The sequence below is a fragment of the Bubalus kerabau genome, chromosome 11 (assembly GCF_029407905.1).
Source record: "Bubalus kerabau isolate K-KA32 ecotype Philippines breed swamp buffalo chromosome 11, PCC_UOA_SB_1v2, whole genome shotgun sequence".
Taxonomy (NCBI): domain Eukaryota; kingdom Metazoa; phylum Chordata; class Mammalia; order Artiodactyla; family Bovidae; genus Bubalus; species Bubalus kerabau.
The window spans coordinates 70583582-70871939 of record NC_073634.1 but is presented as its reverse complement, the minus strand read 5'-3'; the positions used below and the strand labels follow the sequence as shown (position 1 = coordinate 70871939).

The following is a 288358-nucleotide window of genomic DNA, read 5'->3' as shown; positions in this document are numbered from 1 at the left end:
TGCTCCTTATCATTGCCAACACTTTGCAATGTCAATTAAAAAAATTTTAGCCTTTCAAATAGATGTGTAGCATTACCTTATTGTCCTTTTAATTTGTGTTTCCCAGATAGATCATGTTGCTAAGTATATTTTCATGTGCTTATTTATCTTGAGGATACCTTCTTAGGTAAATTGTCCACATTCTTTTCTCATTTAAAAATTAGGCTGTTTGCCTGTCAGGATGGCTGTCATCAAAAAGAATATAAATAAACACAGGAAAGGAAACCATACACAAAATGAAAGAAAACCCACCGAATGGGAGAAAATATTTGCAAATGATGTGACTGACAGGGATGCAATTTCCAAAGTATAGAAACAGCTCATACAACTCAATATCAAAAAACAAAAGACCTAATCAAAAACAGGGGACAAGATCTGAAAAGGCATTTTTCCAAAGAAGACATATAGATGAATACATGAAGCACATGAATACATGCTCAACATCACTAATTATTAGAGAAATGCAAAACGAAACAACAATGAGGTATCCCCTCCCTCGGGTCAGAATGTGTGTGTGCGCGTGTATTTAGGTGCATATTCAGTTGTGTCTAACTCAGCAGCCCCATAGACTATAGCCCGCCATGCTCCTCTGTCCCATGGAATTTTCCAGGCAAGAATACTGGAGTTGGTTGCTATTTCCTACTGCAGAGGATTTTACCGACCCAGGAATTGAACCTGCATCTCTTACATCTCCTGCATTGGCAGGCAGGTTGTTTACCACCAGACCACCTGGGAAACCCCCCTGCTCAGAAAAGCCATCATCAAAGAGTCTGCAAACAATAACTGCTGGAGAGGGTGTGGAGAAAAAAGAGCCCTCCTACATTGTTGATTGGAATGTAAATTGGTACAGCCACTATGGAGAACAGTATGGAGATCCTAAAAAAACTAGAAATAGAGTTACTGTATTATCCTGCAATCCACTCTTGGACATATATCCAGAGAAAACCATAATCCAAAAAAGATACATACACAAAAAATATACAGTGTTTATTGTAGCACTATTTATAAATAGCCAATGCTTGGAAGCAACCTAAATGTCCATGACAGATGAATGGATAAAGAAGATGTATATGTATCCAAAGGAATATTACTCAGCCAAAAAAAAAAAAAAAAAAGAATGAAATAATGCCATTTGTAGCAACATGGATAGACTTAGAGATTAACATACTAAGTGAAGTAAGCCACTAAGTGAAGTAAACAGAGAAAGACAAATTAATATCTTGTGATATCAATATTATATGTGGAATCTAAAATATGACACAAATGCACTTATTTACAAAACAGAAAGAGACTCACAGACACAGAAAACACACTTATCACCAAAGGGTAGGGAAGGGATAAATTAGCAATTTAGGATTAACATATACATACTACTATATATAAAATTGATAGCCAACAAGGAACTACTGTGTAACACAGAGAGCTCTACTCAGTATTTTATAATGACCTATAAGGAAAAAGAATCTGAAAAAATATATTTGTGTGTATATATATATGTATATCTGAATATCTGTGTGGTAAACCTGAAATTAACATGACATTGTAAATCAACTATATTTCAATTAAACATAAATTAAACAAACGTTGACAAGGATGTGGAGAAAAGGGAGCCCTTATACACTATTGGTAAGAATGGAAATTGGTGTAGCCACTGTGGAAAACATTATGAAGGCTTTCCAAAAAAATTAAAAATAGAAATAGAATTACTATATAACCTGGCAATTCCATTCCTGGGTATATATCTGAAAAACACAAAAACACTAACTCAAAAAGATACATGCACCCCAATGTTCATAGCAGCATTATCAACAACTGCCAAGATATGGAAGGAATCTAAATGTTCGTTGACAATTAAATGAATTAAAAAGATGTGTTACATATACCACATCTTTTTTATTCATTTAATTGTATATACACACACACACACAAAATGGAATACTCAGTCATAAAAAATGAAATTTTGCCCTTTATAGCAACATGGATGGATGTGGAGGGTTTTATACTAAGTGAAATAAGTCAGACAGAAAATGACAAATCTGTACGATGTCATGTATATGCAGAATCTAAAAAATACAACAAACTAGTGAATATAACAAAAGAGAAGCAGACTCACAGACATAGAGAGTAAATTAGTGGTCACAGTAGGGAGAGGGAAAGAGAGAGGGGCAATATCAGGGCAGGGAATTAGGTACAAAATACTAGGTATAAAATAAGCCATAAGCATATATTGTACAACTTGGAATATAGCCAATGTTTTTTAATACTATAAATGGAATATAACTTTTAAAAAGTATGAATATTGTAGACCTGCAACATATAATATTATATATCAACCACTCTTCAATTTTTAAAAAATGGATTTTTTTTTATTGTTGATTTCTAAGAGTTCTTTAAATATTCTGGATATGAAATTCCCTGGCAGTCCGGTGGTTAGGACTTGGTGATTTCAGTGCCATTGTCTGGGTTCAATCCTTGGTCAGGGAACTAAGGTTCTGCAAGTGGTGTGGCAAGCCCCCCCAAATTCTGGATTATAAGTTCTTTATCAGATACATGTTTTGCCTATGGAAACAAATAAAAATTCAAAAAGTCTTACATGAGGTTTTTCACTTCAATGTTATTTACAATTGTGATGAAATTGGAAGAAGCTACAATCTAATAAAAAGGGAAACTGTTCACTTCCTTGAAATTCAAAGGAATATTTCAGTCATTTATTAACACTAAAAATATAAAGACATGGAAACCTGCTTTTTATGTAATTTTAGGCAGAAAATAAAATTATGTATCATATCAGCTATGCATTAAGAAAGCTTGGAAGTATATACCAAAATAATAAGGGTGCTACTCTGAGTGGTAAGATTATGGCTGGTGTTTAAATTCTCTATGGTTTTCTGTTCTTTTCAAGATTGATACAGAAAGAAGCCTTAGTTTAAAAAAAAAAATTCATAAAGAAGTAAATGGTTAACACTGTGGTTGGTGCTTCCTTTACATGCTTACCTAGACTGCAGCATGATTTGTGATACCATTAAAAAGCAAGTGAGGGCTTCCCCAGTGGCGTAGCAGTAAAGAATCTGCCTACAAAGCAGAAACCACAGGAGATGCGGGGTTTGATCCCTGGCTTGGGAAGATCCCCTGAAGGAGGGCATGGCAATGCATTCCAGTATTCTTGCCTAGGAAATCCCATGGACAGAGCAGCCTGGCGGGCTATGGTCCATACGGTCGCAAAGAATTGGACACGAATGATGCTGAAGCTGAAACTCCAGTACTTTGGCCACCTCGTGCGAAGAGTTGACTCATTGGAAAAGACTCTGATGCTGGGAGGGATTGGGGGCAGGAGGAGAAGGGGACGACAGAGGATGAGATGGCTGGTTGGCATCACCGACTCAATGCACATGAGTTTGAGTGAACTCCGGGAGATGGTGATGGACAGGGAGGCCTGGCGTGCTGCTATTCATGAGGTCCCAAAGAGTCGGACACGACTGAGCGACTGAACTGAAGTGACTTAGCACACATACAAAAACCAAATGAGTTAGTTAATAGCATAACAGACCCCCCCAAAATATTTGAACTGTAATTCCAGCTTTGCCTTTGAACTTCAGACAGTTTTTTACTCCTGTTTAAAATGGGACTCAGAACTGTGAAGTTAGCAAAGCTGTCATTTAGCTTTCTGGGGAATTGCTTCCCAGGTATGTACTCTCAAATACATAACAGCTCTTATACTTTTGTTCACTGACTTGGGGAGATAATCTTGAGAAATCAGGCATGCCTTTAATATTTAGAAGACAGAGCCTTTGTGCTCCTGGCAATACACGGATACAGAGGGCTGGAGGGCAAGCAATGAAGGCTGTTAAAGAGAAAAGTCTTGAGTTGAAGAAAATACTGGAGGCAAGAATAGAAGAATAGGGTGAAATGAGGAAATGGAGGAAAGAATTGAGAACCTAAGTAAATAAGTCTCTGGACTGAGAACTGTCAGACTTTGAATAAGAACTTTGTAGCTACAGCTTGTGCCTGTAAAGTCTTATCCTGAAAATAATTTGTGTCCTTTTATTCATGAGAGCTTCCCTGGTGGCTCAGAGGGTAAGGCATCTGCCTGCAAGGCGGGAGACCTGGGTTTGATCCCTGGGTGCGGAAGATCCCCTGGAGAAGGCAATGGCAACCCACTCCAGTATTCTTGCCTGGAAAACCCCATGGACAGAGTAGCCTGGTGGGCTACAGTCCATGGAGTCGCAAAGAGTCGGACATGACAGAGCGACTTCACTTTCTTTTATTCATTTTCAATGTTTCTAGTTCTGCAGCTATTTATGTTATCCTCTGAAGACTGGAAGGAGAGGACAATTGCTCCAGGGTTTATTGAGAGAAAGGGATTTAAGCTGCTTCTGCAGGGATGGGCCCTCATAAGAAGGCAGTTTCCTAAGGAAACATATTTTGTGAATATTAATGATTCAGCTCATATCAGAAATATTTTTGAGCCCAGTCAGTTACTTTACCAAAGACAGGCACATGATGTATGTTTTCTGATGAGTAATCCATGAACCCAAGAAATAATATTCAAATTATTATTTAGAAGATCAAATAGAGGGTTTTAAAAAAATTTGGTAGCCAAAAAAATCTAACCAATTTTTTTTCCTGAAACTTCATAATATGGAAATACAAAGGGCCTAGAATAACTCACAAAATCTTGAAGAAAAGCAAAGTGGGAGAACTTCCTCTGTCATATATTTACATCTATTAGAAATTATTTTGGCACAAATATAGGCATACTGATCAATGAAATAAAGTATGAATGCATAAGGAGATCAATGAATATGTAGATATGTTATTTATGACAAAAGAGACACTGCAAAGCATTAAAGAAAAGATAATCTTTTCAATAAACAGCCCTAGGAGAATTGAATAAATTATGGGGAGAAGCTTAACCCTTACCTCACATTATGTACAAAAATTCATTTTAGATGTATCATAGACTAAAATGTAAAAGGCTAAATAAAGCGTCTAGAGGAAGAAGAACTTCATGATTGCAAGACAAGGAAAGATTATTTAAACACTAATCATAAAGAAAATGATCATTTGAGTATTAAATACATTACAATTTAAAACCTCATTAAAGGTAAGGAAAGGCTTTTAAAATTTTTTGTTTATTTATTTTTGGCTGTGCTGCGTCTTTGTTGCTTTGCACGGGCTTTCTCTAGTTGCGGCGAGCGGGAGCTATGCTTCACTGCAGTGCGCAGGCTTCTCCTTGAAGTACCTTCTCTGTTGCCGAGCACAGGCTCCAGGTGCGTGGGCTTCAGTAGTTGCAGCGCGTGGGCGCAGTCATTGCGGCTCCCGGGCTCTAGCGCCCGGGTTCAGTGGTTGTGGCACTTGAGCTTCGTTGCTCCACAGCGTGTAGAATCTTCCTGGACCAGGGACTGAACCCATGTCCCCAGCATTGGCAGGCAGATTCTTATCCACTGAGCCACCAGGGAAGTCCCTGGCAAGACTTTTAAGATAGGAGACAAAAAGAACTGATTGTAAAGAAAAAGACTGATAAATTTGAGAGGAATTTAACATTAGGATTAAGAACTCCTCTTTACTAAAAGATACAGAAAATGGAGAAAATATTTCTAACACCTATAACCTACAAAGAGCTCATGTATGAAATACATAAAGAAAGCCTACAAACCAGTAAGAAAATGACAGTCAACACAAAGGAAAAATGGGAGCATTGAACAGATGCTTCTGGGGGAAAAGAGAGAAAAAGGATATCAAATGGACAAAGACATATGAAAAGATACTTAAAATCACTAATAATCAGCGAAATGCAGATAAAAACTATCACCAGACATCATTTTATACCCACTAGAAGGGCTAAAATTAAAAGACCAACACTACCAAGTGTTGATAAGGATGTGGATAACAGATACTTTTATATGGTCCTGAAGGAGTGCAGATTACTACAACGTTTTGGAAAATTTTATAGTATTTAATAAAGTTGAGGGTACATATAACTTTTTACCCAGCAGTGCCATATATAAGAATATACCCTTATATATTCTTATATACACTTGTTATATATAAGAATATAACAAAAATATGTGCACACATTTTTAAAAAGACATCCAATAACATATCTTTTTAAGGTCATAGCAGCTCTATTTGTAATCATCTCCAACTGTAAGCTCCCTCAAAGTCCATCAACACAAGAATGATTAAACAAATTCATACAACAAAATACTATTATTTTATTGGTATACTTAGTGGTTTTAGCTTAGTTCAGTCACTCCATCGTGTTTGACTCTTTGTGACCCCATGAACTGCAGCATGCCAGACCTCCCTGTCCATCATCAACTCCCTGAGTCTACCCAAATCCATGTCCACTGAGTCGGTGATGCCATCCAACCATCTCATCCTTTGTCGTCCCCTTCTCCTGCCCTCAATCTTTCCAGCATCAGTCTTTTCAAATGAGTCAGCTCTTCACATCAGGTGGCCAAAGTACTGGAGTTTCAGCTTCAGCATCAGTCCTTCCGATGAATATTCAGGACTGATTTCCTTTAGGATGGACTGGTTTGATCTACTTGCAATCCAAGGGACTCTCAAGAGCCTTCTCCAACATCACAGTTCAAAAGCATCAATTCTTCGGGGCTCAGCTTTCTTTATAGTCCAACTCTCACATCCATACATGACTACTTAGTGGTATAGTCATATAAAAAATACTATTAAATTGAGTAAACCAATACCCAGAGAAGAAACTGAAATGGTAGCCAAAGATTGACTTCCTAAAAGAAACCAGATCCTGTGATTCTATGATTAGATTCTATCAAACTTTTAAGAACAAGTATTTCCCATCTTATCCAATTCTTCCTGTGCTAGAGAAACTCTTTTACCAGAAATAAATTAAAAAGCAAAAGAAATATAAACTCATTTATAAAAAATACCAAGATTCTAAACAAAATACTAGCAAATTGAATCTTGCAATTCATTAAAAGAATAATTACTGTGGCCCAGAATTGAAAGGATATTTCAACATTGCAATATCAAGAATGTAATTCACTAGAAAAGCAAAATAAAGAAAGATGATTTGAGCATGAACTTGGTAGATGCTACAAAAGCATTTATGTGTGGTATAGCCATATAGTGGGCTATTATTCAGCCATAAAAAAGGAATGATGTACTGATACATGATACAACATGGAGAAATCTCGAAAACATGCTTAGTGAAAGAAGCCGTACACAAAAGGCCACATACAGGCATACCTGGAGATACTGCAGGTATGGTTGCAGACCACCACAACGAAGCAAGTCACCGAAATTTTTTTATTTCCCAGTGCATATAAAAATTATGTTTACTGCACTGTAGTCTAATAAGTGTGAAACTGCATTATGTCTAAAAAAGCAATTAAACATTTAAAAAACATTAACTAGGAAATACTGCTGTTGGAATGATGACATCAACAGATTTGCTCAATGCAGGGCTGGCAGAGACCTTCAATTTGTTAAAATAAAAAAAAAGCACACATGCGACATCTGTGAAGCACAGTAAAATGAGATATGACTGTATGGTGCAATTCCATTTATATGAAATGTCCAGTTTAGGCAGATCCATGCTCCTGCTCCTGCTCAGTCGTGTCCAACCTTTGCAACCCTGTGGACTACAGCCCGCCAGGCTCCTCTGTCCATGAGATTATCCCAGCAAAAATACTGGAGTTGGCAGCCATTTCCTCCTCCACGGGATCTTCTCAACCCATCTCCTGCATCTCCTGCGGCTCCTGCATTGACAGGCAAATACTTTACCACTGAGCCACCTGGGAAGCCCCAGGCAGATTCATAGACACACAATTTTTCTACCAGCTGTAACAAAAAGCACACTTCAGTCAAATGAGACTCATGCCAGAAATGAAAGTATGATTCATTATTAGGATTTTTATCAATATGCTACTTACTATATTAAATCAAAGGAGAAAAGCAATATAATCATCTCAATAGATACTGAAATACCATTTAGCAAAATTGATTCTTTATTAAACTAACAAAACCCACAAAGTCTTACTGTCTTATGAATAGATTTTTAAAAAATATATTTATTTATTTAATTTTGGCTGTGCTGGATCTTTGTTGCTGCTCGAGCTTTTCTCTAGCTGCAGTACACAGGCTTCTCATTGCAATGGCTTCTCTTGTTGCAGAGCATGGGCTCTAGAACACAGGCTCAACAGTTGTGGTGCGTGGCCTCAGTTGCCCTGTGGCATGCGGGATCTTCCCAGACTAGGGATCAAACTCGTGTCTCCTGCGCTGACAGGCAGATTCTTTAAGCAACTATGTTTTGGAATGGTTTGTCATGCAGCAAAAGTTGACTGATAGAGAAATTATAAGTAAATGTATTAAAGTGGTCAGCTACTTTTTTTTTTACAATTACTGTACAAAATTGGCAAATGGTAAGAAAATGAAATGTAGGAAAAGATCACATTTATAATAGCAACACTACCAACAACATAACTGAAAATAAATGTAACCAGAAATAGGACCTGTATAAAAAGAATATAAAAATCTCTATTAAAAGATATTAATTCTTGCTAAATTAATCTACAAACTGAAAAAATGTTTTTAAACATTAAAAAATGTTACTGGGTTCATTTGTAGGAATAAACAGGAAAATATCTGAACAGAAAGGTATTGTAGAGGGAAGTCAGATTAAATATTCTAATGCATTTTGAAGTTACAAGAATTAAAAATAGTTTGGTTCCAGAAAAGAATGTAGAGAGACCAATGGAATAAAATAGAGAATTCAGAACAGACTAAGATGCACTTGGTTTTAGTAAATGGTAATGGTGAAATTTCCAATTCACGACAGGAAAGATAGATTATTTTTTAAAGTGTTGGGACTAGTTTGGGGAGGGAGGAAATTCAAGCTGTATAACCCCACTTCTTTCATCAAAGTAAATTCCAGAAGGGATGTAAGGTAAAATGTTAAAATGAAACTCTAAAGGCTCTAGTAGTAAAGAAGCCAGATACAAAATGGTTACATTTATGTGAAATGTCCTGGGAATCCATAGAGAAAGAAAGAAAGTAGTTGTTGCCTGCGGCTGTTGCCGGGTAATGGGGAGTGACTGATAACTAGATATGAGGTTTCTTTCCAGATGATGAAACATTTGTAAAATTAGATAGTGGCAATGATTGTACAACTGTGAAAATACTAAAAACCACTTGCACACTTTATAAGAGTCAATTTTATGGTATGTGAATTATATTTCAATAACACTCTTCCTTAAGAACAAAAGTAGAAGAAAAGGAAAAAAAAACCTAGAGACTGGAGAGTCCAGGAAAGCCTCTGACCCAAGTAAAGAGATCAGGTACAGTGCAGCTGGGTCTGGAAGGGTGTTTTTCAGAAGTAAATAATTTATACCAAGAAAGGGAGCAAAAGAAACTATCTCTTTTGGCTCTGATTACTCTGTCACTCTCGGAGAAGGCAATGGCACCCAACTCCAGTACTCTTGCCTGGAAAATCCCATGGACAGAGGAGCCTGGTGGGCTGCAGTCCATGGGATCGCTAAGAGTCAGACATGACTGAGCGACTTCACTTTCACTTTTCACTTTCATGCATTGGAGAAGGAAATGGCAACCCACTCCAGTGTTCTTGCCTGGAGAATCCCAGGGATGGTGGAGCCTGGTGGGCTGCCGTCTATGGGGTCGCACAGAGTCGGACACGACTGAAGCGATTTAGCAGCAGCAGCACTCTGTCACTCTGCTTCTTCCCAGGACTTATGGACTCTGCATGCCCCAGACAATTATTTTAATCTTAATAAATGGTTTTTATTGACTAAAAAAATTACTAGAAGAAAACATGAGTGAATTTATTTGTAATTTTGAAATCAATACATTTCTAAGCATTGCAGGAAACCCAGAAGTCAAATGGGAAATAACTGATCCATTTGTATAAAAATTAGCAGTTTTTATATTTAAAATACCATATTATGTTTTTAAAGGATTTTGAGGGGGCTTCCCATGTGGTCCAGTGGTTAAGAATCTGCCTTGCAATGCAGGGGACACAGTTCAATCCCCGATCTGGAAGACTCCTTAATGCCTTGGGGAAACTAAGCCCATGTACCACAACTACTGAGCCTGCACTTTGTAGCCCAAGCTGCAACTACTGAGCCCATGTGCAGCAACTACCAAAGCCTGCTTGCCCTAAAGCCCAGGCTCCACAGCAAGAGAAGTCACCACATTGAGAAGCCTGCCCACCGCAACTGGAGAGTATCCCCAGCTGGCAGCAGCTAGAGAAAGTCCTGGAGCAGCAACGAAGAGTCTGTGCTCCACAGCAAAGACCTAGTACAACCAAAAATAAATAAAACTTAAAAGAAAGCTTTTTCCTGTATTTAGAGACACATGTTGAAACACAGGACTTTCCTGGTGGCTCAGATGGTAAAGCGTCTGTCTACAATGTGAGAGACCTGGGTTCAATCCCTGGGTTGGGAAGATTCCCTGGAGAAGGAAATGGCAACCCACTCCAGTACTCTTGCCTTGAAAATCCCATGGACGGAGGAGCTTGGTGCAGGCTACTATCCGTGGGGTCGCAAAGAGTCGGGCACGACTGAGCAACTTCACTTCTACTTTATTGAAACACATGTGGATGAAATGATAAGATGTCTGGGATTTGCTTCAAAATAACTTGGGGTAGAGCTGCAGCTTGGTAATGAGTCCGTGGGATACTCTTCTCTCTACTCTTTTATATGTTTGATTTTTCTGTAATAAAAAATTAAACAATAGATTGCAAGAAAACATATGAAGTACAAAGCAAAAAGATAAACTGGGTACAGATATTTGCAGCATAAAATATTAAAAGGGCTAATTCCTTAATTTATAGAGTTCATACAAATCCCTAAGAAAATGACAACCTAAAAGAAAAAAGTGGGTGAAGACATCAACAGGCAGAACAATGACAGGAAACAAAGCAGTCAATAAATGAGTGAAAAAATGATCAGCCTTACTCACACAAGCTAAGGGAAGCTATAATGGGATGCCATTTCCCTCCGAGCAAAAACATGGGAAGAGGTGTGACAGTTTCAGAGTATCTGTCAACATGTTAAACACACACACAATAATCACAGCAATTTTTTTTTGATCCACCTCCTAGAGTAATGGAAATAAAAACAAAAATAAACAAATGCTGCCTAATTAAACTTAAAATCATCTCCCCAGCAAAGGAAACCATAAACAAAACAAAAAGACAACCCACAGAAAGGTATAAAATATTTGCAAGTGAAGTGACCAACAAGGGATAAATTTCCAAAGGATATAAACAGCTCATGCAGCTCCATGTCAAAAAAAAATAAACAACTCAATCAAAAACTGGGCAAATGATCTAAATAAATATTTCTTCAATGAAGACATAGAGATGGCCAAAAAGCACAGGAAAAGATGCTCAACATCATTAATTACCAGAGAAATGCAAGTCAAAACTACAATGAGGTATCACTTCACACAGTCAGAATGGCCATCATCAAAAAATCCACAAACAATAAATGATAGAGAGGATGTGAAGAAACGGGAATCTGCCTACATTGTTTGTGGGAATGTAAATTGGTACAGCCACTATGGAGAACAGTATGGAGGTTCTTAAAAAAAAAAGGAAAAGCTAAACAAAAAATAGAGCTACCATGTAATCCTGCAATCCCACCCCGGGCATCTATTCAGAGAAAACCATAAGCCAAAAAGACACACGAGCCCAGCGTTCACTGCAGCACTAGTTACAGTAACCAAGACGTGGAAGCGCCTAGATGCCCACTGACGGAGGAGTGGATAGAGACGGTGTGGTACATACGCACGGTGGAGTTACTCAGCGAGCAAGAAGAAGGAAATAATGCCATTTGCAGCAACATGAATGGACCTGGAGACTATTATACTAAAGTGAAGTAAGTCAGAGAAAGACAAATATCACATAATATCATTCGTAGTACTTTGGCCACCTCATGCGAAGAGTTGACTCATTGGAAAAGACTCTGATGCTGGGAGGGATTGGGGGCAAGAGGAGAAGGGGACGACAGAGGATGAGAAGGCTGGATGGCATCACTGACTCCATGGACGTGAGTCTGGGTGAACTCTGGGAGTTGGTGATGGACAGGGAGGCCTGGCGTGCTGTGATTCATGGGGTTGCAAAGAGTTGGACACGACTGAGCGACTGATCTGATCTGATCTGATGTGGAATCTAATTTCTAAAAGAAGATATAAACGAAGTTATTTACAATACAGAAACAGACTTACAGACATCAAAAACAAACTTATCATAACCAAAAAATAAATGTGAAGGGAGAGGGATAAATCAGGAGCTTGGGATGAACAAACACGCACTACTATATATATGATAGATAACCAACAAGGACCTACTGTGTAGTATAGGGAACTCTACTCAACATTCTGTGATAACCTACATGAGAAAAGAATCTGAAAAAGAATAAATATAATGCATAAGCAAATCACTCTGCTGTACACCTGAAACTCACACAACAACTACAAATCAACTATATGCCAATACATTTTTAAAGAAAAAAGGCTTTCACTTTTATGCTTGTCAACACCTGAGACATTAAATAAATAGTTTCCAAATGTTCCATAAACAAACATACACAACACACATACAACATACAATGGAAAATTATTCATTCTAAAAAAAAGGAAGAAAATTCTGACGTATGTTACAACATGGATAAACCTTGAGGACATTATGCTAAGTGAAAGAAATACTGTATCATTCCATTTTTTGGAGGTACCTATGTTATCTATTCGGAGAAGGCAATGGCACCCCACTCCAGTACTCTTGCCTGGAAAATCCCATGGATGGAGGAGCCTCGTAGGCTGCAGTCCATGGGGTCGCTAAGAGTCAGATATGACTGAGCGACTTCACTTTCACTTTTTACTATCATGCATTGGAGAAGGAAATGGCAACCCACTCTAGTGTTCTTGCCTGGAGAACCCCAGGGACGGGGAAGCCTGGTGGGCTGCCGTCTCCGGGGATGCACAGAGTCGGACACGACTGAAGTGACTTAGCAGTTGTTATCTATTGCAAGTTTGTGTGCTCAACACACAATGAGGCCAAACAATACCAAAAAACCAGAGTTTGGAGAAGAGAAAGGTTTACTGCAGGGCCATGCAAGGAGACAAGTGGCTCATGCCTCAAAAACCCCAAACTCCCCAAAAGCCTTCAGCAGAGTACTTTTATAGGAAAGGTAAAGCAGAGGTGTGGTTTAGTTGTTGCTGAAGCCAAAGCTCCAATACTTTGGCCACCTGAATGCGAAGAGCTGACTCATTAGAAAAGACTGTGATGAAGGGAAAGATTGAAGACAGGAGGAGAAGGGGACAACAGAGGACGAGATGGTTGGATAGCATCACTGACTCAATGGACACGAGTTTAAGGAAGCTCCGGGAGATGGTAAAGGACAGAGAAGCCTGGCGTGCTGCAGTCCATGGGGTCGCAGAGAGTCAGACATGACTGAGCAACTGAACAGCAACTTGGTGTCAGATCCTTTGTTCTTGAGGTAGGTCAGGGAAATGTTACCAAGTTCCTGTAAACCTCACCAAAACAAATGTTATTCTCTGTTCTGACCAAAAAGAGCAAGGTCCCAAGGCTCAACTTTCACCTTCCAAGATCCAGGTCCTGGCTAAGAGAAGGGGCTCCTGCCCAGGCGTGTTCATCCAGGACCCAGTCTGGATCCTCCTGCCAGTGCCCAGATCCAGCAAAAGAGACAGACCTCAACTGGTGGCACGCTCAGTGCCAGGTCCCCAGACCCTGCCCAGCCATCTTCAGTGAGGGAGTCAGGTGCCCAGGACATGGCTGGCCCTCAGGCTTTTCAATGAAACTGGGGAGAATCATTTCCATAGGAGCAACTGGAATATATGTTGTAGTAAATACCAATCAGGTTAATTCCCAGCTCACAATTGCCCCTCTTTGAGAATAGCCCCAACCACAGATGTGGACCTGAAGTCAAAATGTCCAATGCCCTTGCAACCTCACCCTGACCTCTGGCCACCTCCTAGAAGTAGACAACCCATCTCAACTGTATTAATTTTTGAAACTTGAATGGGGAGACTGTGGCTGGTTGAAGCTGTTATCTTAATGGCAGCATCCATACACTCCAGTTGCTGAGGATTCCACCGCCCACGATCCATGGAAAATGCTGCTGCCATTAGGTGGCAGAGGTGGGGATAGGAGAGAGGTTCTGTTGCTTCAAGGCTTGGGCCCAGCCAATGGGCGGCCATGGCAAGGGCTCCAGAGTTCTGCAGGACACAGCCCTCAGCCTGTCCCTGGGCCCCCAGCTCACCTGCCAGCCCTGCCCCTCACTCCACTTTCTGCCACAGTGGCCACTATGAGGCTGACTGTTGGCGGAGCAGGACCCCTAATACTGGTGCTAATAGGCACCCACCTATTCCACCCCTATTACTTCTAGAGTAGTCAAAATCATAGAGACAGAAAGTAGAATGGTGGTTGCCAAGAGCTATGGGGAGGGAGCAACGAAAAAGTGCTGTTTAACGGGTAGAGTCTCAGTTTTGCAAGATGAAAAGAGTTCTGAAAATAGATGATGGTGATGGTTGCACAACAGTATTGATGTACTTGATACTATTGAACTGTACACTTAAAATGGTTAAGATGGGGGACTTCCCTGGTGGTCCAGTGGCTAAGACTGCACACTTCTAATGTAGGGGGCCCCAGGTTCCATCCCTGGTCAGGGAGCTAGATACTACATGCCACAACTGAGAGATTGCCAGTGACTACTAGAAGATCCTCATGCCACAACTAAGATTCGGCACAGCCAAATAAATAATAAAAATAAATATTTTTTAAAATGGTTAAGATGATGTACTCCATGTTGTGGGTACTTTATCATGATAAAAAAAAAAAATAGGGAAAGAATACATACCCCTTGACCCAGAAATTCCACTTCCAAATATTTACCCTAGGTTAGAGGAGCAAAAATATGTCAAGTGCATTCATTTCTATCGTAAAGGCAAAAATTTCAAACAACGTAAATGCCCAGCAATAGTAAATTGGTTAAATAAATTATGGCATATCCATACAGCATTCAATTCTGCAGGAATTTTGAAGAGGTGGGTTTGTCATCAAATTGAACTTGAATCCTTACACGCTATGCATAGCGTAGGCGATCCACTGACATAGGTTGTGGTGAAGAAAAGTGCAGCATTTATTGCAGGCACCAATCAAGAACAGGCACCTTGTGCTCAAAAGACCAGAACTCCTACATGGCTTTCAAGGAAGGGTTTTTAAAGACAGTGTGAGGGAGGGGTTCAGAGAGTTGCATGATCAGTCTGTGTCCATTTCTCTTACTGGTTGATGGTGCAGTAACATGGAATCTCAATCATCAGCCCTCTGTTTCTAACTGGTCTGGGGACCTACATGCTGATGGTCAGCAGGCAGTTAACTTCCTCCACGTGGTGGGGATTTTAGGATCTGCAAAACAAGTCAGGGATATGGCTCAGGATATTATCTATAGTTTTTGAGGGGGAGCTAAAGGTCCTTGGTTTTGTTTTATGGCTAAACTATTAATATTTTGTTTGGCTCAACTGCTCACCTTTGTTTCTGCATTTTCTCACTTCTCTGGTTAAATCTGTCTTTGGAACAAGAGGAAGGCCAAAGAGGTTAAAACTTTTCTACAAATAAGAAGCAGGGGCCACAGGGGTCTGTCCCTGGGAAAACACTGCAGGATCCTGCTGTGTCTCAGGTTGGTCTCTAAGATTATATTATTACATAATCAAGGTAGTAGAGTTTCACAGAATGTGTATGATTTGGCCCCTGTATATAAATTTTAAGAAATGTGTGCGTTGCATGTGTATGTGATATGTTTACCCTAACTTCTATATAACCATAACATATTTTTCTGAAATTCTAAATGAATTGCTAATAGTGGGGAAAGGAGTAGTCTTGAAAGTGGTGAGAGTAAGATTTAATTTTAAATCTTTTTGTAGTGCTTGGATTTTTTTCCTCCAATTTGCATGTATTCATTTTAATTTTTTCTAAGTTTAAAGGAAATGGAATCTTTTGTGCTCAAAGGCTGTGAACCTTGGAGTATGGTTTACAAATATAGCTCCATTTGGACATAGTAGCTAACCATCCTTTTTAGTAGACAAAGTTTAAAATTGTAACATTAAACATTATTTTTGCCTTTCTTCCATTCTTCTCTCCTTCCATTCCCCTTAGGTGTTCCCTGTCTAAACACAAAACCACTGAGTCTGTGGCTATTACACACAGAATTGAGGTTTCTTTGGAAGTGCTGCTTCACACTTTCCACAACTCTCCTTTCACTTGGCACACGCAGAGCATGAACTGAAAGTTCCGGACCTATTTGAAAAATAAAATTTTCTTGGTTGCAAGTGATGCTTTTGAAAATCTCAAAACTGTAGTCCTGAATCCTTCATTTGCAGCACCTGTTTCATGTATTTCACCTAAACACAGGAGCCCTCAGTGTTTAGGGTATCATGTCCATTGCAAGTGCCAAGCCCCAAGTTCTCACTATGTGAGCATCCTCTAACTTTTCAGATGGTTTTCCATGTCTTCATGAAGGATCCTTTTGGAGAAGGCAACGGCGACCCACTCCAGTACTCTTGCCTGGAAAAGCCCATGGACGGAGGAGCCTGGTGGGCTGTGGTCCATGGGGTCGCTAAGAGTTGGGCACGACTGAGTGATTTCACTTTCACTTTTCACTTTCATGCATTGGAGAAGGAAATGGCAACCCACTCCAGTATTCTTGCCTGGAGAATCCCAGGGACAGAGGAGCCTGGTGGGCTGCTGTCTATGGGTTGCACAGAGTCGTACACGACTGAAGTGACTTAGTAGTAGTAGTAGTAGTATGAAGGATCCTTTTACTTCCTTCTCAGAGTGGGATCAAATAGAGAGAAGAGCCCTGAACACTTGAGCCAGAGAGAGAGAGAGCAAAGTTCAGCCCCAACTGTCAGCTTGGCCGCTAACTTAGATCGATGTTCTCATCCATGAAATGCAGATGAACTCTAGATCCCTGACCCCTATCCCCTATCCCTGAGTTCTCACCACTGATGCTGGTACTTGGCAAAGAGCATCAGGCCCTCTTCTGACCTCACCGTGTATATCTCAGTTAACCCCCTCCCCTGAGTCTTTCCTTTGATTTACTAGCTCTTTAAGATATTAGCATAGTATATTTCCCAAGCTTTGTTTGTTGATTAGCTTTTCCCCCTGTTTTCTCTGCTTATCCTCTTATTTTGTGCTGAAGGATGTTGCGTCTTTTACTCAATGTTTCAAATTATAAATATCAACCTATTTTTATTGTGTTTAGGTAGACACCTCTTCTTTTCCCTCTTAAGTGAAATCACAACTCAAAGACACCCCCTCAGAGAGCATTTGTGATTAATATCATAGTCCTGAGAAGCAGGGATAAAGCTTGATGGGGCAGAAAAGATGTGAGTCTTAGAGGAACAAGGACAAGAATTGATTCCTAGCACAACTACTTCTCTTAACCTGCCTGAGCCTCAGTTTTTTCATCTGTATTGTGGAGGCAATAATAGTTCACTCTTGCTCACCTCCCAGGCCTCCCTGCTCCACCCGATCAAAGTGCACAACTCAGTCTGTCCTGAGGAGCCATCATCTCTATAGGTGACACCCCGGGGCCCAGAGGGCTTCCTTGGTGGCTCAGTGGAAAAGAATTCGCCAGCAATGCAGAAGATGCAGTTTCGATCCCTGGGTTGGGAAGATTTCCTGGAGGAGGAAATGACAACCACTCCAGTATTCTTGCCTGGAAAAGCCCATGGACCGAGGAGCCTGGCGGGCTACAGTCCATGGAGTAGCAAAGAGTCAGACACGACTAAGGGCCTGAGCACGGCACTCCGGGGTCCAGGCCATCCAGAAGTCCTTCTCTGCTGCCATAGTACCCCACTCGCTGCCCTACATGACTTGACCCACTCAGCCTGTCCTCCTTGAGGAACCAGAACTCCCTGTGGACAAACATAGAGGAGTGGCCAGTGGAAGGAGGCCACAGAGAAGAAAGATTGTGGAGAGGCTTGCAGGGAAGTTTTTTCAGCTTCAAAAACCTTCCTTGTGAAGAGAATCCTCATGTAGTCGCTGTTCCCCCAAATGGACATTTAGAATTGTCTCAGAGGTAGGGCTGCTGTGGGTCTGTAGATGAACCTTACAGCCTGCGGTGACTCATGCTTTCCTTCTAAGGCTTGGGAGGCCAGCGGCTCCCCGGTGAGCAGACACTAGCTCTCCCCGGGCGGTTTCTCCTTCACCAGGTGTCTTACCATCTACTCACCGAGAAGAGCTGGTGGGTGTTGTTTTATTTCACACTCATGGTGTGCTGTCCTGCGTTGTTTGCGCCAACGCTTCCCACAACTTTCTTTTTCTCCCCCGGCTCCAAAAATAGCAAAAGACATTGCTGACCCGGATTTTCCACCTAAGTTTGTTTTTCACTTTGAGAGAACTCAGCACGGGTGCTGAGTGCTGCCTCAGCACCAACTAAACACTGGTGTTTAACTCCAGGACAAAGTCGGAGTTTATCCGTTTCTGCTGTGCGGCTGCTTATCTCTCTTTCTTCTTGGCATGAGAAGAAAGAAGGTTGTGGTGTAAGAACTACATATGGTAATAGCTTGGATGCGCCTGGATTTTGGCACTAAATGTGTTCCTGAAACTTAATGTGTACATAGATTTATCTTAGAGCAAAGTCAAGCTTAGCCAGAATGACTAGTAATCAGGGTTTCCATGATAGCAAGTATATTGAGAGAGGGGATCTATCCTTTATATGACACGTGTGTAACCTGGTTTCCGTAGCTCACACCAGCCAGGGCATTCAAATGGGCCACAGGACTACTGAGAACTCAAACAATACCGGCTTCACGGAGGGGCAACCTATGTAGTTGCCAGGGCTCCACACTCCAGAGAGTCCTTGTAAGGTGTTGCTGACACCATCATGAAATCTTTAATTTTAAAACACAGGATCTACATTTTAATTTTGCCCTGGGCCTTGCAAATTCTGTAGCCGGTCCTGTTCCCTGGCTCTTGGTCCATCTACTTCTGTTCCCCATTGCTACAGCTGCTTGTTTAACTCAGCACGCCTGATGCCCACGAGTCCTCTGGGGATGAGTTTCACAGTAGTGGATGAAGCCACCCAGTCACCTACTTTGTGCCCACTTCATTTCCTACCTCTCTGGCACCCACACACACTGTGGCCAGGACGTGAGGCAGGCCTCGGGGAACTGCAGGCGGGGTGCCATGTCCTCTGGAGTCCCCAGACAGCTGCATGTTCCCGCAGAAGTGTTCTTCACTCCCTTGGTAAATACATTTTACCTCTTGCTCCAAGGCTGGTTTGCTTGCGCCCCAAGTGCCTCACACAGCTTAGTGAAAAGATCGCTCAAATGTCTGTTTGTGGTCCCTCTCCCCTTTTTCTCCTGGGGCTTCCCAGGTAGCTCAGTGGCTAAGAATCCACCAACACTGGAGACCTGTGTTCAATCCCTGGGTCAGGAAGATCCCCTGGCGGAAGAAATGGCAACCTGCTTCAGTATTCTTGCCTGGAAAATTCCATGGACAGAGGAGCCTGGCAGGCTGGCAATATAGTCCACAGGTTGCAAAAAGTTGGACACAAGCCTACAAGCTTGCTCCCCACTCTCAGTCCCTGGATAGCAACCTGCTACCTTCCCAGTCTCCTGGCCACTGCCTCTCCTCCAAACCTTCCCTTCTGCCCTTCCAGGTACCTCCCACCACTAGAAATTCACCAGCCACCCTTTGGCTCCTGTTTTTCTTGAATGTCCTTACTAAACGTGGATGAGCCCTTTTCAAAGGACCACTTCGTTTCCCAACTCACTATGTGTTTTTCAGAACACCATTTCTGGTATATGTTAATAAATGCAACAACAGAGGGAGTTTCACTTATCATATGAATCTGGGAAACACCTCATATTAGATGCTTTTCTCAGAGATTTAACTAAGCACTGTTAAGTGTATTGAAATTTCAGGGAAGAAACTATTTAACTTAATGTTTACCAAATTGAATTAGGCATTCAACACTTATTGCAAACGCACACAGAGACTCACAATTAAGTTAACATTCTGTAGGTAGTATATTTGGGGGATACTCACTAAGAATATAATAAAATTAATTTATGTAAATTCATTCTGAGCATAATTTAATCTTTCTTTGAGAACACATGAGGTACTAGTATTTATCTTTTGATCTCTGGATAAGTGGAAATTGCACTCTGAATCACACGTAAAATACACTAAAGACATTTAGCCTTACACAGAGCTAGGTACGTAGTAAATACTCAGCACAGGCTTGCTGTTTTACTGAATTTAAAGAAACACTTTGGGCCTCAGTTTCTTATACTTAGAGGGGTTGGGTGGTGGTGGTGGTGGTGGTTTAGTTGCTAAGTCGTGTCCGACTCTTGCAACCCTATCGACTGTAGCCTGCCAGATTCCTCTGTCCATGGGATTCTCCAGGCAAGAAAACTGGAGTGAGTTGCCATTTCCTTCTCCAGGGAGAGGGGTTGGGTTGTTGGTCTCTGCTGCTAAGTCACGTCAGTCGTGTCCGACTCTGTGCGACCCCATAGACAGCAGCCCACCAGGCTCTGCTGTCCCTGGGATTCTCCAGGCAAGAACACTGGAGTGGGTTGCCATTTCCTTCTCCAATGCATGAAAGTGAAAAGTGAAAGTGAAGTCACTCAGTCGTGTCTGACTCTTCGCAATCCCATGGACTGCAGCCTACCAGACTCCTCCATCCATGGGATTTTCCAGGCAAGAGTACTGGAGTGGGGTGCCATTAGTCTCTAAGATCACTTAATAAACACTGGGTCTTTTATGCCAGGCACTGAAGTATGCAGAATAGGCTCCTCTTTCAAAAGAACTCACAATTCAGTAGAAAACAAGCAAGAAACAAATAATGATAATACAAGATATTGTTACAAGAGATATATACCTAGTGCTATAGGACATGAAGTTGGGTCTTAAAGAGTGAGCAGGGATTTGTTAGGATGTGAAAATTCAGGGAAAGGGAATTCCAAGCTAAGTGCACAGCATTTATAAATACATAGAGGTCTAAAGCACTAAAATTTTTAGAGACACTCTAGGTGTAAATTCCTTGACTTTATAAAGTTTCAATGAATTTTAATAAATTGCATAATGCAAATCATCATGCCCTAAATCAGAGTTGGATATGTTAAGTCTCCTTAGAGCAGAATATTTCGAGCTTTCTAGAATTTAGGTAATATTCTGAGGTTTCCTCAAGAAAGATAAACCACTGAATACTAAATAATCCCACAGGGCTTCCCAGGTGGCTCAATGGTAAAGAATTCGCCTGCCAATACAGGAGACATGGATTTGATCCCTGGGTCAGGAAGATCCCCTGGAGAGAGAAATGGCAACCCACTCCAGTATTCTTGCCTGAGAAATCCCACGGACAGAGGAGCCTGGAGGGCTACAGTCCAAGATGTCGCAAAGAGTCAGACACGACTTAGTTTCTAAACAACAACTAACCCACACCCCTTCAAAGTCTACATATGCTAGGAAGCCCAGAAACAGTGGCCAAACAGCTCTGATCCTGCAAGTGGTTCGATTCTGCAGACATTTCTTCTCACGTGACGTCTGGACGGCTCAGCAGGATTGCTTTAGAACCTCACGTCCCAGGCTTTTTCCGACTGTGCTCCACTGCTCCCTGGGTTTCTGTGGCAGTTTCGAGGCTTTAGTGGCTCATTGTGGCAAATAGCTTGTGTTTGTGTGTGTGTGTATATAATTACTGCAGCTTCTCAATATTCGACCTTTGAGCCTACAATTTTGTTTGTTTTGATTGACTTTATTTTTTTTAAGATTTTTTGATATGGACCATTTTTAAAGTCTTTATTGAATTTGTTACAATATTGTTTCTGTTTTATGTTTTGGTTTTTGGGCTGAGAAGCCCCTGGGATCTTAGCTCCCTGACCAGGGACCAAACCTGCACCCTCTGCACTGAAAGGCGAAGTCTTAACCACTGCACCACCAGGGAAGTCCTGAGCCTATAATTTTGAATCTGGTTCCTTTTTCTCTTCTATCTATAAACTCTTACCTTCATTCCATCTTAAGTGGGGCATCTTTTTCAGTGCAAAGACTGTACCAGAAAGATAATGGTGCAAATGATGGTTCTCCTGGGTAGAGTATTTGTAAAATTTGTATTTCTGATAGCCACATAAGAAATATTAAAGGGAATATTAAAATATAAAACACATCATGATAATGCAGTCATAAAAATCTATAAGGAAAACTGCTGCCACAGTCTCCATTCCCAGCATTCATATGTACCAATGACTTATCATTGTTCTTATTTATCAATTATTTCAGTGTGTTTCCTCCTAATGAGGTCCCAAGGTACATTTTGATTATGAATTGCTTTGTTTGCTTTATAGACAGCCCTAAACTGCTATCAACTGAAACATGGTGCTTAATAAAGCAACCAGCGATGCCTTGATATATGTGCATTTGAAGTCAGGGCCTCAGGTTACTTCAGAGAGGTGGCTCATTAGGAGGTAAAGCTTTTGCAGGAATTATTTTTAAATGAACTCTTGGGCATGCACTGTCACCTAAAAAAAAAGAAGAAGAAGAAGCAGCGTTTTAAGAGGATGGATGAAAAAGAGCTAATTTAGAAACCTGAGAAAATTGAGAAATACCGGCCATTTGCTAAGGCTAGAGAGGGTCCCCCAGGGGTAAGGGTATAGGAACTAGGCAAACAGAGCAAGGTCCTAAATAGAGGGGAGAGAGGAGCTGAGGGAAAAATTTGAGAGGTGCCTAAATTTTTTCTCTGTTGACCATGATCAATGTTCAGTTCAGTTCAGTTCATTTCAATAGCTCAGTCATGTCCGACTCTTTGTGACCCCATGAATCACAGCATGCCAGACCTCCCTGTCCATCACCAACTCCCAGAGTTCACCCAAACTCACGTCCATCGAGTCAGTGATGCCATCCAGCCATCTCATCCTCTGTCGTCCCCTTCTCCTCCTGCCCCCAATCCCTCCCAGCATCAGAGTTTTTTCCAATGAGTCAACTCTTCACATGAGGTAGCCAAAGTACTGGAGTTATAAGGCTTTAAATTTTTATTTTCATGAATGTCTAACATCCAAGTCACATTATGTTCAATCCACACAACAGAGTACAACACAGCTGTAAAAATCGATGAGGACTACATGAAACAAGTCTGCAAATATAGGGTTAGAGAAAACAAGGCAAGGTAGGAACAGAATCTATGTCATACCATTGTTTTATCTAAAAAGGGAGACTTCAATACACAAAAATATTGTATTTTCTTTTTTAAATAAAAGAATAAACCATAACACTTTTTGTTTCTTTGTTTTAAAATTATCTCTTTTGGGGAAAAGGATCAGGTAGAGGGGACTGGAGAAGACAACACTGTCATCTGAATATGCCTGGTTTGAGGATTTGACTTCAGAAGCTGGTAAACATTTCACACAATTTCATTAAAATTTTTTTCATCATTTTAAAAAAAATATTAAAACTAAAATTAAACAAATAAACTAAAATGTAGTTGGAGAAGTAACAACACAGAAAGAAATTATTTCAAGTGACTTTAATTTGATTTTCTTTGTTATGATATACTTTAAAAACAAAAATAACTACATAATGGATTCCAGTAATCATATTATGGGTGGAAGTATTAGAACAGTTCTTCTAAGACAGTTGCATGTCTATTGTAAAATAAAGCAATTTGTGTTGATGTCTTTGAAGATTGGGATTTTTGATAAGAGAGAAAGAAAATACAAATGTAACATTGGTGAAATTAGGAAACACCCTGGGAATTCCCAGAAGATTCAGTGGTTAAGACTCTGTGCTTCCACTGCAAGGGGCGCAGGTTCCATCCCTGGTCGGACAACTGAGATCCCATATGCAGTGAGTGCAGTCAAAAAAAAGAAAGAAAGAAATGTCCTGTAGTCTTGTTTGAAAATGTCATTTGAACTCATGACATAGCTATTTTTAAAGACTAGTATTTCCTAACTCTTTCTACTGAGATGGCCTAGAAACTGTGATCAACCCAGTAGCCTAAGAACCCTAGAGGCCAGACTATTGTCTCTAAATTTCACTGCCCATTAAAAGGAATCAGGGTCCTTGAGGTAATGACTGATTCCATATCTGAGGCTGAAAATTCATGAGCTGAGACTAGAATATAAGGAATCTTATACTAGAAAACAAGAAAATTACCAGGATCATGTAAAAAAGACTCAGAAGCCAACCTGAATAAACTTCCACTGGCCAAATTTGGCTCTGCTGCTGCTGCTGCTAAGTCGCTTCAGTCGTGTCTGACTCTGTGCGACCCCATAGACAGCAGCCCAACAGGCTCCCCCGTCCCTGGGATTCTCTAGGCAAGAATACTGGAGCGGGTTGCCATTTCCTTCTCCAATGCCTGAAAGTGAGAAGTGAAAGTGAAATCGCTCAGTCGTGTCTGACTCTTAGCGACCCCATGGACTGCAGCCTACCAGGCTTCTCCATCCATGGGATTTTCCAGGCAAGAGTACTGGAGTGGGGTGTGAATATTAATAGTAATAGTAATGGAAATGGATTTAAATACATAAAAAAAAACCATGAGTTCATAATAATACTCAAAACAAAATCAAACATCTCACTGGTCAAATTCAGCAGATGCTAGGGAACCAATTCATTATTTTGAAAATTAATGAATAATTAGGCATTCACTTTATATTTCTTGTATAATCTGTACTTCAGAGTACAAATAATTGATGAGAGATATTTCTCTTTAGAGAAGTATTCCAGCTAATAAATGAGGAAAGAATGATAGAACATCACCATTTGAAACTCCTAATATTTAATGGACTTATTAGTGGCTGCTAACACAGCAAAAAGAGAGCCAGACATTCTTTGCTTCCTAATGAGAAATACACAATACCACACAAAATCAAACATAGACTTGATCACAGGAAATGTAGGGGACAGAGGAACATGTTGAACACATCATAATAAAGTAGTCAGAAAAATCCAGACTGGGAAATTCTACAAGACAAGTGACTCAGCACTCTCAGCAAATAAACTGCCAGGGAGAAAAAATAACATAAAGGTAAAACCTACAAATTAAAAGAAACTTAAGAAACACATCAACCAATCCAATTGCAATGTGCGGCCCTTAGATAGATCTTGATTTGAGCAAATTCAAATTTTAAAATGTATGAGACAGTTGGGAAAATTTAAATGCTAACTGGATATTAGATGATTTTAGGGAATCAGAATTAATTTCTTAAGTGTGATGAAAATACTGTAGGTATATTTTCAAAGAGTCCTTATATCTTAGAGATAAATACTGAAGTCATTATAGATGCAGTGAGATGAAGTCATGAATGTGTTTCACAGTGATCCAGGGTAGGTATATAGATGATACAAGATTAGACACAATTGATATTATAGAAACTTGGTGAGGTGATGATTCTTTGTACTTAAATTTTTTTTTCCTTAATAAAAAACTTTTTCAACTAAAAGTAGAGCTACCCTGCAGTCCCACTCCTGGGCATATATCCAGGGGAAAACATATCTGAAACAATACATACATCCCAATATTTATTGCAGCGCTATTTACAATAGCCAAGACGTGGCAGCAGCCTAAATGTCCATCGACAGAGGAATGGATAAAGAAGATGTGGTACATATATAAAATGGAATATTACCCAGCATTAAAAAGAATAAAATAATGAAGCAACATGGAAGGACTTAGAAATTGTCATACTAAGTGAAGTAAGTCAGACAGAGAGGGAGAAATACTGTATGACATCCCTTATATGTGGAATCTAAAAAAAAAAAATGATACAAATGACTTACTTACAAAGCAGAAAGAGACTCACAGACTTAGAGAATAAATTTAGGGTTGCCAGGGAGGAGGATGGGAAGAAGGGACAATTAGGGAATTTGGTATCAACATGTACACACTGCCATATTTAAAACGGATAACCAACAAGGACTTACTGTATAGCACAGGGAACTCTGCTCAATTTTATGTGGCAGCCTAGATGGGAGGGAAGTTTGGGAGAGAATGGATACATGTATATGTATGGCTGAATCCCTTTGCTACTCACCTGAAACTATCATAACATTGTTAATCCTCTATATCTCAATACAAAACAAAAAGGTTAAAAAAAAAAACAGAACTTTTTCAAGTGCACTCTGTACGCATGCATGCTCAGTTGATCCAGTCCTGTCCAACTCTTTGTGACCCCATGGACTGTAGCCCATCAGGCTCCACTGTCCATGGAATTCTCCAGGCAACAATACTGGAGTGGGTTGCCTTTTCCTACTCCAGGGGATCTTCCCAACCCAGGGATCAAACTCACGCTTCTTGCGTCTCCTGCATTGGCAGACGGGTTCTTTACCACTAGTGCGACCTGGGAAGAGTGGTGCATCAAAATTTAGGAACTCGTAGAAGGCAATGGCAACCCAACCCAGTACTCTTGCCTGGAAAATCCCATGGATGGAGGAGCCTGGTAGGCTGCAATCCTTGGGGTCATGAAGAGTCAGACACGACTGAGCAACTTCGCTTTCACTTTTCAGTTTTATGCACTGGAGGAAGAAATGGCAACCCACCCCAGTGTTCTTGCCTGGAGAATCCCAGGGATGGAGGAGCCTGGTGGGCTGCTCTCTATGGGGTTGCACAGAGTCGGACGTGACTGAAGCAACTTAGCAGCAGACACCACCCTTATGGCAGAAAGTGAAGAGGAACTAAAAAGCCTCTTGAAGAAAGTGAAAGAGGAGAGTGAAAAAGTTGGCTTAAAGCTCAACATTCAGAAAACGAAAATCATGGCATCTGGTCCCATCACTTCATGGGAAATAGATGGGGAAACAGTGGAAACAGTGTCAGACTTTATTTTTCTGGGCTCCAAAATCACTACAGATGGTGATTGCAGCCATGAAATTAAAAGATGCTTCCTCCTTGGATGCCGGGATCCAGCCCCGGCTGATCCAGGGTATTCGAAGCGGGGACGGCGTCGGCGACCTATTTAATTATTTATTCATCAAAGATATAAAAAGTAATAGAATGAGGATAGCTCAGTAGGAAAATTCAGTGGAGAAAAGAGGCTGAGTAGCTTGGTTTACGTGGGGGACCAATAAAACTTCAAGACAAGAAGCTTGCACCACTTATGTAGGCCTCAGGCGTCCTTCCGTTCTCCCGAAGGAGAGGAGACACTGAGGCCACCCTGGTCAGATCTTAGAAGCCCAGGCAAAATTAGTAAGCTTGGTGGGTTCCACGCTCCAGATGGAGACTCAACCAGAGTTTGAGAGGGAGAAAGACATGGGGAGACCAGTATTTCGAGGAACTGATCCCAATTCTTTATTTTCCATGGTCTACTTTTATACACTGAGATGTTATGCAAAAGTCACGCAGGGTCAGCAGTCCTGACTTTTATCAAAGTCAGGTGCTTCATACAAACGTATACAGAGGTCTTAAGGGTGTTACATCATCTTCTGGCCAGGGGGCCTGCTGACAATTTATGACCCTCTCCTTGTGACAGCAGTCAGTCAACCAGGACACTTATTTCTCCAGGGGTGATTATTCTTAAAACAGACACCACCCAAATAAAGTTACATTCCAATAGGGTGAGGATGTAGTGGGTTTTAGTTAAGGAAAGAATTTACTTAGCCTAAAGTCTAATGTGATTTATATCAAAGGTTAATACTTATTTCTTCTATATATTCATTAATGTGTGTAAGGGCAGGGGATATGGAGACTTAGCAGCAAACATTGGCTCAACAAAGGAAAAACGCTTCATCAATACAATTTCTAATCAGCCCACTATACTTATACTAATGGTTTTCTAACTTTTCTAAGGAACCTGTTTTTAGAAGGTTTAAAGCATCTCGTGCTTCTCACAGTTGGCAGGCTGTGAGCAATCACATGTGGCTGGACAAGCCTGTCAGGCAGGCTAGAGAAACTTCAGAGGAGTTTGTAGGTTGAAACACTCCTATCACGCCCAGGAATTATTATTAACTGGAGCTCTAAGTTAACTCCTTCTCCGAAAGAGGTGGTGGGTACAGCCCCCTGTAAAGTCAGAGGTGTAGGGGAGAGTGCAAAGTAGTAAAGTAGGCAGGCTCTGGTTATGGGGGTAGATGCTTGAGGATTTCCAGGGGGACTCCTGAGGCTCGATCCCGCCTTTGCGTATGTTGAGCCTCCTTCCTCATGACCTTTGCCATGGGCAGAGTGCCTCACGCCAGCCCCCAACACTTGGAAGGAAAGTTATGACCAACCTAGATAGCATATTCAAAAGCAGAGACATTCCTTTGCTGACAAAGGTTCATCTAGTCAAGGCTATGGTTTTTCCTGTGGTCATGTATGGATGTGAGAGTTGGACTGTGAAGAAGGCTGAGCGCCGAAGAATTGATGCTTTTGAACTGTGGTGTTGGAGAAGACTCTTGAGAGTCCCTTGGACTCCAAGGAGATCCAACCAGTCCATTCTGAAGGAGATCACCCCTGGGATTTCTTTGGAAGGAATGATGCTAAAGCTGAAACTCCAGTGCTTTGGCCACCTCATGCGAAGAGTTGACTCATTGGAAAAGACTCTGATGCTGGGAGGGATTGGAGGCAGGAGGAGAAGGGGACGACAGAGGATGAGATGGCTGGATGGCATCACTGACTCAATGGACGTGAGTTTGGGTGAACTCTGGGAGTTGGTGATGGACAGGGAGGCCTGGCGTGCTGCGATTCATGGGGTCGCAAAGAGTTGGACACGACTGAGAGACTGAACTGAACTGAGACTTGGAGGGGACCCTATTCCCTCCACTGAGGCTTGAATCACCTCTACATTGTTCCTAAATATTGTTGCCCACATTTTGTAGGATTACCCTCAGCCCATTCCGCTTGTGACAGCTTTGAAAATTCTTTCTTATCCTGAGCAGAAATTCATCTCCCTGTATCTCTGCCACCTGTAGATTATAGGACCAGCCCTTCCTCACACAATAGCCTCTCAAATGTTTGAAAACCAGCATTCATCTGGCCCTTTTGTCCTAATCCCTCACGAAGACCTTTTGAGTTCCAGCTCTAATTCTGTCCACTGTTCTGTACACCCAGGACTTTGGTTTTCTGCCATCCTGGCTGCTCTGCTTTCCTCTCAGAACAGTTTGACTTGTAAATTTGTGCTGCTCTGGAACGAAGTGATCTGGGTGTGGCCTGACAACTGCAGAGAACAGGCCTATCACCTCCCTTATTCCAGTTCCCTCATTTTTTTGTTACCCTGGGCTGGAGCCTGGATACACAAAGTCCCAAGAGCTGAGTGCTCAATTTTAAAGAATTCTGTGGGCCAGTTGTTATAAGCATCCATAATTAAAAGTTAAATTATAGAAGATCAGATCAGATCAGATCAGTCGCTCAGTCGTGTCCAACTCTTTGCGACCCCATGAATCGCAGCACGCCAGGCCTCCCTGTCCATCACCAACACTCGGAGTTCACTGAGACTCACGTCCATTGAGTCAGTGATGCCATCCAGCCATCTCATCCTCTGTCGTCCCCTTCTCCTCCTGCCCCCAATCCCTCCCAGCATCAGAATCTTTTCCAATGAGTCAACTCTTCGCATGAGGTGGCCAAAGCACTGGAGTTTCAGCTTTAGCATCATTCCTTCCAAAGAAATCCCAGGGGTGATCTCCTTCAGAATGGACTGGTTGGATCTCCTTGGAGTCCAAGGGACTCTCAAGAGTCTTCTCCAACACCACAGTTCAAAAGCATCAATTCTTCGGCGCTCAGCCTTCTTCACAGTCCAACTCTCACATCCATACATGACCACAGGAAAAACCATAGCCTTGACTAGACTAACCTTTGTCGGCAAAGGAATGTCTCTGCTTTTGAATATGCTATCTAGGTTGGTCATAACTTTCCTTCCAAGAAGTAAGTGTCTTTTAATTTCATGGCTGCAGTCACCATCTGCTGTGATTTTGGAGCCCAGAAAAATAAAGTCTGACACTGTTTCCACTGTTTCCCCATCTATTTTCACTGAAGTGGTGGGACTGGATGCCATGATTTTCGTTTTCTGAATGTTGAGCTTTAAGCCAACTTTTTCACTCTCCACTTTCACTTTCATCAAGAGGCTTTTTAGTTCCTCTTCACTTTCTGCCATAAGGGTGGTGTCATCTGCATATCTGAGGTTATTGATATTTCTCCCAGCAATCTTGATTCCAGCTTGTGTTTCTTCCAGCCCAGCGTTTCTCATGATGTACTCTGCATATAAGTTAAATAAACAGGGTGACAATATACAGCCTTGACGGACTCCTTTTCCTATTTGGAACCAGTCTCTTGTTCCATGTCCAGTTCTAACTGTTGCTTCCTGATCTGCATACAAATTTATCAAGAGGCAGGTCAGGTGGTCTGGTATTCCCATCTCTTTCAGAATTTCCCACAATTTATTGTGATCCACACAGTCAAAGGCTTTGGCACAGTCAATAAAGCAGAAATAGATGTTTTTCTGGAACTCTCTTGCTTTTTCCATGATCCAGCGGATGTTGGCAATTTGATCTCTGGTTCCTCTGCCTTTTCTAAAACCAGCTTGAACATCAGGAAGTTCATGGTTCACATATTGCTGAAGCCTGGCTTGGAGAATTTTGAGCATTACTTTACTAGTGTGTGAGATGAGTGCAATTGTGTGGTAGTTTGAGCATTCTTTGGCATTGCCTTTCTTTGGGATTGCAATGAAAACTGACCTTTTCCAGTTCCGTGGCCACTGCTGAGTTTTCCAAATTTGCTGGCATATTGAATGCAGCACTTTCACAGCATCATCTTTCAGGATTTGGAATAGCTCAACTGGAATTCTATCACCTCCACTAGCTTTGTTCATAGTGATGCTTTCTAAGGCCCACTTGACTTCACATTCCAGGATGTCTGGCTCTAGGTCAGTGATCACACCATCGTGATTATCTGGGTCGTGAAGATCTTTTTTGTACAGTTCTTCTGTGTATTCTTGCCATCTCTTCTTAATATCTTCTGCTTCTGTTAGGTCCATACCATTTCTGTCCTTTATACAGCTCATCTTTGCATGAAATGTTCCTTTGGTATCTCTGATTTTCTTGAAGAGATCCCTAGTCTTTCCCATTCTGTTGTTTTCCTCTATTTCTTTTATATATTTCCTCTATTTCTTTTATAAATTACAGAAACTTAAAATCAAATATGTTATAATAAACAAAAGTTAAAATACTTAAAACTTATCACTTCCTAATAATTTTACTCCATATTACTATTATCTCTTCTCTTGAGGTTGTTTACATTGATCTCATTTGTGTGGTGGATATATTGTCATGTACTGGTGTGCTCTGGGCTGCCCAGGTGGCACTAGTGGTAAAGAACCCACCTGCCAATGCATGAGATACAAGAGACGCGGGTTCAATCCGTGAGTCAGGAAGACCCCCTGGAGAAGGGAATGGCAACCCACTCCAGTATTCTTGGCTGGAGAATCCCATGGACAGAGGAGCCTGGTGGGCTACAGTCCATAGGGTCTCAAAGAGTTGGACACGACTGAAGTGACTGAGCACACGCACACACACTGGTGTGCTGCTGCAAAGGTCTTCCAAACCGGAAGTGAGATTATGCTGGTAGTTTGAAATTGGCCATGGTGGAAGTACTCACACTATAGAAATTGGCAGGTGCTATAAATCAAGGTGTTTTTTTCCTCCAGAGTGCTAGTTGTTACATTTTACCACTGCACTCCTAAGTGAAAGTGACATTGCTCAGTCTTTGCAGCTCCTATGGACTGTAGCCTACCAGGCTCCTCTGTCCATGGGATTTTCCATGCAGGAATACTGGAGTGGGTTGCCATCCTAGATGCAACCTAAAATCTTAGTTATTTTTGGCAACCACTTTATACTTCTGACTCAGATTGGGCCAAGGCTCTTAGCTTCTGCTAAAGAAGTATAACCCATTCTTATTGATACAAGTTAGTTCATCAGACCTTATATTAATAGCTTTCAAATTTCATCCTTTTAGATTCGGTTCATTGATTCTATCATCCAAGTATTCATTATACCTCCAACTTCAGGTCACCTATAAATTTAATGAGCATACTTTTTGTGTATTTATTCTGAAAGCATTTGTGAGGGGAAGAGGGACACAACCCTAGGATTCATCATTATATGCTTCCTTGCAGTTTAATATCAATTTGTTAGTCAGCACCTTCTGCATATAATCTACTGGTTTACTAATTATCATCAAGAATGCCATGGGGCGTCCCTGGAGGTCCAGTAGTTAAGACTCCATGCTGCCAGTGCAGGGGGCTCAGATTTGATCCCCGGTAGGGGAACTAAGATCCCACAAGCCATGTGGTGCAGACAAAAGATAAAAAGAAAAAGAAAAAAAAAAAAGAACACCAGAGTCCAGTTCATATTTCCCCATCTTGTCTGGAAGAATATCATGAAAATCCTCATTAGATGTCTAACCGATGTTGAAATACTCTCTCTACAAGGAGTTTCCCAAACTACTGGGTGGGTAAACCTGTCAAAGAGGGAAGGAGGTTGTCAGCCTTGGCTGATTCTGAGTAAATTTGTTCTGATTCCATTACTTCTTCACCTCGTACTTGAAACTGTAACTCTAGTATGGGTTCTAGAATTTTGCCTGAGATTGAAGTTACAGATAATGGTCTATAATTTTTCTGGTGCTGCCTTCTTTTTAAAAATTAAGACATCCCACTGCTATATCTCTCTTAATGATGTCCCACAAGTCACTGACAATTGTCTGGTGATCCCATACAAAGTTTTTCTCAAGGCTCTAAGGTATTATTTCTCTGAACTGGGAATTTGAAATCACTTGGAGCAGCTCTGGACTTTTTCACATTTCATCACTCTATCTGGGGCTTCCATCCTCCCTTGCCAAGCTTCATTCATTTGGTTGCTTCTCTTCATCTCACACCCTCGATGTGGAGAAGAAATGGTCTCTGCCATGAAAATCAGAAACAAAGAAAATGGAAAAGCTCTTTCATTCATATCCCTCATTGGCAGTGGTCCCAAGATGAACATGCTGTCCTTTACTTGATGTTAGCCATCAAACTTTACTAAAATGACAGCCGTAACAGAACGTTTTAGAATAACTTGAGCATATTGGGAACTTTAGTTTTTCTGATACTAATAAATGTGTCCCACAAATATTCTAGCACACATAATGACAATTTGATGGTAGGATAGATAAATGATGAGATTCCTGACCTTTCATAAGCTATGACATCATATCATTATCTGAATTTGCAACAGTCTCCCTACCTCCTCAAGTATAGCATAATGTATATTAATCTTTAAATTTTTGATTAATTTGGCCTTGAGAATTTTTCATCTTAAAGTATTTTAGTAAAACACTGTAGACAGTTCTGATATTACAAAATTACAATCAAGGGGAACTGCAAATATGGAAGAACTCAGTACATTTGGGAGCTTTTTTCTTTAATTTTATTTAGTTGATCTTTATTATTAAAAAAAAAACAACTATTAATATAACCAAGTCCTGTTATTCAGCAAGAACAACCTGGAACTTTTACCTGGAACTCTTTAAGTTACCCCTATACACAGTTCCAAAAAATGTAAACAGTGTTTATGAGTTTTAACTCAAGGGCCCTAAACTAAGAGATATGAAGCCAAGGTTTTCTGTTTTGTTCTACTACTAATCAGCTGTACAATCTTGAAAAATCCCTTTGCCTTTTGTGTTCACATCTAAATATTGTTGTAAGTCCCTTCCAGATCCAAGAGCGGAGAGCAGTAAAATGTCCAGCCATGCTGTCTACGGGTTCTTGGCTGTCTCCTCCCACTCTCTGTAGTTGAAGTCAGTATGTGGGTATGTAGAGGTGGGAAAGGGAAGAAAAGTTTAAGTTGGGAACTTTGGTAGGAGTGGAGAAGGAGGAAGATAGCCCATATCATTCCTCTTAGGTTTTTTACAAGAGGTAATTTCAAAACAAAATCAAGTCAACCTATCAAAACAAGATAATGACAAGGGAGAAAGTAAAAGTTTTTGGCCAAAGCCATCTCACAATCACTTTTTCCTGTCCCCACAAAGCTATCTGAACTGAGATCTTGTTAGTGAACCTCCATTTCCAGTAAATATCACTCACTTAGAACAAAAACGGGAAGCTCCCACATGTAGCCACTGGAAACAGTCCCAGATGCAGGAAGAGGTTTGTATGACATCATCTGGAAAGTTATGTATTGGGAAGGTCTGCAGATTAGAAGAATAGTTCACTTAAGAGTTCCTTTCATTAGGAATTATCCAGTATTTAAAAGTCCCAAGGTTCCTGTAAAACATATTCACTGATAAGCATGTATATTTAATCCATACATTGAAATATATGTACATTTATATATACTTTCCTGGAAATTGCACAAATGTTAAATGCTGTTCATGTGTGTAAACATTTGATTAAAGAGTAGGAAAAAATAGACAAATATTATTGTTCTTTTATATGTGAAAAAAGTTTTGCTCATGCTTTTAAAAATGTCAGTTGTTTTAGTAAAAATCATACATGCTCATTGCAAAATATTGAAACAGATCAGAAAAGCACAAAGAAAATAATTAAAATCCACTGAAGTTTCATGAGTCAGAAATAAACATTGACAGAATTTTGGTAGTCACTTCAGACATTTTTCTGTGCATATGTATGTTTAATTTTACAGGAGTGGCATGTTTTGTGCTTGCTGCATTGTGTTCTTCCTTCCTGCTCAATAATGTCACTAACATCTTCATGTGTCACCAAATACAGGTATATGGTGTGACTTTTAAGGACTCTATAGTTCTTCATTTCGTTTGTTACATATAGTTAGTCGATTCCATATGGATGAAAATATAGGTTGTTGAGAAAGAGCTTTTTTAAGCTTCAAAAGAACAGTTATGTAAAGAATGTAGAGTTATGTTAAGTAACATATTTGCACAAGAATCTGGTTTGGTTGTTCCTCCTGCAAAAGCCTGAAATATTATAAATGCAGTGAGTGTTATAGACTTGTAAAATGTATCTTATTTATTACTGAGCTGTTAATACGATTAAATGTTTTAAAGCAAAAAGGAATCATGAAGTACAACTCAGTAGATTTAACAACATAGAAATGTAAAATCTCACAAAGAAAATTAAAAAATAAAATAGAACTCAATATCACTAATTATTAAATACATAAAATTAAAACAATAGGCCACTTTTTCACCAATAATTTAAAAGATTTTAATGTTGAGTTAATACATACTAAGTAATGAGTTTGTTTAGTCACTAAGTCATGTCTAACTCTTTTGCAAAGCCATGGACTGTAACCCACAAAGCTTCTCTGTCTGTGGGATTTCCCAAGCAAGAATACTGTAATGGGTTGCCATTTGCTTCTCCAGGTGATCTATGGTGCAGTTGTTAAAGAATCTGCCTGCCAATGCAGAGACATAAGAGACCTGGGTTCAATCCTTGGGTTGGGAAGATCCCCTGGAGGAGGAAATGGCAACCCAGTCCAGTATTCCTGCTTGGAAAATTCCATGGACAGAGCAGCCTGGGGAGGTTATGGCCCATGGGATCACAAAGAGTCAGAAACCACAGAACATACACAGGGACCGAACTCACATACCTATAATCGCAGGTGGATTCTTTACCACTGAGTCTCCAGGGAGACCTTCAGTTCAGTTCAGTTGCTCAGCCGTATCCAACTCTTTGTGACCCATGGACTGCAGCACGCCAGGCCTCCCTGTCCATCATCAACTCCCGGAGTTTACTCAAACTCATCTCCATTGAGTCGATGATGCCATCTAACCATCTCATCCTCTGTCATCCCCTTCTCCTCTCGCCTTCAATCTTTCCCAGCACAGGGTCTTTTCAAATGAGTCAGCTCTTCGCATCAGGTGGCCAAAGTATTGGAGTTTCAGCTTCAGCATCAGTCCTTCCAGTGAATATTCAGGACTGATCTCCTTTAGGATGGACTCACTGGATCTCTTTGCTGTCCAAAGGACTCTCAAGCATCTTCTCCAACACCACAGTTCAAAAGCATCAATTCTTCGGCACTTAGCTTTCTTTATAGTCCAACTCTCACATCCGTACATGACTACTGGAGAAACCATAGCTTTGACTAGGTGGACCTTTGTTGGCAAAGTAACATCTCTGCTTCTTAATATGCTATGTTGGTCTTAGTATGTCTATGTTGGTCATAACTTTTCTTCCAGGAAGCAAGCATCTTTTAATTTCATGGCTGCAGTCACCAATTGCAATGATTTTGGAGCCCAGAAAAATAAAGTCTGTCACTGTTTCCACTGTTTCCCCATCTATTTGCTATGAAGTGATGGGACCAGATGCCATGATCTTAATTTTCTAAATGTTGGGTTTTAAGTCAACTTTTTAAGTCTCCTCTTTCACTTTCATCAAGAGGCTCTTAAGTTCTTCGCTTTCTGCCATAAGGGTGGTGTCATCTGCATATCTGAGGTTATTGATGTTTCTCCTGGCAATCTTGATTCCAACTTGCAGATCACCCAGCCCAGCATTTCTCATGATGTACTCTGCATATAAGTTAAATAAGCAGGGTGACAATACACAGCCCTGATGCACTCCTTTCCCTATTTGGAACCAGTCTGTTGTTTCATGTCCAATTCTAACTGTTGCTTCATGACCTGCATAGAAATTTCTCAGGAGGCAGGTCAAGTGGTCTGGTATTCCTATCTCTTGAAGAATTTTCCACAGTTTGTTGTGATTCACACAGTCAAAGGCTTTGGCATAGTCAATAAAGCAGAAGTAGATGTTTTTCTGGAACTTTCTTGCTTTTTCAATGATCCAAAGGATGTTGGCAATTTGATTTCTGGTTTCTCTGCCTTTTCTAGCAGAAACATCCAGGTTGAACATCTGGAAGTTCATGGTTCACGTACAGTTGAAGCCTGGCTTGGAGAATTTCGAGCATTACTTTACTAGCTTGTGAGATGAGTGCAATTGTAGGGTAGTTTAAGCATTCTTTGGCATTGCCTTTCTTTGCGATTGGAATGAAAACTGATCTTTTCCCACCCTGTGGACACTACTGAGTTTTCCAAAGTTGCTGGCATATTGAGTGCAACACTTTCACAGCACCATCTTTGAGGATTTGAAATAGCTCAACTGGAATTCCATCACCTCCACTATCTTTGTTCATAGTGATGCTTTCTAAGGCCCACTTGACTTCACATTCCAGGATGTCTGACTCTAGGTGATTGATCACACCATCATGATTATCTGGGTCATGAAGATCTTTTTTGTACAGTTCTTCTGTGTATTCTTGCCACCTCTTCTTAATATCTTCTGCTTCTGTTAGGTCCATACCATTTCTGTCCTTTATCGAGCCCATCTTTGCATGAAATGTTCCCTTGATATCTCTAGTTTTCTTGAAGAGATCTTTAGTCTTTCCCATTCTATTGTTTTCCTCTATTTCTTTGAATTGATCACTGAGGAAGGCTTTCTTATCTCTCCTTGCTATTCTTTGGAACCCTGCATTCAAATGGGTATATCTTCCCTTTTTTCCTTTGCCTTTCTTACAAACTTATACAGGACTGGGGAAACAGACTCTTGGAGGGCACCAACAAACCTTGAGCATACCAGGACCCAGGAGAAAGGAGCAGTGACCCCACAAGAGACTGACACAGACTTGTCTGTGAGTGTCCAGGGAGACTTTCAGTTCAGTTCAGTTCAGTCACTCAGTCGTGTCCGACTCTTTGCGACCCCATGAATCACAGCACGCCAGGCCTCCCTGTCCATCACCAACACTCGGAGTTCACTCAGACTCACGTCCATTGAGTCAGTGATGCCATCCAGCCATCTCATCCTCTGTCGTCCCCTTCTCCTCCTGCCCCCAATCCCTCCCAGCATCAGAGTCTTTTCCAATGAGTCAACTCTTCACATGAGGTGGCCAAAGCACTGGAGTTTCAGCTTTAGCATCATTCCTTCCAAAGAACCTTAGTATCCAGTCAAAAACTAGAGCCTAATGAATATTAGGCCTTATTTGTACTCCAGTGGTGATAACATATTTCTGTTGAAAGTATAAATTCATAATAACTTTTCAAAAAAGCAAAGCAGTAACATAAACCAAGAATCTTAAAAATATTTATAATCTTTACCTAGTAAACCTGCTTATAGAACTTTTTCTTAAATAATAACTTAAAATGCAGACAAAACCTTTATACGAGGAGGGTCACTATATTACTGATAACAAAAATGGAAATGGCCTAAATGTCCAACAGTAAAAGAATATTTAAGCAAATTATGATGCAACCATAAGTCAGAATATCCTAAAGACATGTAAAATTAATTTATGAAGAATCTTTAATAACTAAGGACATATATTGTAATACTAAATGAAAAAAAGGACAAAGAATTTTTGTATAGCAATTTCAAATATGTGTTTAAGAAATAGCCTAGAAAAAAGTACACCAAAATATTAACAAGTATTTATTTGGGGTGGGGATATAGGTGATTTTTAATCTTTATATACTTCATTTTCCAAATTTTCTACAAAGACCATATATACTTTTATAACCAGAGAAACAATTTTCTTTAAAAAATTGAAGCTAATTGATGCTTTCTAGCTGTGGTGCTGGGACTCTTGAGAGTCTCTTGGACAGCAAGGAGATCAAACCAATCTTAAAGGAAATCAACCCTGAATATTCATTGGAAGGACTGATGCTGAAGCTGAAACTCCAGTACTTTGGCCATCTAATGTGAAGAGCTGACTCATTGGAAAAGACCCTGATGCTGGGAAAAATTGAGGGCAGGAGGAGAAGGGGGTGACAGAGGATAAGATGGTTGGATGGTATCATCGACTCAATCAACGTGAGTTTGAGCAAGCTCCAGGAGTTGGTGACGGACAGGGAGGCCTGGTGTGCTGCCATCCATGGGGTCACGAAGAATCGGATAAGACTGAGCGAATGAACAACAACAATACATATTTAATAAATTTTAAAACAACTTCAAATCCTATGTGACATTTAAAACATAACATTTAAAAATCCAGATCCATAGGAGAATTGAAAACCTTAATCCTTTTTTCCAGTTTAGTAAAAATTACGGGTTTTACGTGTCTCTGTCATTTCTAAGTGTGAGACTTTGCTACAGAATGGATGTTTGTGTCCTTCCTAAATTCATATGTTGAAATCCTAACAGCCAATGTGTTGGTATCTGGAAGTGAGGGCTTTGGGAGGTGATTAGGTCATGATAGTGGAGCCCTGATGAGTGGGATTAGTGACCTTATAAAAGAGAATGCACAGAGCTCCCTACTCACTTCTGCCATTTGACGATACAAGAAAACAAACCAAAAACAGGGTCCTCACCCAACCACTCTGGTACCCTGATCTCTGACTTCCAGCCTCCAGGACTGTGAGAAATCAGTATCTGCTATTTGTAAGTCACCCAGTCTCTGGTATTTTATTATAACAGCCTGAATGGACTAAGACAGACTTTGGAGGAGTTAACTAATCACCAATCATCTGGGTCTCCCACAGCTTCAAAGTCTTCTTCATTTCCCATGAACCTACAAATCACATCTGTTAAGTTTCATTTTAATTTCCTTTTAAGGCAAAATTCCTTTATTCATTTGTTTCTGAACCTACTATTCTGAAACCCAATGCATTTTAACATTAATGTATTTATTATTTACAAATAGTCACATTTCAAAACAAATTTGAGGCAGTAAATGTTAGTAAACTAAATGTTAGTTTAGTAAACATTTAGTTTACTAACTGTTTCATCTTTTAAAGCATTTTTCGTGGCAAAAATACACAAACAAAATTTGCCATTTTAATAATTTTTAAGTTCAGTGGCTGTAAGTACATTCACATTTTTATACAACCATCACCACCATCCATCTCCAGACCTTTTTCTCTTCCCCGACAGGACTCCTGTTAAACAGTAACTCCCCAATCTTCCCTACTCCCAGCTCCTGGTAACCACCATTCTACTTTTTAACTTTGTGATTTGACTCAGATAGGTAACTCAACTTCTTTTGGCTTTAAGCCCTAAGTAAATTTCTTCTCTATCTTGATTGAGAGCTCTGCTAGTTTGAAAGAGCCAACTTTAAAAAATCCAAATGGGACTTCCCTGATGGTCCACTAAGAATCCAGCTGCCGGACTTGCCCACTGGTTCAGTGGTTAAGAACCCTCCTGCCAGTGCAGGGGACATGGATTCCACTCCTGGTTGGGGAAGATTCCACATGCCTTAGGGCAACTAAGCTTGAGCACCACAACTACTGAGCTCTGCTCAAGGGCCTGTGCTCTGCAACAGGAGAAGCCACCACAATGAGAAGCCTGAACACCTCAACTAGAGAGTAGCCCCCACTCACCACAACTAGAGAAAGCCCGCTTGCAGCAATGAAGACCCAGCACAGCCAAAACTAAAGAAATTAAATAAATAAGAAGAAAAAAAATCCACGTGCCAATGCAGGGGATGCGGGTTTGATCTCTGGTCTGGGAAGATCCCATATGCCCCCAAACTGTAGACCCCACATATCTCAACTGCTGAGGCCCCATGCCTACATCAAAGAGTAGCACCTGCTCTCTGCAACTAGAGAAAGCCCATGCATAGCAACGAAGACCCAGTGCAGCCAAAAATAAATAAATAAATAAAAATTTTTTTTTAAGTTCAAATGTTTCTTACATGGAGGTGACATTTATTTACATCCCCTGGAAGAGGAAATGGCAACCCACTCTAATACTCTTGCTTGGACAAGTCAATGAACAGAGGTGCCTGGTGGGCTACAGTCCATGGGGTTGCAAAGAGTAGGACAAAACTGAGAGTGCACACATAACATTCACATACAATAAAATGCATAGAGATACTTTAAAATATACAAAACTTTACCTGTCTATTTTATGTGAATGTATATGTGATAATATATTATCAGCATGATTATAAAGTCTAGAGACTCATGTGCCATTTTATTTTGAAGTCATGTTATACCCTAAATGAAATAGCAGAATACAAATCTATATGCCGTGATTCAGTATGTAAAAAGAATACCTTTGTATAGAATAAGACTGGAAAGTAAGAACGTAGGAAAAGAAAAATGGCTTACTTTTAGAGTGATATACTTTTTGCAATGTGATTTTTTGAAAAAAATTATCAATAGTGTTATCAAGTTGGAGAACACATAGTTTTTGTTTGTAAGAGGATAGCAGAAAATAGATATTAAATTCACAGATTAATAAAGTAGAGGAAAAAGGGCTGATATTATTTTATATCTCAATGTTCCTAGAAAATTATTCCCATAAAAACTTTTCCCAAGTCCAACCAATTTAAATGTGGAAAGCATATTTTTTCCTCTCTGAAAAAAGACACAGAAATACTTGAGTACCCCTATAGAAAGGCTGACCCAGAAAATGTACATTATACTTCTACGCATCTGGTACATTTTCCTTCATTATTTTGCCCAGGAACAAAAACAAATGGAAATAGATTGCTCTTATCAATTCATAATCCTCCATTTCTATCACAGTTGGTTCCCATTGGTTACACATCAGAATAGAAATAGAAGAGTGAGATGGTGCTTTTTGCCAGTTTCTCAGATGACTTTCTAAAGAAGAAAGTTGTATATGGGTGGATGGTATAAGAACTTGAGGTGTTGAAAAGGCAGAAAAAGACAGCAGAATCTGTTTCTCCTTGGCACAGAGCCCAGATTACCCTGCTTATCTGAAATTAAGCCCAAATCCTAAAATTTTTGAATACCCGCTGTCAGCTTCCTGCAAATGGGCCAGAGTTCCCAGAGAATGTTGGCTAGAGTGCTGACCGTACCAGGGAACACAACAGATGCTGGCACACACCACATCACCACGTACCTGTTTTCATGTCCTACCAGCAGCTCACTGATGTGCTGACAATTTCTCAGGTCGATTCAACAAACACGTCTCGGATGCCTTCTTTGTGCCGGGCTCAGTATGAGAACCATAGTAGAAAGCTGGCTAGGGGAGTGTGTGAAGGGATCCAGTGTCCCCTCCTCTGGCCCCATAGCTCTACCGGCTAACCTTAGGGATGACACAGAGCAAGGAACATTGGCATGGGCCAGGTTTAGTGCAGTCTCCTGTTTGCGTGAGTGCTTCAGTCTGCAGGGAGGAAGAACCGCAGCAGAAGCCTTGCCGCCCACAGCCATGATTGAGGCTAGGCCAGCTGAGCAAAGGAGGAAAACGTAGAGAAGTCAGCTCCCACCAGGAAGGCAGGGATCAGTGCGTTTCTCCTTTGCATTTTTTATCGTCTCTGAAAAGATTTATTATGTATTCCAACTGATCGTATAGAAAAAAGAAAATAATATACTGAGTACCATATATTTACCACCAGCTTCGTCTCACATTCCCACCACCAGCTTCATCCCACATCTCCGTAAGTGTTTCAGTCTTTTTTAAATGTTTCAGATTTTTTAAAAAGAAATAAAGTAATAACATGGTTGGAACATGAATTTCTTCCCCAATCCATTTCCTTCCCTCAAAGGGAAAGTGCAAGTGTTAGTTGCTCAGTTGTGTCCGACTCATTGTGCCAACTCTTTGCGACCCCATGGACTGTAACCTGCCAGGCTCCTCTGTCCAAGGGATTTTCCGGGCAAGAATACTGGAGAGGGTATCCATTCCCTTTGCCAGGGGATCTTCCCTACCTAGGGATCGAATCTGGGTCTCGTGCATTGCAGGCAGATTCTTTACTGTCTGAGCCACCAGAGAAGCCCTCTGTCCTCAAGTGAAAGTGAAAGTGAAGTCGCTCAGTCGTGCCCGACTCTTTGCGACCCCATGGATAGTAGCCTGCACCAAGCTCCTCCATCCATGGGATTTTCAAGGCAAGAGTACTGGAGTGGGTTGCTGTTTCCTTCAAGGGTGACTATTATTCTGAAAGTGGTGTTGTCATTCACTGGCATGCTTTTATACTATTTCTATACATGTAGATTATCACAAAAATATTGTTTCATTTTGCAGTTTTTGAAATGTGTGTATTTATATAAATGAAATTAAACTGTTCTTTATTTCTTAGAGAATTTTTTTTCACTCAGTAATATGTTTTACATTCAACAATTTTGATCCATGTAACTGCAGTTCATGAATATTCCACAATTGATCTCCAATCTGTAAGTTTCTAATTGCTTTGTTCATAATGTGATTTTTAAAATTTATTTATTTTTAATTAAAGGATAATTGTTTTACAGTATTGTGTTGGTTTCTGCAAAACATTTTGTTTGCTATTAAAAACAATGCTTTAAGACCGAAATCAGATTGATTATATTCTTTGCAGCCAAAGATGGAGAAGCTCTATACAGACAGCAAAAACAAGACCAGGAGCTGACTGTGGCTCAGACCATGAACTCCTTATTGCCAAATTCAGACTTAAATTGAAGAAAGTAGGGAAAACCACTAGACCATTCAGGTATGACCTAAATCAAATCCCTTATGATTATACAGTGGAAGTGAGAAATAGATTTAAGGGACTAGATCTGATAGATAGAGTGCCTGATGAACTATGGAATGAGGTTCGTGACATTGTACAGGAGACAGGGATCAAGATCATCCCCATGGAAAAGAAATGCAAAAAAGCAAAATGGCTGTCTGGGGAGGCCTTACAAATAGCTGTGAAAAGAAGAGAGGCGAAAAGCAAAGGAGAAAAGGAAAGATATAAACATCTGAATGCAGAGTTCCAAAGAATAGCAAGAAGAGATAAGAAAGCCTTCTTCAGCGATCAATGCAAAGAAATAGAGGAAAACAACAGAATGGGAAAGACTAGAGATCTCTTCAAGAAAATCAGAGATACCAAAGGAACATTTCATGCAAAGATGGGCTCGATAAAGGACAGAAATGGTAGGGACCTAACAGAAGCAGAAGATATTAAGAAGAGATGGCAAGAATACACAGAAGAACTGTACAAAAAAGATCTTCATGACCCAGATAATCACGATGGTGTGATCACTGACCTAGAGCCAGACATCCTGGAATGTGAAGTCAAGTGGGCCTTAGAAAGCATCACTACAAACAAAGCTAGTCGAGGTGATAGAATTCCAGTTGAGCTATTCCAAGTCCTGAAAGATGATGCTGTGAAAGTGCTGCACTCAATATGCCAGCAAATTTGGAAGACTCAGCAGTGGCCACAGGACTGGAAAAGGTCAGTTTTCATTCCAATCCCAAAGAAAGGCAATGCCAAAGAATGCTCAAACTGCCACACAATTGCACTCATCTCACACACTAGTAAAGTAATGCTCAAAATTCTCCAAGCCAGGCTTCAGCAATATGTGAACCATGAACTTCCAGATGTTCAAGCTGGTTTTAGAAAAGGCAGAGGAACCAGAGATCAAAGTGCCAGCATCCGCTGGATCATGGAAAAAGCAAGAGAGTTCCAGAAAAACATCTATTTCTGCTTTATTGACTGTGCCAAAGCCTTTGACTGTGTGGATCACAATAAACTGTGGGAAATTCTGAAAGAGATGGGAATACCAGACCACCTGACCTGCCTCTTGAGAAACCTATATGCAGGTCAGGAAGCAACAGTTAGAACTGGACATGGAACAAGAGACTGGTTCCAAATAGGAAAAGGAGTCCGTCAAGGCTGTATATTGTCACCCTGCTTATTTAACTTATATGCAGAGTACATCATGAGAAACGCTGGGCTGGAAGAAACACAAGCTGGAATCAAGATTGCTGGGAGAAATATCAATAACCTCAGATATGCAGATGACACCACCCTTATGGCAGAAAGTGAAGAAGAACTAAAGAGCCTCTTGATGAAAGTGGAAGAGGAGAGTAAAAAAGTTGGCTTAAAGCTCAACATTCAGAAAACAAAGATCATGGCATCTGGTCCCATCACTTCATGAGAAATAGATGGGGAAACAGTGGAAACAGTGTCAGACTTTATTTTTGGGGGCTCCAAAGTCACTGCAGATGATGACTTCAGCCATGAAATTATAAGACTCTTACTCCTTGGAAGGAAAGTTATGACCAACCTAGATAGCATATTCAAAAGCATAGATATTACTTTGCCAACAAAGGTCTGTCTAGTCAAGGCTATGGTTTTTCCTGTGGTAATGTATGGATGTGAGAGTTGGACTGTGAAGAAGGCTGAGCACCGAAGAATTGATGCTTTTGAACTGTAGTGTTGGAGAAGACTCTTGAGAGTCCCTTGGACTGCAAGGAGATCCAACCAGTCCATTCTGAAGGAGATCAGCCCTGGGATTTCTTTAGAAGGATGCTAAAGCTGAAACTCCAGTACTTTGGCCACCTCATGCAAAGAGTTGCCTCATTGGAAAAGACTCTGATGCTGGGAGGGATTGGGGGCAAGAGGAGAAGGGGACGACAGAGAATGAGATGGCTGGATGGCATCACTGACTCGATGGGCATGAGTCTGAGTGAACTCCATGAGTTGGTGATGGACAGGGAGGTCTGGCGTGCTGCGATTCATGGGGTCTCAAAGAGTTGGACACGACTGAGCGACTGATCTGATCTGATCTGATCTGAAGATCATTTTCCACTTGTTTCTGGTCACACGTGCAAAATTTTCCCTAGGATGTATACACATAAGAATGAATCACTGAGTGGTTATTTTGTGCATCTTTAACAGAAAATACCAAATTTTTCCTCAAACTTGCGCAATGTACAGTCTCAAAAACAGTGAATGAAAGTTCTAACTGCTCCACATCTTCGTCAACACTTGACAGTTTCTGACATTTTAACTTTGTACCAATCTGATAGCTGTGATAAATAATATCTTACTATGGTTTCATATTGCATGTCCTTGATTATAAATGTAATCAATAATCTTTTTGTGGACTGATTGAAATTCATATTTTTTGTCCTGTTAAATGTCATGTCATGTCTTTTTCTGCATTTTTCTATTGTGTTGTATTTCTCTAGTTGATTCATAGGAGTTCTTTTCCTATCTGGATCCTAAACTTCTTTTACTTGAATTGCAGATATTTTAATTGAGTTTGTAGCTTCTTTTTTACTCTCTTTACGCTATTTTTTTATGAACAAAAGTCATCGATATTAATGTCATTAAGCTTATCAATCTTGTTTCCTAAAGGTTTATTTTTTGTGTGTTTCATTTAAAGAATCTTTCCCACCTCAAAGTCATAAAGCTCTTCCACTCATTTTTTTCTAAATATTTTATACATTTGCCCTTCACACTTAAGTCAATTCTGAGTTGAATTTTTATGATTGGTGTAAGGTAAAGGTCCACTCCACTTTTATGTGTTTCCACATAGATAACCAGATTTCCCAGGACGAAATACTCTTTCCTCACAGGTCAATAATGTATCAAGTTTCCATTTATCCTTTGGTCAGTTGGACTATTCTGCCAATGGTCTATTTATCTATCATTGTGCCCACAATGCATTGTCTTAATTACCAGCTTTATAATAGGACAACCGTGCTTCAGGTTTACTGTGGTCCAACTGCAATCCATTTTGACATTTGTCTCAGATTTGTCACTTTTTAAAACCACATACTATTATTAATAATTGCATTACAATATGCTAGAATGAGTTTGGTAAACTCATGAGTTTGTACTTTGGGACTTCCCTGGTAGTTCAGTGGTAAAGAATCCTACTGCCAGTGCAGGAGACGTGGGTTCAAGCCCTGGGTCGGGAAGATCCCTGCAGAAGGAAATGGCAACCCACTCCAGTATTCTTGCCTGGGAAATCCCATGGACAGAGGAACCTGGTGGCTTCAGTCCATGGGGTTGCAAAAGAGTCAGACACAACGCAGCAATTAAACCGCCACCACCACACTTTGCACTTCAGTTTCTGCCATCTCTAGTGTGTGTAATGCATCAGCAGCAAAAAGATTCTCACTGCAACTCATGGTTAAAATTGAATATAACAAGTAATAATCTGGTTAGCTCTTTTCCCAATCCTTTCCGGAGGCAAGGTAGCTGTGAATTTTCTTTCAAGAACAACATGCTGGGTACTTACTGATAAAATCAGGTCAGGACAGTGAACTCTGTGTGACCTTGGGGGGCGGTGGGGAAGTATTAGATGTGGCAGTCCCTGAGGACTATTTGGCATACCACACAATGGTGCCAGGCCTGCTAGGCCACCAGTCAGTAGGAAACCTGGGAAATTCCAGGTTAGATTATGTGAATTATATGCAGGAAATAGAGACTGAACAGTGCTGCAATAGAGTGTATTGAAAGTAGATTGGCCACGCTTGTCACAGAGGTTTTGCCATTCATTGCACGATGATAATGTACTATTGTTTATTTATGCTATTGTTTGGTAACACTTGTAACACTGCGTAATAAGATCTTTAACAAAATTAAGTTCAAAGGAAAAAAAGTGCATGTTTAATAAAAATTCAATACTTTTAATTTCTCAAGAAAACGTATGATAAACATATAGCTTCATAAAATGTAAACATTTATCATCCCACAAGGCATGTAGTAATATCAGTGACCACATGAAAATCAGCAGATACACTTGCTAAAGAGGCATCTCATTCAAAAGATGAAAGCTGCGTATAGTATAAAAGTCTGTGCCTGAAGACAAGGATTTTCCATGTGCAGATGAATTTTATATATCATTCTGTGAAACATGACTTTTCATTGAGACCTAATAGCTGTTCTAATATAATTTTAAAATAACTCCATAACCAATCTAGACATAATCATACATACATATACAGAGGTAGAGACAGACAAAAATTGAGAAGACTATTCATTGAGTGGTTGTCTCTGTGAGGGTCATTATCATATTTCTTTACATTCATTTTGCTTGTCTATTCTGATTTGTTTCTTATATGTTTCTTATAACAATAGAATAAATTTTACTTTAAGGGAAGGAGTGACAATTGAAGATAAAATGAACTATACGGAGTTTATTAAACAGATAAACATCCCTAGGTTGGCAAGATCCCCTGGAGAAGGAAGTGGCTACGCATTCCAGTATTCTTGCCTGGAGAATCCCATGGACTGATGAGCCCAGCGGGCTACAGTCCATGGGGTCGCGGAGTCAGACACAAGTTGTTGTTGTGTTGTGGTTGCCGACTCTTTGCAACTCCAAGGTTTGCAGGACACCAGGCCTCCCTGTCCTTCATCATCTCCTGGAGCTTGCTCAAACTCATGTCCATTGAGTTGGTGATGCCATCCAACCATCTCATCCTCTGTGGTGCTCTTCTCCTCCTGCCTTCTGTCCTTCCCAGCATCAGGGTCTTTTCTAGTGAGTCGGCTCTTCACATCAGGTGGCCAAAGGCATGACTAAATAACAACAACAACAGAACAATAATAAACACAATTTTGTGTTCTGTTAACGCCCCCCGGTAAAGACTCTCTGTCTTCACAGCCTTTGCCATGTAACTCTGCAGTCCCCTCCTCCTCTGACTGTGGGTTTGGCCACATAGCTTTCCTAGGCCAGGGCAATGTTAACAGATGCCAACAAGCAGGGGTTTAAAAACATTTCTTTCATGTCTAATTATTTTAGGCATATTCATTTCATATTCTTTTCTAGATCATCAGTTTAATCTCTCAGAAATTTAGGACTCTAATTCTGCTTTATGTCTCCTGAGTGAGCTCCTGTTTGATTTCTTTTTTGTGTATTTTATCCTCTTTTATTATAAAAACTCTCTTTTGCCTGGATTGGCTTTATTCCATGAGAACCTCATGTGCCGTTAGGTGAAGTATCATCCCTTCAGGATGTTACATTTGCTTCTGTAAGTGCCTCAGGGTTTTCCATTGGCCCAGGGTCAAATTTTATGTTAATTTCTTAACTTAGGGATTGCTGGACTGTTCAAGGTAGTGTTAAGTCAAAGTCAAAACTGCTGTGAGAAGCAGGCCTGAGTTTTCAATGTTTCAGTGAAAACATTTTTCCTTGACCAGTGTATAGGCAAAGGAATATGGATTTCCTTGTTACCTCCCTGTGCTGCTGAGCAGATTTTCTTCTACTATCCTTTCACTGAGGGTGCTACCCTTTGGCAGTTTCAGCCTCTCAGAGAGATTTCTGTTCTGGTTTCCTTTCCTGGTCCAGGACATGTCCTCTATTCTGGTCCTGAACCCTGTCCTCTTATTTTTTGCATATGCCTTAAAATCCAAGTCCCTAACTTAGGTCGTTTCCTCTAACTCCCCCACTACTCATTAGCAATAGTGGCTGGAATCTTTTCCCTCAGATTTCAACACCTGCTTCCTTTCTTATTATTTGCAGACTTCTCTCTTTCAAGCTCACCTATATTTTTAAAGACTTTTCCCTATATTTTATCCAGTATTTCTAAGTATTTGTAATGGGAATTGTTCCACTATAAATACTATTGCTTTTTAACCTATTACTTTTTTAACTTTTGAAAAATGTCTTAGTAGCGTAAGTACTGCAGAAAAGTTAGGGACCAGAGGGAGAGGGGAAAATGTGGGATGTTCACTATGCAGGGACTTCCTCAGTGGTTCAGTAGTCAAAAATTTGCCTGCCAAGGTGTGGAGAAAACGGAACCCTCTTCCACTGTTGGTGGGAATGGAAGTTGACACAGACACTATGGAGAACAGTATGGAAATTTCTTAAAAAACAAGGAATAAAACTATCATATGACCCAGGAATCTCACTACTGAGCATATACCCTGAGAAAACCATAATTCAAAAAGACACATGTACCCCAATGTTCACTGCAGCAGTCTTTGCAATAGCCAGGACATGGAAGCAACCTAAATGTACATTGACAGAGGAATGGATAAAGAAGTTGTGGTACATGTATACAATGGAATATTACTCAGCCATTAAAAGGAACAAATTTGAGTCAGTTGAACTGATGTGGATGAACCTAGAGCTTGTAACTGAGTGAAGTAAGTCAGAAAGAGAAAATGCATATATATGGAAATTAGCTGGTGGAGGAAACAGCAATCCACTCCAGTATTCTTGCCTGGAAAATTCCATGGACAAAGGAGTCTAGAGGGCTACAGTCCATGGGGTTGCAAAGAGTTGGACTACTGAGTAACTGAGCATGCATGCATGCATGCATGGAATATAGAAAAATGGTACTGATGAACCTATTTGCAGGGTAGGAATAGAGGCGCAGACATAGAGAACAGTCTTGTAGACACAGCAGGGGAAGGAGAGGGTGGGACAAATTGAGAGAGTAGCATGGAAATATATACATTACCGTATGTAAAAAGATAGCTAGTGGGAAGTTGCTATATAACATAGAGAGCTCAACCTGGTGTTCCGTGACAACCTAGAGGGGTAGGATGGGAGGCAGGTTCAAGAGGAAATGGATACATGTATACTAATGGCTGATTTACACTGGTGTATGGCAGAAACCAACACAACATTGTAACGCAATTATCATCCAACTAAAAATAAATTTAAAAAAAGAAAAAGAAGTGAACTGACAGTCACTCTGCTGCTGCTGCTAAGTCGCTTCAGTCGTGTCCGACTCTGTGCGACCCCATAGACGGCAGCCCACCAGGCTCCCACGTCCCTGGGATTCTCCAGGCACGAACACTGTTGCAACCCCATGGATTGTAGACTTCCAGGCTCCTCTGTCCATGGGATTGGGGTGTGGGATTGATCCCTGGCCGGGAAATTAAGACCCCATATGCCCTGGAGCAACTGAGCCTGCACGCCACAACTTTGGAGCCCATGTGCCGCAACTAGAATCCGTGCACCACAACAAAAGATCCTGCATGATGCAGCAAAGATCCTGTGTGCTGCAATTAGGCCTGGATGCAGCCAATAAATAAATATTAACAACAACAACAACAAAAGAATCTTCACTGTACAGTAATTCAATAAGAGAAGACATAAATTGTAAGCCAAAGGGAATGTGGACTTACAATTTTAGGAACATTAATTCAAGATTTTTCCATTGTCATACGAGTTGTGTCCTAAAATCGACCTGCCTGTGGTAAAGGTATGTGCTGACTCTCTACCTGCCCTTTCACAATAGTCTTTCTCCCACTTTACAAATGGAAGGCATAGGTGTCGTCATTTACCTCACTGTGTGAAATCTCCCAGAGAGCCAAACAAAAGGACTACGGGAAACAACTGGTTTGGGAAACATCTTATTACTTTTTAAAATTTATCTATTTTTTTAATTGAAGAATAATTGCTTTACAGAATTTTGTTGGTAGTCACCAAATGCATGCTCTAAGTCTTTGTATGTTATAGTTATTTCTGTTGAAGGTAAAGCTCGGGGTTAGAAATGGAATATTTTGTTCCCATTGGGATATATCTAAGTCAGTGTGAATGCAGGGGAGGAATGACAATTTTCATTTAATGACTTTGCCTCTTCTATTCTTCAATGATTGTCAAAGGTGCATCATTTTTTAAATATTTTTTAATTGGAGGATAATTGCTTTACAATATTGAGTTGGTTTCTCCCATACATCAACACGAATCAGCCACAGGTGTACATATGTCCCCTTCCTCCTGAACCCCCACTCCTATCCCCCTCTCCATCCCATCCTCTAGATTGTCACAGAGCACCAGGTTGAGTCACACAGCAAATTCCCACTGGCTATCTATTTTACATACGGTGATGTATGTGTTTCCATGCTACTCTCTCAATTCCTCCCACCCTCTCCTTCCTCCACTGTGTCCACAAGCCTGCTCTCTATGTCTGTGTGTCCATTGCCGCCCTGCAAATAAGATCATCAGTACCATCTTTCTAGATTCCATATGCATGCATTCCATATGCAAATAATATACAGTATTTGTCTTTCTCTTTCTGACTTACTTCACTCTATAATAGGCTCTAGGTTCATCCACCTCATTAGGACTGACTGAAATGTGTTCTTTTTTATAACTGAGTAACATAGGATACATCATTTTTTAGGAGGAGTCCCATGAGGGGAAAGCAAAGAAAGCATTGGTGAAAAATATTGAAGTCTATAAGCAGCTTTTTAAAATACAAGCAATTCTTTTAGGAAACTCTTAATAGTCATCCTTAGAATATCTTGGCTGGAAAGAAAAGCATGTTCAAACTGAATAAGCAGTACAACTCCAACATAATTTGTCTGTTTTCTGGGACTACGATATATCATTTTAGATGAAGCTTTTAATTGTTTAAAATTCAGTGTGAATCAATATGTTAAAATCTATTTTATAAAGCAGCTATAGTCAATCTTTATCTTATTTCGTCTAATTATTTAATATTTTCTAAAACTGAATAAAAACAAAAACTAAAAGTAGATGTCAGTTGCCAGGCCAATTAGTTTTAGCAGTACCTTTCTTTTTTATTAGATACACAAGGAAAGTTTGAACATAATAACTAAAACGTTATCAGGGCTATTTCTGATTTTTATACATGATTCTTAACATGAGAAGCCAAACATTTGTATTTGATACATGCCACACATATTTAGCAAAAAGCATGCAATGTTTTTTTCATGCTCATTTAATAAATAACTTTTTTGTAACTTCAGCTACACATGCTAGCTCATTATTCCAAAATAAATAATAAAGAAATAGTATATTCTTTTCATCATTTTATAATATAAAAAGGGAAAAGGCCAATTATATTAGATCTATAGTGTTTTAATCTCAATTGTTTTCAGCAATGTTCCAGATACTATCTATAATTTACCTCCAAATGCTTTGTAATCTTTCTTGAAACATATAACCACATACTGTATATGTATTGTAAATAAAGTTAAGGGGGGAAAAAGAAGCCAGACTTTTCTCACAAAGTAAGTGTGATTTACATGGTTGCTTTGACCAAGAAGAGTGAGTTTACTATTTAGATTACAAGAAGTACTCAAGTTAAATGAATTTACAAATTAAATGAGTAAAATCTATCTCCATAGTTTTGGCAAAAGTATATTTAAATCAGATTATAAAAATAGAATTTTATTAAGAAATATTATATTGGAAAGAGTGCTTTGAAATTAACATTATTCTTATTTTTTCAACCTGTCTTGAAAATATTGGGTTAAACTAGGTGGCTCTAAGGGAAAGAATAGCAGTCGTGTGTTAAATCTTTGTGTGTGTTTATGTGTGTGTGTATGCTCAGTCGCTCAGTTTTCTTTCTTTTTTTTTGCTTTTGATAAGATTTTTAAAAGATGAATCAAGTTAAAGTTGATATATGGTTCAAAGTAGTTTTCGAGACTAGATCCCATACCATTTTTGAAGGGGCTTATATTTCAGGCATGCAAGGAAATAAGTGGTCCTGCTGAAGGAAACTTCAAGTCCCATCTGGGTATGTATTGAACAAGTTTTCCCAGTGTTTACATCTATAAAAATAAAAACTAGACATAGAATTGATGGGATTAATGAACTAAAAATTTAAAAGCCCTATTCATCCTGTAAAGAAATGCATTTCCTGTAAATTGGTGCAACCACTAAGGAGAACAGTATGGCGGGTCCTTAAAACACTAAAAATAGAGTTACCATATGATCCAGCAATCACACTATTGGGCATATACACAGAAAAGATAAAAACCATAATTCAAAAAGATACGTGTACACTGATATTCATAGCAGCACTGTTCATAATTGTCAAGACTTGGAAGCAAACTAAGTGTCCATCTGTGGATGAATGGATAAAGAAGATGTGATACATATGTATATACACACACAAATAATGGAATATTGTTGTCGTTTAGTCGCTAAGTCATGTCTGACTCTTTGTGACCTCATGGACTGTAGCCCACCAAGTTCCTCTGTCCATGGGATTTCCTAGGCAGGAATACTGGAGTGAATTGCCACATCCTTCTCCAGGGGATCTTTCTGACCCAGTGATGGAACCCATGTCTCCTGCTTGGCAGGAGGATTGTTTATCACTGAGCCACCTGGGAAGCCCCAATGGAATATTACTCAGCCATAAAAAAGAATGAAATCATGCCATTTACAACAACATGGTTGTACCTAGAGATTATCATACCAAGCGAAGAAAGTCAGAGAAAGACAAGTATCATACAATATCACCTATATGTGGAATCTTAAAAAAAAGTATACAAATGAACTTAATTGCAAAATAGAAAAATATTCAGACATAGAAAACAATCTTAGGTTACTAAAGGAGAAAGGTGGGGGGAAAGGATAAATTAGGAGTTTGGGGTTAACAGATACAAACTGCTATATGTAAAATAAATAATAAGGAACAACTGTATCACACACACATGTATTATATATATATATAAAATATATGGTGAATCATTTTGCTGTTTACCTGAAACTAACACAACATTGTAAATCAATCATACATCAATTAAAAAATGTATTCCCTGCCTTAAAGATCGATAAATAACTGAAAAAAAAATGCATTCCCAATATATTTCTACTTTTTGTCAATTTATCAAAATTTGTGTTACATTTATATTGTTTTAATTACTTGTATAAAGCTGCTAATTGTCAACCAGAAGAAATTTTTTAAACACTTAGAAATTTATACTTATAGGAAATTAAAAACTAAAAATTAATTAGTTTTTAGGGTGAAGAAATAAAATGATCCAATCAATTAAAAAAAACAAGCATTTATTACTATAGGATAAACTTCCTTGGGGGAATTAGAAATATGCATTCTAGAAGAAAAAAGAATAGTTGTGAAATTCTTAGTTGTTGTAGAAGAAGTTAGAGTATTTTTAAATGGATGATGGTGAGTATTTATATTCTATGAAATATATGGTAGTTTGCATTCTATACATTAAAAGGAGTGATGGAATAGTTTCATTTTTAAATTACAGTATTTATAAGATGGCATAAATTATATCCTTTGTAATTATTTGGACTTGTGATGAAAATTCTTATATGTCAGCTTTAAAATATATGAAGGAATATAGGGTTTTTAAAAATGAACTTAGTGATTATGTTAGCGAAAACATTTGAAGACTACTATAATAATTCCCAAGAAATGCATGATATTTCACAGATGCTCCTAGCAGAGGGTTGGCTGAAAAACTATTGATTTTTCCCATTGTTTAATCTCTGACTTCTTGTTAAATCTACCAGGACTATTTAGAAAATATTTGCCAAGAAGCACTTAAACTCTGAAGTTCCTAATGAATTGAAGCTACTGCTGCACTCAGTAGTTTATTTAATTATCATGACCATGAATCATATTTTATGACTCCTCATTGTGGTACGGCTGAAGACTGAAGCCTGCTCTCAGAAATACCCTCTTGGGGGAAGACAGTCACTGGAAGGAAGTCTCAGAATGGGGCCAGTAGGCAAGACAGCATGTCCAATTATAAGCCAATTTCCAAGAATGGTTTAGGAAGTGGTGGGCAAAACTGTAATTGCTGGGCTATCTTATCAGGGCAGGGGCATGGGGCCTGGAATTTGGAAATTAGGGTAGCGATTAAACTACTACTACTACACTCAGGAAAAGAGAGGCTCAGAAGGTCATTTGAAAGGCGTACCACAGGGCTCTACCACCAGAGAGATCTATGGAGGAGATGACCATATGTTCCTCTTTGCCTGACAGTCCAGGTAATATCTGTTGTCCTGGCATAATTATTAGTAGTCCCTTATGATGCTGTGATTTATAATAAGAAATATATACTTGGTCTGCATCCCTGTTTCCGGCACAGAACTCCTAAAACCATTGGAATTTCCTAAGAGATAAGACAGAAGAAGCGTCTTGATAATCACAATAAATCCCTTTCAACCATATCTGAGTTTATATTAATGAAGTGACTTTTGGAAAATTCCTAAGGATGAGGGCTCGTTGTCAGAGGAAACAATTGTGTGATTGGAGGATTGGAAATTTCAGTCATCCTGTCCCCTTTCCTACACACTTCTTGGAAGGGGATCAGGGAAGGAGGTTGCAAGCTGAATGATTGCCAATGGCCAATGATTCCATCAACCATGCCTATGTAATGAAGCCTCCATAAAAACTCAAAACCTGGGGTTCTAAGTTGGTGAACAGCCAGCTGTAAGACAATGGTGTGAGAGTGGATGATGCTCTAAGAGAGGGCATGGATGCTCTGAGCCCCTTCCCACATATTTTGCCCTGTGTGTCTCTTTCATCTGACTGTTCCTGAGTTATATTCTTTTATAATAAACTGATAAGCTAATGAGCAAAATATTTCTCTGAGTTCTATGATCTGCTCTAGCAAATTAATGGAACCCAAAGAGTGGGGTCACTTAAACCTTTGATTCATAACCAGTCAGTCAGAAGCACATGTGATGACCTGAACTTGTGATTGGCATCAGAAACAGGGGTTTCAGTCTTGTAGGACTGAGTCCTTAACTTGTGGGATCTGATGCTATCTCCAAGGAGATAATGTCAGAGTAAAATTGAGTAAAATTGTAGGACACTTAACTAGTGTCAGTGAATAGGTGGTGAGTGGAAAAAGCCCACACATTGGAACTGGAGGTGCAGAATCATATCCCCCTTTTCATTTCCAAAGTGTTTCAAATATTCTGTAAATTACATGCAATTTATATAGTATAAATGTTTATTCTTAATTTCTGCACTTATCTCACCATGGACCAGTCAATGGGCTGGTACTCATCTATAGAACACACACTCTAAGCATCATAATTCTAAAGAGTCAGAATAAGACCTCTAGGAGGACATCCTAACTGTGAGTGTTTGAGTGTTCGCTCAGGCAATCAGAGCTGAAGTTCTGAGACCAGAGTCCTAGAGTTAATGCCTGTGTGAATGAGATATAGCTTTCTGTTGTTCCCTAGACACAGATCACATACCTAAAGTCAAAATCCAACCAAGAGGTTATGGACTGATGGCAAAAAGATCTCAAGGATACATCTCAACAACTGAGCCTGAATGTTGCAACTACTGAAGCCCACGTGCCTAGAGCCTGTGCTTCGCAACAAGAGAAGTCACTGCAACAAGAAGCCTGTGCACTGAAACAAATAGTAGCCCCACTCTCTACAACTAGAGAAAGGCCCAAGCAGCAGTGAAGGCCCAGCAAAACCAACCAACCAGCCAAACAAACAAACCATGCCCTGCTCTTTTCAGGCCAGGTGTTGGCCAGGCAAATGAGTATTGTCCTCTTTAGAAAGGATTAGGCCATGTTCAGTTCTGAGCTTCCCTGGTGACTCAGAGGGTAAAGCGTATGCCTGCAATGCAAGAGACCTGGGTTCCATCCCTGGGTGGGGAAGATCCCCTGGAGAAGGAAGTGGCAACCCACTCCAGTATTCTTGCCTGGAAAACCCCATGGACAGAGAAGCCTGGTGGGCTACAGTCCATGGAGTCACAAAGAGTTGGACCCGACTGAGCAACTTCACTTTCACTTTCTTTCAGTTCTGCGCACTAAAACTGTGAAGCCCAATGGCAAGAAGCAGGAGTTGGAATCTGGCATCTCCCAGGCTCTCCATGAGTTTGAGATCAACTTGGAACTCAAGGCTCCACTAAGGAAGCTGAATACAACAGGAGCCAAGAAAATGAAGTTGGTGGTGGTCAGTAAGCTATTACAATCTTTTTTCCTCAACTGAAATCTTTTCAGAAAACCCAAGTTCACTTAGTACGTGAACTGGAGAAAAAGTTCAGTGGGAAGCATGTTGTCTTTAGTGTCCAGAGGAGAATTCTACCTAAGCGAACTCAAAAAACCTGTACCAAAAAATAAGCAAAAATATCTCAGGAGCTGAGCTTTAACAGCTGGGCACGATGGGATCCTGGATGACTTGGTTTTTCCCAAGTGAGATTATGGGCAAGATAATCCAAGTCAAACTGGATGGCAGCCAGCTCCTAAAGGCTCATTTGGATGAAGCACAGCAGACAATGTGAAACACAAAGTTGAAACATTTTCTGGTGTCTATAAGAAGCTCATGGGCAAGGATGTTAATTTTGAATGCCCAGACTTTCAGTTGTAAACAAAAATGACTAAATAAAACATTCACAATTAAAAAAAAAGAGTAAGTGACTCAGTAAGGATGGGACAGGGACTCTCACACTGCTCTCCTTGACTATTTCAGAAACCTCAATCTATGTTTTATGTCAATTATAGCAAGTACATCTTAGTTCAATTCTTTATGTGTCCATTGCAGTGAAAATGAAAGCACTGAGTCCCAGTTTAAGAAGACATCTGGCTAGGTGTCCATTAGCTCCTCCCAACAACCCATAAAATACCTTAAAGAAGTAGTTTGATTCTCTCCCCCACACTGAGTGACCAGGTGACTGTCCCCTCCAACTCTGGAAAAAGACTGGAGGTTTATATCTGAAAAGGGTGAAACAAAGGGTTTCTTCTCTGGAAAATACACGGCAAAGCGAAAAGCCAAAGTACAGCACTGAAGCTAAGAAGATTAGGGGATGGTTGTATGGTGCACACTGGTTCCTTTAGGTATCTCTCCCAACTGGATCCTCCAACACAGGTGACCAGGTCTTCACCCACCAGGCAGGATATTAGAAGTATCTTCTCTGGGAAAATCTGACCAGCCTAGTTTTAAAGAAATGGACTCTGCTGCGGCTGCTGCTGCTGCTGCTAAGTCGTTTCAGTCGTGTCCGACTCTGTGTGACCCCAGAGACAGTAGCCTACCAGGCTCCTCTGTCCCTGGGATTCTCCAGGCAAGAACACTGGAGTGGGTTGCCATTTCCTTCTCCAATGCATGAAAGTGAAAAGTGAAAGGGAAGTCGCTCAGTTGTGTCCAACTCCTAGCGACCCCATGGACTGCAGCGTACCAGGCTCCTCCGCCCATGGGATTTTCCAGGCAAGAGTACTGGAGTGGGTTGCCATTTCCTTTTCCACAGGATCTTCCCGACCTAGAGATTGAACCCGCATTGTGGGCAGACACTTTACCGTCTGAGCCGCCATGGAAGTCCGGTACGGGAGAGAGACCAAGCTCAAATCCAAACCAACCAGGGTAAGTTAAGGAGCAGGGTGGGGATCAGTGGATGGAAAATCTCTAGAGGAAGCATCAAGGCTAGGAGGATTCTTGCTGATCAGACTCAACAGGATTCTTGCCTTAAGGCAGCTTAAGGTGATACGATGTTGAGAGTGAAGGATAAGGAATTTGACCAGATATCCAGAGTAATATCAAGGCTGGGGGATTTTCACTAAACTGACTCATCAGAATTTTTGCTAAAACTAGTTGGGCCAAGGACAGAGTGCAAGGTCAAAGTCTAGTTAAAAAAAAAGGACTGCAAGGTACTGATTCAAGTTTGGTCAAGGAGAGTTTTTTTTATCAAAGAAAGTCTTTGAAAAAGTCTTCACTGACTTTGGAGAAGCCTCTTGAGAGTCCCTTGGACTACAAGGAGATCAAATCAGTCAATCCTAAAGGAAATCAACCCTGAATATTCACTGGAAGGACTGATGCCGAAGCTGAAGCTCCAATATTTTGGCCACCTGATTCGAGGAACCGACTCATTAGAAAGGACCCCCATGTTGGGAAAGATTGAAGGCAGGAGGAGAAGGGGACGACAGAGGATGAAATGGTTGAATGGCATCACCAACTCATTGGACATGCGTTTGAGCAAGCTCTGAGAGATGGTGAAAGACAGGGAAACCTGGCGTGCTGCAGTCCATGAGCTCACAAAGACACGACCAAGTGACTAAACAACAACAATAACTTAAATAAGCCCATGGACAGAGGAGCCTGGTGGGCTACACAGGCCATGGAGTTATAAAACTGCTGGACACAACTTAGGGACTAAACAACAACTACTAAACAATGACAATGAAAACAATGATTACCATCCCAACCTATCAAAATGTAATAGATAGCCACTATGGAAAGCAGTATGCAGTTTCCTCAAAAAAATTAAAATTAGAACTACCATATGATCCAGCAATTCCACTTTCTGGTATTTAATTTGTAGAAAATGAAAGAAACACTGATTCAAAAAGATATATGCACCTCCTTGTTCATTGTAGCATTATTTACAATAGCCAAGCTATGTAAACAACCTGTGTTCATTGATAGATGAACTGATAAATTATGGTATATATATACAATGGAATATTAATCAACCATAAAAAGAAGTAAATCTTGCCACATGTCACAATGTGAATGGACCTCAAGGGCATTATGCTAAGTGAAGTAAGTCAGACAGAGAAAGACAAATACTGTTTGATCTCTGTTACAATATATGTAGGGCTTCCCTCGTGGCTCAGAGGTTAAAGCGTCTGCCTGAAATGCAGGAGACCTGGGTTCAATCCCTGGGTCGGGAAGATCCCCTGGAGAAGGAAATGGCAACCCACTCCAGTATTCTTGCCTGGAGAATCCCATGGACGGAGGAGCCTGGAGGGCTACAGTCCACAGGGTCGCAAAGAGTCGGACACGACTGAACGACTTCACTTTCACACATATATGTATATACCACTTAGATGCACAGAACGGGTTGATGATTTCCAAAGATGGGAGGGGTAGGAGGGAGAAAGAATGAACTGTTATCTCCTTGTTGTTTAAATAAATTGAATTTTAACAGAAGATGAGGACTGAGAGCTGTCTATTGGACATAGTAACGTGGAGAATTGGTAGAGACAGCAAGAATAGACAATTGCATTGAGGTATTTTGCTGGAAAGAGGTACAGAAAAATGGTAGTTGCTGGAGAAGGATGAGAATTCCAACATAAACTGATGTTTAATTAATGACATGAAAATACAGGAGAAGGGGAAATATGAGAGACCTAGAATGTGTTTCAGCTGCTTTTCATGTTATCTAACAGGACCCTTATATTTTATTAATATATTATATATTAATATATACTTTATTAGTCCCTTGAGATTAACTGGTATCAAACTTGGACTTTCAGATCTAACAACATCTGTGATGAAGGAATTCTGCTAAAAGAACATTTCTATGCTTAATCAGACTTCTAGAGTTCAAACTAATTAGGAATCATCAATCTAATAAGAAGGATTGAATATGTTTCAGCTAATTTATTTTATTTTTCATTAAATTACGAATTCATTTGTTCAAAGTATTTACTGAGCACTCACTATGTATCACCAGGGCTTCCCTGGTGGCTCAGACAGTAAATAATCTGCCTGCAAGGTGGGAGACCTAGGTTCAATCCCTGGGTTGGGAGGATCCCCTGGAGAAGAGAAAGGCTACCACTCCAGTATTCTGGCCTAGAGAATTCCATGGACTATATAGTCCATGGGGTCGCAAAGAGTTGGACACGACTGAACGACTTTCACTTCACTTCACTATATATGTGTGGGAGTCGGTTGCTAAGGAAAGAAAGATGAATGTAAACCAATAATGACAGTACAAATTGATATGGGCTATAAATGGAGGTATAGCCATCCCTCAGAATCTGAGGTGAGTGGGTTCCAGCAACCCTCTCAGATACCAAAAACCTGCCAATGCTCAAGTCTCTTATATGAAATGTCATAGTATTTGCACATAACCTATGCATATCCTCCCATATACTTTCAGTTCAGTTCAGTTGCTCAGCCGTGTCTGACTCTTCGCAACCCCGTGAACCGCAGCACGCCAGGCCTCCCTGTCTATCACCAACTCCCTGAGTCCACCCAAACCCATGTCCATTGAGTCGGTGATGCCATCCAACCATCTCATCCTCTGTCGTCCCCTTCTCCTCCTGCCCTCAATCTTTCCCAGCATCAGGGCCTTTTCAAATGAGTCAGCTCTTCACATCAGGTGGCCAAAGTATTAGAGTTTCAGCTTCAACATCAGTCCTTCCAGTGAACACCCAGGACTGATCTCCTTTAGGATGGACTGGTTGGATCTCCTTGCTGTCCAAGGGACTCTCAAGAGTCTTCTCCAACACCACAGTTCAAAAGTATCAATTCTTCGGTGCTCAGCTTTCTTTATAATCCAACTCTCACATCCATACATGACCACCGGAAAAACCATAGCCTTGACTAGACGAACCTTTGTTGACAAAGTAATGTCTCTGCTTTTTAATATGCTGTCTAGGTTGGTCATAACTTTCCTTCCAAGGAGTAAGCGTCTTTTAATTTCATGGCTGCAGTCACCATCTACAGTGATTTTGGAGCCCCCAAAAATAAAGTCTGCCACTGTTTCTACTGTTTCCCCATCTATTTCCCATGAAGTGATGGGACCAGATGCCATGATCTTCGTTTTCTGAATGTTGAGCTTTAAGCCAACTTTTTCACTCTCCACTTTCACTTTTATCAAGAGGCTCTTTAGTTCTTCTTCACTTTCTGCCATAAGGGTGGTGTCATCTGCATATCTGAGATTATTGATATTTCCCCCGGCAATCTTGATTCCAGCTTGTGTTTCTTCCAGCCCAGCGTTTCTCATGATGTACTCTGCATATAAGTTAAATAAGCAGGGTGACAATATACAGCCTTGATGGACTCCTTTTCCTATTTGGAACCAGTCTGTTGTTCCATGTCCAGTTCTAACTGTTGCTTCCTGACCTGCACACAGGTTTCTCAAGAGGCAGGTCAGGTGGCCTGGTATTCCCATCTCTTTCAGAATTTTCCACAGTTTATTGTGATCCACACAGTCAAAGGCTTTGGCATAGTCAATAAAGCAGAAATAGATGTTTTTCTGGAATTCTCTTGCTTTTTTGATGATTCAGCAGATGTTGGCAATTTGATCTCTGGTTCCTCTGCCTTTCCTAAAACCAGCTTGAACATCTGGAAGTTCACGGTTCACATATTGCTGAAGCCTGGCTTGGAGAATTTTGAGCATTACTTTACTAGTGTGTGAGATGAGTGCAATTGTGCGGTAGTTTGAGCATTCTTTGGCATTGCCTTTCTTTGGGATTGGAATGAAAACTGACCTTTTCCAGCTCTGTGGCCACTGCTGAGTTTTCCAAATTTGCTGATATATTCAGTGCAGCACTTTCACAGCATCGTCTTTGAGGATTTGAAATAGCTCAACTGGAATTCCATCACCTCCACTAGCTTTGTTTGTAGGGATGCTTCCTAAAGCCCACTTGACTTCACATTCCAGGATGTCTGACTCTGGGTGAGTGTGAGTGATCACATCGTGATTATTTGGGTCGTGAAGATCTTTTTTGTACAGTTCTTCTGTGTATTCTTGCCACCTCTTCTTAATATCTTCTGCTTCTGTTAGGTCCCTACCATTTCTGTCCTTTGTTGAGCCTATCTTTGCATGAAATGTTCCCTTGGCATCTCTAATTTTCTTGAAGAGATCTCTGCTGCTGCTGCTGCTGCTGCTGCTGCTGCTGCTAAGTCGCTTCAGTCGTGTCCGACTCTGTGCGACCCCATGGACTGCAGCCTACCAGGCTCCTCCATCCATGGGACTTTCCAGGCAAGAGTACTGGAGTGGGGTGCCATTGCCTTCTCTAGTCTTTCCCATATACTTTAGATCATCTCTAAATTACTTAAAATACCTAATACAAGGTAAATACTATGTAAATAGCTGCTGGCCAAGGTACATTCAAGTTTTGCTTTCTGGAACTTTATATAATTTTCTTTTCTGAATATTTTCCATGTGTACTTGGTTTAATCCTCCAGTGTGCAACCCTCAAATATAGGGGGCCAAATGTACATCCAAAGTGCTGTAGTAACAGTAAGTAGCAGGACACAGCAGACGGCGTAGTTGGAAGATTTACAGGGCAAATGAAGGGAGAAGGGGTCTTAGATCTAGAACAGAGCACTGGACTGGAAAATGTTGAGAGATCCTTATAAATTTGAGCTTTATAAAAACAGCGAATGCAAAAAAAAAAGTCAGTAGTAAATATCTCTGAGGGATTTTATTCTGAGTTGACTTCTATTCTTCATACTGTCTTTGATGATTATATAATTACTTTTCTACTCAGAAAACAAAACCAAAAACCAAGAAATCTTTTTGAAGAAAATAAGTGGTTGTTACTCTGTCCCTTCTGCTAAACAAGGGTTCTCAAACTTGAAAATCTATCAGAATCACCAGGATGGTTGGTGCAAAGAGACTGCCACCTCTGCCCCTCCCTCCTATTCAAAAGATCTGGGTGGGGCCTGATAATTTGCATTTCTAATAAGTTCCATCAGACTAAAAGATGGCAACATAGAACGGTTATATGGTGTCTAGAAAATGACTGTGTTTTGAGGTCAGTCAGATTGTACTTCTGGTTCTGCCCTTACCAGGCTGTGTGTAGCAACAGTTGACATACTTTAACCCCAGTCAGCCTGTTTCCACATTGATAAGTGTCTTGTGAAGGCTGCATGATATGATTAAATATCCACTGCAGTGCAGGCCTTAGTTAATGTCCTTAAATAATGTTGGTCCCCTTCTCTTTGACTTCCTGTAAGGAATTAACCACACATTGGCCATAACTGGGTTTTACTGTGACATGGTTTAGCCATATCACAGGCCAAATTATTTCCTCCAAACCCAACAAAGCATGCGCATTCCTCTGCTACTAATACAATTTTCATTGTTCATTTATATAATTCGGGAAAATAGTATTGATAGAATAGTATCTACTTTGATACAATAGATAATAGTATCTACTTTGCAGAGGTGCAGATCGGCATCTATAAGGATTAAACAATGTAATATGTTAAGTGCCTAATTCAGCAATTAGCCTGTGGAAGATACATAGTAAATATCAGTTTCTTTTCCCTTTTTTAAACAATTCATTTATTTATTGGGCTGCGTTGGGTCTTTAGTTGTAGAATGTGGGATCTTCATTGCATCACGTGGGATCTTTCTTTGTGGCCCAGGGACTCATGGGCTCAGTAGTTGCTCCAAGGCATCTGGGATCCTTAATTCCCCCAACTGGAATCAAACTTGTATCCCCTGAATTGCAAAGCTGATTCTTAACCACTGGACCAGCTAGGTAGTCCCTCCTTTTCCTTTCCTTTTAATTGGATATTTCTCATTAATATCTCTTAGAGCAAGTTCAAAATGGTCTATAATACCTCAAAACAATCTTTCCACCCTAATCAGATTGTTTTCTGTGTCACATTTAATTTGAATTTGATTATTTGGTTTATTTAAATACTGGTAAGGACACATTCTATATAAACTATCATACTGGATGTTCAAGGAGATAAGTAGACGACTGTTACCTGATTCTGAGTAGAGGTGACAATATACTTGAAAAGTTGAATAGAAATGCAAGGCCAGGTTGGACAAATCATACTTCTGTAAGTGTGCTAGGAATCTTGAGATTACAGTGGTTGATCTGATTATCTTGCACTAAGAACTAGAGAATTACTAAGCGTTGTAAGAGAGCTATAGCTTTTTGGCTGCAAAAATAGGTCCAGAGTTCTAAGTGGTCTAGGGGCACAGCTATGGAGTGGTAGAGGTTTCCTGTCTCCTGGTCCCATGCTGCTTATAGATTTGCTTCTTACTTTAAGTAGGCAGTATGGTGTTGCTAGTTAAGCACTGGGTTCTGCACCTAAAATATTTGGATTTGAGTCCTGGTTTTGCCAGTTACTATTTGTGTGACTTTGGGCAAGTCACTTATCTCTATGCTTCAGTGCCCCATCTATAAAGTGAAACTAACAATAGTACCTTATTTCATAGTGTTGTTATGAGAATTCACTAACTTAATACATGTAAAACATTAAAAATTGTGGTTTTGTCAGTATAACTGCCATTAGTCTCCAAGAGAATGGAAGACAAAAAAAATCTAGTCTTCTGTTTTTTCCTTCTTTTTCTTCTTTGTGAAACTTCTTCCCTCAGATTCTGATCAAAGCATCCAGATGAACGCTCAGTGAATACAGGTTAGCTACCTTAATTCTACAAGATAAAAACACATTTTTGTATCTTAGAAGTAAGACTGGGGATCTGCTGAATTCTGGCCTAGTCTGGTTAACAGGAAAGTCTAGGAAAGTAAAAACTGAGATAGCAACAGATTCTAGGACCCAACAGGTCTTTAAAAAAGCCAAGATCAGTAGGTGCAGAGAAAGATGGAGGTCAATGAATCTAATTCAAATTAGCTCTCCCATCTATTTCAAGACCTATTCCAAACTTCCTTGGGAAAAAATCTAGCCTTTTAAGGAAAGTGCAGAGAACACGCCTCCCGTGGGTTTGTTTCGAGGGACTGTCTTAGCAGGTGCTGCGTTCTGCCCTGGAGGTGGCTGCGCAGATTTGTGAACTGAGGTGACAACATCGACTCCCTCCGGAAGAAAAGATGCTGTCTCTACACAGGAAGTTTAACTGATAGTTTAACTATGATACTACTTGAAACACGATGAGCAAAAAAGAGGAGGAAGACAACAGGGAGAAAGAAAATAGGGAGGAGAAAAAAAGAGGAGGAGGAGGAAGAGGAAGCAGCAGAAACCTCTGTCAATTCAGTCACGGTTCAATTTAAAATTTAAATTTCACTTAAGAGAAACCAAGAACACCATCCCCCTAACCTAGCCACCCTCCCGTCGCCCCGCCCTGGAGCACCCTTTTCTACTCTCTTCAAATGCCTGCAGAAAAAATTCTAGGACTAATTTACAAGCCAAAAGGGCTGTCTGAGAAATAGGGAGCAGGTGGAGGTGAGAAAGAACTTATATTCAGGATTTGAAAAATCATGGATCTGGGGAGGGGGGATGGGAAAAGATTTGGCACTACTGTCCGCATCATCTATCTGGAAATCTAGGGATGGAGAAGGGTACCAAGAAGGGTCCAAATCTTCTGCCTTTGGCAGATGCAAACCACACTGTCCACCTCCATTCTGCGCACTCGGGCGTTATCAGGGTAAAAATAAGCATCAAAACGGGAATATTGAAGAGGAAAGATACAACAGTCAGTCTAGAGTTCTCGTGTGGGCGGGGGTTAAATGAAGGTCAGGCAAAACCACGGCATCAGAAAAGGTGGAAGAATTAAGGATCACCGTCAGACAAGCCCCGAAGTTTGGGGTCGAGCCAAGGGTTTGGGTCTCCTGGTAGCCCACGATTTGCTCCGCACATACGCTCTCTAAGTTTCTCAGTTTGAGTCTCGCCTGCAAATTTCCTGAAAAGGCACCGTCTTATTAAGGGTTTTCACAGTGCCTAGCTCAAAGCTGACCGCTGAGCCTGTTCTCAACATCTGTGAGCAAAAGCTGCTTTTGAAGTTGGGAGGAGGAAGGGCTCTGGTTTTATTTATGTTAGGGTTAGCTTTGAGGTGTGGCCAGGCACCAACGGCCAGCGAAAATTTCCCGATCGCCCTCGGTCTTCCACCTCAGTCCAGGTGACGTCGGTAAGCCCCGCAGGACCCGCTAGGGGCTAAGCGGCTAAGCGGCGTCCTTCAGGTGTCAGCCTCGATCCGTTTGGAAACCACAATCCCCAGAATCCCTTGTGCAGGGAGGTCAAGTCACAAATAAGATGGCTCCAGAAGGGTGGAACATGTAGCAGGGTGGAAACCCTAGTCCCTGGCAGTTTCTTTACCGGATGTGTTTAAATAACCGAATCCCACAAATGCACCACCCCGCTAACCACCTCCGTGGCGGAGAAGGCCACCGCAGCCGCCTCTCTCGCTCCTCCAGGGCATTCTGGGAGTTGTAGTCCAGCCGCTAGGCTGCAGCGAACTACCTTTCCCATGGTGCTCTACGGGTCGGGCAATATCAACGTTCTTTTCCAAAACTCTCTCCGCACGGAGACCCCGTTTCCCCACTCCCCTTCTCTCCGACAACGCGTTCTCATTCTTGGTGACAGAGTGGAGGCCGCCAGGGGCCTCACCCCTGGCCCTGCCGCTCGGGAAGGCACTTCCGGCGGCGGTTCACTTCCTGGTTGGGTGGATGGAGCCGGGCGGGAGCGCGCGCGGGGGAGGGGCGGCGGGTCAGTCTCCGCCGGGCGCTCCGGGGATCAGCTGGCGGGCGGGCGGGCGCCGAATGTGGCCCCGGCTCTCGCTGCAGCGCCGCCTCCTCTCCGCGTCGCAGGCTGGCCCGGCGGCCGTGACAATGTTGCGGGGCTGGTAGCTGGGCGCCGGCCGCCGAGCCATCTCAAGTGGGTGCCGCCGGGATGCTGCCTCGCGGGGCGGCAGGGAGACCGGGGAGGAGGGGAGGCATTGCCCGCTGGGTCAGCGCTACCCGAGGCGGCCCGAATTCCTCCTTTTTCAGAGCCCAGGGCACGGGAGTCCCGGGTTCTGGGGCCGGGGATGCGTTTTCAGCCCCGGGGTTTTTATCTCTAGGAAAATTCATGAAGCGTTTCCCCAGGATGGTGGCTTCTGCTCCCCCTAGGACTCAGCAGTTGAATTTTTAAGTGTGTTACTGATTCATCCTCTCTCTCTCCCTCTGTCATCGCAGGTTTAAACTTACACGAATCGCTCTCTTGAGGAGGAGGGGACCTCCGCGCGATTGACACGCATATTCCTATAGGCATCCTCCCTCAGCCCCCACCCCCACGGCCGGATTCGGGTGGCTCCTCTCCGAGCTGAAATCCGAGAAGAAATCTCCTTGGATCTCTTGTTTAAAAAAAAAAAAAAAAAATCCAGAAACCGTCGGTATTTTGCTTTCCTGCTTCCTTTTCGCATGATGAAGAAGTTTTTCGACTCCAGGCGAGAGCAGGGTGGCTCTGGCCTGGGCTCCGGCTCCAGCGGAGGAGGGGGCAGCACCTCGGGCCTGGGCAGCGGCTACATCGGAAGGGTCTTTGGCATTGGGCGACAGCAGGTCACTGTGGACGAGGTGCTGGCGGAAGGTATGGTGGGACTCTTTCGGTGCGCCGTAAATTAAAATCTTGTGCTGATGCAGCAAGACTCTGGTTTCCAGTTGTTGAATGTATGAATGGCTTTTGCCCAGTTGACCCATCCTTCTCCCTCCCTGTAAATCCTTGTCCTTGAGAAATTTGAAACGGGGATTTCAGAGTGACAGGGCTTTATGGGGTGGGGGGAGTTTGCCAGAAATTGTTTACCTCGGTGGCCTTTTATTAAAAAAATATATATATATATTGACGGGACAGTTCTTGCCTGCCTCATGGAATTGTGAGGATCAGAAGAGAAAAACGTATGTGTGAAAGTGCAAAGCTTCACATCAGATGTAGGGTGTGGGGCTTGTGATCCTCCTAAAACTTGAAATACTGATGTGAGGGCTGCAGGGTGGGGTTGGAGAACCTTTAAGAGGGGTTTCTCCTCCCACCCAACTTTCCCTCTCCCTTGAGCAGGGCTTAGAAGGAAGAGAGGGTTTTCCGGGAGTCAGAATGTGTTTTTCCAAGAGCCAAGGCTCTTGGTGGGTTTGACTAGGTTTGTTTCCTGACCTAACTGTAATCAGGTCCCCAGGATACAGTTCGGATAACAGAAATTACATGGAATGAATGTGGTTATTTTGAAATCAGTCCAGTGGGCCCCTCTTCTTCCTATTTTTGTCCTTTGATTTTGGGGGGTGTGTGTGTTTTGCCAAAAGAATTACTTGAGAGTGGCATCTGATTTTTGCTTTTTCTCTGTTGGAGAGGATGTTATATAGATCTACTATGTAAATTCCCTACATGTGTGTTCCTCTGTATCTACAGACATGTAGGTATATATCTTTATCCCCCAGGCTTTCTGGAAATTATTGCATGTCTCTTTTGGTAACCTTAACCTTGACCTTCATAATTATGCCAGACTCATACTTTTCACAGCCCATTGCCTGCCGAGTGTGCTTTTATTTTTAATAAAAGCAGCAATTTCCTTGGCATGAAGCTATTCAAACTAATTGGATGGGGCCAACCTGCTGTAGGTTGTTTTATCGGCTGACAAGGGATGGGGGAAGGGGAGGCCTGTATTACTGCAGCATGGTGGGGGAACAGTTCAGTTGCTGGGGAAGGAGCCTTTTTGCAAGCTAAGGTTGGAGCAAAGGTCCTGACCCGGGCCTGGGAACTGCCTGTCACGGTGAGTGTTGCTGCTGGTGGGCTTGGAGGAGGAAGAAGCTGTGTCAGGCTCTCAGCTTGTATCAGCATGGGATTCAGCTGGGCCCAGTTTTCTGGGGTTATGGCTGAAGTCTTTACTTTAAAAACAGTGTCTTAAAAAAAACATCTGGCAGTGGATGGCCTTATGAAATTGACGCGCTTTTCCATTCTCAGTGCTGCTCTAGCTGGACTTGATCCGGGGTCTGAGTCACTATCCCTTTGGATCCTTCCTTGTAGACTTTGGTGCAGGATGGGATATGCTTCTGTGCCCGCTGCCAGCTCTGCACCCTTGAGTCTGATCTGTCTCATCCCTGTGCCAGAGCCCTGGCCCGCAGTGGGATGGAGAAATGGAGAAGAAGTGTGTCTGTGAGAGAGAAATTGGGAGGTATGAGGGGGCACCAAGCTCCTTCCTTCCCTGTCAACAGCCTCTGCTGACCTTATAGCCCAGAAACATTTTGTTCAGCTAGGATGTTGTCTCGTGGTGCCACTTCTCAGAGTCTGAGTTGATGGGGAAGAGAAAAGGCAAATTTTCCATCTCTGCTGCCCTTTTCTTCCCCAGAATTCATCCCTGAGAACTGTACATCATGCCCTTTTATTTTTAAATGGAACCGAGAGCTTGCAGCTCTGTGTTCATTCATTCATTCAACAAACAGTGGTAGAGTGTCCGCGATATACCAGGCACTGTGCTAGGTTCTGGGGAATATAATTTAAAACTAGATGCTAGGATTTACATACTACTTTGAGAGATGGAAAACAGCCAGTTAAAATCAAGCGATATGAGCCATCATGGAAATTAACTTAGGGTGCAGTTTTAGAGTGCCAAGAATTGCTTGCTGCAGGAAGTGACTGACTGAAGGATGAGGTGGAATTATCCAGGTTCAGTGTCGGCACAGACACTCAGAGTAGCAAGAGGGAGGGCCGTGGAAAACTTGGTTTGGCAGTGTTGCCCTCTTTATGTTCTTTGACTCTAATTGAATTTGAATTTGTGGCTCTTAGAAATAAATTGGGCTTCCCAGGTGGCACTAGTGGTAAAGAACCTGCCGGTCATTGCAGGAGATGAAAGAGACATGAGATTGATCCCTGGGTCAGGAAGATTGCCTGGAGGAGGGCATGCCACCCCCTCCATTATTCTTGCCTGGAGAATTGGTGCTAAGCATTGGTGGGTCAGTGGTAGAATTCTTGCCTGCCATGTAGGAGGCCCTGGTTTGATGCCCAGCCAATGCAAGAGCACTACTATTTGGGCTTCCCAGGTGGGGCTAGTGGTAAAGAACCCTCCTGCCATTGCAGGAGGCATAAAGAGACAAAAGTTTGATCCCTGGGTCAGGAAGATACCCTGGAGGAGAAAATGGAAACCAACCCCAGTATTCTTGCTTGGAGAGTTCCATGGACAGAGGAGCCTGGCAGGCTACAGTTCATGGGGTCACAAAGAGTCAGACACGACTGAGTGACACACACACACACGTATATAGCTATGGAGGAGCCAGTATACAAAGTACCTGTGAAGTACCCACCAAGTACAAAGGTACTATTAGGGTCTGAGAAGGAGGATATAGGGAGGTTTAAAGTGTAATGCCTGCCTTTAAGGAGCTGTCAGTGAATTTAGGAAAACAAGACAAAGGCAGACTTGCACTCCTACAGTGAGGTGTTTACCAGCGCCGTCTGTAGAATCAGGCAGTGAAAGTGAAAGTCACTTAGTTGTGTCCAGCTCTTTGCGAGCCCATGGACTATACAGTCCGTGGAATTCTCCAGGCCAGAATACTGGAGTGGGTAGCCTTGCCCTTCTCCAGGAGATCTTCCCAATCCAGGGATTGAAACTAGGTCTCCTGCAGTGCAGGCGGATTCTTTATCAGCTGAACCACAAGGGAAGCCCGGCAATACTAGAGTGGGTAGCCTGTCCCTTCTCCAGTGGATCTTCCCGACCGAGGAATCGAACCACGGTCTCCTGCATTGCAGGTAGATTCTTTACCAACTGAGCTATCAGGGAAGCCCCCAAGGAATCAGGCAGCTGCTGCTGCAGCTGCTAAGTTGCTTCAGTCACGTCCGACTCTGTGCGACCCCATAGACGGCAGCCCAACAGGCTCCCCCGTCCTGGGATTCTCCAGTCGAGAACGCTGGAGTGGGTTGCCATTTCCTTCTCCAATGCATGAAAGTGAAAACTGAAAGTAAAGTCGCTCAGTCGTGTCTGACTCTTTGCAACCCCGTGGACTGCAGCCTACCAGGCTCCTCCATCCATGGGATTTTCCAGGCAAGAGTACTGGAGTGGGGTGCCATCACCTTCTCCAAGGAATCAGGCAGATCCAGGTTCAAATTCTGGATCTGTTCTCGATCAGCTGTGAAACCTTGGGTAAGACATTTCCAGACTCTCTTCGATCTCTCGGACAGTGGTAGTCAAAGTGTGGCACCTGGGTCAGGAGCATCAGCATCATGTGCAGGAGCTTGTTAGAAATGCAAATTCGGGCCTCACCCCAGAGGCTGTGGCTGTGGGGTTTTAACAAGTTCCTGGAGAGATTCTGCTGCAAGCTGAAGTTGCAGAGCCACCACCCTAGGGAGCAGTCTTGAAGATTAAATGAGGCGACATATGTAAATTACTCAACATTTTTCAGATGTTCAATATTTGGGAGCTATTATTTTTCAGCCATATAGGCAGATAGTTAAGGAGGAGTAGAGGCAATGTGAAGGCTAGCTTGACTGCAGCTACTCCCCTCCACCACCCCACTGCCTGCCCCCCCCCCGCCCCCCCCCACCAGTGTGTGTGGGCAGAGCCAAATGTTCTTTGCAGAGGCCTCATGGCTCCTTAAGGGATCAAGAGATGTTTGGGGTAGCCATGCTCCTTTGAGGCTCCAGGTGCTGACCTAGCCACCCATCCTAGCCAGGGGTGTCTCAGGCCGACGAGAGTCATACATCAGGTGCCCAGGGCAGTGGCCGGGTAGTTCAGGGAGGGGTGATGTGGTGGACTTGAAGCACAGACCCTGTTACCACCTATTCCCGCTGACCATCCCTCTTTCTCTCATGTGGGTTTGGTCTGTCCTTTATCGGGGGGAGTCACAGGAACCCCAAGGACAAGCTGCTGGAGCAGAAGATCAGTGGCTTCAGCCCTGCTCACCCTGTCTCACTAACTAGTCCTAGGGGGGTTTTCTGGGGAAGTGAAGGCTCTCCATCACCAGTTCAGAGGATCTGGCTTTGTCTTGGCTGGCTCAGGGCTGGATATTGTTTTTCTAGCTTCCTCAGGGAAGATACCATGATGAGATACTAAAACATGTCTGAGGTAACGGGCATGGGATGTCAAGGGAAGATCTGGTTTAAGCTTCCAGAACAAGCTCAATGGGAAAAGTGGAGCAATGCCCCAAGGAGGTCTGAGAAGTTATGCTTTTATCACACCTCCTTGGCTAAATGAGGCTTTACATCTAAGCTCCAGACACAGGTAAACGTTGACTACCTGCTGTGTCCAAAACAACATTCCAGAACTGCGTGGGTTTATATAAGGTGGACCAGGGGGCCCTCAGGACAGTATTTTGACCTCCACTAAAAGAATTCAGGTCTAGGGTTAATGAGAACTACCCAGTTAAGTCTCTGTGGCAGTAAACATTGACAGTTTCTCCTACTTACAGTGCAAAGTAGTGACATTTAAAAAATACATTTGAAACCAGCTAAACCAACAAATGTGTGTGTATCTATATATGTGTATGTCAGAAATATGTATTAGTAGTATCAGAATGATGCAGGCATGTGTTCATTTAGGGAATGTCAGTGCCTTCTCTGTATCAGGCGCTGTATTAGATTCCAAAGCTAGAGGATGAATGGAACTTGGGCCTGGCTCTTAAGGAGCTCATTGTTGTTGTTCAGTCAGTAAGTCATGTCTTACTCTTTGTGACCCCATGGACTGCAGCAGGCGAGGTGTCCCTGTCCTCTGTTTTCCTGAGTTTGCTTAAATTCATGTCCATTGAGTTGGTAATGCCATCCAACCATATCATCCTCTCTTGTCCCCTTCTTCTGCCATCAGTCTTTCCCAGCGTCAGGGTCTTTTCCAGTGAGTCAGCTCTTCGCATCAGGTGGTCAAAGTATTGGAGCTTCAGCTCCAGTTCTTCCAGTGATTATTCAGGGTTGATTTCCTTTAGGATTGACAGGTTTGCTATAAACCAATGAATAATCGTAAGATAAGTGTCCAGCACTTAGCATGGTCCTGGATATAGAGTAGATGGTAAAAAGACGTTATGAGATGATAAAGGAGAAAGGCCCTGGGGTGGAGGGTTTCCAGATGAAGTGTCATTTAAACAGGAATGTAAATTACCCAGAGGTTCCCAATGATGGTTACCCAAGCCTTTCCAAGCAGAAAGAATAGCATGTGCGAAAGTGTGGGGTGGGGAGACAGTGTGGTGAGTTCTGGGAATACCAGCTAGTCTGGTGGTGTCATTTTGGTTGGTACAAGTTTCCCTTCCAGAATCAAGGAAAGAAGGACACAATGAGGTAGAAGGAAATTCTTTTCCATTTCTCCATTTCTGCGCTGGCTGCTCGCTTTCCCCAGTGGCCCTGGGCCGTCCGAGTAACTGTTGCCTAGCTGTCCAGTAGGCAGTGCTTCCTTCTATGCCTCAGCCCTTTGCCAGTAGTGGGGTGAGGAGGTGGCTGGTGTCTGAGGAAGAGAGGTCCTGAAGCTTCAAATAGATGCAAGAAGCTTGAAGCTGAAGCAGGTAGGGGAGTGAGATGACCAGTGTTACAGGAAGGAATGGACAGGGGAGAAAAGGATCATGTTTGACCAGAGCAGAAGGTGTGTTGGAGAGAAAAGAAAAGGAAATCAGGTCACAGAGAGCTTCAGTAGCAGGCTGGGAGGTGGCTAGAAGCCTGTGAGGTCTTCTCTTGACGCAATCACCAATTTGACCCCTCCCACTTCAGATGTCTTTGCCTGCTGGGAAGTCTGGTCTTTTAGTGGCAACTGCAGATTTTCAGGGGGTGGTTTGTGAATGGTGTCTTCTTCCTGGCTTCAGGCATGATGACGGTTATAGCTTTGCTAAATATAGCCAAATCTAGAATTCAGAAATGAAATCCAGAATAAGCCATTGCATGCTCAAAGCCTTTCCTTTGGTCTTTCTAACAAAGTCAGGCTCACTTAATGAGAGGTTGTGAAGAGAGAGAATCAGTTTCCCGTGGGTTCTGAGTAGGAGGGTCTGGGAGGAGGCTATACTTATACCTCAGAAGCTAAAACTGCGGGTAGAGTATACAAGAAAAGCTCAGTAAATACTAATAAAGTACACATGAAAACACACTCCTGCATCAGAGCAGTCATTTTAACTTGCCGTCTTTGAAAGTTGACACTTCAGAAAGGGGACTGACTGTGCACCTTCATCTTGTCCTCTTCAAAGGACGGATGCTTAAGAAATCTCTGTGACATCTGCATCTGCAGGGCCAAACAGTGATAATCATAGGAATGGAATTGTCTATTGAAGTAGCATCCAGCACTTGAAGTAGCAAAGCGTAGCCTTGAGCCTCCTTTTCTGGAGCCATCTTCTGGTGTGTTCGGTGTGGTGGTGGGAGCCCTGCGGGGCGATTGGGAGACCTGGGTTTGTTGGTTCAGTAATCGTCCCTGAGCACCCACTCTGTGCTGGATATCATGCAGTGATTAAATAAGACACGGTTCTACCTTGAGGAACTCACACTCACAGAACTTCAGACACACGAACAAATAGCTCTAAATGCTAAGATAAAGGGTGAACAGGGCCAGGGGGACAGACATGGGGGACCATTGATTTTTGGGTGAAAAGAAGTCAGGGAAAGCTAACGAAGGGTGATACTTGAAATGTGTCTTCAAAAATAAGAACTTATTGCTAGATGGAGAGGGTCAACAGAACATTCTAGGCAGAAAGAATAACACGGCCAAAGATACAAAAGCAGGAAAAATGCACTGCTCACTGTGAGCTGGGTGTTTTGAGGCAACAGTGGTCCAGGACTGTGCGGTCCAGGACTAGTGGTTCAGGACTGTGTGGGCCAATAAAGTAGCCGCTAGCCACATGTGGCTATTAAAATTTAAATTATCTGAAATAAAATAAAAATTTAATTCATCAGACCACTTTTCACTTGCTTAGTAGCTGCATGTGGCTACTGCCTACAGTTTTGAACAGCACAGATGCAGAAAATGTCATCATCTCAAAGTTGTAGTGGGCAGTGTTGGTTTAGAAAAATAGTCTCATAAACTTTTTTAATAGAATAGCACTGTCGGTTTACAAACAGTCTGTCCCTTCATTTATGTCTGTCTGTCTATTTATGTCATGTCCTGCTATTGTTGGCTGGACTCTGAAGGCACAGTATATACTTAAAATGAGGTGCATCACTTATGATAGTGGATGCAGATCCATACCTGAAATCACCTCAGTCAGGTTGGGTGCATCTTGTCATATTTTATTAGACTGTGGTTGTTTCTGCATTGTCGTGTGACTAATGAAGAGGACGCCCGGAGCATTCTCTTGTTGCTTATGTATGCTTGTGTTGTCTTTTATTGAAGGTTTCTCTCAGGAATCTTTTTAATCCCCTTGTTTGTTTTATGAGGGCTAATCCATTTAAAACAAATGTAATCAGTAAAGGCACTTAACTAAGCGTATGGACGGTGCATCTCAGCCTCTGCTGCGGGGCTTCCTTCTTCCCCCAGGATCCTGTCGTATCTCTCTGAGGTGTGTGAATGCCATTTGGACTCAATGGGAGTGCTAGAGATGGATTTTGTATTAAATATTAGTAAAGATGAGGTCTTTTTTTTTTATCTTGTTTTTTAAGATGACAGTTACTATAAATATTCTCATATTTTCTTTCTAAACCCAGTGGATTGTTGTACCTCTGAAGACCACTGGTCTAGAGTAGTGGAGCAAGGGTGATTACACACACCGCCCACCCCCCCCCCAACCCCGTCCCTGCGACAATTAGCAATGTCGGGAGATATTTTTGCTTGTCACATGTGTGGGTGCATGTTCAGTCGCTTCGGTCATGTCTGACTCTTTGCAACCCTATGAACTGTAGCCCGCCAGGCTCCTCTGTCCATGGGGATTCTCTAGGCAAGAATACTGGAGTGCGTTGCCATGCCCTCCTCCAGGGAATCTTCCCGACCTGGGGATCGAACCCGTATCTCCTGCGGCTCCTGCATTGCAGGTGGATTCTTTATGCTGAGCCACGGGGGAAGCCCCCTTTGATTGTCACAGGACGGGGTAATTCTGGCATCTAGTGAGTATGGGCCAGGGGTACTGCTAAACATCCCACCATGCACTTGATCCCCTACCCTCAACAGAGAATTATCCAACCCCAGAAGTCAGCAGTGTCAAGGTCTTCAGCATGATATGCTGCTCAGTGTCGGGAAAGAGAGGAGTCAGCATGGCTTAGAAGGGTCTAGTTTGCTGTGTGACTCAGGCATGTCACTTAATTTTTAAATTCATTTTCTCAGAATCAGCAAGCCAGCAATCTTTCTTAACTTACTATGGTTAAAAGTCTCTATGTAATTTTCTGTGTAAAACAACTACTTCCAGAATAAACCAACAAACACACCAGCAGAGGTAGAATGGCAGGTCTGTGTGGGTCCTGGCTGAGGGGATTGTAACAATGCTGTCTACTGACTATTTGTGAATTATGAGCTCAAAAAAATTCTCCCCAAATTCCCATATCTGAGCAACCCCAAAATGGGGTTGAAGCACTTTCTGACTTGAATTACTCAAAACAAGGTTCCATTGGGAAGGGATAATAAAGGTCAGAATGTTATGAGAGAAGATATTGATAATCCTTTGTACGAGCAAGAATTTTCATCAAGAGTCTAATACTTGCAGCTAATGATCTTGGGTTCAAGTTCCTCCACTTACACTAATTATCCATCTGGCTTTGAGGTAGTCGTTTAACCATCGTGAGCCTCTGCTTCCTCGTTTGTAGTAAATGTCCTTCTCTGTAGGGTTGCTGTGATCATGAAATGAGAGGCTGTGGGTGTAACACAGAGTGCATGAGACACAGCTAGCCCTGCCAGCCAGGAGGAGCAAGGTTTACTAAGCGTATTTTCTCCCAGCTCTGTTAGAAATGCTGTGGCAAAGAAGTAATGGAAGCCTCAGATCCTGCCCTCCCAGTTGACGTGACCAACACACCGGAAACAAGTGCACCCCACAAGACAATAGCTATTGAAACACTGGAGTGTGTGGTGTAGTCTCTAAATTCTGGGTGGTTGAGGGAAAGGGAGCAGTGAGGACTGAAGTGGTTAGACGAGGTTTTCTGGAGTGGCATTGTTCTCGAGTCTTTTCTCTGGGACTCCGTCTTCAAGGAACCTTGTTTTAGGGAACACATCTAGTTCTGCACCTTTGTACATTATATTCTTAGTAAAGTTGAAGTAAGTATTGCAACATTTTTAGTCTCTTTTGAGGAACAAAGTTTTTTACATAGATAAATCATATGTTCCGTGTGTACACCCAAAGCAAAACTTTTTTATTCTATGTGATTTTGAATCACTCAGGAATAATGGGTATTAGCACCTTGAGGCCATACTGCCTTCAAGATTTTGTGCCTACTTTCTCCCTCTGTTGCAGGAAGGGGGACCCCTTCCAGGACCTGAAAGGGGGCTCTTGTCTAACACTTGGAAATGAATTGTCCAGTGAGACACACATGCTGACAAAGCAAGAGACTCTATTGGAAAGGGATGCCTGGATGGAGAGCAAGAGGGCAAGGGAACCCAGGAGAACTGCTGTGTCATGTGGCTCGTAGTCTCGGGTTTGATGCTGATGGGGTTAGTTTCCGGGTTGTCTTTGGCCAATCTCTCTGACTCAGGGTCCTTCCTGGTGGCGCACCCATTGCCCAGCCAAGATGGATGCCAGTGAAAAGGATTCTGGGAGGTGGTAGGACACATGGCCTCTCCTTTTGACCTTTCCTGAACTCTTCCTGTTGGTTGTGGCTTACTAGTTCAGTGTTCCCTACCAGGACCTCCTGTCGTAAAATAATTCATGCAGATGGTTACTATGGTGCCTGGGTAAGGTGGGCGGTTTCAGTCAGTGTGTTTCCCCTAATACCTCCTTATTAGCTTTATGGCATTAGTCTGTTATGTACTTTAAGCAGGCTCAGTTCTTCTGTTGAGTTATGGACAATTGTTAGGAAAGAGGAATCCTTCTGCCTGAGACTTCAGCCTTGACAGAGGGCGAGTCCCCAAGTTGGAACAAAGTTAAAAGAGTAAAAACTTGGAGTTTCATTTGAGATGTGCTGTGAGTGAATCAGCTTGATCTGGCCATTTTTCTCCTTGGGCTCTGAGTTAACTTTGGCAGCCAATGGAAGGCCATGCCAGTTGAAGCTGTGTCATTTATGATTTCTGAAGAGCCAAGAGATTGTTAGATGAAAGAGTTCATGGCATCCCTATATTATTGTAATAAAAGGCCAAGCATAGCATTGATGTTGGATTATCATTTGTAATTATAATGATCTTAAATAATGATGCCTTTCATCTGGGGCTTGAGTCCTGGAGAAAGCAGTATAATGCCATGTAATTGTTTGGCGCCTGTTTTTAAGGACGCTTATAGCTATTGTACTGGGACCTTTAGAGTGAGAGAAAGATTATTGTCCTTCTGGAACTGAGCATGAATTTGAGAACAAAATGGAGACTTTATTACCCTTCAGGGACAGGAAGAAAGAAGAGGGGCCTCCCAGCTTTACAGAGGTGGCAAGTCTCCTGCTAATATCCTTGACTCATTTTCCCTGGTCAGTGAATCTTCTTGGTTCAGGAAGTGCTGATTATCTTACAGGTTTGTTAGACTTGTTTGATTTCCCCTGGGGGTAGCCTCCTAGCCTTGTTTCACAGACCTTTGTCCTCTACTGTTTTTTAGAATCCCTGGAATCTTGGTGGTGGGGGAGTGGACGGTGTTGGAAGAAATAATTCTTTCTGACCTTTTGGCTATTTTTTACCAGAAGGTGTAGCTAAGTAAAGATTGAGGAAAACCTGATATTCAGTTCTGTCTTTGCTCCTTGACTGCCTAGATCAAGGGGAGCACAATGGTGTTCTCCTTAGAGGACTTTAAAGAGTTAGTTTAAAAGCATGGGTACTGGAGGTGGGCATTCCTTGGCTTGAATCCTGGCCCCATCCCTGTGATGGTGGGGAATTTATTAAGATCCTGGCTTGTCAGTTACAAAATGCAGATAACACCCTGGGTGGTTGTAAGAATGGGTGAAATTCTGTAGAGCACTTAACATAGTGCCTAGCATGTAGTCAGTCTGCAAACGGTAACTCTTAGTATTTAGGTGCATGAATTTTGTTTTTATCAAGCAATATTTGGTTTGCTGTGTAAAACCTGGTGGAGCTAGAGTCTTGGTGATAAATGAATAGATAATATTTATAGGTAGATATCTGTATCTTCTGTATCTATATATCTAAAATTTTCACAGTATCTACAAAACCCCAGGATGAATGAGAGGAGAAATTCAGATTTTATTTTATTTTTTCCCCACTTAAAAGCCACGTGTGTTCAGCTAACTCCCCCAGCCTGTCAGGTTGCTGTTAGTATCCTGGGTCTCTCTGCCAGAGGAATGCCTGCCCCCCAGGCGCACGTCCACCTTCACATCTTTGTGCTCTAACACAGGTCTCCTGTTTCATTCAGGCCTGTGCTCCCACTGATCTCCCATGAACTATGGATTTAGCTGTTTCCAATGCTTTACTGATGGTGTCCCCTGCATCTGAGATCCCCTTCCCAGCCCACCCACCTACCTTAATCCACCGATCTTTTGTCCTGCCTCACCTCAGTACTCACCGCAGCTGTCAGATGGACATTCCTTCTTTCTGTCCTCCAATGCCTGTCAGTCTTGCTGTCTCTGTTGACTCTTTGGGCCTGTAATCTCACACTTTTATTTTGCTGTTTATTCAGTTATATCTACTTTCTAGTGTAAGATAGATAGTTCTTAGGAGACAGGATATAAACCTTAGATTTATTTTGTATGCATTAAGAACTCTTAAATTTGAACAGTGCAAGGGTGGGTATTGGAGAATGAATTAATTGAATGAATAATACAATAAATCAACTTAAATTCACTGGGCAGGCACTAGAACTAGATTTGAGAGGTATAGACCTCCTTTATCCCTCTTTTAATAAAAAAAATAGTTCTGTGTTTGGAACCTCATTACAATCATAAGAAATCTTCTGGTTTTTCAGGGAAGTTGAAAAACAACAAAATACAAAGCAAGATAGGACATCTTCCAGAAAATCATGTAAATCTCTCTTTGTTGATTAGATTCTATTATGGGTACCTAATACTGTCAGTCTCAAAAGTAGAGCTGTGAGGTATAAATATCTTAACTTTATAAAGGAACTCTAAAACTAAGGTTAGGTCAAGTATCAAAAACTCAGATATTACTGGAATTTATCTTTAAGCAAGGCATGCATTCATTTTCTAGCTTGTGTAGTTGTAGAAGTGAAATGAAGTGAAAATCGCTCAGTTGTGTCCGACTCTTTGTGACTCCATGAACATACAGTCCATGAAATTCTCCAGGCCAGAATACTGAAGTGGGTAGCCATTCCGTTCTCCAGGGGAATCTTCCCAACCCAGGGATTGAACCCAGGTCTCCCGCATTGCAGGTGGATTCTTTATCAGCTGAGCCACAAGGGAAGCCCTGTGTAGTTGTTGGCCTGCAATAAATTAGACAGTGACTCTCAACGTGTGTGCAGGGTAGTGAGCATAGGGCCAAGGGGCAGATAGGAAGGGAATGTATAATTTGGAAATGCCCAGTCCAGCCAGGAAAGAAGGGAACCTCAGTGAGAGTGGGGAGTGGTGGTTATACCCTCTGAAGAGTCAAATTGTAGACTCAAGGGGTTGAGGTGGGGAGAGGACATGCGATTTTTATATCTGTCAAAGAGGATATGGCCTTTGAAAGTTTCATAAATATGGCACAAGCAGTTCAGTTGTAAATTGAGTCTGGAGAGGTGGTGCCTAAAACTGATCCCTGTGTGTAACTTTTGGAACATAGACAGGCACTCATTTCTCCCCTGTTCTTGCTACTTTAAGAGAGGAGCATTGAAAAGAGGGATCAGAGTGCATCTTGCCTGGTGGTTTGCCCATGACTTTGTTGAAAGGTCGACTCTGAACAGAATTCACTTGAAAAAAGTTACCTTTAGATAATATAGGCTTGCCCAAAAGATGAAGCATTTCTTTTTCTTTTAAAAGCATAGTATTAGAATATGAATATGTTATATTAATAAGATGAAATGGGTTTTATTTAAGCTATCTGCTCACCTAGCAATTTTGGAGGGATTTTAAGGTGATAGGATGAACAGTGTCCAAGTCTGTGTATTCAAGTTGTGGCTCTGGGCTTAGGTCATAGGATATGAATGAACAACTGTATGAGGTAAGGGAAATAGATTATCCAGCCTGTTTCTTAGTGATCTTGGACCCATAACCTCCCTTCTCTCAGCCAGTCTTTTCTTACATAAATAAGGAGATCATTGGGTAATCTCAGAGATCTCTTCAAGCTCAGACATGATTTTTGAGTTCCTAGTTTCAGTTGAGACTGTTTGGGAGGGTAGGTGGGGTGGTGGGATGGATTTGGTTGAAGTATTAGACTTATACAGAAGGGACTAGGACGACATTCCTCAGATGGGTTGTTAACCTTGGCCTATGTATGAGCTGTACCAGGACGTGTCATTATTAGTGGAGGTGAAAGGTTCCATTCCTATTCTGTTCCTATGCTTTCCTCCATATCTTTCCCTTACAATAAAAACCTCAGTGTTAAGAATTCCACCTTGGAGTGAGGGGAAGCTAAGATGGCTGTTGGGCTTCTGACTCAAATGACTAGGTAGAGAATGGTGTCAATGAAAAGAATGGAGAAGTGTGTGAGGGAAAGAGAGTGACTTGAGTCTTGGACTGTTCAGCATGAATCAGTGGTGGTGAGGTTAAGGTTCAGGACCCTGGTGGGTAGGACAGGCTTGGCTTTAGAGAAAAGTTTGGTGGGAGTTGTCTTTTAACCACATGATACTAATGAAGCTGACATGCACACCAGGAGCCAGTGTGGAAGAAGAGAGAAGGGGGCTATGGGTGGATTCCTAGGGAGCATCAGTGTTGGGCAGGTGGAAAAAGCGGAGCACACCTGGGATTCAGTTCAGACTCCTCTCTCTGACCCCCAAAACCCCTCCAAGAACTCGTATCTCCCTTCACCTTAGCCAGTGTGGTTTTTAGTCATAGCAGTGATTCCTCATTTTTACTTATTTTAAGCATTTAACCTTGTTTTTTCTTTAGTGTCTTAGGTGGCTGGTCCCTTTGCTTGGAATATTTTTCCTGATCTTTCCATGGCTGACTTCTTGTCATTCAGATCTCATTTAAATCTCACCTCAGGCCTTTCTTGACCATCCATTATAAGGAACCCATCATGTTTTAATTTGCCAGGTAGCACATGTCAGCTGATTTTTCTTGCTCATTGTTTATCTCCTCCCCACTAGAATTTCACCTCCATGAAAGCAGAGCCCTTGACTGACCTGTTTGCTGCTCTGTCCCCAGTGCCTGGCTAGGGCCTGGTACATCTAAAAGCTCGGATGAAAACCAGCTGAATGAATGAGTGAGCACATGGAGGAGGCAGAAGGAATGGCTGAGGATACGGATGGAGAACTGGGAGAGAGTGAGTGAGGGAAATGAATACTAAGTAGATTTAAAAGAAGGAGGGTGTGGATACATCAGGGTGTAAGAAAGCAGAAAGGTCACCCAGGATGAGGATGGAAGAGCATCTCTTGGATTTGGAAATACGGGGATCATTCGTGAGCTTTGTTAAGAACATTCTAAGTGGAGTGATGGAGTGGAATCTAGGTGGGAGTGAAATGAATGAATGGGAAGTGAGGGGGATGCTGAGTCAGGGAGGAATTTATTATTATTAAGTGGTGGAAGAGTCTTGAGTACATTAAGCAGAAAAGAAGTGGCCACTAGGGAGGAAGTTGGAAATGTAGTACGGGACGATTACTGTTGAAATAGGGCTGAGGAGGTGATGGCAGGTCATGGATGGAATCATGGACTTTTATGGAACAGACGACCTTGAAGAGGAGAAAGAGCACTTTATTCACTGATCTGGAAGGAAGAGGAGTAAGAATGGGGGTGCAGGAGAAGGAATTGGTGAGGTTTGGCAAGTTGAGGGAGTTCTTGCCTCATGGCTTCTGTTTTCTCTTGGATGCTGTGGGGTGGGAGTTGAGTTGGGGGTTCAAGAGAGGAAAGAAGGATATGGAGGAGTTTCCTAGGTTTATGGAGAGAAGGACTGAGAATAAGTAGAAGAATGGCCTGGTCATATGGAGAGCCCATTTGAGATGACTCAAAATAAGAACACGTGTTGTCCTGACCCCTGAGTGTTTTATCAGTTCTGAAAAATGGCACGATTTTGAATTGGGCTTTTCCTGAAATACATTATGTATTTCCTGTCTTCTAAATTATATGCCACTGGACTTCCCTGGTGGTACAGTGAGTAAGAATCTGCCTGCTGGTGCAGGGGACACAGGTTTGATCCCTGGTCCCAAAAGATCCCACGTGCTGAGGAGCAGCTGAGCCCTTGTGCCACAACTGCTGAACCAGCGCTCTAGAGCCTGCAAGCCAAAACTGCTGAGCCTTCGTGCTGCAACTACTGAAGCTCGCTCGCCTAGAGCCTGTGGTCCGCAACAAGAGAAGCCATCACAATGAGAAGCCCGCGCGCTGCAATTAGAGCCCATGCAAGCAACGAAGACCCTGTGCAGCCAAAAATAAATAAATAAAAATTAAAAGAATTATATACCACAGAGGCAACATAATATAGGTGGAAAGTACTCTTGATCTGAACCTGTCTGGTGACCACCATGCCCTGGATTCTGGACAAAAGACTTCCCAGCTCTGTCCATCATCAGGTTCTTGTCTGTAAAATGAGAACAAGATGATGGTGAATTTGCTTTCTCTAACATCTTACTGTTCTCTTATTTCTCAAATGCATTGTTATTAGAATGTTCTTGTTTTGTTACAAATCTGTTAGGGCCTTCGCTTGATATGGGCGAGACAATTTGCTCCTGAATAAATTGGCCCTGGGTTGCTAGGCTTTTTGAATTTCATGTTGTGCTTTTTGGTGTTTTCTGGTTCCTTTCTTAAAAGATTGTCACCTGTCACTTCTTACTGCTACCAGAGTGTCTTCCTGAATTAGTGCCTCTCTAATTTGCGGCTTTTAGTCTGCTGTGGACTTTGAAACTAGGTGACTAAGCTTGTTAGAACCTTGTGTAACAATAAAGAGCCTTTGAGGGTCTAAAATTTAATTAAAGTACATGAGCTGCTGAACATGGGCTTCAGGTCTCTTGTTGGCACAGAAACCACTTTTTTATGTCTCTTCTAGAAATGTTGAGTTCTAAAGAGATAACGAGTTACCATTTGATACTTATTATTAATACAACGTATTTAGAATCTTTTGCCTGAAAAATTGTCAATGCCGTAGGGTCTTCGCTCTTCCATTTTCCTTTTCATCTACATTCCTTTCTCTTGCTGCCTTCTCAGCCCCTTCTCCACACTTCTGTGGAAGGCAGTATTTCAGGCACCGTTAGAATACGATTGTAGTCATTCACTTTTGGCTTATTTGAAACCACAGAGATGGTTCCAGGATTATAACCCACTGTTAAATCCTTTATCTGTTTATATCTCAATAAGAGCCCTGCTGGAGACCCTCATATGGTATTTGGGGTTGGACCTGGAAGACTGGAAAGAATGAAATGAATGCTAGTTCCATGTATAATCTTTGGGAGATATGGAAGAAAGCAATCCAGAAGTATTTAAAAGTTTCTTAGAACAAATTAATCCATAGTATAGTAGAATAATCAGAAGATAAAGCCAGATAAAAAGAGTAAATATTACCCATAATCCCATAGGTTACCTTTGTTAACATTTTGGCGTGTATCTTCCAGACTTGTTTCTTTTTTTTAAGAATAAGAATATGCTTTACATCATCATCTGTAGTTTGCAATATACTTAGCAATATATCTTGTCTTTTGTGTTAAATGTAGGCATCAACAGTTTTATTCCATTGTGTGAATGTTTTGTGATTTATTTAGTTAATCTCCTATTAGACATTTAGGTTATTTATAGCTATTACAAAACATCCGCAATGAGGATGTTTTTAAAGCCTTTGGGTACTTGTTCTATTACTTGCTTAGAATAAATTTCTTAATGTGAAATGGCTGGATCAAAAGATATGCATGTTTTAGCTTTTGGTACCTATTATGAAATAGCCTCTAGAAAGATTAAACCAATATATACTTCCACCAGAACTGTATCTTTTTATGAAGTTGGACATGTTTTCTTTCTTCCTTTCTTTTTCTTCCTTCTTCCCCTTTCCTTTCTTCCTTCTTTTGTTTTTCTTCCTTCCTTCTTCCTTTATATATCTTTTGTGGTGAATTTTTTATGTTTCTTTATTCCTTTCTATTAGGACTCTCATCTTAATGATTTGTAGAAGCACTTTACCTATTTAAGATAGTGATCGTGTGTGTGTGTATCAGATTTTTGTTTTTCTATAATAATTTACCTTCTGTTAAGGTGGGGCTTTTGCAGATATTTTAAATTTTTGTGCAGTCAAATATGTCAGTCAGTCTTTATGATTTTTGTCTGCAGTCGTACTTGAAAAGGCCTGAGGAGAAAGAGCCTGTTTCACAGAGACCTTGTGAATTTGAAGCTTATCTTTGAGCAGTAGAGAAGCCACGCAGTGTTTTTAGAAAGGGGTGGCATGATCAGATTTGCAACGTGGTTATATTTGTGGAGGATGACAGGAGGGAGCAGTTTAGAACATTTAGGAGGCTGTTGCCATGATCCAGGTGAAAAGCAGTGAGGGTTCGAGTGGCAGAGTGGCGATAGGAACAGAGACGAGTAGAGACAAATATGTAGGAAGCCGTGTCATCAGGACTTGGTGCTTGATTGGATGGATTTAGAGATTGAAGGAGAGATGGAATCAAGAATGATACCATGTTTCTAGTATGAGAGCTCAGGTACCTAAGACAGAAGTGGCACTGACTGAGCTATATTATTCAGGAAGAGAGGAAGGTTGAAAGAGAAAAGAAGACTCAGATTTAATGAGGGAAGAGAATGAGCTTGACTTGATCAGTTTTAGTGTGTTTGGGTTACCTAGTGCTGTGTAACAAACTACCCTACAACCTAGTGGCTTAAAACAACACTTCATTATTTCTCACGATTCCGTAGGTTGACTGGGGTCTAAGCTGGACTTCTGTTGGGGCTTCTGCTTATCTCTCTTCAGTTCAGGTCAGTTGCTCAGTTGTGTCAAAGTCTTTGTGACCCTACGCACTGCAGCATGCCCACTTCCCTTCCTACCACCAACTCCCGAAACTTACTTAAACTCATGTCCATTGAATCAGTGATGCCATCCAACCATCTCATCTTCTATCATCCCCTTCTCCTCCTGCCTTCAATCTTTCCCAGCATCAAAAATGAGTCAGTTCTTCACATCAGGTGGCTAAAGTATTGGAGTTTCAGCTTCAGCATCAGTGCTTCCAATGAATATTCAGGACTGATTTCCTTTAGGATGGACTGGTTGGATCTCCTTGCAGTTCATGGAACTCTTTAAGAGTCTTCTCCAGCACCACGGTTCAAAAGCATTAATTCTTTGATGCTCAGCTTTCTTTATAGCCCAACTCTCACATCCATACATGACTATTGGAAAAACCACAGCCTTGACTAGATGGACCTTTGTTGGCAAAGTAATGTGTCTGCTTTTTAATATGCTGTCTAGGTTGGTCATAGCTTTTCTTCCAACATCTCACTTAGGATCTGTTAAAATTCTTTTGTCTTACCACTCTTTTATACACCTGAATTCATACCATCCCAACATGGACCAACATATCACATTTCTAATACCATGCTTCATCCTTAGCAGAAGTATATGTCAGAGAAATACAGGAAACCCTGAGTTTATACACAGAGCTTTGGTTTTTTGTTTTTCACCCCCTGGGAGATGCAGTGAGAATTGGCTGAATGGTGTGTCTTTTACAAAAGTTATTAATTTATGGTAAAGTGGAATATGGGCTTGGGGGAACTTGGGCAAGTCATTTTTAGTAAAGAATAGCTTAAGGAAGTTGAATATTGTGAAACTGATTTGTTTGGGGCTGTTCATGCAGAGATACTTGTACTCAAGTTTGAAAAGTCAAGAGTAAGAAGAGCAATGAGCTGAGAATGGAGTTCAGTTTTAGCCACATTGTAAACATTTTTTTGGCTGTGCTGCACAATGTGGAATCTTAGTTCCCTGACCAGGAATCAAACCCTGGCCCCCTGCGTTGGAAGCTCAGAGTCTTAATCACTGGACTGCCAGGGAAGTCCTGAGTTTTAGCAACATTTAAGGGCAAGTTTAGTAAGGAAAGCTTTAAGAAACAGGAAGAATATCCAGAAGTATGAGGAGAATCAGTACTGCAGTGTCTCACGCACCCTACAGAGTTAAAAAGTAGGAATAAAGAGGATCAGTTGCCCCCGAATGGTCCAGTAGACCGGAGAGTGGCCTCTGGATTGGACAAAGGAATGGCACTGGCCTCCTCATGAGCAATTTTAGAAGAGTGGTGAGCTGGTGGATAGCAGCACCAAGTCTCGACTCTTTTTTTAAGCAATGTGAATTGAAAAGGAGAGGAGAGATCATATGGGCACAGGATCAAGTGATGCTTGGGCATGTTAATAAGCTGATAGGAAGGCATCTGGAGACACAGAGAGAGATTAAAACAAGAGTGAAGGCAGTCGTCTAATGGAATGAGGTTCCCAAGGAGACTGGAGGAGACAGACCTTCATCTTTTTGCCTTGCAGCTCCCTTCTTTCAGTTACTCAGGCCAGAAACCTTTCTTTCAGCCATCCGATCAGTCCATCTATAGTTTCAGGCCAAACCCCTCTTACTTCTCATCCGGTTTATCAGAAAATCCTGTTTGCTCTACATTTACAGTGGATTCAAAATCCAGCCACTTCTAACTTCCTCCTCTGCTGTTTCCCTGGGCCCAGCTTTTGTTGGCATGGATTACACTGGCTATTTCTTCTCCAGTTCCTCTGCTTCTACCCAAGCCTCCTCAGCCCGCTCTCAGCACAGTAGCCAGAGGGATCCTTTAAAATGCAAGTCATTTCCTGTTAATTCTTTGTCAGGAACCATCCAGTGACTCCCCATCTCACTGCAAGTAAAACTGCAGACTCTGATGTGGGTCTAGAAAGTGCTACACTCTGGCCCACAACGACTTCTCTTCTGTCTGTGTTCTACGCTCCTCTTTGGTTGTTGCACTCTGTCCACACTGGCCTCCTTGTAGTTCCTTAAAGTAGGAGACACTCATACATCTCCCTTGGGGCTTTTGTGCTTTCCCCTCTGCCTACTATATTCTTCTCTAGTAGCTCCAAAGCTTGCTGTCCCTTGCCTGTTTTGATTAAATGTCTCCTTTGCAGACAGTCCGTCTCTGATCCTTCTCTTAAAGATTGTAAGCTCTCCCTCCCCTAGCTCTTCCCTTCCCTCTTCTCTGCTTCTGATATGCTCTATAATTAATTGTATCCCTTCTTTGTGTAATAAAGCTAACTTTATGTAATGTAAGCTTCCTGAGCTTGTATGTTTTGTTCACAGGCCTAGAACACTCAGTAAATATTTGTTGACTAAATGGGTGAATGAATGAATGAATGGGATCAAGGGCGATCCTTGGAAAAGGAGGACATTTTACCCTCTGAGACAGGAGGAGATAAATGAATCAATGTGGATAGTGTTAAGCTTGTCGTGGGAGGACTGGAAGTATATGGGGAGATAGGAATTTAAAGGTAGTCGGGGCAGATGGTCTCGGTTTTATGGAATGAGGAAGCAAGATTGTCTTTTGAGGGTTGCGGTGAGGATGGGGGTGAGGAGGCAGCTGAGGGTTTGGGTTAGTCACTGAGAAGAGTGGGAGAGGGAGTTGTCCAAGGACAACTGTAGGACTCAGAATGAAGACAGTGAGTGAATAATGATGCCCCTTTGCAAGACTGCATGGTTTTTCTCTGCTGGAACTCAGGAGCCTAGGGTTAGGGGCAGAATAGGTGGATTTAGCACTGACCCAGGTTTAGATAAAGTCTTTAATATTCCCTGGTGGCTCAGATAGTAAAGAATCTGCCTGCAGTGCAGGAGACCTGGGTTCAATCCCTGGGTTGAGAAGATCCTGGAGAAGGAAATGGCAACCCACTCCAGTATTCTTGCCTGGAAAATTCCGTGGACACAGGAGCCTGGTGGATGAGTCCATGGGGTCACAAAGAGTCAGACACAACTGAACGGCTAATACTTTCAGATTTAGATATTTTAGGAGGCCAGGGGTACAGAGAGTCAAAGGAGTGGTCTAAGTCATCAACCATGGAGCTAGAATGGGGGTGAGGAGAGAGCTGTTTGGGAGAAAATGAAAGAGTCAGAGCTGGAAGATGGTTGAGTTTGAAGAACAGTTCAGCCCAGAGTGAAGGCACGAGAAGCTGGAGGCTTGGAGAGTGTGTCAGAAAGTGAACAATTGTCACTTAAGGTTTGTGTTGGTAAGGTCTGGGGTGTGGCCATGTGTGTAGGTGGTTGAGAGAACCAAAGGTCATAGTCCTGAAGACATCTGGAGGCAGAAGTATAGGAATAAGTCATCCTAGTAGATTGTGAAACTGTCCAGTATGATGGCAGGAGTTGTGATGAGAGGAAGCTCGGGTGCCAAAGGCTTCAGTGAATGTTGGAAACTGAGTTAGAGGGTGGAGGGACAAAGGCAAGGCAGGGTGGAAGCCGCCTGAGCCAGGTGGTCTGAGCTCAGAAGGACAGGAACCTTACATGAGGGTGAAAGGTGGGAGTAATGATCTGGAATCAGCTGAGGGGAACAAGTTAAAAACCTGATCTCATGCCCTGAAGATCTTGAGGTGTAGGAAAATCTGGCGTCTGCAGACTGGTGATGCAAGCGATGCTGACTGGCTCAAGAGCAGGCAGGGCAATTTGGATGCTATATCTTTGGCCAGATTATGAAGCTAAATTGTTGTTTTTGTGTAATTTACAGTTTTTGACATCTTTGTGTTTTCTCTTATTAGAAGTAATAAACTTTCTTTTTACTTATATTTGCCTGTATATTTACATATGATATATCATATATTTAAGTACATAAACATAAATATATATATTTTAAATTCTCCGTTGGGTCTTGGCTTTGAAAAGAACAAGACAGGAAACCTCATATGGTCACTGTACAGACATCCTCAAAATGTGCCTTTTGCATTTTGTTGCTAGGGGTTTCTGTTCACCTTTACCCTTAACAACCCTCCTGGTCAGGCTGGTTGTCTCTTTTGTTCTCTTTTGTCACACTGCTCAACTCTTAGGAAATCCCTTTACCTCGGGGGTTGCTAAATGATGAAGGACTTCGTCCCTGAGTTTTTAACTCAGCTTTTACATAAAGGAAAAGGTCTGACTGTGTCAGCAAAATTGCTCAGTCTGTGAGTTAGAAATGGTATCTTGCATATTTCCCGTTATTCAAGAACCAAAATAGTATCTGGGAAGCCCCCATTAAATGCTGCCTCCTCCATACCCCTAGTACTTTAGCTCCTCACTTCCCCTGCTGCACCAACGGAGGGGCTGTGGGCAGTGTCTGTTGACTTTTTTTTACACATGATTACTTGCTCTTGATGTTTGATCTCTCACACGTTCGAAGGCACTTGGCACATACCTCTTTAGTTTTTGTTCTGTCTTATTGTCTCTCTCTCTGTCCCCTCTCCTTCCCTCTCTGGGCCTTCTAAGTTATTTTTTTACCTGCCTCCAACCCAACTTGCACTCCTTAGGGCATGCTTGCTGCTGCTGCTGCCGCTAAGTCGCTTCAGTCATGTCCAACTCTGTGCGACCCCATAGATGGCAGCCCATCTGGCTCCCTCGTCCCTGGGATTCTCCAGGCAAGAACACTGGAGTGGGTTGCCATTTCCTTCTCCAGTGCATGAAAGTAAAAAGTGAAAGTGAAGTCGCTCAGTCGTGTTCGACTCTTAGCGACCCCATTGACTGTAGCCCACCAGGCTCCTCTGTCCATGTGATTTTCCAGGCAAGAGTACTGGAATGGGTGCCATTGCCTTCTCTTAGGTTTCGGCTTATGTATGATCTTAATATTTATAAGTAGATACAGGAAGTAGGCATTGAAATAGTGCATTAAATTTAGAATTCAAACAGCCTAACTCACATACCCTGCAAAGGAGAAACCTATGCCCAGAGGATTAAATGACCTGTCCAAGCTATATAGGTTCAAATGGAAGTAGGATCCATTTCTCTCCTCAAGGTTTGGGAGCTTTGTGAAAGATTAATGTCAAGGCAACTGAGCCTGAATTGATTGTGTTCCCCAAAGTTACAACTCATCAAAGTTCTTGAAAGTGTAGTCATATCTTCTAGGACTAGGGACTTTCAGCCTGTCATTTCAGCTGTCTCTCTGTTTGGGGTTGGACTGATGTGGAGGACTTCTCTTGTTCTTTAATTAGCTACTGAGATTAGGGAACGTGCACCTGGGTACAGGAAGTCTCTGTCCTACTTGTAAAACTGGTAGGTTGGCTTTTTCCTTGACCTGTGACTTCAGAATGTCCTTCTGTCTCTTGGGTGCTAATGGAGACATGGAGCCATGTGCTGGGGACAAGGTGAAGGGTACTGGATAAGCTCTGGCCTGGCAGGCAGAAAGCAGCCTAGCCAGGGCCCTTGTGAGTGGTTTGGGGGAATTGGAAGTAGAAGAAAGGACATATAATCAGGTGCCAGAAGTTCATAGATAGGTCATTTGTGGCTGGTAGGGTTGGCAGGAAACAGTGAGTCATCCTGCCAGGCTGACAGGGATTGAAAAAGAACAGATTCTTAGTAAGTGCTGGGAGAGCCCTTTTTTCATGTGGACCAGTGACTCTTAACTGGGGGCAATTTTGCCCACCAAGGGATGTTTAACAGTGTCTGGAGATAGTATTCGTTGTCACAATTCAGTGAGGGGGGTGTGTGTGTGTGTTGTTGTTGTTGTTGTTGTTCAATCACTCAGTTGTGTCCGACTCTTTGCAACCCTGTGGACTGTGTTACTGGCATCAAATGAGTATTGGCCAGGAATGCTGCTGAACACCCTACAGTACACAGGACCGCCCCTCACTACAGAGAATTAATGATACAGCCCCAAGTCAATTGTGTTCAGGTTGAGAAACCCTGATTTAGACCCTGATGATTAGTTAAGTCATTAAAAACGTTCTATATGTATTCTTTGAACCCTAATGGCAGTGTTGGGTTTATTTGTGCTAAGTTGCTCAGTCATGTTCGACTCTGCGACCCCATGGACTGTAGCCCTCCAGGCTCCTCTGTCCATGGAATTCTCCAGGCAAGAATACTGGAGTGAGTAGCCACTCTCTTCTCCAGAGGATCTTCATGACCAGATTGAACTCAGGTCTCCTGCGGCAGGTGAATTCTTTACCATCTGAGCCACCAGGGAAGTTTTTTTCAATTGAGGTGAAATTCACATAACATAATTTTTAAGTGAATAGTTCAGTTGCATTTAGTACATTTATAATGTGCAGCCATCACCTCTGTCTGGTTCCAAAACATTTTCATCATCCCAAAAGGAAACGTGTACCCGTTAAGCAGTTACTCTCCATCTCCTCCTTCCCCAGCCCCTGGGACTACCAATTTGCTTTCTGTTTCTATGGATTTACCTATTCTGGGTGTTTCACATAAATGGAATCATACAGTATATGATTGTCTTTTGTGGCTGGTTTCTTTCATTGGGCCTAATATTTTTGAGGATCATTCATGTTGTGGCATATGTCAGTGCTCCATTCCACTTCTGGCTGAATAGTATTCCATTATCCATTTACCCATCACTGGATATGTGGGTTGTTTTCCACTTTTGGGTATTGTGAAGAATGTAGCTATGAACATCTGTGTACAAGTTTTGGTTTTAAAAGCAAAATTCTTTTTCAGCTTTTTTGGGTACATACTCTGGAGTGTAATCTCTGGGTTATATGGTAACTCTGTGTTTAGCTTTTTGAGGCTAAACTTTTTTTTTTGATAATTATATTTTTTGGCTGCACTGGGTCTTCGCTGTGGTGCAGACTTTTTCTAGTTGCAGCAAACAGGGGCTACTCTCCAGTTGCAGTGCTCAGGCTTCCCATTGCGGTGGCTCCTCTTGTCACAGAGCATGGGCTCTAGGGCACACGGGCTTCGGTAGTTGTGGCGCGTGGACTCAGTAGTTGCGACTCCCGGGCTCGAGAGCACAGTCTCGGTAGTTGACGGGCTTAGTTACTCCACAGCAATGTGGGATCCTCCTGGACCAGAGATTGAACTCGCATCTCCTACATTGGCAAGCAGACTCTTCATTAGTTCTGAGCCACCAGGGAAGCCCTAGACTGAATTATTTTTAATTCCCACCAGCACAGTATGAAGCTTCCAGTTTCTCCACATCCTTGGGAATACTTATTTTTTTTATTTTAAATTTTTGATAGTAGTCATCCTGGTAGGTACAAAGTAGTATCTCAGTGTGGTTTTCAACAAAATGAAAACTTTTTTTCATTGTGGTAAAAGATGTGCATAACATGAAATTTACCATGGTAGTATTTTACTGTCTGATATGCAGACTGGTCACTCACCAAGTATACTTTGAGACCCTATTCATAAGGACACTGTTGAAAGCACTGCCTGGACTGTGATGAGCAGGCCCTGGAGAGGCAGACATTTTTGAACTCCCACCACTTAGTTGTCAAGTCCTGGAAGGGATTTAGCAGAGAGGAGAAGGGGTAGCTGTTGAGCAGAATTGACTGTCACAGTTTCTTGATGTCCGGGTGTGTGTTTGTGTGTGTGTGTGTGTGTGTGTGTGTGTGTATGTTTAGTTCTTTCATATAAAGGCAGCAAGTTCATAGTTTCAAAGACACAGGGTAAAAATAAACGAAGAGAAATCCAAGACCCAGCAGTGGGGAGGAGAGGACTGGTACTGTGGCACCTGTCCCTGCCCCGTATCCACTGGGACATCCTGCGTGTCACGTTCCTTTAGAAACTCCCCAGGCAAACGCCCCAAGCTGCTGCTTAAACGTCTTGCATTGTGATCTGCCCTTATCTTTTGAGTCATACAGGTAGGACAAGTATATTTCCTTTCAAATTAGTTCAGAAGCAAAATCACATACCCAGCTGTCCATCTGTGTCATCTGTAAGGATCAGAGCCTGAGTGAGATGAGGTGCGCTGGATGCCCAGCAGGACTGAACTGCAGAGCCCTTGTCTCTCTGAAGCCCCTGAAATGAGGGCTAAGCAGAGGTCCAAGTCCACATGGAAAGCACACCACCGGTGGATGTGACGATGCCTTGGTTAGACTGTGGAAGTGAAGATTCCCTGGAAGAAAGGTTTTTCAAAGTGCCTATGAAGAAGGAGTATCACAGAGTGTTTGTTTATTTGTTTTTCCTGCCATGGTTGAGGTCGTATTATTTTCTTAGGTCTGCTGTGACAGATGACCATAAACTGGGCGGCTTACAATGATGAAGATTTATCTGCTCATGATTTTGGAGGGCAGGAGTCTGAAACTAGGGTGTTAGCCGAGCCACACTCCGTCCAGCGGCTGTCAGGAGAATCCTTCCTTCCTTCTTGCAGCCCCTGATGGCACCTTGACTTGTGATTACATCACTCCAATCTCTACCCCTGTCTTCACGTGACAGTCTCCTCCTCTTTCTGTGTCTCTCCTGTCAGTGTCTTGGTCTGAGGACGCTTGTCATTGGATTTTAGGTGTACCAGTATAATGCAGGATGACCTCATTTTGAGATCCTTAACTTAATTACATCTGCAAAGTCCCTTTTTCCAAATAAGGTCACATTTACAGGTTTCTGGGGTTAGGACCTGGACTGTCACTCAGGTCACTACAAGGGTGGAGGAGACAAGAAGCTGGAGTTACATGAAAACCTTTTCTTTTCCTGGCAGGGAAAGGAAACGAAGTGCTATGGAGAGGAGCTTGGCTGAACCCCTCACATGGGCACCTGCAGTATTGCTGTCACTCTCCCTGGAAGCTCTTGGATTGAATTGCTAGCTCCACAGGGAGAGGACTGAGGTGGCCTGACCAGGCCTGGTTTCACCAGAGATAGTTGATGAGACGTTATCTCATCTCTGTCTAACTTGTTCCCATATAATGCCCTGTTGGTCTTCCTTCCATAAGCCCCTTTACTTCCTTCTCTCCTTCCTTCTAGATGCTTTTTCTTCAGTGCTTTGCTTTCCTGTGGTACTATTTTATCCCCATCATGGACAGTAAATGAAGCAGAAGTGTGTATTTTAGTAATCTTAATATTTATCAAGTAACTCTCTGTTGCTTGTCTTCTGAGCTGGCTCAGCCGATGATGGTGCTAGAGCCCAGCAGTGACCTTTTCCCTTTGACCTTTCTCCTTGCTAGGCTCTTGATATTTGGCCACATGCTTTGGGATGTGATACTCAGAGCCATTGGGACTGCACAAAGCATATACCTTCAAATGCTTGTGTCTGCTTTTCCTTGCCAAGAGCACCTATTATTGGACTTGGGGAGAAGATAGGCCTCTTGAGACCTTGAATCACCTGCTTTCATTGGACTTTTCCTGATTTCCTGCCAGATCTAGAGCTTAAGCCATCATAGTAGTAGTGTAGTGTTAATTGATCAGTTGTGTCCGACTCTTTGTGAGCCCATGGACTGTAGCCCCCCAGGCTCCTCTGTCCATGGGATTCTCTAGGCAAGAATGCTGGTGTGGGTTGCCATGCCCTCCTCTAAGCTATTATCAGTGGTTAAATTACTTTGTTAAAATGGAGATCCCCCCCAGTGGATAAGAATACTTCTGAAGGACTTAAAGCCCAATCAGCACTTCTCAAATAATACTGTGTGTGTTGGTTGCTCAGTCGTGTCTGAATCTTTGCAACCCCATGGACTGTAGCCTGCCAGGCTCCTCTGTCCATGGAATTCTCCAGGCACAAATACTGGAGTGGGTTGCCATGTCTTTCTCCAGGGGATCTTCCTGACCCAGGGATTGAACCTGGGTCTCTTGCATTGCAGGCAGATTCTTTACTATCTGAGCCAGCAGGGAAGCCTAGAGAAACACTGGCAGATCTACACAGTTGACATCGTAGGTAGGGTGAAGGACAGAGAGACTCTGGAATCTTCGCTGAGTTTAGAGGTATTCCTTGAGGTGCTTTTAATTCATTTTTAATTTTTATTTATTATGTTTGGTGCACTGGGTCTTTGTTGCCGTGTAAGGGTTTTCTCTAGTTAAAGCGAAGGGGGCTACTCTTCCTTGTGGTGCACAGGCTTCTCACTGCGGTGGCTTCTCTCGTTGCAGAGCACCGGCTCTAGGGTACACAGGCTTCAGTAGTTGCAGCACACAGGCTTTAGGAGTTGTGGCGCACGGGCTTAGTTGCTCCATGGCATGTGGCATCTTCTCAGACCAGAAATCAAACCTGTGTCCCCTGCATTGGCAGGCATATTCTTATCCACTGTACCACGAGGGAGGTTCCTTGAGGTGCTTTTAATTAAACTAGGTCATATCTTCCATTTTAGTATGAATATACTAGTTAGTAATTTTTTCAGTGAATGTCTTGCTTCCTTGGGCATCATTGAGATTTGCTGGGTAAAAATTATACAGCATGTAGTTCAGTCCTAGAAGGGTTGAATGGTGAAGGGGGTAAGGGCCCTTAAGAGAACAGAAAGGACTTTATCAATAAAATACCACACAAAAATGATAGTGATTCAGAAATACAGTCCAATTTCTGGTCAGATGCCTGCTGGTCAGCTGTGCCATCCTCATGGTCATCTTCATAATAATATTAAGAGCTAACTTTTAGAGCTTATGTGGAGAGTGCTTTGTTGGAATCATCTCGTTTTTCTCAACAGCCCTGTGAAGTGTTGGTATGCACTATTACCTCAGTTTACACCATTTTACATTCCTACCAGCAATCCACAAGGGTTAAGTTTGTCCACTTTCTTGCCCGTATTTATTCTCTTTCTCTGTGTGTGTGTATGTGGGTTTTATAATGGCCATCCTACTGAGTGCCTGGAGAATCCCATTGACAGAGGAGTCTGGCGGGCTACAGTCCATGAGATCGCAAGTCGGACACGACTTAGCAACTAAACCTCCACCACCACCACCACTGAGTGCGAAGTGGTATGTCGTTGTGGTTTTGATTTGCATTTCCCAAATGACTAGTGATGTTGACGATCATTTCATGTGCTTATTAATCATTTGTATATCTTCTTTCAAAAGATGTCTGTTCAAGCCTTGTGTCTATTTGTAAATAGACCATTTTAAATGGGTTTTTTTTTGTTGTTATTATCACTGAATTGTAGAATTTATATATTCTGGATTTTAGTGTCTTATCAGTTATATGATTTACAAATATTTTCTCCCATTCTTTGGGTTGGCTTTTGGTTTTAGCCTTTGATTTTAACTTTTCACGTTTAGATCTTTGTTCCATTTTTAGTTAATTTTTGTATATGTTATAAGTCGAGGGCCCTCATTTTTTGCCGTACAAATACTAGTTTTCCCAACACCATTTGTTGAAAAGACTTCCCTTTCCCCCTTGAATTGACTTGACACCCTTGTTGAAAAATTATTTGACTCCATATGTGAGGGTTTATTTCTGGGCTGTCTTGTATCCATTGGTCAATATGTCTCTTTATGCCAGTATCACATTGTTTTAATTACCATAGTTTTGTTCTAAGTTTGAAATCAGAAAGTGTGAGACCTCCAGCTCTGTTCTTTGTTAAGACTGTTTTGTCTATTCAGGATCTCTTGAGATTTCATATGAATTTTAGGGAGGATTTTTCTGTTTTATTGGGATTATGATAGAGTTTACATTAAATCTAGATGGCTTTGGGTAGTATTGACATCTTAATAACATTAAGCCTTCCAGTTCATGTACATGGATGTCTCTCCATTTTTACTTACGTCGTTTCTGATTTCTTTTAGAATTGTTCAGTACTGTGGTTTTCAGTGTCCAAGTCTTTCACCCCCTTTGGTTTAGTTTATTCCTAAATATTTTGTTCTTTTTGATGCTGTCATAAATGGGATTGTTTTAATATACTTTTTGGATTGTATTTTTCGTGTACAGGAATGCAGCTGAGTTTTGCATGTTGATTTTGTGTCCTGCAACTTTGCTGAATTTATTGGCAGTTTTTTGATAAGCCCAAGCTATAAACTTGCTATGCCTTTTTCTCTATCTTGTAATTTAATTAAAAAAAAAAAACAACACACCTATTTGGTGGCACTGGGATTGTTTCCAGCATGTGGGATCTTTTTAGTGCAGCTTGCAAACTCTTAGCATCTAAGTTCTCTGATCAAGGGAACTAGTGGATCTAGTTCCCTGACCAAGGATCAAGCCTGGGCCCCCTCCATTGGGAACTTGGGGTTTTAGCCACTAGACCACCAGGGATGTCCCGTCTATCCCGTACTTTAAAAATTAATCCCTGCTCTATTTTTATCTTTTTAAACTTCTATTCTGAGTTCTTGAGGATTTTAAGTTTCACTTTACTAATTTGATTCTTCTATAACCCTCAATTTACTATTCCTTTTCTCCATTACTATTTCAGTCGGCATTCAGAGTTTTAATTTCCATTCAGTCTTTTCTGGTTTAGAAATCCCTTTTTTAAATAGCATGAGTATCATAGTTACGTTGATTCCTTAAATCTTATTCTGAATAGAGTTATGCAGCCATCTCCGTAATCTCATGAGAGAGGGATTCTTACAGAGTATCTATAAGTATCTATTTTAACTTTTCCATGCCCAAGTAAAGGAACAGGGGAGATTTTAGGTTGGCTGCCTTTGCACTGGGGCTGCCTGTGCCCAGGCCCAGCCCTTGGGTGGCACTCCCTCTGCCAGGCAAGCGGCCTGGGCGGGGGTGGGTGGGGTGGCGCCTGTCCGGGGCTCAGCGGGAGGCCGTCTGCTGTGGGCCTTGGCCTGTGTTGTAGCAGTTCTCTGTGTGCTGCCCCCTCCTTTTATGTGTTCTGCTGGTCCTACGTTGATTGCCAGAACACACTGCTTCTTTAGAGAAAGAATATCTAATGGAAATTCCTCAAAGTTTTGGGCAGGTGGGATGGCGCCCTTCCTGATTTTCGGCTCAGATGCAGGTTTTTGTCTATTTTTATTTTCCCTTGGCTTATTTTAAAGAAAACCAGGGGCAGGAGATACCTATCCTCCTGTTTCTATCTTACCTAGGTGTCCTGTAAGGTTAAGACGTTCTCTTTACCAACTCCACTGATGAAATTAAGAGGCTTGCCATCCCTTCTGTACAACACTCCTGCTGAGTGGTCCTGGCTCGTCTCTGCTATACCCACACCCTTGATGATGCCAGCCACTGGCCTGATAGATTGGGTTAAAGAAAAGAGAGCTCCCCTATATTACTCTTATCTCTAGAAAAGTACCTAACATCTAATAGTCACTCAGTGACCTCTTGTTGAATGATCAATGATTGATCACTCTGCAGCATCAGGATCATGGATGGTGTATGTCTACTCTAGATCATTAAGTCTTAGAAATGTGTTCACGGGATCCACAGATTTTCAGCATTCATTCATTCAAGAAGTTTCTGTTGTGTCTTCAGTGAGGCAGGCACTGACATGCCAGCTCATAAGCCCCCTATGAGCATCTTTATATTTGCATTTCTAGCACTTAGTGCAGCTAGTGACAGAGAGCACAAAGGAAGGATTTGTGAAAGGCTATTGAGTCAAACCACTGGGTCTTGTGAAGACAGAAGAGAATAATACATATATATATATATATCCCTGTGTTCCGTTAGATCATGGCAAAATGTAGAAGATGTGGGTACATCACAATTCTGTGATCTGAATGTTGTAAGAATGGGATCACAGAGAAGAGAAAAACCAATTGCTTGGGGGATGTTAGAGGTCAGGAAGAGCTTTTTATAAATATGACATTTGAGCTGAGGCTTTGAAGATGGTTTTTCCGAGTGGAAAACCAGGGAGGGACTATAATAGTTATAGGAACAACACAAGCAAAGACGCAAAGGCAGGAAAGTGCAAACATGTTCTGAGAGTGGTGAGTTGTCTTATATTGCTGGAATAGTGGGTTCAGCAGGGTAGAGGTGAGGAACGAGCTGGAGCGGTCGGTCCAGACCATATCATGAAGGCCTTGAATGTCATGCTGAGATCTGTGAATTTCATTCTATTGGCTGCAGTGGGATGCTGTTAAGTCTGTTATAGAGATGGAGGGCATCTCTGGTGGCTCAGATGGTAAAGAATCTGCCTGCCAATGCAGGAGACCTGGGTTCGATCCTTGGGTTGGGAACATTTGATCCCTGGAGAAGGGAAAGGTTACATACTCCAGTATTCTTGCCTGGAGAATTTCATGGACAGAGGAGCCTGGTAGGCTACAGTCTGTGGGGTTGCAGAGTTGGACACAACTGAGCAACTCACACACACACACACACACACACAGATGGAAAACACATTAGTGGTTGCCAGGAGTTAGGGTGGTGGGGGATAAGGAAAAAGTAGGGGGGAGGGTGAGTTAACTGTAAAGAGGCAGCACAAGGGAGAAACAGTTCTGTATTTTGATTGAGGTGGGCTTGCACGAGTCTAGACATGTGATAAGTTTGCATAGAGCTATACCTGCATGCACATACATACATGTGCATGTAAAATAGGTAAAATCTGAATAAGGTCCAAAGATTGTACCAGTGTCAGTTTCCTGGTTTTGATATTGTACTAGAGTTGGGTAAGATACTACCATTGGGGGAAACTGGACAAAGGGTACATGGATCTTCTTTGTACTGTTTTTCTAACTTCTTATGAATCTGTAATTATTTCAAAATAAACAGAAAAAAGTATAAGAAGGAAAATTTTGTGAAGGAGAGGCTAGAGCAGGGCAACTTCTTAGGATTTTAATTTTTAAACTGTTTTATTGTGAACTGCCATGTTCAGATACTTTATAAGATGCTTGGCAAGTTATCAAATATGGCAATTACACTTGAGAATTTTGTTGTTTTTTTAAAATGTTTATTTATCAATGGCTGTGCTGGGTCTTCACTGCTGTGCGGGCTCTTCTCTAGTTGTGGTCAGTGGGGGCTACTCTCCAGCTGCAGTGTGCAGGCCTCTCGTTGTGGTGGAGCAGAGGCTCCAGGGCGCACAGGCTTCAGGAATTGCTGCTCCCAGGCTCTAGAGCACATGCTGTGGTTCATGGGCTGAGTTGCTCCATGGCATGTGGGATCTTCCCGGACCAGGGATTGCACCCATGTTTCCTGCACTGGCAGGCAGACCTCTTCACCACTGAGCCACCAGGGAAGCCTGAGAATTTTGTTTTTGAGTGGAGGAGACAGACATGTTTTATGTAATGATCATACTGTGTGCAGGTTTTGTAGTGGTGGAGATGGGTACAAAGCACTATGCGAGCAAGGAAAGCAGGGGTGGGAGGTGGAGACAAACTGCGGGGGCTGGGAAAAGCTTCATAGTGATGCAGCAATTGAGCTGACCGAGTTTGGGTCACCTACACCACGGTTCTGCAATAGCCCAGGTGAAAGATACAGCTAAGATTAGTGGCAGTAGGAATGAGAGTGGGGAATGGATTCAAGACCACTTTGGAATAGTATTGATGCAAATTGTTGATGTATTTGGACAGCATGTCTAGACAGGGAAGAATCTGAGATGACTGAGGTTTTAAGCTTGACTGAATGCATGGTGGCTCTATTAGCCAACATTTAGAGTGTAGGAGGAGAAAGGTTTTGGCCATCATATGTTAGGTTTCAGGAATCTGAAGAACGCCATATGGGGAGCCTGGTGTGCAGGTGGTGTGTGGAGCTCAGGAGAGACAGAGCCTAGTGCTAGACACTCTAGGAAAGCTGCATCCACTGGACCACTTGGCCCTTCCTCAGTCATCCATTTTCAGCATGCTTTTTAAGTCTGTGCCTTGGCCTGAATGTTCCTCTCTTCCTTCCCCATCTAGTGAAATCCCACTCTTGTCGATGTTTGTTTCAGAGTAGAGATGATGGCTGGGACTTCGCCAGTGTGTGAATATTGTCCACGGATACTGCAGTAAGGCAGGAAGCAAAGAAGGTGGGTTAAGGCCAGCTAACCATAGCAGAGCTGACCAACCAGAATTAGACATAGCAGGAGGACTAGGCCATGATGTAAATTGTAGAGGTTCATGGCTACAAAAGATGAGCATTCAGTCTAAGTCCATCTAGAGCTCCATCTCATATACAGAGCTGCCTGACATTGAGTGTTGCCTTGCTAGCCTGATTAATTTTTAATATCTGATTCTCTGGTGAGGTGGCCGGGCATTGAAATGCATCAAAGGCAGCTTTTCTTTTTATGAAGTTGGTCAAAATAATACTGGGGAGTCGGGTTACCGTAACCTTGAGCTCTGGTTGTTCTGAAGGGATGACATCAGACTCTTTAACGTCCCTGGTTTCGGAAGGCTCTTTATCTTTTGCAGGACAGGTTCTTCCGAATTGGGAATGGGTGCCCTGCCTGTTGGATTCTGTGCCCTTTATTACTGGAAAATGCCTCGGTTTCCAGCATAGAGAGTAGCACCAGCAATGGAGCCTCCCACTTCTCTTTTCTGTCCATTACTTACTTGAGTGATATTGTCTGAGTTCTGAAAAACTATTACCAACCCCCTGAAACACCAGAGAATTTAAATACAAATGTATGGAGAAGACTCTTGAGAGTTCCTTGGACTTCAAGGAGATCCAACCAGTCTATCCTAAAGAAGATTAGTCCTGGGTGTTCATTGGAAGGACTGATGTTGAAGCTAAAACTCCAGTACTTTGGCCACCTGATGTGAAGAGCTAACTCATTTGAAAAGACCCTGATGCTGGGAAAGATTGAGGGCAGGAGGAGAAGGGGACAACAGAGAATGAGATGGTTGGATGGCATCACTGACTCAATGGACATGGGTTTGGGTAGACTCCAGGAGTTGGTGATGGACAGGGAGGCCTGGCGTGCTGCAATTCATGGGGTCGCAAAGAGTTGGACACAACTGAGCAACTGAACTGAACGCTGAATAACATGCATTTTATACTGTGTAATTTCAAAGCGGGTAATGGTGATGGTAGTGATGATTTAAACCAGGGTTCTTCTGCCCAGGATTGCCTTATTCTTCTAATTTTCCTATCTTTAAAATTTTATATGTAAATCTTCTCTCTTTTAAAATCTCTTTATTTTTTTATCCTTCCATCTTTATTGATTTATGGCCCCACTGGGTCTTCATTGTTGCGTGAGGACTTTCTCTCGTTGCAGCCAGCAGGGGCTACTCTCTAATGATATCGCGCAGGCTTCTCATCGCAGTGGCTTCTCTTGTTGTGGAGCTTGGGCTCTAGGCGCACAGGCTCAGTAGTTGTGGCACATGGGCTTCGTTGCCCCGAGGAACATGGGATCTTCCTGGACCAGAGATCGAACCCCTGCCCCCTGCATTGGCAGGTGGATTCCTAATCACTGGACCAATAGGGAAATCCCCTCCTGTCTTTAAACCATTGATTCTGAGGATAGGTAGTATCTGAATAGTAAGGAGAGCTTCTTTATGTGTAATGAGAACTTTTTTCAAGTGACTCACAGTAGAAAGGGAGACTCCGCTGTGGATCGTTTTTGTCAGTGGTGTGCTGTTCAAGAGCACAGTTACTAATAGAGTAACTGGTAGAGACAGAAGCCTTCCTTCTCAGATTGGGGTTCTCGGAATGGCATTTTCTCTCTTTTTGCTCACTGGCTTCCTATCTATCTACCTAAAATATACTTTCACAAACTGGAAAGACTTACTCCAGTAAGTCAGTCTTACTTATCGTGGACTATTTAGGACACTTTTCACTCTACCCACTTTTGCATTATTTGAAACTTTTCATAATAATCATAATTGCTTTTATAATAGAAAAGTTATAAATGTCCCACTGGAAAAATATACACTGAAATATCAGGGAGGTGTTCAGCTATTGAAAATATTTCTTGATTGAATTTATAATTTTTTTGACTTTTGTAACTGGTGCATTATTTTAATTGATTTCTTGATACTCATCCATTCATCCGCCCCTGTTTTTCTGAACTAACTTGATTTTGCAGTGATCTGGTATTCTTTTACCATACTACCAGATTCAATTTGCTAACATTTCATCAAGTATCTCTGTATCTTTATTCATAAATGGAATAATCTGTAGCTTTCTTTTTTCTTGTGTTGAATATTAGGGCTGTTCTTCTTGCTCTATAAAATTGCTTACTTGCTCTTATAAAATAACTATGAAAGCCTTCCATATTTTTGGTTTCTTAAAATTTTGAAATAATAAATATCATTTATTGTGAACTTAGTTTGATCATGGCTTATTGATTTGAAACCAGATCTGCATGGCTCTCAAATCCATGCTTATCATTGCAGGTCATATCAAAGCAGAAAGGCTGGTTTTAGAATCCTAGATCTTCAGGCCAAAAGGCCTGATTTAACTCATCTTGTCTTTCTGTTTGTTTGTTTAACATTTTAAATTTTGAAATAATTCAGAGTTACGGAAACAGTACAAAAATTCCTGTAAACCCTTTCCCAAATTCACCAAAGGCTAACATTTCTCCATTTGCTATTCATTCTATCTATATACACTTTGTTTTTCCTGAACGATTTGACAGTTACAGATAAAACGTCTTTTTTCCTCTAAGTACTTCAGTGTGTATTTCCTTAAAAAAAAACCCCAAAAACCCAAACCACTGTACAGTTGTTAAAATCAGGGAATTAATTTTGATGTAACATTCAAATTATTTGTTCATGTTTTACCAATTGTCCCACCAGTGTTCTTTATAGCAAAAGAAAAACATTTTTTCCCAGTCCAGTTTCCAGTCCAGAGTCAAACATTGTACTTGTTGTCATGTCTCTTAAATCTCCTTTAATCTGGAATAAATTCTTAATCTTGCTTTCTCATGACCTTGACATGTTAAAAAGAGTACAGACCGGTTCCTTTTTGTAGGATGTCCCTTAGTTTAGGGAGTCTGATTTTCCTGTGATTAGACACAGGTCATGTGTTCTGGGTGGACTACCACAGTGATGTTGTACCCTTCTCAGTGCATGTATCAAGAGGCATGTGACATCTATTTGCCCTGTCACTGGTGATTAATCACCTAGTCAAATGGTATCTGCCAGGCTTCTGTACTGTAAAGTTACTATTTTTGACTTTGCAATTAATAAGTATTTTGTAGGAAAATACTTTGACTCTATAAATATCCTGTTCCTCATCAAACTTTCACTAATTTTAGCACACATCGTGTCTTTTGAGGCAAGGATGCTCAAAGTGAATACAGATTTTTCCTCCCCTTGGAGCTAAAGTGAAGCAACAGAAAGGAACACTGTCTATTAGGCAGATCAGCCACATTTTTTTTTTAAACAACTGCCTGTGGTCTTTGGGTTTGTTTTTAAGTTATGTTAATTTAACTTTAGTTACACTCTTGAGAATAGTTATTTCCTATAACTTGTAACCTTTGGGCTCCTGGTTTGGTCATCCAGGGCTCAAGATCAAGCCAGTTTATTCTGGTCACAAGTGCTCTTTGGGTCTTTGGCCTATGGCTCGGTTTTTTTTCTTTGGCCCTTATCTTTGGTTCTGATTAAGATGCTGTCTGTCAGAGGCCAGAGTAAACTCCCTTTGTGTTGAATCATTTGTGAGCAAGCATTGCTTCTGGCTACCAGGCCCATCTAATCTAATCCCCTGAGCCCCAGTTACAGATCCTGTGCTGTGCTAAGGCAGCAGTTCCATGAGTCACAGAAGCCAGTTTGTGTATGTTAGAGCCCAGAATTAGGCATAATGGAAGAAATTTTTAAAATACTAGGTGGTATGTAATCAATTGCCAGTTTTTACAGTTAGATGCTATAGAAATTAAAGAAACAAGAATGAGTAAAGCAAAAAAAAAAATCAAGACTTTTGGGGAAAATGAGCCTTGATTGCTGGATTGGTAGGGATGTCATGAGGAAAGGCACACAGGTAAGAATGTGCAGCCTCAGCACACCCTTTCTAGTAAATGTCTCAACCAGAAGCTGAGAGGAGGATGGTTAGGCAGAATGGCTGGACTTTCCTCAGGAAAACTTCTGCCTCCAGGAGTGTTAGCTAAGCACATGATAGCTGTCTCGGTGCTGGTCTGCAGGCATTCCTAACAGCCATCTGTCTGCTTCTGGTCTTTGGTTACAGTGCCTTGTAGTTTTTTCGTTGAACTAGAAGTTAGATGGCAAGTTGTAACACAGGAAGTTGGCCTCTTTGGGTCAGTATGGGTTCAGGGAAGCTGCTCTTCCCTCCCGCCTTATTCAACAGGCTTACCTTGCCCTTTTGTAGTGCACTGTTTCTCAATATTTCTACGTTTCTGACCTCACCAGTATCCTTCTGGGGAAAGCTGGGACTTCTGTCCATGAGACCTCAGGGAGATGAGATATGATAGTAATTGGACGTGGTCATGTCCCTCTTATTCAGCACATTCCTGACAGCCGTAACCCTGAAAGCACAGCTCTTTGCGATGATGTCATGTTGTTAAATATAAAACACTGGATTTTAAATCAGTGACTTTGATATACATTCATGTATAAACACATTAATAAATTAAAGTCTATCTCCACAATAACCTGACTCTCTCTCAGATTTGGACTTTGTTGCCAAGGGACACCGTGGAGGCATAGCTCTTACCCCTCAGGAGTTACACAGCCAGCAGGATGCTCCGGCTCCAGCTTGCCCTCGTTGAGTCCAGGGGCATATGTCTGGTCTGTGAATGTCACTGGGTATGTTTGTCGTGGTGGAGAGCAGTTGAATGGCTTAAACACATTGGAATTTAGAAATATACCCCCACCCCACCTCCCTTTCCCAGAGAAAACTTTTTGGGCAGCAGAAATGTTTCATAAAAATGGCTGTTCTCATTTGTGCCATGGGATAGACTCTGTGACCTCCTTCAGCCTTTTAATTGTTTTTCTCTTTTTTAAATTAATGTGCTCCTGGCACTTTTGGTTACAGCTCCTTTAAAAGCAATAAATTAAAACAGAGAAAGACACCATCCTAACAGTAGTGAGAGATAACAGGAGCCACTGAGTAAAGACAAAAAGCATGAAATCTGACAGAAGAGTTAAAAGCATTGCTGTCTGGAGTTGCTTAGTGAGTGGGGAAAGTAGTGTTATATACGCCTGTAGTTTCCAAGGGCACCCCAGTGTTGAGTTAGGAACATATGGTTGGTATTTGCAGTGATTTCACTAGTTAACAATAAAAGGTGGAATTTTGTCTAGTGTATTGATACAATTTGGGAACATCAAGATGTGAGTCAACTTATCTTGAAAACCTTTACTACAGCTAATTCACGTTCATTGTAAATATTCAGAAGCAAAGAAAAAAAATATAAAAAATAGTCCATATCTTAGGACCTGTAGATTTAAAGCTCCAGTACTTTGGCCACCTGATGCAAAGAGCTGATTTATTGGAAAAGACCCTGATGCTGGGAAAGATTGAAGGCAGGAGGAGAAGAGGGTGACAGAGGATGAAATGGTTGGATGGCATCACCGCCTCAATGGACATGAGTTTGAGCAAACTCCAGGAGATAGTGAAGGACAGGGAAGCCTGGAGTGCTGTAGTCCATGGGGTAGCAAAGAGTTGGACACAACTGAGCATCTAAACAACAAAATAGATTTAACTACTCTTGGCATATTGTTATTTAGCTCCCTAGCTCTTTCCCATGTATAAATAAAAATACATATTTCTATAATGTAAGAAATACATGATTCATGTTTATGCTAAATTTTTGTGTGAGAACATGAAGCCTGCTTCCCCTCCTTTTTTCAATTTAAAAAATTGTAGTAAAAAACATATAATATAAAATTTACCCTCTTAACTACTTTTAAGTCTACAGTTAAGTAGTCTTAACTGTATTCACATTGTGAAGGCTGCTTTTAAAAAATTCAACAATATAATGTGAGTATTTTCCCATATATGAGTATAGATGTTCATTTTTTAGTGTGCATGGATATACCTGTTCCAGTTAATCAAATTCCCTATTGTTGTATATATAGGTTTCCAATTTCAGTTATTATTAACTCTGCATATAGCCTCTTTAAGTATACATTCCTCCACATTTCATGAGGATAAAGTTGCTGGAGAATTATTGGATTAACAGATACGTACTTTCTAAAGGCTTCCTATGTATGTTGTTAGACTGCACTTCTGTCACCGTAAGTACCCCTTTCACTGTATTCTGATCAATATTTGATATTATAATTCTTTTAAATCTACATTTATGTAATTCAATTTTTAAACCAAAAAAAAAGCAGTAAAAGCTAAAGAAGCCATTGACCAAAAAAATATACATTTTTAGAGAATGTGATGCATGAGATTGTTACTGTTTATAAACTAACAAAGAACATAACACATTGACTGTTCAGTGCACAAGCATGGTAACTGTTGTCTTAAGACATCTATTCATGGAGTACGCAAGATCTAAACCAGTCCTCATAATTTGAAGAGTGTTAAATGAGTGATTCTTAAAACCCAGCTGGGTGAATCTCAGGATAGGACTGTGCTGATTTTTTATTTTTGTGTACCTTTTTTATGGTAAAACTTTCAAATTCAGTCATCTTTAACCTATTTTGTGGGTTTTGTTTACCACAGGAAAGTTTCAAATTTTAATGAAGGAAAAGCAGTAAAATTTTTGGTTACTCCTTTCATATTATATTTGTAGAAAACCTTCCCCACCTTAGTTTTCTTTTAGTAGTTTTATAGTTTTAGTGTTTTCATTTAAATCAGAAATTGCAAACATTTTTATCTAATCAGCTGCATTTCACCTGCTAGAAGAGGTGGATTTTTTGGGTTGTTTTCCCCTCAGCATGGTGTTTTTAACAGTTGGAATTTAAGTACCTTTCAGTAAAGACATGTATCCTCTAATTTGTTTCATTCCTCACAACTCCCAGTTGTCTCATGCCCCACATATTTAGATGTGAATGTTTCATTTTACCAACATGATCCTTATGGGTATTTGAGTTTGTGACCCCTAATTGGTCAACATAGAGTTAATTTGGTATTTGGATGATAGAGGGAATTGAGTTTTTCCCCCCAAATGACTAGTTAGCAACAATTTTTATTGAATTATTCCAGTACAGGCATAGCTCAGAGATAACTCAGGTTCAGTTCTAGAGCATCACAATAAAGCACATGTTGTAATCGGTTGATTTACAGATTTTTTGGTTTCCCTATATATGTAAAAATTATGTTTATAACTATACTATGGTATATTGAATGTGCAATACCATTATGTCTTTAAAATGCATATACCTTAATTTAAAATATTTCATTATTAAAAAAAAATGCTAACCATCATCTGAGCCTTCAGTAAATCATAGTAGCAACATCACAGATCACTGATCACAGACTGCCATAACAAATACAATAAAGAAAAAAAATTGAAATATTGTGAGAATTACCAAAATATGACTTACACATGTGAAGTGAACAAATGCTCTTGGAAAAATGGCACCAATAGATTTGCTTAATGTAGGATTGCAACACACCTTCAATTTTTATAAAAAGGCAATATTTGTTAAGTACCGTAGAGCAAAGTATGCACATATATGTTGAATTCTTGCATATTCTTGAGGTCTTTGCATTTTTCCCTTTGTTCTTATAACAAAAACATTTTATAATTTTATATCTAAATTATATGTTTTAAAATTTTGATGTCTAGTAGAACCAGCTTCTCCATCATCCATTCAAACTGCCCCCACCCTCATCTTGACTGTTCCAGTATTCTAGTGCATCTTTTTTTTCCCTAGATGAAATTTGGAATAATTTCATCCAAACCAAAAGCAACCTATCAAAATTTTAGTGGCATGTTATGTTTTCATTTTCATTGAGCTCCAAATACTTTCTAATTTCCCTTTTGACTGTCATTTGACCTGTGGGTTATTTAGAAATGTTTCATTTAGTTTCCAAATATTTGCAGATTTCCCCAGAGATCTTTCTGTTATTGATTTCTAATTTAGTTCCATTTAAGATCACTATAGTCAGAGAACATACTTTGATTTAAATCCTTTTAAGTTTATTAAGAATTGTTTTATGGCTTAGACTATGGCAAATCTTGGTCTTCTGTGGGTGCTTGAAAAGAATATATTCTGCTGTTGTTAAACGGAGTGTCCTTATAATGTCAGTTAGGTCAGGTTCGTTCTTTGGTGTTCAAATCTTCTTTATTGCTTTCCTGTTTACTTGGTCTGTCAGTTACTGAGAAAGTAGTATTAAAATCACCAATAATTGTTATGTTCAGCAGTCACTCTGGTCCTCTGCCTCACCTCCTCATGTTCTCTTATTGACCCCTCTGTGGAGTAGGGGAACCAGGAGCAGGTAACTGGAAGTTATTAATAAAATGTTAGGAAGACTGTCAGCAGATCCCTTGATAATATCTTGCCCCAACTTTCCTGTTGGAGCTCCACTAGACTGTCTGTTCACCGATGCAATGGATTTGAACTTGGGCAAACTTCAGGAGATGGTGAGGGACAGGGAAGCCTAGTGTGCTGCAGTCCATGGGGTCTCAGAGAGTCAGACACAACTGGGTGACTGAATAACAACACCGACAGTCTGTGGTCGTTGTGGTTTGAAATACAGAACTGGTTTTAACACTCTTGGTTCCAGAAAAAAAGTTATTTGTAAGTCATTTCCAGAGACTTCTTATTTCTCCTGTCCAAATTCACCGTGAGTTGTAGGAATGGTACTTCTATACCTTTGTTGGCACGTGACAAAATCTCTTACGTGGAAGCAAAGTGATGTTGTGGATGATCAGTAGACCCTACTAATTTTGATTGATTTCCAATTATTTCATGCCCTAATTGAGCCAGGTAACATAGGGTACTAAATTGGACTTCATTTTTTGCTTTGCTGCTGTGACCTTTTGAATTGAGTTCTTTATCCACTTTATGCTTTAAAGCTACCTATTTCTCAAAGTCATTGAGAGTAATAAAATTACAATGATATTAATAACGTTAACTTTCTAACTATAAATTTTCTAACTACAGCTTAAATAATTGCTCTATAAAATCTGGACCTGCAAAGTGGATTTGCCTTTCCAAATCACCAGTCCTTCGGAATCCATCCAGAGTTGCATTTGTCCCAAGAAACTTTTCCTACCAATTTCAGCTAACATTTGTTTTTCCATGGACTTTGATTTTTGCCGTATTGTTTCATATCTTATCTCTACAACAAAATTCTAAGTGTTTTTTCAGGAAGGTAGGCATAGGGCTTGGAAAAGACATCACATTTTTATATTATGTTAAATCTCTTTTATGCTTTATCTCATTTGATCTTCCCACTAACTTTAAAGTTTTAGGAAAGATAGTTATTCTCCTTTTACAACTGTGAAAAGAAAGCTTTCGAGAAGTCGAAACTTCTCAGTGTTATCCAGTTAATGGGTGGTTAAGCATAGTACCCATTAGGTATTGGGATTTCTAAATAGAGAAATCATGCAGGCCTAAAAACTGTTTTGGATTTATGTTGTATTTGCAATGTGCAAAATCTCAATGTTGCCAGTTAAAAATGTAGAGACATCTAAGCCTGCTGTATTAGGTTGACTGTGAACAAGGTTAGTGGGGATGGCTTATGCTGAATCACTCCTGCCCTGCTCTGTCCTCCAGGAAGGACAGGCACTGCGGAACAGCAACCGGGGGGTGGATATAGAGACTCAGCATATAGCAGTTTCTCTCCATAGCCTTCTTGGAATGTATGCTGTTTCCTCTTCTAGGCCTTAAATGTTCTCTGCTTTAATCCTTAGCATTTCTGCTGTTATTGATAGAGCTTTTTTTTTAAGATTTATTTTTAAATTTTTTGGCTGTACTAGGTCTTCGTTGCAGCATGTGGGGCTTTCTCTGGTTGCCACAGGCGGGGGCTACTCTTCTTGATGGTGTGCGGGCTTCTTTTGTTGTAGAGCATGGGCTCTAGGCACGTGAGCTTCAATAGTTGTGGCTCTTGGACCAGGGATCAAACCTGTGTCCCTTGCATTGCAAGGTGGATTCTTTTGTTTATTTATTTTAAATGAAACAAAGATGAATATTTTTAATGATGTGCTTAGTCACTTGCTCAGTCATGTCCGACTCTTTGCAACCCCATGGACTGTAGCCTGCCAGGCTCCTCTGTCTATGGGGATTCTCCAGGCAACAATACTAGGGTGGGTTGCCATGTCCTCCTCCAGGGGATCTTCCCAACCCAGGGATTGAACCCAGGTCTCCCGCATTGCAGGCAGATTCTTTACTATCTAAGCCACCAGGGAAGCCCATTTTTTTTAAATGATAAAAGATACAGTTCACAAAGAAGATAGACATCATACACCATTGGACACCTAACAACAAGGAAACAAAGATGCATTAAGCAAAAATCAGAAGAAATATAGGGACAAAGAAAAATTATACATAATCATAATGAGACATATTAATATTTCTGTGAGCAAAGTGGATTCTTAACCACTGGGCCACCAGGGAAGCCCCTGATAGGGCTTTGTGTTAAGACCATCTGAAACTGGGTGTTTAAGAGAGAGGCTCCAGTTTGCACTGAAGTGACCTGAAAGTTAGTATACCTTGTCCAGCATGGAAACTGCAGAGAATGACCGCTGGTGTAAGAGGGAGGAGCCTTGCTTTTAGCTTATTTCAGGGAATGGGGAATGAAGCCCCCAGCTCTTCTGCATGTCTGACCTTCTTTGTTGGTTGCCCCATGCACTGAGCAGAGTCATAGAGAGCTTTTTTGACTTATTTCCCTGGCCTCACAGAGCTAGCTTCTGTAGATTACCTTATCTGAACCATTTAGAGCATGTTTTCTTTTCATGTTGTTGCGTGCCTTTCTTCTATGGGGTAAAATGGAAGCTGCCTTGAAACAGACTAGGAGCTACAAACGTCCTGTGTTTGAACAGCCTAGTCCAGTTGCTCTGTTATCTGTACCTGAGTGCTTGGGGCCAGTCATACCTCGAGATTACCCTCTGCTTCAAGGACGCTTAACTCCTCAGACCCAACACTCCTTTACCTTCTTTTAGTTGGAATATTGCATCTCCCCTGTTCATATCCCCTAGGTTTCCTTTCTCTGCTCATCTTCTTTCTAAGTCTTGATTTTGTACCTCAGTGCTTGACCACTAGCTAGCTTCACAGTCTAATAATTGTATTCTCCGCTCTGTCTGGCATGCAGTCTGCTGTTTGTCTGAGCTCTACTTGATTTATTTCCCAACTCTGATGCATTTCTACCTAATGTTAACTTGTTGCCTGGTCTAAGGACTAGTGAAGTTCTGTCCAATCTGGCACATCTGTGCTCCCCCACCCCTTCCCCAGCTCTAACCAGAGTTGCTCAGTGAAAGCCCTGGTTTCTCATCTGTACTCTGACCCTTAACCCCAGATGACGCTAGTGATGGTTATGATTAGGCTAAAGGAAGAAGACTGACCCCACGTGTGCATTATGAGCATATTGTTTACATGGCTCTCAAGACTGATTCCACCTTTTTTGAAAGACATCTAAAAAGCGATGAAAGTGCTTTTGAAAATCAGAGGCTGACTTTTTAGTAGCAGTTCTTTCATTGATTCCGTTGGAGGATCCAGATCGAGCTCTTTATAAAATATTCTCCCACATAATGTTCTAGGATAGTCCTAACAGTAGTAAACCTTGATCCACAGATCAGATGTGCCATTTGATAAAAATAAATAATGTAGAAGAACTCACTAGAAAGCAGCTTGTTTAATGGAAGCCATAAAAACCTACATGGAAAAAAAGCATGGAGCTGTGGCAGCAAGTCTCAAACGGCGGAACTTAGGCGTCACAAAGTGACACAGTTGAGCACCAGGGATGCTGTCACATACGCTCAGATGCCACGGGCACCCAGGACTGGGCCTTGCCTTGACCACTCAGGAGGTCGGATTTCTGGATACTTGCCTCATCTGAAACCATCTTGCTGACAACAAACCCTTGTGATATAGAGACTCATTAGTTTAAGAAGAGGGTGGATTTAGTCTCTTCTCTTAATGTAAGGGATGGAGAAGCCATTGCTCCTGACAAATACTAAAAAAAGGAGCAAATTTTATATCAGCAAAAGTTCCTGTTAGCCAGAGTGTTGCTGAGGGCTGCAGGTGGTGTCAGACACCCACTTAATGGACAGTAGGGGTGAGGGGAGATGGGGTGAATGCTTGTCGACCGCCTCAGAGGTTAGATGTATGTGCCAGGCGTTGCAGGATGCTACCTCATGTGATATTCAGGACACATCTGTGGAATAGCTGATGGTTCATCTTATAAATGAGCTGAGATCACATGACTGTAAAGTGTTTGACCTGGGCTTTGAACCCAGATCTAACTCCAGAGCCATGCTCTTTAGAAGATAGGCTTGCTTTAGAAAATGAAGCTGCTGATTTCTGCAGAAAGGCAGGGATAGGCAGGGATTCAGCCTCAATTCCCTTGTTTCATAAAAAGTGCTGCATTTGAAAGCCTGGTGTATTAGTTCTCACTGCCAGCTGTCAACCTGTGGAGGCTGAAAAAAAAAAAAGAAAGCAAATACAAACCCACCATCTCGAGGATTTTGAATCTCGGTGGGTTCTGATGTGGTCTGGGACTTCTAAGATGATTCAGATGTGCTACTAGAATTGAGAAACTGTCCCAGTGGAACAGATGCGTGCCCCGAAGGCCCTGGAGATATTTCCGACACTCTTAGGGAGAAAACTGAGGCCCAGAGAACTCAGAAGCCAGATAGTCCTTTCATTCAGTCCAGCACTTGCCCTGCACTGACCGTTTGCTATTCCGGGTGATTCAGAATATGCAAAGAGAAAATGTTTTCCCTGCCTTTGAAGTGATTTTAGGCAAAGGCTACATAGTTGGTTAATGCAACGCCACAGTTGGAACCCCGATTTCCCAACTTCATCAGTGTTATAAAGCCTTCGGAATATTATCATGGCCAGGCCCTCTCTCAGATCCTCCAAGCTGTGTACACGGTTCCTGTTAACACTGCGGTAAGTGGCTTCCAAAGCCCCTGGCTTCCCAGCTCCAGAAGTCTCCTGCCTGCCTTTCTGCCTCATTACCAGCCTGGTATTCAGCCACCCATTTTGCCTTAGGTTCACAGGCCCACAGCTTTTCAGTTGACTGCTTTGTTCTCGGTTTGTTTTTAAGCATCTCACCTGGAAAAGGCCTGAAAAGCTGAAGAACAATTATTTTCAAAACCCAGTGCTTGGACAAAACCTACCCTTCTGGTGGACACCCTGATCTCTTTTCCATGCTTCCTGATTAGTTCACAGTCCTGTGATTCATCCTACAGTCTTTTTGTGGGCTGCATATTTTCTGGAGTTTTTCCCAGACCCCTCAGGGCAGTGAATGCAGCAGAGGGCAGGGAGCATGTCCCTCCAGTCACTGAGAAGGGAAGGAGGAGGCCCGTGTGTGCCTAGCACTGTGCTAGGCCCTTTTTCAAATACTTTTTTCTTTAATGCTTCCTAATAGTTTGGGGGAGAAAGATGACTGGTCTACAAAATATACATAATAACTTTCTTGAGGTTACATAAACAAGTAAGTTTTGTTGCTAGAAATTTAGTCATAGAACCTTCTGACCTAAAGGTCATATCCTTTTCCTTGTACCACATGCCATAGCATATGTAAACCTTTTGATTTAATTGAAACCTACTTTTAAAATAAGTGATTCTTAAATTTGATTTCTGATCTCCTCAGTAGGTTTTAGAAATCAGGGCTTTGATTTAACAATCTAGGAGAGGGACTTCCCTGGTGGTCTGGTGGTTAAGACTCCGCCCTCTAATGCAGGGGACACTGGTTAGATCCCTGGTCCAGGAGCTTAAGATCCCACATGCCCTGGGGCAACTGAACCTGCCCACTTCAACTAGAGAAGCCAGTGCGCTGCAGCTGCTGAGCCCATGTGCTCCAGAGCCTGTGTTCCACAGCAAGAGAAGCCTGCCGCCAGAGCTAGACCAAGTCCTGCACACCAGCGCAATCAAAATTTAAAAAAAAAAAAACGAAAAAATTTTTTAACTTAAAAAAAGAAGCCTTAAAAAAAAAAAGCAGTCCAGGAGAAATATAGGACCTGACACATGACTCCAGAGATGGGAGCTTAGGGGTCATAGTCTGAGAAGTGAGGTGTGAGGGTAGGCGCTGAGTCTCTAGGCCAACACATGGAAACCAGGTGCCAACACAGCCACTGTCCCAGGCCAGTGTCAGAACTTGGAAAACTCAGAGTGACCAAAGCATAAATGCTAAGCTAAGGTTCTTGGGGAGCCAGAAGTGGAAGGGGGCGGGGTGGACCTCCAGCTCAGAAATATCTCCCATTGTATGTCATGTCAACTGGAGATCACTAATCTCTCCTTTTTAGTAGAATAGTCTTTTCTTTAAATTTTAAGAGATAGCTTCAATTTTTATATACCTTCCTTTTTTGATAGTACTTTTGATAATATCAGAAACTGGGCTTCAGTTTCTGAATGTACAAAATGATAATTCAGGTTTATTGTAATGAGGAAATGAGAACATCTCTCTGAATGACTTTTGCATATTGTAGACTATCCATATGAATACCAGCTATGAAACCCCAGGTTCCCCCCAAACCAACTGATCAGTAAGAATGGCAGTTTTGCTGTTGGGAGAAGGCAGCAGTGATTTTTGGAGCGTAGATAACTCAAGGAGAAGCAAAACCAGAGTGGAAAGCTGCATTGGGAGTAGGGTGGAGGGGCTGAAAATGAGATCTCTGGGGGCCTGGAGGTGGAGGTTGGGGGAAATGCAAGACCAGACCTGATTTGTTGCCAACCTGGGATCTGACTGAGGGCAGCAGCTGCTCGCGCGCATGTGGATCCTCCTTGGGCAGTCTTTATTAGCTCAGTGAAGAGTTGTTGAGAGCCTGACATGACACGTAAATGTGGTGGAGTAGCCTGTAGAAATCGAATCACATGATAAGAACATTTATGTGTGGGTCCTGTAATGGAACTGAGGCAGCCAGGGATGGGCGAGAATCTGTGTGGCAGGGTGGGAAACCAAGGCACCAAGAGAGGTTGCCATACAAGTCTGAACTACTCAGAACTGAAGCTGAAAGCAACTTCTGACTCTGATTTCTCCCATTCTCTCTTACCCTCTTTCCTTGCTTCTGTCAAAACACGGTATTACTATACTGTGTTCTCAAGAGCAAATTCCAGTGGAAATAAGCGCAGCATAAAGCACTTCAGTGCAGGATCTTTGAGGGAAGTGTGGAGACGCTGGTTGGAGAAGAGGAATTATGTAATGACCTAATTATGAGGCCTGCCATCTGCTTAGGAGTCACGCCTGCCTGGTTAGGATTCCCTGATTGTTTTTCGAGGAGGATTCTAGATTGTTAAGGGAGCTGGGGTGTGTGTGTGTGTGTGTGTGTGTGTGGTGTAGGTAAATGACATTGGAAACACTACTGCCTTTCTTGAAGGAGATTGGTAGGTTGTGGAGAAGGGGGATGAAGCAGTTTTTGAGGGTTTCTAAGCGCTTATTATGCCTTACCATAGAGATCAGTGATAGAAGGTTAATTCTTCTGTAGAAGACACTCTGTGTATTAGAGGAGAGGTAGCCAGGTGAACGGAGAAGGCAATGGCACCCCACTCCAGTACTCTTGCCTGGAAAATCCCATGGACGGAAGAGCCTGGTGGGCTGCAGTCCATGGGGTCGCGAAGAGTTGGACACGACTGAGCGACTTCACTTTCACTTTTCACTTTTCTGCATTGGAGAAGGAAATGGCAACCCGCTCCAGTGTTCTTGCTTGGAGAATCCCAGGGACAGGGGAGCCTGGTGGGCTGCCGTCTCTGGGGTCGCACAGAGTCGGACACGACTGAAGTGACTTAGCAGCAGCAGCAGCCAGATGAAGGCTTCCCAAGTGGCACAATGGTAAGGCACCCGCCCATCGATGCAGGAAACACAAGAGTTGCAGGTTCAGTCCCTTGGTCAGGAAGATTCCCTGGAATAGGAAATGGCAACCCACGCCGGTATCCTTGCCTGGAGAATCCCATGGACAGAGGAATCTGGCGGGCTATAGTCCATAGGATTGCAAAGAGTCAAACACAACTGAGCACACATATACACACACACAGCCAGGTGAAGGTGACCGTCATAATGTGGCCAGAAACTCCAAGTGTACCTGGAGAAATAACTGAGATCTTTTTTTCCATGCAAGATAAGGAATGAAAAATCTGTTTTGTTTTTCAATGGGTAGTTTGCATCATGGATGAAAATATTAAACTCAGGAACTATGAAAAAAAAATGGGGCTAGGGCAATGTAGAATTTGAATGTAAGCCACTGTGCTTAGGGACTTGGATGAGTTGCCTCTGAAGGGACTCAGAGCTTGGAATCAGATGAAAAATTCCTGCAACTGGTGGGCAAGTGACAGGTGAGGGTAGTGTGTCTTTGGAGCTGCTGTGGGTTTTGTGCTTAGCTGGAAAGGAGTCTTCGCACCATCGGCCATGAGGTTGAGAGCCAGAAGGATGCTGACACGCCATCCACTAAACATACAAGGAGTGACTTTCAGTGAAAATATCAAACTTTTGAAACACCCTTTAGAAGAATCTTTAACAGAAAATCTCTTTGCTCTTGGGTTTTGAAAGTGTGCCTGTATCGGGAAAATGAGCAAGTGATTGGAGCAAACATCCCAGAAGAAATAATGTTTTGCCAATTCTAACTCGTACTCCCTCCTGTCAGAGAGCTTCTTTTATTTCTTTCTGCTGCTCATCCCCTACCTTCCAGTATGAAAGCAGTGTTGTCTTTTAAAGAACTGATCATTCAGAATCCCTGCATAGAATTTAGGAGGTTGTTTGGTATGTTTCCTGTCCCTAAAGAATCACCAAAATATGACAGGCGCCCAGCTCCAAAAGTCAGAAATTTTTCTGATTCTTTAATCTGATGCCACACTTATTTTACAGATAAGAAAACAGAGGCCCAGAAGAGTGGAGTGACTTACTGAAGGTCATAGCTTGTCCTTTATGAAACTTGGACCAGAGTAGGTCTCCTGACTTCTGGCCCTTCTGTTTCTGTTGTCCCTTGGTATCGCTCATGTAGAGATTTATTTGATATGTTTTCAGCAGTTCTGTGGCAGTGACATATGATTAGATGGGTGTGTAATTGCACAACTCATGGATGTAACTCTCCGGGCATTGTGTGGTGTGTTAACTGGTGTCTTAACTTCCAGCAGGGCCTTCAGAGCAGCAGCGAAGAGTTTTAAGGTTCTGGACATCAGCATTCTTTTCCCATGAGGTTGCAAAGACTTTGGAACAGAAAGTCTTGTTTCCACACTGAACCTGCCTCTTCTTTTCTCTTTGGCCACCACTTCTTGTTGGCCCATGTTTCTGAAACAGTCTTGAGATAGCCTGTGTCTTTTTCTCGTCCTTGCTAGTATGCACACTTCAGATTGAGCTGACATCTGGCAAAGAAGTGTCTCTGTATTGGATCTTGTGTAGTCATCTAACATCTGGATTATGGTATATTTTGTTTTCTCCAGTGGCAGACCTTTTTAGAAGAGTAGGAATTTGCAAAGTCATTAGCTTCCTCCCCTGGACAAAGACAGCCAGCGTGGTCAAACTTACTGACTGCCTCTCTCACCCCTAGACTACTGGTAGGGCTTGCTTAATTTAGTCACACACCCAGGTTTTCATATAAAGAGATACTCTGATTCTATTCTAAGTATACTGCCCTTTTATACTTCAGAAAGATTTGAAATGTCCCTTATCCTAGGGCAGAGGTCCCCACACTGGCCTGTGATCTATATTTTTGGGAAACTTTAAAAAAAAAAAAAAAGATCCCAGGACCCTACTCACACCTACTGAATCAGACTCTTTATCAGCAGTTAACTTATGTTTTCCAAGTACTTTATCAGGGATGTAATATGTACTTGGTATATTGGATACTTAATAAGTGACATATGAATTTATCCAGAGCCTGCTAAGAGGACCAAAGATTTTTTTAAAAACAGTGCACTGCATTCAGTGTGGCATTGTAAAGTGAATCTATTTTTTTTTTTCTGCAATAATATGAGAGTGAATAGTGAAGGTCATTCTCTAAACATGTTCAGAAATGGCCCATCTGAAAATGGACTGGCCCACCTGTGGAGTGCCAAATGAGAGCTACTAAACTGCAGAGAAATGTTTTAATTCAGGACTTTAACAAAGGAAGTAATTTTTAAATGTACACTTATGGTAAATGGGTTGAAAATTGACATGAATAAAATACTTGGAGTTAAAATAGGCTATTTTTATTTGTTTTAAAACTCAGCATCTTTTAATAAAACTTGATTCTTTAAAAGCACAATCCTAAAATATACATTTGGCTATGCTTGTCCTCAGGCAAGTGGTGACCGTCGTTTTACGTGTGCACTGAATACAGTAATGCCACATACTCTGCCTGAAAGCTGTTATGCATTAATACTTACTTACTGCCTTTACGAAGTTCCTCTAATTCTCTCTTCCAGTTTTACAGGTGAGGGAACCTGAGACCCGTGAAGAGAAGTTGCTCCAAATGTGTTGATCAAGACTTTTGTAGGCACATAATAGATACCTATGTAAACTAGCTGAAACACAAAAGGATAATGTTCAAAAGATATGGTGGGGGAAGCTTTCTCAGGGAACTTGGGAGCAGGAGCGCTGCTGGCCGTGGGGAGGGTCTGAGAGGAGGAATAAGAAGGCTCTTGGTGGGGGGGTGTCTGTCTCTCTCATACCTCTGCTCTTGCTTTGGTTTTCTCTTCCTCTCTGTGGGTGGACTTTCCCTGTTTGTTCATCCATGTGGCTCAATATGGCTACTGTCCAGCTCCCACTTGAACTTGTCACAGTTTAAGTTGCCTACATGGACTTGCACCAAATTCCACGTTTCTGAGGGCGAGAAACTGATTGGCCCAAGCTTGAGCCAGATATCCTTACTGGTCCCATCAATTCTGGCAAAGATGAGGCTGATGGTATTAGTAAAACATGCCTGGTGGGGGAAAGGGAGTGTCTGGAGACAGGTGAATCACTGAATCAAGCAGACTCTCCAAAGCTGTATTCTGAAAGTCTACTAAGAAATTGTATCCTAGGAAGAAAATGAGGAGAATTTGAAAGAAGGCAATGGCAGTGAAAATGGGAAGAAGCAAGCAGATTTGAGAGAGATGGAGAAAAATCAATGCACTCTAGTAATTAGTTGGATATTGGGGAGAGGGAGTTGTTGAAGATAAGAGGTGTGGGAGCTGGAGTTCACATTCATGATAATAGGAAACATGGGACAGGAGGCTTGAGACGGGTGGGAGGGACATACGGGGTTTGATTTCAGTTTAAACATCTTGAGTTTGGCATACTTGTCAAAATTAAAAGTGGAAATGTCTATCAGGTTAATTGAGAAAGTCAAATATGGGTCTGGATGTCTAGGGAGAGTTAATCTTGTGAATATAATTAAAGGATACTGAAATGCTTAAAGGGTAAACTTGCTTCGGGAGCATTTATAGAGTGAACAGAGATGACTCAGGACTGAACCCTGGAAACACTGGCATTTAAGAACAGGAAGAAGATGAGGTGCTCTAAAGGACATTAAGAAGTGGACAGAGATAGGAAAAGAACTGAGCATGCTGTGTTCCTTTTCTTTGGAAGCCCAGAGGGAAAGCTCTTGATTTAAGACTGTCACTGATGAAAAGTACACGTGGTGGTCAGGTGAGATAGCATCTGAAAACTAGTGAGGTGCAGAGCAGGCGTTGGAGAGGGCAGAAACCAGATTACAGGAGGTTTCTGAACGACTGGTTTCCCTCATACCTCAGTTGGTAAAGAATCTGCCTGCAATGCAAGAGACCCCGGTTCGATTCATGGGTCAGGAAGATCCGTTGGAGAAGGGATAGGCTACCCACTCCAGTATTCTTGGGCTTCCCTTATGGCTCAGCTGGTAAAAAAAAATCTGCCTGCAATGTGGGAGACCTGGGTTTGATCCCTGGGTTGGGAAGATCCCCTGGAGAAGGGAAAGGCTGCCCACTCCAGTATTCTGGCCTGGAGAATTCCATGGGCTATACAGTCCATGGGGTCCCAAAGAGTTGGACACGACTGAGCGACTTTCACTTTCACATTTTCACTTTCTTAATGACTGGGAGGTAGAATATGGAAGGAGAGAAGAGTATCGGTAATTGATAATATTTGGTTGTGAAGGAAGAGGAGGAAAGGGGTGGTAGCCATTTGGATCAAGAAAAAGGTGAAGAGATGTTTTTTTCTTTTTTTTCTTTCCAATATCAGAGAGACTTGGAACATGTTTAAATATTGGTAGGAGAGAGGCGGTAGAGAGAATCAACTGAATATATAAGAGAGGAGGATCATTACTGGAATGAAGTCCTTAAAGCGGGAGTGATGGTCTCTGGAGACAAGAGAGGGATTGAGGCAAGGATGGGACTGATTCAGAGAACTTAGAAGAGAGAGAGGGCTGTGCAAGTTGAAGGACTTGGGGTGGATTCAGGATTTTTTAGGACTTGAGAACTGTTGGTAGGAAAGGATGGTGGAAGGAAGATGACGGCTTTGGGGGTTGAGATTTTCTTAAATGATGCTTTTGACCCTGAGAGTAATTTTAGAAACAGAAGTGGGTAGTTGTACTCTATAGATCTATGGGCATGAGGAGAAGGTGTTATACTGGGGAATAGGATCTCGGTGCCTTTGAACTCTTGTCTGAGCCAGGTTGTCGATGTGCTCAGCATTGGACGCTCAGGTTTCCTAGGATTGAATCACTAATTACAATGAAGTAGGCTCAGCCCAGACAGCATCTCTTAATATTCAGCATCCAGAGAAAAGCCTAGAGGCATCTTTCTGTTTAGAATTTTCCTGAAAACAGTTCCCACACCTCCATCACATATCTTGCTCACCTAAACTTTGGTCTGATTTTGTCTTCTGCTAACTGTTTTTCATTTGGTCCCAAACCCTGGACTTGTGGTGATTAATTACTGCTTGAAGGCTGAGAGGTAAGGTTCCGCGTTCCTTTTCCAGCCCTGGTCGTGGGAGGCAAGTGCGATGAGTTCTCCTTCCTCCTCCTTCACACAGGCCTTCCCCTCTGGCGAAGACCACATTTCCCCGGTGCCCACAATTTCCCAAGGCACCTTAGTGAAGATGAAGGTCAAAGAGATAAACCGAGGATGGTGAAAAGACTTTGAATTTAAGCATACGAATGTCATCTCCTCCAGCCCCACTGCCTCTCTGACGTAAAATGTAAGCCCCATCAAAATGTGCCACTGCCTGGGGGGGTCCCTTACACCCCACCTGGGGACGGATGTTGGGGAGGGGATGGTCAAGGGAGGTCTCTTGCCAGTACCTGGTCTCCTTTCTGCCATGATGTAGATTGCAGACTGCCTCCTCCTGTTGGGGTTACTGCAAAGGGCAAGAGAATAGGGATTAGGGCCAGCATGGAGCAACTGTAACTCAAGCCTTGTAGTTGAAATCCCTCCCTCAGCCTGGTCCTGCAGGCAGGTCTGGGAAATGATCTCCTCCACTTTGCTGAAAGGTAGAAGATGTGCTGAAAACTGACGCCCCAGGAGTTACTTGGTGCTCTCCCATATTGTCGCTCAGCTTTCCCTGTCACGGGGTTGGGGGGGTCACCTAGAATGGAACCGGGTAGGAAGAGTTAACACGACGGTACCATTTCTCCCTTGTTGCAGGGGAGTGCAGTGTTTTACAGAGCAGCCTGGTTCCTCAGGCCAGCACAGCAACCCACTTCTAACTGGGTGGTACCAAAGGTCAGAGTAGAAAGTTCACTAGATTCCTTGCTTTGTTCTGTCTCACTTTCCTTATTGGTAAAATGGGACTTGAGTCTCTGAATGGATGATGGATATTTGGATGGGAAAATCACAGAAGAATGTGCTGGAGGAGACTTTATTTATTTATTTTTAGTATTTATTTATGTACTTGGCTCTGCCAGGTCTTAGTCACAGCATGTGGGATCTTTAGCTGCAGCTTGCAAACTCTTAGTTGTGGCATGTGGGATCTAGTTCCCTGACCAGGGATCGAACCCAGGGCCCCTGCTTTGGGAGCCCAGAGTCTTAGCCCCTGGCCCACCAGGGAAGTCTTTGGAGGAGACTTCAGAAGCATGCTGTGTAGGTGGGCTTTAGGAAATGGGCCTGCTAGGCACAGATCCAGGGCACAGGGCGTATGCTAGGTTATTGAGGTTCTCCTGCTTAGAGAGTGAGCCTGTGGTTCCCCATCAGATAGGCGGGTATAATAATACAGCCTCACAGGGTTGTCATGAGGATGCAATTAGTGGGTGCGTGCGAAGATGCCTGGCACAGAGCTGAATCTCGATCGTGCTATTTTTGGATGTGTCCTAAACAGATGTGCTGTCAAGTAGATGGAAGATACAAAGGTAGATGGAGCATAGGCCACGTGGCTCTAATGCTGTGGCGTGTTTTATTGTATGTGTGTTTCTCTCTCTTCATATTTTGATGACATTGGTGTTAACAACAGAGAAGTTTTTTTAGCCAGCTGTGTAGGGTGGTGATGCTTCTGGTCAGTGAATGACTTGAGTTTTTGAACTCAGAGGTCATTGTTTTCTAGGTCTGTGTGCCTGTCTGTCACCAAGTGAACTCAGGCCTTGAAGAACTTTTCATAAGCATGGTTAATTGAGCTGATTTTTATAATTCACCGGCATTCACTTTTTGAATGTTTGTGTGTGTATCATTTGTTTGTATCGTGATGAAACTCAAGCATAATTGCCAACATATAAATATTTAAAAATAGTACTTTGTTAAGGACTAAATGCTCCTTTTATGGTTGGTGTCAGTCATATATTTTAATCATGAAAAGTCAGTGAAAAGAGAAGTCGAGCTAGAGTCGTGGTCTGGGGAAACCTGGGAGAGTTCATGGGGCCTTCTAGATTCCTCTCAAGACCACTTACTTACCCTCTCAAGGCCATCATCTTTCTCCTTTTGTTCCCGCTTAGTACCGCCATTGGAGCACTCAGGGACTGCTCCACCTCACTGCCCTGACCATCATGGAAGGTCGGGAAATCCTAGGCAATTAGCCAGTCAGGATCAACAAAATATCAGAATTTAAAGTAAAGACAGGATCAGTAACAGCCCTGTGCCCAGCCATACTGGAGTCTAAGACAAAACAAAAAATCAATACTGATCCTGTCTTTATTTAGAATTGAAATTTTTTTCATTCTGGATTTTTTTGGCCATTATTTGCACTTAAAAATACATTAAAATGCTATGTATCTTGATAATTGAGTTTTCGAGCACTTGTATAAATTTCATGCCCCAGGCTGTTGCCTCACTCTCCTCACCCCAGTCCCAGTCCTGGTTTTACCCCAGGGGCAGAAGAAATTTTGTCCCCGTGGATTTTCATTCATTGGTCGATTTTGCTGTGCTCCTTCCTGGTTGTTTTTGCTGTGCTCCTTCCTGGTTGTTTTTGGAATGGAAATACCTTCTTAATATGCCTCCCAGGTTTTGGAGCACAGGTTTTTCTTTAAAAATAAACAACAAAAAGTGTTTTTGTTTTTTTTTTTTCTTTTAATAATTTAAGAAAGGTAATATATGGTCATTAGTGAAAATCTGGAAAATAAAAGGATAAGAAAGAAAGTAATCATCTATAATGTCATCTCTCCCAGGTAACTCAGTCTTAGAAAAATTTTTGCATGTTTTTAATCATCGCATTTTGTTTGTTGTATTTTCTTCTAGTCTGTTCACAACAGATATGCATTTTTACATAGCTGTTCTTAATAAACTCAGAACTTTGTATCTTATTCTTTTTATTGAATATATTGTGCACATTTTAACATTAAAAATGTTCAGTATTTTAATGGCTATGTAGTATTCTCTTATATGAACAAACTTTCATTTTTTTAACCAAATCTTTTCTTACTGGACATCTAAGTAATTTCCATTTTTCACGCTATAATTTTTTTCATCTTGAGCATTTTTGTACACAGTTTGTGAATATTTCAGAATGTTTCCCTAGGATAGATTCCCAGAAGTGAAATTTTGGAGTCAAAAGATCTATTGGGCTTTTTATACACGTTTCCATGTCGCTTTCCAAGCAATTCCAGCTGACGTTCCTACCAGGAGATATGGCTGCCTAACTCAGCCTGTTTGATATAGCTTGGGGAATACTCAGCTCTCATTTTTTCCCTCCTCTCAACTTTATTTGAACTGTAGCCTTAACAGAACTGGATGCTTGGGTGGTATCCAGAACTCTTACTTCCCGTTTGGCTGGATCTGTTCTTCAGATCTCTCTTCCTTCTTTGTTGGGCATAAACCTCTTAGAACCCTGTGACACCTTGGTTTCTCCTGGTGCCTGTCCAGGCTCCCAGGTGAGTGAGCACTTTGCTAGTTAAGCTTCAGATATTTTCCCCCTAGGCTTCTGGCTGCTCTGCACTGACCCCATAGCCTTTTCCTTCAACCCTTTGATGAGACGCCCCCAAGACTCTGATGATTGGAAGACTCCTCTTTCTCCCTAACCTGTATTGCTCTGTTCTGTTTTAGCTGGTACTCATTATTGATCTAATTGATAAGCTTATGGTATTTTGGTGTCTGGACTGTTAAGACTTGGTCTCTGCTTCAGTGAAGCTTGGTTTCTTTATGTTGTTTGGCTCCTGGGTCTAGTTTGATCTCAGCTGTGGCCAAGGAGCTCGGGAGCCGGCCATCCCTGGAACTTAACAGCATCACTGTAGTTCCCACTGAGAGCCAGAAACTGACTCCACAGCTCTGTTTCTCTGCTGGGTTTCCCAGCTCCCACTTCCTTTGGAATCCCTCACCAAGTTTCTCTTTTCCCGCTGAGGAATGTCTTGAGCTCTCAGGTCTTCCCTTGGGCAGAAGGGAAGGACAGTATGGTGCCCCGGCAGATTTCTCTAATGTACAGACAGCATTTTCATGTTGGGCTAGAGCTAGGGTGAGACACTCACCTCAGTGCGGAACTGAAGAGAGCACCCAAAAACTTAGTTGTCAACAGCAGTGTTTTAATGTAATATTTAAAAGATAAAAATGAATACAAGAGGGACTTCCCTGGTAGTCCAATGGTTAAGAATCCGCCTTGCAATCTAGGGGACGTGGGTTCGATCCCTGGTTAGGGAACTAAGATCCCGCATGCTGCAGGGCAACTGAGTGTGAGTGCCCTAACTACTGAGCCCATGCTGCAACTAGAGAATCCATGTGCCATGACGAAATATCCTGCATGCTGAAACTGAGACCCGATGCAGCCAAATAAATAAATATTTTTAAAAAATGAATGCAAGAAACCATGGTGAACAAAATACCAGAATTTAAAATAAAACCGGTATCAGTTTAATAGTGCTGTACCTAGCTGTAGGTGGCACTAGTGGTAAAGAACCTGCCTGCCAATGCAGGAAACTCAGGAGACAAGATCCTTGGATCAGGAAGATCCCCTGGAGGAGGGCATGGCAGCCCAGTCCAGTATTCTTGCCTGGAGAATCCCATGGACAGAGGAACGTGGCAGGCTACAGTCCATGGGGTCACACAGAGTCAGACATGACTAAAGTGACTGGGCATGCATGTACCCAGCTGTACTGCAGCCTGAGGCAGAAGGAACAAAATCATCAATACTGACTTTGTCTTTTTGTACCTATAGCAAGTATCTCACTCCACTCACCTTAATCTCGACCCTGGCTTTACACCAAAGGTAGAGGAAGTTTCCCCACGTAGATTCAGTGCATTGTGTGGTGCCGGGTCCTCCAGGGCCCTGCAGAGACTTAACCTTCTTGACAGGCCTCCCCAGGGTGGTCCATGGCTGGGCTCTTCTTTCACTTAATGTGAACGACTCCACCCTGTCAGTCTGAGGACCCCACTCCGTCTGAGAACTAAATCCTCTTCTTTATGATTGCTTTCTGATGATCTCTGGTAAAAACCATCTCCTCGGCCTCCCCAAGTAATGAGTGCTTTGAGTGCTGGGGGGTCTTATCTCCCCAACTCCCCAACTTCCTTGGTCTCTGAGCCCAAGGAAGGCTGCAGCACAGACCATCTCCCTTGTTCAGGCGCCCTGTATCTGCCCTTTCCCAGATGGATTTTCATCATTTTCTTACTTAGAGCTTTGTATGTTAATGCAGCTTCTGTTTTCATGTAAATCTAGTTTTTTGTTTGTTTTTTAAAGTATTTATTTATTTCACTGTGTTGGTCTTAGTTGCAGCATATGAACTCTTGTTGCGTGCGGCATGTGGGACTAGTTCCTTGACCAGGAATCGAACCCAGGCCCTCTGCACTGGAAGCATGGAGTCTTACTGGATCACAAAGGAAATCTCTAAATCTAGTTTTTAATTTAAGAATTCTCACTCTTCAAGTATAATTTTTAGTACTCTGTTCTAACACTCTGTTCTGGATGTTTTCTATTAAAGGAAACTGTATGGTTAAAATTATTAAAATTTAGATTGTATCAGAGCTTATGTATTTTATAAACATATTGGTGCAAGGTGTCTCAGGGTCATTGGGTTGCAAGGAACAGAAATTTAATTCAAATTAGAGTAAGTCAAAAGGAATGCATTGAATAAATATAAAGGAACCTTCCAGAACCCAACAGCAGGAAGTGAAGCTGGATTTTGTGAGTACTGGAAAGTTATCAGGTGTCTCTGCCCATCTCCCTCCTCTTGGAGCCTCATAGTCTCGAATTGCAGCTTCTTCCAAGTGTCTGCTCTGATGTCTTGCCCCCTTTTTTTTTTTTTTTGACAAAACATTCTTCTCTGATTATTTGTGAGCATGGATATGACTGACAGTAGCTACCAGCCTGGTCCGCATGGTTGTCCCACACTGTCTTGATTCCAGTTCCTAAGTTGGTACTCAGATTCTCAAGAGAGAGTGTGTGGCTGCTACCTGATCCTGGTCCAGGTAGTGATGGCCAGGAGGAGGCAGCCATCTGATGTAACGTATCTGATCATCATTTCAGCATGGGGTAGAGCGTATGGTAAGCTAGGCTACTGTGTTTCCTACAGTGAATAAAAATAAAGTAAAATCTTTGCCCTGTGAATGAAAGATTATAGTCCTCAAACTGGTTTGCAGACAAGTGGGCTATAATCAGGGTTAGAAAATAAGGCAGGGATGGGCATTCTGTTAGGTCAAAGTTCACATAGGAGCTCAGGTTTGAGTTGCACTTGGACTAACAGCTACTCGTTTACTAATTAAAGAGAAGGCAGGCATTCCAGATACAGAACATAAGCAAAAAGCACCGAGGCACTAGGGGACACTGTCCAGTCCCTCCGCTGTGTGGGCTCCAGACTCTCATGGGCCTCGTCTGCTGCATTAAGGGTAGGATTTCATCTTGTAGGTGGTTGGGGCTAGAGGAGTATTGTCAGCAGGGAAGTAGCATTCTCACATTGCTATTAATTTATGAAATATCTATTAATCATCTATTGTGTACCAAGATGGGCTTCCCTGGTGGTTAGTGGTAAAGAATCCACCTGCCAGTGTAGGAGATGCAGGTTTGATCCCTGGGTCAGGAAGATCCTCTGGAGAAGGAAATGGCAACCCACTCCAGTATTCTTGCATGGGAAATCCCATAGACAGAGGCTCGCAAAAGAGTCAAACATGACTTAGTGACTCAACAAGAACAGCAGCAGCAAACATACCAAACACCGTGCTAGCCCTGAGGACTCCAGGAGAAACAAGAAGCTCTTCTTGCCATTTTAATTTTCTTTGGTGACTCATTTTTCAAGTGCCCCACCTAGAGAATAATGTGGAATGTTGTTCCTATACTTGCATAGTATTCAAAGTCCTAAGAGCCCTGTTTAATGATAGCCTTAAAGTATACATAGTATACTTTATGAAAAAATACAAAGTATCATATAGTATATAATAAAGTACTATGGTGACATAACAGGTCTTTCTGCCAAGGCAGAAAAGAGTGGTTCCTTCTTTGCTTTAGCCTGTCTCCTAGGGAGATGAGCATGTCACAGGAGGTCACAACACACTGTGCTGAGTGCAGCAATAAAAGTACAGGCCAAATGTGTGATAATGAAAGCCAGGGGGATAAAGTAATTATCCTCTAATTTAAAAAAAAAAAGAAAGAAAGCCAGGGGGGCAATTATCAGGGAAAGGGAAGACTTCATGGAAGAGGTGTTATTTTAGCAATGTTAAACTCCTTTTATCTAGCAGAGGATTGTGTCAGAATGTTCTCCGCAGAGGGAATGGCATGCAGCAAAAAAGTTCTAGTTCTGAAAGCTTGGTGGTAGAGGAGAGAGCATGGGAAGATAGATTCTGGGCGAAGACAGGAAGTACTCAGGTTATCAAGGTCTAGAGCATATTTTGTTGGTGGGAGTGTAGAGTGGTACAACCACTTTGGGAAAAGGTCTGGCAGTTTCTTGTAAAACTAAATGTACACCCACTCAGTGGTGTAGCGCTTGTACTCTTATTTGTTTTAGTCGCTAACTTGTGTGCGATTCTTGCAACCCCGTGGACTGTAGCCTGCCAGGCTCCTCTGTCCATGGGATTCTCCAGGCGAGAATACTGGAGTGGGTTACCATTAGGTATTTACCCAAGAAAAATAAAAGCATATGACACAAAAAGACTTGTAAAAGAATGTGTTTAGAGTTTTGTTCATAATAGCTCCACATTTGAAATAACCCAAATGTCGATCAGTAAGAGAAAAGATACATGGGTCAACAATAAGAGCAACAAACTACTGATACCAATATAAACTATTATGTTAAATAAGAGATCCTTACACAAAAAAGCACATACGGTATGATTCCATTTATATGAAGGTTTAAAGCTGATAAAACTAGAAGTAGATTGCATCTATGGGGGATACGAGGGTGGGATTATCTGGGAAGGGGTTGAGAGAACATTCTGTGATTGAAAGGTTTTATATCTTGTTAGGGGTTTGGGCGACTTGACTGTGCATTCATCAACAAGTATCCAATAATATACTTAAGATTTATACATTTCTCTGTAAGTAGATTTTATTTCTACCCAGCCCCTCCAAAAGAACTGTAAATTCTGAATAGTAGTTAAAGATATGCTGAAGTGTTTAGGGTGAAGTGCACCAAGGTCTACACCTTTCTTGGAAATGCATCAAAAATATGAGTTGATGATTACATAGACAGATGATAAATATGTGATAAAACAAGTGTAGCAAAATGTTAACAATTTGTAGACTCTAGGTGGTGAGCATAGGGAGGTTCACCATATGAAAGTATGATCTTTTTGATTTTGTTGTGTGTTTGAAATTCTTCAAAATAAAATGGGGGAAAATATAAAGATTCTTAGCATACTGCTGCGTTCAGGAAGTTGGTCTTTATTCTGACTTTGGGAAGTTAATGAATCCTTTTAAGAGGAGTTTTTAGATACGAATTTAAGACTGGAAAGAGATCCAAGGCATGACACTAAGAACTCTATTTTAGTTCCAATAGGAAAAGAGAAGCATATGAAGGAGTGTCAGGGGTGAAAGAGCAGTGTGAATTCCAGAGAGATTTAAGGGATAGAATTGTTAAGACTTGGGTAATGGTGAGAGTTGGGGTGGGAAGGAGATTAGGAGCTGGTGCACAGGTACTGGTGAAGGGGTCCAAGACCTGGGAGCTGGTGGACGGTGATGGGTAGTCCAGTCAGACATCCTGAACTTCAGAAAAAAGGCTTTAGCATGAAATGAAGTTGGAATGGGCTGTGATTAACTGTTGGGAGCTGAGAGAATGTCACCCTGCTTTCCAGGTTGGGGACTTGTCTCCCTCATAACCAGGAGGGTCGAGGAGATTAGGGTGACCTGGACAAAGCAGATGTGTTTGAAAATCAGTTCTAATGAAACCGAAGAATTGAAAACTCTTCTATTAGGTACCTTTGATGTCAGTGCCTGTCCCAGGAGAACAAAAGACACAGCTTAGCCTGGCTGCTGAGCTCAAATCACCACAATAGAAAATGTTCTTTCTGGAACAGAGCTGGTTAACCTGATCTTACTCTGAAAGCACAAAATGCAGAAACTGAAGTAAGCTTTGAAGCATGAAGTTAGAATGGAATGCTCTGGAATTAACAGTTGGAAGCTAAAAGAATGTCAGCCAAACTTTGACTTCGCAGTTCTTTGGAGAAAGTGGGCGAGTAACACACATGGAGTGTTGGTGGAGGGACCTCCCTGGTGGTCCAGTGGTTAAGAATCCTCCTTGCAATGCAGGGGATGCTGGTTTGATCCCTGGTTGGGGAACTAAAATCCCATATGCCTCAGAGCCACTAAGCCCACATGTCTTGACTAGAGAGCTCCTGTACCGCTAACTACAGAGCCCACAGGCTCTAGAGTCTGCTCCCTGCAGTGAAGAGCCTGCACGCTGCAGCTGAGACCCAAGGCAGCCAACAATAAAATAAGTATTAAAAAACAAAGTGTTGGTGGAAATGATTCGAGCTGGGGCTTGGGTGTCTGTGGTGGGGGCTGACAAACCTGGGCACAGATTCTGCGCCCTCTGGCCGGTCCCAGCTGCTCTCCAGGTTTGCACACCATTTACTAGAAGACACCTGCCACTGATGGCTTGAGGGAGGGCGGGGGCGAGACAGTTCCTGCCCAAGAGGCTCTTCACCTCTTCAGCTGAGGGATGAGGCAGCAGTGGGCACGGGGGTTTTGATTTCTTTTCCTTCTCAACTGAAGAGGGTTTTTCTTTTCAGCTCAAGTGTTCTTTTTAAAAGAAGGAATCACTCATGGAACAAGTGGCACTCTGACAGTGCAGAGGTTTCTGTAGAGATTGCACCTGTGCTCGTTACCCCAGAATACCATCCAGTGGGCCTTGTCTCAGAGGACCCAGCGTTGTGCTAGGCCATGCACTCTGGTTTTGCTCTGTGGATGGGCTGCCTCATCACCCACGGACCTTCTCAAAATGTGTCCCTTCTTCCCCTTGCTAGATTCTAACCTCCTGAAAAGCCGGCACTGTGTAGTGTGTCTCAGTTTGGTGTGGTGTGGGCTTTTTGGTTTTGTTTGCTTGTTTTTGTTGGTATCCTTAGGGTGCTGGGCAGACACCTGAGGACTGCTTATGCAGCAGGCACTGTGCTTCATGACACAGGCCACAGTGAGATAGTTGTCGTCCTTGTGCAGTTTACAGGGTTCAGGGAAAGAAGCCGTCAAACCAGGAATTAGCTACCTAAGTCTTGAATTATGCTCCTGATACGTTCGGAAGGAAAAGAGGAGGGTGTGTGTATAACAAGGTATGTAACCTGATCAGAAGAGGAAGGGAGTGGGGACTGGGGCAGTCAGGGGAGGTTCATCAGGGAGATGACATCGAGCCTGAAACATGAAGGATGGCTCGTGGGAGCTGCTCAGGCCAGGAATGAGGTGAATAGGGCAGAGGGAGGGATATGTATAGCCGTCTTTAGGTAGCGTGGAGCACAAGCAACATGAGGGAAGAAAACAGGCAACCATGGCTGGAGCAGAGTGAGCAGTGAGAGGCTATGATGTGAATGAGGCTGGAGAGAGAGATCTCACATCATATCATGGGGTGCTTTGCGGGCCATGTCAGCCTTTGGAGTTTCCTTCTAAGGAGGGCCAGAAGCCACGTGGATTTTCAAACAGAACAATGATACTCAATTTCTGTTTTTATAAGATCACCCTGGCTTGTAATATAGAGAAGAGAAAATGGCTCAGCATGACCTGAGGTTATCAGTGAACAAAGACCTTGGCCCTGCTGATGTCTCTCACCATTTCTGCATTTGCTAGACAGCTAATGCCATGGAAACAGTTCCGACAAGACGGGCCGGGTGGCTCTGGGAAAGGCCCTTGTCTGGTTGATCTCCAATGGTGACAGTCCAGGCCCAACGTGCTCTGGTTTTACGTGCAGTAATTCACAAGCCTCTGCTGTGTGTGAGCCAACCTGATTTCTTTCTTTCTTTTTTAAACTTTTCATTTTACATTGCAGAATAGCCAATTAACAACGTGGTGATCGTTTCAGGTGAGCAGCAAAGGGACTCAGCCATATATATACATGTATCCATTCTCCCCAAAACTCCCCTCCCATCCAGGCTGTCACATAACGTTGAGCAGAGCTCCCTGTGCTGTATACAGTAGGTCCTTGTTGGTTATCTGTTTTAGATGTAGCGGTGTGTACATGTTCATCCCAAACTCAACTATCCCTCCTCCTAATTTCTTAAACTCGGACCTTTTGTTCCACGCAGGCAAGTACCTTCTCTGGCAGTTTTTGGGGGATGGAGGAGAATTTTGCCTAGAGAGAACCCCCGAACTACAGATGTTCCCCAGTTGTTACATTCCTAGAAAGGAAGAGCCAGCTGCCAGCTGCCCCGTGTTCAACCTGGGCTGTGGCCGTGATTGGGTTCTGTTGATGTTTCAGGACCACTGCCAGCGTTTGCCAGTGTCTGACTGTGCCCACAGCTCCCGATGGGGAGAGAGGAGGTTGAGAACCCCCAGTCATCCCCCATCTGGGTGTTCTTTCTGCCTGGGGCAGGGACTGCTTTGACACGTTCCCCAGAAGGAAGCTGGCACATGGCGATTTTTAATTTGAGGCGAGTTAGGCGAGATTGACGTTAAAAAAACAAACCCCAAGTCCCCACTGAAATCAGTGTTGAACAAATGCTGCAGATTGACCTTTTCTCCTGCAGAATCTTTGCTGTGCTCCTTGCCATCTGTTCTAGAGTTTAGAAAACTTTCGTTCCTTCTGAAACTTTTGGCAAAATGAATCAGTTGTGGATGGGTGTTTGTCAGCCTCTTGGTTGTCACTCCCTGCGGGAGCTCACAGACACTGCACCCAAGTTCTCCCTCCCACCAGGCCGGTGAGGGAGGCCAAGCCCTGGGCAGGTCCCTTGCCTTTCACCGTGTCTTTTCCCGTACCTTCCCTGGTAATGGAGGTGTCCTGTAGGGTCTGCTGTGGGGAGGGAAAGTCAGCAGTGAAGGAGAGTGGACCAAAGTCAGGGCCAGGAATTGGTGTGCCTGGATTGCCGCCCTCTGGCACTGCCTCTAGGTGGCAGCACTGGGAAGCCACTTGGGCTTTTCTCTGTGCCTCAGTTGCTCAGCTGGTCAAGTAGAGTTGGTCATACATGTCCCGCTACTTCACAGGACTCTCGTAAAAGTTGAAGTTGGGCTGTCTCGTTCAGCCCTAGCCTGGAAATGGGTTTCCTTGACTTGCACAGGGGTGAAGAGCTTTTCTACAGTTGTAGCCAGGATTTAAAAATCAGGAGATTTCTCCTAAAAATCGAGCTTCTTTTGGAAATCAAAAAACTTGGCAGCCCTCAGCCCACATTCCTCCATGGCAACAGCTGGCCTTCACTGGGAAGCAGCCGCCTCATGAACGGGGTGTGCCCTTTCTGGTTTGCCCGGGTCCGCCCCTGCTCATGATCTCCCATCAGCAGGCTCCCGCTGTATACTTTGTTGTGCCTGCACTGTCTCCCTGCTTTAGATGGTCTGTCTGGCCCCTGTAGGTATTTGAGTTTATGCCCTTTATCTCAAGAAGATACTCCAGATTTAAAACTTTAACGACATTCATTTAGATACCACTTGTATCTACCATAAATACAGAGGATTTGGGTGGGGAGGAGGTAAGGCCAGACAACCTGTATTCATCATATCCCTCCTGTGGATATGATGGTGTCTTGCCTGTCATTCGGTCCTCCCCAAAGCTAAGAGGTGAATCTCAGCCGCCTTTGAAAGGTGAAAGGGAGACCGTGGCTTTCCTGAGCCAGGGTTTGAACCTAACCTGCTGGACTCCACAGGAATACTCCACGGTCTCAGTATAGAGTGGATCTGGTGGCCCTGCCCCGACTCCTCCCACCTCTGTAGCTGCCTGTGCACATATGTGTCGGTGGTAGGCTTGCAGGTAAAGGCTGTTTGTGTGACTCACAGTGCTGTACTCCTTACCTTTATATAGGGATATGGACTATTCTTTGGGTTTTTTCTCCTTGAAAGCAGAGTTTCCCCCCTTTTTTCAGAATGAATATTCAGCAGATAAAAGGAAGCTGTATGTAGAGCCACCGCAGCATCTCCTGTAATCCTAAGTCTCCGAGGGACCCATTCATTTAAATATCACTAATTTGGCCTTAATTTCTGCAGTTGAGGAAATGGAGACCAAAGAGATCCAGTAACTTATCCAGTGTTGTCCTTTCTTTTATATCTCCTGGGTTAATACCACTTTAACTGGATTCGCTCTCTGATTATTATTTGTTAATTAATTTTTGGCTGCGCTGGATCTTCATGGCAGTGCGTGGGCTTTCTCTAGTTTTGGGGTAAGGGGCTACTCTTCAGGGGCGGAGGGTGGGCTTCTCATATTGGCAGCTTCCCTTGTTGTGGGGCACGGGCTCTAGGCACGTGGTCTTCAGTAGTTGTGGCGTGGGCTCAGCTCTTTGGAGGCATATGGAATCCTCCTAGACCAGAGATTGAACCTGACTCCCCTGCACTGGCAGGCGGATTCTTATCCACTGTGCCACCAGGGAAGTCCTCTCTCTGTCTGATTCTTCAGTGAAGCTTCAGAAAGCTGTTTTATTTTATGCTAGCTTTCTGTTAGTTCCAAGAGAAACTGCATTAAGTAAATAGCAGTCATTGGGTTAAACCTTATTTTGAAAGAGAAACACAGAACGTGTAGGGTGGAGAAGTGGAGGACATGAGCAGAGTGTGGGTCTGGGTGAAGTTTCCCTCATTGTAGTTTCCCCTGGCTCTGGTTTCTGTTTCCTTTCCTCTCACACAAGTGGAAGCCATTCCTCAAGGTCTGGATGGGACCCATGATAGGAAATGAAGTTTCCTTTTACCTTCAGGAAATAAGCAAGCCGCAGATGTTGGTAACCCAGACTCCAGGCTCGATCGCTAAATACCCACCAAAAACCTCTTTGGCAGCAAATCCAGAAACCCTGCCTCAGCACCATGATGGGCTTCTTTGTTTCACGGTCTAATCATTCTCATTGTCTGCCCAGCTGTTCCCTATCTCTGTGCATATCACTGCTCAGATCATCAGTTTGGTGCTTTCCTTCTCTTCTCATTCAGCTTCCCTCCCCATCCCTCACTCCTCCTTGCTAAGTGGAGTCACTGGTGTCTTAATTCATTCAGAAGAGCCCCCAGGGCCTGGTACCACCTAGCATGATTGCTTATTTTAGAGAAAGCCAGGAGCTGTACTACAGTTACTTCAAAAGCCCCATTGCCAGTGTTGAATAGCATGATCAGGCTCCTTGAGAAGGTTCTGTTTAAAAGATTTCAGTCCAGATAATGATGTTGATGACCATGATCTCCTGTTGATGTTAAAGTTGAACAAGATTTTAGCAATTATATAATCCCCTCTCTTTGTATTACAAAGGGCTTCCCTGGTGGCTCAGATGATAAAGAATCTGCCTGCAGTGCCGAAGACCTGGGTTCAATCTCTGGATCGGGAAGATCCCCTGGAGAAGGGAATGGCAACCCACTCCAGTATTCCTGCCTGAGGAATCCCATGGACAGAGGAGCCTGGCAGGCTAGAGTCCAGGGGGTCACAAATAGTTGGACACGACTGGGCGACTACACTTTCACTTTTTCTTTCATGTATTACAAATTCTCTCTTTCCTTTTTTCCCTCAGAGAGAGATAGCCATTTCTGTCATCTTTGCCTGAGAGGTAGAAGTCCAAGTTATCTCAGTAATTTCATTGGTGACTCGTTGATACTGTGCTCATTAAAGCCTTTTATCAGGACAGTGGTAGAAAGCAGGTAATCCTGAATTTGAAAGATAAGCGATCTATTGGGAAATGCAAATTAAAATCACAGTTAAATATCACTACACACTCAATAGATGGCTAAAATAGGAAGACCAATAAAACCAAGTGTTGGTATTAGAACAGTGTCCATATTTCTCTCTGTGTGTGTGCTCAGTTGCTCAGTCCTGTCCAGCTGTTAGAGACCCTATGGACTGTAGCCCACCAGGCTCCTCTGTCCATGGGATTTTTCAGGCAAGAATACTGGAGTGGGTTGCCATTTCCTTCTCCAGGGGATATTCCCCACCCAGGGATTTAACCCGAGTCTCTCATCTCTTGCATTGCGACAGGGCAATAATTAACTTGAGTTGTATAGAAGCGGCTCCTTTACATGGACCATATACTTTGGTTTTCCACAATCTCCACCACTCTCTGTAGTCTTTTCTAATCTCTCCTCATTAAGAGGAAAGCTAATTCATTTTTGAGGACTCGCTATGTGTCAGGTGCTGTTCTTGGGCATGAAGATACAGAGGGGAACCAAACACAAAACCTCTAATTCATATAGTGAGTGGAAAGTACCCATCTGCATCATCAGAAATTAGAGGGAGAAAGTGAGGCCAAGAGTACTGTGTATTTTAGGGAAAGTGGGAGAAAGCATGTTTCTTTGTGGAAATAAAAATATTTCTGGATTTAAAATGAATTGGTAAAAGTGAGTCTGTCAAAGTTATCCTGTCCTGCCTCTTTCCCTTACCTCACATAATGGGTCAGATCCTTTTTCCTGTTACAATTCAATACATCCACGAATTTTCCTAAGAAATGGATTTCAGCAAAATCCTGAAGATTATCTTAGTGTTTTAAAAAATGCCAGTAGGCAGAGCGATTGGCACAGGCTCCAATGGGCAGACTGGCACGGGCTCTGCTGAATGTTAGCTTTTCTTCTCTCTGTGCAAACTCTCCCCAGCTCAGCTTTAGATTTTTCCATTTAATCAAGATGTAGGGATGCAACTCATTTTTAGGTAAGCACCTCTCTTGAAGCCTGATAGCTGCCTTCTGTAATCCCCATACCCTCTTCAGCTGTGGCCAAGCCTCTTCTCACCCTGATACGCGTGGCAGATGTGGGCCTGTGGTGAAGAAGATTCATGCTGTTTGCGCTCTACCTGAAATTTACACTCCTCTTAGTCAGCCATGTGGTGAAAGTGACTAATATCTTTAAACTGACAAATCCTGTCAGGCTTCAATTTTTCTTTTTCAAGATTTTTTTTTTATGTGGATCATTTTTTTAAGTCTTTATTGTCCTTGTTACAATATTATTTCTGTTTTAGTTTTTAAGCTGTGATTTAAATGCTTCTTACCTGCAAGTGCCCATGTGGCGCTAGTGGTAAAGAACCCACCTGCCAATGCAGGAGACATAAAAGATGCAGGTTTGATCCCTGGGTTGGCAAGATTCCCTGGAGGAGGTCATGGCAACCCACTCCAGTGGTCTTACCTGGGAAATCCCATGGACAGAGGAACCTGGCGGGCTACAGTTCTTAGGGTCTTCAAGGGTCAGACACGACTGAAGCGACTTAGCATGCAGCACGTGCCTGCAAATAAGCCCCTTAATAGGCATAGATGCCTAAAACGTGATTCTGTTTGTGGGAAGCATAGCGGCTCATTTCTTTGTCTGTAGATTAATGTTGTTCATAGACTTTGAGAGTCTGTGCTGGCATTTCTCAACCAGTTATGCTTGACTGGATCCTGCCATAGGCCTTGGAACTGATTCTCCAGTCCTGTCTGGAAATGTCATCTTGCTACCTGGTGAAGAAAGCTGCACTGCTCCCACCTGGTGGCAGTTATCTCGAATTGCCACATCACCAACCTGCTCCTCCAGGCTCACCTTGTCCTTTAGTGGTGCCGCATGTCAGAACTGTAGGAACGAGTCATTCCCAGCTTCTGTTCTGCAGCACCGTCAGGTGTCTCCTTGTGATCTAAATGAGTATTGCACAGTTTTCACTAAGTGGAAAGAACACTTTTTAGATAATTAGGACAATAACGCTGGTCCAGGTTCTGCCCACAACTAGCCATTGGGTCCTAAAAATGTGGTTCCTCCCCCATAAAGCAAAATGCTAGGACTTAACACTCTGTAGCAGCACTGCTTGAAGAAGGAAATGGCAACCCACTCCAGTATTCTTGCTGGGAAAATCCCATGGACAGAGAAGCCTGGCGGGCTACAGTCCATGGGGTTGCAGAGTCAGACATGAATGAGCAACTGAGCACAGCACAGAAGCACGGCTGGTGCAAAGTCTGCAGTTCTGTGATTTAAAGAGAAATTCAAAATCTGTAAAAGAAATACCTACCTGTATTGTTCACACAACAATTATGATTATGCATGGAAATTGTATAATTTATCATTTATATTAATACTATTATTTTCTCCAAGTTTAATTGCTTATAAGACACATCATGAATTTAATGGCTTTTGAGGGGGAAAGGGAAGACAAATAGTACTGCATTAAATGTACATATTTATTAGAAGAAAATTCTGATCCTAAAAATTAAAATGTAAAAATATGCATCTTAGAATTGCGTTCTTTTGCATGTGTGTTAGACTTCTGTCTATTGTCGATGCATGCTAGGGTTTTAAAAATCTTTTATGGTAAGTACTCAAAATTGTAGAATTAAATCGACAGTTGAGCAGTATGAGTGGACTTTATTATACGAAAATGAAAAATGTTATTGAGGTACAAAAATTAGAGCGATGACAGCTGAAATGAAAGACTGGATGGTAAATTTTAGTGTTTATCTGAGTACTGAAGAGCACCATGACAGGAAATACACAAACATGCAGTCTCTGCTAAATCATTATCAAAACGCACATTTGGAACATTTGAGTCTGTTCAAAATTTTTTTAACACAGAATTATGTGTGTGCTTTATGAAAAAACGCAACAATGCTGCATGATTAAGGTTCTCTTTGGTTGCATGGAACAGAATCCTACTCAAGTTAATTTGAAAAAGAACAGTTATTATAAAGATACAACAGGAAATACTGAGAACATTGACAGACAGCTGCTGGAGGGCTGCTGGGTCTTCGAGGATTTCGAGTGGAATGGTTGGGACCCGGGTCTTATATCACAGGCCTGAGGTCTCTATAATCACTACTAATGGTCCTGTCTCACCCCAGGACTATGCCATAACCCCAGCTCAAGTTCCTGTACTGCTGACTTCTCTCTGTGTTCAGCTGCATCCAATTAGTCATCACCTCCATGCAAAGAGGGCTTCCCTAGTAGCTCAGCAAAGAACAGCCTAGCAGTTTTTTTCAGTACCCAGGGTCAATGTGCAGGGTAGTACAAGCTAAGTTAATGCAGGTGTGTGAGCAGGCAGATAGACTAAGTGTCTGATGTAACTGCTGCTTATTCCAAAGCTTCACCTTTGATAGCTTTGCTGCACCTTATCTACCCAAACTCTTTTTAACAGTGGACCTGAAGGCCTCTGACAGTGTCTGAAGAGTGAGGTCAAGGTTAGGGGTTCTAAGAATTTGTGGAACACCAAAGTATAACCAGTTTAGAGCATTGAAGGATTCCTGTTAGAGTTATAGTAATCTCTTTTAATGAATTATGAACTGTGTTTTAGAGAAGGGTTAGTGCAGACATTAAAAAAATCTGCCCAGTAATCATCGTGCTTCCCTGGTGGCTGCTGTGTAGAGTGGCTCTTTCCTAACTGTGTCTGTGTCTTCTCAACAGCCCATGAGGTAGGGAGGGCAGAAATAATCCTCCAAGTGTATTGTTGATTAGTCAGGGGATGAGGTGAGGAGGGATGAGAAGAAAGGAAGGGAAGTAGATTCTCGAAATTGATTGCCAACTATCTTAGAACGGTTTTTGAAATAATTTCCAAGCCTCTCTGTTTAAGTATTGGACTTAGGTGTTTTTTTTCTTTTTCTTTTAAAGAAGTCCTTGGTTGAATCTAATCTCTTTAAGCCTCTGTTTTCTTCAGAGAGTAATTGTCTTACAGGGAAGAATATCACCTGGCTTCCTAGGATTGTGGTATGAATTAACAAGAGCTCAGAGTGCCCAGGCGAGTGATTCCCTGGTGGCTCAGACGGTAAAGCGTCTGCACATAATGTGGGATACCCGGGTTCGATCCCTGGGTAGGGAAGATCCCTTGGAGAAGGAAATGGCAACCCACTCCAGTACTCTTGCCTAGAAAATTCCATGGATGGAGGAGCCTGGTGGGCTACAGTCCATGGGATCACAGAGAGTCGGACATGACTGACTTCATGACTTCACGATGACAGAGTGCCCAGGAGAGCAGTTGGAATGTAGTTGGTTCTTTTTTTTCATCTTTTCATTCATCTGTTTATCTATTATTCTCCTGTTTTGTTTTGTTTTGTTTTAGATAGTTCAGGAACAGTTTTTCTGATTTCTTGCTACCCTATCCCACAAACGATACCTCTGAGTCCCAGACTCTTAAGAATGCATTTGTGCCAGACCAGCCCTAGGCCTAGCTGACGATGGCATCAGAACCATTAGCAGTGACATCAGCAGCCTGCAGCCTCATGGTCATTCGACTGACTTCTACATGACTTACAAGAGCTTGTGTGTGTGCTTCTCTCCCAGGTGGATTTGCCATCGTGTTTCTGGTGAGGACAAGCAATGGAATGAAATGTGCCTTGAAACGCATGTTTGTCAACAACGAGCATGATCTCCAGGTGTGCAAGAGAGAAATCCAGATAATGGTAAGGTTGCCCATCAGACTTGGGCTCACTTGTTCAAATGTTGGGGAGGGACTATGCCCTCTCATAAGAAAGCCCCGGGGGGTGCTTCTTTCCTTCCCTGAGATGACAGTGAGGCCTCACCCAAGATGGGAGTGAACAGCCAAGGGACATAGGGTGTTGCTCCTGCCTCAGTCATTCTCAGCTGGAGAGTTGAGGAGTAGAAGCATATTGAGAGAACTGACCAATTTTCAGGTCAGAGAAATAGTTTGAGGCACTGGGAAAAACATACTTAACAGCTTGGTTCCCAGAATTATTAATAGTTACAGAGATCTGAGGTTGCCAACACATCTCTTCTTGTAGTCTTATCATCTATCAGCTACCAGTCCTAGTTTTCAACCCTCTCAAGTCCTTCATCATTCTGTGAATGATGACGTAGCCTTCCACATCTTTGTATTTTGTCCATGTCATCCTTCCCCCCAGAATGCTTCTGCTTTTTCTTTTTTTTTTTTTTGCCTAGAAATGTTTACTCATACATACTCTGATTCCATTTATAAAAGGTTAAGAATAAGCAAAAGTGACCCATGGTAATAGAGATCAGAAAGTGGCTATCTGGTTGTGAGAAATTCACTAGAAAGGGGTATATGGGAACTTTCTGGGCCACGGACATTGTTCTGTATCCTGTTTTGGGTAGTGGTTATGGCTGCACAATTGTCAGACCTCAGTTGGGCATCTTAAAATCTGTGCCTTTTATATATTAATTATATCTCACTTCATAAATCCTCAGTTTTCAGGATTTAGGTTCTTCTTGTGTTTAAAGAAAGAGACCCCATCTGTTAGATATTTGATGAAATATTTGTGGATGAAATAATGTGATTTCTTGAAATTAAATGAGTGGGTTTAGAAGAGAAACAAGATTGGCAATGAATTGATTATTGCACCAGCAGGGTGATGCGTATATGGGAGTTTGTTGGAGTATTCACTTTCTTTCACTTCTGTTTGACATTACACATTTAAGAAATTTGGGTAGTCCTTTATTATGCCTTTGTGTTTCCTCAGTACTTTTGTTTGTGTCAGTTGTGTTCCTTATCATGTTATTTTATAAGTAATTTAGAAAGTAAGTTATTTGAAACCAGAGACTTTGTATTCCAGTACATTGCCTAACATAAAGGAACTACTTAAACTTTGGATGAAATGAATATATGAATAATGATTGTAGCAGACGCACATGTCACCTAGGGGTGATGGCTCCTTTGTGCCCTGCATTTTAATGCTCTTGGTAAGCGCATTAAGAAAGAGGTCCAGAAAATGGGTAAGAGTGGCAACGTGGGGATCCCCCAGGCTTTGCTTGCCATTGTGCGACTGCCCTTTCAGCGGCTGCTTGTAGAGTAGCAAGTGGTACAGCTCAGGACTTGAGAGAGCCTGGTGATGTGTAGATTCCAGAAAGCTAAAACTATTTGGGAAGAAACTGTTGACAGAAATAAATGTTGCTGTCATCATTGCAAAGCAAGCAAAAACACCCCCCAAGGCTGATAGACATATAGTCAGGGCCATGTGGATCTGTCCTCAGGCGCCAGTGTCCTCCCGCTGCCCCACCACTTGGCTCCCCACAGCCACGCTGCTGTGTTTCCCTTTCTCCACCCAGTGTTTCCTGGATGCTGTTCCTCCTCCCCCACCGCCCCTTCTCCTTGCTCAGCTCTCCCACTCCACTTCCGCTCTTCCCTTCTGCTCTCTCCTCTGCCAAAATGCCTTTCTCATTCATTTTCAGGTGTTAGAGTTAATCCCACTCTTGAACTTTCTCCCACTCATTCAGAAACGAGTTTGGAGGGCTTATTTTGTGCTAGGCAGGTGTTGGAGTAAAGCAGCTAAGAAGTTGTGGGCCCCTTAGGAGCTCATAAATTAATGGACCTGATTTGGAATTAAATTACATGGTTCACATTCTGCGGCAGCCATGTATTAGCAATGAGAATTTGATTTTTTAGTTTATATTTTTCCAAAACTTGAACACTCAAATAATTGGAGTAAGCTTATTACAAAAAACATCAAGCAGTTCCCTGAGGGGTCCTCCTGTGCCACTGCAAGGTCCCTGAGGCCACCACTTTTAGTGGGTTCATTTGATATATTTCTAAGTAACAAGCTGATGTTGCTAATTGTTCTCCCCCCCTCCATTTTAGGCGATACGTACTATGGAAAGTAAAAAGTTGGCGTTCTTTCATTCCCTACATGCCCTTCCCTCCAAATACTTTCATTATTCTCATTCCCATTCTTCCAAAATAGCCATAAGTTTGGCAATCTGTCATTTATGTTAATATTAGTTTTTACATTATTATGTAAGAAAACATTGTTTTTGCCGAATCTTCTAAGTGGACTATGATGACTGTTCCTTTCTTTTTTTTCTCCCCACTGGAATTAATCATTGTCTTTTTTTTGTTTTTTAGGTTTTTTAAATCTCAGTTTTCTGTGTGTTTTTGCACAATTTCAAACTCTCCCCCAAATTGTTTAAATCCTTTTAAAAATACTTCTGAACATGTTCTGTTTTATCATCTTGAGGAAATCTCTGTCAGTCTTCAGACTTGATGAAATCTGAGTTGGTTGCTCTCTAGGACAGTTTACTGTCTTGTCTTGGGATTTTCTGGCCATTCTTTTTGCTTCTCTTTCTTGTCAGATTTGTCGCCTCCTCTTTTCGCTCTGCTTTCTCCTTTTGGGGGAACTTGTCCTCCAGGAGCTTCCTGATGTACTGTAGGTCAGTTTTTGATAACTTGCAGGTCTGGAAGTATCTTTGTTTTACATTCACACATGTGGTAGTTTGCATATAGAAGTCTGGATTGGAAATAGTATCATTGAGATATTGAAAGCATTGCTCTACTGTGTTTTAGCTTCATTGTTGAGTTTGGGAAATCCAAAGTCATTCTAATACCTTGTCCTTTGGCTGTGACCCATTTTCTCTCCCTAGAAATTTGTAAATTCTTCTTTGCTTACAGTGTTACAAAATTGATGATATATCTTGGTGGGTGCATTTTTTAATTTATTAGGTTTGTTGTTTGGTGGTCTCATTTAATCTACAAACTCATATCCTTGTGTGGGGAGAATTTCATTTGGTCTCATTTGATGATTTCCTTTTCTGTCTTCCTTTACTACTAGTATTTGGATGTTAGTTCTCCTGAACTGATTTTCTGACTTTTTGTTTTCTTCCTTCCATTTTTCATTTCTTTGTCTTATCCTTCTACTTTCCAGCAAATTTTCTCAACTTTATATTCAACCAAACTGTTGCATTTTTTTATATATCAGGCTTTTTAATTTCTAAGACCCTTCTTTTTGGTTTTGTTTTGTTTGGGATTTTGATGAAGTCCAGTTTATTAGTTTTTCCTTTGGGGGATTGTGTTTTTGGTGTAACTTCTAAGAACTCTGCCTGGCTCTCAGTCCTGAAGATTTTATTTATTTACTCTTTTCTGTAAGTGTTTACATTTTGCATTTAAGTCTGTGAGCCATTTTGAGTTAACTTTAAGGCATGAGACTTAGGGTGAAGTTTATTTTATTGTTTGTGGGTGTTCATTTGTTGAAAAGGTGATCTTTCCTTCTTTGAGTATTCTTGTAAAAAATCAGTTGGGCTTATTTGTGAGGGTTGATCTCCAGACATTTCTCTATTTTCTGTTCTGTTCCATTAATCTCTGTGTCTGTTCATCCACCAGCACCACGCAGCCTTGATTACTATAGCTTTATAATAAGTCTTGAAATCAGACTGATTCCTCCTACTTCTTTTTTTTCTGAAAATTATTTCTTAATTATTCTCATTCTTTTGTCTTTTCATATAAATTTTAGAATAATCTTATCATATCTACAGAATGTTCTGCTATAATTTCATTAAACTGGTATATCAATTTGGGGAGAAATGACATCTTTTCTCTGTTTAGTATTCCAGTAAATGAATATGGCACCTCTCTCCATTTATTTACATCTTGATTTCTTTCATCAACATTGTGTAGTTTTCAGCATACAGGCCTTGTATGTGTTCTGAGATTTATACCTTGGTTTTGGTTTTTGTTTTGAGCGAGTATAAATGGTATGGGATAATTAATTCCAGTGCTCATATTTTTACTGCTGGGATGTAGAAAATCAGTTGATTTTTCTGTGTTTATTTTGTATCTTGTAACCTTGCTGACCTTGTTTACTGGTTCTATGAATTTTTTCTCCAGTCTTTAGGATTTTCTATGTATGCCACCATGTCGTTGACAAATAGAGGCAGTTTTATTTTTTCCTTTCTGATGTGTTTCTCTTTAACTTCCTTTTCTAACCTTACTGCACATCTCCCTCATTTAATTATTTACTCAATCATTTATTCATATCAGTTTGTTCTTAGGCATATTAATTTTGTCCTTTTTCTCCCCCTTGAATCTGTTTGCTATCTTTGGTCCATACTGGGTAATTCCTGTTGTTCCATCTTTCAGTTCACTGATTCTTTGCTCTCTCCCTTCCATTCTGCTGATGAGCCCATCCATTGTGCTTTTTGCTTTGGTTATTGCATTTCTCAGTTCTAAAATTTCCATTTGGTGGTTCTTTAGGTTTTCTGGGTTTTTGATGACACTTCTTGTTTCTTTGCTGAGGCTTTCTGTTTGTTCATTTGTTTCAAGCATGTCCTTAATTGCTGGTTTAAGCACTTTTGTCATAACTGCTTAATATAACTGGATGATTCTGTCTTTTTGAAGTGAAATTTTGAAGTGAAAGTCACTCAGTCGTGTGCGACTCTTTGTGACCCCATGGACTATACAGTTCATGGAATTCTCCAGGCCAGAATACTGGAGTGGGTAGCCTTTCCCTTCTCCTGGGCATCTTCCCAACCCAGAAATTGAATCAGGGTCTCCTGCATTGCAGGTGGATTCTTTACCAACTGAGCTATCAGAGAAGCCCAAATCTGTCTTCTTGGTCACCTTCATTTTGGCATCTATTGACTGCTGTCTTGTCAATAGATGTGGCTTGAGATCTTCCTAGTTCTTGGTATGACAGACAATATCATCGCTTTCATATTGTGCTATGAGCTTCTGAATCTTCTGTCAACCTCCTGTTCTGCCTGGTTTCTTCTGCTCTGGCGGAGGATTGATGGGACTTGGAAAGTGCCCTCTTGTTACTACTAGGTGGAGGTAGTTCAGGTTTCCTGTGGGGCCTCTGTTTTCACCCCAGAAAGTGCTTCTCATTATTACTGGATTGAGGTAAAAGTTCTAGTTTCCTGTTAGGCTTGCACTGATCCTTCCCTGCCTGGGACGTGGGAGTGCCTTGCTGCTAGCCCCTCTATGGCTTCAGTTGATACCGTGGTGGTGGGAGTTGACCTTGTTACCGCCTGGTGTTTGTGGAAGTCTGGACTCTCTGCTTGGCCTCCTCTCCCAGCACCTCAGAGCTGAAGGTCCTGACGCAGCCCTCTCCTGACACTGCCTACCCGGAAGGGAAGGTTGGGGGATTTGTTGCAGACTAGTGAGGTTGGAAGTCTAGGCTCTCCGTTTGGTGTTTAGTGGCATGGCTGGGTCAGGGCTGCCGGTTTTTTCCTTGGCTTTTGGCTGGCATAGAGCAGTTAGTTTCTATGAGTTCTGTCTTACTGGGTTGCCCCTTTTCTGGGTCTGTCTGGAGAGGGCAGACTTTTTAGGTCTGCACCCATTGGTGGTTTCAGTTTGCTGGCTTCTTCAGTTTTCAGTCGGGGAAACGTACGGCAAAAAGAAAACCCAGGCAGCTCACCACTGTGTTGTTCCTTGGGTCCCAAAGTTCCTATTCAGTCTGCCTTCTACTCAGCATTTCAGACTTTTGTTATTAAGTCAATTATTTTAAATTCAGTTTTATGTACAAAATAAGTGTACTTAGCAGGAGGAAATGAAAAAGTACATCTACTTCACCTTCCCAGAAGCAGAAGTCTTCTGTTTATGCCTTTTTAAAAATTAAACACTTGGACTTCCCTGATGGTACTGTGGATAGGAATCCACCTGCCAATGCAGGGGACAGAGGTTCCATCCCTGGTCTAGGAAGATTCCACATGCTGTGGAGCAGCTAAGCCCGTGAGCCACAACCACTGAAGCCCGTGCACTCTAGAGCCTGGGGGCCAGAACCACTGAAGCCCGTGCACTCTAGAGCCCGGGGCCCACGACCACTGAAGCCTGTGCGCTCTAGAGCCCGGGGGCCACGACCACTGAAGCCTGTGCGCTCTAGAGCCCAGGGGCCACGGCCACTGAAGCCCGTGCGCTCTAGAGCCCAGGGGCCACGACCACTGAAGCCCGTGCGCTCTAGAGCCTGGGGGCCACGACCACTGAAGCCCGTGCACTCTAGAGCCTGGGGGCCACGACCACTGAAGCCCGTGCACTCTAGAGCCCAGGGGCCACGACCACTGAAGCCTGTGCGCTCTAGAGCTCATGTTCCACAACTAGAGAAGCCACTGCAATGAGAAGCCCACACACTGCAGCTAGAGAAAGCTCACTCACAACTACGAAGACCCAGTGCAGCCAAAAATAAATTACTTCATTCATTTCTAAAAATAAATACTTTACATCATTTAGTAAGGCTTTTGAAGGAAGCAGAGATAAATACATGTATTCAACTTTTGAAACAATTTGCTACTACTTTTAATCGAAAGTCCTGTGCAATATTTTTAACCACAGAAGGCAATGGCACCCCACTCCAGTACTCTTGCCTTGAAAATCCCATGGATGGAGGAGCCTGGTAGGCTGCAGTCCAGGGGGTCGCAAAGAGTCGGATACAACTGAGCGACTTCATTTTCACTTTTCACTTTCATGCATTGGAGAAGGAAATGGCAACCCACTCCAGTGTTCTTGCCTGGAGAATCCCAGGGATGGGGGAGCATGGTGGGCTGCCGTCTCTGGGGTTGCACAGAGTCGGACACGACTGAAGCGACTTAGCAGCAGCAGCAGCAGCAGACTCCAACTTCTGTCCAATAGAGGCTCAGCCCTACCTCTCTGAGTTATATGTGTATATTATACATATTGTTTAAATTTGCTTGAGAAAACACTGGAAGGATGGAAGAGAAAGAGGAATGGCAGAAGGAAAGAAGGGAGAGAAAGGGGAGGGTTCCCTGAAGGAGATGGGGACTGGATTTGAAAATACTTGTCTGCTATGTTTTGGTTTTTGAAGTTAATGTGTTACTCATTTTTTAATTAAATTTTAAGCTGTTTTATAGTCACTTAGATGAGTAAGAAAGGATCCAAAGAGCCTTCAGGTTGAGTAAGGACAAACCATGGGCTATCACCATCATGTCCTCCTTTGGGAAGGTTTTTGGATAGGGAGCTCATGGGAGTGCCATAGATCCAGTGACTGTGGACTGTGTCATTTGAATAAAGGCATTCACCAGAGATCTGTGAGCAAGATGGAGAGTCTAGGCTGGATACTGAGTGTAATTGCTACTGTTTGTAATGGTCTCTGATCAGTGATGTGCTATTAGTTTGGAGGGAACTTTCTAAGAAAAAAGCACTGCAGCTTACCATTAACTTTGTTATTTTACATTTAATAAATAGCTTCTACTCTAAAGAAGTAGAAGACATATCTATCAATTGTGTGCCAAGTATAAAGTTGGACAGTATAATAACTGCATTGGATGATAGAACTAGGATCAAAATTATCCTTAAAATCGGAGTAATGGACTGATTATAATGAGATGAAATAGCAAGGTAAGGTCATATACTTGAGGGGTTTTTTTTGTTCTAATCAACCTTACAAGCACAGTTCTGGGAAGGCAGAGATTAAAAGCAGCACAAATAGAAAACGACTTAAAAGTTTTAGTGGTCAGTTAACTTGATATGATTGTATAGCATGATGTGGATGCCCCCCAAAAAGAATATAATTTTTAGTTACATTAATGGAATTAATAGAGAGTGACAGTGCTGGTCTGCTCTTCATGAGTCAGACCAGGCCTGCATATTTCATTCATTCCCTGGGGCCAGTCTTACAGAAAGGATATAGACAAAATGAAGTGTTTAAATGTGGGAGCAGCCAAAATGGTGGTGTGACTAAAAACCATGTCAAACAAAGTGGGTGTGTTTAACCTAGAGAAGAAAAAAACTTATAATTTTTTTCTAAATAATAATATTTCAATAATAATAAGTCTAAATAATATTTCAGTTGTTTGGAAAGTGAAAAAATAGATGCAGCTTGTTCTTTTGTTCTGAAGAAGACAGTCTAGAATCAGATGGTGGAAGTTTTTAGCTGGATGTAAAGAAGTGTTGGAGAAGACTCTTGAGAGTCCCTTGGACTGCAAGAAGATCCAGCCAGTCCATCCTAAAGGAGATAAGTCCTGGGTGTTCATTGGAAGGACTGATGATGAAGCTGAAACTCCAATACTTTGGCCACTGCATACGAAGAGTTGACTCATTGGAAAAGACCCTGATGCTCGGAGGGATTTGGGGCAGGAGGAGAAGGGGACGACAGAGGATGAGATGGCTGGATGGCATCACCGACTCGATGGACATGAGTTTGGGTAAACTCCGGGAGTTGGTGATGGACAGGGAGGCCTGGCGTGCTGCAATTCATGGGGTTGCAAAAATCGGACACAACTGAGCAACTGAACTGAACTGAACTGAAAGAAGATCAACAGCGACAGCTGTCTGCAGATGGGCTGAAGGCCGGAGAAAGTCATCTTAATCTAGGAAAATTTCTGGTCAAAAGGCTATAGCAGGGATTCATGCATGGACTGCCTGACTGCTTTAGATCAGTGCTAGTCAAAAGATCTTATTTTCTTTTACCCCCTTGTATATTTTATTTTTATTTTTTCCCATCTTGTCATACTACTTTTCTTTGTAAATTGAGATTCATCCTTTTAAATATAAATATAATTTAAGTATAACTCAGGGACTTTTTTACTTACAATATCATTCACCCATCACCATTTATCAAATTCCAGAATTTTTTTTTCCCATCACCCTGAAAGGAAACCCCACACCCGCTAGCAGTCACTCTCCATTCCCCCTGCCCCTAGTCCTTGGCAGCCATTAATCTGCTTTCTGTTACTTATTCTGCATATTTCTTATAAAAGGGCTCATACAATAAGATCTTGTGTCTGACATCTCTCACTTAGCTTAATGTTTTCAAAGTTTATCCATGTTGTAGCGTTTCAGTACTTTATTCCTTACTGTGACTGTGTGATGTTCCATTTTATGGGTATGCATGCATGCATGATCAGTCGCTCAGTCGTGTCTGACTCTTGGCAATCCCATGGGCTGTAACCCATCAGGCGCCTCTATCCATGGGATTTTTCAGGCAAGGATACTAGAGTGGGTTGTCATTTCCTCCTTCAGGGGATCTCTCCAGCCAAAGGGTTGAACCCATGTCTCCTGCATCTCCTGTATTGGTAGGTGGGTTCTTACCACTGAGCCACCTGGGAATCCTTTGTATGGATATACCACATTTTGTTTATTCTGATGGACAGCTGGGTTTTTTTCACTCTTTGACTATTAAGAATAATGCTGTTACCGACATCTATATACAAGCTTTTGTGAACATAATGTTTCATTTCTCTCGGATATATACTTAGGGGTAAAATTACAAGGCAAAATGGTAACTTTACTTTTTGAGAAAATGCCAAACTATTTTCCATAGAAGCAGCACTATTTACATTCCTACTGGCAGTGTATGCAGCTTCCAACCTCCATATCCTTGCTGACACTTTTTATTGTTTCTGTTTTTTATTACAGCCATTCTAGTTGTTATGAAGTAATAATCTTATAATTTTGCTTTGCATTTTCCTAGTAATTAATGGTGTTTAGCATCTTTCCTTGTTCTTATCATATGCTCTTTGATAAGAGTCATCTGTATAAAATGGATACTAGACCCTTAGCCAGACATCCTGGAATGTGAAGTCCAGTGGGCCTTAGAAAGCATCCCTATGAACAAAGCTAGTGGAGGTGATGGAATTCCAGTGGAGCTATTTCAAATACTGAAAGATGATGCTGTGAAAGTGCTGCACTCAATATGCCAGCAAATGTGGAAAACTCAGCAGTGGCCACAGGACTGGAAAAGGTCAGTTTTCATTCCAATCCCAAAGAAAGGCAATGCCAAAGAATGCTCAAACTACCACACAATTGCACTCATCTCACACACTAGTAAAGTAATGCTCAAAATTCTCCAAGCCAGGCTTCAGCAATACGTGAACCATGAACTTCAAGATGTTCAAGCTGGATTTAGAAAAGGCAGAGGAACCAGACACCAAATTGCCAACATCTGCTGGATCATCGAAAAAGCAAGAGAGTTCCAAAAAAACATCTATTTCTGCTTTACTGACTATGCCAAAGCCTTTGACTGTGTGGATCACAATAAACTGTGGGAAATTCTGAAAGAGATGGGAATACCAGACCACCTGACCTGCCTCTTGAGAAACCTGTATGCAGGTCAGGAAGCAACAGTTAGAACTGTTAGAACATGTTAGAACAGTTAGAACATGGAACAACAGACTGGTTCCAAATAGGAAAAGGAGTACGTCAAGGCTGTATATTGTCACCCTGCTCATTTAACTTCTATGCAGAGTACATCATGAGAAACGCTGGGCTGGAAGAAGCACAAGCTGGAATCAAGATTTCTGGGAGAAATACCAATAACCTCAGATATGCAGATGACACCACCCTTATGGCAGAAAGTGAAGAGGAACTAAAAAGCCTCTTGATGGAAGTGAAAGAGGAGAGTGAAAAAGTTGGCTTAAAGCTCAACATTCAGAAAACGAAGATCATGGCATCTGGTCCCATCACTTCATGGGAAATAGATGGGGAAACAGTGGAAACAGTGTCAGACTTTATTTTGGAGGGGCTCCAGAATCAATGTAGATGGTGGTTGCAGCCATGAAATTAAAAGACGCTTACTCCTTGGAAGGAAAGTTATAACCAACCTAGATAGCATATTCAAAAGCAGAGACATTACTTTGCCAACAAAGGTTCGTCTAGTCAAGGCTATGGTTTTTCCAGTGGTCATGTATGGATGTGAGAGTTGGACTGTGAAGAAAGCTGAGCGCCAGAGAATTGATGCTTTTGAACTGTGGTGTTGGAGAAGACTCTTGAGAGTCCCTTGGACTTCAAGGAGATCCAACCAGTCCATTCTAAAGGAGATCAGCCCTGGGTGTTCTTTGGAAGGAATGATGCTAAAGCTGAAACTCCAGTACTTTGGCCACCTCATGTGAAGGGTTGACTCATTGGAAAAGACTCTGATGCTGGGAGGGATTGGGGGCAGGAGGAGAAGGGGACGACAGAGGATGAGATGGCTGGATGGCATCACCGACTCAATGGACATGCGTTTGAGTGAACTCTGGGAGTTGGTGATGGACAGGGAGGCCTGGCGTGCTGCAGTTCATGGGGTCGAAAAGAGTTGGACACGACTGAGGGACTGAACTGAACTTAACAGACCCTTATCAGATGAATGATTTGCAAGTTTTTATTCCATTCTTTGCACTGTCTTTACTTTCTTCATAGTATCCTTTGAAGCACAAAAGTTTTTAATCTTGATGAAATGAAGTTTATCTGTTTTTTCTTTGATTGCTTATGCTTTAGGTGTCAAAATCTAAGAATCACTGACTAACCCAACATCATGAAGATTTGCACATGTATTTTCTTTGAGGAATTTTTTAGGTTTGTGGTCCACTTTTGTTACTAAATTCAGGTTTGGCTGCTCAGTGCTCAAAAGCAAATAATTGAGAAGCAAGTGTCGATAGAAGGAAAGGTGTTTTAAGGACTTCCCTGGTGGTCCAGTGGCGAAGACTCTGTACACCCAGTGCAAGGGTCCCAGGTTTGATCCCTGGTAGGGGAACTAGATCCCACATGCCTCAACTAAAAGAGCCTGCATGCTGCAGCTAAGACCTGGCACAACCAAATAAATAAGTATTTTCAAAGAAGAAAAACAAGGTGCTTTAATCAGAAAAGCTGACAATCTCAGGAGAAGGTGGCCAGTCTGGGGAGAATATGTCCTGAGACCAACTCTGAAGGTTCTGGTCAGCCATGACAGTTCATAAAGCGGGAGATGGAAGGTGGGGGAAGAAGGGAGAATCTCAGTGAATCATCAAGGCAAGAGGTTGGGTTCTGCATCTTTCTCCATTGTGTGCAGGCTGCTGACTCTTCAGATGTTATCTTGCCATGTGATCTGCGAGCAAGACTGCTAAGAGGGCTGTTGGGTATAGAGAGCTAGTCATTCTTTAACTACTTAATTCTTTTTTTTTTTAATCTGGGAAAAGAATCAACAGGTTAATTAGTTTCTTTCAAAGTTGGAGGGAAAGAGAAATGAGCAATCAGGAAAGGAGCAAAAGAGCTGCCCTCGGTTCCCTATGGTGCAACGTCATTCCATTTCTATGGAAATAGGGGCAAACCCACTCCAGTGTTCTTGCCTGGAGAGTCCCAGGGACGGGGGAGCCTGGTGGGCTGCCGTCTCTGGGGTCTCACAGAGTCGGACACAACTGAAGCGACTTAGCAGCAGCAGCAGGGGCAAAGGTCCATCTTCTATAACTTCTTCATAGAAGAAATTGACATAGGGAACCATATTCTCAGAGTGGAAGATGTCAGCATTTCTTTGCTGATAGTTTTAGTTGCCTACTTATATAGACAGGCAGAGCAAGCTACAATTACTTTAATGCCCAGAATGATTCAGATTGTTACAAGCAATGATGTTAATCCCATTCTCTTGAGGCCTGTTCTTGGAATTGTGCTAAACATTGATTCAGTACTGCTCAAGATGGAGCAGCTTATGTCATGGATACAGTCTGGTTCATCATGCAGTTAGTTTTTTTTTCCTCTGGTTGCAGTTATAGTATTTATAAAACAACTCAGGAGTGTGCATCAGACACTGAGTCTGTGACTCTATTGTCCTAATCATTAACTGCTTGGTTTTATACTTGGGGGCTGAGGGAGCCCTTCAGGTTTCTCCTTAGTTCCATTTTGAGGAGTGGTGAGGTTTATGGTGTGAGGTAGGTATCCAGTTTCATTCTTTTGCATATAGATCTTCAGTTGTCCCAGCACCAGTTTTTGAAAAACGCTGTTCTCTTCCTCACTGAGTCTTGGCATCATTGTCAAAAATCAGTTGGCAATCAATGTATGCTTCACGAAGATCTTGTCCTAGAACATATATCAGTGAACTGCTTCCCTCATGGGTGGAGTCTCACTAGGAAAAGGAAGTCATCTTAGTGAGTGGATTGATTTATGTCCTGGAGCAAGCTTCTTATCTCCTTATGAACTTGTTTCTACTCAGAAAATGTTTTGGACCACATTTTGAGGAGTACTGCCCTAGATCTTTGGCACTTTAGGTGCTACTGACCAGGAACACCCTAGGCTCTATCCCAAAGCTACCGGATTAGGATCTGTTTTCAAACGGAAGCCCCTCGACCCTACCCCACCCCACCCCCCAGCCCCCAAGTTGCTCATTAAAGTCTGAGCAGCATGGCTCTAGAATCAGACTCTAAGTGACTTTAAAGATCTGTTCTGTAAATACAGGATTAGTTAATGAGTAAGACTTGGAAAAGGGAGCATAAATGAAGTGTAGGCAGGATTATATCTGGGACTCATGTGGTAGAAATCCACAAGGGCCTCAGATACGACAGCCTTCAGTAGAAACTCCAGCGCTAGTCCAGATCTCAAAGCATTTCTTTTCACTGTTGCACCAGATTTGATAGTTTTTGTTTGCTTGTGAATTATAGTTATAAAGGAAATTTAGAGTTATAGAGAATAGGTACAGAGAAAATTTAGAGTTATAGAGAAGAGGAGTGGGAGAGGAATAGTAAGACAGAAGACTTTTACAAAGCAACTTTGGGAAAGAAGCTAACTTTGGTTCAAACTGTTTGTGAAATCACAGTGCAATGCTAGAAGTTGGCAGCAATAGTGCTGTGTCATAAAATCAGAAATCATTGACTATTTGGGTAAGTACACCTCTTTGGAAGCTTATTGTATGCAAATGGAAGCACTATCTGCATCAGGAATTTGCAGGAATTTGTCATGCTGATGTTCCAAGGAAGAGTGGTCTGAGCAAAAGATACATAAGGGAGTTAGTTACATACCATACTCACTTGACTATTTTGAGGTGAGTGACAGTATTGATATGCTACTTAGAATGCTGTCTTCTTTGTTTTCTTGAACATAAAAATGAAGGTTTTTATAGATGTACTTAGGAATTGAGGCCTCTGTTCTCTTGTAAGGCTTTAAGATTCTTAGTAGGAATTTCCTGCTGCAGAAAATTTGAAGCTCGGGATAGAATGCTGTTCTGCACTACAAGCACCATTAATTCAGTTCAGTCACTCAGTCGTGTCCCACTCTTTGTGTCCTCATGGACTGCAGCACGTCAGGCTTCCCTATCCATCACCAGCTCCCAGAGCTTGCTCACACTCATGTCCATCGAGTCGGTGATGCCATCCAGCCATCTTTTCCTCTGTTGTCCCCTTCTCCTCCTGCCTTCAATCTTTCCCAGTATCAGGGTCTTTTTAGATGAGTCAGTTCTTCGCATCAGGTGGCCAAAGTTTTGGAGTTTCAGCTTCAGCATCAGCCCTTCCAATGAATGACCATTAATTAGGACCACAGATAAACTTAAAGTTTCTGATCATCTGTAGGATCCAGTAGAAGGCCTTATTTTCCAGTGGTAGTGTTTGTGTGTGTTTATGAAAAGAGTTTGTCATCACTTCAAGCATTTAACTATGAAAGTTACTAAGTTAACTACAAACACTTTAAATATCTATTTGTTGCAGGAAGGGGGACCCCTTCCAGGACCTGAAACTGGGCTCTTGTCTAACACTCGGAAATGAATTGTCCGAGGAGACACATGTACTGACAAGGCAAGAGATTTTATTGGGAAAAGGCACCCGGGTGGAGAGCAGTAGGGTAAGGGAACCCAGGAGAACTGCTCTGCCACGTGGCTCGCAGTCTCGAATTTTATGGTGATGGATTGGTTTCCGGGTTGTCTTTGGCCAGGCATTCTAATTCATAGTCTTTCCTGGTGGCGCATGCATCACCCAGCCAAGATGGATGCTAGCCAGAAGGATTCTGGGAAGTGGACGGACATGTGGTGTCTCCTTTTGACCTTTCCCGAACTCTTCCGGTTGGTGGTGGCTTATTAGTTCCGTATTCTTTACCAGGATCTCCTGTCATAAAACAACTCATGTGAATGGTTACTAAAGGGCCTGGCCAGGGTGGGCGGTTTCAGTCAGTGTGCTTCCCCTAACATATTCAATAAAGTAGGTCTTCTAATAATGTTTATCAGTGTGGTTTAATGTTAATTTAAAGTTTAGGGACTTCCCTGGTGGTCCAGTGGTTACGAATCTGCCTTCCAATGCAAGGGACACAGGTTTGATTGTTGGTCGGGGAACTAAGATCCCACATACCGTGGAGCAGCTGAGCCCATGCACTGCGACTGCTGAGCCTGCTTGCCACAACTAGAATGTCTTTGTGTGGCCGTGAAAGATGGGACACATAACACAGATCAGAGTGCCACCACTAAGACCCGATGCAGCCAAATAAATAAATAAAAATAGTTTAGAATGACAATACAGTGTCATTAGACTTATCACTGCTTCCATGATTTAATGTAATATATAAGCTGATCATAGTTTAGCCGAACATTCACCACTCCCCTGAAAATCAGATTTTGACTTAGCAAGTAGACTTTTATCTCAATACTCCAAATAATAGTTGTAACCAAGGACATCAGAGCATCTTCCTATACTTTGCCTTTTCCTGAGTAAACAGGTAGTAACTGAGGTGCCTCCCCTGTGGATTCCAGCCCAGATCTCTCCTGTAAGTGTGGGGCTGGTCTTTTAACTCAAGCCGGGGAAAGCTTGGATATCCTCTCACCTGTTGCTGTTGAGAAGTGCTGTCATTGGACCCTGAATGTGAGCCTATCTCAACTTGTAGTAAGATTTCCTCTTGACCTTTTTCTACATTTCCCAGCCAATCAAACAGATCTTCTCTATCACTTAAAAACCAGTGACATTTTACTCTAAAATCTGAGATGTTTCTGGACTCCAAGCCATTAAAAGTAAAATGCCATCGTCTCCCTCCAAAGAGATGGTCTTTTCTTCTTGAACGTATCTCTAGATCTTTGCAGAAGACATGGTGAACAGGAATTTGGCCTTGGACCAATCATCCAGCATCGTGGCATACTGTTCTGAGATGCCATCTACAGATATTGATTATCCAGTGTGCGTCCTCTAATATCTCTTGACCTCCTCTTGGCTCTATCAGTTGCTTAATTATTCCTCTTGGGGTGAGAGAAACTCAGAGGCGACTTTGCTAATTTTTATTTTCCCAAACAGTTAAATACAGAAACATTAGTCTTTCATTCCTTTCTGTGAACATTTGGAGAACAGGATCTTCTGCTCCATTTTAGTTTCAAAGAAATTCTGTCTACATGTTCCTACTTCTAGCACTGTGTAAATGGAAACAAGTTCTAGAAGAGTTGATAAGACTGAAAAGCAGGGAGAAGCACAGTCCTCTAAAACATGAGCCCTGAAATCACTTTCTGTTTAGAGAAACTTCAGTTCCAGAGGCTGCTTTTCTGTCTCATCTCCCTTGTCAATTATCCAGAGCAGTTGCTCGAAGCCTTTTATTTCTCTCATCAGGCTTCTTTCTCATTCCCTAACGCTTGGAAGATAATCTTGCACTCTACCCCCAAACAGAACAGAACTCCCTCAAATTCCCTTTTTTCCCCAGCCTTAAACCAATATGCATATCCATCCTTATTTCCTTCCTGTTTGCCAGGAAAGAAATGCCTTTGAAAGAACAGTGTTCCTAATCTGACCCTTTCTACTCAGAGGACCTTGTTGCATCAGTTATCCCCATCCTCTTCTGTATCTTAAAGCTTGTCTCTCCTGGCTCCTGCCACTCTCCAGTGCTCAGTCCCACCCTTTCCTTTCCCTCTGTGCTGCTCCTTTTCAGCTCAAAATGTTCGGAAAGAGTCATCCTAAGTCACTGGTTCTATGTACGCCACTCCCGTTCTTTGCAAGTCCAGCTCCATTGTTCCTTCATTTTATTCCTTCTCCGAAACTGTTCTTGTCTAGATCTCCAGTGATTTCCCCATTGCCAGTAGAAGCGGTCCCATTTCTACCTTTGCTCTACCTTTCTGAGGCAGTAGTCATTCTTACTCCTTCACTCCGAGGAAAATGCTAAGGAATTTTCATTTGTATGCTCAGAGTTCAGGTGTGTTAGTTTGATACTGTGAGGCCTCCTCTTGTTTTGGTATGTATTTTCCCGTTAAAAGAGACTTTTTCACTTGGAACAGCTGAGGTCTCCAGTCAGTGTGGTGGGCACTATTCTCATGGTTCTAATTGCCAAATTGGTGGTAACTCTTACAGAACCACATGTTTCTTGCCTCCTCCCTCCCGTGTATTTTTATTAAACAGAAGTAAAACAATTTATTAAAACTAGTTTAAAAATAGGGCCTTACTCTGTATTTGTGCATAAATCCTATTACCCAGCTTGCTCAGTTTTTGCTCACTGACCTTGGATTTTGAACATCATTTTCAGGAAGCTTTGCCTCTATGGATGTTGAAGTAACCATACCAAGGGATGAGGCAACTTCCAGTGTCTGAATGGGTCCTGAAACATGAGAAGTGCTCAATATGTACTCGTTGAAACATTAATTCCATGGGCAGCCCTGAGATATGCTGTTCTATCCAGAGAGCTGGAAACAACCCATCTTCTATCCCAGTTGGTTGGCTTGAAAGGCTTAATTGTGAGCAAAATGCTTGCCATTGTAGTCCCTCCAAAACTTTAAAAAGCAGTTATTCTTTTCATATATTTCCTAAAGAGAGAAAAACAGTATGAATAGTTTGAAAGTCAAATTGAATTCACTTGTTGTTTTTACAACCGGGAAAAAAATGATCAGTTTCATTTTTCTGAATTAAAAATTCACATATTTAAATAGTTTGTACTGTGCTCTCCTCTAAGCCCCTCTGCAGTGTTTCTAGAGATGAGAGTCTTCGCTTCTGGCTTATAGGGAAGACTGATGCCCTGAGCAAGTAGGCAGCCTGTGACCATTTGGTTTTAGAATCTAGTTCAAGAGAGTGTTGAGCTCCAAAATCACTGCAGATGGTGACTGCAGCCATGAAATCAAAAGACGCTTACTCCTTGGAAGGAAAGTTATGACCAACCTAGACAGCATATTAAAAGCAGAGGCATTACTTTGCCAACAAAGGTCCATCTAATCAAGGCTGTGGTTTTTCCAGTAGTCATGTATGGATGTGAGAGTTGGACCATAAAGAAAGCTGAGCACTGAAGAATTGATGCTTTTGAACTGTGGTTTTGGAGAAAACTCTTGCGAGTTCCTTGGACTGCAAGGAGATCCAACCAGTTCATCCTAAAGGAGATCAGTCCTGAATATTCATTGGAAGGACTGATGCTGAAGCTGAAACTCCAATACTTTGGCCATGGGATGCGAAGAACTGACTCATTGGAAAAGACCCTGATGCTGGGAAAGATTGAAGGCAGGAGGAGAAGAGGATGACAGAAGATGAGACGGCTGGATGGGATCATCAACTCAATGTACATGAGTTTGAGTAAACTCTGGGAGTTGGTGATGGACAGGGAGGCCTGGCATGCTGAGGTCCCGGGGGTCTCAAAGAGTCAGACACAACTGAGCAACTGAACTGAACTCAGGAGAGTGTTAGGGTTTAGTTGGATTGTAGAATTGCTATTGAAGATATGGCCATGACTCTCAGAGACCAGTGGAAATGTTCTCTTGACCCTGTTTCTTAGTCTAACTTCTGCTCAGTGTCAGTGTTGGTCTGTGTATTTAAGTTGTCTGTGCTAATGGAAAAACTTGGCTTGCTCTGTCTCTATTGGTGTCTGTAACGAATCATTTATTTCTCAACTCTTTACAGAGGGACCTGTCGGGGCATAAGAACATCGTGGGTTACATTGACTCCAGTATCAACAGTGTGAGTAGCGGTGATGTGTGGGAAGTTCTCATCCTGATGGACTTCTGCAGGGGTAAGTACATGAGCCAGATTGTACGCTCTCATTTCTCTAGGACTTTGATTGTCAAGGGGGTGGGGTCATCGCAGTTAACGGGAACTGTACTCTAATGTATGTTGTTCTGGTTTTAAGGATTGGAAGACAAAGAGACTGAGAGAGAGCCTCCTGTGACTTCTTGGTTAGTCTTACAATGGCAAAGATCAGTGGCACAAATACTGGTGGATAATACAGAACTCTAATTTTGTTAGGTTTTGGAAGGTTTGGTGCTTGTACGTGAATGTGGATGTTTGAGGATGAGAATGAATGTGTTCTTTGTGATGCTTTAAAGCAAATGATGAAGGCACATAATAAAGACCCGACTCCAGATGGACTAAAGAAACAATTCAGCTTCCCTCACTCGTGTGTTCTCTTCTCCACCCACACCACCATCCTTGCATTGGGAGGGAAAGAATCCTTTTTGTCTAATGGAAATGACCCTCCTCTTCTTGCTCCAGTTTGGATTGCCAATAAGGCTCCATTCAAATCATGCTGCTGTTAACAGTAGTTAAGTAGTTGAAAGCTTAGCATTTTGAGCAGTATTTATCTTGGGAAACCCAGGCTGGAGCATGAATGTATTCAGAGTTGACTGTATTTCATACAGCTGTTGTTTGGAGGTTCAGCTTTTTGGGTCTTAGCAGCTGCCACTTAAATTCTTGGGTCGCTTTTTCACTGTTTGGTGCCCAGTTTTGTAATCACCCTTGGTTCCACTAACATTGTCCTTGCCTTTCAAGACACTGTCCATAAATTAAATATGTTGCTAATCCTAAAAACATGATGTTAACCAATAATTCCAGCCTTTACTGTAACAGCTGTTTAGCCTGACTTTATAAAATGGTACCGCATTGTTTCCTCCTGGCCATTCCTTTTTGGACAGTTAAATGTTCACAGATGAGGCAGTAGGAGAATCCAGGGAGCTGGGTAATTTTCTAAGCGAGGTCATCAGTCTTTCAGTCCTAGGGGTTAAGTGTTGATGTAGCATTTCTGCAGACCAGGCAGCAGGCAGTAAAGCCAGAGAGACCAAGCTGTTCCTAAAGTACAGGCTATCAAACTGTCTTCTTCCTCCTCCTGGGGTCTATTGTGCAATCTGATTCTTACTAAAAGATACAGCAAGATGAACCTGTGGCCCCATCTGATGCACAACTGGGACAGTATAACCAGGCAACCAGAGCCAGGACCATGTTGTCAGTTCTGCTGCTAATCTTGAAGACAGAATGAGGGCAGCTCACATCTGAGCTGCTTTATAAAATGAAGAAACTGTTTTGAAGCAGTAGAAAACGGGTCGCAGGCTGGGAATCAAGATACTGGGGTTTAATCCTGGCTCAGCCAGTAATTAGCCGAATCCAGGTTGCTCCTCTGTGGACAGCCATTCATTCTCTTGAATAAGTGAAGGGGCTGAATGTTTATTACCTTTCCTCTGCTCTGCACCCCTTTCAGGAGGCCAAGTGGTCAACCTAATGAACCAGCGCCTGCAAACAGGTTTTACAGAAAATGAAGTACTCCAGATATTTTGTGACACCTGTGAAGCTGTCGCCCGCCTGCATCAGTGCAAAACTCCTATTATCCACCGCGACCTGAAGGTAACAGATCACCCTGAAGCTTTCTTACAGAGTATTTTCTACCTGCTCCAGGAGTGGGGTAAATGTTATGAGGGTATGGGAAAAGCGTCAGGCTTGGTACCAAATTATGAGTTGACATTCTGCTTGGGGAGAGAAAGCACAGAGAAAAAAATAGCAGAACAGTACAGTATAATAGAGCTTCCCAAGTGGTACTAGCGGTAAAGAACCTGCCTGCCAATGCAGGAGACATAAGAGATGCCCCTGGGTGGGGAATATCCCCTGGAGGAGGACATGGCAACCCACTTCAGTACTCTTGCCTAGAGAATCCCATGGACAGAGGAGCCTGAGGCGCTACGGTCCATAGGGTGACAAAGAGTCAGACCCAAGTGAAGCAGCTTAGCATGCATGTTCATACAGTTCAATATAGTATCAATTTTATTGTTAAGTAGCTTTCAGAAGTTCTTTATAATCGTCAAATGCCTGAATACATCTTTGTTGTTTTTTCTAATAAACTCCAAAATTCACTGTTTTAGAGTCATGAAGAGTAGTAATATGCTAATTTAAAGTTTGTAAACAGCAGTGCCTAGTCTTTAAAGTCTATTTTATATTTTGTAAAATCCATTAATTGATAATTTAAAAATTTTGTCCTGCTAAGAAAAGACTCTGGTGCTGGGAGGGATTGGGGACAGGAGGAGAAGGGGACGACAGAGGATGAGATGGCTGGATGGCATCACCAACTCGATGCACGTGAGTTTGGGTGAACTCCGGGAGTTGGTGATGGACAGGGAGGCCTGGCGTGCTGCAATTCATGGGGTCACAAAGAGTCGGACACGACTGAGCGACTGGACTGAATTACTGTTCCCTTGCACCGGACCTTTCAGACTGTAATCACTTGACGACGTTTGTTGAATGGAATTGGCACCTGCTCAGGGTTCACTAGCGTCTTTGGAGCACGGACTGTGTGCCGTGTGCTCTGTAAGACTCTGCATGCGCACTGTCTCTTGGGTGAGAGACTTTCTTGTTAACATTTTATGGTCAGTGAAACTTAGGAGCAGAGAGGTTAGTGACTTAACTAAGGTCGTATAACTGGGAAGGAGCAGTACCAGAATTTGAATCCAGCTCTTCTGATTCTAAATTGCAATTTCTTTTGATTATGCTTATGTTTCGAGAAACATGCTTCATGGCTAACATTTACATCATCATCCCCTCCCATGCTTGTTAAATGCAGGCTGCTGGGTCCCCACTGAATCTTTCGGGCCACAGTGTTTGTGATGGTACCAGGAAAGCCTGGGAGTTTTTATCTTAGGCACCCCAGGTGGTTTTTGTATATTTCAAAGTTTGAGGATCACAATAGCATACTAGCTTTTCTGTTATGAGGATGGTTTTTAGTTTAATTAAGGTGTAATTCACATACCATAAAATTTACTCCTTTAGAATGTACACGTTGGTGGGTTTTAGTATATTTACAAGGGTGTGTAACCATTACCATTGTCTAATTCCAGAAAATTTCATCTCCCCTCACCACCACCCACAAAAGCTTCATCAAAAGTTTCATCACCACCACCCCCAAAAGCCTGTACCCATTAGGGGTCACTTCTTATTCTTCCCTTAGCCCTGCCAACCACCAGTCTACTTTCTTTTTTTTTTTTTTTTTTAACATTATTTTATTTATTTATTTTTAAAAAAAATTTTTTTTAAATTTTATTTTATTTTTAAACTTTACATAATTGTATTAGTTTTGCCAAATATCAAAATGAATCCAAAAATATGGAACGCTTCACGAATTTGCGTGTCATCCTTGCGCAGGGGCCATGCTAATCTTCTCTGTATCGTTCCAATTTTAGTATATGTGCTGCCGAAGCGAGCACCCGTCTACTTTCTGTTGCTTATTCCAGACATTTCATCTAAATGGGCTTGTATGGTATGTGACCTCTTTCACAAGCAGTGTTTTCCAGGTTCATGTATATTGTAGCATATATCAGTACTGCATTCTTTTTGTGACAACATCCCATTGTGCGGACATATCACATTTTGTTAATTCCTCAGTTAGTGGACATCTGAGTTGTTTCTGCTGTAGCTGTTGTGACTCAGGCTGCTGTGAACATTCATGTACTAGGTTTCACTTGAGCGCATAGTTTCTCTTGGGTACACACCTTGGAGAGGAATTGCTGGGTCATATGGATACTCTCAGAGAAGGCAATGGCACCCCACTCCAGTACTCTTGCCCGGAAAATCCCATGGATGGAGGAGCCTGGAAGGCTGCAGTCCATGGGGTCGCTGAGGGTCCAACACGACTGAGCGACTTCACTTTCACTTTTCACTTTCATGCATTGGAGAAGGAAATGGCAACCCACTCCAGTGTTCTTGTCTGGAGAATCCCAGGGACGGGGAAGCCTGGTGGGCTTCCGTCTATGGGGTTGCATAGAGTCGGACACGACTGAAGTGACTTAGCAATAGCAATGGATACTCTAACTTTCTGAGGAACTGCCAGCCTATTTTCCAAAGGAACTGCACTATTTTACATTCTGCCAGCAACTTACAAGGTTCCAATTTCTTCACACTAACTCATGTTTTTGCCCTATTTTATTTTTCTGTCCTATTGAGTGCAAAGTCTCCAAATGCCTAAGACAGCCTTCTCCAGTGCACCTCAGCTCACAGTCAGCCCCTTTTCTGAGCAGAACAAGTATACATCCGTGAATATTGTGAGCCTCACATCATACAAAACATAATTCTGTGGGGACAGTGCAGATACAGCATGGTCCCTATGCTCATAATGTAAAAGTATTGGTGAGAGCATATAAGTGAAATATTTGGAACTGAAACTTAAAGAAGTGAAATACAAAGTCTCTTAGTATGTGGTCAGATAATGAGATCTGGCAGTGGTGATTGGGATCTTCTGGAAATGTTGAATTTTGAAAGACTGGTGGGATATGGGTGGTCACAGAGAGGCTGAAGAGTATTTCAGGCAGAGAGCAGGGCCTAAGGACTGCCGAGGGGAGGGAACAAGAAGGTGTTTGAAGATGAGGAGGTGGGTAAGGGCCTGGTACCTGGCTAGTTACAAAGCAGGCCAGAGTGACTGTAGGCCACTTCTCTAAGAATGTAATGACACTCCTTTTTTTAAAAATACACTTGATTTACAGTGTTGTATTAGTTTCAGGTGATGACACTTTTTTCCTAGTTGTCTTAACATTGAGTGAAATTCTTGGGCCTGTTAGTGTATATAATAAGCAATGGTACCAACATTTTCGGAGAAGGCAATGGCACCCCACTCCAGTACTCTTGCCTGGAAAGTCCCATGGACGGAGAAGCCTGGTAGGCTGCAGTCCATGGGGTTGCTAAGAGTCGGACATGACTGAGCGACTTCACTTTCACTTTTCACTTTCATGCATTGGAGAAGGAAATGGCAACGCACTCCAGTATTCTTGCCTGGAGAATCCCAGGGATAGGGGAGCCTGGTGGGCTGCCGTCTATGGGGTCACACAGAGTCAGACATGACTGAAGCGACTTAGCAGTAGCAGGAGTACCAACATTTTAGGACCTGATCTTTGTCCCTGCCACTTATCTTGAAGAAGAGTTTATGAGGGGCCAAGAAAAGGGTTGGAGAAGTATGGCCTGGCTGTATCAACACTACTTCTGTGACCTGTATGAGCTTGGGTCCCTCCAGAGTCCCATTCCACCCCTCCATGTCAGATGGGATTTGATTTCATATGAGAACTTTGGTGCTGTAGCCATGTAACTGGTACCAACCGAGTTGTAAGCTCTGTGAGTAATAAGCATCCTTCATATTTCCAGATGCACAGGACGTGTTTCCATCTCCGACTTGTTCTCCTCCTGTTTCCATCCCCGTCTTGCTCTCCTCCCTATAGTCTTTGACTCCTTTGTGACTTTTCCCTGACCTCGTGTTCTCCTGGACCCTCAGGCTCCTGGGTTGTTCCTCCCATCACTTGGCCTCAGAGCCTCAGCTTCCTCGTCTGTGCAGCAGAGACAACAGCACCAGCCTTGTTAGGACCTGGGTGGGGCTAAAGGAGAACATGCGCATCAGTGTGAAGGCACATCCTTGGCTCAGAAAATTCTGAGCAGACACCCAGGGAGGTGAGAGCAAGGAAGAGGCCAAGGGGGCTACAGAGCCTTGTTTTAGAGAGTGCTACTCGTATGTTTTAAACAAAGTCTTCCTTCATTGTCACTTTTCCAACATTTATTGGACTAAACAAGGCCTAAATGATCATCACTTCACACCCATAAATAGCACCTGCCCAATATCTGTGTGGCCGGCATACTAGTGCCCCGTGGTGCTGCTGTGAGGTGGCGGAGAAGGTCGCCCATGACGGGAACCTGAGGCAGAGTTCAGCATCTTACCTGGGGACACAGTAGGTGGTTGGTCTCAAGCAGCCAGAGCCCAGACTCTTTCCTCACTGCTCTGAGCAGCCTGTGAGGTGTCTCTGCAGAGGACCTGGGAGCACACTGGGCTCTGAGGGTGAGGCCGGGCCATGAGTGAGTGGCTGCTTCACTGTCTTCCCAGCCTGCCTTAGGCCCTGGACCTTGCCCCTCCATCACCCGTCACTCCAGTCTAGGAACACAGTAATTGTGTTCAGTCAGTACTGAAGACTACCAGGTATGCCACTGGTTTGCCACTTGTGGTTCGGGAGACTTTGTTTCCTCTTCTCCTTGACCTTGGAAACAAAACGTACATAGGGGCCCCTGTGATTGGTCTAGAAGAGTCCTGTTGCTGTTGATTTTAGTCATTGACTCCTACCTGTCTTTTTGTGTTTTTTTTTTTTTAATGCTTTCCCAAACTCCCCAAATCTAGGTGCCATCTGAACGCTTTTGCTGGCTTATTAGATTCTGTTGATTTCTACTGCTGTGTGCTTGGTGGGCAGTCACATCTGCCTGCTGCAGTGCCAGCTTGCTAGGTGGGAGTGAGAAGTCCCCTGGACCTCCTGCTGCCCTGGCTCTATCATTGCGTCACAAGGCCTCGGCCGCTCTGCACTCCCTATCATGGCTGGTACCAGCCAGCAAGGTCCTAGCGGTGGCCAGAGCCAAGAAGTTCTTTGTTCTCCTCTTGGTCAGAGAACGTGCCCGTGGCTGGTCTCTCTTGCTTCTGTGTGACCCGAGTTACCACATGATAAGGAGGCGCCCTTGGGAATAAGTGCGTGGGACACAGGAAGGAGCACAGACCAGGCCAGCTGTGGACGAGGGTGCTGAGCCAGTGCCACCTGTGGGGAACTGAGAAGGCCCCTCTTGCCCTGCCCACCACGTGTGTGGTCTTTCTTTCTTTCTTTCTTTCTTTTTTTTGGTCTTTCTTTCAAATTCCGAGAGGAAATAAGCTGACAGCAGTCCCTGTCCTTAAGCAGCATATGTTCTGAAAAATAACCAAAACAGAAGTTCTAGTCTTTACTGAATGTTTCTCCTCAAATACATTATTTTACATTTTCATTATTTCCTCCCTTTTTTAAAATTGTCTCTCTGAGGACTGACAGAGGTCTTTATTGCAAATAATAGAATTATGTTCCTGGGAAGGTCACGTAAGTCAATGCTTTCCTTTTACCAACAGGGAATCCTCTGCTCAGAAAGGCTGTGACCTGCACAGCAAACTCATTGATCAAACCAGAACAAAGGCCAAGGTTTTTGACCCTCAGTGTGGTTTCTGTTTGTTTAGTTTTTGCTATATTTTACCATGCCGTTTGCCCAAGCATTTAAGAAGGGGGATAAAAGGAATAAGACTTAGTAAGTACATTCTAGGTTGAAAAAGTCATGAATGTCTCCTCATCTGTCAGAAAAGAGGTTTTAGATCTCATGAAATACAGTAGCATGAAGATTCTTGTCCTATTTTTGAATCACAGGTTGGAAAACCTGCATTCACCTAGTGCTCCACAATTTCTAGTGGTAATAAACTCTGTGACTGAATGCCTGGATGCTGTTTTGTTTGGGATAATATCAAGATGAAGAGGTCAGAAGGAGGTGGCTTTCTAGACATTTTAGTTGAAGCTCTGAGCAGAGTTCAGGAGTGACAGCTTTAATAATCCTCTCAGGCTGATTGCAATAAGGTCAGTAGCGTAAACGCTCAACAAGCTTCTAGATGGGAGGTTGTGAGCGAAGGTAACCAGCATTCCAAAAACAAAGTCACCACGCAGGTTCTCTGAAGCCTCCGGAATCGCGTGTATGATCCTCCAATTGGTTGTCGACCTTCCTCATTGAATCCCTCTCGGCTCTGGTCATCTCACACTTGCAGAGTCGTACCTGCCCTTGTCGTCTCCTTTCTGTCACATCAGTGCAGCCGGGGAGGGTGCAGTCCTGGAGGTGTGGCAGCCTGAGCCCGAATCTTGCCCCCACAGCCTTGTGACCTCTGCCTGCACTCCGTTCTCCCACGTGTCAAGTGGGACAGTGAGGCCTTGGAAGAATGTCAGGAAATACGTGGGGCAGGGTTGGGCCCCACATGTTAAGTGCTGCTAGTTGCTGACACCATTTTATTACTCTCATCCCCCCATGCCTTCCTGTTCTTGGTTCCACTTAACCTGCGTCCTGCACTTTCTCCAAGGCCCAGCATTATCTCGTCTCCTTATTCTTGAGAGTGCTAGCCCATAGTGCGTCCGGTCCCGTGTTTTTAGTTTCCAGTCCCCAGGATGGTGCTGCCCCAGCCACAGAGGCCTGTCTCTGCTTCGGTCTCCTTCAGTCTCCCTACAGGTGCTCTCACCACCGTGCCTTCCTGCTGGCCGGTCTCTAATGAGAATGCTTATCCCCCAGATTGTTCATGGTGGCTCCCCTCACCAGAGTGACCTTTCCTGAATGTGCTGTTTACAGTGGCATCCGTCTTAACTGACATATATTTAACCTGCTGGGGTTTTTTTCCCCACAATGTTTATCAGTACCAGGCAAATATACTTTTTTTTTTTTTTAATCATCAGCTGGACCCTAAGCTCCAGTCACAGCCTTATTTGTGGAACTTAGAAAAGAGCTTGGCACATAATAGGTGGTAGTAGGAGTTCAAATGTATTTCTCTAATAAAGAAATGATCTTACATGTGTCCAGGGAGACTTGCAGTGTGCTTTCATGGTCATTCTCTTCCTTGTTTCATAAGAACAATAATAGAATTATTACCAGCTTTACTTTACAGATAAGAAACCTGCCCAAAGAAGTTTAAAGGTTTATTCATGGCCAAACATCTAAAATAGTCCCCAAGGTCTTCTGAACCCCAAGTCCAGTGTGGTTGCCACACATTGTGCTCTGTGCTACGTGTTTTGTTAGTGACGGTGCTGTTGCTGATGGAGGGCAGCAGCCGCCTGAGCTTGGAGGTTGTCACTAACTAGTGTCACAGGTCACAGGGACAGATGGCGAGGGGGCGGAGCTGTGGCTGCTGCCAGGCGATTTCACCTCCGTAATCTCACCTAATCCTCCCCACAGAATTTCACGGTGGCCAAAGCAGGGATTACTTTTCTCATCTACATCGATAGTTCTTTGATATTTCTCAGGCTTTCACTCCATTGATATCTCTGGTTCTCTTGTCTGTTTTTGAACACACCCTTAATTTCTTCTGGTTTTCCTATGAATATAGTTCTGTACAGTGGTATCTTTGTGGGAAGGAGGAAGGCAGGGTGGGGACCAGGTTAAATGTAGCATAATTCCTGAGTTCTATCAGTCAAACTAACCAGAAATACAAACCAAGTTTTTAAGGTCTGGGTAGAAAACAAAAACAAAGCCTCATTGTGCATCATCTTTATTCTGTCCCTTGCCTACTCAGTTTTCTTCCCTTTCCCAACAGAGATTTTGGTCCCTAGAATGACCTTGTTTGTGTTTTGATATGAGTTGGCTTTTCAATTTTCTAGATTGTATATTCTAGGATTAGAAGTATAGCATCTGATTTGGGAAGGGACTACTCATATCCAGTGGGAGAAACATGGTTTCAAATGACCCCTGTAGGGTGGCAGAGGCCAACAAGGAGGGTTGTTGCTGACAGACAGTGAATAAAGGAGTTAGAGGTCCCTTATGTGTGTAAAGACCAGAGGTGGCAATTTCTCTTCAAAGGGCCAAAGAATAAATATTTGAGGCTTGTCAGCTGTATAGGCTCTGTCTCAACTGCTTGACTCTGCTGTTGGAGCAAAACAACAGCCATAGACAAGAGGCCAAGTAACCTATGGGCATTGCTTGGTTTGGCCAGGTCTCACTTTGTCAACCCTTTCTAGCCGTAGCAAGTTCTGTAGATTTTTGTAGGGTGGCCAGGGAATGTTTTCCTGAGGAGTTATGACTTGAGCAAGGCCTTGAAGAATGGCTAGGAGTTGACTAGCAGAGAGGGAGCAATTGAATAAAAAGACAAACTAGTCATTGTAGGAAATGCTTAGGAGACATTGAGCAAATCAGCCTGACTAATGTTTGGACATTTGGTTCCTCATTGACTGGATTCCTATTATAGGGGCGTTTCTGAGCTTAAAGAATTAAGAAACTCCTGTCCTTACGCTTGTAGCCAGGACACTGGGTGAGTGTAGTCATCCCTACCAGGTAGGAGGGTGGGAATGGGGGGTTTTGGGTAATTATTCTGTCCCCTGCCCTGGCAGAAAGGCAATTACCTGTCCTTCTCTAGAGTTGGATTGCCTAGGTGCACTTCCTTGCTTAATCACTGTGAGCCTCACTTTCTCTGTCTGTATAATGGGGATTATTGTTATATTGTTACTGTAAGGATTGAATGAGATAATCCATGTAAAGTGATGAGACAGTCAGTCAGTAAATAGTAGCTATTCTTTTTAAAACCTCTAAATTCCACTGGAAATATTAGTGTTGCCTTGTTGGAGTTATTTTAGATTCCTGAAGTGAGTATACGTTCAGGATAGCTTGACTGTTTCACTTTGTGTAAATAGATTAAACTGATGAGCATTATAAAAAGCTGTAGATGGTAGAAATATTTGCCTGATTCAGTCTTGTCTTTGGGGAACAAGTCTCTCCTAAGAATTCTTAACCACAAGAGCATATCCGCCCAAGTTTATGGTCATCGTTCACACTGCCTGAAGGGCTAAAACCCCAAGGTCAAAACTGTAGCGCCTACAATTTTGTGAAGTGATTGTAGGTTATTAGTGCCCCTGGTGCATAAGTACGTTATTCCTAGAAGAATAATAGACCTTAAACTCAGGCCTCTTAAGGCTTCCCACAGATGAATTCTGAGGAACACGAATCAACAACAACAGTGGCAAAACCTCTCACAATAATATATCGTGAGTGATACTCAGTTGGAATAAGGAATAATAAACTGTAGAGTCAGTTTTTAAAGACTTTAGGTATTATATTTATAAAATGCAGACTATAATTTTTATAATCTATAATCCTAGAAAAATTAAAAGAAAGTATAGAAACAGGAGACATCATAGTTGGCAAGATATTTTTAAAAGAACTACTAGTAGTCGGGGCCTGGGTATTTGGTGGCTCCTGTCTTATTTCCGACAGCTTCTCTCCCTCCCTCCCTCCCTCTCTCTCTCTCTCTCTCTCTCCCTCTCCCTCTCTCACACACACACACACAGTGTGTCATATGTATTTCTCTTTTTCAGTTTATTCCATTCAACAAACATTTTCTACTCCAAGCACCATGTTAGGCATTGGTAGAGAAGATGACAAATATCTGTGCTTGTCCTTAAGGAGCTTCTAGTCTACTCTTACCTTTGTTTTCCAAAGGTGATCAGTCTTTGGAAGGCTGAAGACAAAAGACAATGGAGGCCACAGACTTATTGACCTAACAAGATTTTTTGGCTACCATTTTACTGCCCACACATAGCCAGGTCTGTCCTCCAGCACACCAGTCAGCTCAGTTCACCTCTGCCAAAAATTAATGCATCTTGAGTACGGTAGTACCCATGTTTTGGAATTGTTATATCTTTGGCAGAATCCTTTGACACCAAGAATTTCTCTAGGTTCTGGTCTTTGGAAGCTCCCTCCTACCCAGAACTCCTAACTCACTGCCCAGAGAATACATCTACAAAAATAGAAGGATGGTACTTTCACAGGAGAACTGTGCATTTGCCCACACGCCTTTAATCACTTTGAGAAATAACTAAAATATAGCAAATATTTATTAATTCAGAAAATTCTTACCTACCATGGTAAACAAATTGATATATATGTTTAGAATTCTGGTCTAAGTGAAATCACTGATATCAGGAAGAACCAAGTACTGAAGGAATGTAGGGAAAGGGTGACATTTTTCTGAGGACGGTTTCAAGGAAGATGTGGCATTTGAACTAGAGTGGTTCAGACAGTAAACAATCTCTCTGCAATGTGGGAGACCCAGGTTCAATCCTTGGGTTGGGAAGATCCCCTGAAGAAGGGGATTGCTACCAACTCCCATATTCTTGCCTGGAGAATCCCATGGACAGAGAAGCTTGGCGGGCTTTTAGTCCTTGCGGTTGCAAAGAGTCGAACATGACTGAGCAACTAACAGTTTCCCTTTCACTTTTGAAAGATGAATGGGATTTTGATAGCTGGGTAAGGAGCTGGTGATCATCGGAAGCATTCTAGACTGAAAAAAAGGCAGGAGAAAAGATACGGTCTTGAAAGTACTGTAGGAGGGCTGTTTCTGCAGAGGTGAGAAGTGTGGCTAGAAATCCAGAAAAATGGAACTCTTTGCTTTCCCACTGTGGAATTTCCTCTTCAGCACTCTGCTCTCCACTCTCATTTTCCCCTGTTACTGTGCATCTCTTTTTATTTCACTTGGAATGACCCCTGTTGATATACTTGGAGGAGAATAACTTTCCGATGCATATTGATGAGATTATCAGAAATAAAACCTTTGTATGTAATGTACACCAAATTTTCAAACCAGTATTAAACGATATCTTGGAATGGGCGGTTGCACAATGTTTTTCAGGTTGAGAATATTCTCTTGCATGACCGAGGCCACTATGTCCTGTGTGACTTTGGAAGTGCTACCAACAAATTCCAGAATCCACAAACGGAAGGAGTCAATGCAGTAGAAGATGAGATTAAGAAGTAAGCTTTTCCTCCTTTCTCGGAGTTTTATCCGTTATCGGATCAACAGTTTTACTTTCAGCTTATGATTGAGAGGGTCAGGGGGAAAAGACAGTGGTGCCAGTCAGTTGTCCCTCATCTCAGAACATCATATTAGCAGTTGGGTTGCTTGATTTTTAGGTGGAGGATAGGGAGGGGATTCACAATCATAGATCAGTGGACTAAAACGAAGGAATTTTGTAGCACTTTATCAATGGTCCTGTGGTACACAGATCTTTTGATTTTTATCCCAGAGCCCTTAAAAAGGTTCACACACCATGGAAGTACTGTGATGTCTTTCAGTGGGATCACAGCAGCTGTGACATTACCAGTCAGTCGGTTGTGCTTTTTACTGAACCCTAAATTGCTGTATATTTTTTCCTGCTCATAAGGAGCTAACCTGCAATTTAGTGGAATTAATGGTGAGTAGGGCTATTAAAGTCTCTACAGACACTGAATCACTGACTTACATGAGAAACAGCTTGTTAGATTTGTCACTCCAGTAAGAACCTGGGCTGTTTTCCCCTGTTGTCCAGAGTGTTAAATTTTTCAGAGGCAGCAGCGCTGACTGTTACTGCTAACAATCAGCAGTGTAGAGTGCGCCCATATCCTGATCCCTTCCTGCTTCACCCTTGGCAACCCAGCCTGGGGCAGGAGGGCTTCTGGTCCCAGGCCCTGGTGGGCATCTAAGCCACAGAGCGCTCTGGGCTCTAGAGGCTCAAGCAGCACAAATTGCAGGCTTGGTAACACTAACTCTCACTTTGAAGATGAACTTCTACTTCTCTTTTCTTGAGCCAGGGAAGAGAGAAAAGCTGTTGTCTCAGCCCTATTCCATCAGCAAAGATCCATCCAGCTCCAGGCCCACTTCCTGCCTAGCCAGGGCCCATTTTCTATCCTGAGTGTCCCAGCCAGCGTCACATCTCTGTGTCGAACCGCATCTAAGGGGATTACTGTATATTTTAAAAAACAAACCAGCCAAATAGAGTGTCAGACAATAAGGATTTATAGGAGACATTTTTGTTATTTAAGGACCCATGGAAAGTTGCTTTTAGGGTTTATTTAAAGCCTTAGTGTCTGCGTCCACCTGCTCTTAGAGTGGGAGGACGGCACTCCGAGGGTGTGGTGTGTGCCAAGGACAGCTCTTCATCCCACCTGCACTAACGTCCCGTCCTCTCTTCTCCCGAGTGCTCCCAGGGAACTTGACTGTACTGATACATATATTCTTTAAAAAGTAATTCTGCTACTCCTGGTTTTTAATTATAGCATTGACATATTTAACAAAAAAATGAATCTCTTGATTGTAGGTACACAACGCTGTCCTATCGCGCACCAGAGATGGTCAACCTGTACAGTGGCAAGGTCATCACGACGAAGGCAGACATTTGGGTAGGTGTCAACAAAGCTATCTGCATCTCAGATGTCAGTAGTCTTGGCTGTAAACTCCCCAGCCTAATCCAGACTGTGCCGTAGCCAGAGTGGCCACTGTACTGCATCCCTGTCTACTTACCCCTCAGGGTTATTCTTGCCTCGAGGTGATCAGCCACTGCTTCTTGAAGCCTGTCAAAGACAATGACTTCAGACCTCTGGGAAAGTTATTCAGGTCACCTGCCCATTACTTAGGTGGTCTTCACATGTGTTACTAGTTCTTAAGGGCAGAACCAGCTGAATACTTGTTCTCTTTTGAAGCACAATTGGGTAATGATGGTAGAAATAATGACAGACAGGTAAATAGTGATGTTGGGTTCTAAATTCAAGTTCCAAATAGGTTAATAATGCCTAGTGTTTAGATCGGCTAGTAAATGTGGATGGTGCCAGTATCTCTCAGTAATCCCATTTTCAGTTATGGTAGATAAACCTCTAGTAGCACTCTGCTTCTCTTATTTTTTCAGGCTCTCGGATGTTTGTTGTATAAATTATGTTACTTCACTTTGCCATTTGGGGAGAGTCAAGTGGCAATTTGTGATGGAAACTTCACAATTCCTGATAACTCTCGATATTCCCAAGACATGCACTGCCTAATTAGTAAGTATTTTAAGGTTCTGGTTTCATATTTTTACTTCTGATCTCTAGAAATGGAATGGAAGATAAAGGGGTTAGATTCCATGAGTGATGAGTTGGATGGAAAAATAAAGAAATCAATTGATAATGATTGGTTGCTCAAAGATCATGTAACGGTGTTGAGTTAGAGTTGTGAGTCTTTTTGCCACTTGGTTTCCCACCTGGGCCGGCCACCCAAGCAGAAATCCTTACTGGGCTTTGAGCATTGCAGAGCATTGCTCTGTTCTCTTGCAGTCTGTGTGAAAGCTCCGGTACCAAAGGAGTCCAGCTGACTCAGATCAAGTGATAAGAAATTCGTCTTTGCAAAACTGGAAGCAACTCAAATTAAAATGATGGCAATGCATTGGCTGAAGTGAATTCATAATTGAGACCATACCTCAGTGGAACTAGTTTTTTCCTGTCATTTAGGTTCATCACTGGATTTCGATAAGAGGCATTTAAACTCAATATTTTAAAAGATTTTAAGATTCCTCACTCTTTTATATCTTCATAGTAAGCATATGAACTAATGTTCATTAATCAGATGGCAGAGTAAGTAATCTTTACTCAAACCCCTGTACTGGAATGATGAAGTAACAGATTTTTATTATATTTTTACTTTGGTCAAGACGTTCAGTATCTACATTTAACAATCACAGACTGTAAATCCTAAATGGGGATGCACTGGAGAAGACAGATGAAGCCAGTGTGAGCGGAGCATCTGACATTTGTTGAAGGCCTACTTGTACCTCATTTAATTCTTAAAACTGTATATAGTAAATATAATTATCCCTATTTTACAAACAAGGAAACAGTACCTCAAAAAGTATAGGTATTGTACCCAAGTTAAGATAGTTTTAGCTTCTAAGTGACCACCTGTTCCGTTATACTAGTTTTATCAATTAATCTCTTCTGTTTATTAATACAAAAGTAGGGGCAATATTTGAAGAAATGGAGTATGGTATTTAATGGTTGTTGGATTGCTTTCGGGGGTAAAGCATTATATCTGTGCTAAAATGGCAGCTTTATAAATGAGCTTGGAAAGAAATATGCAAAAAAATGGCCAAATTTGTTGCTAGAATGGTAGTATTTTTTGATAAAATTTTTTTATTTACTTTTGTGCAACAAATTTGTATTAGGAAAAACAACTCTATGAATGTGTATAATATGGCATCTTTCCTACACTCTGATCTATTTCACTTTACAAACTATTGGAAGAGTCCACTGTCACCCTCATACATTTCCATCATTCCCCCCGCATACCCTTTCACTTCCAACACAAGGTTCCCCCGCTTTTCAGTTTCTGTCAGGAGTGTCACCATTCGAGCCTAGATGACTGAAATGTGACGTTTTCTTTGGATCTGGCCAGCAAGAAAAAAACAGAGTCAGTCATTTCCTAAGTGGTAGCATTAATGCTTTCTCTGAAGTTTCTCCTGGTTTTCATGACATTCTCTCTGTTCTCATCACCGCCACCATAATACATTCCAACCTTGTCAGCTCATGCATGTACTGGTAAACTGGCCAGCCTCTCCCCTCCTTCCATCTGTCCAGCACACCCTCACTATGAGATTAATCTTATAAAATGCCACCCTATCAGGTCCCTATTCAGTTAAACCTCGTGCTTGCCAATGGTCCCGCATATTCTGGTTTCGTTCTCCCCACCTTATTTCCCTTTATTCTCTGATGAGGAAACCTCTGTCCTGTCCTCTTGGCTCATCTGTTCCTTGCAACAAAGTGTTCTCTTGCCTTTCTCCCAGTCCATTTTTTCTCAGACTGTTTTCTTACCTGGAATTCTTTTTTTCTGTGTTTCCCTTGACTCACTAAATTTTTTCCTGCCTTCAAGGACCAGCTCAGCTCCTGCCTTTTCTGCAAAGCCCTTCACCAGGATGCAGCCTCATCAGTCTTTTCTCAACTTAGTGTCCAAACCATTCCTTTGATTACTTAAGCAATACATTGCCTCACATTACTGTTTGTGTGTGTGTGTGTGTGTGTGTGTGTGTGTCTTCTCAATATTTTTTTTTCCCCCGGGGATTTTTCCAGCGTCAGAAAGGGCAGAAGTTTAAAGGACCGGAGACAGACACGTGATCTATATAGATCACGGTAAAAGTAGAGATGTATTGTTACCTTGCAGTTTCTTTTAGATGGGAAACTAGCTAATACCTCCAACAAAAGAATGATAAGTACACTCTTGAAATTTGAGTTTAGGTTATAATTATTAAGAACAATCATTTGTTTAGCTGACAGTATGAAAGAAGGGGGCCAGAATTTCCTAGGAACCAGAAGAGGAATGTGTTAACTTCCACATTGAGAACTTGAGTCCCTGTTGTGCAGCACACAGAACTTGAACTTAAAGTATTTTTGTTACAATTCAAAAGCGTTATTTTCTTGCGGATATTTAAAATTTTTAGGAAAGCCAGAGCTTCCCTTTCTGAGAGGGGAGGAAGAGGGCTAATTGCACTCTCTGACTTTTCTGAGAAGTAATTTTAAAACAACAGAATTTTGGTAATAGAGAAATTATGCCTCTTAGCTAATGTAATAACTCTTCGGGTATCATTAAACAAGTTCATGTCTGTTTATCTTAGGGTACATGTTGGAACCAGACCCTGACAAAAGGCCGGATATTTACCAGGTTTCCTACTTCTCATTTAAACTACTCAAGAAAGAATGCCCAATTCCAAATGTACAGGTATGTGAGAGGTACTTTTTAGGGGAAGTAAACATGATTGAATTGTCCTTTAGTGTTCCTGGGGTAATAGTCAGCTGTTTAAAATGAATGTAAGTGTTCCTTGCTTTATCTAGTAAGGGGCATTCAAACAAAGCTAACTATGAAGCAGTTGCTTTAAATAGAATCCAGCTTTCCCATAGAATTTAATTATAAAACTGAGGCAGTTACACATACATATACCCAAGCACCCTAGGAATTGAGTTGAACACTTTGGGTGAAGATTGACCAGCCTTACCCTGTCAGCAGGCATACTTCTCTGCGAGTCACTGGCCTGTGTATTTACCTAGAGGAGGTTAGGCAGGCTGCTTTCCAAAAGCAAGGCCCTGGACTCGCCCCTGCGCTTGGTGGAACTTGAGCCTGTTGTCGCTTTTCTCCTTCGTTGTAGTGGAGCTTTCCTGATGTTGCTTCTGTTGCTGACAAGTCTGTAACCCACACACTTTTCTTCTACCCTCCCCACACACTTGGCAGCCATCAGAAGGTTTTCCGCTCGTAGTCATCCTAAACTCTACACCCAGTTTTCTGAGTACAGTGCTTGCAGGCATGCTTTTGACAGACTTGGTATATTTCTCATGTCATAGTATGATCCAACTTTGTTGAGTATTTTACTAATAGACACTGTAATAAGTAATTTCTGCTTGGAAATTGTCTTGCCAGTTTCTCCAGTGATGAACTTCTGATGTCACTACTAGGGTTTGAAGCTGCTAATAAATAACACTTGTCCTTCACTGCCACATTTGGAATCAGATGTGGGAATCATTCAGATGGAGCTCAGCATATTGGTTTCATTACTAATAAAACTGAGTCAGAGAGTGTGGCTTGACCAGTCAGCATCCCTACCATTAGCTCTGCATGACTGAGCAGCGTCCCTGATTCCTGAGGGACATATTCTTTCATAAAGGAGGGGAGGGGAGGGTGGCCAGGCCAGCTCCCTTTTCTCTCCCAGTCTTATCAGTCAAGTAAGCTACTCTTTCCCTTGGGAGAAGAATGTTTGTGAGGTGGGAGAGAAATGAGGAGAAATTTCCTAGCAGAATCACCCTCCCCCACACCTGAAAGCTTGAATGAAATGGAGGCGCCTCCTAAAAGCTACTTTCATGACCAGTTTTCCATAGTTCAGATTTCTCAGATTAAAACAGGGGATACCGAGCACTAACCTAACACGATATGATATCTTTTGCTGTCTCACTTTCTCACTCATGATGTTAAATAACGTGGATTAGAATTGCAAGCATTCAGATTGGTAACTTGTTTTTAAAAAGTAAGTTTTGGAAGTGAGCCAAAATAGGAGAAGGAAGTCAAAAGGGACAGACTTCCAGGTATAAAATAAGTAAGTCCTGGGGATGTAACGTGTAGCATGGTGACTATACTTACTTAATAATACTTGTATTACATTTGAAGGTTGCCAAGAGAGTAAATCTTAAAAGTTCTCATCACCAGAAAAAAAAATTTATAACCACTGATAGATATTAACTAGACAAAGATTGTGGTGATTATTTTGTGATATTTGCAAACATCAAATCAATGATATTGTATACCTGAAGCTAATTGAGTGTATGTCAGTTACATCTCAATTTTTTAAAGTCTGTGATATCCTTTTAAAATTTTCTTTCAATTCTCTAGAACTCTCCCATTCCTACAAAGCTCCCTGAACCAGTGAAAGCCAGTGAGGCAGCTGCAAAGAAGACCCAGCCAAAGGCCAGGTAAGAAATGCCTGAGTGAGCAAGTATCCTACTGCTTGTTGCTCCAGTAGTAGGGGAGGGCGCCTAGCGTTTCTTGATTCTTCCATTGCCAGGGCCAGAGGCTGCACAGAACAGGAAAGGAAGCTCAGTCTCCCCCAGGCAGAAACTGCTCTTTGGGACTGCCAGTTGGAATACAATAAAAGACAGTGATCTACATCTGAAAGAGAATCAAAAGCCCTGTGGCTGTTCCCTTTGCATGGGAATAGGTGCAGATAATTCAGAACAGGGCAACAGCAGATCTTAAACATTGCTAGTACAAGACTGTCCTAAACTCATGTCCTGGCCTTTGCATAGCCTGGTCCACCACCTTAATCTCCAGGAATTCTTACTTTCTGTGGCTCTAGCCACATTGGGCAAGGACAGGTCAAAAGCATTTGAGTTGGAAGAGCAAAAAGCCTGTGGATCTTAACTAATCCATATTCTAAGAAGCCGGCCAAGGGAAGAGTCAAGAAGCTAAGATTTTATTAGGGGAAATGCCCCTGTGAGAGACAATAGGGAGGGTGCCAAGGACGCTGGGAGAGCCATCAGAGAGCCTCCCAACAGTGAGGGAGTGACCCAGAGATGGGGAGTTGAAGATTGGTTCGAAGTGACCTGGACTGCCTGTCATACAATGTAAGGAAGGTGCATCATCGGAGAATCCTGTCTTGTAGGAATGGGCCTGGCTTAATAACCCTGTGGCTAGGACATGAAGGCTGAGAGCAGCCTCTGGGAAGCGTGGCCTCAGAGCACACAGTGCAGTGGATTTCAGGAGCACTAGTGGATTTCAGTTTCGGTTCTTGGTCTTTTACACCCTTGTAGTCGAAGGTCTGCAAGGCACATCCTCATGGCTGCCATGCCTTCCGAATGGCAGGTTCTCATGGTGGTCTGGAAAAATGTTTATATCCCACTTTCCTACCACACTCCCATGGCAAGGCACCTTAGCACAAACTGTATCAACAAAGCACCCTATTGGGACTTCCTGGTGGCTCAGTGGTAAAGAATCAGCAGGAGACATGGGTTCGATCCCTGGTCCAGGAAGATCCCACATGCCTTGGAGCAACTAAGCCCATGCACCCACAACTCCTGAGCCTGTGCTCTTGGGCCCGCGAGCCTCAACTACTGAAACCCACATGCCCTAGAGCCCATGAACCGCAACAAGAGAAGCCAGTGCGGTGAGAAGCCCGTGCTCCGCTATGAAGAATAGCCCTCACTCGCTGCAACTAGAGAAAGCCCAAGCAGCAACGAAGACCCAGCACAGCCAAAAATAAATAAAATGATATAAAAACAAAGCACCCTAGGTGGAGATGTGTGAATTTTAATAGAATAGTATCTTTTAAACTTCTATGTTTTAAAAAATTCTTGAACATTTATAAAATGCCTGGGGCTATTCCAGATGTGGTAGTAAAATAATAAGACTGGTTTTTAACAAACTTAGCTAACTGCTTCCATGATGTTAGTTTGCAGTTTGTTTATATCTTAAGTGAGTCTGCCATGTTCACTTTTGGGAGTTGCTTTTGGGGCTGATTTTGGTCTTATGGTAATCTTGTACTCGGCTCAGGTATGGTATGTACAGAGGCTACACAGAGATCCGTTCCCACTAAAGCATAATCATTTGTAAGAATTCTATCACCCACTGACATTTGAGTGGTACTCTGTTGTGTAAAATGGAGAACATGATACCTACATCATGAGGCAGACATGAACATCGAGTCTACCTGTGACTGTCAAACTTATGTAAACTCCATGATGCCCAAACTATTGTTTTGTATGACCTCAGTAATGCTGAAAGAATATGCAAATCTTAGAGCCAAGAGATTTGGGTCTAAATTGTCCAATATATAATATGCTATGATTTCATTTCCATGATCATATTCACTCCCTAGTGCTGAGAGGTGGGTTTTTCTTTCAAACTTTATTTTTAAAAAGTAGCCCTATTCATGGAGGCATCATATACACCAGATACCATACTGGGTACTTTACATACGTCAAGTGACCTTCAGCCCTTCAAACAAACCTGTGAGGTTGTTGCTGGTCTCACTTTACAAGTGAAGATATGGAAAGTGAGACGTGTACGTCAGTTGCCCAGGTCGTCAGTCAGTATGTGGTTAATGAAAGACCCACAGCTCCAGCATCCTCACTCTTTCTCCTCCGCACACGCAGTGGTTTGCCCAGGATCACACAGGGCAGTGTAGAGCCAGATCTCCTGTCTTCAAGACTGTATCTTCGTACAACATATTGAGATCCATGCAAACGGACATTTTGAGCACTCTTCAGTTTCTGGAATGGTTTTACAGTTGTTGATACATTTGATGTTCGCATCTGCCTCATAATGTAGGCATTATTGTCCCCACTGTATGCCTGGAGGAGGAAATGGCAGCCCAGTATTCTTGCCTGGAGTAGCCCCTGGAGAGAGGGACCTGGCAAGCTTCAGTCCATGGGGTCTCAAAGAGTCCGACACAACTGAAGTAACTTGGCACACACACACCACTGTATACATAAGGGACCCCAGGCCAAGAGGTTCAATGCCAAGCCTGTTGTCGCAGTTAGTTAGTGGGGAGCTCAGAGACACAGGTTCGATCCCTGGGTCAGGAAGATCCCCTGGAGAAGGAGGTAGCAACCCATTCCAGCATTCTTGCCTGGAAAAAAAAAAGTCCCGTTGTCAGAGGAGCCTGGCAGGTTGCAAAGAGTTGGCGGCTGTGCACAAGCATGAGAGTTCAAGTAGAATTTTCTCTGACTCCAAATTCCATTGATTGTAAAAATATTGCCCTTAGAAGACCAATACAGAAGTTCTTGGCATTTGGTTTTCTACAGAAGCCTGTTTACCTCCCTCACCCTGAACTTGATCTTTCATACCCCTTTCTCCTCTTTCCCAACATCTATCCCGTTTTCCTCCCTGATTCCTTCCCCAGATCATAGCTTCCCCCAGTGTGGTAGCTTTTGTATTACCAGTTCCCCTACCCCCAGCATGAAAGTAAGAAGCTAGTGAAAAGCCTCAGGGTCTGGAATGGACCTGTCTTGGAGGTATGTCATGAGGAAGAACCAGCTCTGCCTGACTTCCTATTTTGAATTTTATGGAGACTGTGCCAGACATATTTTGGAAATATTCACGAAGCTTGTTTATTTTGGCCTTCATCTCGGCTATAACTCCCAGAAGTGTATTTGCAAAGAACAGTCGCTGTGACCTGAGTTAGGTAGCAGCCAGCTGCCTGCACTGCTCAGAATCAAAGGAAGCTACCACCTGAGTGGCAGCACTATTACAGAGAGCAAGCTGACCACACTCTGAACTTACTTGGATTAGGTCTGGCAGTGAGTTCCAGAAAGTGCAAATGACAGTGGCTTATATAAGGTAGATTTTTTTTCTCTCTCTCTCAAGTAAGCAACATCTGGAGGCAAGTAGTCCAGGGCTGGTACAGAGTTCTGTTCGACAAAGCCGTCAGGTACCCAGGCTGCTTTAAGCTCATCACTCTACCATCCTTGCGGTTGTGGCCATGCCCTCATGGACTGATATGGCAGTTGTGGCCATCCCTCTTCCAAGCAGTAGGATCAAAGAATAGCCAAAGAAGAGAGACAAAGAGCATGCATGGAGTTTCTTAAAGTTTCCAGAAACTGCTCCATAACAATCTGTATATATCCCATTAGGGATATAAACAGAACTTAGATGCATGGCCATACCTGATTACATGTGAGACTGGGCAATGAGATTTTTACTATGGGTGACCCTATGCCCAGCTAAAAATTGTTGTTACTATGAAAAAAAGCAATATGTGTACTGAAAGAAATGGAGCTCCTGTCAGACTCCCCACATCCTGTGTCTTGAGTTACTTACGTTCCTTTTAGTTGCCTTATTGGATTAACTCAGTTGATGCTTTTTATTATCAAGAGACCATTTTGACAGCTAGTGCTAATCAATTTTGAGTCCCTCTGCATCTGAAAACCACCTACTTTAAACCCCTTTTTGCCTCATCACCAAAGTATATTCTAGGAACTTCTGGTTAACTATTAGGCAAGACGGTCCCAAGATCAAAAAAGCTTTGAGAAACACTGTGTTCTATATAATGGTCTCTTTGAGGTTTTCTATGCACATTCACACATAAATGTTCTGCTAGTCAGAAATCTGCTTTGTGTATTTTGATCAATATGTTAAAACTTATTTGCCCACTTTTTTTTTTTTCCATAATACATAGTAATATAACATCCTGTGAAATATCCTTTGGGAAATGTCAATTAAGTGAATCTGGGTGGTTTCGGTAAATGTGGAGATGAAAGCTTATCCATTATATACTCCGTCTACCCCTTCTCCATTTTCCCATACTTTAACCGGAATCTTCTTTTTTTCCCTCCTTTTCTTTTTCTAGACTGACAGATCCCATTCCCACTACAGAGACGTCAATTGCACCCCGCCAGAGGCCTAAAGCTGGGCAGACTCAGCCCAACCCAGGAATCCTCCCCATCCAACCAGCCCTGACCCCTCGGAAGAGGGCCACAGTTCAGCCCCCGCCTCAGGCCGCAGGTCAGTGACAAGACTGTTTGAAATGTGGAACACCTCTCTGTTATCCTGGACAGTAGAGAAGCCTTGGGAAACCTGGTTTTTCCTGGAATGAAATCTAGAGGCACATAAAGAATAATGGTTTTCCTTGGGACTTCCCTGGTGGCTTAGACTGTAAAGAATCTGCCTGCAATATGGGAGACCTGGGTTTGATCCCTGAGTTGGGACGATCCCCTGGAGAAGGGAATGGCTACCCACTCCAGTATTCATGCCTGAAGAATTCAATGGACAGAGGACCCCCAAGGGCTATAGTCCATGGGATAGCAAAGAGTTGGACACGACTGATCAACTAACACTTTTCACTTTTACACTTTGGGACTTTCCTGGTGGTCCACTGGTTAAGACTTCACCTTCCAATGTAGGGAGTGCCTACAAGTTTGATTCTTGGCCAGGGAGCTAAGATTCCATACGCCTTGCAGCCAAAAATCCAAAACATAAAACAGTAATAATATTATAACAAATTCAATAAAGACTTTAAAAATAGTTCACATCAAAAAAGAATTTTTTTTTTTTTTAAAAAAGGAATAAAGGTTTTCCTTGAAGAACAAGAGGTGAGCTGCCATCGAAATTGTACGTTAAGTGACCAGCAAAAGGGAAGGCTCTCACTGAGTTCTCCAGTGGATCTCCAAGGCCACTGAAGCCTGTTACCTCTACTTTTTCTAGTCTTGGCCCTGATTTTATGGGATTGAGCTATCTTACATCTCCTGCATTGGCAGGTGGGTTCTTGACTACTGGCACCACCTGGGAAGCCCGTGGTCCATTCATCCCATACCTACCTCTCTATTTCATGTACTTCATATTTAAAAAAAAAAACAAAACTTTTTTTTGACACAGACGAATTATTTCTTTAATGCTGTGTCTCTTGAGGTATCTCTCACCTCTTTATGTATTGACATTCTGTTTCTGATGAGTTGACTGAGTTTATTTTTGTGAAGAGGATTGATCCAAATTGTAAGTAACTGAACACAGCTATCACTCTCCAGGAAGCTGCTTTTGATGAATTTGGTGGCCCTTTACTAACAATCAGACATGCAGACTGGGATTGTGAAACATACATGTAAACCAGCAAAGAATGCTTTTGTGCTGCAGCAGGCTGACAAAGATTGTGTTTATGTATGGTCACATCAAAGGCCAGTTGAATATGTAGATTTTCAGGGTGCTGACTAAAGGAGTGATTAACTAAATGGGACGGCAAATAGGGAGGACTTTCTGGAGACAGGTCTTGAACCCTGTTAATGAACCGTGTTTTGAAAAATATGAGGCACATTGTTTGGCAAGAAGAAAGAGACTTCCAGGTGCAAGAACAGTGAGGAGCCCATGGGTCATGGGATTTATCTCTCCACGGATCACCCCTTCTTTATTGCTTTGGCAAGAGTTTCAAAGTTTTGAGCCCTTATATGGAGTTTATTCTCTTTGCAGGATCCAGCAATCAGCCTGGTCTTTTAGCCAGTGTTCCTCAACCAAAAACCCAGCCCCCACCCAGTCAACCCCTACCACAGTCTCAGCCCAAGCAGCCTCAGGCTCCGCCCACCTCACAGCAGCCGCCTTCCGCGCCGGCCCAGGCTCTGCCCACCCAGGCCCAGGCCACGCCCCAGCACCAGCAGCAACTCTTCCTCAAGCAGCAGCAGCAGCAGCAGCAGCAGACAGCGCCGCCCGCACAGCAGCCAGCGGGCACGTTCTACCAGCAGCCGCAGCAGCAGGCCCAGGCTCCACAGGTAAGGTGGTAAATCTGACCCTCACTCTGATCTGTGACAAGGTCCACTAGGTGCAATGAGAAGCCCTGGGAAGACAGAGCCATGACACACGGTTGACACACAGGTAGACACTGAAGCCTGATATAGTGGAGCCCTTGCTGCATCACTCGCACCTCTCCCCCTCTTCTTCTCAGGCCATGGGGAATTCTGTACCTCACTGAGGAACCTCAGCAAGAGAGCTGGTCTTTCAGGACTCTCTTTTGATTCTTTTTTCCTGATGTGACACCGTTCTCAAACTGAACCAAAAAAACAGCTATTTCTTATCATCCAGTAGTGTTTAATTCATTCTGTTGTGTCTTAATTTTAATTGGTTTGTATATTTTTTTCACGTTTTTTAATGATATATTTTTATGTCCCCTTTTATCCATAGGTGCCTTTCTCCTCTTTTTTTTCCTCCTTTGCCACTTTTTTTTTTAAAAAACCTGGGTCATTTGTCCTGTGGAATTTCCCACATCCTGAATTTGGTGGATAGCAGCCCCATGGTGCTGTTTAATATGTCCCACCACTGCCTGTGTAAACTGGTAATTTCTTGAGGCCTCTCAATATTTGCTTCAGGATGATAGTTCTTTGTTCTTCTGGTTACATCACATCAGGAGACATACAATAGTCTCACCTTACCTGCGGGGGATACATTCCAAGATGTGCAGTGGATGCTAAAACCATAGCTAGTACCAGCCCGATATATAATATGTTTCTTCCTATACATACATACCTATAGCAATGTTTAATTTATAAGTTAGGCACAGTAAGAGATTAACATAATAGCTAATAATAAAATATAGCAATTATAATATACTGTAATAAAAAGTATGTGAATGTAGTCTCTCTCAAAATATTCTTGCAGTGTAAATTACCTACTTGATGATGTGAAGTAAGGTGAATGACATGGACTTTGTGACATAACTTTAGGCTACTATTGATCTTCTAACCATGGGTCGGAGGGAGGATCATATGCTTCAGGGGATCCTGGATCATGGAGCCATGTTGATGGTTGGGTGTCTGGAGCAGATGATGTCAATGGTTGGAGATCCCAGGCAGGTGCAAGGGATGGTGCAAGGTTTCATCATGCTGCCCAGAACAGCATGCAATTTAAAACTTATGGATTGCTTATTTCTGGAATTTTCCATTTAATATTTTCATATCGCTGATCACCATGGGTAACTGAAACTTTGGAAAGCAGAACTGCAGATAAAGTTTGGTTGTCCTCTATTTTATTAATATTAGGATCAATCAGTGTATTTAGTGTTGTCTTGTGTGATCTAATCACTTAATATTCGCTTTCATTTTGTTTCCTAAGTCCCTTAATTCATTAGAGGTTATAATGTGCTGATACTCTAGCATTTTATCTTCATTTAGGGGATGGAATTTTTCTGTAAAGAACTTTTTTATCAAGTATTTGCTTATCCTGAGGTACTGTTTGTACAGAAAAGGCAGAAAAAAATGCATGACTCTTTCCCTGTGTTTACCAGTTTTCAGAATAATGAGTTTGTTCCTGGTACCATCCAAAGGTGAACAATGAAGATTTTGTTTTGCTCTTAGTATCACTATGAATTCATGCATCTTAATATTGGGTTGGCCAAAAAGTTCATTCATATTTTTCTGTAGGAAGTTACAGAAAAACCCAAATGAACTTTTTGGCCAACCCAATATATTTGATATGTTTCCGTACATTACTATTAAAAAATTTGTTCTAACTGTCCCAGGTTTGGCCAGTGAAAGTCTCTTCAAATTGGCTCCTGGGTCGTTTGGCCCTGACTCCAGTAAGCTTTAATGTGCCTTTGTTATTTGATGTAACAGGCTGTTCCAGGATCATTCTTCCCTTGACCTGGAGTCAGCCATTTCTCTAAAGAGCTGTTTCCCTTTCATGGAAATGGTATTTAGAGACCACAGTCTTGCTGCTAGGCATTTTTTGTTGTTGTTCAGTCACTAAGTCATGTCCGATTCTTTGCAACCCCATGGACTGCAGCCATGCCAGACTTCCTTGTTCTTCACTGTCTCCCAGAATTTGCTCAAACTCATGTCCATTGAGTCGGTGATGCTATCTAACCCATCTTATCCTCTGTCATGCCCTTCTCCTTTTGCCTTCAATCTTTCCCAGCATCAGAGTATTTTCCAATGAGTCAGCTCTTCACATAAGGTGGACAAAATATTGGAGCTTCAGCCTCAGCATCAGTCCCTCCAATGAATATTCAGGGTTGATTTCCTTTAGGAATGACTGGTTTGAGCTCCTTGCAGTTCAAATGACTCTCAAGAATCTTCTCCAGCACCACGGTTTGAAAGCATCAGTTCTTCAGCACTCAACTTTCTTTATGGTCCAACTCTATAGGTTTGACTGTATAGATCTTTGTTGGCAAAGGGTCTCTGCTTTTTAATACACTATCTAGGTTTGTCATAGCTTTTCTTCCAAGGAACAAACGTCTTTTAATTTCATGGCTGCAGTCACCATCTGTATTGATTTTGGAGCCCAAGAAAATAAAATCTGTCACTGCTTCCACTTTTTCCTCAGCTATTTCCCTTGCTAAGGATATCCATTTGCTAATAGGTTGGTTATTATTTTTAGACCTTTTCAGTGAACAGTTAGGGTATGTATTTGGTTTTTTTTTTTTTAATGTATATCATGAATTCAAATTTATATTTCTAAAGCAGATTTGTAATTACAGCATTTTTAACTTCTTGGCTTTTCTATTTGTATTTGTCTCATCTGGAAATCTTGATTCCTCACAACATTAACATAATTCTTAATTGATTTATATTTTTAAGATAATACCAATATGATAATTGAAAACTATTTAATATTTCTTAACTTTTATTTTCTAGGAGTTTGGCTATTAATGTGATATACAAGTTTGTTTGCTTTATTTTGCTTTTTAGTTGTTGCTTTGTAATTTTGGGTTAATTTTGTTTTGTGAGAATTTAAAACATTTGCATAGTTTCAAAATTCAATCTGCAGTATTCTGTTCCTTCCATCCCACATATAGAGGTATCTGTCATTTCTCTTTACAACTTGAGAGTGTTCCTAAGGCTGTCTAGCGTAGTTTATCTGGTCACTCCCTGTTGACAGACATTTGGTTGTTTCTAGCATTTTGCTATTGTAAGTAAGCTATTTATTGACATCTGCCTTTTTTGCTAACTCTTTTAACTTTGCCCGAGTAGACAAACAGTATCTTCCCAGTTAATTTTATAACTAACAATATTTGGGATTTCAAAACTAAGATCCTGATTTTTGTGTATCAGGAGGCCATTTTTTAAGCTGTGTTTTTGTGTCTGACACACAGTCCTTAGCAGTGGGGAGAAGAGAAGCATTCCTGTCCTTAGGAAGTTTACAAAAGAATGTAACTTGAAACGATGCTGCCAGTATGAGACAAAATATCATTAAGTAGTAGAGTGTACTGAGTGTTCTGAATATTTAAAGGTGGAAGTTTAATGAAGAGAGCTATTTGGAAATAATTTTCAGAAAGGCTTGAGAGGACTTACTAGCTGGGCTGACATTTAGGTTATTCTCTTCAGTGTCAGCATTGCTTCGCCCAGTTCATGTAGGGAAGGATTTTAATCCTGGCTATTTCCAACTTCCTTTGTAAGAGGGATAACTTCTGTGACCGGGAGTTCATTTGTTAGCTTCTGTTGCACTGCAGCATGTGGAGTCACAAGATGTAAGTCAGATGGATGCCCTCAGGCCAGGCACGGAAACCCCTTGGAGGCCAGTCTGTAGTGCACAAGGCAGGTAGTGCAGTGGCCGGAGCCTGGCAGCGTAAGGCGCTGCTGTGTTTAAGCGCAGTGCCCTGCAGTTCCCCTCGTGAGTTTTCTGGCGAAGCCACAAGACGCCTGCCTGCCCTTGCCTTTGCCTTCCGTGCTGGTCTCAGTTGTCATTGAGGCGTTTTCATCCTCTGTGGAGTATGGTTCTGAAACAGGCTTTTACTCACCTCCTCCTTCCTGGCCCCCTTCCCCTACTCAGTTTCAGGCAGTACACCCAGCAGCCCAGCAACCAGTGATCGCTCAGTTCCCCGTGGTATCTCAAGGAAGCTCTCAGCAGCAGCTGATACAGAACTTCTACCAGCAGCAGCAGCAGCAACAGCAGCTGGCCACAGCCCTGCATCAACAACAGCTGCTGACTCAGCAGGCTGCCTTGCAGCAGAAGACGACAGCGGCGGCCGTACCGCAGCCCCAAGCACAGCCGGCCGCAGCAGCCTCGCCAGCCCCTGCCCAGGAGCCAGCGGTGAGAGTCAGCCAGAAGAGGAGCCCGCAGTGAGGGCTAGGGAAAGGGTGGGCAAGAGGCGGCAGCAGCTGGTGAGGGAGCTGCTGGACCAAGGCTTGGCTGCTCTCCACCCTGGTGGTTAAAATGTTTGATCTTTTCCCAGTGTATCCAGGAAAAGGATGAAGTATTCTATAGAAGCTTAAGGTTTTAGAAAAATGATTCTAAGTTGCTGATGGACAAGTGAACTTGTTTACAGGACATAAATAAACTCATAGACATGGAAAACAAACTTATGGTTATCAAAGGGGAAAGGAGGGGAGAGGGATAAATTAGGAGTGTGGGATCAATAGAAGACAAACTTTCCCGTTTCTCACCCTAATATTAGACCAGTGGGAAGAGCTGTCCTTTGTGTCTACCGGTGCCAGTGTCAGCAGTCAGAGACCAAAGTAGATTTAGAGCTAATCCCTGTCCTGTCTTTAGAGGGCAGTGTGACCACTGTGGCCTTGCCAGTCTCAGAAGGTTCATGTAGGCCCCCCACCTTAACCCTGAGTTCTGACCGTGTTGTGCTTATTCTTTGTCTTGAATGACATTACTGGCCACTTCATATGAAGTGATGTATGCAGTACCTTCAAGAGCCTGCTTGCTGAGACCATTTGCTGTGGCCTGATGCCCCTCTGGGCACCAGAGTGTCTGACTGTTATTTGAGCCATCTTGTCAGTTTAGAAATTGGGCATGTTCACGTCTATATATTGGCTGAGTTTAGAATCAGGACCTCTACACGCTCTTCTGATTCACCTCCACAGGTATATCCTCAGGCACATGATACTTTGGCTTTTAATGAGTGCCCTTAATTCTGTACTCACAGAGTGACAGTAATAGAAAACTTTATAGTGATGGAAAAGGGCGTTTTACATCCCCAGTTGATAGAGTATCACAGCTATTATCGTTCCCGGGCAAGTCCAACCAACAGAGAAACAAGGAAAAGTAAGAAACTGTCTTTCTAAGGATTGATTTCTAATAGAGTTTTGTCACCAATCTTAAACCAGAAAACCTACATCCCTTCAAAAGTAAGCAGCACCATAAATAGTCTTCTCTGAGTCTCAGCTAAATGTGTGCTCAGTGTCTTTACACCTTCATTTCTGAAATAGCTCGATCTTCCTGCGGGCGTGTGGTAGACGACCATTCTCTGTTTTTTTAACAAGTAACAGAGTTCCTCTTGCTAATGGAAAAACAGTTTTTAAAAAATTATCGTATCATGTAGCTGAGATTTTGTCTCATCCAGTCCTCCTCTAATGGAATTAGAAGCTGAGGCCCAGGCTAGAATGGGAATCGCCCGAGATACACAGACTGACAGCAGCAGAGCTGGGGCAAGATTGAAAGAATCCTGATCCATGTTCAAGGGCACCAGCAGTGCTCATCCAAGGTTATGACAGTGCTGCCATTGACTGTACACTTCTCACGGGAACCCTCTCTGCTGGCCGTGGACAAAATATCCACTTTTCCGGGAATGAACTGTGATCCTTCTCCATGTTTTTTGAATGAAAAAATACTTGGGCACTTTGTTCAGGGGTAGTTGGTTAAGAGTATGGAGAGGGGACAAGAGCAGAATGGGCTTCAGCTAGGAGCCAGAGAGTTTCCTGGCCTTGACCCTTCCCTTCTTCCCATGACTTTATAGGACTTACCTAGAGAAGCAGGTAAGTGAATGTAAATTGTACCGTGCAGCCCTTTCACAGCAGGGATGTGGCCGTATCCCACAGAGGTTTACTGCAGTCTTAATGATCAACACAGGCATGGAAGCAACATTCCTCATTCCAACAACCTAACTATGCAGTCCTTAAAAGTCATGGTTATAAAAGTCTGTACAACAGTATGGAAATGCTCATGGCGTAATGCTAAAGGAGAGATGAAATTACAGGAAGAGTATGTCCTTGAAATAGACATAAATATAAGATACCAAATAAGAGATAAGAACAATTGTACTAGAGTAGTGGAGTGGAAGTTGAGGTGGTTTTCCTCCCCTTGTCTGTATTCTTATATTTCTTGATGTGATTATACTTCTTTCATAGTTACGTGTTTTGCTTTTTAAAAAATCTTTGGCAAGATAGACATGTTGAGTCTACCTTGCTTCTCTCCCCCTGTGTTATGTGTCTCTCTCCTCCTCTTCCATAATCTCATTTTTGGATGAGGAAGCATCGTTGTGCAAAAAAAGAGAGTCCTGAGCGATAGTCGAGACATGGATTTTGCCCTCAATTGACCTTGTGACCTTGAGCAAGCACTTAACCTCAGGGGGCTTTGGTCTTATCATCTCTAAAACGAGGGAGTTGGAATCCATGCTGTCTTAAGATCCCTCTTGAGTCTTCAGTCTGAGATTCTGATTGGAAGTAAAACTGCTTGATAAGGCTGTTGTGGGATGTGGCTGGATGGGTTGCAGCCACTTTGAATTGGTAGCTGTGGTAGGATAAGGTGTCGTCATGACAGAAGCATGTGTTCTCCAGTGTGCGGCATACAGAGAATAGGTGAGAAGAAGGGAAAATGTTCTCCGAGTAGTTTGAACTCTTCAAAATAAAGCGCCTCAACAGTTAAGTACCCTTTTCAGAGTAATGGATGTCCTAAACTCCAAGAAATAAGCAAATCTAGTTCTGTCCTTAAATCCCTTCTTGTCCCTGCGGGGACTGGCTTTAGTTAGGTTGGCTGTTGCTTCCTGGAGCCCTGAGGAAGTTGTGGAGCTGGAGCTCTGGGCTGCTTCACAGAGCACTTTGCTTCTCCCTCAGAGATGCAAAGTGCTTTACCCTCTGACCTTAATTTGATCAACATTAGAACCTTATATTATTTCATTCATTCAGTTGGTGAGTGGTTGTGTACTCTTATATGCACATAGCTTGCCTCAGTAAAATTAAAGCCTGAGTCGGTATAAGGACAGAAACCTCCAGGCTGTCAGCATCCTGATCCAAGTAGCTGGACACTAGTTTCTGGAATCTCTCCCAGGGCCAACCTTTGAAGACATAGAATGTAGGAGCTGACCTGCAGCGTGGAGGGACAGCTCCAATCTGAGATGAGAGACTGGAGGGAAGGGATAGTTCAACCCCTGAGGCATTGAATAGTCTTAAGTTCCTTTATCTCTGGATTGACAGTTAGGAAGAAAAGGATTAGGTGTTCCTCTTTAACCTTTTTAATTTGATCATTTTCTTGACATGGAACTTTGTAGATCACGGCTTATGCTTAAAAACTCACCACATGGGAACAAGGATGTTCCCTCCAGTTTGTTTTTCTGTGGTGACAGTGCATCCTGCCTGCCTTCTAAAAAAGGCCCACATCTCATATTATTAGGTCAGTCATCATCAAGGGCTTTTAAATTTTTTTCTTATTGTCCTCTACCTTGTTCTTTGGTGCCATTTCCAAAATGAAGATTATAACAGATTAATCCAACTGCCCCCATGCTTACATTTTCTCAGAGGTCACTGCAGAAACAGAATCCTGTAAGACCCATCCTGTCAACGAAACAGAGTGTTAACAGCAAAAGCAAAAAAGAACTGCCATTTCTTAATCACAGTGAAATTCTGTCTCACTTATCTCTAACTAGTAGTCTGTGTTCTCTCAGAAAGTCAGGGATCTCTTAGCAGAACTCACTCAGCTCAATCGTGTTTTAGCTGGAGGTGAGCCTTTGTTGGCTTGTGACTCTGGTAGTGGAATGCTTGAAGCCTACCCTTTGGAGGCATTCTGAACGAATTTTGAAAGCAGAAAATTGTCCTTTAGGAAACTTTCTAGATCTTTAGACCTAGGGATGACTTCTGCAGTCTTTGGGTCGACTTGCGTATGGTTACCTTGTTTATTATTGCTGATGAAGACTGAAATGTATATATAAGCACCAGGTAAGTACTCTGTTGGTATCAGGCTCAAGGCTGCATCTCAGATTTTCAAGGAAGCCTAGACAGTCTGGGTGTTATGGAGAAACTGTGCCATTTGAGCCATATGTTAGCTCAAACATGGCATTTTTTGTTATGCTTGTCTGCTTATTTGTTTTTCTTCTCCTCCCCCACCCATCTCCCCTCTCTTGAACACTTTCATCTCTCTTCCTAGCAGATTCAAGCCCCAATAAGACAACAGCCAAAGGTTCAGACAACCCCACCTCCTACCATCCAGGGGCAGAAACTCGGATCTCTCACTCCTCCATCATCCCCCAAAGCCCAGCGTGCTGGGCACAGGCGAATTCTCAGCGACGTGACCCACAGCGCAGTCTTTGGGGTCCCTGCCAGCAAATCAACCCAGCTGCTCCAAGCAGCTGCAGCTGAGGCCAGTCTCAATAAGTCCAAGTATGTACTGCTTCTGTGGGCAAGGGCTGCTGGGGGGCCATTGCTGTATAATTTTTGCTATGTACATAATTGTGTATAGGTGTACGTATAGGGGTGCGTGTCTGGGTTTAATGAGAAACTGAATTTTCCTGTAGTGCATAGATCAGACCGATCTTAAAAAATAATTTTTTACTTGCCTCACTGTTTCAGTCTCTCATCCATCCCATACCGTATAGAGTGTTTTCTAAATTCTTGATCTCTACAAGCCGATAACATTTTCTTGACTCCCCATTTTCTGTGGAATAATATCTGAACTGACTGGTTAATAGATCAAGACCTATTGTATCACACTGGTAGAACTGCCAGTTTCCTTCTGTTCCACTTAGGAACTGCTTGTTTGTTCATTAAGATCCATGTACACAGTTATTTTTTCTTTGACCCTTCCTCTAGTATCATATATAATTTTGTCTAAACTGTCTTTTGAGCATGTATCACACTGTATTATTTGTTTGTATGTCTAGCTGACCTGGCCTGTAGGTTCGTCCGTAACAAGCACCATGGTTTAACCAAGCTTAGTAAATCTGGTGACAGGCTCTGTGCCTGACATCAAGTAGATCTCAATGAGTGTTTGTTGCGTAAATGCAGTGTCAAACCCTCAACTTTCTTGGAACCATGTACTAAAGTTAAAAATTTTTAAGTCATTGTTGCTACTGCTGCTAAGTTGTTTCGGTTGTGTCTGACTCTGTGCGACCCCATAGACGGCAGCCCACCAGGCTCCCCCATCCCTGGGATTCTCCAGGCAAGAATACTGGAGTGGGTTGCCATTTCCTTCTCCAATGCAGGAAAGTGAAAGTGAAGTCGCTCAGTCGTGTCTGACTCTTAGCAACCCCATGGATTGCAGCCTACCAGGCTCCTCCATCCATGGGATTTTCCAGGCAAGAGTACTGGAGTGGGTTGCCACTGCCTTCTCCACTTTCTTGGAACCATGTGCTAAAGTTAAAAATCTTTAAGTCATTAGCTAAATGCAAAGGGCATCAAGAGAAACTTAAGAGGAAATTAGGTAATGACACCCAGGAGCCCAGGATGGTGGAAACTGTCTCTATTGCTCTTTAACTGTGATGGTGTCCACTGATGCAGGACCCTGACAGATGTGAGGCAGCCAGAATAGGCCTCAGCCCCTCTGGGGCCAGTTGTTACAGTGGTCACCACAGGGTGAATGAGCCCAGCAACAGGTTGGTTTGGGATCCTGAATGAAAGAACTCACAGATGAGGCCAAAAATCTAATAAGCGAGAGATTAAAGAAGTAATGAGAGATAGTGAATCACAAAAGAAAGAGAGATGTTTGTTTCACACAGTGGAAAGGGCATCTGTGGAAACTTCCATTGCCTCGGGAAGACCTTTTAGAAAAATACTGTGGAAGATGTTGGTTAGACTTAGAAAATAATTTAATCTTGAAACAAGAAGAATAGATTGACCCTTTTCAACCTTCATGTATCTTTTTATTTCGTGGGGGTGGGAACCTACCTAGGTCTGCAACCACCACTCCTTCAGGCTCCCCTCGGGCCTCCCAGCAAAATGTTTATAATCCTTCAGAAGGTTCTACGTGGAATCCCTTTGATGACGACAATTTCTCCAAACTCACAGCTGAAGAACTGCTAAACAAGGACTTTGCCAAGCTGGGGGAAGGTGAGTAATCAGTATCTTTTTGAGGGTATTGAACCTTAATTCTAGAGGGGTATGCCTGTGAAAATGTAGGTTTGGACCCAAGACTTGACTTTGAAGTATGTGTGCAAATCAATTTATATTTTCACCAGAGCGCCGAAGTCTTTTTTTTCCTCAGTAAGTCCTGGTTGTGTTGTGGGAGCAGCAGGGAGAGTTGGAAACATTTAGGACAGGTTTGGTAGCAGAGATCAGTATGATAGTGTCAAGCACATTTACTCTTTGGAGGTGTGTGATGGCACCTCCAAACAGTAGCACCCTCAAATCCACTGGCTAATATGAAAGGCAGGATGCCTACACACACACACACACACTCTTTCATACACACACACACACACACACACACACACACTCTCTCTCTCTCTCTCTCTCTCTCTCTCTCTTCCCGCCAGAAAACAACTGTATATACCCTGGGAAAAATTCTACAATATGATACAGTTCAAAAAAAAGTACCTTAGTGTCAACAAAAGCACAGGCTAAAAGAATGATCAGAATAGAGTGAATGATAAGAGCTTTGATCAAACATTTTAGTTTTGTTATTTTATGGACATGATTTAAAATATGTATAGGCTTCCCTGGTGGCTCAGTGCTAAAGAATCTGCCTACCAGTGCAGGAGATGCAGGTTCAATCTCTGGGTTGGGAAGATTCCCTGGAGAAGGAAATGGCAACCCACTCGAGTATTCTTGCCTGGAAAATTCCATGGACAGAGGAGCCTGGCGAGCTACAGTCCATGAGGTCGAAAAGAGTTGAACACGACTTAGCGACTAAACAACAACAAAATCCATATGCTTTCTTGCCCCCTTTTCTTTTTAGTCTTCACAGGGAATAGGATTTAATTTCCTTTGACATTCATTGTCAGTTTGTGCTATCATTAGGTAAACCAGCTATTGCTCTAGATTATAAACAGAAACATCTTCATGGACTACTGAAAATTAGTATTTTGCACTCTATTAAGTGACGCCCTAGTTTTAAAATTCTTGTCTCTATTTTTTAATAATTTCCTGTCACTCTTCTTGTTATTCAGCTGTTGGCTTTTACATTAAGCTGTTGTCATTGTGCCCATCCCTCATAACATCTCACTACTGCCATCTTTCTTCTCACTCGCTCTCCTAACTGCTTCTAATGTGGAAAACAGATTATCACACTCATTAGAATTATGTAGAGATAAATGGACTCAGTGTGAAGGCTGAAGGCATTCTGCTGTGAGTAATATGCTCAAGCTTTAGGGCTTCAGACTTCCTTTCTTTGCTCAGCTGTTTCTCAGTTACTGCAGTGGCTAGATAAGGACCTTTGAATAGCCAAGGTGTTGCCCTTCTGCGGTAAAAATAGTCAAGAGTGATGTCAGTTTGGAGGATGCTCTTCACCTCCTGCCTGGGTGTGCATTGTGGGATTCTCCTGGGATGAACTGAGTGGTGTTTTGTCCCTCCAGGCAAGTATCCTGAGAAGCTTGGAGGCTCTGCTGAAAGTTTGATCCCAGGCTTTCAACCAACCCAAGGTGATGCTTTTGCTGCTTCCTCATTTTCTGCTGGAACGGGTTAGTATGGCAGACATCTGTAACTCAAGACTTCACTGTTGTTACCTTCCCACTACTGGGTTCCAGTCCACAGATGACCCTAGCATGCCAGCGAGCCCCAGATCCTGGGGTTAACATATTTTCCTTCATTCAAAAGATTTCCTAAAAATAGATGGTGATTAAAAAATGATCTAGAGTTTCTTTGAATTAGATTGTCAGAATGATCTGGCAGTTATATACAGGATTTGTTCTCTCAAGTCCATAGACATGTTTTTAAGCAAATATTTCTAAATTTCAGAAACATCACTCTGTTACTGTCTTGTAATTGCTTAGGTTCTTTGGAATGACTGGGAGGATTCTAAGAATTAGATGTTCTGTCCTATATCTGAGATTCTGCTATGCTTGTTTTTGTGCATGTGTGTCTGTGCTTCTGGGGAGAGAGAGAGGTCTTTTTAAATGAGACTTTTAAAAAATTCTCGAAGTAATAATAAAAACCTAATTTTCCCTTTTATTAATAAACAATATGTTTTATTTAGTAATTTATAGGAAAGTACAGAGAAGAAAGTTAAAAGCCCCATGATCTCATCCCCAAGAAATTAACACAAGAAATAACATTTTGGATACCATTTTGATGTCTCTCAGTAGCAGTTAATCCTTTTAGGGTCACAGAGTTCTTTTGAGAATCTGAGGAAAGTTATGGATCTTCTTCTTTATGAACACACAGGTGTCCACTGTTTTGTACACAATTTTCACCCTCAGTTTATGACTCCAGCATACATTTTTATAGTCACATTTTAAAGCCTGATTTTTATTTTAAAAATTTAGCATTTTTTCCCTTATATCATTAGAGAAACTCCTCGAATGTAACTTTTAAATTGTCTACATAAAATTCCTTTATATGGATATATCCTAGTATATTTAACCAAGTACCTCTTTCTTAAACGTTAATTTTGTGTCAACATTTTACTGTTATAAATTCCTCAGCAATGGATGTAAGGTTTTGACTATGTTCTTTGTAGGATATGGAATCTGATATCCTTCAAAATTGATCTTTTAAATTATATTGATTAATTACTGATTTTAACTCTTTATATTCTTTCTTCCTGCTTTCTTTATGTGTGTTAGTAGTTTTTCTAACCTCATAAATTTATTTCTTATTAGAACTTTGGCTGTCATTCCGTAATATTTAATATGTAATGTTGTCTTATTCTTGTTTTCTGGACATTTTTAAATTTAAGTTTTGATTTCTTTACCCTAAAGTTACTTAAGATATATTTTAGTTGCATTGTGATAATATGGCCTCTGTAACTACAGAGGTAGTTCTTGCTATGGAGGAGCTTTCTGTTGTCCAGTTTGTTATTCATTTTGTGTACATTATATGGGAATTAGTTTTCCATGTTGATAAATATTAGTCTATAACATGGTTTTTAATGGAAGAATAATAGCATTGTATTTAACATCACTTTTGACAAGTACTTGCTGCTGCTGCCACTCAGTCGCTTCAGTCGTGTCTGATTCTGTGCGACCCCATAGATGGCAGCCCAGCAGGATCCTCTGTCCCTGGGATTCTCCAGGCAAGAACACTGGAGAGGGTTGCTATTTCTTTCTCCAATGCCTGCTGAGTTGCTTCAGTCGTGTCCAACTCTCTGCGACCCTGTGGACAGCAGCCAACCAGGCTCCTCTGTCCGCAAGGTTCTCCAGGCAAGACTACTGGAGTGGGTTGCCATTTCCTTCTCCTGATGAATACTTAGGTTGTTACTAATTTTCACCACGTAAACATTCCTGAAGCTAAGTTTTTATTTATATCCTTTACCATTTCCTTAAGATAACTTCTAGGAGATTATTTGCTAAATCAACAGATATATATGTATTTAGGCTTTATGATACCTATATCCAAATCACTTTCCAAGAATGCTAATCAAATTTTATTTCAATTAACAATAGATGAGAGTAATTTTCACCTCATTTTCCCACCCAGACCAGCTTAGAGGTTTTAGATAGAGGACACTGTTTACTGGCCATTTTTATTACTTTTGGAATTTGTGTTGTTTGTGTCCTTTTTTTTATTGTTCTATGTTTGTTTTGTTCTTATTAATATGTAAGAGTGCTTCATGTGTCATATATTGTAGGCAATCCTACAGTTTGTCATTTGTCCTATATGAGTATTATTTCATCTGACCCTCTCAACAACCCTCAAAGGTTGCCATACCATCTGCATATCAGTTATGGTTGAGGTGACTGAGTACAGACTAGTCTCTTTCCCAGAGTCGCATAGCTAGTAAATAGCAGAGTTAGGACAGCTAGTGTCCTAACATTTGGCTCTAGAACTTCCTCTCTCAGGTATTCTGCCTCATAATAAGGCAAATTTAGTAATATTTTCCTAGAAAATCATCTATAGTTTCAAAAATTTTTTAATAAGGTGGAAGAGCACATTGAAATCTTTTGTAGTATTTTCTTGCCATACATCAGTTTTATTGTATGCATTTGTGTTGCTCTTTTTCTTGGTAACTCTAACTAGAGATTTGCTGTTTTATTATCTTTCAAAGACAACTCTATAGAACTGTTTTTCTGTCTTCTAATTCTTTGACTGTTGCCGTTATCTTTTTGATTACAGTTCCCTTTTTTAGGCCCACTTTGCTGATTTCAAAAAGAATACATAGTAAATTTTTTAATTCTTTAAAAAAAAAATTTAGAGTTTTTCTCTCAATATAAGAGAGATTTTCAACCAGCGTGAGTGTGGGGAGGGAGACTGTAATCTCCAGGAAGACTTTTTCACACATAATTTATTACTCCCTTGTCGCCTTTTTCCAGTTGCCCACCCTACCCCACCTTTTGAGGATTATACTGTTATTGAGAGTGCTTTCTAATAGCTGTGTGTTTCCCTTGTAAGAAAAAACTCAAGTTTTAACTGTATCTCATAAGTCTTCATATGATGTTTTCAGTATTTTGAAATAGGCATTGGAGTTATTCGGAAGGTGTACACTTCAAATATTAAATAGTTAAAACTTTTTGTGCGTTATTTTTTATTTTTAGCTTTGTTGTCTGGTCTGTAGAATTTTTAAGTTTATTGGTATTTTGGTCTGGCTTAAAGTGCTCAGGGTTGGATATTTAGTTTGACTATACCAGATGTATAAAGCATTGGTCATTGTCCTTGAGATGAAACATCACAGTGATGACCAGTTATGGTGTGGGTAGGAAAAGAGGGTCGTGGAATAGCTCTAGGAGAGTCTTCTTCGTTGCTGAATCCCAGCATTTAGTACAGTGCTTGGCTTGGTACAGTCTTGTTGAGTGAAGGAAAGGAGTTGCTTTCTGCCAAAGGATAGGAGCTTGGATTTGTCAATGTTAATGACAAAGGTTCCTAATCATTTTCCATCCACTTCCAGTTTTAATGCCTAATTCTAACTTATTGTATATCTTATGTTTTGTTGTTTGTATAAACTGTTTTTTTAAAGAGTTGTTTTGTGCTTTTATTTTTGTGTCTTCTCCCCTTTATGCTTACTTTGAAGACTATAAATAGCAGTTTTTTTAAAGGCCTAACAATTAGAAAACACATATTTGAGTAAAATTAGGGCTGTAATAAAAGTGTACATATGTTGAATACCTGCTACACACTAAGCCCAGTAAGTGCTTTTATTCACTTTATCTCCAGTGATCCCTCACAACAGCCCACAAGAGCCTGAGTGACCTGCCCAGGGTCCCCGGTGGAGAAGGGCAGAGTAGAGATTTGTACCTGAGAGCCCAGCACAGTAGTGGTAGTCATAAACACATCTCAGAAATCTTATAGATCAATGACATTAAGCTTTTGCAGACATAACAAAACGTCTTTTTCTCTCAGTTTATGCAGCATTTTCTGTGAACATTTGGTATTTTCTCTATGTTCATATTTGTAGTGTGAATGAAGAAGAATCTTCACTCTTTACAAATGAAAGAAAATTATATCTAAGTCCCAGAAATGAATGTGTCCCCATTTGATGAAGTTCAGGGTGGCAATACTTTCTGGAAGGTTTCTAATCAAGCTCAGATGGTTCACTGATTTTAGACCTTCTAACCAACCAAGGGAGGAGCTCAGCAGGAAATGTGGCAATGAGGTGGGGAGGATGACACAAGGGTTATCATTAACATTTTTATGGTAAAAGCTGCAAAAATGTTACTAAACTATGTCCATACATTAGAGGAGAAACGGGCAGATGATTAAAACTTGACATTGTACCTCTTTTTTTAAAATAGTTTTTGGTTGATAAATTATATACATTCATTTGCTGAAACCCCAAAGAAGCAAGATTAAGAAACTCATAACCCCACTCCAAGAGGAAAGCATTGCTAACGTTTTACAATATTTATGTCCATAGTTTTATTTCTGCATACACACATTTTTCAAAATGAGTTATGCCAGTACTACTACTAAGTCGCTTCAGTCGTGTCTGACTCTGTGCAGCCCCATGGACTGCAGGCTTCTCCGTCTGTGGGCTTCTCCAGGCAAGAACACTGGAGTGGGTTGCCATTGAGTTATGCTATATATATTTTTTCATAGTTTGTTATTTTTCTTTGAATATATTTCATTGTATCTCATTTTAATATATTTCAAAGACTTAAAAGCTGTGATTTTTACCCTTCTCTTTCTCCATCAGCCTTTAACGAAGCTTAGTTAGAAGCCCACTTTAATGATATTCTCAAAATGACAAAATTAGATTAGGAGAAGAGTAAGGAGTGGGTGTACAGGGAAGATTTTTGTCTGATAGAACAGTTGTGTATTATTGTTGTGGTACTTAGACTAATTTATACATACAATCAAATTACAAGGAACTGTGTGTATACACACACATACACACAAATGAATACATGTGAAAACTTACATAAATGGGATAGAGGTTAGTCAACAGAATTGCACCAGCGTCAATGATAATGAACTACAATTATAAGAACTCGCCACTGGGGGAAGCTGGTTCACAGGGTTCTATGTACTGCAACTTCCTATGATTCTATAATTATTTGAAAATTAAAACTTTTTTGTACATCCACTTTATAAAAGGCTAGATTAGATTTTAATTCAGAAACAAACTGATTATTAAAATGCAAGGTACAACATGGTAAAGTAGGAACTAGGAGACCTGTGTTTTGATCATGGATCTGCTGGTGGACCTCTGGTTAGTCTCTTAACTTCTGGGCTTCATTTTCTCTTCTGAAAAATAAGAAAATTGTGCTAGAAAATCCTGAGATCCCTTCAAGCTCTGGTATTCCTTAAGGTGTATAGACTTTTTGTAAATCTATAAGTTTGCCAAATACAAAGTGAATGCCAATAGTATGGTAGAGGTTGTCCAGAGGTTAGGGCTTGTCTAACCTTGCAATAGGCAAGAAATCTGTTTCTGTCTCTGTTTGCCTAGCATTACATTAGACATTTGGTGATAGAATAGAATTCAGTCCCTAAAGGACCTCAAGAGGGAAATGGGTACAAAAGAAGTACCTATACACATATTCTAGATTACACAATAGAGTTTGTTTACCTACCAAAATGTGTGATGAGGCTAGTATTGCTGTAGGAATTCTGAAAGGCATCTCTCTAGACTGCAGTATCTAAGGAAGAAGAGAAATTTCAGATGTACAGCTATCCTAGTTTTATCATTAACTGCATCTCAGACTGTGCTGCGAGGACCAGAGTGTATATCTCATACATATTTTGCTATTACATTGAATTATATCCACTCATTTCTCTTTATTCTGTCTCTAAATTTAGACTTACTTTATAATTTGAGTTGGGTTAATAGATGGTAAATACATCTAGATTTACTTGATGTTTTCTGCTTTTCTCTTTTTTCCCTGTCTCCTTGACCCTTCTTTCCCCTCCAACCAACTCCAGCTGAAAAAAGGAAGGGTGGGCAGACTATGGATTCTAGCCTTCCTCTTCTAAGTGTATCTGATCCTTTCATTCCTCTTCAAGTACCTGATGCACCAGGTAGGTAAATAAAACTGAAGTTAAGTTACATCGCAGGGCCTCTTGAGAGTTCTGTTTTAAACACAATGAGAACAACCTGCAGTCCAAGACCTAATAATAGGTACTGTTGTATATTTTTACTGTGTCTCAATAAAAGGGACAAAATTCACTTGGAAGGCACTTATCCTTATCAAAGACAGTAAATTCAGCTCAGATTATACCAAATTGTATTCCACATCCTATCAGTGTTAAGTTTCATATCCTTGACTGTGTTAATGGTAATATAAAGGGCCTGTGTATTGCAAAGAACTTTTAGTCCAGTGTGATGATAACAGTGTATGTGGGGGGGAACCTACAAGCACATGATGGAAGGAATAAAATCGTAATAGTATAGTATACTGATTGGATTATGAGTGACTTCCTGTTCCTGTTTTGTTCTAATGTGTTTTTATTTTTATAAGATAAAAATACATAATGAAATTTGATAGGGAATGAGTCAGGAGACCTAGGTTCCACTACTTTCCACTGTCGGAGCTTGACTTTTCATCATCAAGATAAGTAGTTCTCATCTCCCATACAATCTGCCGTGTACTGATGTTTAAGTAAGCAGTCTGAAAAAGTAAGAAACGGTTAGCGTGGTCTGATTGAAACAGCTTTCAAAACAATGCTTGGATGCTTTCCAGTTTGGGTTCATGATGCCAAAGATTTCCCTTTGCTCCCCTCCTCATTCTCTTAGGGGAAGAGGCACATGATATGAGGGACAGAAGTTGCCCTTTCCTTCTTGATCAGTCCCTTTCAAAAAGCAAATAGATCCAGCCCCTTAGAAATAACTGGAGGTCATTTTGCTGTTGATAGTTTTTCTTTTTCCTCATTCTTACTCTTGTCGATTTCTTGAACTAAAAGAATCTGTTTGGTTTTTTCTTCTCTCTCAAAATGTCAGAGGGATTTATTTGATTGATTGCTTCATAATTGGAAGGGATTGTGATGTGGAAATCCTCTACTTACAAAACAGACCCACAGCTAGGGTACCAAGACAGTTTCTCTTTCTTTAGATAGTTTGTTGACCCTTCTAAGAAGAAGCAGAAATTTGCCTTAATCAGGTAGTATTGTGTATAACTGGCTGGACCTGGGGTAGGTCAAAAATACTTAAAATCATTAAGGAATGACTCAGGTAGGGTAGTTAAAGAAATGAGAAGAAAGGTGTCAAATGGAGGTCCTTTTCTCTGTTGCATCTTTCAGGTATGCCTGGCAGGGCCTAGACAGGCCAGTTTGAAGCAGATACCCCTTCAGGTTCATGCCTTGTTCTTACCCAGATAGGCCATGAACTGCAGAAGCTGGAAGGGTGGCCTCTTGGCACAAGCCAGAAGATGAAAGCATAAATCATACATGTTACTCCTTTGAATTCTCAAATCACTGAGCAAAAATCCAGGCTTCTTACCACACCCACAAGGCCCTGATGATTCTGGCCCTTGGCTGCCCCTCTGCCCTGAGCTCAGAGCATTCATCCCCTCACTTCTTCCTTCAGTAAGCTGACCTGATTCCCACCCCAGGGCCTTTGCACTTTGTGGTACTCTGCCTGGAAAGGTTTTCCTTCTTGTCAGTCGACATTTGGGTCTTGAGCTTAAATGCTGTCTTCTCAGTGAGGCCCAATGTGGTCCTGTGGGCACTGTCAGTCACGCTCCCTGGCTTTATTCTTCACAGCACCTATCATTACATTGTCTGTTTTTACTTCTTCATTGTCTCTTGTTTGCTTGTTCAGTCCCCACCAGAACGTCAGGTCCTGAGGAAGGGACCTTGTCTGTCTTATTTGCCAGCGTACTGCCAGTGTCGGGAATACTGCTGGGCATAGCTGGCACTCACTGAGTATTTGCAGATCAGTTGAATAAATTAAATAAAACCTGAGGCTGAAAGGCTTTTGGCAGTCCCATTACTCTCCATTTCTGTCCCTGAACACCAAACCCCAGACTCCTAGCTCCATAGCCTTCCATGTGTGACTCTGCCAACCCCGATCCAGGCCTGCTACCCACTGTTTGAGGAGATATAAACAGCCCACAGCCCACATGTCAGGAAGCTGCCAAACCCCTGGATGAAAGTAGTAGCTAAGCTCAGCAGATCCTCAGTTCCCTCTTTTCATGCTGCTGTCTGGAATTTGGGCTAAGGATGGCAAGTGACCATTGTATCTGAATATTTCATTTACTTCAATGCCCAGCCTGTGGCACATTCAGCATTCTGTTATAGCTCTTTATCCCCATATCCTTCTGCAGCATCTCGAAATACTCCAGTGAGGAAAGGGCTGAGAATTCAGGGTCTCTGGTCCCGTGGCAGACTGCGGGTTTGTCTCCTGCCCCTCAAAGCAAGCAGTTGGTCACTCTCTCCACCCCATGGTGGACACTGGTCAGGTGTATTGGTTGGTTTGTTTTACATACGTACTTTCCCCTCCAACATTCATCCTTCCGGGTTGGTGAGAGTCATGGAACCTCAGTCTCCTGACAACTGTGTCTTTTATGACTTGACATTTATTTTATGCTCTTTAAATGTTTACACATATAATATCCTTTGAGCCTACAGATAATACAAACGGGTGGGTGTGTCACGCAGTCTCTTGCCTTGTGAGTGAGGAAGGGAGGCCCTAATTCTGTGTGACTGAGCTCCTTGCTCTTTGTTGGCCCACAGCCCAAGGCAGCTAGTGGTCTCCTTTGCATCCATCCCAGATCAATCAGGCCTTTGACTAGAGAGCTCACCTTAAGGTTTAGGGAAATACAGGAATGGATTTGAACATGTAAGAGCTTGGTTCTAGCCACTTAGTAGCTAGGTGGTTTTAGTCAAATCACTCCAACCCTGTTCTTGCCTGAAAAATTCCATGGACAGAGGAGCCTGGCAGGCTACTGTCCATGGGGTTGCAGAGAGTTAGACATGACTGAGCGACTAACATTTCACATGACATAATGCCTCATGGTTCATCCATATTGTAGCATATGTCAGAAATTCCTTTCTTCTTAAGGCTGAATAATATTCTATTGTGTTTTGTTCATCCATCCATCAGTTGACACATGGTTTGCTTCTGTCTTTGGGCTGTTGTGAATAATGCTTCGGTGAACATGACTGTGCAAATGTCTCTTCAAAACTCAAGATTCTTTGGGGTATGTACCCGAAAATAGAATTTCTAGGACGTATGGTAAATCAGTTTTTAGTTTTCTGAGGAACTGCCATACTGTTTTCCACAGTGACTATACATCTTTACATTTCTGCCAGCAGTGCTCAGAGTTTGAAGAAAGGATTTTTATAGCAACCCCTTCATACTGAGCTTTCGACATCAGTGTTCCACAAGACTAAGCAGGAACACATTAGTTGCCCCATGAGCGCTACTTCCTAGAATTAATAACTTAAAAAAAATACTTCTTGGCTTACAGCCCTCTGTCTTCTTTCGACAAGCAGGCAAGAGAAGCTGCATTTCCTTAGTGGTTTGTTGTTAAGATTGGCATTCTTCTCAGAGCTATTTGCTTGGCATCTTCCTCACTTCCTACAGCCATCTTGTGATATTAAAAGGTCCAAAGTAGATCAAAGTGCGTGCCTTTACTCTGGAAAGTTTTTCTTCCCACAGATTCAGTTCTCTAAAATGGACTTGGAATGGGTCATGGAGATTGACTTTTGATTCCAGCGTGTAGATGTCACAGACAGTTTAGTGCCTGGTTTCTCAGTGATAGGAGCTGTTTAGAGTGGCTAAATTCTAAAAACAGCATCTCCTGTTACAAGACTTGAGGGCTCACACCCCAAGTCAACAAGACATACAATTTCCAAAGCCACAAAGCTGGAGAAGCCATATCATGTTTTTTGATGAGGCTTGCTTCTGGCTCTTCTCTGTCTTAAGTTCATTCTGCTTTATTCGTCATGCCTATTTCTGATTAGGGTTGGAATGGGCCCTGAGCAAGCCCTTAGTCTTATTAGTCTGTATAAATAGATATCTATCCTCATTTTTGAGATTTTAAGAGAGAAATTTTACAACTTGCAGTATTCCCTGGTCTCATGCCAGGAAGTGGTTCTGATTATCTATCCTTAGACTGGTTTATGAAGAATTTATTACCCTTTTTGTGATATATGTTTTCAGTAACTAAACCTTGAGAGAGGGGGATCTACATCTGAAATGGATGATTTCCTGCCCCCAGCTCCAGCAGTTGCCTTCTCCTCTCTTCTCCTAGTCCCTGACGCCATTTGACTTACTTTGAAGGAGAGGGGTGGTGCTCAGAGAAGACCCTTTCACTCCCTCCTTCATTTCCAAGTTCTAACAGTCCTCTCCTTCAAAAGCAGTCTTGGTCTCCACTGTCCAGGCTAACTAATTGTGCATCCATTTTTCTTTAGCAGTCTACCTTCTCAGTCTTTTAACTGTGATTTCAGTGCTTTTCCAAGCACTTAACCTGACTCATTTTTGAGAAGCCCAGGGACTTGGGAAAGAACTGATTATAGTACTGAGAATGTGATAGGAAAATACCACCAACAGGAAAATATGAGTAGACAATTCATAAAATAAAGTATGAATTATCAGTAAGTAATATTTTTTTAAAGTTCACTATCATTTAATTGGTATATATAATATACCAATTATAAAGCAGTGAGGTGCTCAGCTTCTGCTGTCAGCTTGGTAAAGATGGAAATAACCCAGTGCCTCAGGCTTAGTGAAGGGATCAGAAAATGGACACACTCTGATCCTGCTTGTGGGAACATCATTAGTACAGCTCTCGGGGTGGATAATGTGGTCTTTGAGATTTTACTTCCTTATTGACAGCAGTTCCTTTCTAATACATTATCTCCATGAAGACCTGAGTATGCTTAAATATTCATTGAACAATCAGTTTATATAGGAAAAGAATGAAAGAATATTTGTTTAAAACTCAACAGTGGAGCTTCCCTGGTGATCCAGTGGTTAAGACTGCCTTGCAATGCAAGAGACACTGGTTTGATCCCTGGTCAGGGAGAGCAACAAAACTTGTGAGCCCCAACTACAGAGCCTGTGCTCTAGAGCCCGGGAGCCACGACTGCTGAGCCCACGTGTCCCAGAGCCTGTGCTCCGCAACAAGAGAAACTGCTGCAATGAGAAGCCTGCACACTGCAACTCGAGTAGCCCCGGCTTGCCGCAACTAGAAAAAAAGCCTGTGCAGCAACGAAGACCCTGGGCAGCCAAAAATAAATATATCTTCCCAAAAAACACTTAACAGTGGCTATCTCTACAAGGGAAATTTGGGGTAGTTTTACTTTTATCCTGGAGCTTATCTATATTTCCCAAATTTTATACAGTAAACAGATATTATTTTTACACTAAGGTAAAAAAAAAAATTGCAGTTTGTTCTTTTTTCAAATGAGAAGCAAGCTTAGATATTCCCCCCAGCCTCATTCCCTGTTCACCTGGCTGGGCATGTCTGAGCTGAGTTTGCAGGATGAACAGCTGTCTGCATTGCCCAAAACCTGCCACCTTGGGGCCACTCGTTTTAGCTCCTGCCCATGTTACTGAGGAGCCCTCCAGGTGTCCTTCTCTGCCGTCAGTACCAGTTCAGAGCTCCAGTGTCATCATTCAGCTGTCTGTGTTCTAAGCAACCAGTTCCTACTTCTTGATTTTCCGCTCACATTGTATGATTGAACTTTTAGAGGTTGATAGCATCTTTATCTTCATTTTATCAGTGGGAAGACTTAGATCCAGAGAGACAGTGATTTGCCCAAAGTGCCACACAAACTTTGTGCAGAACCCAGGTCCCCTGGTTCTTTTTTTTTTTAACCTTTAATGTTATTCTTTATAAAAAATCAATTTATTTGTTTTAATTAGAGGATAATTACTTTATTGTGATGGTTTTTGCCACATTGACATGAATTGGCAGCAGGCATATGTGTGTCCTCTCCACCTGAGCCCCCCTCCCACCTCCCTCACCTGTTTTTCCTCTACATGCTGCCTCCACCTCCCACTTCACATTATTCAAGGAATTCTGCTCATTCTATTCTCATACCAAGGCATTTGAGAAAATTCTAGAATTTCACCTATTTTTGCTACTGTAATCTCACACCTCTTTTATGTGCTAAGTATTTCAATTTATAAACACACACACACATTAATTTCTAATAAATATGCCCATTTAATCCTGACAACCTTTTAAAGTAGTCCTTAACCTGTATTTACAGGTGAGAAAACTGATGCTTGGAAAAATTAGGTAACTAATGTAAACTCAGGCCCTTTGGCTCTTTCATGTTGCTTATTTATTTGAGAGGATTTTGCAGACTCCAGCTGAAAATGTACAGTATTGCAATCAGAGATTAGATAAATAATAACCTCCTCAAATCCAGGAATTTTCTCCCCTTTCCCTCCAACACACATGTAGAATCTGAAGCCGGATCTGAAAATATCAGAGTCAACCTAGGAACTGATATAAAACTGGATCATTTTCTTCTATCCATAATTGTCCACTGCTTTTCACATATACTGCAATAAGATGGAGTCATGGACTTTTGATTCTAACACAGAAGATATTGAAAACTCTTGTAAAATGTTTCTTAGGATGATTTGATCATTGCAAAATGCAATTTATGAATTATTTCTTGGTTTCACTGGTCTGTCACTTTGTGTAATTGGGAAATAGAGTGTGAGCCTCTATGCATTTCAAATATGAGCTGTCCCAGAATTTGGGTTTTGTTTTTGCTCCCCAAGGAAGCCACTTCCCATTATTCAAGTAAAACTATAGAAGTCTTTGTTAGATGGCAACAAGTCATACGGTGGTGTGGGGCTTGGTCATAAGGTTTTGAATCCTAAAGAATACTTCCCGAACAGTTTCCTAGATTCACCACCCTCTCTACTCTTTTCCTCTGTCATAATACACAGCCTCAGAGTGTTTTTATAAAAATGTGAGAGAGGCGATAATTTGTAAAATGAGGGATATCAAAACCAGACCTTGATACACTTGGGAGGCGTCTAGGCTGTGGTTTAGAGGTTGTCAGCCTCCTGTAGCCTTTCTTTTAATTTCTCTTATAATTTCTCATCAATTTCTCCATTTACAGTGACCAGAAATGACCGGTAACAGCTTAAAATTTATCTTCTAGGAGTCTGTACACTTTTATTTGTGGCTGTGCTGCATCTTCACAGCTTTGTGCAGGCTTTTTCTCTAGTTGTGGCGAGTGGGGCCTGCTCTCTAGTTGAAGTGCGTGGGCTTCTCGTGGCAGTGGCTTCTCTTGTTGCAGAGCACGGGCTGTAGGCGTGTAGGCTTCAATAATTGCAGCACGAGGGCTCAGTAGTTGCAGAACACAGGCTTAGTTGCCCTGAAGCATGTGAGATCTTAGTTCCCTGGTAGGGATTGAACCATGTCCCCCACATTAGTGGGCAGATTCTTAACCATTGGACCACCAGGCAAATCCTGAGTCTGTGCACTTTAAAGCAGTTGAAGCCTTAGTTAAACCAGAAGGATGAATCTCTGTATGTGAAGATCTGGGTCCTAGTCCTAGATAATTCTGTGACTTACTTGCTAGAAGATCTTAGGCAAGTGGCTTCACGTTTCTGAAGCTGTTTCCTCATGTGCAAACGAGAAGGCTAATTGGATAAGATCTGAAGTTCCTTCCAGTGTCACCATATCTTTTATAACTTGACCATTGTGCATGAGACCATGTCTGTGAAAACCCCTTCTCCTCTGGTTATGAAGCTAGGCAGACCCTTTGTGCGGCATGGGGAGGAAAGTTTGAAGTCAAGTCCAGGCTCTGCCATGTCCCATGTGTGACTTTGGACAGGTCACACATTCTCAAGGTCTCTGATGTCCATTCTCAACTGCATGGATATTCCCGAACTCCAGGGGGTTTTGTGAATAATGAATGAGAATGTTTGGCATTGAACTCTGCAAATGCAGGTGACAACCTTTGTTATAATAGCACTGAGTAATGGACTGCCCACTCTCTCTGCAAGATTGCTGGTAGTGAAAGAAGCTGTTTCTGCACAGGCTGTGGCCTGGACTGTCACTCTGTGTTTTGTGCCTATTTTAACTCTGATCCCCGCTTCTCCCTCCCTAGTTCCATATTTGAATATTCTTAAGTAGCAGTGACCATACAGATTATCTGTGTGAGCAGCCTGTTACTTTGAGGTTTGGTCAATAAAGAAGCCTCCTTAAACATGGCCCTTTAACCCACCCCCACCCCATTCTATCTCACCATAAATACATATGCATGTATGCACACACGTATTCTTTTACCCTCTCATGTTTTTTGCTAATGGCTAATAAAAAATTAGATTCTTGTTGAAGGACCTGCCTTTCTGCCATCAATCCTCTGTTCTCCCCACCTCTCCAATGAAGCCAAAGGCAGAGATGTGACAGAGGACGAGAGGGAACCAGAACTGGGGATCAGAAATTAAGAATCTACATTCCCTGCCTTCAAGGGCTGTAAGAGAAGTGAAAGCAGAGTATTCTAGAAAGTTCCTACTGTGACAGAGAGTGTGGGGAAAGGCTTAGAGATGATGTCTGAGTGACTAATACAAAAAGGTTGGGGGGGTAGGTGTCTGCATTTTACAGGTAAGGAGATCCGTTTCAGGAACAGCCCCAGAGTCACACCCACTCACTGGACAGGCCAAGACAAATAGGCCTCCGGTGAAAGACAAACAAGACATGTGGGCTTTTTACCTTTTGTCCAGGACTTCATAAGATTGCAAATGTCTGAGTGCTAGAAGTGAAAAAAGCAGATCATCGCCTTTTTTTTTTTTTTTTAACTTGAAAGGTCCTTATTAGGGGGGAATAAAACCAAAGCCAGTGCTCAGAATAATGAAAAATTAGATTTGGGGGGAAAACCATCTTACTTTTGCCAGTATGCAGAAAATTGCCCAAGAAACTTTAAACATCTTTTCTCACCATGTCATCTATAGTTCAAGAGTAATGCTGATGTTAGTATGTTCGTGTACTTGGTTAGAACCCTGAGTTTTGTCCTCTGCTGCTCAGAGGCTGCTTTCTTTCTTCTTTCCTTCCTTCCTCAGTATAAATTAGGTATCAGTGAGAAATGTCACTTACTGGTATTTAATTCCAATATATCCGCATATTATAGTTTCCAAAAATGGTAAGTTGGTTTCACCTATAAAAATGGCTTTTTCTGCAGTGTTAATTGTACCAAAGCAAGTTATCTTGCCAAGACACTAAAATCCATTATTTTGTTTCATCTGTGCAGTTATAGATCATCTCAATTACAGGTCACCTAAAATCTGGCTTCTGTCCCTCAGTGAATATCTGTTTCATCTTTGCTTATCTCTATTCCTAATAGCCTAGAAGAATACAGATTAAGATATTATATACACACAATTGTCACTGCTTTTTCTTAGATGTCTTAGTTTTATTTTAATGGCACTTTATTTCTGAGGTAGAAAAGACATTGTTGACAGGCCTGTACTTAGGCAAGTAATAGAATTTGTGTGGTCTCACTCAGTCTCTGTAAGTTAAAGGAAGTATGAGCTCTTAATTCCTTTCTTTCTATAAGAGTCTGTGATTCATTATTTTGTGTCAAGTTAATGCTCTACTTTTAAAAGGTAGAGAGTTGTTGAAAGAGTTGTCTATAAAGACTTGTCTTGGAAGGAAACAGTGTGCATGTTATCACACATGAAGTTATCAGGTGTGACAAATCCGGTGGCTTCTAATGTCCTTTTGTTCTTTAGCCAAAAGACATCAGAAGTAATCCACCTGCAGGCTTAAGTGAATTTTATAAGATTTGACAGTTTAATAATGAGTACTGGGAGTGTCACACGCTGTAAGTTGGCGGACAGTAAATGATTGTTGAAGTTAAACCTAGGTGTGGTTTCATTGCTTCTCTTGGTGAGCTATAAACCATTTCTAAGTGCAAGTTCAAAAAAAAGGGGAGAGATTCAAAACTAAGCTCAGAAAGAGATACAAACACACAAAAACTCATATGTGTATGTTTATGGCAGCTTTAGTAGTAATAGTTGTTAGTCGCTCAGTTGTGTCCGACCCTTTACGACCCCACAGACTGTAGCCCGCCAGGCTCCTCTGTCCGTGGGATTCTCCAGGCAAGAATACTGGAGTGGATTGCCATTCCCTTCTCCAGGGGATCTTCCTGACCCAGGGATCAAATCCGAGTCTCCTGCCCTGAAGGCAGATTCTTTTCTGTCTGAGCTATAGGGATCCCTATGGCAGCTTTATTTTTAATAACTAAAAGCTGGAAATAACCAAAAGTCCATCAGCTGATGAATGAATCAACAAAATGAAGTGCATTCATACAGTGACACTCAGCAGTAAAACAAACTGCTGATATGTACCACAACATGGAGGAATCTCAAGTGCATCATGCTAAATGAAGGACATCAGAAAAGACCACACATTATGTAGGTGATGGTAGAAAAAGCAAAGCTACAAGGACGGAATGCAGATCAGTTGTTGCCAGGGCCTGGGGCTCAGAGGAAGGCATTGACCAGAGAGGGGCACACAGGTCCTTTTTGGGGTGATGGAAACCTTCTGCTTCATTATTTCAGTGGTGCTTGTGTGTACATTTGTCAAAATTCATCAAATTGTACTCTTAAAATTGGTAACTTGTATTCTTATTCAGTGTAAATTATACTGCAAATTTAAAAACAAACACATTTAAGGCAGCATCTTGAATGCCTTACAAAGTGACTAGTTCATTTGGGGAAATAATCATTTTTAAACTTTGAGAGCATGGTTTTAACAAGATACTAGCAGTTATTTGTTTTTATGCTGAACCTGTATATAATTTTGATCCCTCAAATGTTTGCAAAGGATATGGTAAATGATTGGCTTACTTGAATATCTCATTGCATTTTTGCTTTCTCTTTACTTCTCTGCCCAACCTAGAAAAACTAATTGAGGGACTCAAATCTCCTGACACTTCTCTTCTGCTCCCTGACCTCTTGCCTATGACAGATCCTTTTGGTAGCACTTCTGATGCTGTAATTGGTAAAGTCATTCTCTTTGTGTCTTCTGTTGTGCATAAGATGTGTGTCTGTTTCAAGAATGGCAACCCACTGGTTAACAGTTCCCTACTGAATAACCCTGCAGAGGAGTAGAAATGCTAAAAAGCCTCCTGGTGTTGAAGCATTGCCTTGTGCTGACCCAGAAGCCAGGGTTAGTTGATTTCCCTTGTTATCACTCCAAAGGAGTGTTTTCTCTGCCTCCCCGCGGCAGAAGGCAGTGCTATTATTTATGCCTTTCTTGAAACACTGAGATTTCTAGAGTGAATTTCTTATGAATGAAGGGGAATGTGGGAAAATTGACATTTCATTGCAAAAGCTTTGTGAAAGAAGTTGGTTTTGAGGTGGTCTTTGCTCGTAGCAGATTCTTCTTTAGAAGGCCTCCATATGTGCCAAGTGTCAATAACTGAGAAAACATTTGCCCCATGGTGAAGCACCAGGAGTAGAATCTTGATCTGGTGGCTTGATCTGCTTGCTTTTACATTTTCTTGTGCTGCAACCACAAGGCAGGCAAAACCCATAAAATATCTGGAGTCCCTGTACTCTGGGGGCATGAAGTCCCAGAACTCAGAAATGCCATGACCCTTCAGAGAGTCGCGCCTCCACCTGGGGGATGTCGCATGGTAAAGAGTACCTCCGGCTACATCATGGCACGGGACTCAGGATGGACCAGTTGCCTTTGCAAGACACAGAATATGTTTGCCCCTAAGTTTATCCCTTAAGAAAAGCACAGTTCCCAGAAGACATTAACGTGCCTTCAGCCTGTGTCTTCTGACATGTAAGAGGTCTGCTGGGGTGGCTCCCGTTCTGCATTTATTTATGAAAACTGAGAATCACCAAAATTAGCCACAATGGTTAACCACAGTAGTGCCTGCTTGGTCAGGGAAGCCCAGACACTCAAATCAAGAAAAAGAAAGCATCCTAACGTGCTTTCCATCTTGCCTGAGATGGGCATTTTAGAGAAGTGCAGAAGAAAGCCTTTGCAGAATCATCCCAAGAACCTTCTGATTCCTTTTCCTCACCCTTTCCTCTCCTCTCTTAATGCTCTGTCACAAAAGAAAAAGCTGACGTTGCTGTTGAGAGTCTGATACCAGGACTGGAGCCCCCGGTGCCTCAGCGCCTCCCATCTCAGACGGAATCTGTGACTTCGAACCGCACAGGTCAGTCAGGAGTCTCTACAGCTGCAGGGACTGGTCAGTGCCAGCAGCGCTGAGTCAGACATTCCACCTGCAGCCAGTGGTCCTGGGCGTATTTGTTTCTCAGCCTGGTTAGTTCCTCCCACAATGATGCTCTGCATCATTATAGCTCCAGCTTCTAGATGTTGAAGGATGTGTTTCCTCGGTAAAGAGTGGAGCACTTTTTGAGGCCGTGTTCTCTATAGAGTGATTCCTGAGCTTTCTTTGGTTTCAGTCTTAAGAATTTTTTCACTGATTCAGGTTCCGTCTACTTTCTTAATGAAAGAACTGTGCTGTAAGGATACCCTTAACTCCTCCAGGGTACTGAGCAGTCTTTCTCTCAACAGTATCTGTCATGTCCATGGGAACTCATGCTATGTATGTTAACATTCTGTTCCCAGCCCAGAGCTTTGATCATATCTAGATGATTTGTTATTAAATTTTAGGCAAAATTGAAATCTTCCCTAGTTTTGTCATTGCTTTTAACCCAGTTTCAAAGTTCACTCTTAGTAGTACTAATTCCTTAACTACAGTTCCTTAAATAGAGATTTGATAACCTTCATTTTGTCGAGTCCATAATTACCTTGATAAAAGTGTCCACTTTGCCAACTTGGAATAGAAACAATTAGAAGTCTGGGAAATATGAGAATAAACCCAACCAGGTTAAAAAAGAATTAAGATAGGAGACAATATAGTTCTTTTTCTTGTGCTTACTTGGCTGTTTTTTTCTAGAAAACTTTTGCAGAGAACAATTCATATGTTGAAATACTTGGAACTCTGAATTTTATCTTTCCTCTGTTCCTTAACTAAAAGCAAAGTCATGTGCTCAGAGGAGCAATTCAAATTTAAAAAGTACTAATAAGAGACAAGATAATTCTGTTTTGAATGGGCATCGGGTTGAGTTCTAGAAGGTGCTGTCTAATCATGTCATATTCTGCTAATAATAAGCCAGGGATAACCCACTTTTTGTCAGCATGGATACCTCATCCTATAATAAATGTTTTCAATGAGCTTTTAAGGAAGATTTAAGTGAAACTCTTTAGCTACAGAGTCCTTTTTCCCAAACAGCATTTGCTGAGAACTGAGTTGCCAAAGTTTTATTGGCATCCAAACCATTTACTTGCTTAACCAGTAACCTCCAAGCAAAAAATTCTTCCATAGTTACATATTACTGTTAAGAGAAGTTTAGAAATACATGTTTCTATAGATGAAAATCCAGAGTGCTTAATGTGTTTCTTTTAGTTTTCTTCCTTCCACCTTGGCTCATATGTATAATATAAATGCAATAACTCAAAAGCTAAGACCTAACCTGTGATATTGTTGTGTGTGCCATTTAATGCCGTCACTGACCTGGGATGCTGTTAATCTGGACTCAGATTCTCTCACCGGGGAAGATTCCCTGATTGATTGCTCTCTGCTTTCTAACCCCACTACTGACCTTCTGGAAGAGTTTGCCCCCATAGCCATCTCTGCTCCGGCCCATAAAGGTAAACACTTCCTCTTCTTGAGCCCACATGTATCCTTAGAGGAGAAGAGAATTTCCCTTAACGAAAGTCTTTGCTAGTGAAGTTTTCTAACCACCTTCTTGAGTGGAAAACTCGAGTTTGTACTCTTAGCCCCTGTGTTAAAGTTCCTTTCACTAAGAATATTTAATCAGGCTGGGATGGCAGATTGTGGAGGTGTGGCTTTCTCACAGTCACCTCTAATGCAGATATCCCATGGTTTCTCGTAAAGACACAGCTACATGCCTTTGTAGTCAGCTCAGGGAGATGACTGGCTGTCCACGAACTGGCTCTGATTAGATACTGGGTGGCCTTAGAACTTAAAACTGTTTCATTAGTCAGATTTTAAGTTTTTTGGTAGTGATTACTATAATAAAAAAGCACTGTTGCTCAAAAGTCAATCCTCAAAGATTGAACTCAGAAAAGGTTTGAATTTTAGTTAACCTTGGAGTCATGATTAATTACTATATTTCTCTTTCTAGTCTACTATTTTTATTTCTTTGTCTTGAGTTAATACTGGTTTGAACTTCTGCTGGACAGAAAAATAGCTTGAGTTGAGTTCTGTTCATTGAGTGGTTTGTGAGAGTGGCAGACACAGAACATGGGCATCCAGTAAACTTTCTGGGCTCAGACAGTGAAAGTGGTTTTCTAGAAGGAGCAAATACATATAAAAGGAACAGCTGTTAAGTCCTTTCTGAGGGAAATGTAGGAAGGAAGCCTCCCTGATATGACTGAAAAATAGTTAGCCTTTAGTTTGCAATGGTAATAGCTGAGTTTTTGTTTTTATCCTTGATAGCATTAAAATGACTGTGTTTTTATAGAACGTGTAGTGACAAGTTTCCTATTTAGCCAATTATGTCTGACAGGAGTGTGTCAGCTGTGATGCATAATTACAGAGAAGCATCACTTGCAAAACTGGTGCTCAGCTAGCACTTGCTTGTAGAATGGAGAAGAATTTCTAGCAAACTTCTGCCTTAAATCTCGGTGCATGTGATCTTGTGGCCCAGTATTCCTGGGACATCAGAGTTTGAAAGTCTGTTTTCCCAATCACAGGGCAGTGTGGCCTTTCAGAAGTATGTTGTTTTGTTTTGTCTGTGTATGGCAGGCTATGGTCCATAGGATCGCAAAGAGTCGGACACAACTGAAGTGACTTAGCACTAGCACGTACAGTGGTTACTTCTTAAAGGGCAACTAATTATCTCCCGACTACCTCTGGTTTTGAGTTTTTCTAACATTGTTAGTCCAGCCTCTGTTAGCTCAATGAAGAAGGTAAATGACTAACTCCCGTGCCTTTATGAATTACTGATGTTGAAGAGATCTCTCACAATAACTATATTTAATGACCATATAAAGGTAGGGAGAACTCTTCCTGTAACCCTTCTCCCTTCTCGTTTATAAAAGTCTTAACATGGCTAGCTCTAAAGCATTTTTTTTCTATTTCCTCAAGTTTTCCAGCTTTACTACTTTTATTTCAACTCAGGAGAATAAGCATTTTCATCTTTAAAAGCAACAGTGACTATGCAGTTGCTCTGATGTGTTCTCTCATTTGCTGATCTCTGCCTCTGTTGTTTCTGCTTGTGTACTTGCGTTCTGTATTAAGCTGCGGAAGATAGTAATCTCATCTCAGGTTTTGATGTCCCTGAGGGCTCGGACAAGGTGGCAGAAGATGAGTTTGACCCTATTCCTGTATTGATAACCAAAAACCCACAAGGTAAGAAAGAGAGGCTGGGGAAAAGAAAAGAGCTTGATATCAGCTCTCTTCAAAATAGTAATGTACCTAATGTAGAAAGGGGGGGAAGCATTAACATTTAATGAAAGAAATTGGGGGTAATAACAATCATTGTGGGCTGGACCAGTATAGATAGATGGAAGTACACATAAAGATACTAGTATAGGTATCTTAAAGCATGACTGTGGTATTTATTTAGAGAGAAGGAAAGTATTTAATAGTTTGACTAAAAGCTGGTTTTTACAAAGTATCAAGCTAAAAATAGTGATCTTCAGTAAATGGAAACCTGAAGATCTATATCAAAAAATGAACTGAACATTTTTTATCATAATTAAAACAATCTGTGATAAATACTCTTTCCAAAGAGATTAATAATGGTGCTTTGACACCATTTTGCATCTTTTAGACATTTATGGAGTATCCTTTTTTTCCTCTTTGTTATTTGAACATGCCATAAAGCACTGAATTGCCATAAGACCATCTATGTATTCTTAAAGCATGTTTTTATTGCAGTAGTCTTAATAACTACTTCCTCCCCAAATCAAAAATTACTGATTTTTACTTTGTCAGGGAAGTGAGTTGATATTATCTGGAAATTATGTACAGCCAGCAGTTCTCAGGCAAAATAGATACTCATTTGAAAATAGCATGCTTTTTGCAAGATCTCCTGCCTACAGTGTGGTGTGCACACAGTGCCCGAACTTTTGGTGGGAGGTGGTGGATAACTAATTTATATGTTTAAAAATTAACATGTAAGAGTTTTCAAAATGTAAATTGTTGCTTCTCCAGGATTTTTTTGTTTTGATTTTTTTTTTTTTTTCCTTTGCTTATTCTGCACATCTAAACCTTAACCCTCTGTGTTTTGTACTGAATTCCTATCTCTCCACTTCCAGGTGGGCACTCTAGAAACAGCAGTGGGAGCTCTGAGTCCAGTCTTCCCAACCTAGCCAGGTCTTTGCTGCTGGTGGATCAGCTCATAGACCTGTAGCCGTGACCCAGTAGCAGATGCAGTTCTGTAACCTTCATACCGTAATATACATTTTCATTATGGAGTTATAAGAAAATGATTTTTTTTTTTAATCTGCAAATAAGGGGCCCTCTAGCCCTGATCTTCTATCCCTTGCCTTCTCCCATAGAAATGATAAGGAAAGAAAATCACTTTGGCCCTCCAGATACTCGTTGGCCAGTTCCTCCCTGTTAGTTTGCTGTGTTTTCTCATTACCCGTCTTCAATAGCATTATCTTACATCAAGCGCTAGATGCCATGAGCTTCACCTCCGCTGGAGTCGACTCCACCACAAGCTTAACTGTAACTGAAACTAGTGAATTGACACCTTTGTCTCATTCTTGCTAGGAATGGCCTCCCAAATCGATCCTCCCAACCCCATCTCCTCTGGCCAGATGCTGATGAATGTGTTTCTCTGTTTTTGCTTTTCTATCCTGCTGCATTATCCTGAGGACATGGCTTCTTCAGTTGGTCTTGACTCTAGGCAGTAACCTAGAGATGGGTGTGTGGTTTAAGAGAGGGTAAAACTGACTGATGGTTTATGTCCGGAAAGAGAAATTGAGCCGAGCTCTAGCCAACCAACTCTGACCTTGTTTGATCATAGACTTAGCCAAGAGATTTTACACCCCATGCAACCTGCCCAGCATCCTTCCAGCATTCTGGCTTCCATTGAACCGTGATTTCTCAGATCTGGAGACGTGACCGCAAGTACTTGAGATCCTTGGATAAAATGTGTACATTATATAAATTCCAAGTATTGCCATTCCTTTTAGTGTTTAACTATCCCAAGCCGGGATCTCAGAATTAGACCAAAACAAGACAATATGGTAATATGATACCTTTTATTAGAAGACTTTTCACTGGGGGGTGGATGAGGGAAGGGAAGGAATTGTAGCAGAAACAGATGTATTTTTCTTGTGATTTTTATTTTGAATCAAATATTGTAAATTGTGTATAAATGAAGACACTGAATAGTTCTGTTTCCACTTGGCGTTTCAAGTCCGATATCAGGTGTCTGTACAGGGTTTTGATCTCTTTCCCTTGTATAACTAACTACACGGCAGCCCTACAGTGTAACATATGGAATCATTTTGAATAGACTTGTGTGTTGCTCTAAGCTTTCAGCAGGTCCTCTGTCTTTGTAGAATAAGCATGTTGTTTATTTTCAGATAATCAGAAATAAGTATGCAGACACACCAGGCACAATTTGACTCTGGCTACTTACCTTTCTTTCTCTGATGTTTGAACTGAAGGCTACAGCCAGTGAAATATGTTCAGTTGGTTTTCCTTGGCTTCTTAGATTAAAAAACAAAGCAGTTTCTCACTAACCTTAGAATATTGTTCATAAAATAAATAAAGGCCCCTGCACTGATGCGACAACATGCCTCATGGTCACCCTCTGTACATGTCCTTCCTCACTAAAGTATATTTTTTTCCTTACATGCAAAGCAGTTGTATCAAATCACCCTTTGATAAGAGGTGGGCACAGAGAGCCCCATTTGGTTCTCTTCCTAGAGTGCCATTTCCACGGTCAAAAGGGAACCTCTTAGCTGATCAGATTGTACCAATAAAATTCCAGGTCCATTTGCTTGTTTCCCTGTCTAGTACTCTTGTTTCTGCTTCCTCATGTTTGCACTTTAAGGGGAAAAAAGAAAGCTGAACAGCAACAACAGCCCGCAACACACTGTACTTTAGAGGTCAAGCTTTGACCCCAGAGGTCAAGCTTCAAAAGCCTTTGAAAGGCAGCAGAGGAAAAGTCAGAACTTTTCAGTTTTCCTTCTGACTTTTAAGTATTTCCGTGCCAGCTGAAACTAGATGCATGACGTACAGGCCTCTGTTAGGATAATGAATCATTCCCAGAATTGAGGGAGGTACAACCTTCCTACTGAGAGTTAAAAAAGATATGCTTGAAAAGCTCTCCTTGATTGGACAGTGAAAATGGGACTTGGTTTGCCCTTTTATGGACAGGATTATTACTGAAGATCAAAATGGCGTTCTTTTTCCCAGACATAGAAAGAATATGTAAACTAATGAAGGAGATGGTTTATTTTTAAATAAGAATAATGTTTTATGCCTGTGTTTTCCAATCTGATTTTTTTCCATACATACATGTTAGAAATACAGTGAAATATCTACCTTCCTAATGTAATTGAAGCCACGAAGAGTACAGTTTAGAAATTAGCTGTCTCTCAATTGTCCTTTTCATGTATTACCCATAATTACATTGAGATATATTATCTAGTCATCTGGCTCAGTAAAGCTTAATAGAGAATGTTAATAAAAATGAACAGACTAGAAACCAGAGAGACTGGGTGGAGGAAGGAAGCCTGAGGGGGATAATGACATGAAATTATCTTGAGTTTGTTCTTTAGGAGTAAGTCTTCAAAGGATAGGACTATTTTCTGTTAAAGAAAACATGTGAGTGACTCAATAAATGGAGCCTCCTTTCGTTTATAGCACCATTCCTGAGCTAAAAGGGTTTATTTGAGATGAGCATAGTATGCTAATATTTGATAGAATTTTGAAACTGTAGACTGAGCTATAAGAGGGACCTTAGAGATTATTCTAGTTCATCCACTTCATTTCATAGATGTGGGTGGTGGGAGAAGAGATCCGGGCAGGAGAGGCCCCCTGGGAGCTCCTCCTGACCTTTGCCAGTCCCTGGCCAAGTGGCCTTCAGCAGGAGCTTCACTTCTTAGAACTGCTCCTTACTACAGTGATGACTTTGAACCAGATGGTTTTTAAGATGATAGAATTCCAGGGTTCTCAGTGTTTATTATGATGCTTTAGGAGGACTATGAAGGATTTAGATAATCCCGATGTCCTTCAGTTATCTTCCGTAGCTCTTACTATTACTATAGTAGTATTTATATTTTAGAGAATTACAATAGGCTTTCGCTAACCTGGGTTGCTTCTTGGTTACCTGAAGAGACGCCTAAGTCATCACAGAATGTTGGACATAGATTTTCCTTTTTTTAATATTACACACATGCATCTACCTATTCCAACAGCATCAGATTTCAATTATTGTAAACTGTGTCATCAAGGATCTGCTACTTTAAAATGGGCAAATACTGTAAGCATATATTCCAACTGTGCAAAATAGTAACTAAACCAGAAAACATCACAAATTGGATTTTTCTTTTCCCCTTTACAGCATTCAGATAACTAGATCACCAAATTCAAGTCCCAGTGAAAACAGAGGCCTCAGAGGAGATAAGGTTTAAATGGACACTTGTGAATATGATTATAGTTAGTGATTTCTTTAGCAGACATATCAAAATTGTGACATCTAATTGAGTGTTCCCTTCAAAGGCATCTAGTTTTACTTGGGAAAATAATACTTATTTTAATGATGCTGCCACCATTTATGTTAAAAGTATAAGAAAATCAGTTGTATTATTATCTAATTAGTATCTCTTTCAGCATCTGAACCTATGCTCTTACCCTTTTTTCACCACTCTTGGTTCTAAGTAACATTTGATGTTTCCAAAAAAGCAAACCACTCCCCTACACTGAAGAGTAGTTACAATGGAAGATAGTCAGAAGAATAATCCACTGAAAATTCCCAGAGAAGACCTTATAATGGACTGTGACAACAATCAGTCTTAATTTCTTTAATATTCTGAATAAAGGAACTTGTGTGATTTTGCCTGTCTTTAGTATGGCTTAGAAAATTGAAAAATATGGGTTTTATAATACCTCTGAAAGAGATTGTCAGTTTGTTTAATGTCATTGGATACTGGACTTGCCTCTTCCCAAGTGAGAATTATGGAACTTGGATTGCTAATAATTATAGGGGAACAAACCCAGAAAAGAACTTGTTTTTCTCAAGATGAACTATGAGTGTTGTTTCTAATCTTTTTGGGGAGCTCCCCTGACAAATGATTCAAACCAACACAGCTTTCCCCCCAGGTCTGGAACAGTTCTGCCTTCAGCAGTGCTGGGGGAAGGAAGGGACTTGTGGGGTTGACCTCAGCCCAGCGGTATGGAAGCCTATGAAGTCAGCTGACAAGATACACCCTGTAGATACCTTGGGCCAAAACAAAGTCTCCCATGCTGATGTTTAGCTGTAGTTCCAGGAGTCTAACTTTCTCAGTCTATAAGATTCAGAATTCTGTAGCCATGCACTTAAAGTTTGGAGATAAAATGACAGGATTGCCCCCAAAGTATTGAATTCAGCTAATCAGAGGCTGCCAGATAAAGAAATTGTTAGATGGATATTTAACATGGTACCTTTACTGAAACACTCCAGATATTACAAAGCTATCTTTTACTCCTCTCAAGAGACTGTAGTTTTACCAACACAAAGTTAGCCTTTTCCTTTTCCCCACTAGTAATGCTCCTGGAGCTGGATGTGCTTGGATTTCTTGAGTCAGAATGAATCCCAGATGGCCTCCATTTCAAGGAACTGTAACATGATACTATTTTGTTTCTCTTGGGTTTCCTTTCATGATGATCAGGGAGAGAGGTTCTGGGTCAGAGCTGATCTATGCAGAATTACAAAGTGGTGGTGTTGCTAGAATGGAAGGTGTCTCCTTGGTTCCCACTCTGATGTAGTGGCCTCAGTTCACTCCTTCCCTGGGAGTCTCCTCTGCCCTGTTGCACACCCACCTCGTTAAGTATAGGTGTATTTACCATAGACCTTTTTCCTGTCCTCCCCAAGAAGACAAAGCAAACAGAGGTACATGAAGCTATCTTATACAGTAAAAAATGTGAAATTTGAACATTGCTACGCAAGTATTGTATAAAAAAAACAGTCTGTAAACAAATTTCTTATGTAAACATATAGAAAAATAAAGACTTTTATCTGTTCAACGGGGAGCATGATGTTCAGAGCTATAAATAACCTACAATAGCTGCTCTTTTCTTGATCTGAAAAGCCACTTTTACAAAAAGGATTTAAACACATTGTTGAGTGACAATAAGCACCTGTGCACGAGTACCGTGCAAACACATCTGAGAGACGTGCCGAGGACGTTTTAATGAGTCCTGGCTACCCTGGCTTCACCTGTGGTCATGGAGATGAAAACCCCTGTGAGCCTGCATTTGATACGACCAGACGTGGAGTTGTTAAAGGGAGCACATATTTGCAGCTGCCCTCCTTGAATTTAATCTTCGATGTACCCAGGCCAATTTAATTAAACATTTTGTGTTGGCAACAGCAGTTTTATGCCCAAGGAGAAATCTCTCTCATTTAATTGCCCCATTGGCTTGAGAGACACAGCATCGCTAGCCAGTGTTGGCTCCCAGGCATGGGTTTTAGTGCAACACCACAGCATATGGTAGAGCCAAATGCTTGATCTTACTGTCTAAGCAAAAGGTCATGGAAATTATGCATTTGAAGTACATCTCCTGATTCCCTGATTCAACTCTGAAAGAGTGTGGATTTCATTTGGTGCTGCATTTCTGAAGTTCTTGGGAAGGGATGTATTTTGCTTTCTATTTGCTAATTAACTGAGAAGGTTTTCCAATACTCCCAAGTCTTAATTTCCAGTTTGGGGCAAGAAGTATGTCTCTGGTGCTTCTTCTAATTGTTATTTCACTTTATAGTATGGGAGAAAGTGAAATTCTGGTCACCTATGATATATGGCACTCAGGAAGATCCAGCCTGAAATTTTAGTCTTCAGAGTTCGATTTTTCTTTTTTAAGGGAACATTGGCCTTCACTGTGTCCATCAGATAAAATTTCCAGGGGTAACCTATTCTAAATCATTCAGCACTTTGAGTTGCTTGGGAAATTAAAGGGGGATTGGTGAGAGTCTTTGCAAAATCATCAGATACTTGTGAGTATGTCTTTCCTTCAAAGCATATAAGCTCTTTACTGAAATTGATGTAGTTTGGAGCCTCAAAATAGACTAAAATGGAGTTATCCCTAGTGGAAGCATTGGAACGGTGTGCTTGACCTTAACCTCTCACATAGTCCCTACATCAAAGCAAGAAAAAGAAGTGTGTTTTGACTTCTTGCTTAATTTAATGTGCTAAACCAAAAAAGAGAGAGAGAGACATGACTTAATTTGAGAGAATTAGAACAAAATGCCCCACCTTAAACTTCATGATAAGGAAGATCCTTATGCTTGATAAGGGAGACCCTGACTCTGTGAGGTCAGATCCTGGGGTTTAGCCCAGCCACCCCGCCCCATCACCCCACACCCCAAGAACAACTGGCTAGCTTTTTGAGTTTTATGATCACAGGATGTCTGCTATGCATAGCCATTGGTTCGAAAAGGAAATGGGCCAAGACACTGAGGTTAAGTTAGTGTAAATCTTTCATCGCTCACAGGCAGACGGCTTCCAACATGTTTTTCCGACAGTACAAGGCTATCTTCACATATAAGGACTATTCACCCTGAAAACATATGTTTTCCCTTCCTACAATAATACATTCATATTAAGGGGAAAAAAAAAAATGAAACCCTCTAACCGCCAACAAGATTTAATGTCTGTCTGCTGTTTACAGTTATTTAGAATTCCTCCTCCTCTTGACTGCTTTGTTTCTTGTGCTGCCACTACCAAAATTCCCTGCAGGGATGTGGATGTCTGCGCACCCTATACCCACCGCTTGTCTCTGGTCTCCAGAATGCCGGGCTTGGAGAGTTGTAAAGGGCAGTTGCTCTGAGCCTTGGTCATACTGCACCTCCTCTAAAAAGAATGGAAAGGTTAACAGATTGGGCCTTTTCAGGAGAATCCTTTAAATGTACTTCTCCAATCCTATAGAGCAGATTCATGCTCAGAGATCAAATAGGTCTGGTCTTGTTTTGAAGAACTGGATACTAGTTCTCCTGTCAAACTTAATGTTATAGTATTTTTATGTCTATGTACATTTTTAAAAAGTTGTTGCAAACTTTAGTTATGATTTTCCTATTATTCACTATGAAAGTCATAGGAATATGCTCAGAGTTGGCAGATTTACAGTCGACCAAGAACTCGCTTTTTAACATAAATAGTTTATATAGGCTAGGAATGCCCTTCCAGCCTCTCCAACTCTGGATATGGGCACCCCTACTTGGTACCTTCCAGCTCTCAAAATGTCATCTAATTCTGCAGGCATCCAAGATGCCCACGTTCTATAGGTAACTGCTTTTTGGAGGTCTGTGCTTACAATTGGAGAAGGCAATGGCACCCCACTCCAGTACTGTTGCCCGGAAAATCCCATGGATGGAGGAGCCTGGTGGGCTGCAGTCCATGGGGTCGCTAAGAGTCAGACACGACTGAGCGACTTCACTTTCACTTTGCACTTTCATGCATTGGAGAAGGAAATGGCAACCCACTCCAGTGTTCTTGCCTGGAGAATCCCAGGGATGGAGAAGCCTGGTGGGCTGCAGTCCATGGGGTCGCACAGAGTAAGACACGACTGAAGCGACTTGGCAGTGCTTACAATTTGATTTGACTGCATTCCATTAAAATTTCCCCCAAATACTAGCTCCAGTCAAATTAGTGCTCATTTTCATTGTTGGTCCATATGGTGGCCAGAGTTGATCATTGGCTTGACTAAATGTGTCAGTTCTTTCCTAAGAGATAGGTTGCTCTCCCACAGAACTGCATCAGCACTTAGGGTTGTTTTCGGAGATGAGAAGCCATGCCTTAGTTTTGAGAACTAAAAACTTCGTACAACTGATACTGTGTTAGAAAGTGGTTCAAGGAGTTTGGAAGGGGTGGTTCCTACCACTTTGCTTAGCAGATCTAAATTTGGAAAACTTCCCTGCCCTACTGCATTTTGAATTTCCTCCCAGATACCATCATCTGGGGATCACTGTGACAGATCTAATATCAGTATGCTTGCTTGAGAGGTCAGAGTTATGTCCCTCCACATATATTTCAAGGGAGAAGGTATTCCATTTATTTCCTGTTCCCTGACTAACGCTTTCCTATCACCGTGTAGGTGCACATATTAAAGTTACAGTGCAAGGGAACATTTATCCTCTTCAAAAACTATTCAGAAAGTCTTTTGGCACCAGTACAGTTTAACTTAAAGAGTTTCTAAATTGGAATTTACCAAATATATTCACAGTTTTAGAAAGAGAAGGGGGGTGGGGGGTGTGTGGGCACTTTTGTTTCCAAAAACAATACTTAAGGTCAGAACTGTTTAAAAAGAAGCACTAAAATAAAAAATAAGCACTGCTAAAAAAAAATTACAGGATTCAGAGAAACAGTATTTTTGTACAGTATGTCCTAAAATGTTCAGATCACTCTCTACATCACTTTACAATGTAATGTCTCTAACTCGTTTCCCAATAAATTGATTTTGATGCTGCTTCTGCTGTGTTCTGTGTGCTTAATTCAAGCAGAAACTTTAGCAGGGAAAATTGTTAGCAGATGTTATCTACTAGCTAATGGTTTGCATAGAAGGGGAGAGGGTAATGTGGGGAGAGGATGATTGAATTACTTCTGTACAGAGGTTCTGAATCATCTATAGAATCCAAATCATGGTACCTGTAGTTTTTTCCCCTGGTGGGTTGGGAAACCCATGATGACATGATACCTCTGCCCCCAGTCACCCTTTTCTCTGGATTCTTCTTGCTTAGTTACATATGCCTTTTTCCTGCCCTCTTGCTAACATGTGCCCAATGACATACTTCTAACCTGCTAATATTTTTGGAAGGTAAGCTCTCTTGCATTCTGATAATTGTCTGTTTGATCTTGAAAGCCAGAGCACCCTGAGGCACCTCTACCTAGATAGAAATCAATTAGCATATTAGCGTTTGCAAATACTTCTGTAATTACCTGTGCATTTTCCTCCTTTTGCTTAAAGAAGCTTATGGATACATTTAAGCAGAGGAGATCTTTGCTAACTTGGAAGACTGAAAACAAAATTCCAGGGCAACTCCAGCTGAAGGTGATCTGTTAAATGTGATATTATGTCTCCCCTTTGAAAAGTGCCTTCAGCATTCATATTTGGGGCACTCTTATACTCTTTGAGTAGTGCTTATGATGTCAATCATCAAGTAATTGTGTATTTATCAAGCAGCCATGTTCTGCTGCTTTTTTTGGAGGGGGGAGGTGCAGTTTTCAGTCACAGGCAGTGGGGAGCAGGTGACCACACATCAGATCTGAACTGAGTTTGTCCCCAGACAGTATCTCTGCATCAGCCAGAACGGTCACAGTAGATGTGGAGATGAGGGACTGGGTTTTTCATTCCATCCAGAGCCAGTCAGGTAGAGCAGGTGTCAGTGCCTGGCCCCACGTGTGCAGGAGCATTGCATAGTTAACGCTGAATGTCTGTGTGCCTAACACCTTCATCTCCTTTCCTCCACATTGTTCCTTGTGTTCCGAAATGTGAGACCTTGATTGGTTGTGTTCCAATTTGTGTGCCGTTTCCTTGCCTGACTTTTCTTGTTCTGTTTTTCCTTTTTCCATTTTCAACATCCATTATTTGGTCCCACAATGTTCCTGCCGCGGGTTGACCATTGAGTGTTCCAAAGAGCGTTGAATGGACCAGTGCATTAATTCTGCATTTTGTGCTTTTCTAGGTCTCCAGAGAGAGCCCATTTCCTCTCCTGTAATAACTGTAGAGCACTTTAAAGAATCGACGGGTGTTAAAGGCCTTCCCCTATACCCGGACCCCTCCCGGGTACCTGGCACGAAAACTCAGAACAGTTTGGAATCTGACTACTTGGCCCGAGATGGCCCTTCCAGCAACAGCTCGTTCCACAGCAGCGAAGAGGAGGGGACCGACCTCGAGGGGGACATGCTGGACTGCAGTGGCTCTCGCCCTCTGCTTTTGGAGTCAGAAGAAGAGGATGAGAGCTGCAAGCCTCCGCAGGGGAAGATAGGAGGAGCTACTCCCTTCACTCAGCCGGAGGTCACTCCTCCACAGGCCAAGGCCTCGCAAGGTGGGAGGAAGAACCAATTCGGAGCCCTCACTCAGCCAATTGCAGATGGACTCGGTGAGCCAGATGTGTTTGCCACTGCCCCCTTCCGGAGCTCAAGGATTCCCGCTGATGACATTTTTGCCAAAGCCCCCTTTGTCTCCAAGGGCAACGTGGCCCCTTCGCAGCCAGAGGAGACGGATGTGTTCTTGAGAGCTCCCTTTACCAAGAAGAAAGGCATGGAGGAGTCAACAGTTGCCCAGAGCCCCGCCCAGGAGCAGCCCGGTCTCCTCAGTCAGACCGATGACATCCCTCTGCTCCCGGGCCTCGATCGAGCCGTGTACCCGTCTGCCCGAGCTCAGTATTCCATGGCTGGCTTTGCCCAGCCGTCTAACCTCCTCTCCCATCCTGTACAAGCAGCAGACCATCTTGACAGTATCTCTTCCAGGGGCTCCTCCCTGGAATCTGGGGCCCATCCTAATGACAGAAACAAAGGACCTCAGCCCCAGAAAGAAGCTGTCTCAGGCCCCGTGGCAGGCAAACCATTCCGCCCCCAGTCTTTATCCAAATATTCCCGTCACTATAGCCCGGAAGATGAGCCGAATCCAGAAGCCCAGCCTATCGCTGCCTACAAAATTGTTTCGCAAACCAATAAGCAAACGATAGCTGGCTCCGTTTCCATCACATCCCTTGCCTCCAGGACTACGGAGCTGCCAGCTGCTGATCCTTTTGCTTTAGCACCCTTTCCTTCGAAATCAGGCAAACAGAAACCTTAGGAACCATGCCTGAGCCTCAGGCCTCTGTCTCTACCCTACCCTCAATACCCACCACATCACTCCCAGCTGAGCCTTCCTGAGAAGATTATATCAATTACTCTCTTTCAGTTCCATGAGTCAGAGCAGAACTTCTTGAGTCAACAAACTCAGTCGAGGTGATACTTAGTTGAAACTCCTTTAAGTATGCTCATTGCTTTTGTTTATATTGATTTCTGGACTTTCGGTGAGCGTGTCCATCTTCACCTCCACCCAGAATTCTGCTTTCTCTTGTGTGCCTAGAAACAGTTTTAATCTCAAACTACTTGTCAGAAAATCCAGAAATAACTTCCCAAAGGGGCCATGCTATTGCTACTTTGATTTCTGTAGTTCCTGTTCTGAGTCATGTCTAATGAGGGATTAAGATGAGTTCCTCCCAGACTTGGTTTCATACTCGTGAAAAGGGTAAATTTCAGGAAGGAAACACAAGATAAAAATTCTACTCATCAAAAGGAAGTGTGATCCCGAAGATACTAATCATTCCTCTAAAACCAGCAACTCTAGAAAGCTTCTCTGGATATGAGGCTGTGTAGGCCACCCTGGTCCTCATGCATGAGTGTCAGTGGGTGTGTAACGTGTGTTAGATCCTTTGCTTTGTAGAAGTGCAAACAGATGAGATTTCTGTGCTGGTGTCTGATAATGTGGAGCCTTCTCCCATGGGCACACTTTAAAAATTCATGTGAGTGCACAGCTGTGTGTGTACACATCTGTTTGCACAGGAAACGTTCTTCCTTTAGGTAAATCCTGTCCCACCTTGCGTACCTCCACAATCACTCGTTTGCTGGTATATGTTCTCCTAACCTAACTTCCTTGAACCCTGTTTTTATTGCCTTCTTTTCTCATGGCAAAATTTAATTTATTGGAATGAGTAGGAAAATCCTGCTGGAATGGAATTTTCCAAGTAGATTGTTTTTTCCTTTAGAATTTGCTATTAACAAATTTATTTACAAAGTCTTGAAAAATTAACTATCCTTATACAGTTTCCCCTGAGAACAATAGAAAAGAACACCTTGTTACAGTTACAACCACTGGGTTTGGGGTCTAAGTAATTTTAAAAAGTAATCAAGTAATTTTAAAAATCTTAGGTCTGAGCACTCCATGCTGTCATTACAAAATTAATTGATCATGAGAGTAGGCTATAAACCAGATTTGCTTTTTATTTTTCCACATCCTTGTCACCTTCGTCTGCCCCTTGAGGAAGTAGAAACCTGAGACGTAAATAAGTTTGGGAGAATGGAAAAGAGCTGAACCAGTCAGCCACAAGAACCTTTCCATTCTTTGTCCCCTCGGATGGTGAAGCAGGTCAGATAGGTGCTTGACTTAAGTTTTTGAAATGTCTTCTATTTCTGGAAAGCTCTAAGTTATTCTTGACTCTTCTCATGCCCTTTATTATTATTAGTGCCTTAAGTTGAAACTTACATCTCAGTGGGAAGATTTCTGCTGAAGAATTTCATGTTTCAACTTGAAAGTTCCCTGTGACTCCTAGTAAATGTTCATGATTTCTTCATTAGCTGGAGAAGTTAGAAGAGTTGCTCACCAACCAAGATTAATGATTTAAGAATTATGAGAAATTCATCCAAGAATCAAGCCTGAATGCCAGACTCAATTGCCATTGACTAAATGTCGTATTTTTAAATTTGAAATTCTGGGATCTTGACAGTAAAATATAAACAGATACTTCTCAAGACTTGTTCTAGTTTAGTCTCCACCTATTTCAGCTGTCCAAGTTAAAAGGTAAATAATTGGCAGTGGATCAGGGCTCCTAGCAGTGGTTTTTCCAACTGAGGCTTCAGCAGTGCTGGCCCTTTACTTTTGAGGATGTTAAATGTTCACTGGGCTTTTCTCCCAATGATCATTTCTGAATTTTCTGTGTAACAGTGGATGTTGAATTATCTTTCTAATTGATTGATTTTGGCTAACGAGTATGAAAATTTGCACCCCAAATTCTTACCTTGGTCATTATCAGTACATGAGCCTGCATGAGCAGGAGTGAAAGTTCAGTTCAATTGCTCAGTCATGTTCAACTCTTTGTGATCCCATGGACTGCAGCACGCCAGGCCTCCCTGGCCATCACCAACTCCCGGAGTTTACTCAAACTCATGTCCATTGAGTCGGTCATGACATCCAACCATCTCATCCTCTGTCATCCCCTTCTCCCGCCTTCAATCTTTCCCAGCATCAGGGGCTTTTCAAATGAGGCAGCTCTTTGCATCAGATGGCCAAAGTTTTGGAGTTTCAGCTTCTACATCAGTCCTTCCAATGAATATTCAGGACTGACTTCCTTTAGGATGGACTGATTAGTTGTCAAAGGGATTCTCAAGAGTCTTCTCCAGCACCACATTCAAAAGTATCAATTCTTTGGTGCTCTGCTTTCTTTATAGTCCAACTCTCACATCCATACATGACTACTGAAAAAACCATAGCTTTGACTAGACGGACCTTTGTTGGGAAAGCAATGTCTCTGCTTTTTAATATGCTGTCTAGGTTGGTCATAACTTTTCTTCCAAGGAGCAAGCATCTTTTAATTTCATGGCTGCAGTCACCATCTGCAGTGATTTTGGAGCCCCCAAAAATAAAGCCTCTCACTGTTTCCATTGTTTCTTCATCTATTTGCCATGAAGTGATGGAGCCAAGTGACATGATCTTAGTTTTCTGACTGTTGAATTTTAAGCCAACTTTTTCACTCTTCTCTTTCATCAAGAGGCTCTTTAATTCTTCTTTGTTTTCTGCCATAAGTGTGGTGTCATCTGCATATCTGAGATTATTGATATTTCTCCCAGCAATCTTGATTCCAGCTTGTGCTTCATCCAGTCCAGCATTTCTCATGATGTACTCTGAATATAAGTTAAAAAAGCAGGGTGACAATATACAGCCTTGACGTACTCCTTTTCCTATTTGGAACCAGTCTTATTGTTGCATGTCCAGCTCTAACTGTTGCTTCTTGGCCTGCATACAGATTTCTCAGGAGGCAGGTCAGATGGTCTGGTATTCTCATCTCTTTCAGAATTTTCCACAGTTTATTGTGATCCACACAGTCAAAGGCTTTGGCATAGTCAATAAAGCAGAAATAGATGTTTTTCTGGAACACTCTCACTTTTTCAGTGATCCAGTGGATGTTGGCAATTTGATCTCTGGTTCCTCTGCCTTTTCTAAATCCAGCTTGAACATCTGGAATTTCACATTTCACTTAATGTTGAAGCCTGGCTTGGAGAATTTTGAGCATTACTTTGCTAGCATGTGAGATGAGTGCCATTGTGGGTAGTTTGAGCATTCTTTGGCATTGCCTTTCTTTAGGATTGGAATGAAAATTGACCTTTTCCAGTCCTGTGGCCACTGCTGAATTTTCCAAATTTGCTGGCATACTGAGTATAGCACTTTAACAGCACCATCTTTTAGGATTTGAAATAGCTTAACTGAAATTCCATCACCTCCACTAGATTTGTTCAGAGTGATGCTTCCTAAGGTCCAGTTGACTTCGTATTCCAGGATGTCTGACTCTAGGTGAGTGATCACACCATTGTGATTATCTGGGTCGTGAAGATCTTTTTTGTGTAGTTCTTCTGTGTATTCTTGTCACCTCTTCTTAATATCTTCTGTTAGGTCCATACCATTTCTGTCCTTTATCGAGCCCATCTTTGCATGAAATGTTCCCTTGGTATCTCTAATTTTCTTGAAGAGATCTCAGGTCTTTCCCATTCTATTGTTTTCCTCTATTTCTTTGCATTGATCACTGAGGAAGGCTTTCTTACCTCTCCTTGCTATTCTTTGGAACTCTGCATTCAAATGGGTATATCTTTCCTTGTCTTCTTTGCCTTTGGCTTCTCTTCTTTTCTCAGCTATTTGTAAGGCCTCCTCAGACAACTATTTTGCCCTTTTGCATTTCTTTTTCTTGGAGATGGTCTTGATCACCGCCTCCTGTACAATGTCACAAACCTCCATCCATAGTTCTTCAGGCACTCTATCAGATCTAATCCCTTGAATCTATTTCTCATTTCCACTGTATAATCGTAAGGGATTTTATTTAGGTCATACCCAAATAGTCTAGTGGTTTTTCCTACTTTCTTCAATTTAAGTCCAAATTTGGCAATAAGGAGTTCATCTGAGCCACAGTCAGCTCCGGGTCTTGTTTTTGCTGATTGTATAGAGTTTCTCCATCTTTGGCTGCAAAGAATATAATCTATCTGATTTCAGTATTGACTGTCTGGTGATGTCCATGTATAGAGTCTTCTCTTGTGTTGTTGGAAGAGGGCGTTTGCTATGACCAGTGCGTTCTCTTGGCAAAACTCTATTAGCCTTTGCCCTGCTTCATTCTGTACTCCAAGGCCAAATTTTCCTGTTACTCCAGGTATTTCTTGACTTCCTACTTTTGCATTCCAATCCCCTATAATGAAAAGAACATCTTTTTTTTTGGTTTTAGTCCTAGAAGGTCTTGTAGTTCTTCATAGAACCGTTCAACTTCAGCTTCTTTAGCATTTCTGGTCGGGGCATAGACTTGGATTACCGTGATATTGAATGGTTTGCCTTGGAAACGAACAGAGATCATTCTGTCATTTTTGAGATTGCGTCCAAGTACTGCATTTCGGACTCTTTTGTTGACTATAATGGCTACTTCATTTCTTCTAAGGGATTCTTGCCTTCAGTAGTAGATATAATGGTTACTTGAGTTAAATTCACCCGTTCAAGTCCATTTTAGTTTGCTGATTTGTAAAATGTCGATGTTCACTCTTGCCATCTCCTGTTTGACCGCTTCCAATTTGCCTTGATTCATGGACCTAACATTCCAGGTTCCTATGCAATATTGCTCTTTACAGCATCAGACTTTACTTTCATCACCAGTCATGTCCACAACTGAATGTTGTTTTTACTTTGGCTCCACCTTTTCATTCTTTCTGGAGTTATTTCTCCACTGATCTCCAGTAGCATATTGGGCACCTACCGATCTGGGGAGTTCATCTTTCAGCATCCTATCTTTTTGCCTTTTCATACTGTTCAGAAGTGAAAAAGATGGGAATATTCAAGGAAGGTTCATCCTAGAAACTCTTAAAGTAGAAGGTCATTCTAATTCACCCTTTGAAACTACTCAGGATTACCTCTGTAACAGCCCTGTGAAATTACTTTTCTTTGGTTTTTTTATCAATCCCTCCTGATCATTTTTGTTCTCAAGATGAAATCAATAAAATGGTGATCTTATTACATAATTGAATCATTTGTCAAGCTGAGCTTATAATCCTTTTTTATTTTATTCTTGCTAGAGACCTATGCTGGGTGGAGACTATGTAAATACCTTTTTTGAACAAGAAATGAATATAGACACATACAAATTACTTTTGTCTCCTTAATGATGCATCAACATTTTTGGATTATTGGATTACATTAATTATTAGCGAATAGTGGATTCTGTGCTGATCATCTTTGGATCATACAGGTTAAATGCATCATGTAGAGATAAAGTGTTCTTGGGACTTCCCTGGTGGTCTTGTGGTTGAGACTCTGCTCCCAATGCAAGTGAGTACAGGTTCCATCCCTGGATGGATAGCTAAGCTCCTTCATGCCACACAGTGCGGGCAAAAAAAATAATAAAATTTTAAAAATAAAGATAAAAGATTTTTGTAGAGGCCATCCTGAAATCTGGGAAAGTTAGCTTTAAGAAATCAGGAGTGCTCAGGGTGCTTTGAATTAAGTAGCAAATGCATGTTTCCAACAACTACAGCAAGCTAACATTAAAGAGAAAAAGAAAACATATAGTGAACAAAATGCTGCATTCCTTGTTTAGTTTGTTTTCTGTTTTATATGCATTACACATATGAAACAGAATGCAGGAACCTGTGACCTTTCATTTCAGTGGAGTGCAGTAAGCCACAATATATTTAGACTAAAACATCGACCTACAGCATGCACTGATGAACTTAAAGAATCCACATTAATCGACGAACACACAGTATTGAATTAATGAAGTTATCTTACGTGTGGTGAAAAATGTTTAGCATATCTGTTTCTTAGGCCCACTCTTGGGTGTGTGCTTAGTCACTCAGTCATGTCTGACTCTTTGCGACTCCTGACAAGCCCACCAGGCTCCTCTGTCCATGAGATTCTCCAGGCAAGAATACTAGAGTGGGTTGCCGTTTCTTTTTCCAGGGGATATTCCTGACCCAGGGATTGAACCCACGTCTCTTCCATCTTCTTCATTACAGGCGAATTCTTTACTGGCTGAGCCACCAGGCTTACACCGAGAGCCCTTTAGCTTCAAATCCTTATTAGATTGGAAAATGGAAAATGAACAAAATTTGATGCTACAGCAGGTGCTGGACAGGATTCAGTGATGTCTTGGTCACAAATTCTTTTTCATTTTGGGCTCACTCATTGTTGAGTTGAAAATTTCATATGTGTGGACTGGTGTGTACATATTCACACCCCCATATTAGGTCTGCGTGTAGCCAGGCGACCAAGATTTCTTTCTGAACTTTTAAGAAAAATACCAATATCTTATTGACCCATTATTTAGTAAGTTGTAGAGTACATGTACATCAATGTTTTCAACTATTTGGTGGACGTTTCACTGACTCATAAAGTAGCAGATTTCAGTTTCTTTAAGATAGGTGTAATCACCAGAGTGATCTGGCAATAGAAATTCACTCATGCTATATTTGTTTCCATAATGAAATGTCGGCAAAACGTAGGTTACATAATATGTATGCATTGTATCAAATAGAAAATTTTATTATAGGAAACCAGAGAAGAGTGAGATCTAACTCACTCTCTAGCAGGAAGGATACTACTTAAGTTGGAGCCCCTGGGGTCCCTTTAATAAGGAAAAATGTTATTCTCTGCTGTGTCTTTGAATTTGAAATTGGAGAACACAGGCCAGTCAGCTTTGGAATGGCTGCAGGTCACACAGATGCGGTTTTATATGAACCCAGATTGTTCTGATGAAAGGTACATAGGAGAGTCACTGAAAAGACCTTCTAAGGAGATAGGAGCACCTTCTAGATGCCCACAGCCATTCCTGAGTTCTGAACCTCCAATCCTGCCTTCTGGAGTAAACATGAAGATTTTAAATAGAATCATGCAATTTAAATTCTTAGCGTTTCCAAATGACTGTCAACTATCTGTTTGTTGATTGATTGGTTTTAACCAGCAGAACACTTGCAAACTTGTGACGTTCACTTAATGGAAAATTTCAAAATGCTTGAAAATAAAAAGTAGTATCTAGTTGGGGATTGTTTTTGTGTTCTTTCACTGTAAGATAAATTTTGCTAGGTTGTTGAAAACAACTTAGCTGCTCCCCCTTGATGTGGAAATTCACACTGACAGTGTCTCAGTTGCCAGGATGCCTCCTGCTGTCTGACTTACAGTCCTGCTAGCCTCATTTGCACCTTGACCTTTATTAGGAATCAGACCTCCTACGTGTGATGCCTAAGATCCCATCCTTAAACTGACAGACCCTGGTCTTTTCTGGTTTTTCTCTACTGCTGCAAGTCTATGTGGCTTACCTTGCTTGCTCATTTCCTCATTTGACATTCCCCTATTATAACCATACCAATAAGTGGGAAATGAAAGAGAAGACTGAAGGATCATGTTGATTTTTATTTATCTTCCTTTTCACTCTAAACAGTTTCTTCTTAAATTTCAGCCTAGCCTGTGATAATATCACACTGGAATGATTCTAAATAAAAATGAAATGATTCACCTTCCCCATATCTTATGGACTAGAAGGAAAGTTGGCAGAAGCCCAGCCTTACTCTTCAGAGACACAACTCAAAAGCCCCATACTCTCCTAGGACACAGGGGCAAGTTTATGCATGAAGGGACTCTAGAACAACTTGTAAAAGGTAGTTTGTAATTCCATAAGAAATTTAGTCTGAGCTACTTCTCAGCAATCTCAAGATGAGTGACAATATCTTGAGTTTATAATAGCAATGTTTTGTTCTTGAAATCAAGTCAATGTTATCTACATTGCATTATAAGAGAACCATATATACATGTTAGAGGGATCTGTGTGATTCCTTTTGGTAAGGAATTGCAGAAATATTTTTTTCCCCAATATCAGTTAAAGTGAGACTTTGGGGGCGAGAGAAGACAATATCACCTTTCCTTTCTGAAATGGAAAATCAGATACACTCTGAGTCTACCAAAGACTCCTATTTGAGCAGTGTGCGTGGAGTGTGTGCATGTATGTATCCTCATGCTTTCTGCCTGTTAAAGACCTCCTGATGAAGGCATCCAAAGAATAGCAAGAGGTGACAATAGGTGTTTGAAGTGAGTAAATTCAGTGCTGTTTACCTGCAACTTTGTGATCTAGACTGGAATTGTTCTAGATGAAGGGGAGAGAAAGCAGCCACTGCTTTAGACTCATTTCCACAGTAAGCATGCTTTTTTCATCCACAAGGATGAAACTCAATAGCGTTTGACCTAAACGCTTCGTTCATGTGTGGTATTGGGAGGGCAGTAGTGACTAGAACACTACGAGGCCTGTAAGATGTTACTTTGAAATTCAGAGGGAACATTTAACGTCATTTGTTAGGAGACAGAAACGGAATACAGGCCAAGGACCATGCTCATTCCAGGAAGACGAGGTGAACTCCCTTTACTGACTATATTTTGAGTTGACTGAATGAGGAGGTCAGTCCAACTGTGAGAATATTGAGGTCATCAGACTTCAGAAAACAGTATGTGCATGCAATCTCAAGGACTATGAACATGGGAAAGGGAAAGAGACATTTATAGAGTCAATCTTAACAGTTTTTGCAATACCTCTTTTTTGCAGACTCTTGGATTTATGTTATTGCACCCTTCGTGTGGTCTATCTTATGTATCTGCTAGTTTTTATGGATAATTGTTTGAGTTGTGAACTTCTGTACACTTTATTAAAATGGACCTAATTAAAATAAATGATTTACACTTTGCATTATTCCTTAAGTCAAATCTTCCTAGGACTGAAGGGCTCCATATGTGTCTTTCACTTAGTACCAAGCTTTATTCTACATTTTTAAGTTTCAAAGAACAGCTTTTGGTTGGTTGGTTGGTGAATTGGTTTCCAATGCTGGCAGTTATTTCCTGAGACCCACTTTTCATCTGGATGTTTGTGGAGACATAAATGAAATAAGATAATGGAGCCTAAGGACTGAGCTGGGAAAATCACAGAGCTCCCTAATATGTAAACTTTCCTGTGAACTTCTAAAATATGTTACCTGAATGTGACCTGCATCAACATGCAGCCTTCAAAAAAAAAAAAAAAAAAATCTCTAAAGAGAGACCATAAGAAACTAGAGAGAGAAATCTTGGGTGGAAATGGATTATACCTAAGAAATTTAAAATTCATGCTGTGAGGAAAACCTGCCTCCTGTTTCCTTTCCAAATCTGAGAAAATAACAGAGCTTTGATGAGCCTGACACCCACGAGAATTGGTAGTGGACTGAGTTCACAGGTATGGTGTTCAAAGAAAATTCAGGGATCCAAAGAACTCTGGTATAAGATGCATGAGTAAAACAAGAGTTTGCCTACTTTTTCTGAAGATTTATTTTAAGATCTGATTCATTTATCTTTAAATACACCTAATTTCACAATGTGAAGTTCTTACGGTTTTTTCCTATTTCAAGTTAACCAAAAGCACAGTCTTCCTTACCTGTGACTCAGAGTGCTCTGGGGGAAACCCTTTCAGATGCATCACTCCCACTGAGATGCAGGAGTCAGAGCTTTCTGCAGAAGTGGATGGAGTTTACCTGTGGTGAGTCATCTCTGCCTTAATTGGAGCCAGAGCCAGAGTTAGAAGCTCCAGTTCCCACAGGGTGATCTCTGATTGCATTCATTCACCCTTTAATGACACTTTTACCAGCCCCGAGATGGGTTGGTGAGAGACCAGCCAGGAAGGAAGTGCCCTTATATTGTGCCCTAATCAAGATCCAAGGGGGAGGAGCCAGAGTAAGATCCAGGGGAAAGCCATGAGCTGATGGTTTAGACCTGTTTCTCTGGATTTGAAGGCAAAGATCTTTCCCCTTATGTTTCCTTATACTGAATTATGTCACCTTTCATGGAAGGAAACCAAGTACTTCTTCATAGCCCAGAGGTCCTAAAGGACTCCAAATATTCCCTTCGGAAGGCAGCCCAGTTTTCTAGGGCTGAGATTTGGGGCCAAAACCATTGCTGCGTGTGGAATTCTTAAAGTTAGGTATTGTGAAATTAGTAGTTTTATACAAGGACCAGATCTCCCATACCACATCCTGTTTTTGAGCAGTGCTTATTGACCCCAAGGACATATTTTATTTTTCACTCTAATGAAACCTTTCATTATCTGGGAGGAACTGATCACAATTTTCTCTTAACCAAAATTAAATGTAAACTGTCAGCCTTTTTTCAGTTTATAGTGAATATCATTCAGTTTAAGTAAAATTCAAAGCAACTAAAACTACACATAAATTGATGAAAGCATGAAATCATGGCAATTTAAATCGAAATTTTGATTTGGGAAGTTGGAATTTACTAGATATAGTGGCCACAGAAGAACTCAGTAGCAGAAACTATTGGCAAAATTGGAAATGAACCAAAAATTGACTAATAAATTTCCATTGTAAAATGCTTATAGAAAAGACCAGATCCCAATGAACAGAATTACAATAAAATGGAAATACAATGCATAGGAAATTGATCCAAGAATTGAGTTGACTTAATAGAGTTGCTTTATAGAATTTCTTGATGAAAATTCATCAATATTAGCCCAATTAAAATATCTTTATTCAAAAACATTGGATAAGGGCCTTCCATGGTGGTTCAGTGGTTAAGAATCCACCTGCCAATGCAAGGGACAGTTTTGATCCCTGGTCCAGGAGAATTCCACATGCCACGGAGCAACTAAACCTATGGGCCACAAATATTGAGCCTATGCTCTAGAGCCGGTGAGCCGCAACTTCTGAGCCCACGTGCCACAGCTACTGAAGCCCATGCGCCTAGAGACCATGCTTTGCAACAAGAGAAGTCACTAAAAGGATAAGCATGTGCACCGCAGCTTGAGAGTAGCCCCTGCTAGAGGCAACAAGAGAAAGCCCGTGCAGCAGCAAAGACCTAGTGTAACCATAAATAAATAAATCTTTTAAAAACAAAAAGCATTAGATGAAACCACTACAGAGGTTCAAAATGTCCTGGGCCTACATAGGGGCTATCAAAGTGAAGTTGTCCAGATAGTCATTAGCTGTATGGATCAGGAGAGAAGTCTAGAGTCCTGACAGTGAGTGGTAGTGGTATTTGAATGCCTGGATATAGATGAGATCAATGAAGGAGAATGTAGAGTAAGGAGAAGAGCACTTCTAACATCCTTTGGGAATATCTACATTTAAAGCATAAATGGGAAAAAAAATTCCATGAGAGAAACTGGGCCACAAATATAGGCAGAAAAACAGAAGGTGACACCAAGGTTATAGGAGGAAAACATTTCAAGGATAAGCAGAGGTGTTAAATGCCAGAGAGACGTAATGACAAAAATGCTTGTTGGATTTGTCCAGTAGGAGGCTATTGATCCTAGCAAGAGCAATTCTTGTAAAGTGGTGGGGACTGATTGCAGTGGGTTAAGAGTTCCAGAAAAATAAACAATCCCATCAGAAAATGGGCCAAAGAACTAAACAGACATTTCTCCAAAGAAGACATACAGATGGCTAACAAACACATGAAAAGATACTCAACATCACTCATTATCAGAGAAATGCAAATCAAAACCACAATGAGGTACCATTTCATGCCAGTCAGAATGGCTGCGATCCAAAAGTCTACAAGCAATAAATGCTGGAGAGGATGTGGAGAAAAGGGAACCCTCTTACACTGTTGGTGGGAATGCAAACTAGTATAGCCACTATGGAGAATCGTGTGGAGATTCCTTAAAAAACTGGAAATAGAACTGCCTTATGACCCAGCAATCCCACTGCTGGGCGTACACACCGAGGAAACCAGAATTGAAAGAGACACGTGTACCCCAATGTTCATCGCAGCACTGTTTATAATAGCCAGAACATGGAAGCAACCTAGATGTCCATCAGCAGATGAATGGATAAGAAAGCTGTGGTACATATACACAATGGAGTATAACTCAGCCATTAAAAAGAATACATTTGAATCAGTTCTAATGAGGTGGATGAAACTGGAGCCTATTATACAGAGTGAAGTAAGCCAGAAAGAAAAACACCAATACAGTATACTAACACATATATGTGGAATTTAGAAAGATGGTAACGACAACCCTGTATGCGAGACAGCAAAAGAGACACAGATGTATACAGCAGTCTTTTGGACTCTGTGGGAGAGGGAGGGGAGGGGATGATTTGGGAGAATGGCATTAAAACATGTATAATATCATATAAGAAACGAATCGCCAGTCCAGGTTTGATGCAGGATACAGGAAGCTTGGGGCTGGTGCACTGGGATGACCCAGAGGGATGGTATGGGGAGGGAGGTGGGGGGGTGGTTCAGGATGGGGAACACGTGTACACCCGTGGCGGATGCATGCTGATGTATGGCAAAACCAATACAGTATTGTAAAGTAAAAAAAAGAAAAAAAAAAAAGTAAGCACGGTGTAAAGAACAAAAGATACATTTTAAAGAACGGGGGGTTTCATTTTATATAAGGACCTTCAATGATCCACAATTGAAGGACACAGTACAGCTGTATTACTCCTTCCCCCATAAAACATACCTGATCCCCAGTCTTTTTTTATAATTTTTTCTTAAAAGACCTATCTCTCTTAATAGCTTTCTCCATATCTTGTTATATCTAACTTGCATTCCAATATCATTGATATGGATGTGTTTTTTTCCCTCCAGTTCTCATATTAGCAATATCATCAAACAAATACTAGATGACATTTTTAGGGTAGAAAAGGAGAATTACCCTATAGTACCAGTGAATTAAAAAAAAAAAAACCAATAGTCACTGTGGTAGGCTAAATAATACCTCCCCACTCCCACAAAATGTCCATGTTCTAATCCCCAGAAATTGTGAATGATAACCTTACCTGGCAAAAGGGATTAAGCATATGCGATAAAGTTAAGGATCTCAAAATGGGGAGATTATCCTGGATTATGCAGGTGGGCCCAACATAATCAGAGGATTCTTTAATAGAGATGAAGGAGAAGTTAGAGAAGAAGGTGATGTGATGACAGAAACAAGGATTGAAGTGATACTTTGAAAATAGAGGAAGCCAAAGTATAGAGGTAGCCTCTAGATGGTTAAAAAAAAAAAAAAAAAAAAAAGATGGAAATAGTCTCCTCTCAGAGCCTCTAGAAGAAACCAGCCCTCCTGACTTTTTGTTGTTCAGTTGCTCAGTCGTGTCCAACTCTTTGTGACCCCATGTACTGCAGCCAGGCTTCCCTGTCCTTCACCATCTCCCAGATTGCTCAAACTTATGTCCCTTAAGTTGGTGATGCCATCCAACCCTCTCATCCTCTGTCGTCTTTCTCCTCCTGCCTTCAGTCTTTCCCAGCATCAGGGCCTTTTCTAATGAGTCGGCTCTTCACATCAGGTGGCCCAAGTATTGACTTTGGCCCAATGAAAATGACTGTAAACGTCTGACTGCCCAGACTGTAAGAGAAAAGTTTGCTGTCTTAAGCCACTAAAGTGTGTAATAATTTGTAACAGCAGAAATGGGAAACCAGTCCAGACACTAAAATTATTCTCCAAAATTCTAAGAGAAATTAACAATAGTTCCTATAATAGTGACAAAAGACAATGGACACCGGGTGCTGAGGGATGGTGGTGAGGAACATGGGTTAAGACTGCTTAGGCTGGGACTTCCCTGACAGTCCAGGGGCCAAGACCCCACCTTCCAATGCATGGAGCACAGGTTCCATCCTGTTCAGGGTGTGGAACTAAGATCCCACATGCTGTGAGGTCTGGCCAAAAAAAAAAAAAAAAAAAGACTGCTTAGGCTTGCATCTGGTCCTATCACTTCATGGCAAGTAGAAGGGGAAAAAATGGAAGAAGTGACAGGTTTTATCTGGGGGGCTCCAAAATCACTCTGGACAGGGACTGCAGCCATGAAATTAAAAGACACTTGCTCCTTGGAAGGAAAATTATGACAAACTTAAGCACCATATTAAAAAGCAGAGACATCACTTTGCCAACAAAGGTCCATATTGTCAAAGCTATGGTTTTTCCAGTAGTCATGAGAGTTGGACCATATAGAAGGCTGAATGCCAAAGAATAGGTGGTTTTGAATTGTGGTGCAGAAAAGACTCAAGAGTCCCCTTGGACTGCAAGGAAATCAAACCAATTCCAAAGGAAATCAACCTTGAATATTCATTGGAAGGACTGAAGCTGAAGCTCCAATACTTTGGCCACTTGATGCAAAGAGCCAACTCATTGGAAAAGATACTGATGATGCTGGGAAAGATTGAAGGCAAAAGGAAAGGGGGTGGCAGAGGAAGAGATGGTTAGAGACCATCACCAAGTCAATGGACATGAATTTGAGCAAACTCCAGGAAAGAAAACACCAAAGCAAAGATTCCCAGAAAACATATCTCACAAAAGGAGATAGTGGAGGACAGAGGAGCCTGGAGTGCTGCAGTCCGTGGGTTTGCAAAAAATTGGACATGACTTTGCAACTGAACAACTCTGTCCATCACTTTCTAGTTGTATGGTCTGAAACATTACTGAGCTTCTAAGGGGCTCAGTCTCTTCATCTGTAAAATGGTGACATTAAATGTCCATGATCTAGATCATTACGAGGTGTGCTTAGAAAGGTGGCCCACTGTAAGTGCTCAATGTCAGTGATTTCCATTTGATTCACCAGCTGTAATGGCACGACCATGTGGTAATATCACAATTCCCTTTGAGATTGTGTTTTACCTAACAATTTTTAATATTGGCATTTATTTCAGATTTTGTACACAAAGCATAGTTGATGAACAATATTATGTGTTTCAGGTATATGGCAAAGTGATTGTTATACATACACATGTATATATTCTTTGTCAAATTCGTTTCCCATTTAGGTTATTACAGGGAAAAGATTTTTATTCACGTACTTACATGGGCATTAATAGAAAAATACAACTCAAGGAGGTGTTTAGAATTTGGAGCTTATACACTGTCTTAATCAGGTGTTGTTGCAAATAATCAATAAACAATCTAAAAAAGAATAGAAGAGAGTTTTATTCAAGCCAAACTAAAGATTATAGCTTGAGAAACCACCTCTGAGTAGCTCGGAGAATACTCTTCCAAAGAGGTGGGGGAGGCGCCAGTATATATATAATTTTTGACTAGAAAATATATACATCTTCACTGATCAAGCATCAGATCAGATCAGATCAGATCAGTCGCTCAGTCGTGTCTGACTTTTTGCGACCCCGTGAATCGTAGCACGCCAGGCCTCCCTGTCCATCACCAACTCCCGGAGTTCACTGAGACTCATGTCCATCAAGTCAAGTGATGCCATCCAGCCATCTCATCCTCTGTCATCCCCTTCTCCTCTTGCCCCCAATCCCTCCCAGCATCAGTCTTTTCCAATGAGTCAACTCTTCGCATAGATGTTGATAAAACATTACCGCTAGTCACAAAGGACAGATACCTCAAATTAATGATTTTAGTGACTTTCTATATATGGGAAGATGCAAGAATCTAAGGTCATTTACATTCTTCCTGAGGTATGCATCTCAACTATCTGGGAGCCACCTTATTCAAAACATGGAATGCCTCACCATGTTTTGGTCCACACCCCCCTCAATTCCCTTCAGGGCTCCCACTGTGAGTCACAGCAGTGGGTTGTGACTTAGTCCTTTATGTAATAGACGGTGGGCAACATTCTTTGAATGGTTAAAGTATGTGTACAATGTATGGTTGACAAGTGATAAGACAGACTGTTTTAGTTAGCATAAAGTTCAAGCCAAATTATGTATAATCCAGAATAACCCCCATACTTCAGTATGTGAACATTTCTTCCATCAAAGGGAAGGGCAAGGGGAAGGAGAAGGGGAGAAGGAGACCTATGGGAATACAAATGATTTTTTAGGTCAAGACAAATAGGCTTTTCAGAGAATAGAGATAAGATAGTTTTGTGAGAATGTCTGCTTTGGTGTTTTCTTATTCCTAAGCCAAATTCCCCTCTTCAGTGATAGGAGTCCATCTTTCCTGGTTGCTAGACTACTGGGGAGAGGATTTATAACAGCTGAATTCTTTTGTGAGGCTCTATTTTTAGGTAGATAAGGGAAGTTCAAAACAAAGTTCCTGAAGTAGTATATTCTGGACGCCTTCAACAGAAAGAGATAAGTATGTGAGATTGGGTAAGGCTCTAATAGTTTAGAAAGTCCATTTCCACCACCACCTTTTCTCTGCAAAGTAAAATCTGCCAAGAATGAGGAGGAAATGGATATCTTTAGAGTAGCTAGTAAAGAGAATGGTTAAAATATATATACATATAACTAGTATTTTGAATAGAAATGAGTTCACTAAGATAACTGTGTTTGAACTCAACTGTGTCTGACTTTTTGCGACCCCATGGACTGTAGTTTGCCAGGCTTCTCTGTCCATGGGATCTCCCAGGTAAGAATTCTGAAGTGGGTTGCCATTCCCTTCTCCAGGGGATCTTTCCAACCCAGGGATGGAACCCATGTCTTCTGCACTGCAGCTGGATTCTTTACTGCCTGAGCCATCAGGGATTCTTGCCTGGAGAATCCCATGGACAGAGGAGCCTGGCGGGCTACAGTCCATTGGGTTGCAAAGAGTCGGACACGACTGAGCAACTAACACACACACCTAAATTGAAGTTTGTCAATTAATCACACACAAAAAAGGGAAAGAGTACCAGGAATGAGGTCCCCCAAAGTGCTTAAGAGGCAGGCAGATGAAACCCTGCAAAGGAGAAGGAGGAGTAATCATGAAAGTACTAGGCACAATTGGCAGTAGTAGAGCCAGGGAAACTAAGGAATGAGATTATTAAAGGAAGGAGAGACCCTCAGCATTTGATGTTCTGGAGGTCAAGAAAGGTAAAAATGAAGAAAAATCCTTCAAACTCAGCAACATGGATGATGGGGGTGCTCTTGACTAGAGCAGGTCCCCTCCCTGCACCAGTGGGACACAGAGGCTGCTTTTGGTGGTTTTGATCTCAGGGTGCCTCAGCCTCCCGCAGCTTGAAGCAGGATTTCAGTTTCCAGCCAGAGGTTGAGGTCAGGCCGTGTCAGTGACAGTGCTGAATCCCAGACTCTAGACCGCCAGGAACAGCGGCCAGGGACAGTGCCTGGCCTGTCACTGTGTGGCAGTGAAATTCCACATCAAGATGGAAAGCAGTAAGTAAAGTGTTTATTAGGAGGAAAAAAAGAGTACATGTGTATAGACACATGGGTGGGCTCAGAGAGAGAGAGTCGCACCCTCCTGGTAGTTTGAATCACTTGTATGGGGCATTTCTTCCGGGTTTCCTTTGGCCAGTTTGAGGAGTGGGAGGTGAGAAACTAGAGACTACAACTGTAGGCAACTCTTACATCAGTCGACTTTGCAAGAGGAAAAAGTCGTTTGAAGGCGGTTTGGGGCAAGGCAGGATTTTTCTTGTAGGAAGGAGTAGATAAAAGACGGAGAAGTTGAAGGTGAGGGAAAAGATGGTTCCTAACTGGGGTATGTGGAGAAGGCAATGGCACCCCACTCCAGTACTCTTGCCTGGAAAATCCCATGGACGGAGGAGCCTGGTAGGCTGCAGCCCATGAGGTCACTAAGAGTCGGACACGACTGAGCGACTTCACTTTCACTTTCCACTTTCATGCATTAGAGAAGGAAATGGCAACCCACTCCAGTGTTCTTGCCTGGAGAATCCCAGGGACAGAGGAGCCTGGTAGGAGGCCGTCTATGGGGTCGCACAGAGTCGGACACGACTGAAGTGACTTAGCGGCAGCAACTGGGGTATGTTCTTGGGCGGAGAAGCCACGTTGCACACTTGATTCAAGGTCTAGAAGACAGTAAAGGGTCAAGCTGTGGATGACACTGAAGTCTAAAACGGGTCAGAAAAAGATGAAGCCAATATACAGCCTTGAGTATGTAAACTGCACTCAGTTTGTTCAGCCCTAGACCAGCTGTAGTCTGAAGCCCCACCCACTCCCTTCAATGCCTCCCCTTGGATGCGGTCTCAACCTGTCCGACAACAGGTGTGTTGTGTCCATTCCAAAAACCAAGGGGAAAAGTGAAAGTATTAGTCACTCAGGCAGTCTCCTACTCGTTGCCATACACGGTATATATTCTAGAGCAGTACCTCTCAAAGGTAGCTTGCATCAGAATCACCTGGAGGGTTTGTTAAAACCAATTACTGGATCCCACCTCCCGAGACTGCGGTTCAGTAGTTCTAATGTGCAGTCTGATAATGAACATTTCCCACTCATTCCCATGAGGTTTTTGCCCCTAGTCCACACTTTGAGAACTGCTGTCCTAGAAGAAACTGTATACCCCAATAAGATTCTGGAAAATAGATAATAAACTTTGTACTGTGCTCTGCAAACTAGTCAGTACTCATGTTTATATAGCAGAAGGCAGCTCCGCACTAAAGTGAGTCTCTGTGCGTGCTGAATCCACAAGCCCAGCCTTATCCAGAGCCATACTGGCCTCACAGAAGGAAGGCAGGCAGCTAGCTGGCTGGAGGAAGGCAAGAATCTTCTCAGAGGATGCTACAGGGTGACTTCTGAGCTGGGGCTGGATGGCGAGAAGGATTTTACTGGAGGTAATGGGCAGGGTTAGGTATGGGGAACAGCATTCTGCTCTGCAGAATCAGGTAGTGCAAAGGCAGCAGCCATCAAGTGGGAAAAGAAATGTACGGTTCCGGGCATGCATGCAGAGTCCCTTGTGCTTACCTGACACCTATGCAGGCATCGTAAGAATTTCTACCTGCCCCCCAGCCCCCGCCCCTCCCCCCCGTTGCCCAACCTTATGAAGTAGATAAGTAATGGTTTCAAATTCATTCAAAAAAACAAAGACCATGGCATCCGGTCCCATCACTTCATGGCAAATAGACGGGGAAACAATGGAAACAGTAACAGACTTTATTTTGGGGGGCTTCAAAATCACTGCAGATGGTGTTGAGTGCAGTCATGAAACCAAAAGATGCTTGCTCCTTGGAAGAAAATCTATGACCGACCTCAGTTCAGTTCAGTTCAGTTCAGTCACTCAGTCATGTCCGACTCTTTGTGACCCCATGGACTGCAGCATGCCAGGCCTCCCTGTCCATTACCAACTCCCAGAGTTTACCCAAACTCATGTCCATTGAGTCGGTGATGCCATCCAACCATCTCATCCTCTGTCATCCCCTTTTCCTCCTGCCTTCAATCTTTCCCAGCTTCAGGGCCTTTTCCAATGAGTCAGTTCTTCCCATCAGGTGGCCGAAGTTTTGGAGTTTCAGCTTCAGCATCAGTTCTTCCAATGAATATTCAAGACTGATTTCCTTTAGGATGGGCTGGTGGGACAGTCCAAGGGACTCTCGAGAGTCTTCTCCAACACCACAGTTCAAAAGCATCAATTCTTCAGTGCTCAGCTTTCTTTATAGCCTAGCTCTCACATTCATACATGACTACTGGGAAAACCATAGCTTTGACTAGACGGACCTTTGTCGGCAAAGTAATGTCTCTGCTTTTTAATATGCTGTCTAGATTGGTCATAACTTTTCTCCCAAGGAGCAAGCGTCTTTTAATTTCATAGCTGCATCACCATCTGCAGTGATTTTGGAGCCCAGAAAAATAAAGACTGTCACTGTTTCCATTGTTTCCCCACCTATTTGCCATGAAGTGATGGGACCAGATGCCATAATCTTAGTTTTCTGAGTGTTGAATTTTAAGCCAACTTTTTCACTCTCTTCTTTCACTTTCATCAAGAGGCTCTTTAGTTCTTCTTCACTTTCTGCCATAAGGATGGTGTCATGTGCATATCTGAGGTTATTGATATTTCTCCCAGCAATCTTGATTCCAGCTTGTGCTTCATCCAGCCCAGCGTTTCTCATGATAACCTAGACAGAATATTAAAAAGCAGAGACATTACTTTGCCCACAGAGGTCCGTCTAGTCGAAGCTATGGATTTTCCAGTAGTCGTGTATGGATGTGAGTTGGACCATAAAGAAAGTTGAGCGTGGAACAACTTATGCTTTTGAACTGGTGTTGGAGAAGACTCTTGAGAGTCCCTTGGACCTCAAGGAGATCAAATCAGTCAACCTAAAGGAAATCAGTCCTGAATATTTATTGGAAGAACTGATGCTGAAGTTTAAACTCCAGTACTTTGGCTACCTGATGCGAAGAACTGACTCATTGGAAAGGACCCCAATGCTGGGAAAGATTGAAGGCAGGAGACCTGGTCGTCAGAGGATGAGATGGTCGGATGGCATCACTGACTCCATGGACATGAGTTTGAGCAAGCTCCGGGAGTTGGTGATGGACAGGAAAGCCTGGCGTGCTGCAGTCCTTGGGGTCGCAAACAGTCAGACACGATTGAGCGGCTGAACTGACTGAACTGGATCCAAATAGCCAGACTCAAGTCCGCCGGGCCAGTCCGCAGCAGCGCCGCGAGTGGCCAGTAGGGTGCGCTATTCCCGGTGCCTTGCTGGATCTCAACTGACCTGCGCCTGCGCTCACGCCTGCGCGGGGCTTCGGCACCTCTTCGAAGGCAGAGGGAGGCGGGGGTGGGCGAGAGTCCTGTCCTACGCCTGCGCACTCGGACTAAGATGGCGGCGGCGGCCCGCCGGGCCTGGGGAGTTGCCGCTGCCGCGGGGCTGCGGAGGCGGTAGGTGGTGATCCCGGAACTGCATAAGGGTGCCGCTGGGCTTAGCCATCTGAGCGGTGGTCGTCCCGTTCGCCCTCTCTTAAACTGAGTGGGGAGAAGTGCCCCTGACCTTGCTTTTAGGTTCACTCCTATCGCCGAGTTAGACTTGAATCTAGAGGTGGGCAGCTCTCGGTGAGGCAGCTCTGCGACGCAGGTTCTGGCGGACCGTGCCATTCCTGGTCCCAGGCTCCGAGACCCGGTGCCTGAATCCCTGCGGTGGGGAGACTCTCAGAGACCGACTGTAGGGACCCCACTGAGGAGCTCTTTTTAAATCGTGGCTCCTCCAGCTCCTCTACCACGTGCATTTCCTCTGTCTTTTAAACACAAAATCAGAATGTCAGACAAAATGTCATCATTTTCTCAGTGAAGCCCGGAAAGGGAACGTGACCTGTCTGAGGTCACACAGCAATGAAGTGATGGAACTCATGTGCATCCAGAACCCTATATTTCCCCCTCCCACTCCTACCGACTAAACCCTCTTGGTTTCCTTGTCTTTCCTCTTTCTGTTTGCACTGTCTTTGACATCTGTCAACATTGATTAGGCGAAAGGCACCGAGGGCTTAAGTAGCTGTTGTACCCTGATTTCTCGAATGGAACAAAAGGAGCAAAGGGCCTAACAAAGGTTGACCTCCTCAATGTTAGGGAGTTTAGTGCTAATGATGCTTTTAAAGTTGAAATGCATTTCCTAAAAAATTAGCTTTGCAGAAGGATTTTTTGTTAGTCACCTCTTGTCTCCCTCTGTTATTCCTGGAATAATTTAACTCACCTTTACTGTTCTATTACTCTAGACTCATTTCTTCTCAGATTATTTGTCCTTTCTGCCTTTTCCATCCTCGATGCCCTTCCATAGTCCAAGGTATCCAAGATTTAGGGAGTGTGCTATAGATAAAAATATCTTCACCCCAAACCTGAATTTCATTTAATAAACAATTGTACTACATGGCCTAGCACTGTTTTAATCACTTTACATTGATTATTTGGATCCATCTTTGCCTTAATCTTTATGAGGTAGCTGTAAATATCAACTTCATCTTAGAAATGAGGAACCGAGGTAAGTCATCAGGCTAGTGGCTAGGGACAGAAATGAAGACAGCCCCTCCTTTTTGCAGGTGAAAATAATCAGAAATGTAAAAAAAAATGATCATAAATATGCTTAAAATTCCTCAGTGAAATAAAAATTGGAATGGATGGGTGTATTAATATTTAAAGTAAACTGGATTTTAAAGTAATTACATCAGATTTCTAAAATTTTCACAACTAATGTCTCTTTTTGTTTCCTTTTCCAGTACTATTTGTTTTTCCCTTCTCCTTTTGTTTTTAAGTTGTCAAATCCATGAAAAGAATAGCCAGTCAACACCTGGGAAATTTTGTAACTCTGGTTACTCCATTCTGATTATATTCAGGGTGAAATACAAAACAGGGTCAATATGTTTCCAATCAAAAGCACATAGGCTGTGGACTTCTTTAGCAGTTTGGTGGAGAATAGTATACTTTCTGTTAGACTTTTGGAGGCATTTGAAATGCCTTTCAAAACAAATAGCAGAGGTTATTGAAAGGCAGAGACATTACTTTGCCAACAAAGGTCCATCTAGTCAAGGCTATGGTTTTTCCAGTGGTCATGTATGGATGTGAGAGTTGGACTGTGAAGAAATCGGAGCGCCGAAGAATTGATGCTTTTGAACTGTGGTGTTGGAGAAGACTCTTGAGAGTCCCTTGGACTGCAAGGAGATCCAAGCAGTCCATTCTGAAGGAGATCAGCCCTGGGATTTCTTTGGAAGGAATGATGCTAAAGCTGAAACTCCAGTACTTTGGCCACCTCATGTGAAGAGTTGACTCATTGGAAAAGACTCTGATGCTGGGAGGGATTGGGGGCAGGAGGAGAAGGGGACGACAGAGAATGAGATGGCTGGATGGCATCACCGACTCGATGACATGAGTTTGAATGAACTCCAGGAGTTGGTGATGGACAGGGAGGCCTGGCATGCTGCGATTCATGGGGTCACAAAGAGTCGGACACGACTGAGTGACTGAACTGAACTGAACTGATTTCTTTCCAGGGAAACATAGTGGTAGAGACCGAAAAGGAGGGAGACTTTTCACTGTATTTACTTTTATTCCCTTTGAATTTTGAACCATGTGACTCTATTACCTAGTTGTTTTTGTATCTGAAAAAGGAAAACGTTTGTAGCTTTGCCTCCTTCATGCATAGCTAATAGTCTGGAACTTTTACACCAAATATTACAATATTCTGTGTACACTCAGTTTTCAAGGTTGTACATTTCCCCTTGAGCTCTTGTTTTTAAATTGTTTGCAGATATTGCTTGCCTAAGGGAGTGGAAATAATGTTGATGGAAAATGAAAATTCATCTTGGTTATTATTTTCATTGTGGTTTTTTTATATATGAGAAGTAGAAACTTGAGCTTATCTCCTAAAATGTCATTTTTGTTTTTATATATAGATTCTGTCATGTGACGAATCCATATACAATTAAGAAACAGCTTCTGCATCAGTTTGTCCAAAGACCGCTTTTCCCACTCCCTGCAACCTTATGTAACACAGGTAAAATTTCATCTCTTTTAGAGCAAACCACCGGAACGAAAACAATGAGAATTTGTAAATTTTCTATTCAGATGCTTATAAAAAGAATATAACATTTTTTCTATCATAAATCACACTTTAATTATTTGCTTACACATATCATTTGGCATTAAGTTTCAAGAATCCTGAGTACAGTGTCCAGTAAATCTGTGAAATCTTAGCATGTTGTGTAACACACGTTCTGGAACATAAGAGTTGCTCAATAAGTAATTTCTGAAATGGAGATATAAAAAGAAGTTACAAATGGGTATGAAGATAGGATTTGAACATTTTTGCAATGTGACCACAGTCATGTGGTTAGGGAACCTTGGGGCAAGGGTGTGTTGTCTGTCTGTCTGTGAATGCCTACCTTATGGAGCTGTAAGAGTTTGGATTCAGCTCTTGGCCCATCTCCATTTCCATTGCTGTCTTGTACTGCTTATGGCCATTCTCTGGAGGGTGGCCGACTCTGTCTTATGGCATGAGTTGGATCAGGGTAGAGACCTTACCTCCCCTGTATCCTGGGGCAAAAATAGGATTGCCTTCCTTGCCTCTTTCCTTGAATCACAGAGCAATTTGGGCATAAATAGTAATTCACCTTAAGCTACTTTAATTAGACTTAAATTTTGTGGAACTGAATTATGTAGTCATCTAGGCTTTCAAGTTGGAAACCTGCTTATTTTAGTCTTTGATATTGACGTCAGGAACCATTAACCTGTATTTTGGGGGGAGATTATGTCTACTTTTTAATCTGTTACCTACTATACCAAGCATAATAGGAAAGATTTTACAGCAGTCTTTCTCTCTTGTAACCCTTATAACACTTTCTGGGGATCTTTCTGGATGTTGGAGCTGAGAGTCATTTTTGAAATACCTAATTAAGTCTAATTTAGACTGTAACTGGAGTGATTTTGTTAACGCCTAGTCAGATTGCTGTTTTTGACGTATCTTTGTTCATTGTTAACATTTATGTAGTAATATCATATAAGGTCATATTGTCCACTTCAGACATATTTACATTATATTCTCAAAATATTTTTTACATTTATAGTTCTTCAGGTATTTCTAAAGTTTTTTCTTTCTGCATTTATAGGTTTACACACAAATGGAGTAAGCAGAATAAAGCCAGATTTAATTATTTGAATATTGGCAGAGTGCCTAATATGTGCAGAGATTTTGGCTACCAATAAATTATTAAGAAAGGCCCCAGGAATGATTGGTCAGAAACAGGGTTAAAAGAACCTTATTTTCTGTGTATTTACAGAAAGTGGCGGCAGCTTTTTCTATAATGTTCAGTCTGAAAAATTGTTCCCTTGTCAGAGGAATTTATTGCTTGGAAGTATAAATATTTTAAATCAGGTATTAGGTTGGCCAAAATGTTTGTTTGTTTGTTTTTTCCATAAGATGGCTTTAATAGCGCTTAGTTGTTTTTAACTTCATTCAAAACAATTTTGTTAGATTGTATTCTACAGCTGCCATATCAGCATGCATTTTTAAAAAGCTTATCGAATTTGAAGAACTTTTTATAGTTACTGTAATATTGAAGATGGAGGAAAAAAAGGAACATTTTCAGCATATTATACTTTATTATTTCAAGAAAGGTTAAAGTGCATCTGAAATGCAAAAAAAGATTTACGTTGTATATAGAGAAGGTAGTATGATTGACCAAATATGTCCGAGTGGTTTGCAAAGTTTCACACTGGAGATTTCTCACTGGATGATGCTCCATGATCAGATAGACCAGTTGAAGTTGGTAGCAATCAGAGACATTAATTGAGAACAGTCAGTTTTATACCATGTTGAAGATAGCCGACACACTCAATATATCCAAATCAAGAACTGAAAATCATTTGCACCAGGTTGGTTATGTTACTTACTTTGATATTTGGGTTCTACATAAGCAAAAAAACCCTTCTTGACTGTATTTTGGTGAGCAATTCTCTACTTAAACATAATGCAAATGTTCCATTTTTAAAACAAATTGGACAGGTGATGAAGTGGGTACCATTCAATAATGTGGAACAGAAGAGATTGTGGGGTAAGCTAAATAAACCACCACCAACACACTAAAGGCCGGTCATTATCCAAAGGTGGGATTGGAAGGGAGTCGTCTATTATGAGCTCCTTCTGGAAAACCAAACAATTCCAAGTACTTCTCCTAATTAGACCAACTGAAAGCAGCAGTCAAAGAAAAGTGTCTGGAATTAGTCAACAGAAAATGCATAATCTTCCATCAAGATAACACAAGACCACGTATTTCTTTGATGACCAGGCAAAAACTGTTACAGCTTAAAATTTCTTTATTTTAAAACTAAAGGAACTTTCAGGCCAACCTGGTACTTCAATGTGGAGGTTATCATTTTAAATTTTTCTCCTTAATAGGATTTGTCTGGTCACCAAGTCACCAACCAATATCTTTACAAGACAGTGACTTAAGCAAAATGTATGGGAGTTTTGCTCTTCTTTACCAAGGAAATGACTCACCATCAGTTAGCTGGAATTGTCTGGAGAGGTGCAGAAAGAATCTCAGCTGTCAAATTAGAGTGTTCTTTTGTAATAGTTAAGAGAAGTATTTTTATACCAACCATATGTTTTGCCAAATTTTATCATTTTCTAATTTAAAATAAAACTGTTACTTTGTGATATTTTACTCTTTCTTAAGACAGATGATGTGAGGATTATGACAGGGTAGAAAGACTGAGCTTAAATATCTTTTTCTTTTCTGCTTGGCAGTAGTAAGTATGAAGTGGCACTATGCACAGTGGTTAAACACGTGCTACGGAATTGGCCAGGCTTGAGTCCAGGCTCTGTCACTTACTAGGTGGGTGACTTTGAGGTTTATTTTGGTCATTTATAAATTAGGATAAAAACAGTGCTTCCTTGGCAGGATGTAAGGATTAAATGATATAATTCACATAAAGTGCTTAGCACCATATGCAACACATGATAATTACTCAATAAATTAACCTATTTCCATGTACTGCTCTAAGGTGAGAATTGTTTTTTTTTTTTTTAACTAAGTTTATTTTTATCATAAATAACCAGAACCTGTTTAATAGTTGTAAACTATTAAGACCTCAGTATTATCTTTTTGTCCTGCAAGCTGTTATCATAATAGCAAGCTAGGAAATTCAGGATTCTGTTATTCTCAATCTAATCATGGCCTTACAAGAAACAGAAGAATTTCTGAAGATAATTTTAAAATATCCTGAAAAGTAATTCACGTGGAATCTCACTTATATGATGATTTATAATGTCACTATACCTTTGGACAAGTTATTTAACTTTTAGTAACTTAACAAGTAATTTCTAAGTCTCAGTTTCTTCTTTCATAAAGTAGGAACAATAATACCTTCTTCATAGGATTGTTAAAGGCATAAATATATTTAAAGCACTCAACCCTGTATCTGACATGTAATGAGTAAGCATAAAATAAATATTATGATAAATTTATTTGTTTTTTAAAAATGTTAGCACATTGGGAAGTGATGATGATTTGTAATTATAGCCAATTTGGTAATTGAGTTACCAAAGAGAATACATCAAAGACTGCTGAATTATGATATGCCTTCCTACTTAGGTATACAATTTTGCTAGAGTCTGTTGAGTAACAAAACTATATAAATAGTCAATATTAATATAAAATTCAATGTAATTATCCTAAATATTTTGATAAATTTGTTTCTTATCTTTAACAATTCTTCTTTTGTAAGCTTGAGCAAGAAAACTTTAGTTTTTTGTTTTCTAATTTTTCTTATATCTTTTGGTTCTCTGAAAATGAGCACTTCATAGTCCATAAGCTTGTTAACTAATATTTTTCCTAGAATAACATTCCTTTTTCTTTTTTCTCTTTTAGTGAGATACATGTTTATTCAAACACAAGATACCCCAAATCCCAACAGTTTAAAGTTTATTCCAGGAAAACCAGTTCTTGAGACAAGGACCATGGATTTTCCCACACCAGCTACAGCATTTCGCTCCCCTCTGGCTAGGTATAGTATTATTTTTTATTTGCTTTTACCGAGAAACATAAATAGCTGACTTCAGGAGTTAAGGTAGCCTTAGCTATTGCACTTTTATGTGTGTTGCATTTCTTCAGTATAAAGATTGTTTTCTTTTCAGGTAAACAATAAAGAAAAACAAGATTTGATATTAAGAAACTCTTCTCTTGAAAAGTGATGTACTTAAGAGATCTGTAGCATGACTAAATAGAATTTATATTTTTACTTTTAAAAAATCTATCAAAATGGTAATATGGCAGATATCCATTCTAAATCTTTAAAACGCTATTTTTAAAAAAACATAAAAATGTGCTCATTTTATTCTCAAGGATAGCTGAATTTCTAGATGCTTCAAAATGGAGTAGTTTCTAAAATATTCCTCTCAGAATTATAAATGATGATAATTATTAGATGTGGCATGAATTTTTAATAAACTATCGAGTGGTGACAGTTTTTATTCATTTTTATTGAAGTATAGTTGATTTACAATATTGTGTTAGTTTCAGGTGGATAGCAAAGTGATTTTTTTATTTTTCTTTTCAGATTATATTCTGTTATAGGTTATTAAAAGATACTGAATGTAATTCCCTGTGCTACATAGTATATACTTGTTGCTTATCTATTTTATGTGTAGTGGTCTTTATCATACTTTTGCCTGGAAAGTCCCATGGGCGGAGGAGCCTGGTGGGCTGCAGTCCATGGGGTCGCTAAAAGTCGGACACGACTGAGCGACTTCACTTTCACTTTTCACTTTCACTCATTGGAGAAGGAAATGGCAACCCACTCCAGTGTTCTTGCCTGGACAATCCCAGGGACGGGGGAGCCTGGTGGGCTGCCGTCCATGGGGTCGCACAGAGTCAGACACGACTGAAGTGACTTAGCAGCAGCAGCAGCAGTTTTTATCATTAATCCCATCCTTCTAATTTGTTGCTCCCTTCCTTTCCGCTTTGATAACCGTAAGTTTGTTTTCTATTTCTTTGAATCTGCTTCTGTTTTGTATAGATTCATTTGTATTATTTTTGAGGTTCCACATTTAAGTAATATCTTACAGTATTTGTCTTCCTCTGACTTACTTCACTAAGTATAATATTCTCTAGGTCCATCCATATTGCTGTAAATGGCATTATTTCGTTCTTTTTTATCATTGAGTAATATTTCATTTTACCACATCTTCTTAAGCCGGTTATCTGTTGATGGCCACTTGGGTTGTTTCCATGTCTTGACTATTGTAAATAGTGCTGCTATGAATCCTAGGGTGCATGTATCTTTTGGAATTAGAGTTTTCATGTTTTCTGGCTATATATCCAGCAGTGGGATTGTTGAATCATATGGCAGCTCTAATTTTAGTTCTTTAAGGAACTGCCTTACTGTTTTCCATACTGGCTGTACCAATTTACATTCAGTGGTGACAATTTTTAAATTCACTAGATAAAGACATATTAAATGTATGTCAGATGATAAGCCACAAAGGATAAAATTATAAAACCCCTTTTAAACTGATAGCTAGAGAAATCATTTAAAATAAAAAATGTTAAAGTCAGTCACATCAATTGAAATTTTTGGTAACCCAAGTCTGATACTGATTGCCAAGGATATTGAGAAAATAAAATTTAGATAACTGTTTCTGTATATACACAGCCATTTTATGTGTCTCATTTAGGGAAGACAGAAATATGCTTATCTCAAGAGTGGTTTTTAAAGTTTCTAGTTAATCAATGTGCAAATTTCCTTTGACCTAAACATGCCACTTCTTGGAAGATATCTTAGAGCATTTGTTTTTTTGTTCTTTTTAATACAAGCCACAGTAAGAAATATTTTATATTATGATGCACTATACACATATACACATATATATACAAAGATATACCTATATCTGTGTATACATATGTGTATATATATATATGAATCACATACGTGTGTGTGTGTGTGTGTGTGTGTGTGTATATATATATGAAACAAGTGTTTGATGGGATAGTTCTTGCCTTTATAAGGTATGAAACTTGGTTATATTTCCTTTCTTGTGCTTTTTACGTTATTATGTTCTGTTTTATTTTATTGAATAAAATCCTGGTTACTACATAATTGATTTTACAACTTACTGGTAGGTTTGAAAAACACTGCCTGAAAGAATTAACACGTATATACATAAGTTGTGTGCAGTGGTGTTCATTGTATCCCTGTTCATAATGGTAGTAAGTTGGAAACAATCTAAATATTCATCAGTATGGATAGTTAGATAAACTTTGTCCATCTGTAGCCCACAGATATTGAAAAGGATGAGGAAGAACCATATTTACTGTTATAGAGTGACATCTAAGACATACTATTAGTGAAGAAAGCAAGTTGCAAAACAGTGAATACAGTATGTTATTATGTGTATGAAAACAAAACACAAAAATGCACTGACAAAAAAGGTATGGAAGAATGTATATCAAACTGATAACGGAGAATTCTCCAGGCCAGAATACTGGAGTGGGTAGCCGTTCCCTTCTCCAGGGAATCTTCCCACCCCAGGAATCAAACCAGGGTCTCATGCATTCCAGGTGATTCTTTACCAGCTGAGCTATTAGGAAAGCCCAATAGTTTGAAATGTGTACATCAGATATAAGCTCACATATTTAGTACTTTTAAAAATGTAAAAATAAAAAAGCCCAAATTGATTCAGTTATAAATTGGTTGGAGATCATTGTCAGATGTTCAATTGGCCAAAACCCTTTTCAAGTTAATCTTTTAGAAGTCACCCATTTCTTGTGTTTACAGAATTTGTTATCTTCAGTCAATCTTATTTTGTTTAGCAGAGAATATTTTTGCTGTAAACATGAGGACGGAAAGCAGTCTGTCCTACTGGTCACCGTGTCCCTAATGCTTAGAACGGTGTCTGTTACTCGGTATTCAAATATTAGTTGAGTGAATGAGTAAACAGTAATATGTCTGACTTCAGGGAGGCATTTGACTTGTTTTTTCCTAACCTTGTAGAGAAGATGAAGAAATACAAGCAGAGGGTAGACCTACCTCTAAGGACATGTGAAAGGGCTCTGAATCTCTGTAGTTGGCATGTTTATTCAAGACATTTTAAAAACCAGCAACATTAATAAGTATAATTATCAGTTTTTCAGATGATAGGATTTGCTTATCTGTTGGATGACAAAATTCAGAGACATTTTAAAAAGTTTTATTAGGCTTGTATGATAGGTTGAAGCAAATAAGATAAAATCTAGCAAGAATAAGTATTAAGCTGTGTGCTTAAATTTTTTAAATGCCTAGCACAGTTATGGGATAGAAGAATCTGACCTCTCAATTACGTTAGAAATATGCTTTAAAAAGTCAGTCAAACAGAGTCCTAGTGTCCAGCATAAGAGAGGTAATAGTTTTTGTATTCAGAACAAGTTAGACTACCTTTGGGAGAGTATGTTCATTTCTAGGTATCATATTTTGTTTACATTGATGAGTTGAAATTGTCCCAAGGAAAATAACCTAAATGACAAAGCATTTATAATAATGCTTGAAACTCCTATTTCAGCTTTTTCTTTCTTTTAGGGACAGAACTTCTGAACTCTTTCCTCCAAGCAGTCTCCATGATATGGCCCATGTGTGTGCTCAGTTGCTCAGTCGTGCCTGACTCTTTGCAGTCCCATGGACTGTACAGCCTGCCAAGGTCATCTGTCCATGGGATTCTCTAGGGAAGAATACTGGAGCCAGTTGCCATTTCCTACTCTAGGGGATCTTCCCAACCCAGGGACTGAAGCCCCACCTCTTGCGTCTCCTGTATTGGCAAACTGATTCTTTACCATTGCATCCCCTGACATAGATCAGGTGTCTTCTTTTGCAGAGTGCTTTCATTTGGAGGAAAAAAAAGCTTTGCTAATAGTGCTAATCAAGGGTCCTACTTAGAGGTCTGTGTTTTTATTTATTGCATCATAAGCTGCAACCCGGAGAAGGCGATGGCACCCAACTCCAGTACTCTTGCCTGGAAAATCCCATGGACGGAGGAGCCTGGTGGGCTTCAGTCCATGGGGTCACGAGGAGTCGGACATGACTGAGCGACTTCCCTTTCACTTTTCACTTTCCTGCATTGGAGAAGGAAATGACAACCCACTCCAGTGTTCTTGCCTGGAGAATCCCAGGGACCGAGGAGCCTGGTGGGCTGCCGTCTCTGGGGTCACACAGAGTCGGACACGACTGAAGTGACTTAGCAAGCAAACAAGCAAGCTGCAACCAAAAACTTTGTGATGACTTGCAGATTTAACATTAAGTGGTTGTGTAAAGGACCTAGCTGACATTGTTTCAGAAAAATTCCTAAACAACTTCAAAGCAGTAATTTTGATAACATTCTTGCAATGGTAGACAAAGAAAAGGAAAACTGTGACCTTCCTTGGAGTATGTCAGCTTTTATTCCTAAAGTTAGGGGAAAAGGATACTGCTCTAGTGTCTGCTAGGTGTGGTACGTGTATCAGTGACTGGGGAGGGAGGCCGTATTTCAAAATCCTTTGAAGGGTTTTTCAAATTATAATCTGCCCCTCTTTCTCTTAAAAATTAGCTTTACTGAAATATAATTTACGTACAATAAAAATCATGGAATTTCCAGTGTACAATTTATTGGGTTTTGGTAAGTATATACAATTGTGTATCCACCAAAAAAATACAAATATAAAACATTTTTATCACAGCAAAAGATCCCTCATTTCCCTTTGTTTTCAGTCTCCTCTTGCTTTACTTCCTGGTAACTTTTTTTTATGGCAATGACTTAATTTTTAAGATTTTATTAAGAAATGTTTTTTCTAGGAGGGAGGGGATATACGTATACTAACAGCTGATTCATACTGTTTTATAGCAGAAACTACAACTTTGTAAAACAATTATCTAATTAAAAAAAGATAAAACCAAATAAAAAATGATCAATTAATCCAATAACAATGTTTTTTCTAGCTTCTGTGAGATATAATTGTCATAAAACATTGTATAAGTTTAAGGTATACAGTGTGAAGATTTGATACACATACACATTGTGAAATGATTACCACAGAAAGGGTAGTTAATATATCTCTCACCCTGGTATCTTCTTACCCTGTTGTTCAATTGCTAACTTCTGTCCAACTCTTTGCAACCTTATGGACTGCAGCACACCAGGCCTCTCTGTCTCTCAGTTATCTTCTGGAGTTTGCCCATGTTCATGTCCATTGAATCAGTGATGCTACCTAACCATCTACTACCATTTTGCCTTTTCTAGAGTTTCATATAAATGGAACCATGTAGTCTTTTGTGTTTGGCTTCTTTGATTTAGTATGATGATTTTGAGAGTCATCCTTGTTCTTGTAGGGATCTGTAGTTCATTTCTCTTTACTGCCAAGTAATACTGTTGGTACAAAGTTTGTGTGTGCTCAGTTACTCAGTCCTGTCCGCTCTTTGCTGCCCTTTGGACAATAACCCTAGGCCAGACTGTCCTTGGGATTTCACAGGCAAGAATATTGGAGTGCAATTGGAGTGCAATTGGAGTGCCATTTTGTCCTCCAGGGGATTTTCCCACGTCTCCTGCGTCTCTTGCATTGCAAGTGGATTCTTTACTGCTGAGACATTGGGGAAGATCTGATATACTGTATGGTTATTCCCAATCTGTTTAGTCATTCCCCAGGGCTTCCCCAGTGGCTCAGAGGTAAAGAATCCACCTGCAATGCGGGAGAATGGGTTAAATTCTTGGGTTGGGAAGATCCCCTGGAGAAGAAAATGACAAGCCACTCCAGTATTCTTGCCTGAGAAATCCCATGGACAGAGGAACCTGGCGGGCTGCAGTCCATGGGACTGCAAAAGTATCAGATACAACTGAGTTATTACCTCTCAGTTTTTATTTTTTCACAGGCAGTTATTTAGGATTGAGGGGGTAAAAAGTGTCTTTTTTGGACCAGATTTCATCACTGTCACAAAGGTAAGCAGAGTATTATATAAAACAAGATGTGATGTACTTCTGCTTTTTTCTGAGTCCATTGCTGCTGTCCAGAATATCCATTCTTAATGTGTTTTACACATGCTGTTATTAAAAATCTCAAGTTTACTTCTCATATTTCTCAAGATAATTATTTAATAGAATTCACAAGTTGAAATTAACTTCTGGATCTCTTGTTTTTCAAGAAAGAAAAACATAAGCTTCAGAGAGTTAAATGCAGTGTCCAAGACTCAACCTTGGCAGGACTAAAATTTAGGCTTCCAAGTATTGTTTTTACTAATTTTTAGCTTACACTGATAGAGTACAAAAAGAAGCAAATAAATTAACAAATATATATATATATTAATATATATATCAAACATATATATATATGACCAACAGAATGCTTGAATATTTGTCTTCTTTCACAGTGAGCATTTATAAAATGGCGCCTGGCACATTTCTGTGTCAGCCTGCCATCCCACAATGACACTTTAGAGCTTCACAGATGAGAGCAGTGGGTTGTGTACTTCTGCAACCCTTGGATAATCTCTTAATGTCAAAAAATCAAGCTAAATATGCTATACCCATCCAATATCTGAGATCATATTTGGTACAAAAGACTTTCATTTTTAAGTGTACTAGATTAATGAGAAACTAATTACTTAAATTTAAACCGCATATTCTTTTAAATGTATAATTGATATATATGCGCTGAACTTAATCTCTTGTCCAGTTTTGCATCAAAATCAAAAGTATTCGATGAACTCCTCTTAAGCAGTTTGGAAGGATGACTCTTACTGATTTACTTATTTTTATTTTTTACTGTACTGGGTCTTCGCTGGTTTGTGTGGGCTTTCTCTAGTTGCGGCGAGTGGCGGCCGCTCTTCCTTGTGGTGTGTGGGCTTCGGTAGTTGCACTATATGAGTTCAGTAGTTACAGCTCGTGGACTAGAAATTTCTCATTACAATACTTATTCTTGTCACCGCAAACAACCTCTTCCAACTATTTATTGGCTGAGAAGGCGTCGGAATCTAGAGCACAGGCTCAGTAGTTTGTGGCCCATGGGTTTAGTTGCTGCAAGGCATATGGAATCTTCCTAGACCAGGGTCGAACCAATGTTCCCTGCACTGGCAGGCGGATTTCTATTCACTGCGCACCAGGGAAGCCTATGGATTGTTTCTTAAGGATACCAGTCTTGTTGACAGTCCACAAGTCCTCTAGCACAGTAGCCATAGATGAGACATGTTATAGTTTGGGTTCAACAGTTATGTCTTTGATGCTCTTAAGTAATATACATAGGTTGAATTTTTTAAATAGTCATAGGATATCCTGTATAGTTCATCAAGCAGTTATATCCTATTAAAAGAATGGGAAGTCTGTTTATTATCCACTCTAAAAATAGAATCCAACTCTTTTTACCTTATGAAAAAGTATCATTTAGTCATTTTGATATCCCCTCTATGGAGCATGTACACACACCACACTTAATACAGGTTTGATGAATGATTGAATGGGATATGTTCTAAGATTGTATCTTCTAAAAGTCATTATAAGCTAGCTCCTCAATAGTAACTGACATATTTTCTAGAAATGAGTGCTATTGCATGTTATAGAATATAAATAGGGAAAGAGTCCTACAAGATTCACATTATTGTTTTGTATTTGTCTTTGCTCTTGGATGAAAATGTAATGTTTTCCTTCAAATATTTACAGGAGAATGAAGAATTAGACTGGAATTTACTGAAACCAGATATCTATGCTACAATTATGGATTTCTTTGCATCTGGCTTACCTTTAGTTACTGAGGAAACACCTTCAGGAGAAGCAGGTAATGTGTTGGGAATTAATATTTAGCTTTTTAAAAAAATTGTTCTGGTTTCTTCACATTTGTCTTGATTTCTGAAAGCATGGGAAACAGATTTTTGTCATTATACTTTATTGAGCTCTGGAACCAATTCCAGAGGGGATAAAACCTCATGTATACTAGTTTTACCCATCATTTTATAAAACGTGTGTTTACATGGAATATATTATAAACTAAAAATTTAAACTATAAAAATTTCAAACTACTATTATTTGTTATAATATTTATAATATTATAGTATAGTATAATATAACATATTATTTTATTGTTTTCAAAATAATATAAGCTTGCTCTTCTCTCAGATTTAACAGAAGTTTACCTTTCTGCCTTAATTACTTTAGAATCATTTCTAACACACTATTAAAGATAATAACGACCCCAGTTTTCTTGCTTGGAGAATCCCATGGACAGAGGAGCCTGGGGGGTTGCTGTCCATGGGGCTGCAAAGAGTCGGACACGACTGAGTGACTAAGCATGCACGTGTGTCTACACACACACACACAAACATTTGTATAATCACCTTTAAATAGTACAGTTTAACTTCTAGATATATACTCTAAATGAGTCTGATAAATGTACACAAGACAACATGTGGAAGCATATTTCAACGTATTTCAACATGTTCATTGAAATATTTTAAAAATATATTAGCAGTTAAAAGGAGTGAGCTTGATTAGGAGATACCGATGTGAAAAGATATAAAAAATATTAAGTGGTAAAAGGAGACTGAAGATTTACAGATTCTTACAAATATACCATTTATGCAAATTTTAAATAATACATGAAATAGTTACATGTGTTCTTGATAGATACATATGTAAAACTGATATATCATTTTGAGAGCCTTTGACTGCCTCTGCCAAAATGTAAAAATACACAAGGCTGTCGACCCAGCACTAGAAATTTACCTCATAGATATATTTGTAAAAGTACACTGATGAATACTTTACACGAACATGTAAGTAGCAGGATTGTTAGAAGTAGCAGCAAACTGGAAACAAATGATTTAAAAACTAGCCAAAAGAAGACAAATTCATACAAAAATTACTATGCACTTATTTTTAAAATTGAGCCACATCTTTATATGCTGATATGGAAAAACCTTTTAGGTCTATATTAAATAGAAAAAGGAGAAGGCAATGGCACCTCACTCCAGTACTCTTGCTTGGAAAACCCCATGGATGGAGGAGCCTGGTGGGCTGCAGTCCATGGGGTCACGAAGAGTCAGACACGACTGAGCGACTTCACTTTCACTTTTCACTTTCATGCATTGGAGAAGGAAATGGCAACCCACTCCAGTGTTCTTGCCTGGAGAATCCCAGGGACAGGGGAGCCTGGTGGGCTTCCATCTATGGGGTCACACAGAGTCGGACACGACTGAAGTGACTTAGCAGCAGCAGCAGCAAATAGAAAAAAGCAAGCTATATAACAGTGAATGTAAATATAGACATGTAAATGTAAACATGCACTAGAAAGAGGATATATACTAAACTAATGATAGAGCTTGCCTATAGAGGTGATGATGGCAAAAGGAGCTTAGGTTTGCTGATGTAAGAGAATTTTAACTTAATTATATTCTGTTTATTTTATTTAAAAAATCAAAGTTGATAAAATTTAATATTAATATGTTGGTATTTATATTGTTGCCAGAATCCTAGTGTTGGTCACAATGTAATTTGAATTAGCTGTATTTTTAGTTTTCCCAATGATAAAAGAGATTTTTTTCCAAATAAATGTAAAACCCACAAAAATAGACATATGTGAAGATCTGTATATAACCTTACAAAGTAAAAAGGAAAACAAAAATGGACTTTCCTGGTGGCCCAGTGGTTAAGAATCAGCCTGCCAACGCAGGGGATGTAGGTTTGATCACTGGACTGGGAAGATTCCACATGTCTCGGAGCAGCTAAGCCCCTGCACCACAGCTGCTGAGCCCATGCACGCTAAAGGCTGTGCTCCAAAACAGAAGCCACCGCAGTGAGAAACTCCTGCAGCACAACTGGATAGTAGCACCTGCTCCCTGCAGCCAGAGAAAGCCCGTGTGCAGCAACGAAGACCCAGTGTAGCTAAAAATAAAAAATTAAATAAATTTTCTAGAAAAGAAAAAAATGAAACAAAATGAAAAAACAAGGTTTTTGTTCAGATTTGTAGAACATTTTAGAATTTCCATAAGGCTTATATCTGTACTTAGTATGATTGTCATCATGAAAACCACTAAATTGAGGGGTTAGAAATTTAACTTAAAAGTAGTTAAAAAAAAACTTTAAAAATGCCTTTTTGTCTCAAGGTTTTCATCAGGATCCAGGCAGTGTCTTTTCTTTGCTCCTTTTCAATCCTTGAGAAGGATGAAAGTTTACAAATATATTGGCCAAAAAATTAAAACCCTAACATCATTAGTAGATCATGTTATTTCAGTATATTCACAGTTATCACCATGTTGATCAGTGCGCCTTAGTTTTTCTTCAGAGAATCAAATGAATGATCCTTCCATTTCCCCCATCACTTATTTCACTATACCAAGTTGCATGTTCTGTGCTTTTTTTAATGAGACATTAAGTTAAAATCACTTTATTTTAATATTTGTACTTGCATGGATATAAAATTTCTTTTGTTGATATGTTTTATTTGTAATTGTTTCTAGGATCTGAAGATGATGATGAAGTTGTGGCAATGATTAAGGAATTGTTAGATACTAGAATACGGTATGTGTTCATCTTTCTACCTGAGATCAGATACACTACAGTGTAGCAATAAGTTTTTGGTTGTCTCTGAGGTTGTAGTAGAGTTCCAAAACAAGTATAAGTTAATGTAAACAAAGTAGGTAACCACAGAAATTGAATTCTAAAGTCTGCAGTTTCTTTACCATCTGAGCCACCAGGAAAGGTCCCTCCAAAATGTATAACACTCTGTCTAAATATAATCAGTAATTTATGTAATTTATCTTTCATGGTCACTGTTTGGATTTGATATTATTATAATACCAGATTTCTTAGAAAGAAGAAAATGACTTAACAGTGTTTGGGAGAACTGTGAGGAGAGAAGGAGTACCTCTTTTCAGGCTGCTGCCCCACTTTTGCTTATAGTAAACCAATGGTCCTGCTGAGAATTCCAAAAAAATCTAGGTAAAATACACAAAAAGTTTGTTGTTGAACAGTATGATATAGCTGCCAAAGCAAATAAGATTCTGTAGAGAGGGGAAGCACACTGAAGCTTCTCTTGGGGCATTTACTCATTCTTGGTGTGAGGTTAGAATATGAGAAGGTGGGCAAAGAGCAGCTATTGAGAAACAGAGAAACTGTGTTAACTTTCAGCAAATTTGTTGAGATTTGGAAGAATGAAGCTTTGACTTTAAGGAGCAAGACCCCAGAGGAAAGAAAAATGTAAGCCTTGGCACTCAGAGCTTCTCCCCACAAGGCACTTAGTTGTTTTTAGCTGTGAAAGGAAAGAGACTAAGAAGTGAAACAAAAGACAGTTGAAAACCTGAGCAGAATTTTGGCAGTTTTATGGTGCTGGGAGTGATAAAACTTGGAGTTTAGGATCTGTCAAGGAGGGTGGGGCCTCAAAGAACATCCAGGCTCTTAGTTGGGTTCTCTAGAGAACTATACCGTTGAAAGAGAGAAGCCAGAGGTAGACAAGCCTTGTGAAACTTAATTCCACAGCGGGTTAAGCTGCTGCCACAAGATAGGATGAACCCTTTCTAGTATAATATAATCCCAAGTCACTTTAGTTCTTCATATACGTTGTCCATCATTTATCGCCCCCCCCAAATTACTAGTCATAGAATTTGGAAACTGAACCAACAGAAAATAAAACAAATCCGTTGATAACCTAGATGTGAGAGTTATCAGACATGATCTTTAAAATGATTGTGAATAAAACGTTAGAGAAAACAGAAAGTCAGATGAATTTCATCAGAAGACTGGAATCTATAAGAAAAAGTAATTCTGAAACTAAAATATACAATAGCTAAACTTAAGAACTCATTAGGTTAGTTGAATGTCACATTGGATACTGTTGGAGAGAAGATTAATGTACTGGAATGTTTTAATAGGGCAGTATAAAATATCCAGCTAAAGCACAGAAAAGAGAATGGAAAATACAGCCAAAAAAAAAATGATAGACATAGAATATGTGACCAAAAAAAGTCTCACAATATCCTGTAGACTTTTTAATATATGTAGAATTTAAATATGTGACAAAAATGTATAAGGTGCTAAGTATAAGAGTAAGTGTTCTTCATTCTTGGCATTATCTGGGAATTAATAACAGTATAATGTATTTTGCTGTGCTGTGCGTGCTCAGTCGGGTCCGACTCTTTGAGACCTCATGGACTGTATAGCCTGCCAGGCTCCTCTGTCCATGGGATTTTCCTGGAAAAGAATACTGAATTGGGTTGCCATTTCCTTCTCCAGTGGATCATCCCAACCCAGGATCAAACTCACATCTTCTGCGTTGGCAGGCGAATTTTTTACCACTGAGCCACCTGGGAAGTCTGCACTAATCTATATTCAGTTCAGTTCAGTTCAGTCGCTCAGTCGTGTCCGACTCTTTGCGACCCCATGAATTGCAGCACAGCAGGCCTCCCTGTCCATTACCAACTCCCAGAGTTGATCCAAACCCCTGTCCATCGAGTCGGTGATGCTATCCAGCCATCTCGTCCTCTGTCGTCCCCTTCTCCTCCTGCCCCCAATCCCTCCCAGCATCAGAGTCTTTTCCAGTGAGTCAACTCTTCGCATGAGGTGGCCAAAGTATTGGAGTTTGTATATAGGTTAATTAACAAGAAATAAAATTGTCAGATTGCCTGTTGAAAAAAAGCTATATACTGCCTATAAGGACAGTACCTTAACTATACCTTAACTATAAGGACAAAGAAAGGTTGAAAGTAGAAAGATGGAGAAATACATAGCATATAAAGAATGGATAAGAGAAAGCTGGTATAGTTGTACAGATATCAGACAAAATATACTTTATAGCTAAAGACATTACTAGCAATAAAGAGAAATCTTTCATAATAATAAAAGGGTAATTTCTGTGAGGAGTATACACTAATTTTAAACATATGCATCTAATAAGAGCTTCAGAATAGATGAAGAATATTTGACAGAACTAAAATGAGAAATAGATAATCCACAATTATAGTGGAAGACCAACACATCTCTCTCAGAACAAGTAGAGCAAACACATACAATGATGAGTGAAGATACGAGAGTTTTATATACATGATTAACAAACCTGACTAAATTGACATGCATGAAACATTACACCCAACAAGAGCAAAGTACTTATTTTTTTTCAAGTGTACATGGAAGATTTACTAAACGGGACTATATTCTAAATCATAAAGCAAGCTTGAACAAATTTTCTGGATTCAAATCATTGAAATTATTATTTTCTATAGTTAGATTAAGCTAGATGTCAATTACCAAAAGGTGTCTACACAATCTATATATATTTGGAAACTAAACAGTGCTCTTCAAAAACACCAGTGGTCAACAAAGAAATCACAAAGGAAATTTAAAATAGAGTTTTTGCATGACCTTTGGATAGGCAAAATTTTTTTTTTGCAAGACATAAGAAAACTTAAGAGAAAGACATATAAAGTAGACTATAATAAAAATAAGACTCCTTTATCAAAAGATATCACTTACCATGAAGAAGCAAAGCGCAGATTAGAAGACATTGATAATATGTATGTCAGAATATATTTAAAATCTCTTACATAATGTTAAGAAAAAGACAATCAAATAGAGACTGGAGCAGTCTCTTCACAAAAGCACTGGAGTAACAATTCATGAAAAACAATAACCAAATGACAGTAAACATAAAATACTCAACCTCATTATAGATATTCAGATTAAAACTGTAATGAAACATCACTGCAGATCCACTGGAATGATTAAAATTATTAAAACTGACAACACCAATTGTTGGCAAGTTTGTGGGGCAACAGGAACTCTCGTGTACTGCTGGTGGGAATATGAGTTTAAATAACTTTGGGAAACTGTTTGGCAGTAGCTACTAAATCTGGACATAAACCTATTCTTGATGAGCAGTTTCACTCTTGGGTACATTCTCAGTTGTAGTTTATTAGTATGCCATATGGAGAAGGCAATGGCACCCCACTCCAGTACTCTTGTCTGGCAAATCCCATGGACGGAGGAGCCTGGTAGGCTGCAGTCCACGGGGTCGTTAGTAGTCGGACACGACTGAGTGACTTCACTTTCACTTTTCACTTTCATGTACTGGAGAAGGAAATGGCAACCCACTTCAGTGTTCTTGCCTGGAGAATCCCAGGGATGGGGGAGCCTGGTGGGCTGCCGTCTCTGGGGTCGCACAGAGTCAGAAACAACTGAAGCGACGTAGCAGCAGCAGCAGTATGCCATAGGACATTTGCAAGAATCTCCATAGCTGTGCCATTTGTAAAAACCAAAAGCTGGTATTAACCCAGATGTCCATCAACAATAGAATGAGTCCTTCTCTGGTGGTCCAGTGGCTAAGCTCCATACTCCCAATACAGGGGGCCCAGGTTCAATCCCCGGTCAGGGAACTCGATCCTACATGCTACAGCTAAGATACAGAGCAGCCAAAGAGATAAATAAGTAAAAAATAGATATTAAAAAAAGAATGGATAAATTCTGGCATATTCACTTAATGGAATACTCTGCAGCAGTCAAGTTGAATGAACTATTACTGTATGCCACAATGTAGACAAATCTTGCAAAGAGAAAAAGAAGCCAGATTAAAAAAATTAATACTTTATGCTTTCTAAATGGAATTTGTGTTTATAAACTATAAAGTTAAAAAGCAGGCAGAATTTGTCAGTGGTGATAGCAGTTGGGATAATGGCTACCTTTGGTTGGGGGGAGTAGTAAAAAGGAAGAATAGGGGGCACTTCTGGGGTTCCAGTGTTCTGTTTCTTGGTCTAGAACATATATATGTTCAGTTTGTTAAAATATACTGAATTTATCATATGTGATTTATGCATTTTTTTGAATTATCTATATTTCAATGAAAAGTTTTAACTGGAAAAAAAAAAGCCAGCACATGTCAGTCTCCCTCCATTTACTTAAAAGAAGTGAATGAGTATATCTTAGCTAATCAGTATGATTATTAAGAAATTTGAAATCTTAAATGATAAACAAGATTAAGATGCAATAAGCAGATAAAGTTCTTGTATGAATGAACTGGCATTTTATCTGAAAGTTACAAATGAGACTAGCTACTAGATGTTGTTAGTCTTGTTTATAAAAGTGGCTCTAACTTTGTGAATTTATTAATATAAAATCTAAGCTCTATGTTGTATTAAGTTTTTTCAATAAAAACATATTATTTTAAATATATTGCAAATATTCTGTGTCTACAGGCCAACTGTGCAGGAAGATGGAGGAGATGTAATCTATAAAGGCTTTGAAGATGGCATCGTACAGCTGAAACTCCAAGGTTCTTGTACCAGCTGCCCCAGTTCAATCATTACTCTGAAAAATGGAATTCAGAACATGCTGCAGTTTTATATTCCAGAAGTAGAAGGCGTAGAACAGGTATGCCAATATTGTATGACAGTTTAGATTTAATATTAAAATGAATTTTTTGGAAAGAAAAGAAATTCATGACCTGACATTTTCTTCAACTGCTATATCATTGTGTTACCATTATTATCAGGCTCCTTTGAGAGTTATCTTTAGTGTTAATAATTCCCTGCTATGTGCTCAGCAGTTTTCCAAATATTACCTCATTTATTTTCTAATAACACAGTTTGTTAATATTAAATAAGTCACTTTCATTTTGTACTTGGGAAACAGAGGGCATATTGCTGTTCTGGCTGTAGAAAAATTATGAAAGGGAAACATCATGGAATTTTATAGGTGACATTTGCCAGTCTTTAGTGGAAGAGCTCTACTACTTCATATTTTTTTAATTAATTGATTAATATTTGGTTGCACTGAGTCTTTGTTGCTGTGTGCGGGCTTTGTCTAGTTGAAATGAGCAAGGGCTGCTCTTCATTTTGAAGCACAGGCTTCTCATTGCGGTGGCTTCTCTTGTCACAAAGCATGGGCTCTTGGGCATGCAAGCTGAAGTAGTTGGGGCTCATAGGCTCCAGAGCACAGGCTCAGTAGTTGTGGCGCACAGATTTAGTTGCTTCACAGCATGTGGGATCCTCCCGGACCAGGGATTGAACCTCTATGTCCCCTGCATTGGCAGGTGGATTCTCATCCACTGTACCACGAGGGGAGCCCCTCCACTACTTCACACTTAAATACTTCTTGTTCTTAAACATGCAGGCAAGAAGCCCTTCAAAGAATCATACTTTGTTGTACAAAGTACAGTTATAGATAGAGTTTTAGAGCTTTATTTATAGCCTGATGTCGACATTTTTTCCTGCCCAAAGATATCTAAGGAATATAGTACCAGTATTTTTCTCAGCAGTAATAGTGACCTTCACTGCTGTAATTCTCAACCAAGAGGCAAGGCCTTCTGGAGAGCGATTATCAAGGAAGGAAAGAGAATATGGAAATCAAAAATTTGAAAAAACGCTTCAGGTAATTCTGTGCCTTTAAGGAGAGGGCACCATCTCTCAGCTCCTGTGAAACGCACTCTTTTCTGGGCAGTACTTAAACCTGTCCTGTGGTACAACACATGCCATCTCCTCTTTGACGTTCTTATTAGTTTTTCAGTTGGAGTTAAGCTCTTCTTTGGTGCAAAGCTTCTGTGTGTCTGTTTCAGCTTTCTGGTAATGGATAAGTTCCTTGAGAGATTTAATTGTACCTAGGTCTCTGTGTTCTTCTGTAACACAGCCTTGTGTGTTGTACATGTTGTTTACCTAGTTTTCGTTAAATATTTAGAAACATTATTCCAAATTTAGGAATATTTTGCCTAAAATAGAAGTTGATTGACAAAATTTTTTTTGATTGGATGCTGCTGAGATTGGATATGAAAATATCAGTTTCTTGAAAGTAAATATCCATTCTTTATTCAGCCCAAAAGAAACTATGAGGTAATTGATTGTCTCAGATCAGAACCAGATTCATCTAGATTTAAAAAAAATTAATTTTGGCCCCATTATCCTCTGTATGCCTTTTTAAAAAATAGCTAACACTTTGCTAGATTGACAAAGGAAGGTTTTTATTCACTTGTCCAGGGTTGGGTGATGAATTGGTAGTAGGATTTTAAACCTGAGTTGGTTTTAATTATAGTAGGTGTGGTTAAGAGATAAAATAGTCTTAGGTTTATATAACCCTTTTCTTTTCCAGAAGAGTTGGTTTTTATTATCTGAGTAATATATTAGCTCATGAAAATATACTAATCCTTTTATTTTTTCCTTCGAGTATTCATTAGTATTTTTCCGTAACTTACTTGAAATGAAAATCTTCATATTTTTCTAAGGTTTAAAATGAACTTTTATCTGAGTAAGACCAACGTAATTAGTTGCTAGTATATTTTCTAGCAACTATAAAAGTTTAGTCTCTTTACCTTTTTTAGGGATTCATTTTTCTAATACATATTTTTGCAATAACAATTTGGTATATTTCCCTAGGACTGTGCTTAAGGAAATAAGATGCTTTTGAAATAAAAACAAAAAAAGTCAATTCTATATATTAGTCATAGAGCTAGGAAATACCAGTTCATCATGATAGTTCTCTATGCCCACCTGAGACTCTGCTTTTGGAAACCTCCTTTGAAACAAGGAACAGAGACCAACGTTTTAATTAACTTGCTTCCCAATATGCTACTGGAGATCAGTGGAGAAATAACTCCAGAAAGAATGAAGGGATGGAGTTAAAGCAAAAACAAGACCCAGTTGTGGATGGGACTAGTGATAGAAGCAAGGTCCAATGCTATAAAGAGCAATATTGCATAGGAACCTGGAATGTTAGGTCTATGAATCCAGGCAAATTAGAAGTGGTCAAACAGGAGATGGCAAGAGTGAATATCAACATTCTAGGAATCAGCGAACTAAGATGGACTGGAATGGGTGAATTTAACTCAGATGACCATATCTACTGCTGTGGGCAGGAATCCCTTAAAAGAAATGAAGTAGCCATCATAGTCAACAAAAGAGTCCGAAATGCAGTACTTGGATGCAATCTCAAAAATGACAGAATGATTTCTGTTCGTTTACAAGGCAAACCATTCAATATCATGGTAATCCAAGTCTATGCCCTGACCAGTAACACTGAAGAAGCTGAAGTTGAATGGTTCTATGAAGACCTACAAGACCTTTTAGAACTAACGCCCAAAAAAGATGTCCTTTTCATTATAGGGGATTAGAATGCAAAAATAGGAAGTCAAGAAATACCTGGAGTAGCAGGCAAATTTGGCCTTGGAGTACAGAATTAAGCATGGCAAAGGCTAATAGAGTTTTGCCAAGAGAACGCACTGGTCACAGCAAATGCCCTGTTCCAACAACACAAGAGAAGACTTTTTACATGGACATCACCAGATGGTCAACACCGAAATCAGATAGATTATATTGTTTGCAGCCAAAGATGGAGAAGCTCTATACAGTCAGCAAAAACAAGACCAGGAGCTGACTGTGGCTCAGATCATGAACTCCTTATTGCCAAATTCAGACTTAAAGAAAGTGGGGAAAACTACTAGACCATTCAGGTATGACCTAAATCAAGTTCCTTATGACTATACAGTGGAAGTGAGAAATAGATTTAAGGGACTAGATCTGATAGACAGAGTGCCTGATCAACTATGGATGGAGGTTCCTGACATTGTACAGGAGACAAGAATCAAGACCATCCCCAAGAAAAAGAAATGCAAAAAAGCAAAATGGCTGTCTGAGGAGGCCTTACAAATAGCTGTGAGAAGAGAAGTGAAAAGCAAAGGAGAAAAGGAAAGATATACCCATTTGAATGCAGAGTTCCAAAGAATAGCAAGGAGAGGTAAGAAAGCCTTCCTCAGTGATCAATGCAAAGAAATAGAGGAAAACAATAGAATGGGAAAGACTAAAGATCTCTTCAAGAAAATTAGAGATACCAAGGGAAGATTTCATGCAAAGATGGGCTCAATAAAGGACAGAAATGGTATGGACCTAACAGAAGCAGAAGATATTAAGAAGAGGTGGCAAGAATACACAGAAGAACTGCACAAAAAAGATCTTCACGACCCAGATAATCACGATGGTGTGATCACTTACACTCACCTAGAGCCAGACATCCTGGAATGTGAAGTCAAGTGGGCCTTAGGAAGCATCACTACAAACAAAGCTAGTGGAGGTGATGGAATTCCAGTTGAGCTATTGCAAATCCTAAAAAATGGTACTGTGAAAGTGCTGCACTCAATATGCCAGAAAATTTGGAAAACTCAGCAGTGGCCACAGGACTGGAAAAGGTCAGTTTTCACTCCAATCCCAAAGAAAGGCAATGCCAAAGAATGCTCAAACTACCACACAATTGCACTCATCTCACACACTAGTAAAGTAATGCTCAAAATTCTCCAAGCCAAGCTTCAACAATACGTGAACCATGAACTTCCAGATGTTCAAGCTGGTTTTAGAAAAGGTAGAGGAACCAGAGATCAAGTTGCCAACATCTGCTGGATCGTCGAAAAAGCAAGAGAGTTCCAGAAAAACATCTATTTCTGCTTTATTGACTATGCCAAAACCTTTGACTGTGTGGATCACAATAAACTGTGGAAAATTCTGAAGGAGATGGGACTACCAGATCACTTGACCTGGCTCTTGAGAAATCTGTATGCAGGTCAGGAAGCAACAGTTAGAACTGGACATGAAACAACAGACTGTTTCCAAATAGGAAAAGGAGTACGTCAAGGCTGTATATTGTCACTCTGCTTATTTAACTTCTATGCAGAGTACATCATGAGAAACACTGGTCTGGAAGAAGCACAAGCTGGAATCAAGATTGCCGGGAGAAATATCAATAACCTCAGATGACACCACCCTTATGCAGATGACACCACCCTTATGGCAGAAAGTAAAGAAGAACTAAAAAGCCTCTTGATGAAAGTGAAAGAGGAGAGTGAAAAAGTTGGCTTAAAGCTCAACATTCAGAAAACTAAGATCATGGCATCCAGTCCCATCACTTCATGGCAAGTAGATGGGGAAACAGTGGAAACAGTGACAGACTTTATTTTGGGGGGCTCCAAAATCCCTGCAGATGGTGATTTCAGCCATAAAATTAAAAGACGCTTACTCCTTGGAAGGAAAGTTATGACCCACCTAGATAGTATATTAAAAAGCAGAGGCATTACTTTGTCAACAAAGGTCCATCTAGTCAAGGCATTGGTTTTCCAGTGGTCATGTATGGATGTGAGAGTTGGACTGTAAAGAAAGATGAGTGTCAAAGAATTGATGCTTTTGAACTGTGGTGTTGGAGAAGACTCTTGAGAGTCCCTTGGACTGCAAGGAGATCCAATCAGTCCATCCTAAAGGAGATCAGTCCTGGCTGTTCATTGGAAGGACTGATGTTGAAGCTGAAACTCCAATACTTTGGCCACCTCATGCGAAGAGCTGACTTATTTAAAAAGACCCTGATGGTGGGCAGGAGGAGAGAGGGACGACAGAGGATGAGATGGGTGGATGGCATCACCGACTCAGTGGACATGGGTTTGGGTAGATTCCGGCAGTTGGTGATGGACAAAGAGGCCTGGTATACTGTGGTTCATGGGGTTGGAAAGAGTCGACACGGCCTAGCAACTGAACTGAACTGAACCGAATATTCAGTTTGTTTTTATGTTGCTGGAATATCAGATTTTGATGTAAACCTTGTGCTTTGGGGCTGTTGATAGATTTATTCTTACTGGATTAGTATGCATTGTTGCAGAGTATTTTAGGTAAGCAAGTAAATTAAAATCATGAAAATAGCAATTTCTACTCCTTAATTCTGTTTCTTTTTGTTTGTTTGTTTGTTTTAGGTTATGGACGATGAATCAGATGAAAAAGAAGCAAACTCACCTTAAACTCATTTGAGTTTTCTGTGGGCCCTGCAGTTGGACTTGTTGATAATATGTACTAAGCTTTTATTATTAATCTGCTAAGCAACTTGAGGATTAATAAAATATGTACTTTCTTCAGAGAATGATATATAAATATTGCATGTTTGCTTTACGTCATATGAGTTATTTATAACATCCTGAATCATCTTCTGTACACGTGGATTTTGTCCAGGGATATTTTTATTTTTGTTCTTCATTTCTCATGGTTCCTTCTTTGCATAATGTGTGAAGCAGTTTAAAATACATTCCCTACCCCCAATCTGATTTATTTACTCTTTAAATACAGAAGTAAATAGGGAGAATCTTAAGATATTCTAAAATGGCTTCACTTTTTATGAGATGTTTTAAACTATTTTTACTGAACTTTTACCTTGTTAAACACTAAACAATTTTAGTTTTAAAATGATATCTGGTGACTTCCCTGGTGGTCCAGTGATTAAGAATCCACCTTGCAACGTAGGGGACGCAGTTGGATACCTGATCAGGGAACTAAGACCCCACATGCCACAGAGCACTTGAGCCTGCATGCCACAGTGAAAGATCCCAAGTCCTGCAACCAAGACCTGATACAGCCAAATAAATAAAATATTTTTTAAAAATGGTATCTGGCTAGTAGCTCCCAACGTAGTATCATGTAACTTCCCACTGAAAGACCGAAAAAAAAAAAAAGGATCACAATGCTGAAAACTGATAAAGAACTAAGTCCTAGAATGTAAACAAAATCTCTATTGATTACAAGACAGCAGGCTGAATTGAGAAAAACTGCCTTAGTGTGCCATGCCAGAAATTTCGACAGTTATCTTTCTATTAACATAATGCAAAGAGCCAACTCATTGGAAAAGACCCTGATGCTGGGAAAGATTGAAGGCAAAAGGAGAAGGGGGCAGCAGAGGATGAGATGGTTAGACAGCATCACCAACTCAATGGACATGAATTTGAGCAAACTCCGGGAGATAGTGAAGGACAGGGAAGCCTGGCGTGCTGCAGTCCATGGGGTTGCGATGAGTCAGACACAACTTAGCAACTGAACAAGAACAACTTTCTACCATAGGGGTAACTTTTTTCAGATGACCCAAATAGCAAATTACACGTCTCTCTTGTTTTTGATGGGGTTTCCCTGGTGCCTCTGATCTTAAAGAATCTGCCTGCAATGAGGGAGACCTGGGTTTATTCCTGAGTTGGGAAGATGCCCTAGAGAAGGGAACAGCTACCCACTCCTGTATTCTTGCCTGGAGAATTCCATGGACAGAGGAGCCTGGCAAGCTATAGTCCATGGGGACGCAGAGGCAGACAGGACTGAGTGACTTTCGCTTTCACCTTCTTATTTTTCTATAGGAATTCAGAGACAGCAGTTCATAGACAGTATCAGGAAAGGAAACATAAGTACGTTGGATCTTTGGAACTTTCTTCCCCAAAAGTATGGAGATTAACATAGGGATGGAAACAAAAAGAACTCCAGCATTTGTGAGTGCTGGAAAGAGAAGTTTTTATTTTTCTTTTGGTTCATAGAACTGGGCATTGCGGTTGGAGAATTTGTTTCCTGAGCCATTATAGATGAATTTAGGTTAGACTTACTTTGGGAATTACTTTGTAAGCTAGGCACAGTAACCTGCCCTTTAGCTTGAAGCTACAGGAAATTGAGATTGTGGAGGAGATGCAGTTAATCAGTCTTGGGTCTGGCCACAAAATAAGTGGCTGAGTGAGGGTGGGAGATTCAGTTACTGGAATATAGGAACTCACAGAACTGAGAGGCCAAGTTATTGGAAAGAGTCTCTACAAAACGGAGCAGCCATGAAGAACAAGGAGGAAAGGTGGAGAACATTCTCAGCACACAAAGTGTTGTAATCAGAATCTGGAAGCTGTGAGATGTATTTGGGAACTGCAGGAAGCTACGTAGGACTTGAGTGTGAAGTGGAAGGAAGGCCTTAGCTGGAGTGGGGCAGAGGTAGGCAGCGCTTTGTGTGGACAGCACTGTAGAAGTTCTTGGCTGCCTACCCTTCTTTCACCCAGAGAGTTTATGCTAAGGCTTTCTTCTCACTGAGAGGTCTTCTCAGTTACCACTTGCTTGCCCTGTGCCCAGGGAAGATAGGGCTCAGCTCAGTCCCAGGGGATAAATTATGACTAGTCTAACTCAGTACATCTTAACTCCTTTTTTCTTTGCCAGTCATTAGTCTAAGTATGGACACAGTCATGTCCGACTCTTTGTGACCCCATGGACTATGCAGTTCATGGAATTCTCCAGGCCAGAATAGTGGAGTGGGTAGCCAGTCCCTTCTCCAGGGGGTCTTTCCAACCCAGGGATTGAACTCAGGTCTCTCTCATTGCAGGTGGATTCTTTACCAGCTGAACCACCAGAGAAGCCTCTTAAGTATGGATACATGACCCAACTCTGCCTGTGAACTGAAAGAGAAAGTCTATTAGAAAGTTCTGGAAAGATTGTCTTCCTTGATTGAGAGAGAAGGAAGTTTATATGTAAAGAAGGCTCTTTGCCTCTCCATTCCATTCCTCCCTGCTAGGTACACTGTAATATGAAAACTTGATGTCCAAGGCTCTGACAGCTTGTGATCATGAAAAGCCAGTTTGCTAAGAATGGCAAAGAAGAAGCGGAAAAAAAAAGGAGACCTGGATATTTGAGGACTTGATTGACCTTTGAGCTAGTCCAGGAACCACCCATTTTCAGCGTATCATGTGAGATAAAAGGTTTTCTTGTTAAAGCTGCTGTTATCAGTTACTCTCTCATTTGAAGCTGGTTGCCTTCTAACAAAGAGCCTGGTAAATCATGGAGAACTTTGTAAGTAATTTTACTGCTTAATTATTTGTGGCAGACAGTGCCTAATGTCGATCCTAAAATGACAACAAATTTGCATTTTTAACTGAGCCACTTTTTCAAATATTTTTTCAATCAAATATTAATTTATGTGTAGATTAATCAGGTGATAGTTTTTCATTTTGAATGTTTAAGTTATATTTAATTTCCTCCTCCTGGACAGCCACAAAGAAAGTAATCATTAGTTAGTTGTTTTTCACTAAAACAAAAATAAAAATTAACCCCTCAAAATGTATAAATTTTTGTTACATGAAATATTCTTGAAAGCACTTTATGGGACATTTCAATATGTATTTGCGACAGAGATTATTGGCCAAAAGTAAAGAGAGCACCTGGATGATTTTTTACTAAACAAAATTAGGGTGAAGCCTATCATGGAAGGAGTAATTTCCCCCTCCACCTCTCTTGAGTTCTGAGTGGACACATAATTAAATCGATACAAGATAGATTAGCTGGAGAAAAAGAAAAAAATTTAATTCTTATAGATGTCTCATAGCAATGCGACCTAAGAAATGGCCAAAGCAGTTAGCTTTTATATTTCCAGACAAAATTGAGAGGAATTGACAAACAAAGAAATTTAAGTTTGGGTGCTTAATTAGTAGGACTTCCCAGGTGGCTCAGTGTAAAGAATTTGCCTGCCAATGCAGGCGATGCAGGAAATTGGATTCAGTCCTTGAGTTGGGAAGATTCCCTGGAGGAGGAAATGGCAACTCACCCCAGTATCCTTGCCTGTAAAATCCCATGGACAAAGGAGCCTGGCATTGAGCCAGACGTGACTGAGCACACAGGCTCAATTAGTAAGGAAGAAGTTTGGACTTGGGTGGGTAGTAAGGTAGAAAGGAAGTGACAAGGTTTGTTTAGATAACCTCCTGGTCTGAATTCCCTATCTCTACTGATAAGGATGTCTTCTTACCTCCCAGTACAGGAAGGGTACCTGTCACATGGAAGATTTATTTCCTGCTTTCAGGGAGACGAGAGGGTCAGTGAGTCCCTCTTGTAATGGCTATTTCTTAAGTAACTTGAATTCAAAATAATATGTCTTTGAGGCATATTTTGGGGTGCGTGCCTTGAGCCCCAACAAACCCTAAACAGAATAATGAGCAAAGTATATAAAAGTAGTAAACTTTCATTGTACATTCACTGTGTGACACTGTTGTAAGCACCTTATATTTATGAAGTCATTTAATCTTATGAGATCAGTAACTATTATTGTTTCCATGAGGCACAGAGAAGAGAAGTACATATTCCATTGCCATAGAACTTAAGGGGAAAGGACAGGAACATGACCCTCGGGCATTCTGGTTGCAGAGCCTTTGCACAATACTGTACTATTTTACCTTTAGGGAATTGAACCCATGTACCTTTCCTGAGTATTCCTATCTCAGGGAAGGGAAAAAGCATCTCTTGTCTCCATAGCCGCTGCTTTCTAGTGGACAAACGTCTTTTCCATCTGTTATTTGCTCCAGACTATTACGGGCCAAAGCAGTGCATATGGTGGACAGTTTTTAATGCAGGAATATGAAGCTAGCTGCTGTCCAGTCCATTGGGAATTTACATCCCTTTGTGAGGGTAAATTTATACTCCCAGCCTTATGCTCTGCTTCTCCACATCAGAATTATCAATGACAGTTCCACAGTGTGCTTACAGTCTGCAGAATCCACTTTTGGAAGAAACTCCAGAAAACAGTATTTTTCGTCACTGTACATTTCTAGCTGTCTTTCAGCTCTAGGCCGCTCCCTAGAATGGGTCACTTTTATTTTGGCTCTGGTCATATCCTAGAGGTCAGAAATAGTAAACAGGCCCAGTTAATCTCATGGTGTCCAATTTGTTGACAATTTCTTGGCAGTAGAATGAGTTTCTTTCTAGCAGAGGTAAAAAACTTGCCCCAGGTTCTGCCTACTGCAGAAATTTGGAGCCACCCTAGAGGGGAGTATTGGGAAGTGTGTTCATTGTTCATTCTAGTTGGAGTCAGTACCCCAAGTTTGTCCTCAAACCTGAGGAGTGGACATCTTTTGATTGTGTGTCTTTGGTGTCCCCTCATTCTTTTCATCCTTTCCTTTGAAGACCTTCTACATCTTCCTGACTCCATGTGGCTCTGTCCAATCACCATGTCCTGCCTTCTTTGCAATGGAAGTGGGGCATGTGATTCACACTAGACCCATCAGAATCCTTGCCTAGAATACAAAAAATGAGGATGGAGAAATAACCTCTCTCCCCTTGGACTGCAAGCTGGAAATAGGTGATTTCAGAGCTATGGGGGAGGGGGGGGGAGTCTTTTCCTTGTCCATGAGGTCACAGAGAGAGACAAAGAGTTCTGACATAGTTTGTGTCCCTGAATATAGATGTACTTGAAACTCTGTATCTCTGTCCTTCCAATCACGTTAGCCAGTAAATCCCCTTCTTCAACTAGTTTGAGTTTCCTCTAGAAATTTAAATACATATATTCACACTGAGGAAATCAGCAAGATCAACCTCGGATGTATTAAGGTTCTCTAGAAAAACATAACTGTTAGACAGGGAGAGAGAGAGTGAGAGAGAAGGAGAGAGGGAGGGGAAAAGAGAGAAACAGAACTAATAGGAGCAATAGGAGGAGAGAAAGAGAGAGAGGGAAGAAGGGAGAGAGTGAAATTCATTTTAAGGAATTGGCTCATGCAGTCATGGAGGCTAGTGAGTCCAAAGCATGCAGGATTGGTTCCAGGCTGGAGACAGGGAAGAGCTGACGTTGCAATCCAACTCCAGTTCCGCTGGGGAATTCTTTCTAGCTCTTGGAGGCGGGTGTGTCAGTGTTGTTTGTTCTGTTCAAACTTTTAGCTAACTGGATGAGGCCCATCTACATAATGGAAGGCAATGTGCTTTACTCAAAGTCCACTGAATATAAACATCCGGAATATAATATTTTACCAAATATCAGGGCACTCTAGTGCAACCAAATTGGCACATAAAATCAACCATCACAGTGGATAAAGTTTGCCTTCATCTCCAACTTCTTTCTGATTCCTTCTTCCATATCTCAGCCTCCTCTCTCTGGCATTACCACACCTAATTCCACACGCCCTTATGTTGTCCCTTTCTCGCCCAGTGTGGTAATTTGTCTGGGTGTTCTTGTCTGGAGAATCCCAGGAATGGGGGAGCCTGGTGGGCTGCTGTCTATGGGGTCGCATACAGTCAGACACAACTGAAGTGACTTAGCAGCGGCAGCAGCCTTCCTTCTAATTTTAGAATTATCTTCACTTTATCCCCATCATAACTTGTATTTCCTCAGGGTTTTTTTTCACACCTGGTATCCAAATGAAAATAATCCCATATTTTCACTCTAAAGTGTAATGGATGATAATGACTTAATGTAGATCTCCTTGGGGAGGGAGTAGTGAGTAGTGTTCCACATTAAATATATATGAACAGGTAAAGTTCAGGCAATGTGATAGGGAAGAAGTGAAGGTAATTTTGCACAGGGAACTTGCTGATTCCCTTATAATCTTATTTTGTGAGTAATTGTCTAGTTCTGTATAGTTAAGTCCTAACTACTTAATATTTGGTTCCCTTCTTAATGCTTCTTTTTTAAAAAGGGAAAATGCAAAGATGCAAAAGTTTAGGATTTTTCTTTAGGGAACTGCCAATAGATTAAATATAGCTAGACCATAAGATGCTTGAATAGAACAGTGGGAGATGATGCTAATAAAACTGACAAGAGTGAGATCTGCATAACAAATGGTGTGTGCATAGGAGTCTGGACTTAACTCTGCAGGTGAAGGATACCCACTGAATTGGAAGCAGAGAGAAACAGGATCTGATCTATATTTTTGAAAGATCACTCTGGTGTGAAGGTGTATAGGATGAACTGGGGCAGTGGTGGAACCAAAGGGGTTCACTAGAGGGGTCTTTCTGAGGCCACGACTTGTGCCTTCTGTTCTTCTGTTTGTTGCTTTCTTCTCATAGGCCTTTGTGGCTCAGCCTACTTCTTTTTCCTTTGATACTTGCTACCACCTTCTCTGTTCCCTGAAGTACACTTCACAGAACTCCAGAAAAAGTGGGCTACACATGTCCTTGCTTCCTGTATTCTTTTAATGCACAGACCTTTTAAAATATTGAGATAGGGGCTTCTCTGGTGGCCCAGTGGTTAACAATCTGCATGCCAATGCAGGGGACACGTGTTCCATCCCTGTTCCAGGAAGATCCCACATGCCAAGGAGCAATAAGCCCATAGGCCGCAGTTACTGAGCCTGTGCTCTAGGGCCTGTGTTTTGCAACAATAGAAGCCACCGCAATGAGAAGTCCATGCACCACAGTGAAGAGTAGCCCCTGCTTGCTGCAACTAGAGAAAGCTTGTGTGCAGCAACAAAGACCCAGTGCAGCCAACAATAAAAGTTAATTAATTAAAAATATTGGTATATAATTGACATTTATTAGTTTCAGGTGTATAAAATTATTGATTTGTACTTATTACAAATGAACAGCACAATAAGTCTAGGTAACATCCATCACCATACAGTTATAATTTTTGACCCTGGAGATGAGAACTTTTAATATCTTAGCAACTTTCAAATATATAATATGGTCTCATTAATTATAGTCACCATCCTGTACACTGCATTCCCAGGACTTATTTATCTTATAACTAGAATTTTGTACCCAGGCCTTTTAAATTTTAGTAATTTATTGCTACTTATTGTTATAATTCAGATGAGGGATAACAAAAATCACAAACATGGGGGCATTTAAAAATCTTATAAAGCCATTTCAATTATGGTTCTTTGTTTCATTGCTAAAGACAATGAAATCTCTAATGGCCTTCAGCCCATCAGTTAGCATGGCAAAGAGAAGGCTGAGAAGCATCATATTCAACAGGATCACTTATTTAACTTATATGCAGAGTACATGATGAGAAACTCTGGGCTGGAAGAAGCACAAGCTGGAATCAATATTGCCGGGAGAAATATCAATAACCTCAAATATGCAGATGACACCACCCTTATGGCAGAAAGTGAAGAGGAACTTAAAAGCCTCTTGATGAAAGTGAAAGTGGAGAGTGAAAAAGTTGGCTTAAAGCTCAACATTCAGAAAACGAAGATCATGGCATCTGGTCCCATCACTTCATGGGAAATAGCTGGGGAAACAGTGGAAATAGTGTCAGACTTTATTTTTTTGGGCTCCAAAATCACTGCAGATGGTGACTGAGGCCATGAAATTAAAAGACGCTTACTCCTTGGAAAGAAAGTTATGACCAACCTAGATAGCATATTCAAAAGCAGAGACATTACTTTGCCAACAAAGGTCTGTCTAGTCAAGGCTATGATTTTTCCAGTGGTCATGTATGGATGCGAGAGTTGGACTGTGAAGAAATCTGAAGGCCGAAGAATTGGTGCTTTTGAACTGTGGTGTTGGAGAAGACTTGAGAGTCCCTTGGACTGCAAGGAGATCCAACCAGTCCATTCTAAAGGAGATCAGCCGTGGGTGTTCTTTGGAAGGAATGATGCTAAAGCTGAAACTCCAGTACTTTGGCCACCTCGTGCGAAGAGTTGACTCATTGGAAAAGACTCTGATGCTGGGAGGGATTGGGGGCAGGAGGAGAAGGGGACGACAGAGGATGAGATGGCTGGATGGCATCACTGGCTTGATGGACATGAGTTTGAGTGAACTCCGGGAGTTGGTGATGGACAGGGAGGCCTGGCATGCTGCGATTCATGGGGTCGCAAAGAGCCGGACACGACTGAGCGACTGAACTGAACCGAAAAAGAAAATGAATTACAGCTTGTTACCATCATTACTGTATGCAGATCAGGAAGCAACAGTTAGAACTGGACATGGAACAACAGACTGGTTCCAAATAGGAAAAGGAGTATGTCAAGGCTGTATATTGTCACCCTGCTTATTTAACTTATATGCAGAGTACATCATGAGAAATGCTGGTCTGGAAGAAACACAAGCTGGAATCAAGATTGCCAGGAGAAATATCAGTAACCTTAGATATGCAGATGACACCACCCTTATGGCAGAAAGTGAAGAGGAACTAAAAAGCCTCTTGATGAAAGTGAAAGAGGAGAGTGAAAAAGTTGGCTTAAAGCTCAACATTGAGAAAACGAAGATCATGGCATCTGGTCCCATCACTTCATGGGAAATAGCTGGGGAAACAGTGGAAACAG

The 288358-nt window shown here is 41.5% G+C and overlaps 2 protein-coding genes, 1 non-coding gene and 1 pseudogene across 6 annotated transcripts; 3 read left to right on the top strand and 1 right to left on the bottom strand.

The window, feature by feature from the left end:
* The first annotated feature begins 55246 nt into the window (after window positions 1-55246).
* LOC129623831 (40S ribosomal protein S7-like) lies at window positions 55247-57629 on the top strand (annotated as a pseudogene).
* Window positions 57630-65396: 7767 nt separating this feature from the next.
* AAK1 (AP2 associated kinase 1) lies at window positions 65397-238525 on the top strand. Of its 4 annotated transcripts, none has more exons than XM_055540537.1 (22): window positions 65397-67391; window positions 67859-68249; window positions 142358-142476; window positions 161261-161369; window positions 162828-162970; window positions 173790-173911; window positions 175234-175315; window positions 175819-175951; window positions 178549-178652; window positions 180309-180388; window positions 184762-184916; window positions 186372-186667; window positions 190659-190919; window positions 194976-195208; window positions 196716-196873; window positions 198337-198441; window positions 204275-204370; window positions 215170-215271; window positions 216344-216445; window positions 217837-217947; window positions 219563-219673; window positions 230166-238525. In XM_055540537.1, the coding sequence occupies exons 2-22, from the start codon at window positions 68084-68086 to the stop codon at window positions 231278-231280; spliced, it is 3903 nt and encodes a 1300-aa protein (XP_055396512.1). In that variant the 5' UTR covers window positions 65397-67391; window positions 67859-68083; the 3' UTR covers window positions 231281-238525. The 4 variants fall into 4 exon arrangements, with proteins under 4 accessions (XP_055396512.1, XP_055396516.1, XP_055396515.1 ...); XM_055540541.1 differs by lacking the exons at window positions 65397-67391; window positions 230166-238525 and adding exons at window positions 67398-67559; window positions 220585-221310 and having other exon boundaries at window positions 194979-195208; XM_055540540.1 differs by lacking the exons at window positions 65397-67391; window positions 230166-238525 and adding exons at window positions 67398-67559; window positions 220585-221310.
* Window positions 164711-164817, bottom strand: LOC129623952 (U6 spliceosomal RNA). Its single transcript, XR_008700695.1, has one exon. It is a non-coding gene; the product is annotated as a U6 spliceosomal RNA (small nuclear RNA).
* A 13350-nt stretch (window positions 238526-251875) lies between the features above and the next one.
* NFU1 (NFU1 iron-sulfur cluster scaffold) lies at window positions 251876-279474 on the top strand. Its single transcript, XM_055540536.1, has 8 exons — window positions 251876-252029; window positions 254528-254628; window positions 258503-258638; window positions 264501-264567; window positions 266281-266395; window positions 269073-269133; window positions 273795-273969; window positions 279311-279474. The coding sequence occupies exons 1-8, from the start codon at window positions 251971-251973 to the stop codon at window positions 279353-279355; spliced, it is 759 nt and encodes a 252-aa protein (XP_055396511.1). The 5' UTR covers window positions 251876-251970; the 3' UTR covers window positions 279356-279474.
* The last annotated feature ends 8884 nt before the right edge of the window (window positions 279475-288358 follow it).

Excerpts from the sequence above, each read along its gene's own strand:
- AAK1 (XM_055540537.1), top strand. The coding sequence starts at position 68,084 with ATGATGAAGAAGTTTTTCGACTCCAGGCGAGAGCAGGGTGGCTCTGGC. Across the intron at positions 195,209-196,715 it reads GCCAGTCTCAATAAGTCCAA|GTCTGCAACCACCACTCCTT; the intron begins GTATGTACTGCT and ends GAACCTACCTAG. Across the intron at positions 198,442-204,274 it reads CTCATTTTCTGCTGGAACGG|CTGAAAAAAGGAAGGGTGGG; the intron begins GTTAGTATGGCA and ends AACCAACTCCAG.
- NFU1 (XM_055540536.1), top strand. The coding sequence starts at position 251,971 with ATGGCGGCGGCGGCCCGCCGGGCCTGGGGAGTTGCCGCTGCCGCGGGG. Across the intron at positions 264,568-266,280 it reads ATTTCATCACTGTCACAAAG|GAGAATGAAGAATTAGACTG; the intron begins GTAAGCAGAGTA and ends AAATATTTACAG. Across the intron at positions 266,396-269,072 it reads AACACCTTCAGGAGAAGCAG|GATCTGAAGATGATGATGAA; the intron begins GTAATGTGTTGG and ends AATTGTTTCTAG.